Source organism: Lepidochelys kempii, chromosome 1, assembly GCF_965140265.1.
Source record: "Lepidochelys kempii isolate rLepKem1 chromosome 1, rLepKem1.hap2, whole genome shotgun sequence".
In the NCBI taxonomy this organism is placed as follows: Eukaryota; Metazoa; Chordata; order Testudines; family Cheloniidae; genus Lepidochelys; species Lepidochelys kempii.
The window spans coordinates 340,224,482-340,461,019 of record NC_133256.1 but is presented as its reverse complement, the minus strand read 5'-3'; the positions used below and the strand labels follow the sequence as shown (position 1 = coordinate 340,461,019).

At 41.2% G+C, this 236,538-nt stretch overlaps 4 protein-coding genes across 11 annotated transcripts; 3 read left to right on the top strand and 1 right to left on the bottom strand.

Annotated features, from left to right (window-relative positions):
- The first annotated feature begins 6,240 nt into the window (after positions 1-6,240).
- Positions 6,241-44,873, top strand: ITIH2 (inter-alpha-trypsin inhibitor heavy chain 2). Its single transcript, XM_073328819.1, has 21 exons — positions 6,241-6,324; positions 7,885-7,959; positions 13,982-14,017; positions 15,045-15,217; positions 15,475-15,579; positions 17,117-17,279; positions 18,601-18,708; positions 20,854-20,982; positions 21,833-21,949; positions 22,698-22,866; positions 25,706-25,831; positions 26,655-26,836; positions 27,869-28,054; positions 30,132-30,271; positions 30,897-31,069; positions 35,270-35,401; positions 38,464-38,577; positions 39,674-39,872; positions 40,681-40,853; positions 42,157-42,268; positions 44,578-44,873. The coding sequence occupies exons 1-21, from the start codon at positions 6,241-6,243 to the stop codon at positions 44,723-44,725; spliced, it is 2,844 nt and encodes a 947-aa protein (XP_073184920.1). The 3' UTR covers positions 44,726-44,873.
- A 608-nt stretch (positions 44,874-45,481) lies between these two features.
- KIN (Kin17 DNA and RNA binding protein) lies at positions 45,482-69,860 on the bottom strand. Of its 3 annotated transcripts, none has more exons than XM_073328820.1 (13): positions 69,671-69,859; positions 67,391-67,485; positions 64,948-64,991; positions 64,711-64,833; positions 63,556-63,737; positions 58,203-58,251; positions 57,830-57,887; positions 55,837-55,966; positions 53,907-53,957; positions 53,089-53,157; positions 51,967-52,066; positions 50,612-50,712; positions 45,482-48,692 (listed from the first exon to the last, which is right to left on the bottom strand). In XM_073328820.1, exons 1-13 carry the CDS (start codon positions 69,782-69,784, stop codon positions 48,630-48,632), a joined length of 1,179 nt encoding a protein of 392 aa, XP_073184921.1. In that variant the 5' UTR covers positions 69,785-69,859; the 3' UTR covers positions 45,482-48,629. The 3 variants fall into 3 exon arrangements, 2 of the variants coding, with proteins under 2 accessions (XP_073184921.1, XP_073184922.1); XM_073328821.1 differs by having other exon boundaries at positions 55,837-55,963; XR_012156853.1 differs by lacking the exon at positions 45,482-48,692 and adding an exon at positions 51,545-51,727 and having other exon boundaries at positions 50,628-50,712; positions 69,671-69,860.
- Positions 69,861-69,898: 38 nt separating this feature from the next.
- On the top strand, positions 69,899-82,040 carry ATP5F1C (ATP synthase F1 subunit gamma). 4 transcript variants are annotated; one of them, XM_073328822.1, is made up of 10 exons: positions 69,900-70,026; positions 71,533-71,567; positions 74,720-74,851; positions 75,526-75,730; positions 77,187-77,330; positions 77,862-77,926; positions 78,260-78,415; positions 80,063-80,159; positions 81,107-81,144; positions 81,888-82,040. In XM_073328822.1, exons 1-9 carry the CDS (start codon positions 69,983-69,985, stop codon positions 81,111-81,113), a joined length of 885 nt encoding a protein of 294 aa, XP_073184923.1. In that variant the 5' UTR covers positions 69,900-69,982; the 3' UTR covers positions 81,114-81,144; positions 81,888-82,040. The 4 variants fall into 4 exon arrangements, with proteins under 4 accessions (XP_073184924.1, XP_073184925.1, XP_073184923.1 ...); XM_073328825.1 differs by having other exon boundaries at positions 69,986-70,026; positions 74,658-74,851; XM_073328823.1 differs by lacking the exon at positions 81,107-81,144 and having other exon boundaries at positions 69,899-70,026.
- A 7,388-nt stretch (positions 82,041-89,428) lies between these two features.
- On the top strand, positions 89,429-230,145 carry TAF3 (TATA-box binding protein associated factor 3). Of its 3 annotated transcripts, none has more exons than XM_073328815.1 (7): positions 89,429-89,740; positions 104,358-104,600; positions 200,909-202,713; positions 208,081-208,163; positions 222,506-222,764; positions 227,530-227,636; positions 228,404-230,145. In XM_073328815.1, the coding sequence occupies exons 1-7, from the start codon at positions 89,575-89,577 to the stop codon at positions 228,516-228,518; spliced, it is 2,778 nt and encodes a 925-aa protein (XP_073184916.1). In that variant the 5' UTR covers positions 89,429-89,574; the 3' UTR covers positions 228,519-230,145. The 3 variants fall into 3 exon arrangements, with proteins under 3 accessions (XP_073184916.1, XP_073184917.1, XP_073184919.1); XM_073328816.1 differs by having other exon boundaries at positions 89,690-89,740; positions 104,358-104,386; XM_073328818.1 differs by lacking the exons at positions 89,429-89,740; positions 104,358-104,600 and adding an exon at positions 154,091-154,210.
- Positions 230,146-236,538: the final 6,393 nt, after the last annotated feature.

Below are 236,538 nucleotides of genomic sequence, written 5' to 3'. Positions count from 1 at the left end.
GAGTTATCATGATTAAATAGGATTTAAAAAATTGGATATTAATTGGATATTTTTAATATTAAAAATAATATTAAACCTCATGCTTCTGGGATTAAGCCAATCCCCTATGATGCATTGGATATGGCCGCTGTTGAAGACCAGATATTGGACTATATGGACTTTAGGTCTGATCCAGTCTGGCAATGCCTATGTTCCTGAAAATGATTATAGGAAATTTAAGTAGTTCTTTGTTACTATTATTGTCACTGGGAGGAAAAAGATAATTCCATTTTCTGGAGGATTTCGATATTTCAAAATTTGCCTCCATTCCGATTCAGAATGAAAAGGGACCCCTTGCACCATGACACCTTCCCTGGCTGGCTGTCTTGGAGTCATGGATCCTGGAGGCCCTGGGGTTCACTGAGACAGTCTGGCAGCTGGTCTGTTAAGGAACCGGGTGGGTGAGCTGGCAGGAAACCAGTCAGGTTTTGAAACCTGTGTGGGAGGCCAGGTCTGCTGAATATATGCTGAAATTGAACCATCCCCACAGAACAATCCAATTTCAACAAATCAGGAAACTCCAGTGAAAAAATGTTTCATCTGAATGTTTCTGACCTACTCTGGTTTCAGAGTAACAGCCGTGTTAGTCTGTATTCGCAAAAAGAAAAGGAGGACTTGTGGCACCTTAGAGACTAACCAATTTATTTGAGCATAAGCTTTCATGAGCTACAGCTCACTTCATCGGATGCATACTGTGGAAAGTATGACCTACTCTGGGTATTGTAATTAGAATTAGAATGATTAATAATTTCTGATGGATGCCCTGAATTGCTTTCTCTTTGTGCTTTACAACCCAGAACTGTGGGACTGTAAACTTTCAGGTCTTTGTTTTATTTGGGTTGCAGTACATGCCCTCCTTCAAACCATACTGGGCCACAGTGCTATACATCAAGCCATCGCAGGCTGAAAACGCAGCCCCTGTTATTTGCCCCGCCACTGCATATCCTACTGCAGTTCGCTTAAGGGTGGCTGTGCAAAAGATGAGAATTTGGTAGCCACTGCAATGTATTTATTTGCACATCAGGAGGCTTTGAAGTTCCTCCCCATTTTGCGGCAGTGGGAATGTCTGTGCTATAGTGAGTTCAGTAACAGGTTTGTGCTGGCCTACAGATGCATTCCATTCTTTCCTGTATCCTTTCAAATCCTTGTGAGATAAATACAGGTTACAACGGGAAATGTGAACATTTCATATCATGCCTTATGTTTGAAGTGAGCAAAATAATTCCTAATTACCCATCAGCACCCCTTTCAAAAAAGATATTTTGAAGATTTCGAGGCAGCTGCAAGCAAAGATAATGTGTTTATAGCAAGAGTCTGCCCTGATGTAAGCACCAGTGTGACAGGCAACCATCTCGTAGGGTGCCCGCCTTGTGCCATGGCGTAGCCCTGCAGGAGTGCTGCTCTCTGCTCCCCTGTCTGACTCTTGTAGGATGTCACTCCCAGGCCAGAATACTTTAAAATGAGATTCCCACTAGGAAGGGGTCTCATTTACTAAGTCTCTGACAGCTTCTCAATTAATGATTAGCCTCTCAAGTCCACCCCTTGTTTCCCCTTGATTCAAAGTTCTCACAACTGTCCTCGTGTGCTAATTCAGGTAGATTCCCCCTCCCTGAGCCAGGAGTGCTACAGCCCTCCTTCTAGGGCCTCTGTAAGGGTACGTCTACACTGCACCATACGCGCTGACATTCCACTTTCCCTGGGGGTGCTGGAGCCCCACCTCGCCCCAACTCCACCCTTCCCCCAAAGCCCCATCCCCACCCCGCCTCTTCCCATCCCTGCTCCATCCCCACCCCGCCTCTCCCAGCCCCCATTCCACCCCCTCCCCTGAGCGCATCCTGCTCTCACTCCTTCCCTTCCCCCCCCCCAGCACCTCCTGCACACCGCTAAACAGTTGACACATGGTGGGCGGGAGGCGCTGTGAGGGAGGGGGAGTCGCTGATCAGTGGGGCTGACGGTGGGTGCTAAGGACCCACTGTTTTTTTCCCATGAGTGCTCCGGGGCTGGAGCACCTACAGAATTGGTGCCTATCCACTGCACACTCCTTCTGGTGGTGTATAGAATACATACACTACACACCCTCCTAGCATGGTATAAATGGCGATGTAGGCAGTGTGGCACTGCTTAGGTGAGTCAAATTACACCTGAACCCTGTGGGTAAGTACCCTACCTGGCTCTCTATTCCACTGCAGGGAAAGGCTCCAGCAGCAGAGAAAGACTCTGGCAGTGGGGAAAGGCTCTGGCAGCTCCCTGCTGCTGGACACTTTCCCCACAGCTTTCCCCCGGCCTTGCCAGAGCCTTTCACTGACATGCATAGCTACACACCACAGAAGGGAAGCAGCCTGTTTTTCACTGTAGTGCATAGCAAAACACCGCGGCAAACGGTCTGCAGTGCAGGCACGGCCTAAGATACTTCTCGTAGGCTTCCCCACATAGGTCAGGAGTCTCACTGCTCTCCTTCTTGGCCAGTGTCAGAGCTGGCCCCTTTCAATCCTTTTAATCCTCTCCTCACCCCCTCGGCCGGCAAGCCTCTTTCAAATGATCTACTCACTGTCTCCTCCCTGGCTCTCTGTCATCACTGGCTTCTCTGTCATCACTAGGCCTAAGACTGATTTAGTTATATGACCTACCTGCCTGTGGCTGCAATAACTTTTCCCACTTAGGGAGCTGAGCAAGGCACAGGTGGGGCTGGCCCCACTACCTCTTAAAGGTGCTAGTCATCCTGTGACAACCCGTGACTCACATTGACTTCACCAGGAGCTGTCCATGAGCATTTGCTGATAGAATTTAGCCCCTAGAATGGAGTGCGTCTTGCAATCTTACCCAGGGAGGGTGAGCAGGGCTAGTATTTAGTAGTGACTTGTACAATCTAATTAGCAACTACGTATATTATGAGATTTTTCTCACAACTGGAAAGTTTATCTAGCTCTGTTTAATACATTCATAGACTCATAGGACTGGAAGGGACCTCCAGAGGTCACCTACTCCAGTCCCCTGCACTCATGGCGGGACTAAATATTAGACCAGCCCTGACAAGTGTTTGTCTAACCTGCTCTTAAAAATCTCCAGTGATGGAGATTCCCGGAGTGCCCTGGGCTCTGTTTGTCTGAGCATTTCCAGGCTCTTTTGGAAATGATCTTTGAGCAGTTCATGCCATCTAGTGGTTACACATCACATGGGTTTGGTATTTCCACATAAGAATTAACCCACAATGGTTTGGGGGGGAACGCCTTATACAGGCGGAAAAGTAAAACACAGAAAGGCAGGAAGTCAGTTTTTAAAGGAAAATCCTTTAGGCCCCAATGCTGCACACTGTTAAATGGTGATTTATGCAGAGGGTCTCCCTGAGTTTTCAAAGAAACCGGCTGAACAAGCTTACAGGACCAGGGTCTTGTCTACACATAAGAGTTGTACCACTTTAACTGCCCCAGTATAGTTCAGGCAGCACAGTGCCCCAGGTGTGGATGCAATTATCCCGGTGATTATGCTGGTATAGTTTATTTTCATACAGGAAGGGAAATAAGCTACACTTTTGTACCAGTACAAGTGTGTCCTTACTAAAGCTTGTGTAGGTATAATTATATTGGTAAGAAATCACACCCCTAGCTGAAATTGTTATACCCATACAAAGCTGTGTATAGACCAGGCCTTAGTTTACAAGTTCAGGGCATACACACAGAGAAATTAGATAAAAACATAAAATGCTCTTGCTGGAAGGTTACAATGTAACACTACTTTATTTCTGAGAATCCAGAATAACACATAAGAACCCCACAACAGAGAGACAAACTAGACAGTTCTCTAAAGCAGAGATGTACAACTCTCCCTGCCTTGTTCTAGGCCATCTGGCTGCAGAGTGACTGCTGTAGCTGCTTGGCCCAGATCTCCTGCTTCCCTGAAGAACCCCCTAGCCTGCAAGCAGAATCAGGAAATCCCTTACAAATTAACATGACAGCTTACAATTCCAAACCAGTTTTCAAATACGCAACAGTTAGGGGTTAGAGTCTGATCTGGCATCTCTGACTGCCTTTCTGGGCAACCTGAGACAGGTCACTTAGAATGACATTGGCCTGATTTTCTTAGATCATCCCTAACTCTGAACATCCATAACTCCAGTCCAAACTGTGGGTGGCATGGTGGTCAAAATGCAGGAAGCTAACAGAGCCTTGTCTATACTAGAGCTGTGTGAATAACAGATTTTTCCGTTTGTTGGCAATTTTTAAAAGTAAACGCAGAAAATTGGTTTAGGCTGAACAAAACATTTTGACAGAATCAAAATGTTTCATTTGATTTTGACCATTTCTAAATGGTTTCTGCATTTTTTAAACTACAATTAAAGGAAATTTTGAAAGAAAACTTTGTTTCAAACTAAAAAATCAAACCATTTTATTCTGCAAATGTTGAAATGAAACATTTTGATTATTTCTGAGTGGTTTTTTCCTAAACAATTAGGTGAAAGTCACAAAATGTTTGTGTTGCCAAATGTGCATTTTTATCTGAAAAGAAGTTTTGACCAAAACTTTTCCCCCAACTCTTGTTTCCGCTAGGGTTCCTATTCCTCGCTATATAGGGGGCCTGCAACTATGCAGGGTCACTTCAACTCACCTTACTGTTTTTTCACTTCTCTTAGGGCTTGTCTACACTACAATATTAGGTCAACTTAATTTAGGTCAATCTACAGCCACCACAGTAATTCAACTGATGTTGGTGTCGACACTACTCTCCTTCTTCCAGTGGTGTGTGTCCTCACCAGGAGCACTTGCATGGACTGAAGTGGAGCATTGTGGGGCACTGACAGCCACATGGGACTCACAGCTGGAGCCCCCACCTACCCTGGGGTGACAGCCCAAGCTGTGAGCCTGGAGGGGGCTCCATTTCACAGCAAGGAGTCTTGCAGGTTCCACACATTCACAATCTGAGAGCTGAGTTGATCAAAGCTCAGGGAGAAAAGGTTCTAAATATGGAAGTTGAAGACAGCTCTGTGGAGTTAGTGGGTGACTGATGCAGAAGCAACAGACGTGTCTGTTGTATCCTCATACCTCTACCACTTCGGATACAGGCCATGGATTCCTTATTTTGCTAGAAACTCAAAAGACAGTTGTTTCTTAGTCTGGGCACTGGAAATCATAGAATATCAGGGTTGGAAGGGACCTCAGAAGGTCACCTAAATCCATCCCCCTGCTCAAAGCAGGACCAATCCCCAATTTTTTCACCCCAGACCTCTAAACGACCCCCTCAAGAATTGAACTCACAACCCTGGGTTTAGCAGGCTGATGCTCAAACCATTGAGCGATCCATCCCTCCTGACAGCCAACTGCTGTTAGCTGCAAGGATCTTTGGGCTGTTGCTTGTGGACATGTTTGGAGGGCAGTTCAGAGGCAGCTATCCTCTTCAGGCTTTAGAGGATCCAGGGGACATACATGCTTATTTTTTAGGCCACACTAAAGAGACTGAGAAATCATTGTTAAGCAGATCAGAGTGCAATATGTCTGTCTGTGTGTCCTAAAATATAAAAGTGTTGAAACTTTGCACTGAATTATGTAACAGCAACAAAGCTGGGACGTCGGTGGAAGGAACAAAAACCAGTTTAATGTCCAATAGTTTTGTTTAAGAAGTTATTCAGAAATTTTCTGAATGCTGTCTGTAAACGTTTGTGTGTGTATTAAATATTTATTCACTAAGAAGCCAGGCGGAGCCTTTTTTCTCAGGATGGCTGGCAGCTGCTATTACTACGAACATTCAGGGGTTTGCAGGGGTTTGCAGCCTCATAGACGGGCAGAGTATTATTCCATCAGTATCTTTGAGAACTGGCTATTGCCTTGTTTACTGTAAACAGATTTATTTCAAGTCAGCTTTCACTTTGATCTTTCCCATTTTCAATTCTCCAAAACCTGCATCTAGCAACAAATTAGTTAAACCCTCCAGGAATATCCAAAGGCAAGAATGGAGCCTATCCGGTGCTAAGCTGTTATCAGGGGTATGGCTGCGTGACCCATATTTGCACAACCCTCGCCCATGCCCCCTCAGCTCTGGGTTGCGTTACAGGGTAAATATTTACCGGGGGCCTGAACAAAGTCAGAATTTCAAAATTTTGTTCAAAATACTGCATAAGTTCCAGTCTTTTCCTTGAACTTGGCTCAGAGAAGAAGAGATCCGCTATCCAGCCCCTATGCGAGCAGCTCTTGGGAAGCAAGCAGGGAGACAATGAAGCAGCTGATTTGCTTTCTGCTTTTATTCGTTGTTTCTGAAATACGAAGTTTTGATCTCGTCATCGACGAAATCCCAGATGTAAGTAATTCCACAGGGGGTCTGATCCTGTTACACTTGCTGAAGTCAATATCCGAGCTCCTACTGATGAGCGCAGGATCAGGTCTGTTGCTTCTCTTAATAGTTTTGCTGCTACCTCTTAATTTCTTTTTCCTTCTGCTATAATCATGTATCGTCCGGATAACAGCTTCTTGTCTTCCATTCCCAGTATTGCTCTTTAATATGCCTATATTAAATTAGGGGTAGCTATTGGCTAGACCCTGTATGCCTTACTCAGGCAGAATTCCCGTTCTCGTCTGAGCTTTGCCTGTCTTTCAGGCCCTGATCCTGAAACTGGCTCAGTGTAGCAGCGCAGATCCTCTCCAGCTTTGGGAGGCTTCACATGGTCTAAGGTCTTTGCCTGCACAGGTCTGGTTGCAGAGTCGAGGCCTTAAAATGTATGCTCCTCCAGAGGGGGAATGTGTGTCTTATATACAGCGGAGCAGTGTCAGTGCTTAATAATAGACATATTAGGGACTGCAGAATCAGGCCTGTTTTCTATCCGCCGCCTTCTATCACACTCCCATTGATGTTAATGGACCAGGGCCAATGAGCAGTTTCTTAATACATTTCTAAATAAAGTCATAATTCTAGACCTGAGCTGAACTAAATCTCTGGACCCAAATGCTTTCAGATTCTCAGGGGAGTTCAGATCCGGGTCTGATTGTTACAGTTCTCACCCAAACTCTATTATTTATTGGGCACATTTGAAACATTATGGTGCAGGAGGCAAGGATGGTCTGAAGCTCTGTGTTGTTTAGTGTTCCTCTCCAATGTTAATAATAATTAGACAGATATGTTTTCTCTTTTGTGGTACAATGTTTTTAATGACATGATGAGATTGTTGATCCTGATTGTTCTGTATTGGGTACAAAATACTAGGCCTATTTCCTTCTTGCTTGTGTAAATCTGGAGTAGCTCCTTCTAATGTCAAGGAGCCAAATTTTGCTCTCAGTGACACTGATGTAAAACCAGAATAACTTCACTGGCTTCAGTGGCGTTACTCTGGACCCTGGTGTAAACGAGGACAGAATCTGTGTCAGTCCACACTGGAGGCCAGGATTGGGCCCACTGTGTTGTAAATCTGCCTACTGTACTTTATGGATATTTCAGGCCCCCTGAGATATGTCCTTGCTTCAGAAGTAATAGCCCCATGTGGAGGCCAAGAGTGATCATATTAAATAATGGGGTAGATGGAGCCTGGAGATTCATCACTGTGCAAGGGGAGTGGCTATAGATCTGTTGCCCTGGGAAGAAACTGTGATGCGCAGAATCGATTCCTCTCAGCTCCCCACTTGCACCTAGCAGGAACTAAATTCACACTAGCACAAAACTGGAGGGATGAATCAAGCCCCAAGATGACAAACTAAAATCTATCTGCAACAAACGCTGAAGTTATGGGCAAATGCTATGGATTTGTTTTCTGCATCTGTTCTGTTATCATATCTTCAATGAGTGTGTTGCCAGTTCTGAAACAGAGAGCTCTGAAAGTGAAATCTGCCGTGAGGTGAACACTTTACTGTTTCCCTGTGTCTCCTTTAGGATCTGGAGAACTTGTTTGACCTGGAGCTTGATGGATTTCTGTCAAAGCCCATGACTAGAAATGGCAGGTACCAGGTACAGTAACCATAAAATTTAGAAACGGGGAGGAGAGAAGTTGAAGAGAGAGAGAGAGAGAGAGAGAGAGAGAGAGAGAGAGAGAAGAACTGAAAAGAAAAATATTTTGAAGCAAATGACTGATGTTCTATTCCATTACAAAGGCTACAATTCTGCAATCAGGGGTACTCGGGAGGATCCATGCATGCATGAGCCTGGTGGGTGCTGCTTTGGGCAAGAACTCTTTGTTTGTACAGCGCTTGGCACATGGGGCCAGGACCTGATTGGAGTCCCCAGGAGCAACCGCAGTACAAATAATTAATCAGAACACTACACACATTTAACTTCATGCATGTGAAAAGTCCCTTTGACTTCAAAGGAGCTCCATGCAGAGGAGGGGTGTGACCAGGTGAAACCTGATTGCAGAATTGGCACCAAAATGTCCAGGAAAACCTAGGGCTCAGGAATTGGTAATGTGGTATGGTTTCTTCCAGCCCTGCTGATTGGCTACTGGTTCCAGGTTAGGTCAATGGAAAACCAATCACAGGTGATCGTTGCTCAGTGCTGTATGTGAAAAGTACTTGGTGGATCAGTAGAACTTGTCAAAAAAGTTTCTTTTCTTTTCTTTTCTTTTCTTTTCTTTTCTTTTTGGTGACTATATTGCTGATCATTTGGTTCTGCCAGTTATTGAAATAGATGGATTTTTAAAAGTTTTCTGTGGAATGATTTTTATATCAAAAGCTTATCAAAAGACTTTTTGATTTAAAAATTTAAAGTTTTCAAAAAATTAACATTTTATTTTTATTTTGGAGGGGGGAAAAGCCACCTGGCCCCAATCCTGCAAACACTTAATAACTTCGCGACCATGCGTAATCCCATTAACGGCAATAAGATTGCTCATGGGACAAAAGTGAAGCATGTGGATACGTGTTTGCAGGATTGGGGCCAGGTTTAATGTCATGCATGTGAAAGGTCCCATTGAGTTAAATGGGAATACTCCTGGTGTATAAAGTTGACAGGCATATGGCTCTGAGGCTCATTTACACTAACAGCTTATCTCCACCGTGCTGCAGGGCAGATGACAGGGCTGCATATTGGAGAGCATGTGAGCGCATTGTGCTTGAACTGCTCCATGTAGACCGTGTTGGTGTGAACGAAAAGGAACTTGGTTTGCATTGATGTAGTCCCGTTTCAAACAGGGCTATGTTAAGGTGTAGCGGGTACCTTTTAGTGTGTGCCAGCAAGGTCTACATAGGGAAGTGATGAAGTGAATCCGATGAAGTGAGCTGTAAGTCACGAGAGCTTATGCTCAAATAAATTGGTTCGTCTCTAAGGTGCCACAAGTCCTCCTGTTCTTTTTGCGAATACAGACTAACACGGCTGCTACTCTGAAACCTGTCATAGGGAAGTTAGTGCACTCTGCAATTCACACCCCAGTAGTCCATACTGCGGCGGTGTGTAGACAAGCCCTAAGGCTCTTTTACACTGCTCCAGGCCTTAAACTGAGTGTAAATTCCCATCTTAAGACCCCCTCACACCGCCAGAGTGGTATAAAGGGGTTTTAGTGTAAATGAGAATCAGGCTTATGCACACTTGCAGAATCAGGACCCAAGTGACATGGGCCTGGTCTGCACACAGGTTTTTACCAGTATAACTATGTCAATTAGGGGTGTGATCTTTTTTAACGGATACAGCTATACCTGCACAAGCCAGAGTATGGATGCTGTTGTACCAGTATAAAGGAGCCTGATACCAGTCTAGCTTATTCCCCTTCCCATATGAAAAAAAGCGATACCAATATGAACACCTTTATCCAAGTATAACAACATGCACACTGGGGGAAATGGGTTGTACCACTTTTAACTATAACAGTGTAGTTAAAGCAGAGGTGGGCAAACTACGGCCCATGGGCCACATCCGACCCCCGGGACCTGCCTGCCCGGCCCCTTAGCTCTTGGCCGTGAGGCTCGCCCCCGGCTCCTCCCCTGCTGCTCCCCCTCCCCGGCAGCCTCAGCTCACTGTGCCACGGGCGTAACGCTCTGGGTGGCGGGGCGGCGAGCTCTTGCTGAGCCGCGCAGCTGCAGAGCCGTGGCCTGACCTGGTGCTCTGTGCTGCGCGGTGGTGTGGCTGGCTCCAGCCGGGTGGTGTGGCTCCCTGTCCTGGTGCTCTGGGCAGCACGGCTGTCGGGCCGACAGCCACCAGAGCTCCAGGCAGCGTGGTAAGGGGGCAGGGAGCAGGGGGGGTTGGATAGAGGGCAGGGGAGTTCGGGGTGGTGGATAGGGGACGGGGATGTGGATAGGGGTCGGGGCAGCCGGAGGGCAGGAACAGGGGGGTTGAATGGGGACAGGGGTCTCGGGGGGGCAGTCAGGAAGGAGAGGGGGAGTTGGATGGGGCAGTGGGGGGCAGTCAGGGGCAGTCAGGGGTCAGGGAGGGATGGATGGGGCAGGGATCCTGGGGGAGCTGTCAGGGGACAGGGAACACGGGGGGTTGGATGGGGCAGGAGTCCCGGGAGGGCCGTTAGGGCGCGAGAAGCAGGGGAGGCAGGTAGGGGGCGGGGGCCAGGCCATGCCTGGCTGTTTGGGGAGGCACAGCCTCCCCTAACCAGCGCTCCATATAATTTCAGAAACCTGATGTGGCTCTCAGGCCAAAAAGTTTGCCCACCCCTGAGTTAAAGCGATACATCATTTATGTGTAGACTAGGCCTAGGATAAGTGAAAATTGGCAGAGGAAATAAACCCCTCAAAACCACAGATAAAATGATCATCAAAAAACACAAGTTGCATTAAAGAAAACCTGAGCAATGGAAACTCAAAATGATTTCTGTGAAACTTTCCCTTTGATAAAAACGTCTTTATTTATATTGAATGACAAATTTCAACCAGCTCCAGGGGGAAGTCCATTTCTTAATGGGCAAATTTCCACCTCCCACGCCTCCCACATTGTCACAGTAGGCCCTTTGTTGGCCGTCTCAGCAGTGAGGGCAAAGACTAGCTTGAGTCATGGAAACCTGAGTCCCCTTTCTGCACCAGAGATGGTTACCCCAGGTCAGGGTTTGAGACACAACAGAGAGGCAGTATGAGGAAGTCCATGCTGCTTCTGTTCTGCATTCCAGCTGCATCTTTCACCAGCAGAAAATTCACGTCAGTAATAAAATTAAATTCCCTTAGAGATCACGGTCTGGTTTATTTTGAGGGGACAGAATTGCCACCATCAGATCACAGATCTCTAGGTCCAAAACAGATGGTCTAATAAAGTATCTGGAGGTCAGCTGGAAGGGGCTTTTATATATTCCCCTATTCTGTCTGTTGTAAGTACTTATCTGGCCCCCATTCCTGGGTATCTGCGCACTTCCCAGTCTTTAATGTATTTAGCCTCACAACACCCTGGTGAGGTAGGGCAATGCTTTCATCCTTAGTTTTCAGATGGGGACCCAAGACACAGAATGGCTTGGTGACTTGAATAGGCTCAGACAAGAAGTCTATGGTAGAACAGGGATGTGAGCCCAGGTCTTCCATGTCTTAGATTATCATTGATGCCTCACCTGAGACACTATCTGATTTTCAGAGGGTAGGAGCTCAGAGCTGTCTGAAAACTCATGGTCCTTTAAGGTGTGGGGCAACCAAAAATTCATGCCCTACCAATCTCTAGTCACTTTGGAAAATCTTGGCTATGAGCCTTTTGCTGGATCTGGGACTATGGAGCCTTCTTACTGGCCAGATCCTTGTAACTACAGATGGACTGAGTACACTGGGTTTTGCTTTTGCAAGACTTTGTTGGCCAGGGTTCTGCTTTGCACAATCAAAACCAGGGTTGGTTTGGATCTAGGGTCTGTTTGATCCCAGCTACCAACGTTTGGAGGGGTTAGATAAAAATTCTGGTGTTGACCTATTGCTACGAGAAACATGAACAAACCAAACACTAGATCCAGTGAACAGCTGAACACTGGGCTCCTGACACTATGAATCCTTGGAGGTGTTCCAAATTCAACCCAGTTTGAAATTTTGCACATGGTCCTTAGCTTTAAATGGGATAAACCCAGGTGCAGCCACCACCAAACTTTGGGAGATTTAAAATCTGGATCTGAATAGTTCAACTTGGGCCCATCTCTGTCTCCTCCTAGAATCACAGAAATGTAGGGCTGGAAGATGAAAGTCATCTAGTCCAGCCTCCCGACACTGAGGCATGATTAAGTGTACCTAAACCTAAATCATTGCATTTCCAAACACAAACTTGGGCCATGTTTATGCTCAGTGAAATGGTGAGCTACCCAACCTATAACTCTTTAGAGGATCTCTTTATGAGGAATGTCACCTCCCCTATACACCCAGATTTACCTGCATCGCACATAATCCTGCAGTTACCCTTGAATCAATTCTTAGTTCAAATTTACTGACCTAAATTGATACCAGACGTTAGGAAAAGAACCACCCATCATTATAAGTTTCTTCTATGGTTTTTGCTGTCTACCTCAATTTGGGTTTTTGTCACATTTAAGGAGCCAGCGTCACTCATATGGGTTTAATTTGTTAGAGTGTCAGGAGCGGGCCACAAGATGTAGCTACTGCTTGACATAAATTCCAAACAGGGATATTCATATGGCAGTAAAAAAATAGCTCATTAATTACTATTTTTAAGCCTTGTATGGCTTAAATAGTCGTGCTGGTCAGAACTATTTTTTCTGCAGATTTTTATGGATGAAAACAGCAACAAACACATCCATTTTGTTTAAAATTTCCATGGAAAATTTCAACTTTTCATCGGAAAAATCAATGAAACCTGAAAATTTTTGGCAGAAAACCTTAAGTTTTCATTCCCCCCACCCCCTCGAAAAAGTTTTGGTTTGGGGCAAAAGATTTGGTTTTTGACCAGAACTTTTTGTACAAAAACTCAAAATTTTCCACAGAAAGCAAACCCTTTTCATACACACACACACACACACACACACACACACACAAATCATTTTGTCAAAATCCCAAACTTCCATCAGAAAACCATTTCAATGGACATTTTTCAATCAGCCCTACTTTTGTTTTCAAAAGTCCCTAGGTTTCAGAGCCAGATTGTCAGTGATGTCCAATTGAACTTATGCTTCACTTAGGCTCAGATACTCAAAGGTACTTGCAAAAAAGAAAAGGAGTACTTGTGGCACCTTAGAAACTAACCAATTTATTTGAGCATAAGCTTTCGTGAGCTACAGCTCACTTCATCGGATGCCTGCAGTGGAAAATACAGTGGAGAGATTTATATACACAGAGAACATGAAACAATGGGTGTTACCATGCAAAGCTTGTGCTCAAATAAATTTGTTAGTCTCTAAGGTGCCACAAGTCCTCCTTTTCACCATACACGCTGAAACGAGAGTGATCAGAAAAGGTGAGCTATTACCAGCAGGAGGCGGGGGGGAAACCTTTTGTAGTGATAATCAAGGTAGGCCATTTCCAGCAGTGGACAAGAAAGTCTGAGGAACTGCTGGAAATGGCCCACCTTGATTATCACTACAAAGGTCCGTCCCCATCCCCCCCTCCCCGCTCTCCTGCTGGTAATAGCTCACCTTACCTGATCACTCTCATTATAGTGTGTTTGGTAACACCCATTGTTTCATGTTCTCCGTGTATATAAATCTCCCCACTGTATTTTCCACTGAATGCATCCGATGAAGTGAGCTGTAGCTCACGAAAGCTCATGCTCAAATAAATTGGTTAGTCTCTAAGGTGCCACAAGTCCTCCTTTTCTTTTTGCGGATAAAGACTAAAAGGGCTGCTACTCTGATACCTGTCAAAGGTACTTGAAATCAATGGGAGTTAGGCACCTTTTGAGGATCTGGGCCTCAGGGACTTTTGAAAATCCACCCCTTAAGTGCAAGAAATAAAGCAAAGAGACAGACACTAAGAAATAAACCCAGTGACTCTCATTGATTCTGATCATCTTGTGAAACAATATATGGGCAATATGCTTTTGATCCCTTCAATAGCTACTTCATGACCACTGGCCCTGTAATTCTCAGGCTTGCTGAAGTCTCATTCTCTATTTCTTTTCTTCCCAGAGGAGCACATTAAACTATGAGGACTCTGAAGAGTTGGTGAGTTTTTTTCTGGGAAAAAAAATGATGACAAATGATTTTCCAGTTAACCATTATCTGGAAATCAATCCTGCTGTTTGTTCAATGCCTTGCTTGTTTCACTGACCGGGTATTAACCTGTTTTCTTCAAACAGCTGACTGCTTGCACAATGCTGTTCGGGGGATTGGTACAAGATTTCGTAGTGATATATATTGTACTGATGTCGGAATAAGAACAAAAATGAACGGAAAACGTGCTCTCCCTTCCTCCCAAAAGGCAATATTTTTATAAACCTCATGGCAAATCATGCTGTTCTCCCTCTCAACGAACTGCTATGGTGGATCTTACATCTGACTTGGTCTGCCAAGTTGCCTCCTCCCTCTCTTATTTAAGTCTTTCTCTAAAACACACTTTTTCCAGGAGGCCTATAAATCCCAATCCTTCCTACATGTAGAGTTAGTGAAATACACACAGGGCTTGTCCTCACTCAAAGCTGAATTGTTTTACATTAAAGGAGCGATTCTAAACCAGTTCAGTTAAACCAGAGCAAAAGGCTGCAAGGCTCTTAGTCCTGTTTAAACCAGGCTTATTTTGGTTTGATTAGTTAACAGGCTAAAGCTGAGGTGAACTGACCTAAGAGTCTCCACACGGGTCTGCACCAGTTTAAGGAAACCCAGTTTAGTGTGTAGACAAAGCCATGGACACAACAATTACTAGCTGGGGTTGAACCTGAGAACCTACTGCACAAGAAATTCAGCCATCTCCCTCTTAAGCAAAAGAGCTTTAGATACTAGAAAGTAGCAAACTGGCATGCAATACGAGCTCATGTACTAGGCCAGTATATTACAGTACTCTCTTGTTAGATGACCTCTTCCCAAACGCCTAAGATCTACAAGAGTTGAAGATCTATTGAGGGCGCCATTTTGTAATGAACTGTAGCTAAATACAGACACTGTAATTGTCAGTATGGATTGAACCATCCCTCCATGCAAAACATACCCAGTGTATCTCTCTCCCAAATTTTCAAAGTTCTCTTCTCCATTGCAGGTAGCAGGTGATGACAAGATAAGTATTTATAGCTACAAAGTTCAGTCCACCATAACATCCCGTTTGGTCGACACCATGATCCAAAGCAAAGTGGAAAATAAAGCTAAACATTCCCAAAATGTGGTGTTTGATGTGCAGATTCCCAAAGGAGCCTTCATTCACAACTTTACTATGTAAGTAGTGGGTAGCTGTATCTACTGTGCATGACAATTTCAATAATCAAATAAGAAGGTGGTGGAAGGATAACAGGGAAAGTGTCCATAACTTTTATTGTATATAAAATAATATTTTTCTAAGCTTTGTTGTTTCTTTTTTAAAGTAAAAGAGCCCACTGGATTAGGAACAGGTTTGATTCAACTTGATTTCTCATTAAAATAAAGAAACTCCACAATAGTCTCTGAGATGATCTGTCTGTGTTTTTCTCTCTTAGGAACATAAATGGCATAACGTTTACTAGTTCAATTAGAGAAAAATCTGCAGCCAGACAACAATATGCTCAGGCCAGGGCCAAAGGCAAAGCTGCTGGAATAGTAAGGTACAAAGATTTCTCCTCTTTATTATGCTACTGTACTTCCTTTTCCTTTTATTAGCATCTTTAACTCCCAGACTGTGGGACTGGTCTGTGTCCTGACACCAAAATAGGATATCTGGTGGAAATCTCATGAACATAAGTACCGTGTCTTTATTTAGGCCCTGATCCGGCAAAGCACATGCTTTACTTTAAGCCCATGAATAGTCTCACTGAAGTCAGAACTTAAGTGTTCTGCCAGATCAGGGCCTATATATTAAGTAATTATTTTATGAAGTGCTTACCAGAAATAGCTAAGATGCTACAAATATAGGGTCAGCATGATGCCCATGCACCACTTAAATCCCACTTCTGCTCTATTTTGAGATTTACATTGGACTTAATCAGAACACAGAACTTATACTGGCTCTCTGCACAAGGGTGAACTTCATCATCATGTGACAAGCCCAAGCTTAGTAGCAGAATCAGAAGTGGAACCCAGGAGTCCTGATTCAGACTTCTACTCCAACCACTACTTTTAATTTGTTTTTGTTTTTTAAACAGAAACCGGCAATCTGCAAATGTTAGAGGCGGAGTCAAAGTGCAAAATTCAAATCTAGATCCTGATCTGGATTTGGAATGTCTTAGAATTCAGGGTGGAAGTTCAGATCTGGGTTTTGATTTTGACTGTGGTAAAAAATGCCATTTTGTCAAAATCGATACTTTCTGTGGGCATGTGTCAAATTCCAACAGATTTTCTTTCGGAAAAAAATTGAAACAAAGCTCTTCGATAAAGCTGAAATATTCCCTATTGAAACGGAACAATTTGAATTTTTGTTTTGAAACAAGTTTTCACTTCAACAGTTATATTATAATTTATAATAATAGAAAATCAAAAAGTTGAGATCAGAATAATATTTTTAATTGACTTGAAATTAAATTATTTTGGACATTTCATTGGGCAGGAAGTTTTGGAATTTGCTGCGGAACAGACATTCTGATTGCTGATCAGCTCTATTCCATTGCTTTGAATCTCCAGTTTGGTTTATCATAGAAAGGTAGGCCTGGAAGGGACTTAGAGAGGTCATCTAGTGCATGCGCCCATGCTAGAATTGGCAATCCTCCAGGATTGTCCTGGAGTCTCCAGGAATGGAAGATTTATCTTCAATTAAAGATCATGTCATGTGATGAAACCTCCAGGAATTGGTAAAACTTCCCCAAATTGGTAACCCTGCCCCATGCTGAGGCAGGACCAAATATACCTAGACCATCCCTGACAGGTGTTTATGCTCATCTACAGCAAGAACAATAGTTAACTTGTCTAGAGCTCACCTTGTGTTTCCACCCTCAAATTGACAAAGCCTCATTGAGTTAATATGTAAGTGTGGTTCCCTTTTAGAGGTCAAATTTAAGGCCAAATCAGCTATTAGGTCTCCCTGCAATTTATTAACTCGGGCCTTTAGCGAAAAGCAGGTGTTATTCCTGAAGCAGGTACTGGGTGAGTTTTCATATTCGGGTACTTGCCACACAGAGATACAGCTTTGTGTTTTGACAACACCTCCAGGAGCAGTGCCCTTGACATGGAAAACTTTAAAGCTGAACTGAACGTGCCCGGAGGAATGAAGGTCCAGTTTGAAATTCATTACCAAGAAGTGATACGGAGGAAGCTGGGATCGTACGAGTATGTTATCTCTCTGCAGCCTGGAAGACTTGCAAAGCACCTAGAGGTACAGGAGAGTCAAGGACTACAATGTTCTGTGTTGCTTCTCACCCAGGTCACTGCAAGTGGCACGTAGTTGGTTGGTTCTCGCAGAAAATACGAGTGCGAGTGACAGTTTGTGCGATGCACTCTACTGCACACTTATATACAACTTCAAGGCTACATCCAGCTCTTTTCCCTCATGAGTCGTCCCACTGAAGTCTGTAGGGGTGACTCATGTGAGTAAGAGAGACAGGATTTGCCCCTAATTTGTATAACACCTTTCAAAATATCCCCATCCCTAATTCCAGAGTGAAGTGGCCTACAAAAGCAGGCAGGATTTTTGCATAAAATAAATGTTCATTGACTTCAATGGGCTATGGCTCAGGCCCTAAGCGAATGTTCACTGCTCATGCTCCCGAGTTGCGGAGTGTGGGCTGCTTCGTGCTGACTGAGGGCTTGGACATGTTCCCATTGATTGCTTCCTTAAATCCTGTTTCCCTGCTGCAGAGCTGACTTGCTGCCTGATCTCCCACCCAGTAGCAGAACCAAGGAGGGCTCCACCAACATTCTAGTTCCAGGGCTGGGATTAGAGGGGAAAGCAATTCCCTTTCCAGTCTCCCCACACACCCTCCAGAAGGGAAAAGCAGCTCACTATCCAATCTCCCCCTACCTCCGACAGCAGGAACAGACAACTCGTAGGAGCTGGGGAGACTACTTGCCAGTCAGTCTTCCCTTGGCAATGGGACCAGCCAGGCTGGTGCAATCGGGGTGCCAGCTTTCAGGGGGCACTGTGCTACTCAGGGTTTTCCTGATTGCCCAGCCTTTTGGCTTTATTTAGTTTTGTTTTGCTGACTGGCCAGACTTTGTTCTGCTCAGAGGGGTGAGGTGGGTGTGAGGGAGTGTCTTCTGCCCTGGCCAGCAACCCACCTAGGACTGTTCCTGGAGACCAGAGCGTGAAACAACACACTGTCCAATCTGCACTACCTGCAACTTGGATCCAAGGATTAAAGTGAGGAGGAGGGGGAACAGAAGGGAGCTTCCCCCCTCTCTCCTCTGCTAACAGCAGACAAAGCGCTCCCACTCCATTCCCGGGCATGGGGCGGGGGATCAGTATTTCTTTCCACCTCCCCTCCTCCTGTGTGGCGTGAGAGCTCCCCCTGCTGTTTTGATATGCTCAAACCATTGCTTGGACCCCTGGCAATAGTCAAATTGGCTCTGTTCCTATGGCCGCCCTCTGAGGCCGGGTGTTGTCGCAAGTGTGCTTTGGGGAGCGCAGAAGTGCTCATGAGACACTGGGGCATTTCTAATGAGGCTCCATGCTTACTGTCCTCCCCTCTTGCCTCTAGGTGGATGTCCGCATTATTGAGCCTCAGGGACTTCGTTATGTGCATGTTCCTAACTCGCTAGGAGATCACTTTGCGGGAATCACCACCATCTCTAAGGGAGAGAAAAAGGTAATGGTCCAAACAGTAGCTGACACCAAGAAACTGTAGGTGGACAACATTTTCTCCCACAGGGGATAAGAGTCTCCCCGTACCCGCTGGGATCTGGCAAAGTAATACACGCTCACCATATAGAAAGCACTCGGAAAGAGGAGATCTGTCATTCAGAATGCAGACATTTGATGATCGCACCCTACACCACGTCTGAACAGAGAGACGTGCCAGATACTCCATGAAGACCACTTGTAACTTTGCTGTTGATTTTATATGCAAGGTGCTCAGATTATGTGGATGGCAGCAGTATAAAACAGATAGATAGATAATGTATGACATATAACCCAGAGCTGATCAATACTTTGCATTAGGAACTCAGAAATAATCAGATGCTGTGTTAGGGCTTGATTACACATGCAGTTATTCTGGAGTGGCTATTCCTGAATAACTACGTGTGTGGACTCTCTTATTCCAGAGTAAGAGTGCCTCTTTCCCAATTAGCTTCAAGATGGAAGTGAATTAAACTAAAATCAGAAAAAGGTACTCTTACTCTGGAGTGTACACATGTAGAGTTTTTCCAGAATAGCTATTCTGCTTTAAATTCACAGCATACCTTATTCCAGAATAACCTTCATGTGTGGACGAGCCATGTTCTTGAGGGCTAGTTGATTCAATGATTTAACGCCCTAGCCTTTGACCTCTTGAGAATCAGTAGACGTCTGTGAACATACTTTATGTTCTCATCACAAAACACCGGACAAATTGGTATAACTGGCTTTATCCTCTGAAGAGTGCTCAAATTCTGTGTTGATGGGCATCAATATTTGAACATACATAAAGGGATCGATAGAAAAAAGGCCCAGGTCTTGAGTAAAATAACAGAGATGATATAGATCAAGACTATGGTGTTTTGGCAGGTCTGTGTGTTGGGTGGGGGGAACTTGCTGAGCTGTTACTCTCACTGTGTTTGGCCTTACACAGATATCTGGTTTGGCCTTTAGATACCAAGCTGATGGATGACTTTTAAATAAATAAAATAGACAGTACAACTACAGTCCCTCATATTCATGAGGCTCAAATACACACACAAATACAGTCTATAACTGAGGTTATACTGAAATCTCAGGTTAATTGCAAGTCAGACCCCTGATATCAATGAGCAGCTTCACATCTTTTTTATCCACAAACCCACTTAGCCAAAGGTTTGGGCTGGGGCATCCAGGGTTGTAATTGGAGCAAACTGAATAGCATGAAAATGTATTTGCAAACCCGTTGGCAAAATGCAGCCCACAATTCGATTCGGCCATGTTCATGCTCTCAACTGTTCATGTCAATGATCAGGTTCTGTGGCTATTTTTGGAGCTTTTATCTGTGGTAATAATAATAAATAATAATAATAATAACAGTTAATACAGGATAATCCTGAGGGATTCCACGCATGGACCAGGGCACAGAATAAAAAGATGTTCCCTGCCTTGAAGAGTGTGCAGTCTAACTATAGTCATGGGCAAACATGGCTACTTCTGAGTTAACATGATGTTCACTATTGACTATAGGTCATTCGTTATTTTCCACTTTAAAAAAGTTGAATTAATCCAATCAGGAAAGAGAAACAATACCATGTGACATAGGTAACAAATCACGGATAACTAATTACTAATATTCATAGCCCTCAATTTATAGGGAATCTATAGGTTGTCAATTTGTTCAGACAAACCATTACAAATAACAAATGCATGGAAATCATGGCTATTGTGAAAAATCTTGGGTGTCATGCAAATATTTTTTTTCCTTGCAAACAGGAAACAAGAGCTAAATTCATCCAATGAATTGCTCGTGACAAACGGTTTGTCCAGGTCTGTCTGTAATACAGGCATATGACTCTGTGTGTTTGCACACAGAGCTGCTATTAGTGAAGAAAATGAGCGAAGAAAACCAAAGAGCAATCTTTGCTTTGAAGCAACAAAAATCCCTCTCCACTTTTACTCCGTTTTACTTGGAAAATTACAAAGGTGCTCAATGAAATTGTTTGTCCTCTGGATACAAAAGTCTAGTCCATTGCTTCTTGCAGGACTCATTCCTAATCTCTCAGAATGATGCCATTGTCGTGGGATGTGTGGTTGACTTTGTAATGGAGTCCCCTTGTTCACATCTCACCTCTAGGCCCACGTGTCCTTCAAACCAACAGTGGCTCAGCAACGAAAATGCCCCACCTGTTCTGCCACGGCAGTAGATGGGAATTTTGTGGTGGCATATGATGTGCAGCGAGAAACCAAAGCTGGAGAACTGGAAGTAAGTTTATTCTGTTACCATATGTTGCTCTCATACACAGTGCTGAAAGTCTAGGGGGCCCTGAATGTCAAGAGCTTTAATTTAGATAGTAGTGAGAAGTAAGGGGGCCATAAGACAAGTGAGGTAGCCCCTAAAAGCCAGAGGGGGCCGGGGCCTAGACCCCAAGCCTGAGTGTAATTCAAGAACTGGCCTTACCCAAATTGGAACATCAGAAGTAGTTGCCACAGCAGAGCAGACCATCCACGATCCCCATCTCTGGTGCCTTTATGCATTGCATTAAAGCGGGAACAAAGCACAGCATGGTTGAACAACAGAAGTGATCAAGAATCTTGCATCCAATTGAAGTAGCAGGGGGATTTTAGGCAGGCAGAATACAGTTACCTAACAACAAGTGGTCAGGACCAGCTCCCTGTCCTGTCCAAAAGCCAGCATCTCTCACATTGCAGTGCTCCCCAACACCGTACTGGGGTACTGATTAACTGACTCGAAAGGAACAGGGTCAGAAGTTGTGAGAAGGCAAACTGGCACTTCATTAGCATCATGTTGGCCTGGAGTAGGGTTGCAGGGTTGAGTCATTAGAGATGAAATAGCTCTTTTACACCATCTCATCCACCCCCCGGGCCAGTGCAGAGGCGTTCCCAAAGCAAGTCCTTAGAGCCAATTTCTGCTCTCCCTTAAAGCCAGTGGCGCTCAGACACTGCATTATGGTGATCAGTGCAATACACAAGCAGAGTTATGTGAAAATAGAATGTGGCCCGTAAAGAGGGCTGAAACCTTTCATTCCATTTACCGTCTTGGGCCATGTGGAATCTTTACAGGAACTCAGGTTACCACTGTTTGTATTTTGCAGATTTTTAATGGCTATTTTATTCACTACTTTGCTCCTGACAATCTGGATCCGCTGCCCAAAAACATTTTATTCGTTATCGATGTGAGCGGCTCAATGTGGGGATTGAAAATGAAACAAGTAAGTTCCTGATCTGTGCAGACAGAAGGCCCTGCCTTTGTGTTCTCCCGTACGTGTAGCTATTGCTTGCTTGACTGCCACATACCTTGCTCTTGCCCAAACTGAAAATCACTAGGTCGGATCTTTAGGTCCTTTGTCAAAAGCATCACAAAAGTCACTGGACATTTGCCTGAGCAGAGGACTTCAGGATTTGACCCACCATATTTACTGTCCTTAAAATGTTTTAAGAAAGAAACAGGGTCATCTGAATCATACTGAGTTCTGAAATAGTAGATCTCGAAGCACTTTGCAAAGGAGGATGAATTTGTAGACGGGGCCATGGAGACACAGAGAGGGGATGTGGACTTGCTCAGCCTCACACTGCAGGTCATGACAGGGCTAGCAGTAGAAATCTTGTCTCCTGAGTGTCGTGCCAATACCAACGTTACACAACTTCCAGAGCGAGGTCCTCTCTGCTCATGGCTTCTCCCTCTCATGATTAGTATTCAGTGGGGATGGGATGAGGAGGACAAGTTTGGGTTTTGCAGACTCCTTATCTGGATTCTGTCAAGCCAGGTCCCATTTTACCTGGATTTCCACAGTGCCGAGGAAGCAGGCCGAGAGACAGCCTCATAAAAGGTTCCAGTTTGGGCCCATCACTCGTGTTGTTGTTCACCTACTTTCTTACTCATTAGCTAGCGTTTATAGGGTGCTTTGAATAATGGAAAGAGCTAAATGTGCCTATTCTTGTGACCCCTTCCTGTCTCAGACGGTTGAGGCGATGAAGACCATATTGGGTGATCTCCGGCCTGATGACCACTTTTCTATTGTTGACTTCAACCACAATGTTCGCACCTGGAGAGATGATTTAGTTGCAGCCACAGCACCGCAGACAGAGGATGCTAAGAAATACATCCAGGAGATCCATCCCAATGGGGGTACGTGGGTTTGATAATGAGGTACTCTCGTCACTTAGGTACCATGGGGATAAATGCCTCAGAAATGCCTCAGACAGATAGGCAGAGTCCTGTTCACAAAAGGCCAGATTTCCCACTCGTGCGGCAAGATGGACAAGGAAAAGGGACCTAGGGAGGGGGGCAAAACGAAGACACCCTTGCAGAGCCCCCTGGTCATTCTGTTGGGAAAGGCAGGGTGTTCCTTCTGTGGGGCCTGTCCCACAGATCTCATGTATCAGCAAGAGACCAGGCAATGGTGCCACCACACTATCTCTCTGTGCCCCCAGCACCTCTGGACTTGGGTCCAGATCCTTACAGGTATGTGGGCACCAAACTCCCTGTCACGGGGCTCACTCACTGTGAGCGGCACCTCCTGCTGGCCATCCTGGGAACTAGCTCTGCCCGCTTGCACGCTCACTCCGGTGGTATCTTCTCCCATCTTGTTTTGCTTTGCAGTCCTACTCTCAGCCTCAGGAACCGCAGGGGCCTCTTCATGGCTGGGCCCTCCAGCCAGGTCACTAAGGTCCTCCTCTTCTGGGGAAATCAAAGTCTTTCCAGACTGGCTGTTTGGCTGGTGTCTCTAATGCCCTTGCCACTTCCAAGTGGCTGGGAGGGGAACCCAGGCCCACCCTGTACACTGGGTTCCAGCCCAGGCATAGGCGCCGACTCCATGGGTGCTCCGGGGCTGGAGCACCCATGGGGAAAAATTGGTGGGTACTCTGCACCCACCGGCAGCCAAGCTCCCCACCCCACCCCCCCACCCCAGCTCACCTCTGCCTCTGCCTCCTCCCCTGAGCACGCCGCGCCCCGGCTTTGCCTCCCAGCGCTTGCCACCGTGAAACAGCTGTTTTGCGGTGTAACAAGCTGTGGAAGGGAGCGGGGAGGAACGGGAACGCGGCACACTCAGGGGAGGAGGTGGGGAAGAGGCAGGGCCAGGGCGGGGATTTGGGGAAGGAGTCCAATAGGGGCAGGGAGGGGCAAAGTTGGGGTGGGTTTTTGCTGAAGGGGTTGGAATGGAAGGGGCAGGGGTGGAGTCGGGGCAGGCCGGGGGCAGGAGTGGGGGTCGAGCACCCACCGGCACCAGGAGAAGTTGGATATGGGAATGCTGCATCCAGTTCTGGTGTCTACAGTTTTTAAAAGTTGTTAGAAATTGGAGAGAGTGCAGAGAAGAGCCACTAAACTGATCTGAGGGCTGGAGAACATGCCTTACCGTGAGAGGTGGAAAGAGCTCAGGCTGATTAGCTAATCAAAAAGAAGTTTGAGAGATGACTCTGTTACAGTGTATACGTACCTTCACACGGAGAAAATACCAGGCAGTACAGGGCTCTCTTATCTAATCCAGGAGAAAGACCTAACAAGAACCACTGGGTGGTAGCTGAAGCCAGACAAATTCAGATTAGAAATATGGCTCAAACAGGGAGGGGGATTACCCATTGGAACAAACTACCTAGGGAAGTAGTGGATTTTCCATTTCTTGATGTCTTCAGATCAAGCTTGGCTGCCTTTCTGGAACATATGCTAAATACAAGTTATCAAGCACAGTACAGGGGTAACTGGGTGAAATTCCATCATCTGTGTTATACAGGAGTCAAACAAGATGATCTAATTGTCCCTGTCTGGCTTTAAAACCAATGACAGACAGTCAAAAGAGCTGGGTCTCTTCCCAGCTCTGCCCTGGATTTCGTCATGTGACTCTGAGCAAATCAGTTAACTTCTCTGTGCCTCCATCCCCCTGCTGTTAAAGGGGGATAATAGTACTTCCCAACGTTACAGGGGCGTTGAAGCTTCATTCATTCATATTTGAACTTCTTGTAGGGAAAGGACCTAGAGGAGTGCAAAGCAAAATGTATTTTAACCAGTATCAGAATTTGGCCCTTTAATAGGCGTTTGTCCAAAGGTTTGGGATTTTTGGTTAAATTCTCCCAAGTATGGTGGGGATTTTTAAATCCTAGGTGAACCCTAGCTTAAAACAGAGTAATACAGTAGTGAATGAGGCCCACTGAATGGACCACAGTCTGCTTTCACTTATACTCGTGTAAATCTGAGACAACTCCATCGATTTCAATGAATAACTCCACTAAACAAGCAAAATCTGACCTAATATACTTAAAGTGAGGAAGTCCAGCAGCGTTTAATTAAAAGGCCATGCACCACACCCCTCAGCATCTATTTCTGGGGAGGCCTTTAACTGTCCTTGAGGTCTTTGTCCATGGGGGCTAACACAAGTGCGATCCTAAAATGTGGATCTGTGGACGTATTAATGCCATTGGGCAAGACAGTGGTAAGACCTCAGCTGGATACTATGTACAATTCTGATCACCTATGTTCAGGAAAGGCTCATTCAAACTGGAACAGGTGCAAGGAAGGGCTGCTAGGGTGATCAGGGGAATGGAGGGTCTTTCTTACAGGAAGTGATTCAAAGAGTTTGGCCTGTTGAGGCTAGAAAAATGAAGGCTCAGAGGGGATATGATTCCTGTCTTTGAATACGTGAGAGGGGTAGAATCAATGGGGATAAACTGGCCATGAATAAATTTAGGCTGGATATGAGAAGAGGGTTTCTAATATCAAAGGAGTAAAGTTCGGGGACAATCTCCCAATAAGAGCAGTGGGGGCAAACAACCCAACTAGTCTGAAGATGAACTTGATGAGTTATAGAACGGGATTCTATGACAGGGTTGCCGGCATTAGCAGGGGACTGGACTCAGGTACTCAGGTCCCTTCCAGTCCTATGTTCCTATGTATTATTTTCTCAGCACTAAGCCTTTATTTCAAGAAGGAAAGCTGCGTAGCAAACATGCTCATTTTATCACTTCTTTACCAGGTACAAACATCAACGAAGCTCTTCTTCGAGCAATATTCATTCTAAAGGAAGCCAGCAACTTGGGAATGTTGGATCCTAACTCTGTCTCCATGATCATATTGGTGTCAGATGGTGACCCTACGGTAGGTAAGGATCTTGCATTAGGTGACATGAAAGGCCAGTTGAATGGGCTTAAGAAACACAACCAGCACATGGACACTCTACAAGTAAGTTAAGAAAATGCTATTGTCCCTTCTTCCAACGCCAGTGTCCTGCTTCAGACACCATGTTGCCCCTCTGCCAAGTGGTAGCGGAATTCTGGGGCTTTTCAGGTTGGCTTCCTAGTGGATGAGAAATGAGTGACATGGAGGCTGGGTATATCCTAAGGGTAATGTGCTTTATTTACATACATACTCCAGTCCTGGAACAGAGGAGGTCACAACCATCACACAGGCAATCCCCTCTTCCAGAGATCTCAGCCCACACTGTGGTGGCTGGTCCCCAAGAAGCTGCTCCGTCCTAGGAATTGCCCCCAATATGAAGAATAAATCAGAAAGAAAATTAAGTTCAGTGGGGTTTGCATCAGGCCCCAACTGCAGAAATTGCCTCAAAAGTCACCCCTGGCTGCTCTACAACTGAAGTTTCTATTTAAAAAAAAAAGTTAAGTTTCTAGCCCTCAAGGTTGCAAAGAGAACCTTAAAATCATGAACTGAAGTGTAAACCATTAGTGGTGTCTTGCTGAGTTTGCAGAGAGCCTAAAACAATAGTTCTGTGAGATGAAAACAGCCCTATTCATCTCCATATGTTAAAATAGCAAACCAACATTCCCACTACAGACACTGAGAGTTTGGGATATTCAAGGAATATGGGATTAGATCCTAGCTGAGGATTCTTATGAATCATTTTTAATTGGGTTGAAGGGTTTGTTCTCCATTCAGGAGATGACTGAAAGTCACTCTCTCCCTTGAAGGTGAGCTGAAGTTGACTAAAATCCAGAAGAACGTGAAACAGAACATACCAGAAGATGTCTCTTTGTTCTCTCTCGGGATTGGATTCGATGTAGACTATGATTTCCTGGACAGGCTTTCTCATGAAAACCATGGAATGGCACAGAGGATTTTTGGAAATCAGGAGACCTCTTCCCAAATGAAGGTGCATTTCCTTCCATCCACCTCTTAGACTGTGAGGGTCAGACTCTGCTCCCCGCTGTGAATCTGGAATAACTCATTCAAAGGCGATGGAGTTACTCCTGGTTCACACAGGTCCCACTGAGAGCAGAGACTAGCCCTGAGAGTTCAACAGGGTAACGATCATGTCTGTAAACCCAAGACCTTCTATAACAAAGGGCTTGTCTTCATTACAGGGGTAAATCGACCTAAGTTACGCTACTCCAGCCACGTGACTAACGTAGCTGGAATCAACGTAGCTTAGGTCGACGTACCCCAGTGTCGTCACTGCACTGCGTTGATGGGAGACACTCTCCCGGTCAACTTACCTTCCTCTTCTCAGAAAGGTGGAGTACCAGGGTCGACCGGAGACCGCTCTGCCATCGATTTAGCGGGTTTGCACTAGACTGGCTAAATCAATCCCTGCTGCATTGATTGCAGCAGCGTCGTAGTGAAGACTAGCCCATAGAGATAAACTCTGAACTGCAAAGTGGGGTTTCTGGAGCTGTGTTCAAGGCTGTCCAGATCCAGGATTTTACTTCAGCCCATTCTATAGAGGAAGAGTCTAGTCATGAAGGCTAAATTCTGATCAATGGAGTTGGAAAGTGCTTGAAGCCTGGGCTCACATCTATAAGCAATAAATAATAAAGGGCCAAATCATCAAGTCCTTATTCGTTGACTTCACACCTGCTTTAGGATTTGGGCCCATATGCACCAGTATTCACACTTCCTTCTGCCTCTGGGTCCTGGAAGAAACTAGGTGTTTGTCATTACAGACTGTGGGCCTGAGTCTTTCCATTGACTTTCCTGGGAGCTGTGTTTGTAAATACACAGACATTTCAAGGTCTAATCAAAAGGGGAATTGCATTTCCTGGAAAATAAACAGCTCAGACTTGCCCTGTTGGGTTCCAGATTCTGTCACCTGTACCTTTTGCTGTTGCGTTAGCATGTCAGCGAGGGTTGAGTCAAATACAACAGACTTACCACCCTCTCTCCCCTGTGTCTTTTCCAACTGCAGAAATTCTACAATCAGGTCTCTACCCCGCTCCTCAAGAAAGTGGAGTTCAACTATCCTCAGGGATCAGTGTCAGATGTCACCCAGAACAGTTTCGATAACTACTTTGGAGGGTCGGAGATTGTGGTGGCGGGAAAGGTTGACTCCGACAATGTGCAGCACCTGCAGAGTATTATCACAGCCACATCAGTGAGTCAGGCTCCCTGGAGAACACCAGTTCTTGTGGCTCGCAGGGGCACGGCCTTCTCTGCATGAGGGGTAGAATAGGTCGTACTGTCTGCAGTACCCCAGCCTCTGTGCGGGTTTATGCCAATGGCTGTGGGGAGTGACTTTCCTATCACTATTCCTGTCTTCAGTAGAATCTCCTAATAGTAACACATTGTACCAGAATAGGGTTGCCAACTTTCTACTCGCACAAAACCGAACACCCTTGCCCTGCCCCCTGTCCTGTCGTCCTCTGAGAACTGGCCCATGCCCTGCCCCTTCTCCGAGGCCCTGTCCCCACTCACTCCAACCCCCCTCCCTCTGTCACTTGCTCTCCCCACCCTCACTCACTCGCTCATTTTCACCGGGCTGTCTCAGGGGGCTGGGGGGCTGGAGCAGGTGAGGGCTCTGGCTGGGGGTGCGGGCTCCAGGGTGGGGCCAGAAATGAGGAGTTCAGGGGGCTAGGGGGGCTCCAGGTTGAGGCGGTGGGTTGGGATGCGAGAGGGGATGAGAGCTCCAGCTAGGAGTGCGGGCTCTGGTGTGGGGCTGGAGATGAGGGATTTGGGGTGCAGGAGGGGTCTCCGGGCTGGGGCTGAGAGCTTCGGAGTATGGGAGGGTGAGGGCTCTGACTGGGGGTGCGGGCTCTTGGGTGCAGCTGAGGATGAAGGGTTGGGGTCTAGGAGGGTGCTCCAGGCTGGGACCGAGGGGTTCGGAGGTATGGGCTCTGGGGTGGGGCTCGGGATGAGGAGTGTGGGGTGCAGGAGGGTGCTCTGGGCTGGGACTGAGGGATTTGGAGGGTGGGAGAGGATCGGGCTGGGGCAGGGGATTGGGACACCGGGGGGGTGAGGGCTCTGGCTGAGGTTGTGGGCTCTGGCGTGGGGTTGGGGATGAGGGGTGTGGGGTGCAGGAGGGTGCTCTGGGCTGGGACCGAGGGGTTCAGAGGGCAGGAGGGGGATCAGGGCTGGGGCAGGGGGTGGGGGTGCAGGAAGGGGCTAGGGGTGCAGGAAGGGGCTAGGGGTGCAGGCTCTGGATGGTGCTTACCTCAGGCAGCTCCCGGAAGCAGCCACATGTCCCCCCCTCTGGCTCCTACATGGAGGCACGGCCAGGCGGCTTTGCTGCACGCTGCCCCATCTGCAGGCACCACCCCCACAGTTCCCATTGGCTGCGGTTCCCTGCCAATGGAAGCTGCGGGGGTGGCACTTGGGGAGGGTGCAGTGTGCGGAGCCCCCTGGCTGCCCCTACACGTAGGAGCCAGAGGTGGGACATGCCAGCTGCTTCCCTGAGCCGCCAGGATCCCTTTTCAACCAGGTCACCGTATACCACAACAATACTTCAGTGTAGGCCACATCCTTGCTTTCAGCCCCTTCACTGCGCACTCCTCCTCCGCAGCTGGTGGAGGCTCAGTGGAGCCATTCCACAGCAGCTGCTGCTCCCCCTCTGTGGGAGGCAATGGCTGGCGGATGCACTATCCTGGCTTTGTGAGTGTGCACAAAGAGCCTCCCCGAGGCCCCCACCAGAGATGGGATCCGCCAGGTGCAAGGGATCGTCTCGCACTTCACAGGCTCTCCAGAGCCTGTCCTGCTCGCTCGGCAGAACTCCCCCGGGTCCGGTGCAGTACCCCCCGGCTCTGGGGTGAGCACAGAGGAGAGAGCAGGATTTGTCCTGTAAGCGGTGTACTGCTCAGCACAGCTCCCTCTCCTCTGCTAAGAGCTCTCCACCCCCTTCCTCACTCCCACCCCAAGTAGCACCTACAGCTCCCCTTCTTCCTTGGTACGTGCAGGGAGAGCTCTCCCGGCTTTTTCAATCTGCTATGACACAGTCACTGGGGGAGGAGGGGAGGTGCAATAGACCCCCTTCACCCAGCCCTACTCTTGCTGGCCAACACAGCCCTGTTAGCAGAATCACTTTCTAAATATGTGGGGGATCAGATTCCTAACAAGGGGGCCCCAGTTTTTTAAACGTCTGCCTGGGTCCTGATCCAGGGCTGTGGGGGTGGCGTGACGTGGTGGCTTCATTTCACCGGCTCACACTGTGATCTTGGTATCTTTCATTCCTTGCTTAGTCGAACGCCGAGCTAGTCCTGGAGACCCTGGCAGATGTTGAGGGACTGGAGGATTTCCTGAAGAAAGAGCCACATGCCGACCCCAAATTCACCGAGAAGCTGTGGGCCTATCTGACCATCAACCAGCTCCTAGCTGAGAGGTGGGGAGAAATGCCAGATGGGGACTTTTGATAGGGACCTAGCTGACCTGGAAAAGGGCTGGCAGACGTCACTGGGAGATGAGGATTATCGGCACCTCTCAGGATCAGAAGAATTTGTACATTTGATTGTACAAATGAGGAATATAAATCTAAACCAAAGAGCGTGCCAGCTTTGCACCCTTGGTTCACTCCTTCCCTCTCCTCTCTAATTGCAGGCATAAGGTTTTGGTTCAGCTTGTTCTAGCGACAGGTCAGCGGTCTGAATGTGGGTTGGGGATTGAATGAGTGAAGTTAATGAACAAAGACTGAGTAAAAGGATTTGGCCCCTTGTTCTTATAGGTCTTGATCCATCTCCCATTGAAGATCCCCATTGAAATCAGTGGGAATTGAATCAGGCTCTTTGGGTCCAATCCAAGGTCCATTGAAGTCAATGGGAGTCTCACGATTGACTTCAGTGGGCTTTGGATCGGGACTTTAATCTTTGCCATTCACATTCCCTAGGTCCTAGCTGGTTCCTACCTTTCTGATTCCCCTGTTTAGGAATAACAAGGATCACCGGCTTGATTTAAGCAGCAGCTGCCCGGCACAGCTGGTAACAAGGGGGTCTATTTATTTTTCAACACAGAAACCTGGCGCCCACTGCTGCTTTGAAAAGGAACATCACCAGATCGATCTTACAGATGTCACTCGACCATCACATCGTGACCCCTTTCACGGCCATGTTGATAGAGAATCCTGAAAGGAATGAGAGAATGTTGGCAGATTCGCCACAAGATCCAAAAAGAGGCTGTTGCCCAGGTGGGTGTCTCCATCTGTCCCATTTTGGCGTTTAACAAACCACCTTGCAGTGGAAATAAGCTGTTCATTGTCACTTATGCAGACTAAAAGGGTGCACTAAGATGGCCGACGTTAGTGCTCATGCTGGGGTCTGTATTTTAAGGGAAAGGCCCTGAATTAAATGGGCAGTTCAACCATCAGCTCCTTGTAGAGTTAAATTTTCAACATGCCTTTTTTGTCGGTGTTACCCTCGGTGGGGACTGACTGCACTGCATTTGCCCATTTTGGCATTTCTGTAAACCTACAATGACAACAGCTTTATTTGTTGTAGGGACAGATACGTCTATTCCACTGGTTCTCAAACTTTTGTACTGGTGACCCCTTTCACATAGCAAGCCTCTCTGCGTGACCCTCCTTATACATTAAAACCACTTTTTTATATATTTAACACCATTATAAATGCTGGAGGCAAAGTGGAGTTTGGGGAGGCGGCTGACAGCTTGTGACCCCCCCATGTAATAACCTCACAACCCCCTGACGGGTCCTGGCGCCCAGTTTGAGAACCTCTGGTCTATTCCCTGTGCTCCCCTTATATAGAGGAGCTGATTGAGTCATGGAGTGGCTGTTTGTGGTCTCTGGAGGACCTCCAAGATTGGGTGTGGATAGGTCACAAGACCACTGGAACTGGAACTCTCTTAAAGATAGTGTGTCTTTGCTCATTAGTCTTCCAGAGTGCTCTCTTTCCTACTTTTCTCTCCAGCCCCCATTTTACAGCAGCCTTCTGTTGGGCCAAAGGGGGACAGGGCTTGTTTGTCCTGTTGGGGCCTGACCTATCAATGCCCATTGATGTCAATGGGTGCCTTTCCACTGCCTTCAGTGGGCACTGGTCAGGCTCTTAATTTATTAAAAAAACACGAGGAGTATAGTCATCACTGCAAAGCCAACTGATGACAAATCCAGTCCAGACTATATTAATAGCTGTTATCAGCATAGGGCACTCAACTGGGATGCAGGATTTTAATTCCTGTCTTTGCTACTGACCTGCTGAGTAACCTTGGGCAAATCACTTCCTCGCCCCGTGCCTTAGCTTCCTCCTCTGTAAAATGGGGATAATGACACTCCCCCCCCCTCCCATTTGTAAAGCATCGTGAGCTATGAAGATGAAAAGAGCTAGATATTTGTATGATTATGTTTCACTCTGGCTGTTCAATGGTCTGTCTGAACTGTGGCGAAAATGAGGCACTGAAAACCAAATTTTACTCCCTGAGGCTATAGCGAATGGTGATTTATCATTTGTTAATAAACAGGAGATATTCTGCTAGATTGAGATGAGAGGGAAGCAACGTGCGTAGCTGCAACAGCACAGTCAATTTTGCCTTTCACTTTAGAACTTTTTATAACTATGCAGAAACTCCAGGCCCACCAGTCCTGCATTCTCACTGGAAAGATATCAGATATGTCCTCATCCTCCTGCAATCAAAGGCGGTTTTTAAGTCTGCAAGATGTTACAGTTGGTTAATTTGTTTTTCTTTTACATTGTAAATCCTCAACTGAGGTCCATGGAGAATGAAAAGATTTTTATTTATACCACGTGCTATAGCTCACCACTTCTACTAAACACGTCTGCGCAGCCATACCCATGTCCATTTGCTAAACCTATTACAATGGGCATTCCGTATACATTGCATCAGCTGATTACTCCAGGCCACGGTTTGCTTTACTTAGTAGGTATGGATGATTTAATTGATATTAACATGGGGGCCATTGTTCTTTCAGCATGCTTACATATTTCCCAATTACATTAGACATTAAGGGTCAGATCCTGTTGCCATTGAAATCAGTGACAAAACTCTCGTTGAGCAACAAGGGACCCATTTATACCTTGAATAAGCCAGAATCAACCCAGATTTAGACTGGCTTCTGCCTTAGGTAGTCCTGTCCCGGACTAGCTTCGCGGTCGTTGGCCAGCATTGAATTCACTCATTTTTTTAAAAGAACTGGTTAATTACGTATTTCATATTATGGCATTGTGAGACCAGACTGGACGCTGGATTTTTCCATTGCCTAATACGCAGCAGCATGAATGTGGGGCAAAATTCTGAAGACCCAGTACAGTTTTTAACTAATTCTTTCTCTCAAGCCAAACTCCCACTCAGTGGGAGTTTTGCCTGAGTAACAACCGAGTAAGCTCTGAATTAGGGTGAGCCTGTACAAAATAACCTCAGTTCTTATTTCTCGCATGCCTAAAGGCTAAAGAAAGCGCTTAACCCCAGCACATGCTGAAGGTCTTTGCCTAATCGAGGCCTATTCATGTGAGTAAAGGTTAAAGGCCCTACATTTCAAAAATAGGCTCACACGGAGCGCGTTAAGGGCTTGTCTGCTTGGACATTTAATCCACAGCAAAGTGGGGTGTACACTGCCAGGCACTTTGCAGTGTAGCTGCGGGAGCCTGGGTAGCGGCAGCAGCCGCACGGTGGCTCAACCCTGCCAGGCGTGTACCCAGCGGCTCCAGGGGCATTTGTACTTGGCCCAGCTAAGCCAGGCCTCTGCTGCTGCCTGTATGACCCAGGCTACACTGCTGTTCATGCTCACACTGGCTCGTGGAGAGCTAGAGCAAGTATATGTACACAAGCAGGAGAAATCACACCTTCCTCGTGTTAGCTATGGGTCGCCAGCGCATAGCCTAAGTGTCTGTGCAGACCCCCTAACATACCCTAACAGTTCCTCAGTGCACTTTGATCTAGCCCGCGTCGAAATGGGACTAGATCAAAGCACATTAAGGAACTGTTAGTGCACGTCAGCAGGGTTCACATGTACACCCTAGTGTGGGATAGATTCACACCCCAGCTTGCCATGGACTAAATGTTCATGTAGGCAAGCCTGTTATACGGACAAAACTGCACAGGATCGTTTCAGGGGACAAGGCAAGATGTCACGTTTATTATAATAACACAATTTGATTTAAGACCAATAACTAATATCTAATACCTATGTATACACACACACACACACACATCAGCTGTTCTGCAGCTGCTGTATAGTTATCAGTCCTGAATGTAGCTTGAGTTCGTGGCTTGGGTTCGTAGCCTGTGGCAGCTAACTGGCCAGGAAAGCCGGGCACAAGGAAGAGCTGGGTCTCTGTTGGGCATGCACCGATGTGCTTCCATGTTGGCAGCAGAATGTTACCCTCCAAAGTCTTCCTTCTCACCCACCGTTTTTGTAGGCTTTAGTTTGAATCCAGAGTCTATAGGTCTTGCTGTGTCACGCTGCCTCTGGGTTCGGTGTGATTGGTCAGCCGTCAATTGCAGACATGACTTTCAGCCTTGGACCTGGCTTTGATGTTTCTTCAATTGGACTTTTGTTCTTTTCTTTTAAGGGTGGATTCGTCTTGCTTTGTCAGGGCTGTTGTCTGCATCTTCAGCCATTGGTGTTTACACTTTATTTCATCAGGACTGGCTGGGGCTGGAGGTTGATTCCATCATCCATATATACCTCATTCACACATCTAAACTACACTAATAAGGTTACAGCAGGGTTTTGCAAAACTGAAGTGAGCATTTTAAAATGGAGTTTGGGACAAGTTAAAATGGAGTTTGGGTTACAACATCGACAAGTGTAAGGAATGGCAAACAGTGAACAGAAGTTACAATAAGAAAAGGAGGACTTGTGGCACCTTAGAGATTAACAAATTTATTTGAGCATAAGCTTTCGTGAGCTACAGCACACTTCATCGGATGTAGCTCGCGAAAGCTTATGCTCAAATAGATTTGTTAGTCTCTAAAGTGCCTCAAGTACTCTTTTTCTTTTTGCGAATACAAACTAACACGGCTGCTACTCTGAAACCAGAAGTTACAATGTTGAAGCAGTGCAAGTTCCAGTGATTTAAGCAGCAATTGGATTAAAAGTGAAACTCAATTAGCCAGTTATTGGCGTACCTGGTTTTATGAATGAATGTAGTTTCATTCATAATACTTTACTTATGAAGTTTATTAATAAAGTGAACAATTAAAAACAATTTCATTGATCAGTTCTACAAGCCCTTAATTGTAAATCAGCCAGATTCTGTTCTGAGATACAGCCATGTAAATCTGGCATAATTCTCCTGCAGTAAATTGGATCAGAATCCCGATCATTGTGTGCTAAAGTGAAAAGTACGATGATCCTTTATCAGTGCAGCCATTTTTACTAATTTCCAATTTCATGTAACCTCTTCACAAACAGGTACTTTAGGTGTAGTCTCCAATGGCCTTGATCAGTCCATCCCACCCTGGGCGAAACCCACAGCTACAGCAGAGCGTCTATTAAGTGCTCGCAGGGCTCCAACTATATCTTCTGATCCTCGCATAACTGCAGGTAAAAGACAGTGGGCTATCTGCTTTACTCCCTTTTGCTTTGCTTAGTATAGCTCTTGTATACAAAGGTATGTGTGTGTGTATGGGTAGGGGGAAGAGAGCAATGGCGGAAGAAGCCAAATGGTCCCTTTAACCAAATGGATGGAGATAGCACTGCCTGCTTGCCATTCAACTAGGGACAGTCACTGCATTGCATTGGTTTTGACGTGCCATTTCCCCCACCCACTTTCAGAGGTCACTGGTCTCCACTGGTAGAGTCCACATTCCAGTTTGAGAGCAGTGCAAAATCCCCCCATGCTCTCAAGAGGGGGCCTCAGCAGTCAAGTCTGGATACAGATTTGGCTCTGAATCTGAACTTGCAAAAGGCAAAGGCAAAGAAACACAGAATATTTGTTGCATAGCTGCTACAGAAGGGGAATTTCAAAGCCTCATTTCTTCACTTTGATGCTGCCTTGCAATTGTTCTCAGCACCCATGTCACAAAGATTTGGGCCCACATATTCTAAAGCAGGGATCGGCAACCTTTGGCACACGGCCCATGCCGCTTCCCGCAGCCCGCATTGGCCTGGAATGGTGAATCACGGCCAGTGGGATCTGCGATCAGCTGAACCTGCGGACGCTGCAGATAAACAAACGGTCCCGGACTGTCAGCGGATTTCCCTGATTGGCCGCGTGTCAAAGGTTGCCGATCCCTGGTCTAAAACATCCAGTAATTCTGGATGTCGCCATGCTGGATTCAGTAGGGCCTGATTTTCAGAGATTTTCAAGTTAGCAGCCACTGTGCATGTTCAACCCCTCTGAAAAATCCAGCTCTAAATGACCCAAACTGGGCACCAAAAAAATCCGAAATGAGAGGCTGTTTTTGCAGTTTAGGCCCAAGTCTAAATGACATGGTGCTGAGAAGAATGAGGGGGGATTTGATAGCTGCTTTCAACTACCTGAAAGGGGGTTCCAAAGAGGATGGCTCTAGACTGCTCTCAGAGGTGGCAGATGACAGAACGAGGAGTAATGGTCTCAAGTTGCAGTGGGGGAGGTTTAGACTGGATATTAGGAAAAACTTTTTCACTTAGAGGGTGGTGAAACACTGCAATGGGTTACCTAGGGAGGTGGTGGAATCTCCTTCCTTAGAGGTTTTTAAGGGCAGGTTTGACAAAGCCCTGGCTGGGATGATTTAGTTGGGGATCGGTCCTGCTTCGAGCAGGGGGTTGGACTAGATGACCTCCTGAGGTCCCTTCCAACCCTGATAGTCTATGATTCTATGCTATACAGGAGGTCAGACTAGCTGATCACAGTGGTCCCTTCTGGCCTTGGAATCAATGAATTTGAAGCTGATGAATAAAGGTACTTCGCCCTAACTCTGTACAGAGAGATCTCTCATCTGCCCTGAGTTTGCTTTTGGAATGGGAGTATTGTGTACATTTTGCTTTGGTAAAACAGACATCACATGCTCATCTTGTGGCTTCACTGGAGAGTAACAGTCGACGATTGCTACCAGTTAATGCAGCTATTCCTGTAGCCAAAGCGGTAGAGGCCAGTGCTCTCAAGTTGAAACCGTATTCATAACCCATGCAGGGGGTCATTACAGACAGCCCAAAGTTACACCCAAAATATGCATGGCACTCAAGTAAGTAGCAGTTCTTTAGAAGCATGGTGCATCACTTAAGTGATTTAAAGCGTGAATGGACAAAGCCCTAGAAAATATACTCTAGGGGATGATCATTAGGATGGATTAGATGATCTAATAGGTCTTCCCTGCCATCTGCTACTGGGAGTCGCAGTCTGTCCAAAGGACTCTCTTTCTGGCTCATCTGTAGTAGCAAAGCTAATGCAACATTATTTCCAGAGTTAATTCCCATTGTAAATGACAGCATGAATGTTGTGTGGTAGATAAGGATCTCTGGATTCTCTGAAGGCTGCTGGGTCTTGTTAACACTTGGGTCTCTGCCATGATTTAATGTCTAACTCACACAAAAGATCTGGTAGAGCGTCGTCTTAATAACAATGCAGACATATGCAACAGTAACCGCCCGCCCCCCTTTGAAGGCGTGCTCAGGGCAAGGCCAAGGGTTAATTTTAGACTTTGAAATAGTTAAACTTACTGTTTTGGAAAGGAAAAAAATGAGCAAGATAGTCCAGCTCCCGACTCAGGGGTGTTCTCTGCACTGGCAATTCTTTGCATTATTCTGTATTTAGGGGCTTGATCCTGCTCCTGTTGACGTCAATGGCAAAACTCCCATTGGCTTCAATGGCAAGGGGAGGGGTGGGGATCAAGCCATTAGGCAGAATAAGGACATAGGATGTAGAGATGGGTCCCAGCTCTGAAGTTTGGATTTAGATCTGAACTTTGCCCCCAGTTGTTTGGGGGGGAAGAATGAGGGGGTTCAGCTCTGGGCTTCTGGATCAACCTCATCTCTAGTATTACCTGCTGGATACAAGCTTTTTAAAAGAAGGTAGCTCAGACTCTCACAATCATGATGTAGCACATGGTGTTTTCCAGCACGCAGCTCAATCAGTTAACCCTGTAACTCAACGCAATGAGTTACATGCTGAGGCCGGGAAGGCTTCCAGGAGTCTCCCCTGGGAGCTGTAGAGTTGCCATCTGCTGTCTCCCAGGGCTGGCCAGCAACTGCTGGGAACGTTCTGCTTTTAAGCCTTTATTATGCTCCCGACATGACTGACAGGGCCAGCAGGGCGGCGCCAACCTTGCCCACAGCTGCTCTTTAACCCCTTCATCGCCAGTGCAGGGTTTATACACCCCATCACAGACCTATGGGGATTTTTGGTTCATTTAAAAAAAATGTAACAGGCCTCTGTAAGGATTGCTTGGGAATTTCCCCATCTACCAAAAGTGGATAATGCTACTTATTCCTTTCCCAGGAGTGTTGTGGGATCATTGGTTAACATCGTAGAGTGGAAGCACTTTGAAATCGGCTGTGCCTATCTATGTGCATAGGTAGAACTAAACGTATAGAGCAGTGAGGAAACACTGTTCAGATCTCACACACGTAGTCACACCCCTACTTTCATTTTGTTTTTTTATTCCCTACTTATTTTTGTACCTTAGTTGACAATGACCCACATTTCATCATCCATCTGCTAAAGAGCCAGGAGAACATCTGCTTCAATATTGACTCAAGGCCTGGAAAGATCCTGAACTTGGTTTCAGATCCTGATTCTGGTAAGAGAATATGAATAGTTTCCATTTATATAGCACCATGCAGCCCAAAGAATCTGAAAGGCCTTGGTTTGGGGAAAGGAATATGTACCAGGTTCATTGTGATGATTCTTGCTTTACTGACTGTCGGTTCTAATCAAGCCAATTTTCCTCTGACCTGAGATGGACTTCAATGCAGCTACCTCTGATTTATGTAGATGTAAATGAAATCAGCATTAGAGCACACATAAGTTGCAGAACAGGCTTGCTGGGCTTAATCTCAATAATGTGAACACTAAATCGAAACATTGTATCAGTTCCCTGGACACTGGCATGATGCTTGTAATGTTCTCTACATAACACGGATACTAAGCAATCTTCAGAGCAACTTCTTCCTACATACTTGGCTTCCCAGTATTGCTCTTTGCCTGTCAATGCTGGCAGTCATTGCTGTACTCTGTGTGGATTGTGGTTTTGAACAGGTAGCCTATTAGTAGCTTTCCATCAGCAACTCAGTACAGTCCCTGTCAGCTGGCACTGGACTGAGCAATGGGTGAGCCTGGGCAGTTAGATGAAATGTACTTAGATGTAAAATAGAAAAAGCTCACACCTTCTTACAACCCTGGCTGCTATGATCTTAGGAAATTCAAACAAGCATCATAACATGCCTACAAGGTCGTGCTCAGCAGGTAAATTGCAGTGATTACACAAGCACACACTTTGGATCACTTGCAGACACTAGAATTAATGGTATCTAATGTGTTCCGTTAACTCTGATCTATAGGCTATACATGGATAGACTTCTGCAGATGCACCAACAATATCTTATCCATTCCACTGGAAACCTGCCACTGTGGGGCTATATTTCTTCCATTTGCACTTTCAGTTGAGCACAAAGAAAGCAGCGGGAGAGAGAGAAAGGAAGAAAAGAAATGTCGTCTTTGGGGCCGAGCAGGAAATTAAATAAATAACTAAGTCCCAAAACTGTGCATTGGGAAGTGGCCCTCTCTGCTTAGAGTGCTTTAGGTCTTATGATTTGTTTGTCTCCTATTACTTGAATAAGTCTCTGCATTACGTGTCAAAAACTCATGGGAAACACCACATACTCTACTTTTCATAGGGATCGTGATCAATGGGCAGCTCACTGGGGCCAAGAAGCAAGAGAATAAAAAACTGAGCACCTATTTTGGCAAAATTGGATTCTATTTCAAAAACAAAGGCTTGAAAGTAGAGATCAGCACAGAGACAATCATCCTGAAAGACGGATCTTACAGCACCGCTCTGTCCTGGTCCGACACAGGAAGTATCATTCGGAAAAGGTAAGAGGAGGCGCATTTCCAATGTACTTTGTGGAAACTATTTGGAATGTGTTGATCCCTGTTGATCCGAGGGCAAGAATTACACCTGAACTTCCGTGGGGAAATGAGCCTGGCTTGGCTTTCTAATCCTTCCTCAAAATGAAGAGAACAAAGTCCTGGTTCACCCACTGAGCAGCTGCATGTGTCTGAGTAGCTCAGTCATCCCTGTGGCTATAGACGCTAATATTTCTTATTTGTTCTGTAGCAGAATTCAGGGTCCAATCAGGGATCAAGCCCCCAGTGTGCTAGGTGCTGTACAACCACAAAACAAAAGGATAGTCCCTGCCCCCAAACAACTTACAGTCTAAGTATAACATAGGGGGAAATGGATGGATACAACAAACTAATGGGGACAGCACCAAGAAATCAGCATGATAAGCAATGGTCTCAACAATGAAGCTATTATGAACGGTTTATGATTATGAATGATAAAGGCACCTTGATCTTTTTTGTATTGACCCTACATTGCCATAGTGAATGAGCCCGGTGTTAGGCAATAGGAACTTGTGAGTTCTAATCTTGACTCTGCCACTGACTTTGCTATGTAGAGCTGGGCAAGTTAGTGAATTTCTCTGCTTCAGTTTTCCAAATGTGATCATACCCTTGCACGGATTTGTTGGGTGGTAACAAAAGCTCTGTAAATCCTCATTAAAAACCGGGACTGATTGGGACTGATACTGCATTCTTCACACGTCATTGTACACAACAAGCGAAGTGCCTCAGCAGAACCAGGGACGCAGCTCTCATTTCTGTTTTATGCTTCCGCTAGGCTGCTTGTGTCTGTGAAGAAAGAGCGCACTGTCACTATTGCCATGGACACAGAAATGTCCTTCATGGTTTTGCTTCACCGTGTGTGGAAGAATCACCCGGTCAACGTTGATTTCTTAGGGATCTACATTCCCCCTACAAACCGGTTCTCACCCAGCGCACATGGTCTGATAGGTAAAGCCTTATGGTCGGGTGGCAGGAGGAGGGATACGAGTCTATTGGTTTTGGCTAGAACTCTGTGTGCTGGGGAAGAAGGAAATCATCAACAAGAGGAGAAAAAAATCCCATATCTAGCATAGTGTTGTTTAACTTTCCATCAAAATAATTAATTGGCTTTCCCGTGATAAATCTTTCTTTATCAACCACTGGGCCAGATCCTCCACTGGTGTTCGTTGGGGTAGCTCCATTCAAGTCAATGGAGCTAAGCTGATTTACAGGTGCAGAGGATTGGCCCCCTGTATTTTAGCCAAATTCTGTCCTCATTTATGGCAAGACCAACAGTGTGTTCAGCAGGTGCCCTTTCATATCTACTTGACTTCCAGAGCTCAAAGCTCAGTTTTATGATAATGCATTAATAGTCACAGGGCATGAAATAAGATAAGGCCCCTTCCCCAAAGACATTATGATCCAAACAGAGGACAAAAAAAGGAAAGTAATAGAGCAGTTAGGTATGTTAGTTCCGAGGTGATTTAATTATTTACATGCTGCCACTTAATATAAGACACTGGTGGATAGACTTAGACTTTGTACATCAGCAGACAGTCACAACTCCAGTTCGGTGCTTCCGTGTGACTATGCAACTTACCAAACCCAGCATGAAGCACGTGAAAACCAAAGAGAAATCATTCTCAGTCCCTGGGGTTCAACTGTGGAATGAATTTATAGAATAAGTCAGACTGATCTGGAGTCTGACCACTTGCAGGGCATCTGCTCTGTGACGAAGCCTCCCCACCATAGCCAATTGGTTAGGGGAGAGGAGAAGAAGAATTAATGACTCTCCCTCCCCACCTCACATCTATGTTTTTCCCCAGCAGAGTCCCCTTTCTCAGGGAAGGGGGAAGAGTAGAAGACTCCGGATATCTCCTGGAGATCTTACCCTCTACAAATCTAATTTACCTGACAACCATTTCCATACCACAGTAATGGGGGATACCCTGAGATGGATGGTTCTTTCCTGTGCAGGTCACTTTTAAAAACAAAACAAAAACACCCTCACCCTTTTAAAATTCAGGAATCCCTAGGAAAGTTCCACAGCAGAACAGAACTAGTCAGCATGAGCTTGCCTGACTGATCTTCCCAGCCCCGCTCTGCTTAAGCGGAAACAGTCAGCTGGCTCTAAAGCAGAGCGCCAACCTCCACAATGTAGAAGGTCCTAAGGCATTACAGAGACCAATTTGAATGCTTGGGATTGTGATTTTTATAATCTGATAGCTGAAGGCCGTGACATGCAAGCAGTTTTAACCTTCTCTTTGGCCAGGCCAATTCATGTCTGAACCAGCCGTGCACATCTACAATGAAAGACCCGGTCGGGATCCAGAGAAACCAGAAGCAACCATGGAAGTGAAAGGACACAAACTTACTGTCACCAGGTAGGAATTCTGAGCAAACTCAGCCAAGAAAAAGATGAGGCCCTAAAATGTTTGGTAACCTCCCTTCTGAATGTAGTCAATGAAAATATCTTTAATTACATATTTCAGAGTAAACAGCCATGTTAGTCTGTATTCGCAAAAAGAAAAGGATCACTGCATCCGATGAAGTGAGCTGTAGCTCACGAAAGCTCATGCTCAAATAAATTGGTTAGTCTCTAAGGTGCCACAAGTACTCCTTTTCTTTTTTCTTTAATCACAGTCATTCTCCAACAATGATTTCTTCGCTCTGTGATCCCCACCCTCCACCCCAATTTTCTCTGCTTACAAGTAAAGCATATTTTTTTTTTCCTAACTGTCAGCACAGCAGACCCAACACAGCACTGAAAGTCAAGCTAGGTTTTTTCCTGTTTGTGGACCATCACTAGTAATAAAAACCCCCCTGGCTAAATTCTGCCCTATGTTACAACTACGGAATCCCCATTGCCTATGTCTTGGTTGGGCAGTCCGCTACCTGGTGTACTCTCTGCACTAGGGGTCCATGGAAACCCTTCTGTGTTGCTGCAAATACATGGCTGTGGCAGGAGAAGGGGCTGGGAGGGAGGCCAGGAGCAGCTACTCTATGCAGTGGATTTCACCCTCAGTATTAGTTCAGAAAGTAATGCTGGTCTCAGGAGGGGATTAGCCCAGCGGGGGAGCGAATGGCAGCATGACTCCTCAGGGGCCTGTGTTGCAAGTAGGGGGGCCCGGGACTTCTCAACAGTAAAAATAGAGCAGGATTTCCTTATGAATCCGCTGCTTTTAGGCTTCGCCAACTTAGCAGGAAACCTCTCCCCAGCTTTTAGGAGGAAGCATGGTGGGAAACCTGCAGGTTTCAGCTTGAAGATCAAGACGACTTGGCTTTGTGGGGGGTTTTCCCAGACAAGGCGGCCCCTGCACTTTGCTCTCCGGAGCTTCCTGTGGAAACCCTGCATGTGGTGCAGTCTTTTTCAAACAGAGGAAAGCGGCACTGGCATAAACCTACACACATCGCAAAGCGTGTCAGTTACATCCTTTACCTCCCCCTGGGAAACAAGACAGTAGCATGTCTCTTCAGGAGTCAGAAATACCTACAGTTCTCCCAATTAGTACAGCTTTATACCTCGCTTGCAAGTGAGAATAAATGTACTCTGAACAAGGTATCCCAAATCCAGCAAGGGAAACAAAATGGAACACAGTCCCTACAGAGCAGGAACACACAACAAAGGGCCAGATCCTAGGAGATCCAACACCACTGTTGGAAATCCACTGGTTAGGTCCATACTGTTACCATCCTAGGCAGTTGGATGCAGAGATCTCCGCCCCATACAGGTGATGGCAGAGTTGTCCTATGCAGAGACACACAAATTTTGGCCCTAGCTTATTCATTTAGCACCCAGTTTTGCCAACCTTATTTGTTGTAATCAGCTGGACTGTGGGTGTAGTAAAGTACTATCCAATGTGCGCCAAGGTGGCATAACTGGGTCCTTACTCCACTGTCAAAGATACGGATTTCACCTAATGGTAGAACACACCTGGCCAGTTGTTTTCCTACATTCTCCCTGCTCTTGCCACTCAACGCTTCTGAAGCTTTGTTAGCAGCACATACATTACACTGGGGTTTGAAGCTTATTTTTCATGAGAATGAAACATAAAAGGACAGCAAGGACTCTCTCCATGTAGCATATAGCAGAGGGGAAGCAAATATGGAAACCTTGCTCTGTCGGATCCTTCAGGTTGAGTCTCTTCCAGCCAGCACAGACAGTGCTCCTCCGCACAGGTAGTCTACTTTGTCAGGGCCTGATTCTGACACTCATGTAGCATCATACTCTGCAAATAGTCCCTCTGGAGTCAGCGGAGCTACTTGTGGAGAGAGGAAGTACCGAATGTAAGGCTGTCGTGCTCTGGCTACCCATGAGCAGCATGGCTTACTGCAGCTTCACTTCCAGAAGCCACAGTTCATTTGATTTTTCTCATTATTCTTTTAAGTGGGTGAGGTGGCATCAGAAACATCTGTTGCCTCCATGCTCAGCCCCAAATGGCAGCTGGAAGGCATCTCCCAGGGAGGCAGGTACAATCACACAGCTTTGGTTACTACAGCTTGCCGTAGGGTGTGTGTTAGGCTTTTATGGAGGTAGGAATCTTCTGTCATTTAAGACCGGATGATCAGCCCATAGGCGCACGCAGACGACTCCTGCTAAAGTCAGACTATTGCTGTTCAGGCCCGATTGCTGCATTATCTTTTCTACTTGTCCCATCACCACCCATTATCTTTGTTGCTCTCTTTATTGCAGCGGGTTGCAGAAGGACTACAGGACAGACCAAGTGTTTGGAACCAATGTGCACTGCTGGTTTGTCCACAACAGCGGGAAGGGTTTCATTGATGGCCACTATAAAGATTATCTTGTTCCCCACCTGTACAGCTTTCTGAAGAACCCCTGAAAGGCTACAAGCTCAACCAATCTGTAAAGAAAAAAAAAATCTCCCCCCTCCCCTCCACACCCAGACAAATGTTCAGACTCCTAGCTGTTCTCAGGGTAACACAGCAGGTGAATGTAATGAAAGGTGGCTAGCACGTATCTAACTTAAGGGGCCATTGCTCAATGAAAGTGTTTCAAAGTGAAGCACGCTGTGGTAAAACACAGTGGGTAGCTTTTCTGTATGTATTGAATATAAACATGTTTAAAAGTTTATTATAATAAAGCTACTTGTTGGAATCGAGTATTGTCTCCTCCCTGCAAGGTCTGATTTGGGTTGCTATCACTGGATTGACTATTTCAACTAAGATTTTTCAGAAGGCCTGTAAAAGTGACACAACGGTATTCTGTCTCAGTTTAAGGCAATCAAATGCAGAACAATATTTAGTGCTTCCATACCACTTCACATCAGCTAAACACACCAACGTAGCCACCATTGGAGAATTATATGTCAATATCAATTTTCATATAACTTACACAAGAATATAAATCAGGTAACGGTGAGGGAGAAGGTTTGTGCTCCAACTACAGAAAATCACCAACCCAGAAAGCTTCACTTCTATCAATGGGACTCCTATCACTATAGTCATCCTTTCCCGTTAACTGAAGCACAGCTACTTCTCAATGTGCTTCCTGACTAAAGAAATAAACTACTCCTGGGCAATGGAACCCGGTGCATGAAGTGCAATGGCTGGGCTGGGCTTTCATTTCAACACGGAAATCAGCATAGGCAAAACCAGTTTTATTTAATGCATGCAAAATATAGGAACTACAGAAACAAACCTCAATTCACACCTGCTTTGCAATATTAACCAATTAAAATTCACAGTGAAGATGTCAGATTGCACAGAAATATAAACTGGACTTCCTTCTAGAAGGTAGCAAGAGGGGAGTGCCCAACACAAAAAAGAAATGCCACAATTCAGTAAATGGAAATGCTGTAATGGCATCAAGTATTTCAAAAGCCAGCTTTGAAAATCCTCTTAAATATGTATAATATTATTCAGTAAATGTGCAAGTCCAGCCTCCAAATACAGGAGTGGACCATTTGGGCTCAAGGAATGAGGGTAGGGAGTGCAAGATTATTTAAAATGGGTACCCAAAGTTAGGTTCCTGAATTGGTATTTAAGCACCTAAACAGATGATCTGACCTGCAAAAGTGCTGAGCCTCCAATAGCTTCCATCGAGGTTAATGAGAAAGCTCAGTGCTTTTGAAATCGGTACACGTAATTAGATGCCTGAAGCCCAACTTCAGGTCCCCGTCTCTCCACCTCTTCCCAGTCTTGGCCAGGTTATCTTAAAATTACTCCTTGCTTTACTCCATTCTAGCACGTGGCCTTGAGCAAGTCATTTTTCTTTCTGTACTTTAGCTTCCTCTGGCTCTACAACAGGGATGCCACCTCCTCTCCGCCATGCTGGGAGGAATCAAGAGTTTTGAACAAGTGGGAAAACTTTCCTAAAACAAACTCAGCTGCAACGGATGCTTTTTAAAGCCACTTTGTTACTGCTCTGCAGCGCATCACATCTGTTCCGGGAGTCAAAAGGAGCCATTTTATCTGCAATGAAATGCGATCTCAGAAACAATTCAGTGCGGTGGGCATATGAAAAATCTACTATTTCACCAGCAGGGGTCCCCTTGAGACCATAAATTCAACAGCAGGCCAGACAGTGCGTGTGCCTCTTTCACTAACACGGTGACATGAACTTGCAGCTTGCTCAGACTGAGGCACAGCTAACGCACGCATCGGCATAGCATCCTGCGCGGTCCAGCCATTAGACCAGAGGAAGGAGGAGATTTGCCTGTTAATCAGGAACACCACAGTCAGATCTTCTCAAGGAAACTTGCTCAGCCTAAAACTACTGAGGCAAGAAAAGAGCAGAAGGTTAGAGATTTTTTATTGTATTTTTTTTAAATCAAGACTAACTCTGGGCTCTCCAGCCAATCTACCTCAACCCCCTCTGGACACAGTCCCCAGTGTTCTCCGCTAAAAACTAAGACTCTCCCAGAGGAGAGCCCTGGCAGCCTCTGACCCCCCAGAATATGCTACCAGCAGCAGCTCCAGCACAAGCCAAGGAGAATCTGGTACTATCGCCCCATCCCTCTCCAAACCAATGAGATGTGCTCTGGGCACCAGCCCCCCTTATTTTCCTGTCTGTAACATCATTAGGAAACAGATTGCTGCTCTACTTCTTATTATTCCCCACTGCATCCCCATCCTTCTGCCCAGCCACAGTCACACCTTCACCTCCTCACTTCCATCCTCTCACCCAATTACACAGCCTCTCCCCACACCCAAAACCTCCCCTCCAGCCTGAGCCAAACTCATGTAAATGCCTCTCTCCCTCCTATCCACCGCCTCTCTCCCTCCGGTATCCCCAGTCACTTCAATGATTCAGCTCCATCAAGTTATGACAAAACAAAGCCACGTAACTATTACCAGTTACCCTCATCCACCCTCTCCATTCACCCCCTATTGCTCGCCTCCCTCCCTTCTTGTCTTCAGTTGATTTTAAGCTCTTCTAGTTAGGGGGCTGTGTCTTCCTAGGTCTGTACAGTGCCTGGCAGAACAGCGCCTCAGTCCTGACTAGGTGTTACAAAAGAACTACTACTAAGAGAGGATCAGCACAGACTCAAGTGCATCTAAAAACCCCCCCAATTGTATCCAATAGGTGGATTTGCTCTCCATAACTATTTTAGCTGGGTCAAGATCATTTCTATCTCATGTTCCAAGAACACATGAGATTTAATCAGAGACCTATCAGCCCAAATGTAATGTTTCATCCTCTTCCCATGGTAGTTTATGCAGTTTAGCTATTTCAACAAATAAAGCAAGACATGCATCTGGACTCTTGGCTTGATTCCACTAGGGAGAACCAGTTGACAACAATACTGATTATCCAGAGGCTTTTAAGGGATACATTGTGCTGAGAGAGATGTGCTTTTATTCCACAAATTGCTTTAAAAATAAAAAAGTGTTGTACAGAATGCTACACGTTTTAAAAACTATTCAAAGAAAAGTGACTCATTTAGGATCCACAATAGAGCAGGAAAGCAGCATTAAAGTGAACAAAAGACTAGGCCCTGGGGAATCTATGCCAGCACAACCACCAGTTCATTTCTATTAACTGAGCAGACAACTAGATGTGCCATTTCTTTACTGCTCACATTCACAGAACTGCACTGCCCCATAAATCATGCCAATTAAGGGTTAAATCTTGGAGTCACTACAGAGGCAAGTACAACCATGATAGTTAATGGGAACACAGAGGATGCCAGGATCAGGTCCTGACTGGGTGTGCGGTTTAGCAGAGTACTGATTAAGCAGGTTTTGCTGTAATTTATTGCACTCACTTTAAAACTAATAAACCAAACCATTCTTATGTACATCATCAAAACCCAGAAAAATAATCCCCTACAGCACTGCTGCCTTCCTGCTTTTCTTTTAATCTCTTTGCTTGTTCTAAAGCCAGAATTTTGTTTTGGCGGCAGATCCAGAAGTATGTTATGCAAACTATAGGCTACGTTACATACAGTACCTGCCTCAAGTGGCCCTTTCTAGCTGGTGATATTTTATAAAATGTTTAACATAGTTCAGTAAGTAAAATATTCCGGCACACAGGTATCCCCTAATCTTAGAAAAGAAAAACAAATTAAAATATTACAACATAATACAACTTTGATACAGAATCAAAGATTAGACAAGATTTTCACAAATGTTAACAGATTTATAGTGGTCTTTACATAAATCTAGGTTGTTTTTTCTATATACACAAATTAAAAACTCTGACATAGTAGAGCCTTGTGTGTCTGCATAGTGGACACCAATTTGATGTTTCCAGGAGTCAGCTTTGACCCATTGCTTTGAGTCTCAAAGGAGTTTGGAAATGTCTTCATATTGGATGCCTTCAATTCTCCGTCCTTTTAAAGGCCCCTGCAGATGAATAAATTGCAAGAAAGATTGGGGTGGGGGGCAGGGAGAACTATGTTTGTTGAATCTCATAATAAATAGTTTAAAATTACAATATAGCTCAACTGAATCAAATCAAACCTGTCCACACTTAGCCATGTTTAAGAAAATGATAGCTATTAAGTGAATAGCACACAGGAAATGAAAGAAACTTTGGCATTTTTACACATTGCTGTATTCATTTGTTTATTGATTTTTACCTAATGTACAACTTTCATCCTTCAGAGACTGTGGACAATGCATTAATGTGAAAGGCCAGGTTTTGAGAAGACTGCACATTAATATTATTATGGAATTACTTACTAGTTAGCAAGATTTAAAGAGGAATTGGACATTTATATGGGCAGAAATATTCACAGTTTTAATAGTTAATGGTAAATTTTGGAAGGGATATACAATTACATGCTTCACTCTCTAACTATTAGGAATTAGAATGAGATCTGCCTGGGGGGAAAAGATTATTCCACATCTGGCAACTGTAAGCTTCTTGTACCTTTCCTCTGAAGCATCTGGCGCTGGCCAGTTGGAGACAGGATACTGGACTAGATGAACCAAGGGTTTGATCCAATATGTCAGGTCCTATGTTATATGTTAAAGTGACCAAATGCACGGGCAGTTACGCTGGTTGTCTGTTCAAGAGCAGTAACTGCATTCAAAAGTTATATGTAGGGTCCTACTAAATTCACGGCCATGAAAAACGTGTCACGTGCTGTGAAATCGGGTCTCCCCGCATGAAAGCTGGTCTTTTGTGTGCTTTTACCCTGTACCATACAGCATTCACAGGGGAGACCAGCATTTCTCAAATTGGGGGTCCTGATCCAAAAGGGAGTCGCGGGGGGTAGGGGTCGCAGTATTGCCACCCTTACTTCTGAGCTGCCTTCAGAGCTGGGCAGCCAGAGAGAGGTGGCTGCTGGCTGGGTGCCCAGCTCTGAAGGCAGCGCCCTGCCAGCAGCAGCACAAAAGTAAGGGTGGCAATACCGTACCCTGCCACCCTTACCTCTGCGCTGCTGCCTGCAGAGCTGGGCGGCTGGAGAGAGGTGGCTGCTGACTGAGGGCCCAGCTCTGCACGCAGCAGCACAGAAAGGTGGCAATACCGAACCCTGCCATCCTTATTTCTGTGCTGATGCTGGCAGGAGCTCTGAAACAAGAAGCCAAGTAAACACCTCTAGAAAAAAAGGTCTCTAACTTACTTAGTAACCACTACCCTCTGACATCAAAACAGAGTCATTGAGTGAAATTCTGGCCCCATGAAATCAACAGCTACTCTTACTGACTTCAGTGGGGCCAGACTTTAACCTTAAATCTCTCTTTAGAGATTTATAGGACTCATACAAAAGAAAAAAGGCCTTTTACACTAAGGCTCAGCCCAGAGAATATTTTCCATTGAGAAAGGTGGTTTGTAACAAAAATGCAAACACAGTCTTAACTATAAGTAGCATGAACAACAAGGATTCAAAATCCATCAAACTACAAAGCCAGCTTGATAAATACAGTAAGATAATTCTCTTATTTCATACATACATACATTTTAAGTGTATTGCTTTCTCAGTTGAAAAGTTATTGTATCATTAATAGACCACATTTAAATTAAAGCTATTAAATATTTTACAAATTTATCTTTGAAGTTCAATTTGTAAATTCAGTATCCCATTGTCTTTTAAAGGTAAGGAGGCCCAGTAGATAGGGCAGTGGATTAGAACCTAAAAGGATTTGGGTACTATTCCTATTGGCCGGCTGGGTGACCCTGAGCACCAATCTGTGTCCCAGATTCCCCATTTGCAAAGGGGCAATAATGATATTCACCCTTTGTAAAGGGCTTTGAGATCTACTGATGAAAAGTGCTATAAATGAAAGATTATTACATATATTGAAAATGTACATACAGATTCAATGATTATTGCTGCTGAGAAGTTCTTCTCATTTATAGATTCCAAGATGCCTTCATTTCCTCTGTAACCTCCATTTAAAACCAGAACTTTCTTTCCTGAAACAGTAAACAGGAAGAACTTTACCCATAGGGAACTCTTAGTGTCTTTTGATCAAGCCCCTCTCTCCTGAAAACACAGGCCAGAGTCACTTTGGGAAGTCTGTATCTACAAGAACTATAGAAGACATTGTTCCCTTGGAAGCAATGCTCAGCTTTTCTTCAGGGACTGCTTGATCCTAAAATGCCTGAGTGATACAGATGAAGGTTGTTTTGCTTTTAGGAAGCTGCCGATGCCGGTTTATCTAAGTAGGCTGAAAAGCAGCACAGAGAAGCTTGTCATAATTCACTAGAAGTGCACATGTGAGGTATGTAGCAATGGGAGCTCTGACACCCTCTGAAAGGATGCAGCATTCACCCTCCTTCTCCAGCAAGGCCTGCTGTTTGGGCAGGAATCACCTTCCTTCTAGGATCACTCCCCTTCTGGGGTACCTCACTGTTGCTGAGGGACTTTCCTGGTCCTTGAATATCCAGGAACCCAGCACTGACTGTGGGCACCTCTCTGCGCAGGTACACAAGAGGAGGGGAGAGTTTCCTTGAATCCTGTCCATCTTAGGGAGAGCCTGTGAAGGAACCACCACAATCCAGCACTTTATGACTAACAGGGATCTCTAGGGGGCCCTGGCAAGCTTCAATTACCTTACAATATTTACATCTTCATTTTTATTTTGTTTTTCAAAATCCTTGTAATTTCTCCCTCATCCATCATAAAACTATTCCTAAATAAATAAATCAATGCCAAAAACACAATATCCAGAAATAACCTTACAATCACGAACTCCAGACAATGGAGGAAACTTTAAGGTGACAAATACCTCAACAATACACTTACATTTATAATATGTATTACATGGAGGGAAAATGCATGCTAAGAACCATTGAGGACAATCAGTAAAGTTCTTTGGCAGACTCCTACAGATACTTCCTGGCAGCTGAAGAGAGATGCTTTCATCTAGTCAAACCAAAAAATGCTTCCTATCCTTCTTAGAAGGAGCATAATTCCTCTTGGAAAGCTCTGTGAAATCACCAAAAAGAATAAATGCAATATTTGCACCAACAGCAACCAGAGGATACTTGGTACATGACAGGAATATCTTAATACAATGTGGATAAGAAATGCTGGCCAGGAACAAAATTAGTAAAATGACACTTGTCATCATAACCCTCAGGTGACAATTGATGAGTTATAGCTCAAAAGAATGAAAGTCAGTCCATCAGATGCAGCTTTGCTAGCTCGTTTGCAAATAAATTTACCTGGTGCTGGTATTACTGTCTCTAGATGTGTCTGGTCAAGTTTCAGTTTGTCTCCAGAATCAATCATCTTTACAACTGCTGTGTACTTGTCAATTACCTCCTGTCATGGAAAATTAAATATATTTATTTTAAAAAGGGAAAGATACCTATAACTTGATTATTTTCTTATTAAAAAAATACAGGTAAGAGGTTTAAAAGCAAATGGCCATGTAACATGAATGATGCAAATACATCGGGGTAATTACAAAACAGAATCATTCTTTGATTTTCTGCCTTTTTTTTTTTTTTTTAAAGTAGTCTTAATAGCAAGTAGATTCAGGAACATAGGTCTAAATTTTCAAAAGTGGCAAGTGTTTTCAGGTGCCCAACTTGAGAAGTCTGAAATGGACCTGATTTTTAGAAAATGCTGCACAATGATTTTCTGAAAATCAGACCACTTTAAAGAGTCTCAGATTGGGCATCCAAAATCACTATTCAGTTTTGAAAATGTAGGCCATCGGTTTTGTCATGCTAGATCAGATCCATGGTTTATCTAGTGCAGTATCCTGTCTCTGACAGTGGCCAGTGCTAGCTACTTCAGAGGATGATGAGATACTTCAGACCATTAGGCAAGGGCCACCAGACTGAAGAACTTGTGAATTTAGGGGACCCCTCCTTCTAAGATCATCTGGGATTTTTACACTTCAATGCTGGACAGAGATTACTGACACAGTCTCAAGGACTGAAATACCATGCACTGCTCTTGGTCACTCCCCAGCAACACAGCTTTAAGATGACTGTATGCTCTAAAAAGACTCATCGATGAAATCAGAGTCTGAAGAAAACAGTAACAAGAGTAAACTTAATAGGGAAAAATGGTCATCAAGAATGAAGAGGTGAGTGGATGCCCACAAGCGTCTATTTTGATTTGCAATAAATCCCAAGTCACTCACTGTCCAGAAGGAACTGAGAATCTGGTAAACTCTGAGAAAGTTAAAGGGAAGCCCTCATTCTGATAGTTGGGGTTCAACCACTACCACCATAAGCAACCAAATAAACAGATGTTTTCTAATTGCTGTGGACTAGGTTGTGTCCAATCACTTTATTCACAAACTTTGATCGGATAAAATGCTGTAGATTCACCTTAACAACTGCTTTCTTCTTATGATACTTCTCACCAAGCTTTTTTGTTACAATTTTTACAACAATTTCCTGGAAAAGGGGAAAAAGGAAAGAGAAAAAGCTAAATACACAAACAAAAACAACTTACTCTCAACTCAGTGTTTACATCACAAGTAGCTTTTAACTCCAGTTGTCCCCACAAGCAGACACTGATGTTATGCTGTGTAGTGTCAGCAGGCAATGTCACTTCTAAGACATGACATTATAGAACTTTCATTGTGGCAGGAACCCCACCACAAAGGCATCTCCTGCCCTCACTGACTCAAAATATACTTAAATTTGAATTCAGTGTGTTACAAAGCAGCCCTCCTGGATCACTGGCAAGGCCTGACCAGGACATTTGGATCTAACAGCCTGACCCTCTTTCCTGAGCTGGAAGACATAGTTGTGTTAGTTCAAAGGCTGTATCTTACTACTAAATCTCTATATGGTCTGACCACTAGAGTGGGGAAAAGACACCCCGTTAAAAGTGCATGTAGATAACCTCTAGATGCAACTGTCCTTTAACTACAAAGTAAGCCATCAGTATATAAAGGAGCTTAAATATTTGAAGTATAATGTTTCAGCATAGTAAATATTGCACAGCAGCCAGGAAAAGTGAGATATTTGCAAACTGAGAGAAATTAACTTATGATAATATCTCTGTTTGGAAAATAAAAATGTACTTTTGGTCATATTCTGCTCTTGGATCTATACATGTTGCAAACCAGCAGGGGCTGTGTGCATGTTCCCAAAGGCAGAATTTGGCCTGATAACTATGTAGTTATTCAGATACTTACAGGCTGCAACCAGTAATCTGTTCGGGCTGTTTTTTTCTTTTCTTCTTCAAACTACAGAAGAAAAAAAGTCAATTTTTTTTTGGCCTTTCATATCAGTGCAAGGTTCCCACCTCCCCCTAAAAACCTGAACAAGTTCCATGCACTTAGGTATCAAACCAAAACAGAATAGTGAAGGTGTTTACTACACCAATGGTCCATCTAGCGCAGTAGGTATTATACCATCTGGTCTTAAATTAAATAGTAATAAGTTATCATCAATTTCTTCCAAAACCTTCTCTAATGACACTACAATCTGGGATTTGTCCCCGAAAAAGAATGGCTCAGGTGTGGGAATCTCCCTTACAACCTTCTTCTGCGGTTAAGACTGATGCAAAAAACTCATTTAGTTTCTCTGTAATGGCCTGATCTTCCTTGAGTGCTCCTTTAGCACCTTGATCATCCAGTGGCCCCACTGATTATTTGGCAGGCTTTCTGCTTCTGATGTACTTAACTTTTTTGCTGTTAGTTTTTGAGTCTTTGGCTAGTTGCTCTTCAAATTCTTTTTTGGCCCACCTAATTATACTTTTACACTTGACTTGCCAGAGTTTATACTCCTTCCTATTTTCCTCAGTAGAATTTAACTTCTTCTACTTTGTTGTTCAGCTGTGGTGGCACTGTTTTGGTCCTCTTACTACATTTTCTTAATTTGGGGTATATATTTAAGTTGAACCTTTATTATGGTGGGGGGTTTTTAAGTTTCCATGCGGTTTGTAGGCATTTCACTTTTGGAACTGTACTTTAAAATTTCTGTTTAATTAGCTTCCTCATTTTTGTGTAGTTCCCCTTTCTGAAATTAAATGCTTCTGTAGTGGGCTTCTTTGGTATTTCGCGCACACCCCCTCCCCACCCCCGACACACACATATACAGGGACGTTAAATATAATTACATTATGGTTGCTGTTACCAATTGATTCAGCTATATCCACCTCTCGGACCAGAACCTGTGCTCCACTTAGTACTAAATCAAGAATTGCCTCTCCTCTTGTGGGTTTCAGGACTAGCTGTTCCAAGAAGCAGACATTTATGATGTCCAGAAATTTTATCTCTGCATTCCATCCTGAGGTGACATGTACCCAGTTAATATGGGGATAGTTGAAATCCCCCATTACTATTGAGTTTTCTATTTGCATAACCTCTCTGATCTCCCTGAGCATTTCACAGTCACCAGCACCATCCTGGTCAGAAATATATCCCCATTGCTACATTCTTATTATTCAATCATGGAATTTCTATCCATAGAATTCCATAGTACAGTTTGGTTCATTTAAGATTTGTACTATATTTAACTTTATGCTTTCTTTCCCATATAGTGCCACTCCCCAACCAGCATGACCTATTCTGTCATTCCTTAATACAAGGGTACAAAATATTTGTGTCCCCCATTGATGATCACCATTCCACCATGTTTCTGAGATGCCTATTATATCAATATCTCATTTAATACCAGGCACTTAAGTTCACCCATCTTAGTACTTAGACTTCTAGCATTAGTATATAAGCACTTTTAAAATTGGTCGCTTTTTAGCTCTCTGCCATTATGTGATCTAATTGAATAGGACTCTTTCATTAAGATGAAAGGCAATTCTCTTTAGACATTTATAAAATTTTGTCTAGAATAAAAACTTTTCTTATAAAAGATGTACTAAGCTAGGTCACTTGAAAAATCCAGACCCCTTGATCTGCATCCAGAATTAAATAGAGCATGGGTAGAATAGGAGGCATTGGTATTACGTGGGATAAGCCACGATGATCGTGTAAAGTGGTGAGCTGCTGAATTCCACCCAATCTGGAGCTTCAAGTTCTTTTCAAAGGTAGCCCCAAGTAGAGTGCACTTAGTGATTTAGACTTGGATTACAAAGGCATGGATCTCTAGGTAACATTCTCACTGTACCTCCATGATCTCATCCAGTGCAGATTTCTTCTTTTTCTCCTTTGATTGGCCTGAGCTGTGAGCAGATTCTTTCCGTTTAACTGATCCTGCTCCTCCCACCATCTTCAATGCACTTGGTCCAAGGACACTGCTGGAAGAGGGTTTAGATTAAGATGATGTTTTAAAAAAGTGAACAGTACAAAGCGTAAGCATAGAAGTTTTAGGTTATCAGGGAAGTCTTAAACTGACACCTTTACAGAGATGCCCCCGGAGAACAGGCTGTGCAGAGGTGCAGCTGATCTTTTAGACCTCAATCCCGCCACTTAATCTACATGAATCCTGCACCAGATTTCAATGGGGACCTATATGGACACAGGAGCAGATCAATTTGCAGGATCGAGGCATTGGATTATAATCTCTGGGGCACGAATTGTACCAACTTTTGCGTTTGGATTGCAGGAACTCCAAGAGGCAAACAATCTGATGGTCAAACCAACCCACTGGTCCAAGACTTAGATGGATGCTTCAACCATTTTAGTACAAAAATGTTTCTTCTAGCACACATTACGGAGAAATTTATCTGTGGGCAGAGGTACAATAGGTGGACAAAAGCCTGTTCATTAACAAAACCTCTCAGATTGAATTGGGCCATATGTTCTTGCTTCTCTGTAGGAAGCTGCTGCGTTTACAGACAGTGAGCAAAGTGATCAAGATCCTATACCTGGATATGGATTCGTTCTTGTTTATTTTGAATCTGCAATTTTTCGTTTTTTTGACCGATTTTAAGAAAGATCGGTTCTGATTTTGCAGGAAGTCAGTTTGTTTGCTTTGGTAACAATGTTTATTGTCTTGTGTTCAAATAGTGTTTTGTAGATGTAAAGTGCTATATAAGTGCTAAGGATAATTAAAAATAAAATAGTGCAGGTTATCATGATCTAGATACACTCTCTACAAGTCTCTTTTACTTCTGCATTAATGTTACAGAAATCTTGTGCCTGGGAGCATCTCTAACTTGGCATGAGAAATTTAGGTCACTTGGCCTACTAGTTTCACAGAGGTCTAGACAGACTAATTCCAGCAAATAGCTGGAGAACACTCAGAACAGTACTTCTTACTTGCAGGAGATCTATTCAGGGAAGTTTGTATTTTAAATCCTGTAATCACCTTGAGCACTACCTGGGAGTGGAATCTTTAGGTGTAATTTATAATATACCTCAAAGCTTAAAATCCCTCTATTATATTGAACCAGTTTATAGTCTAATTTTCTATCTCGCATATCTCACATCAGATATCTTATCTAGACGCTTCCCCTGTGATGAGAAGAGAGCTTTCATTTTACCTGTAATATGTTTAATTACAATATTGTCCTATGAGAAAGGATGGTTTCTTGCTAGCCAAATGTTTTCACAGACTGCTGTAACTTCTTATCAGCATTGCTTATATTATTGATCCCTTTGTCTTGCACTGCTTGTGGTTACACCGAAACTCAATGAAGTTTAAAAAGATTTATTTGGATTCACCTTCCTGAATGCTGATCAGGAAAATGCATTGAAGGCAATTGGCCACAGTAGTCAAACATGGGTTTACAAGACTAAACTAGTCAACTAGTAGTGGATAAGTAGAAAGGCAGCTGGGATATCGGATGCTCATTTAAATATTTCTGATTGTATATTTTAGTCCTTTATCTGACTTTTCATATGTTGCTTGTCTTCTTAGGAGCTGATCCTGCATCTGGCTCCTAGTCAGTGGATGCGAGGAAGCCCACTGATTTCCATGGGGCTCCACCCACCAGGCCAATAGATTCACAGAGTTTAAAGCCAGAAGGGACCACTAGATAATCTAGTCTGGCCTTCTGTATAACACAGCAGGATCAGGAAATAGACTGCATGCTCTTTAGGGCAAGAACTGTCTCGCTGTACACGTGAACAACACTTAGCGCATTGTGGGTGCTACCATAATACAAACAATAAGACAGGACACAAACAGCATGGGATGCTTCATGTCTTTTCCTCACCTTGTTTTAGACGATGCTGCTACTGAAGTACTGGCTCCTTTGTTTAAATTAAATGCAACTAAAAAAATAAAGAGATGTTACTCTATTTCTATCCTTCACATCTAACTGTATTTAAGGGTGTTACAGTGATGAATTGCAAATTAGAAGCAACACAAATACAGAAAGATTTACTATTCAAATGTTTTGGCTCATCCTTTAAAATGAACTTCTTTATACAGTACAAGAAGAATACTTCGCTCTTCTATAGTGATTTTCATCTGTGATCTTAAAGCACTTTACCAATGCTAAGCCTCAATGCTCAGTCCACTGCTTTAATCCTAGATCACAAATATCCTCCATAAATTCTAAACATGCATATTAAAAGTCCAGTTACCTTTCTCTTCATCATTTTCTCTGTTTAGTTCAGTATAGACAGGCCTTTCCTGCCAAAGAAAAATAAAACAAACTTCAAGGGTTGAATAAACAACTGACGTGATATCATTGCTGGGGATCTTTAATTAGCTCAATTTTTACAACTATTATAAGGTTATCAAACTAGCCACTCTGGCCTGACAAGTTAGGAGGATCAGGACTAGAAGACATCTTGTTATAGACCCCTGTGCAGAATTCTCCAATGAAGATTCTCTATATGGATATCATCTGAAACAGACTGGCTCCAATAGGAAAGGAAAGTTACCTTTTATTAATAGCCCTATTTCTTCCTGAGCCAACACGGCTATACAGAGAGACAGGCTTTCCAAATGATACAGAAATGATGAGACTCTTCCCTATTTTGAGGCACTGCAGGTTCAATGAATCGTAGGGACAGAAAGGACCTCAAGAAGCCATCTAGTCCATCCTCCTGTGATGAGGCAAGAACCGAGGCCATCCCTGACTATGTTCTCCCATGATCGGGTTTCCACAACCTCCCTTGGTAATCTAGTCCAGTACTTAACTATTCTTGTAATTAGAAAGGTTTTCTTAATATCTAATCTAAATCTTCCAAATCAACCAAAACTGAACACAATATTCCAGCTGAGGCCTCCCCAGTGCCATATCGAATGAATGATTGTGTCTTCTATATAACATCCCTGTTAATACACCCCAGAATTATATTTACCTTTTTCTCAAGTGTACCATATTGTTGACTCATATTCCATTTGTGATCCCTTTTATTGCCAGATCCTTTTCTGCAGTACTACCATTTAGCCAGTTATTCCCCATTTTGTACTTGTACATTTGATTTTTCCTTCCTAAGTGTAGTACTTTGCCTTTGTCTTTATTGAATTTCATCTTGCTGATTTCAGATCAATTCTCTGATTTGCCATGGTCATTTTGAATTCTAATCCTGCCCTCCAAAGTACTTCAACCCCTCCCAGCTTGGTGTCAACTGTAAATTTTATAAGAATACTTTATACTCCATTATCCAACTCATTAATGAAAATATTGAATAGTACCGGACCCAGGACAGACCCCTGTGGGACCCCACTAGATACACACCCCCAGTTTCACAGCAAACCACTGATAACTATGCTTTGAGTACAGCAAGGGCGCTCAAATGTTTTCAGTCACACCCCTCCGCCCTCCACCACCACCTTACCAAAACCGGAATGTGTCCGGGACCCCCCTCCATTACTGCATAGCCATGGCTTCCTCAGCAGCGGAGTGTGTGCTGAAGGTGAACTGGGGCTGGGGTTAGAGACGGAACTTGTCGAGGGCAGAGAGGGAATGAGGGTAGAACTGGCTGGGGGTGGAGAGCGAGTGAAAGGTGGAGCTCAGCCTGGAGGCAGAGCAGGACTGGGGGCTGAATGGAACCTGGTGGAGGAGCAAGTCTGGGGCATGGTGCTGCTCCCTTCCTAACCCCAATGGGGGCTAATCCAAGCCCCGCCCCCCCAAACATTCCTCCATGCCCCCTGGGGGGGGGAGGTGCCCCACATTTTGGGACCACTGGAGTACAGTCTTTCAACCAGTTTTCAATCAGTTCAAATTCCCACTTTATAGTAATTTCATCTAGATCACATTTCCCTAGTTTGCTTATGAGAATGTCATGTGGGACTGTGTTAAAAGCCTTACTAAATCAAAATATATCATATCTACTGCTTCCCCCATACAATCAGCCAGTATACTCGAATATTAAACTAGGAAAAATACTTATTTTAATGCTGCTTAAAATTTACCTATGGATACCTGGAATTAAAACTGCAAGTTTCAATCCCATGCATCAATAGGTTAATGAGTCCTGGAACCACGCCAAAGAAAAAGTCCTCTAGAATACAGCACGGTACTAAAGAAAATTACTTTTCATCTCTGGAATTTGGTTTCCCAAACTTTTGATGATCTAAAACATTTGTTATTTTGGAATTAGAAGGTCATGTAAGATCAGGCCTTAAAAGTCCTGTCACTTTGATCACCATCTTGCTTTTCCCTCCCATTTAAATTCAAAGAAGATTTTAGTAGCTAATTTCTTGAGAATGAGAAATGTTTACATGATAATTTTCCTTCGGTTAGAAACTTCCTTCCAGTACTCGTGGGCTAATGCCTCCCACAAGTGGAATTCAGATGCTGTTGCTGGAGGCTCCAGGGCTGAGCTCTGTCCTTCAACTCAAACCATCAGAAGTTCAATTATTACAGTACAATAATAGGCAGAAATAGAAAATCCCCAATAGAAAGTGAGATATTTATAAACTAAAGAGTTACCTGGGAACCAACCCAGTGACATAAGAACAGCCATACGGGGTCAGACCAAAGGTCCATCTAGCCCAGTATCTTGTCTTCCAACAGTGGCCAATACCAGGTGCCCTCAAGGGAATGAACAGGTAATCATCAAGTGATCCACTCCCTGTCGCCCACTCCCAGCTTCGGGCAAACAGAGGCTAGGGACACCGTCCCTGCCCATCCTGACTAAGAGCCATTAATGGACCTATCCTCCATGAATTTATCTAGTTTTTGAACCCTGGTATAGTCTTGGACTTCACAACATCCTTTGACAAAGAGTTCCAAAGATTGACTGTGCGTTGTGTGAAGAAATATTTCCTTTTGTCTATTTTAAACCTACTGCCTATTAATTTCATTTGGTGACCCCTCATTCTTGAGTAATGAGGAGTAAATTATTTAAACACTTCCTTATTTACTTTCTCCACACCAGTCATGATTTTATAGACCTCTATCATATCCCCCCTTAGTCATCTCTTTTCCAAGCTGAAAAGTCCCAGTCTTATTAATCATTTTTGTTGCCCTTTTCTGAACCTTTTCCAATTCCAATATATCTTTTTTGAGCTGGGGCGACCACATATGTATGCAGTATTCAAGATGTAGGCATACCATTGATATATACAAAGGCAATATGATATTTTCGGTCTTATTATCTATCCCTTTCTTAACGATTCCCAACATTCTGTTCTCTTTTTTGACTGCCGCTGCACACTGAGTGGATGTTTTCAGAAAACTATCCACAAGGACTCCAAGATCTCTTTCTTGAGTGGTAAAAGCTAATTTAGACCCCATCATTTTATATGTATAGTTGGGATTATGTTTTCCAATGTGCATTGCTTTGCATTTATCAACATTGAATTTCATCTGCCATTTTGTTGCTCAGTCGCACGGTTTTGAGAGATCCTTTTGTAGCTCTTCGCAGTTTGCCTGGGACTTAACTTTCTTGAGTAGTTTTGGATCATCTGCAAATTTTGCCACCTCACTGTTTACCTGTTTTTTCAGATCATTTATGAATATGTTGAATAGAACTGGTCGCAGTACAGAACCCTGGGGGACACCAGTGTTTACCGCTCTCCATTCTGAAAACTGACCATTTATTCCTACCCTTTGTTTCCTATCTTTTAACCAGTTACAAATCCAGGAGAGGACCTTCCCTCTTATCCCATGACAGCTTGCTTTGCTTAAGAGCCTTTGGTGAGGGACCTTGATAGGACACTGTGACGGGGCATGCCTCACCACTGCAGTGCCTGCTAGCTGTCCAGGAAATTAGTGCTGTACCCTCTTCTGGTGGTGTCTTGACTGCTGTCACCTCTGTTCCTGGTCCCACGTCACTCCCATGACTGCAGCGTCCTCTTCAGTGACGCTCTCCATGTTCCCCTCCTTTTGGGGGGACCTGCAGTCCACTATCTAGCCACTTCCTTCAGTGACTCCAGCACCCTCTTTGCCCTTGCATCAGGGCCTCAAGCTGCAGATCCCTGCAGCCTGCCAGGAGCTGCCTTTAGTTCTCTGGGTCCCTGCCTGCAGCACTACGTGGTCCAGGGTGCTTGCTGTCCTCTGCCTGAAAGGCAGCCACTCCTCCTCCCTTCTCAAGCTCCAGGGAGTGACTGACCCTGCTCTGTTCTGCAGTCCTTCTTATATGGGCCAGCCCGGCCCTGACTGGCTGCTCCCATAAGCCCTTCTGTGATTGGCTACCTCCTGCGCAGCCTCCCTAGGGCTCCTTTTAACCCCTTTTCTGCCAGTGTGGTGCAGACACCCCATCACAGACACCCTCCTATCAAAAGGAAGGAATGGAATGAAGAGGAATGGAAACTTATTGTGCAAGTCTTCCTCAGATAAGACTCATACATTCCCCCCATCCCCACAATGCCTCTAGGGACTTCTGTGAATAGTCTCCCAGAAGCCGAGGAGGCTAACTGGTGCGGGATTTTTACGACTTGCCTGCAGCAACCTGAGGTCCTAAGGGATTGGCATTTTGGATAGAAAAAGATGAACAGGATAAAATTGTATATGTTGGAGATATGTCTTTAGAGCTCTAGTAATGACACAATCTTCCAAGGGTTAGAGCTAAATGAAGGGAGAACTATTTTCCAGGAATTGTGGAAAGAGGGACTTACCTTGAACAGAAAGGTTTCTGGAGTTATAAGAATAACATTTTCCTCATTAAAGGTAGAATGCTTCTTGTATGGACATAGGAACTAATTCCAAAACTTGCCTTTCGGAGGGAATGGAGACTAGAAGGGCCAGCCACCCACCTACCTAATTTGCCAGTGCGATTGAACACAGCACCTGATACTCAAATGGAGGATCCATGTGGTAGGCTACAAAATGCTGCTGTAGCTGGCTGGTTGTAGGACCCCAGCTGAACCTTCTGAAGAAACTCTAGTGTAGCTGAGATCATTAGAAGTTTGGGATTACTAGAATATTTGTATCACAACAGCATCTAGGTCAGGTCCCATGGTGCTGGGCGCTGCATAAAGTGGCAATCCCTGCCCCAAAGAGCTGTTTCTGTTTCCCCTCACACCAGAAATGTAAATTTGGCCAATGAATGAAACATCTTGGTCTTCCATATAACTGCTCCCTCTTTGGACCTTGCTGTGCGGAGCTGGCTCGAGCCCAGTCAGCCCTTGCCCCCCCCCAAAATAGAGGTAAAACTATGCCTATGCTTAAGGGTTCCCCCCAACCCAGGCTCCCGCTCTTCCCCTGCCGGGCCCTGGGGGCATCAGCAAGAAAAAGGTTGAGAACCCCTGGCCTATCCCTCATGGTTCAGAGGAGACCAAAAAAAAATACAAAAGCAAAGAACCCATGATACATGTTACCAATCCAGCATTAGTTACCTGGGGAAAATTCCTCCCTAACCCCAGCTGGTGATTGACCTGTAACCTGGAGCGTGAAGACTGACCGTTTGTATCATAGCTAAGTAACTGCAGATGTGAGTCCATTGGAAGATTTGACAGAGCAGTCCTATGTGGATTAAATTAAATATTTAATAAGAGCACTTCTGAATGTGAAGATTGGTATATATAAGATCTTCTCACCTGTTCTTTCCCCTCCAAGCCTCTCCTAACTTGCTCTTCAATGAATTTAGCAGTTTTTTCTTCATCATCAAGGTCTTGTTTCTTCTTCTTCTCTTGTTCTTGTTGTCTACGGATAGTTTCTGGGTCCCGATCAATATACTGGATATACCAGCCTTTAGGAGTCTCATCCACTTTGCAGAAGCCTTAAAAAAACAAGCATAGATCATGTTTCAACAGTTACTACCAAAACCAAACTAAAAAAAAAAATGCTTACATTTAAGAAATTATGTTTATGGAATAAGTAAATGCCAAGACATGCATCATAGACTGTATTTAGTGTATCGATGTATTGATTACCTGTAGCACACAATTTCTCCATGTACTATTCTTGAATTACTGCTTTTAAACTATCTTACGCATAATCTTTTCTTTCAGCTAATCAGATTTACTTTGAAATAGGTCAGTGTAGCTAACAGTGACATAAGTACATAAGCTCCCTTTGTTTAATAAAATATGGGAATGGAAATGCTTTTTTCAACAAGGAGAAAACAAAAATCCATACATATATAACTACACATACAGAATGGTGTGCCATAGCATAAATTTTACTAGAATGAGTTCGAATTAATCACACTTGTAATTTTATTAGAATGAGTTTGCTTTGGCCACGTTAATCACACAGGTCATTACAATGAGTGCCACTCAAACCTTCACACCAGGCCATATTTTCTCTACATGCACATTTACCAGAAAAACTATTATTGTAGATATCAAGCCTTAAACCTTTCAGAAGTTCAGTAATTAATATTGACTACTCAGGGCCTCAAGCCATCTTAATTTGTGGAGCAATTCTATATTTGGAAGGAATATTTCTTTAATAGTTCGTTGTTGTTTTAAATGGCAGCCGTTGAAAGTTGATCCGAGTTCAGTAGTAGTTCCAGTGGATGTGGATTAGTGGGCAGAGCGCAGATGAAGCAGGAAAAGCCTCAGAAGTTAGCATAAGGTTTGAAATTTATCACATGTATCACTATTTATGTGGCACTGATGGGAGTACAATAAATGTATATGCATACTTCTTATGGATTTTCAGTATTTTGGACTAATCAGCAGGTTTTATTGATTATTGAGTGACTGCATTGCCAGTAATTAATCATTTCTTATAGGAAATAAAATTACCTTCTCTCCCTAACCATTTAGTAAAGTCAGTTAGGGTTTCCCACTGCGTGGCATTCATGTGGATGTGCTCTCGATGGCTGATATATTCATTGTATACAATATTATTGTGGACTCTTTTCGTTCCTAAAACAAAAATATATTACTGTTAAATACAAGTCCATTACTGGGGAGAAACTGATGTGAATTTTTGTTTTTGAACTATACAGGGTTATTAACAAAAATAATCAAAATATTTACCAAATCGTCTCCTGAGCAGTTCTAAGAAATCATTTCGGAATTCCCTGATGGAATACAAAGGAGACTATTTAAATAATGCTTTTACAGTTGCGTAGCATTTGCATTTATAAATGACAATGGAAAAATATTTACAAAATAAAGAGGTGTATTCAGTTCAAAAGAATATCACCAGATTCAGATAATCCATTTCCTCTTTCACTGGAACATTTAAAATATGGTATCATATGTGTATCACCCTACACACCTACAAAAGTCTATATGCACAGTGTGCGTGCCTGTATTTATACAATTGTGCAAATGTGTCAATGTACTCACATACACTTTGACTATGTCTACTCTGCACACCACGGGTGGTGGCGTGCAAGGTATACGGAACTACACGATGCAGTACACTGAGGAGTGTAGCTACATGTGTCAGTGGAAGGCTCCAACAGCTCCCTGCAATGAAGAAAGGCTCTGGCAATGGGGAGCTGCCAGAGCCTTTCCCAGCTGCCTCCCCCTGCCAGCGACTCTAGCAGCAGGACACTATACTACTAAAAATAGCAGTGAAAACAGGAGAGGTGCTACTTGGGTGTGTAGATAGCCACGTAGGGTACATACCCAAAGGGTTCAGACATGACTTTACTCCACTCACCTAATCAGTTCCTCACCATCTACAATGCTATTTCTGTCTGTGCTGGGGGCGATGGGAGTGCAGTGTATATACTTTATATGCCACCATAAGGCGTGTGCAGTGTAGACATACCCTTTATCCTCCTTGACCTGTCAGCTGCCTTTGACATCAACTATGCTCTTCTTTTTGAAATCTTGTCCTTCCTTGGTTTCTGTGACTCTGTCCTTGCAGGGTTCTCCTCCAACCTCACTTATTGCTCCTTCAGTGCATCCTTCAGAGGATCCTCCTCATCCTCCCTCCAACTTTTCCACAGTGCTGTGTCGCTGGTCCTCTTCTCTATCTTATCTCTGGACAATCTCATCAGTAACACAAATTCAGCTACCATTTCTATGCCAACAACTCACAGATCTACCTCTCTGCTCCAGACCTGCCTCCTTCTGTCTCAACTAAAATCTCTCTCTGACAATTCCTTTGGCTGCCTAGCTGACAGCTCAAGCTCAACTTGGCTAAAACAGAGCTCATAATCTTCTCCTCTGCAAGCCCTCCCTTCTACCTCCTTTCTTGATCACTGTGGACACCACCACCATTCTGCTAGCCACTCAAGCCCATAACCTGAATGTCATCCTGGATTTGGAGCTCACTCTGTGTACTCACATCCAGGTTATGTCCTTATATGGCTGATTCTTTCTACATAACTTGTCTAAGATATGGCTTTTCCTATCCACCCACACAACTAAAACACTCATTCAAACTCTCATTATCTCACATCTCATTACTGCTACATCCTTTTCACTGGTCTTGACAAAGGCACTCTTCCCCCATTTGTAACCGTTCAGAATGCTGTTGCTAAGATAATTTCCCTAACCCGTCCCTTTGCCCATGTCACATCTCCGTTTGGATCTTTCCACTATCTCCCCTTCTCCACTGCATCAAACATACGCTACTTGTTGTCACTTTCTAGGCCCTTTACAATCAATCTCCATCATCTCTCATTCTCTGTTGAGCTTTTGACACTCACCTCCAATCAGCCTATGATGCCAACCTTCATCACACACTTAAGTTTTCAAATAAGTACTTCTGTGCTTTCTCCCATGCTGTCCTTCACAAATGGGAGGCACTTCCCATAAACATCAGCAAAGCTACCCTATTATCCACTTCCAAATCACTCCTCAAAACTCTCCTTTGCTATGATGACTAAAAAAACCCTGACAATTACACAGCTCACGTGCTGAAAGCACTGCCTATCATGCAGACAAATACTGTCCCCTTGTTTCCTTGTACTTCCCTGTCTGTCTGTAGCTACCTGTCATCTCTTATCTTAAATTGTAAGCTCTTTGGGATAGGGACTGTCTTTTTGTTCTGTGTTTCCACAGCACCTAGCACAATTGGATCCTGGTCCATCACTATGGCTCCCAGGCACTGCGATAATACAAATTCATAATAATAGTAACTTCTACCAGGTGACATTTTCTTACTATATAACCAGGGCCCTTACAAATTCATGGTCCATTTTGGTCAATTTCACGATCATAGGATTTTTAAAATCATAAATTTTCAGATTTTGAACTGAAAACATAATTTCACTATGTTACAACTGTAGGGGTCTGACCCAAAAGGAGGGGGGGAGTTGCAGTATTGCCACCCTTACTTCTGCGCTGCTCCCTTTTCATACTGCTGCTTTAAAAATATCTACCAAGTAACACTACAGTAAAATTTTAAAATTCATCAAAATTCAGTTGCTTCAGTGGGACTCCAAGAGGGCACAAGGATGCAACCTCCCAGATTCGACTGCAGGATCAAGGCCTATGTGGGGAATTTTGAGAAACTAACTCTGAAAAATAATCCATGAATTGTTGAGGATCTTCAGAAGCAAGTAGCAGCTGTCTCTGGTGGGATTCGGACATACAATGACATTTGAAGCCATTCTGTAAAATAAAAGATAAACATTATCTTGACTTACAGAAGTCAGTAAACTGACATTTTAAACACCAAAAAAACCTAAGTTAGAGTTTTAAAAAATAAAACTGACTCAACCCTGGTAATACCATCATCGCATAGTGCAGCTAATGTGGGAGAACAGAGCTAAGGCAGCAACTGTATGACTCCTGCATCTGAAGTGTGAAATGTTTGTCATAAGCCTTATTACTGTTACAGTGAAAGGAGATTCCCTTGGCTTTACCAACACATCGCCTGCACACCAGCCACTCCCTTTTTTCAAATGGTCCTTTATGCCCAGAATGCCCTCTCCATTCCAACGTAGCAAGAATCTATGCTCTTCTCTTTAAAATTGCTTAAAACGATTCTTCTGTGATGCCTACCTAGTTTTAACTCTCCTCTTGCATAAGAGATGTTATTTTTTAATAATGCTGCACTGCTATTTGATTATTCTATTTCCCAGTCAGCTGATGCTCATTATCCTGATGTATTTTTATGGTCTGGTCCTGAGGGGCAGGTCGAGAGCCTGCATTTTCCCTTGATTTCAATGTAAGTTGTGGGCACTTAGCACTGTTAGGATCAAGCCTTTAGGTCCCAATTCTGAAGATATAACAACAAAGCGGTTACCTTCCTCACCTGATTAGTCCTAGTGAGTATATGCATAAGTATTTGTCACTTTGGGACCGAAGAGCTTGATCATAAGGTACTGAGTGTCCATAGCAACCTGAAAGCATGTACGGGCAGGGGTTATCACCCTCTGTTCTGTTCAGCATTAAGCACATGGTCTGCGTTCAATAAACAAAGTGATATGGGACTTGTACATTTGGGGCAAAACACACATGCAGAATGTCAGTGTCGCTGTAGCTCACGAAAGCTTATGCTCAAATAAATTTGTTAGCCTCTAAGGTGCCATAAGTAGTCCTTTTCTTTTTGCGGATACAGACTAACACGGCAGCTACTCTGAAAAGTGTCACAAGTGAAGAAAAAGCTCATTACAAGTTCTAACAGATTTGATAGAGATCAGTGCTACAACTATGAAAGTGGAAAGGACTACTAATGCCCCAATTTGTGCAAGTATTTGTGATACTGATGACCTCTACCAAAGAAGAGAGAAAATCTAGTACACTAGTATGTTATTATGAAATTGTCAAGATTATTACTAGAAGAAGTTAATAAACACATCTCATCAGAGGACAGTAATACTTGCGAAAGCTGCAGCAGAAATCAGCCTTTCACTCTGTGTATTAATACACTTACAGTTGTTTTGCAAAGGCATGTGAAACAAATGTCAAGCAAAAGAATTAAATCTTACCCAGTGTACTTTATTAATTTGTTTTGTTTGGATTATTACAATGCAGCGAATTGACTTAAAATGGATCTTGTTTAGTTCACTGAATTGTATTTGAATGTATAGCCTCCTCTGATATGGATTAGCATTGATTTAGGCAAAAGAAAAAAAAAGGTTAGTTATGTAAAAGACTCTTCCTTTGCTATAGATACATGTAAGTCTTTATTACTAGTCTTTCAACCGCAGTGGGTTTCAAACCTTTTTTTTTTACACTGGTGACCCCTTTCACAAAGGAAGCCTCTGACTGTAACCCCCCTTATAAATTAAGAAAAGGAGGACTCGTGGCACCTTAGAGACTAACCAATTTATTTGAGCATGAGCTTTCGTGAGCTACAGCTGATGCTCAAATAAATTGGTTAGTCTCTAAAGTGCCACGAGTCCTCCTTTTCTTTTTGCGAATACAGACTAACCCGGCTGTTACTCTGAAACTTATAAATTAAGGGATTTAATTTAAGGGGAGCTGGCGACCCGCATGTAACCACCTTGCGACCCCGGGTTTGAGCACCCCCCCGTTCGACAGGGGTCGCGTTTGCAGGAGGCTGCTGCGCAGAGCGACGCCCCCTTCCCGTGCTCGACGGCACCGAGCTCCCATTAGCGCTCCGCTGAGGACAGCGACGAGCCGAGCCCTGCCCGCCCCAGGCGTGGGGGGGGGGGCGCCCTGGCCCTGCGCCGCCCTCATGGGTCTCCGAGCCCGCCTCCCCTCGGCACAGCCCCCTACCCCAGCCAGGGGCCGCTACCCTAGCTACGGCCCAGGCCCAGCCGCCTGGTCTCGCCTCGCCGCCCGCTGCACCCCAGCTCCCCTGCCCGGCCCCGCAGCCCCGGCTCACCTCATCCCGGCACTGCTTCTGGCACATCTGGCAGTACCAGCGCAGCTTCTGCAGCCCCTTGGACTTGATGCGGTTGGCGATGGCCTTGGGGCTCAGGAAATCCGACTTCCCCATGGCGGCGGCGGCGGCGGCGGCCTCCCGACCCCCCTCAGCCCCGACCGGAAGCGGAAGGACACGACCCCGGAACGCCTTCCGCCGGCCGGCCACGCGGACGCCCTTCGCCCCGCCCCTGTCGGTCGCGGCGCCTGCGCCGTGCGGAGGCGCTGACCTTCAGCCGGGCGGCAGCAGCCAGCAGCGGGGAGCGGCGTCGCCATGTTCTCCCGAGGCGCCGCGGTCCTGATCTGCCAGCCGCAATGGTAACGGCTGCCGGGGCGCGAGCCGGGTCTACGGGTGCCGCGGGGGGGGGAGCGCGGCGCCGCGGGGCTGAGAGGCGGCGAGGGAGGCGCGGCGGCCCAGGGAGCATCGGGCCTGGGGACGAGCGGAGGGCGGCCGGGAGGGGGTGGGGGTTCAAGGCGGGGGGCTGAGGATAAGGGGGGAGGGATCGGTGTAGGGGTAGGGGGGGTGCTGCTGCTGCTGCAGCGGGCGGGGCTGGCCCCGGGCTAGGGGGGCCCCCGAGCGCCCCAGTACCTGGCTCTTGCTCGGTCAGTGAACCGGGCAGGCAGGGCTGCACCAGGAGTGGCCCAGCTCCGGCCCCCGGGAGCTCCCCTGGCTCCTTTCCCCCCAGCGCAGTCACCTCCCGGGGAGCTGGAGTATCGGGGCGATGCACTGAGCCTCGGTCAGGCCCGGCCCCGCCGCTGGGGATTGATCGGGGACAGGAGCAATGCGCAAGGTTAAGGGGGAGGGGTTCGCAGGGCTGTTCCGGAAAGCTTGGGGGGGGGGGGGGGGGCTGCTCCGATAAGGAGGATTTCACCGTAATGTAGCTTGAATGAAGGATCGCTTATCTGGACGTTGCTGCTGCCTTAACCTACCAGTGCACTGCCCCAAAGATCATGCATACTTGATAGATGAAATGCAGATTAAGGAAGGTGCGGAGAGGGAATGCTAAGTCTAGTCCAATTTGTCTGACATTTTATTTTAGATGGTTTTTCTTTTTAATTGTAATGTGAAATTATATGCATTAAATTACAGGTCTATCAGGTGAAGCATGTGAGCGGGTGGACAGTTAGTGGTGGGAGGTCAGCTGAAAGAAGTGAGTTTTTAGGAGCGGGGAGTGGGGGTGGTTATAAATTTTAGGGTTAGATGAACAATGCCTGGCAACAAAGAGAAAAGCTAACCTACTCTTGTAGGTGACAGATACTGCGAACATCACAGTGATCTTGTCAGATACTGAAGGGAGATACCATCTAGTTACTCATTAATTATCATAGATGCCCTTGTATCTTTTGAAGTTATGGATGTCGGTTTACTCATTTTTCTGAGATTTCCTCCCCTGCTCTACCCCGTTTATAGGATAGTATCGGGGGTAGCCTTGTTAGTCTGTGTCCACAAAAGCCACAAGGAGTCCAGTGGCACCTTAAAGACTAACAGATTTATTTGGGCATAACCTTTGTTGGTAAAAACCCTCTTCTTCAGGATAGTGGGTACTGTGCAATGCTGTAAGATACATTTAATCAGCATTCCATAGCAATAAAGTATTAAACAAAGATGTGCTCTGCATGGGAAGAAAAGAAAAAGAGAAGATACGAATAAGGTGCAGGATATGAATCCACATAGAACGAAGTGTGTTTTCTGTAGTAGCTTCATTAAGAAGCAACAACCCACTTTTACATTGGTAAATACAATTTTCTCATCTCTGGAAGATAGGAAACTGTGGTGACTTGTTGGAGTAGCACTTAACACACAATGTTTCTGTTAATTTTCAGGGGCCAAGTCAGGAATATGGCCACTTTAAAGGACAGTAAGTACTTCTGATTTGTTTATAATATGGTAGGCGATGGGAGGAATGGGATGTGTTGCAGAGGAGCATTCTTAAAATGCAATATTAACTCAAACTGTAATGGTCTCAGTTCAGTAAATTGACTATGAAAGAAAATGTCTGTTTTTAAATTAAAAAATGTGGACTTTGAGGTTTTGAAGTTGTGTTGGTCAGGAGACCAGCTCTGCCCGATGGGAGACTCGGTGATAAATTGTCTAAAATGACAGTCATAAGAGGGTCTTCACAGTCCTGTGTTTGCAGAAGGTACTTAAACAGAAAATCTCCATTAATTGCAACTATTGGTGGTGTGGGTAGACCAGAATAAGGGTATGTAACTGAAATTTAAAAAGGCAACTGCATGCTTTTAACTTTATTCTATTTTCCAAACCTTAATATTGTAGTTACTCATTTTAGTCATTTAGTGCTGAGCTTCTTTTTGAAAATGGCAAAATTAGCATCATAATAATATTGGGACTAAGTGGCACAATGCATTAATAAACTCATACTCCAACCCTCCAAATAAGCAAGGTTTAAATGTAGACTTGATAAACAAGGGTAAATTGGTTTCAGTCACGACCTGATTCTGGAAGATCAGCGCTCCTTGTAACTTGTAATCACAAAATCACTTGCTGACTGATCTGTGTTTGGGAGAATAACCCGGCAGCCACTGATTAAATTGTAAAGAGAAGCTGCTTACCCTGTGACCATTTCTATTCAGTGCTGTCAGCTTCTCGTTTTCATAAGCATGAATTTACCCATAATTTATCAGTTTTCCTTCAAAAAAGACATCATTCAATAAAAGGTAAATGTTTTTTAAGGAAACTGATTTGTTTTAAAGCCATTGTTAAGTTAAAAGCGTAACTTCAAAAAAATCCCTGCTGACGTTTTTGCTTATTAAAACAATTTTAAAAATCGAATTTACTTTTTGCTATGTTTCTTTTAGTAGACTTTGTGTATTTCTCTCACTTTGGACAATAAAAACAAACCTGTCAGCTTTACTTGTTTCTAGTCTTATCAGATCGCTCTTTTAGGTTTTCATGCACTAGTAAAGTGTTCCAATCTCCATCACGAATACTGCAGGGGAATTTAGTTAGTCTTTATCTTTTTGAAATCCTTTTCCATTTCTTTCTGTTGGTTTATTTATTCATAGTAACATTTCTAAAAGTCCTACCTTGTATAAAAATATGCCTGCTTTGCCAAAATCTAAACTTGGGACCAAATTTGACCGGACTGTGTGTCTTTAAAATATTGAGCTGCATTTACTACAGGGAATAGGCATGATGACTTGAGAGGTGCATTCATGAAAAAGGTAGAGACAGAAGGGGAAATGTAAGGCCTACATAAATATCGAGCTTTAGCTTAAACCCTGGCTGCATCAGTCTCTGTTTTCGGAGATATGAAAAATTTCTCCTCTGTAGAAAGAGTCTGTTTTTCAGGTAAATGCACTATAGCAGTGGTTCCCAAACTTGTTCCGCCTCTTGTGCAGGGAAAGCCCCTGGCAGTTTGTTTACCTGCCGCGTCCGCAGGTTCGGCTGATCGCGGCTCCCAGTGACCGTGGTTTGCTGCTCCAGGCCAATGGGAGCTACGGGAAGCGGCGCGGTCCGTGGGACATACTGGCCGCCGCTTCCAGAAGCTCCCATTGGCCTGGAGCAGCGAACTGTGTCCGCTGGGACCTGCGATCGGCCGGAGCTGCGGATGCGGCAGGTAAACCAACTGGCCCGGCCCACCAGGGGCTTTCCCTGCACAAGTGGCGGAACAAGTTTGGGTACCACTGCACTACAAGGTTAGTGCCATACACGTGTATTTAGGAACATACGAATACCCATACTGGGTGAGACCAATGATTCATCTAGCCCAGTGGTCGGTGCCGGATGCTTAAGAGGGAATGAAAGAACAAGGCAATCTTCAAGTGATCCATCCCCAGTCATCCAGTCCCAGCATCTGGCACTCAGAGGTTTAGGGATACCCAAGGCATGGGGTTGCATCCCTGACCATCTTGGCTAATAGCTATTATGGACCTAGTCTCCATGAACTTATGTAATTCTTTTTTAAATCCAGCTATAGTTTTGGCCTTCACAACATCCTCTGGCAATGAGTTCCACCGGTTGACTGTGTGTTGTGTGAAGAAGTACTTCCTTTTGTTTTTTTTATACCTGCTGCCTATTAATTTGATTGGGTGACCCTAGTTCTTGTGTTATATGAAGAAGTAAATAACACTTCCTTATTCACTTTCTCCACCCCATTGATGATTTTATAGACCTCTCTCATACCCACCCTTACACTCCTCTTTTCCATGCTGCGTAGTCCCACTCTTTTTAATCTCTCATGTGGAAGCTGTTTCATACCCCTAATCATTTTTTTTGCCCTTCTCTGCCCCTTTTCATTTCTAATGTTTGGGTTTTTTTTTTTGAGATGGGGTGACCAAAACTGAATGCAGTATTCAAGGTGTGAGCGTACCATGGATTTATATAGTGGCATTATGATATTTTCGGTTTTATTATCTATCCCTCTCCTAATGGTTCCTAACATTCTGTTAGCTTTTTTGACTGCCTCTGCACATTGAGCGGATGTTTTCAGAGAACTATTCATAACGACTCCAAGATCTTTCTTGAGTTGTAACAGCTAATTTAGATGCCATTGTTTTTAGGTGTAGTTGGGATTATGTTTTCCCCCAATATACATTACTTTGCATTTATCAACATTGAATTTCATCTGCTGTTTTGTTTCCCAGTCACCTAGTTTTGAGAGATCCCTCTGTAACTCTTCACAATCTGCTTTGGACTGAACTATCTTGAGTAATTTTGCATTTGCAAACTTTGCCTCTTCACTGTTTACTCCTTTTTCCAGATTATTTATGAATATGTTGAACATCATTGGACCTGGTACAGATCCTTGAGGGACACTGCTATTTATCTCTCTCTGTTCTGAAAACTGACCATCTATTCCATTTATAGCAAAAAGTGGAGCTCACATTCTGTCTAGATTACTGCTCTTATTGTTTTGCTAGTTTAAATGTAATCTGTAATCTCATTTGATTTTTTTTATGTTGTCCCCTCTCTCTCTCTCTTATAGAAGCTGATTAATTTGTGACTGCTAGAAACTTTAGCCCAATTTTAACCCTCAAATGCTTGTAGTTACCAGGCGTTTAAAGTCCATCAAGAACATCCAGAAAATTACGAAGTCCATGAAGATGGTTGCTGCAGCGAAGTATGCCAGAGCCGAGAGGGAACTGAAACCAGCTAGAGTGTATGGAGTGGGAGCCTTGGGTAAGAGAAATTCTGTGTGGTATCTGACATCAGAATAGAGGGGGAGAATTTCAATAAGACTGGTGCTCCTAAATCCTCTATGTGCTTATCAAACTTTCTGAGGGAGACTTTCAAAAGGAGAATCCATATCTTGGAGATGATGTGAACTTCAAATATTTTTAAATTCATTTTCTGTTAGCTTCCCTTAAATATTACGTCCTACCTTTTAAAATCTTTTTAGAAAACATAAGGGAATTTCTGCTCCCTTTCTATGTTTATAATGGTCTTTTGGGTTAGCTTGGAAACAACACCTAATAATTTGGGGCCCACTTCCTCTCTTGTCCTTTTTCTGCATTCCTGTCTGCCTGTTTGTTACATCTTCAGTTTAAATTTTGCTTTTACTGGTAAACATGCTATTGCAAAGCGTGGGGAAGAGCATGCACCTGAGCCACCTTTAGAATGATGTACAAGACTAATGCGTCAACACAACAGTGAAACTGAAAGTATCTTAATTATATCATTAATAGGCAGACAAAAAACCAGACAAAAATGTGTATGGGGTCCCTTTAGAAATGGTTCTAGTCAGAATAGGTGATATTATTTTTAGTCAATGTCAAAATGTCTCTTAAGAGATTGCTAGATATGAATACACTTGAATGCAACTTTTCCTACTCTCTCTTTTCTTCTTCCCCCAGCTCTCTATGAGAAAGCAGAAATTAAGGTCCCCGAAGACAAGAAGAAACACCTCATTATTGGTGTGTCCTCTGATCGTGGTCTCTGTGGTGCTATCCATACCTCTGTTGCTAAAGCCATGAAAACTGAAATTAGCACCCTCTCAGATGCGGGGAAAGAGGTCATGGTGGTTGGAGTGGGTGACAAATTAAGAGGCCTGCTTCAAAGGTAATCTTTGAGTAGTAATGCTTTAAATCAGTGGTCTCCAACCTTTTTATGCCCAAGATCACTTTTTGAATTTAAGGGCAACTCAGGATCTACCCCGCCCCGCTTACTCCATTCCTCCCATCCCCCAAAGTCGCTCGCTGTGCCCCACCCTCACTCACTTTCACCAGGCTGGGGCAGAGGGTTAAGGTTCAGGCTGGGGTATGGACTCTGGACTGGGGCTGAGGCATTCACAGTGTGGGAGAGGGCACCGGGCTGAGGCTGGGGCAGGGGGTTGGGGTGCAGGAGGGGGTGAGGGGTGCAAGCTCTGGGAGAGAGTAGGGGTGCAGGAGGGGGCTCCGGGCTGGGGCAGAGTGCTGCGGTGCAGGGGGGTTGTGGGCTGATGGCTCTGGGAGGGGGTTCAGGGCTGGGCAGGGGTTCAGGATGCAGGAAGGGGTATGGGGTGCTGGCTCCGGGAGCAGGCTGGGGGTTGGGGTGCGGGCTCCCACTGGGGGTCACTTACCTTGGGCGGCTCCCGGTCGGTGGCACAGTGGGGCTAAGGCAGGCTCCCTGCCTGCCTCGGCCCCACTCAGGCACATCGGCACCTCCTCCCCATCACAAGTCGGGCCACCCTGCCATCCAGTAGTGCACTGCGTGGCTATGCCGCTCCCGGAAGGGGCCAACGCACCCCTGCGGCTCCTGGTGGGGACACATGACTCTGCGCGCTGCCCCGCTCTGCAGGCACCGCCCCTGGACCTCCCATTGGCCACAGTTCCCCGTTCCCAACCAATGGAGCTGCGGGGGTGGTGCTTGCAGGCAGGAGCAGTGCGCAGAGACCTCTCCCTCCCTCCCCCGTGCGAGCCTATGGGGGTGTGCTGGCCACTTCGGGGAGCAGCATGGGGCTGCTGTGTTGCTGCGGCTGAAGATCGTGATCGACTGGGAGAGTCTCCAGGATCAACCAGTCGATCACGATCGATGGTTTGGTGACAACTGCTTTAAATTTCTATAGTAGAAACTTCAGGTTATCCTTTAATAAATAGCCTGGAATGCGTAGGCTAATGTATTTTAAAATGGCTATGAAAAAAATCAAGTTTCTGTAAAACAAATTCCTGCAATTATGCTGAAGTTCTTTTTGCTGAATTGTGTTCTATGTTAATTGTTGCACTGTATTGAACTATGTTGGAATGAGTGTGATTGCTGACTAGACTCTCGCTATTGTAAAAGTTAGAGGTATGTCTCATGAAGCTATTCCAGCGAGCAAAACTTTAAATAACTAAAAATTCCTTTCACCTAGGCCCCGATCCAGAAAAGCACTGATGCTTAACCTTAAGCACACCAGTAGTCCCATTTAAAGTCAGTGGGTCTACTTGTGTGCTTAAAGTTAAGCATTGGCTTAAGTGTTTACCTAAATCAAGGCCTATAATTGGGTTCTACAACAGCACATTGGCTCGGTTTTTACACAGGCTTGGTTTTATTTTAGGACACACAATAAACATTTCCTGGTGACATTCAAAGAAGTGGGAAGAAAACCTCCCAGCTTTGGAGATGCTTCATTGATTGCCTCAGAGCTGCTAAACTCTGGATACGAATTTGATGAAGGATCTGTCATCTACAATCGATTCAGGCAAGAGAAACTGAGACTGGTCTTCAAATGTCTTTCATTTGTTTTAAGAGTGTACAGAAAGTAGTGGAATGGAATGTTTTATGTAGACTCATACAATATATGGAAGTGGAATTATGTTGGTCCAGTGAAATCATCTGAAAAACATGGGATCTTACATGCGTGTTTTTTTGTTTTTTTGTTTTTTTTTTTTTTTTGGTTTAAAAAGGTCAGGATTTCTAACAATCATAATACATGAGTAAGCTTAGATGTGCTTTAACAATTACTGGAAAGCACATACCTGCCAAGAGCTATATTCTGTGTTCTGTTCTTTATTCCTGTTATAGTCAATGGTTTTACAACAAAAGAAGTACAAGAAGTGCACGGTTCTCGGTTGTTTGAGGTGTCAGCTGTTCACAACAGCACCACAGAACGCTAATCTCAGGTTTTGGAAAACAAAAGTGTTTTTCACCAATTTTTAGATTAGGATTACAGTGGAGACTTCTTTTTTACAGTAATAAATAAAGATCTTTAAAAATCATTTGTCTCATGTAGGTCTGTCATCTCCTACAAGACAGATGAAAAACCTTTCTACTCTCTTGATGCAGTTGCTGGTGCTGGTAAGTAGTAAAATTAACTATGCAGTCCAATTCAGTGAATAAAACTCTTTTAAAAGACCATGTCTTTCATGGTCTGTCAGTTAGTTGTCATAACACAAACAGGCAAATGTAAGCAAAACAGGGTTACGTACTGAAATGTCTTGCAACGTCTACCACATTAACATTAGTTTGGGATTTGGCCTCTGTTGACAGGGACTTGATTTTGCTTGTTTTATGTCAAACAAGAAGTTGTTAAAATTTTGATGACAGTTTGAGCAAGGTTGGGTGCTAGGAACAAAAGCACGTCGGTAGTTTTTGTTGTTTTTTAATCTCCACTCTTACCTATTCTTACAGAAAGCATTAGTATCTATGATGATATTGATGCTGATGTGCTGCGAAACTACCAGGAGTTTATATTAGCAAACATCCTCTTCTACTCTCTGAAGGAATCCACCACCAGCGAGCAGAGTGCCAGAATGACTGCTATGGACAACGCCAGCAAAAATGCTTGTAAGAATATTCTTGGGGGTGTCTAGCAGGATTAAGCAGAAGTTCACCATCTTTCTTGTACATTTTTAGTGTTCGCTGTTCTAGCCCATACCCCTGCTGTTCATGTCCCACAATCCTAGTTGCTGTCTCTTCAGCCAATACAGCCCTTCTACACACACCAGCCTTACTCAGTGCCTAATAAAAGGGGGGCCGCTGTTCAGTTACATCATATTCTTGGTACCCAGTTCTCCTGATATGAAAAGCAAGAGGCTCTGGCTAGAAGTGGAATGCAGGATTCCTATGTAACAGTGAAAAGTACTGGGCTGGCCCTGTGACTACCATGAGTGCTTCATGCTTTTTCAGTGTCTATTGATTTGAGATTTCGAAAAGCTCCGTAAACTTTTATTTAAGCCTCTCAAACCCATTGCAATTACTGTTGCCTCAATTTTGTAGATGGGGAAACTGAAGCAAGTTTTTAAATATCTTACCCAAGGTCACACAGCAGGTTGGTGGACAAGCAATCGAATTTAGGAGTTGAATCAATTTTTTTTCCTCCTCTGGCCACAGCCACCAAATTTTTGGACTAAGGTACTGCAGTGTGGCAAAGGGGATGGAACTTGAAGCCAAAGGTACTTTTTGGATGACTTGATTTAAAAAAACCCCAAAATGCTAACTAAAATATTCAGGTAAATATTATTTGATTAGCTATAATTTAGACCCAAAACGTAAGTGTTTTTGTGTGTGTGTAAAACAAAATGGTTTTGCACAGCCTAAGATCAAGAGCTATCCTTTTTTCTTTTTTTTTTAAATTGAAGGGGAAATTACTGTTTAAATCCAAACATCTCCCTTTCAGTGTTTGCAGCCCAAACATTTCGTCATTATGATGGTGCATCAATCAGAAATGACTCCTGTGTCCATGTTTATTGTCTAAGCTTAGTGCAAAGCAAAAAGTGAGCAATTGCCGCCAATGAGGGAAAGCAAATTGCTTTCAGTTTTAGTACTTAGAGATAAGGATGTTTTTAAATATGCAGTCACATTGTGTGGAGATTAGCACAATGAATTCAGAAAGCCCCTATTAAGTGAGGGAGTGGGGAACAGGAGTTTGGGTACATTTCCTTGCTGGCCTCCTTCCCTCAACACATGAGGGAGGTCCCTCTCCAGCTCCAAGAAGGAATTAATGGGAGACCAGGTAGATTCCCAATTGGATATTTATGCTGGTCAGAACAGTGGTAACTTGCTTATACAACTGCAGCTTTTCCCTTTGAGAAGATGTTTCAGTGTAGCTGCCCGTGGTGGAGCACATTGCAGCACAGCTACGGGAGACTTAACAGCAGGTAGTGAGGTCTCATACGGTAAATACTTGATTGCTTTAACAAATTACACCACATTGCATTTGCTAGTTTGAGGTATTATAATTAAAGCCGACCTTCAGCTGACAAAATAAGTTACCAGAATACATCTTGGCATGTAGTACCCTTTATTTTTCCGTTCCTTGGTGGTTAACAATATTTAGTAAATTGCAATGGGTCACCCAGTTGGTGGTGGTGTGATTTTAACCATGTTGTACTGTGTTCTGCTCAAATAATCAGAAGGAAGTGTATCTAATTTTTTCCATTTCCAGATTCAACCATCTAAATTTCAATTTTTTTAAAACATTTTTATTTGTAGCTGAGATTATTGACAAATTGACCTTGACATTCAACCGTACCCGTCAAGCTGTCATCACCAAGGAGCTTATTGAGATCATTTCTGGTGCTGCTGCTCTGTAAGTATGTGTAAATGTGCAACAAGGCTTTTTACTCAGATCGTTTTAATGTTCAAATGTCCTGCTGTTTACATTGTATTAATAGGTAGGGTGGAGGAACAGCTGTTCTAAAACTAAAGGAAAAAATGATGCATTGATACTTGAAGCGTTCTTTATTCTGCTTTAATAAATTCCAATGACTGGTATGATGCTTAAAGCCTGCATTCAGCTCAAATTTTGCCTCAACAACTGCTGGCAGGTGGAGAAGCTTCTGTAGCCATGAAGCTGCATCATGTTCATGGAAAGTGGCTCTTTTCGCTGCCCTTCCCCATTCTATAGATGTAATTACCTGGGCCTTTTTCATCCACCCTTGGCTCAAACAGCCCCAAATCTCTCTCTGTGGTGTAGTGTAGATTCTTGTTTTTGGGGGGCTTAATAGCAGATTGGCCTTTCTTCTGTATAGATCAGCCTGCTATGTAGATTAGAAGGTGAAGGATAACTTCTGTTGGATGGAACTTTAGCTTGTTGAATGTAAATGTGCATTTTAATTAAATAAAACAAGGTTAGATCTTGTGTGTTTTGCTGACAAATACCAAACTTTGCCACTCTGCTAGGAACTGCAGAACACTGTGCACTATGGGTGATAAGAGGTGGTTGTGCTTAAACCCATATAATTGGTTTACTTGCCCAGAATTAATTTATATTGCATCTAATCAGCAGATTAGACTTCTGTTCTAATTAAAGATATAAATCAATGCATTCATAACTAATGTGTGCACAGAAATGGCAGAAAACAGCATGTGCCACAACTGCATGTGTGTGCGTTTTTAATGAGCTTTTTATTTTGTATTTAATTTGGCTACTCAGTGACCCATTCTTGGTTAAATCACAAGAATAACTTTGCCTTAGTTTGCATGAGTTGCTTCTTAACCTGCTTGTTCTGTTTTTTCCCATAACAACATTACCAGGGGATAATCGGAATGCAAGTTTCAGCCAAAGTCAAGAGGTAAAGTGATGAAGTAGAAACTAGATTCTTCCAAAAAATGGTTCAGCACTGATGATCCTGAAGCAGTTAAATGAGAAATATGTCTGAATTGCAACATTGAAATCTGAATTTTAAATGCCCTCTTCTCCTAAACCTTTGGAGCAATCGTTTGGGGAGTGACTGGCATGGGCCCATCTGTAATTTGAGCGTAGATAGCATCTTGTCAACAGTGGTACCATGGAAAATTGTTTTTAAACATCAGTATTGCTCTACACTGCCACTTATATAACAGGCTTATAATATTGTGCCTTATGGTTCTAGAGAGCTTTAATGTGCGGGGAAAGGGAAGGAATTAAAAGTAGTCCATACTTCACACAATGTATACAAGTCCACAAATACTCAGCCCCTATTTATGGTTTAATCCAATATCCTTGAGCCACTGAACTCTCTTAAATAATCATTCGTTTTAAACGTTATAGCACCATAAGCATACACAACATTTTACAAAGACACAGACAAGACACTGTCCTACCCCCTGAAGAATTTACAGTAGTTAAAATGCAGGAGTGCAGAGATTGGTATTAAAAGGATCATGAAAGAAGTGGGTTTAAAGAGGAATTAGGAGGACAGAGGGCATTTGAAGTGAGAACACTGTTCAAAGCTCGTGGAGCAGCATGAAAAGACAGTGGAGATAATTTAATATGCACACTTAAAGATACTCTTGATATATGTGTAAACTTTAAATATTTCTTGTATTTTTACAGGTAAAGAAATGAGGAGCTATTCTAGAGAGTTGGTTTAACCTGCTTATATCCATATTGATAAAACTGTTTGTCCATCATTCTGTGAAGAATTCATGGTGAAAACCTGAAAATATTTGTAAATTATCTTACAATAAACCACCTACATGAAACAAATATTCTTGTTTTTTCATGTGTGAATATCTAGATCAAAGAGAATCACTTACTTTTTGAAAACAGCTGTTTACTGCTTTTAATCTGTTTATGGTGTACATAGTGTGTAGGTAGGTTTTCCTTAGAGAAGTACAGGAAATATTATTCAGGGCTTGTCTACACTTACCGGGGGATCCACGAGCAGTGATCGATGTATTGGTGGTTGATTTAGTGGGTCTAGTGAAGAGAAAGAGTGTCTCCCGTCAACATCGTGTAGTGTGGACGCCGCAGTAAGTAGATCTAAGCTACGTTGATTTGAGTTACACTATTCACATAACTCAAATTGCGTAGCTTAGATCGAATTTCCGCTCTAGTTTAGCCAAGGCCTCAGAGAACAAATTGTCTGTATAATCTGGCATTCACAGCGAATATTCAATGCCTCATGCTTCAAAAGAAGGTGTAAAACCCATGTAATGCATCTGTTCACTAGCCTGGTGCTGTAAGAGAACATGCAATTCACTTTGCATCATATGCTACAAAATTTTGGGTTTTGTTCTTTTTCCAGTAAGGTGCATAACCGATACTGTCCTTTGCATCTTATATTCTAAAACAGTTTATGAGTGGCAGATGTATTATCTCAGTGGTGGTTTTTTAATTACTTTAAAATACTGTCTTGAGCTATGTATTTCTACATTTGATTAGTCAATAGGGTCACTCTGAAAGGAGAGTTCTTGTAAGAAGGAATTTTGAAAGGATTGTAGTTTGATGTACTGGGAAAAGGAGGTCTATATGTGTGGGGTGGCATGGAAGAAGGAACAAGGAAAAGAAAGAGAAGGAAACAGCAGTGACCGTGCAAGAAGATCAGAAAGAAATGACAGCAGAACTGTCGACAGGAGCAAAGCCTTGACCATTAGAATTGAATCTGAGGGCAGGTCTTCACTACCCACTGGATCGGGTCGTGATCAATCCATCAGGGATCGATTTATGATCCCCGAAAGCGCTCCACATCAACTCCGGAACTCCAGCTCGCGAGAGGCGGAAGCGGAGTCGACTGGGGAGTGGCAGCAGTCTACTTACCACCATCCTCATGGGCCAGGTAAGTCTACCTAAGATATGCCGACTTCAGTTATGCTATTGCATAGCTGAAGTTGCATATCTTAGGTCTGTCCGTTCCCCGCCCCCCCACCCCCTTGCTACCCAGTGTAGACCAGGGCTGAGGCAAAAAGGCAGGAGAGGAAGCCAAAGAGACTTGAAGAGCAAGATGCTACTGAGTGGCAGAGGAAGATCTTAACTGAAATGTTCGGATAGACAAGAGAGGGACAATGTGGGAAATTGGAAAGCCAGAGATGAACAGGTTTCAGTGATCAGTGCAATTGATTAATTTGGAGCAGATTTCACATATTTTTTTTTTAAATGATCCATGTAACTTTTCAAAATCGTACTTAAGCTGGTAGCCATGTTTGATGTGTTACCAACAGCAACTTTGACTGATGCTCATAACTGGCAACTTTAATTTGCTCTGTTTGTTTATATAGCAGCCAAAATACGCTAGGCATGTGTCATGTGGGAAGAGACCCGAAGGGCTTACAGTCTAAGGCCCCAATCCATTTACAGTCAAGTGTAACTTTACTCATGAGTAGTTAGCTCCTTTCTTCTTTTCCTCCCCAAAACCATTGGCTAATTGCCTTTTCCTTGTCCCTGTCATTAGTTAGCTGAGACATAACTGCTTTCAAACTGCAATCCTAAAAATAGAGAGTCTAGAAATCTTCATGTGCTGCAATTGCATTACTTATCGGGGGCGGGGGGACTATGCGGCTGCTTAAATGATTGGCAAATCAATTTCAGGAGTATTCTGATAGCTGACACTCTAATTTTTTCTTTAACTTCTGTCTCCTGCCTTTTCAAATAGTAGTAAAATACAGTGGGACGTAGAGTAGGGTTTATGGTTAGGTTGAGATTTAGACCCCACAAATCCCGATAAGAAAATTCTCCCAGCGCCTGTTTCGCTGCCGGAACTTGAAAGGAATGTTTTTTTTCTAATAATGTTTTTTACTTGTTTTTAATGTTTTTGTTGCACTATGTTTATTGTAAACAAATACAAGAATTAAGATAGGTTAAGAATCTTAATTGTGCAAGGTTGTGCCATGATCAAATGGCTTGTGCTGTTTTGAAGGTCATCTTACTCAAAAACCAAGTGGTCAGTAATTTCCACTCTATTTTCTCTAGAAAGTGCTTATAAAATGAGGCCTTAGTGAGATTAAAAATGGAAGTAGTTGCTATTCTTGTACTTGCACAGCTAGGACCAACCTCTCACAGCTAGTGTCTTCAGTTGGATTCCCTTTGGACTATAAACTTGCCCATTCTATTTCTCCTAACCACGCATCCCACTAAACCAAAACTTGGGTAAGCAAATAGCCCTTGCAGCATGACCAAAAGGTTAATAAACTCAGTCTCTGGTGAACAAATGAGGAAAGTGAAGGAATCCTCATTGATGATTAACTGTAGAATGCTCTGCCATCACCAGCCACCTAAACTAGCTGTTTGTACATTTCTGTGGGCGTAGCAGAGCAGGTGAGCAAAGGAGGACAAAAAACAGCCCTATATCTGACCACTTCAGCTGCTCTGTGAAGAACACTATGCACTTAATAGGGAGGAATAGGGCTCTAAGGCTTTTAACAATCCACTATCTATCCATTCCAATAAAATTGGGGGTTTGCTTTTGTGCCTCGTGTCCCCCACTGTATAAGTTGGATCTGTTGTCATAAAAAGACATGATGCCTTGCTTACAGGAACAGTGAACATTTAACAATAACTCTTTCTACTATGGTGTTTCACAGCTCCCAGAACACAGTACTAAGTGAACAGTGCAAAGAAACTAAAGAGAACATTTGCAATAAGCATATATTGACTAAGTTGGGGTATAACTTCCGCTCATTCTGAATTTTTCTGTAATTCCCTGTGCTGCTGTTGAAGTTATCTCTTTAACTGATCTTGTTAAATCACACAAGTGCTGGTCAGTGCTCACAATAGAAGACCACCAAGGAAAAACCCAGCGTGCTCCAAGAAGTGGTGGTGTTGAGGTAGGGGTCATGGGTTCTATGGCAGCAGTACTAAAGCAGTAACAAAGAGCTGTTGTAGGGGGATGTCTTGGGCCTGGTCTACTCTACAGAGTTAGGCTGACGCAAAGCAGCTTATGGTACCAAACTCTTAAGCATCTACACCAGGGGTGGCCAACCTGAGCCTGAGAAGGAGCCAGAATTTACCAGTGTACATTGTTAAAGAGCCACAGTAATATGTCAGCAGCCACTGCTCCCCTGGCTCCCAGCGCCTCCCACACACCGGCAGTCCCGTCAATCATCGCCTCCCCCTCCCTCCCTGCACCTCCTGATCAGCTGTTTCGTGGCATGCAGGAGCCTCTGGAGGAAAGGGGGGAGGAGCGAGGGCACTGCAGGCTCAGAGAAGTGGGTGGAGTGGGGGAAGGGCCTATGGCATAGCCAGGGGTTGAGCAGTGAGCACTCCCAGCACATTGGAAAGTTGATGCCTGCAGCTCCAGCCCCGGAGTTGGTGCCTATACAAGGAGCTGAATATTAACTTCTAAAGAGCCCCATCTTGGTTGGCCATCCCGATCTACACTAAAATGTAGTTTCTCACCGATGTAACTTATCCACTACACTGATTTAATTCCGCCTTCGCAAGAGGCATAGCTCTTAAGTCAATGTGGTTAGGTCAACCTAGTGTCAGTATACATTGTGTTGCTGCCTTTCAGAAACCATCCCCCCAGTGCTCCACACAGGCAGTTAAATTGGTGGAAGTCTCGTGGTTGAGGACACAAGGAATGTAGGGAGGACGTGTAAAACCGATTCAACTTTGTGGTGGCTGTATGTCGACGTAACGTAGGTCAACTTAATTTTGTAACATAGACTTGTCCTTAGACAAAACTAAAGACCAGCATACTTCCACTATTTAAAGATCTGATACCACTTCTTGTTAGAAGTGTTTAAACGTAGTGTCCTGGTCAAATTCCAACTTCGGTAATTATGTTCTCTCTGTATATAATTTATGGTCTCCACCTTGCAACATGCACAGAAAAGGGGCAGGTGGTAGTTGAACTACAAGGAACTTAAGGAGTTTTTGTCTGAGATAAGGATCTATGGATGTCCCACTTTCCTTTCAGGACAAAGTAAGTGGTTGTTTCCTGGGTTTGATATTTTGGAGGAAAGGCCACTTCCTGGGTTGGACAGAAGTGCAGGCAGGAAAGCAGAGTGGATGGGGATCTCCCTCTGCACGGATTGCTGTTCCTGTAGTATGGAAGAGAGAAACAAAAGGAAGAGGAACAAAATTTGGAAAGTATCCAGTATAAGAGTAGCGGAATAAAAAAGCAAGATAGAGACTACACTAGGACAAGCCCATCTCGTCACCTCAGGAGACCTGTCAGAAGGTGTGTGTGTATGGCAGAAACATACAGAGAGATTATAAATGAAGGGGGAGAAAAAGGGTTTTCTTACAAAACCCTTCCCAGATTTCAACACAGAATGGGGCTCCTACCACTTCCTTGAGAGATGAGTCCCAGCCTAATACATCTCACTCTCAAGAGGTTCTTCCCAATATTTAATCTAAGTTTCTTTGTCTCGATTTTGGCCCATAATTCCTATGTACCACTCTAAGGCCCCAGTCCTAGAAAATGTGAGCACAGGGGTTTGCTGCAAAACAGGCTAATGCAATTTTAAACTGTGTATTCAAAGTTACGGCGCACCGAGTATCCTTGGTATGAATGGCTTTGGTGCAACTGTAGCTGGGATGTTGCATTCCATTCCAGAAATTGCGTCACCAAAATAATATTGACAAACTGGGGAGTGTTCAAAGAATAGTAACAAAAATGATCAGAGGGCTTCATCTGAAAGGAAAAATGTAAAGGAAGGAGGGAAGGGACACAATAACAGTCCATAAATATTTGAAGGTTATTGAAAGCAAGGGGCGAGAGGAATTATATACGCCCCAATCCTGTAACTAGTTTCTCAGGACCAGGCCTCTATTCTCTCATAGAACCCCACTGAGTGCAGAATTAGGATAGGTGTAAAAAGTTGTCAAATCTTATTTTCATGAAAAATTTGATTTTTGACAAAAACTGTTTTTTGCAAAATGCATCTGCTTTCTATAGAAAATTTCAGGGTTTTTTTAAATAAATAAAAATAAAAGTATTTTGATTCTGAAATGTCTCCAGACTGCCACACAGGAATTCAGATTCCACGTGGTCCCTTTCTCTGTAGGTCTGGCTCTCCAGCTGAACATCTCCCAGGATGCACACTGCCTCTTCTTTCCAAAAGATGAGACCATGGTGCATCATGGGAGACGTGGTCTGATAAGGGAGCCCAGCCTATAGAGGAGAATGGGATTACAAAGCATCTAAACCACAACTCCCATCAAACACCACAACAGCATTTCCAAATCAAAGTATTTCATATGTTTGTTTTTTACTGAAAACATGGAGGAGGAAATCTCTCATTTTCCAGACAGCTCTACCTGCAAATGATTCCCTAGATGTCCCTTTCACCTCTCCTATGCAAGATTTAGCCATTCTTTTCATATATAATTGTTTTACTCTTTCCTTTCAATGAAGGCCCTTGATTATATTTACTGCTTCTGATTTTAGGTTTTAACCAATAAAACACCACGCCAATAAAAAAAAATGAAACCAGTGTTTATCCAATAAATACCAAGAAAACACCGGGAATGGTTACTTGTATCTACGGTTTAATCTACCCAGAGTTGTAATGAGTATAGGGGTATGATATCTGTAGCACCTAATTGGTCCATCTAGACCCTAATGGCATGCTTTAATATTATGGTGTTTGAAACAGTACTATGTTAAAGCACACTAGGAAACATAACAATTACTCATTATAGTATATTCTACAGTAGTGAGTAATATATACAGTACACGTCGGATACCTACATAAAATGCAAAAATTGCTAAAAATAACCTCCCCAAAATTAAATAAATTGAACTGAAAAAAACAGAAGCCCTAATTATATCGTTACTCTTCTCTGAACTCTTTCCAGTTTGTTAATACAATTATAGTGAAGCAGGAGAGTGAGTTTGTGTGTGGGGGGGTGGAGGGTGAGAAAACCTGGATTTGTGCTGGAAATGGCCCAACTTGATGATCACTTTAGATAAGCTATTACCAGCCCAACTTGATGATCACTTTAGATAAGCTATTACCAGCAGGACAGTGGGGTGGGAGGAGGTATTGTTTCATGATCTCTGTGTGTATATAAAGTCTGCTGCAGTTTCCACGGTATGAATCCGATGAAGTGAGCTGTAGCTCACGAAAGCTCATGCTCAAATAAATTGGTTAGTCTCTAAGGTGCCACAAGTACTCCTTTTCTTTTTGCAAATACAGACTAACACGGCTGTTACTCTGGAACTGAATACAGTATCCTAGGTGCAGCTGCACCAAAACTGTATGTAGCAAAAAGAAAAGGAGTACTTGTGGCCCCTTACAGACTAACCAATTTATCTGAGCATAAGCTTTCGTGAGCTACAGCTCACTTCATCAGATGCATTCAGTGTCTGTAGCTCACAAAAGCTTATACTCAAATAAATTTGTTAGTCTCTAAGGTGCCACAAGTCCTCCTTTTCTTTTTGCGAATACAGACCAACACAGCTGCTACTCTGAAACCTGTATGGAGCAAGGCAGTCCTTCAGCACTGACACCTTTAGTGGTTATTACAAGTCCCATGATACTTCCTGCTTTCCTTAACCCAGCAGCTCCTGATGTCTACTGATTATCTGAAAATCTGTGTTCACATCAGAAGAATAAAACTGCTAGCTCGCCCGGTGGCAGAAAAAAGCTGGCGTGCAGGCCCCCAATTCATAAGGCAAACAGAAACAAACCCCAAATGCCTTCTTTTTAAAAAGGCCATGATTCTGAGGACCTGACGGAAGACCTTTTTTTTAACAGTTGGGGTTGGCGCGACAGCTCCTCGCGCCATGCGAAGGTTGCACTGACATCCTCCAGGTGCGCCAGCCCTTTCTGCAGCCTTCTTTGGTATGGCAAACTTCGCTCTCCATTGTCTTCTCCAGGGGCCTCTTCTACCAGGGCTCCCCAGGGCTCTTCCCCCACCCCACCGTCTGATCACTCCCAAACAAAGGGTATTTTCCCAGTTTAATCTCAGGCTGTTAATTCCTCTCCCCTCATGTTTCCAAACCTTTCCCGCGACCCCATTTTTCTCTCCCCTTTCCCCCATCTCCTCCCCCACTGCTGATCTCCCCAGACTCCTCTGTCTCTCCCCCCAGCTCCTCTCTTTCCCCTCCAGAGCCAGGCCCGCTAGGCCCCGCTGGAGGCCGGAGCAATCGATAGACCGCCCGCCCCATCGACGCGCTCGGCGCTGGGGCGGCGCGGTCTGGTCCCGGCTGGCTGGGACTCGGCGCGACCCCAAGATGGCGGCGTTGGCGGCGGCGGGCGCCACGGCCTGCGCGTGAGCCTCCCCCCCATCCCCCGCCCCCACCCCCGGGCCATGGCGGGCTCCGGGCCCAGGCCGCGCTGAGCCGGCCGGGATGTGCGAGAGCTACTCGCGGTGTCTGCTGCGGGTGTCGGTGGCTCAGGTCTGCCAGGCGCTGGGCTGGGACTCGGTGCAAATCTCGGCCTGCGACCTCCTCACCGACGTGCTGCAGCGCTACCTGCAGGGGCTGGGCCGGGGCTGCCACCGCTACTGCGAGCTCTGTGAGTGCGGCGGGCCGGGGGGCCCGCGGTGTCCGTGCGGGGAGCCCTGGAGATGGGGGGCCCGCGGTGTCCGTGCGCGGGGGGGATGGGAGCCAGGGAGATGGGGGGGCCACTGCCCGCTCTGTCCGTGCGGGGGAGCCAGGGAGATGGGGGGCCACTGCCCGCTCTGTCCGTGCGGAGGGGGGGATGGGAGCCAGGGAGATGGGGGGGCCACTGCCCGCTCTGTCCGTGCGGGGGAGCCAGGGAGATGGGGGGGCCACTGCCCGCTCTGTCCGTGCGGGGGGGGGGGAGGAATGCGAGCCCTGGAGATGGGGGGGCCACTGCCCGCTCTGTCCGTGCGGAGGGGGGGGTGGGAGCCCTGGAGATGGGGGGACCACTGCCCGCTCTGTCCGTGCGGGGGGGGGGATGGGAGCCCTGGAGATGGGGGGGCCACTGCCCGCTCTGTCCGTGCGGGGGGGGGGATGGGAGCCAGGGAGATGGGGGGGCCACTGCCTGCTCTGTCTGTGCGGGGGGGGGGATGGGAGCCAGGGAGATGGGGGGGCCACTGCCCGCTCTGTCTGTGCGGGGGGGGGGGAGGAATGCGAGCCCTGGAGATGGGGGGGCCACTGCCCGCTCTGTCCGTGCGGAGGGGGGGGTGGGAGCCCTGGAGATGGGGGGACCACTGCCCGCTCTGTCCGTGCGGGGGGGGGGGATGGGAGCCCTGGAGATGGGGGGGCCACTGCCCGCTCTGTCTGTGCGGGGGGGGAGAGGAATGCGAGCCCTGGAGATGGGGGGGCCACTGCCCGCTCTGTCCGTGCGGAGGGGGGGGTGGGAGCCCTGGAGATGGGGGGACCACTGCCCGCTCTGTCCGTGCGGGGGGGGGGGGGATGGGAGCCCTGGAGATGGGGGGGCCACTGCCCGCTCTGTCCGTGCGGGGGGGGGGGATTGGGAGCCAGGGAGATGGGGGGGGCCACTGCCCGCTCTGTCTGTGCGGGGGGGGGGATGGGAGCCAGGGAGATGGGGGGGCCACTGCCCGCTCTGTCTGTGCGGGGGGGGGAGGAATGCGAGCCCTGGAGATGGGGGGGCCACTGCCCGCTCTGTCCGTGCGGAGGGGGGGGTGGGAGCCCTGGAGATGGGGGGACCACTGCCCGCTCTGTCCGTGCGGGGGGGGGGGATGGGAGCCCTGGAGATGGGGGGGCCACTGCCCGCTCTGTCCGTGCGGGGGGGGGATGGGAGCCCTGGAGATGGGGGGCCACTGCCCGCTCTGTCCGTGCGGAGGGGGGGGTGGGAGCCCTGGAGATGGGGGGGCCACTGCCCGCTCTGTCCGTGCGGAGGGGGGGGTGGGAGCCCTGGAGATGGGGGGGCCACTGCCCGCTCTGTCTGTGCGGAGGGGGGGGTGGGAGCCCTGGAGATGGGGGGGCCACTGCCCGCTCTGTCTGTGCGGGGGGGGAATGCGAGCCCTGGAGATGGGGGGCCTCTGTCCGTGCGGGGGGGGGGAATGCGAGCCCTGGAGATGGGGGGCCACTGCCCGCTCTGTCCGTGCGGAGGGGGGGGTGGGAGCCCTGGAGATGGGGGGGCCACTGCCCGCTCTGTCTGTGCGGGGGGGGAGGGAACGGGAGCCCTGGAGATGGGGGACCACTGCCCGCTCTGTCCGTGCGGGGGCGGGGGATGGGAGACATGGAGATGGCGGGGCGGGGGCTGAGGCTGACAGTGCCCTCTCTGGCAGTGCGAGGGGAGAGGAGGGGTCTACTACTGTAAGATCAGTGAATGCAGGGGAGAAGATGGATGGGGTGCTGCCTGTCCTGTGAGTGTAGCGGTCGTGGGGGAGCTGTGGGGATGGGACTGCAACTCCTTGCTCTGTGTGTGTAGGGGTGATGGGGTGCTGTGGGGCTGCTACTGCCCACTCTGAGTGTGGGAGGGATGGGGTGGCTTGGGGTTGCCACTGCCAGCTGAGTGCTGGGGGCACAGTGAGCATGGAGTTGGGCGGGGGGGGGAGATACCACCCTGGTGAGCTCTGAATGCAGGGTCAGTGGAGACCTAGGGCTGCCACTGTCTGCTCTGAGAGTCTAGAGGACTGGGGTGCCATCAGCATGGCGAGGGTAGAGCTGTCACTGCCCGCTCTGAATGTGGGGAGACAAGGGGAGCGGTGGGGTTGCTACTGCAAGCTTTGTGAGTGCAGGGAGGTTGGGAGCCATGGGAACTGCAGGGCTGAGGTGTCACCATAGTGTAAGATCAGTGGGTATGGGGAGATTCTGCGGGCCAGAGATGCCACTGCAAGTTCTGGGTGGCACAGCCGTAGCTGAGTCTGGAGATGCTGGGTAGAGATCCATGGTTACTTGGGGGCTGACAAAAATACTAATCGGAGCTGAGGGGAGGGGAGTACCATTGTTTCTTACAGGGATACCAACCTCGCTGTAAGTCCAGGAGGATGTGGGGAGTCTGGCTATTGTCATGCTCTGAGTTTTTTGAATCTGAGGACTTTTGGTTGCAGAGAACCATGTGTTTTTTGGCTACCTGCAGGGGCTGGAGTGAGCCTCCCCGTACTCATGAGAGGAAGTGTGAATCTAGATTTGGGGGGGGGGTCAGGAGATAGTGCTAATGTAACCCATATGTGCCACCAGTGCAGGGACTTTACCAGGGCAGCTGTCATACCTGTAAGTTTCACATCTAAATGCTAAAATGAATGGTGCTGTAGAAATATTTATGATAGGATAGAATCTAGGAGACTAGGGAGCATCAGATTGTGGAATAAAAGAGAGGACTGGGTTACCCGTAGAAGTTGGGTTGGACCTGCTATCATTAGTCTGATCCATGTGAACTTGGGGTGGAGATGTATTATTGAGGGACAATGATATCCTCCTCTCAGATGGACCAGAGTTGCCACTGAGAGAAGTTTGAGAACCTCGGAGAGTTGAAAACAGAATTACTTTCCAGGGTTTAGCCTGTATTTTCCACAGCTATTGTGAGATTTGTGAAGCCAAAGGGGGGATATATATGTATGTGATTGGGAGTTGAGGGCACAATAATATACCGTCTTATTTAGGCTGCATGAGGGGTCTGAAGCATTTACTGTGATTTGCGAAAGGGGCATATTTTCTTGAATGGATGAAGGGAAAGGGAGCATAATCTCTTCTTTATGGAGGCATATGCTGTTGCATGAGGAGTTAGACATTACATCTGTGGTATAATGTCTCTTATATTCTCAACCTCACACTGATTTTTTTCAAATGTGACTGTCAAAAACACATCCTATTACTCAACAGATCTCCACGCCAAGTGTATTTAGAGGTGGGTTTGCTTGTCACTGCCTAAAACCTTTTACTGTACAAAACCAATTAATGTCTGGAAGAATAAGCTAGATTCTTTTGTGGTTTTTGCATAATCAATAGAATTGTTAACTAAGTTCCATTTGTAGAGGCTTTGTTGTTGATTGTTAGCTAGAAACGAACCAGTTTTACCCTCGGATCAGTTTGACTTAGCAGGGTTGGCAGTTGGGGTGTTTATTTGGGGTGGGAGGGGGGTTGGAATCTTTGCACTTGTAGACTGAACAGATTTGATCTTCAGTAACTGAGACACAATAAATTGCATACTGTGATTCTACTCTGAATAACAGCTGTAAAAATGGCATAATAGGGTCCACATTTTCTCAGTTAACAAGCAAAATGATGGCTTTTCTAACTGTGCTAGATTATCTTCCTTGCTTCCGTTTCCTATATCACATTAAAAGACATCTATAAATACACTCAGTACTTTTCTAATGTTACTTTTCTAGGTATAGCTGTAGTTGTCAGAGATACTGTGATTTCACATGGGAGGGGAGATGTACTACAAACTGGGGCACATGCGTGGTCAGGTCTAGTGTTTGGAGCAGTGGCAATCAGGCCCAGCAGTCAGAGCAGAAGTCAGAGGCAAGGAACAGAATCAAGAGTCAGAGCCGGAGTTAGGAACTAAGTAAGGAAGAAGCAGGGCTGGAGTGGACTGGAGCAGGACACAGGAACAAGGCAGGAACAGGAGTGATTGCAGCTGTGGGTGTAAGCACTGAGCAGCCACTGGCCTAGTGCTGCTGCTGAGTTTAAGAGAACACTTGTGATGGCTCTCAGCAAATCAGGAGTCTGATTGTTCAGGGTGTTCAGCTGCAGGTCAGCTAGCAGGCCCTGGTTTCTGACAAGATGATTCACAAGGCAATCTGTGGCAATTTTAAGATGATTGTTATGACTGATTATGTGTATTACCATAGTGCCTGGGAGATCTTGTCATGGACCAGGGCCCCATTATGCTAGGTCCTGTACACACACAAAATTAAGGGATGGTCCCTGCAACAAGGAGCTTACAATCTAAGCATAAAGCAAGAGATGACAGATGGGGTAATACATGGAAACACTGAGACAATAGTGGTGATAGGCAGTGCAGCCTGTTATCAGGTCTTTTGTAGGTATAATAGCAATGGAGAGTTTTGAGGAAGGATTTGAAGGTAGCTTTGCAGTTGTTTATGGGACATGCCTCCCAAGTATGAGGGGTAACATGGGCGAAAGCATGAAGGTGCTTGCTTGAAAATGTAACATATGGGTGATGGAGGCTGGCATCGTGTGCTGATTGGAGGCAAGCTTCAACATCTCAATAGTGAATGGAGATGATAGAGTGGGGATTGACTGTAAAAGGCCCTGAAGCAAAGACAAGTAGCTTATGTTTGTGATAATAGAAAAGGGGGAGCCAGTGGAGAGTTGCAAAGAGAGGGGTGACATGGAGAGAGCAATGGGCTAGGAAAATGATCTTTGCAGAAGCATTCTGAATGGATACGAGCGAGGAAAGATTGCATTTGTCAAGGCTAGAGAGGTGTTGCAGTAATCAAGATGCAAGATGGGACTTTTTATCAGAGTTTGATGGGGAAGTAAGGCTGTGTCTTAACGATGTTATGCAGAAAGAATTGGCAAGATTTAGACAAAACCTAAATGTGAGGACTGAAAGAGAGGTCCAAGTCAAAGATGGCATACAGGTTGCAGACCTCACGTGCTCCATACTATGAAAATGCTTGAGAACCCTATCAAAAAAACAAACAAAAAACCCCCTTTCCATATAAATAGGGCTTCTTATTTTAGGTTTGCAGTGATAAAACACCCTCAGTACAAAAATAAAATAAAAATTGGTGTTTATCCAATAAACACTGGAAGAATACTGGAAACGGTTACTCAGTCATGTTGAAGTCACCCTTTTCCCAGTGCAGTTTGTTTATATAGCTCCCTAGTTTGTATCTAAGGGCTTGTCTACAAGAAGCAGTAATGTGGATTGGGAGGGTGTGATTTCTAAAGCATGCAAACATGTTGTACATTAATTCGTCCATATAGACCCTGTTTGTGCTCACTAAAGGTTCCCTAGTCGGCTTTAACATAGTACTGTTTGAAGCAGTACTATGTGTATACACAAAGAGAGAGAGCGCCCCCAAAACCCCTGATTTTTGGATGTTTATATAGAATTCAAAAATAGCTACAAATACCATCCCCTGAAAAACAGAAACCCTCCATGTAAATTTAAAAGTTTTTAAAAAATATTGGGCCATTATGACAATGAAATTAATAAAAATATAGAAAAATGACAGTGTTTCAAGATGCCACATGCTTCTGAGATTTCGGAAAAAGGGGTGTGGTTTTATATTTTGTGTGAAAAATAATGTTCACCTCACCTGGAAGTCCATAGGAATAAAATGCACAGTGAATGAGATATGGGTGCCTGTGGTGCGCTGGTTCATTTGCTGTGCGCCCTAACAAAATTTTCTGCGGCCCAGCTATGTTAGCTCTGCACATATATACATCGTGGCCTGCTATAGCTGGTACTTTTCACATTCAGCAAGGGATTTCAGTTTAAATGTACGGTGCATGGGCCAAATACTTTCTTCTGTGTCATAACTTAAACCTTAAATGGCTTTAATTTTTCTGTGACGCTGTTAAAAAAAAAAAATCAGGAGTGACTTAACTGGTATCAGTAGAGTTATTGGGGGTTTACTCCAGTGTGACAGAGTAGAATATGGCCCAAACCCTGTGATGTGTGAACTAGAGTAAGTTGTGTGTGTCAGAGGGAGGCTGGTCTTTTTTAAGGGGTGTTGGGTCCTAGCCTCACCTGTGACAAACTTAACTCATTTCTCCAGGTGAGGGAATGAGTAATACCACATGACAGAAGGGTTGTGTGGCTAAACCTTGTGGAGGGTGGGTAGATGTCAGAGGCCAGAAGGCTGAGGGGAGAAGAAGCCTTGGGTCCTCTCCAGACAGGACCGGCTGTAGGCACCAGCAAGGCAAGCACATGCTTGGGGCGGCACTTTTCTAGGGGCGGCATTCCGGACATCCTTTTTTCTTTTTCTTTTTTTTTATCCTGGGGTGGCAAAAAACTTAGACCTGGCCCTGTCTCCAGAGAGAGAAAAGATTCCAGGAAGCTTTAGGAGTTGCTGCTTAATAAAGGGCAGGGAGAGACGCTCAGGAAGGGCTATTTAGCTGGACTAAAATGAAACTTGAGGTGAGAAGACGGACCCTCAAGAAGCAGGGGCTGAGCCCAGTTTGAAACTGAGGTGAAGATACTGTTCGATGGTTGATAAGGACAGTGGTACCCTGGAAGGGGTAGGATTCTAGAGAGATGTGTGCAGAGGGCCAGGTCATCAAGACAGGAGCCAATTCTGGCTAGAGAGGCTGACGTGTGGAGAACAAGTTGGCTAAAGTAAAGCCCCAGCTGGAAGTTTTATTTTCCTTTTGAACTCTGTTAATAAACCAGACACAGAGAAGGGTTATTTCTGGACATGTGAAAGCCTTTGCAAGTACTTGAGGTGCCCAGAAGGGAAAACTGGGGCAGTGGAGAGAGTGATAACAGGCTGAGTAAGGTGGCATAGCAGCAGTTTAATAAATGAGGGCAGTTTTGAGTATTTGTTGTTAAAACAAATAGTGTAATGTGGTGTTAAGCCACCTGCTCCAAGTTGTCAGTGCATTATCTGTAGAAGAAGTTGTTTTTTCAAAACTCCCTTTTCTCACAGGTTCGGCACTATACACAATGACCAGATGTGTTGTTGGATGGATTTCTACCTTCTTTTGAAATATGTTCATTGCTGGAGCCAGGATAGCAGATGAACAGGAATACATTAGTTTGATCTAAAGTGATCATTCCCATGTTCTTAAGATTGCATTTTTGCAGAAGTGAATGACTTGTATTAAAAATGCATGGGAAATGCAGCCTGATAGGCACATCTTGATAAACAGAAGTGAGAAATCCTAAAATTATTAGATCTTGAAAAGTATGGCCACATGTTATGTACTCTTGGTGAACTGGACCAGAAAAGATTGCTCTGCTGTTGATATACCTCCTCTTAGCTCTGGTCTACACTACAAACTTATGTTGGTAACACTATGTTATTCAGGGATGTGGAATACCCACACCCCTGAGCGAAGTAGTTATACTGACTTAACCCCCGGTGTAGAAAGTGCTATGTTGATGGTAGGACTTCTCCCACTGAGATAGCTACTGCCCCTCGGGTAGCTGGAGTACCTACACCGACGGGAGAAACTCTTCTATTGGCATAGGTAAAATCTTCACTAAGTGCTACACCAGTGCAGCTGCAGCGTTGTAAGTATAGACAAGCCCTTACTAAATAAATACATTTGTACGTCCTTATATCTGTCAGATTTTGTTACTTTCAGGACATCTCATTTATTACTGGCTGCCAGTAAGAGGGACCATTTTTCCTTCTGCTTGATGTTTATCAGTCACCATGAAGTGGAGCAGACTTCTAGTAGTAATGATAATGTAGAGGAGGTCGTATCTGTATAAAGCCCAATCTATGGTGTTGCGATTGTTTTTCATTGGTGTAGCTACACTGATACAATCCCCCAGTGTAGATGCACTGAATGGGTGCGACTTTTCCCAGTAAATTACAAGTATGAATTGAACCAGCAAAAGCCCCACTTTGCACTGGTGCACTGTCTACTATATCAATGTAATTATACTGATGCAAATACTTGACTCTAGACAAGCTTTTTGGTATTTCTAATGCACCAATCTCTATAGTATCTAGGTATCAGTGCAGAGGAGGCAGTACATGTGAGAATGGAGAAGTGCATTTCCAAGTTGTTTCACCAGTAGGAACAATAATTAACTGTGGGGAAACTGATGGACAGCAACATTAAGTAACTTGCCCAGACTGAAAAAGAACAACTAGGTAGAGCCTGGAAAAGAAGCTCTGATTCCTAATTCCATGTTTTAACTACTGGAAAAGTGGACCTCCATGATTGGAATATTTATCTTAACAGTTCTGTGTAAAAGAATGCTGTGCATCAGCAGGAAGCTGAATTCATGTAGGCGTATTATATGTAGTAGCTCTAGCTGGATGGAGAACAGTATGCGTTATTGATATATGATCTATATGATGTACTATTTATTGTGGTTTGCCCAGCAGTATATGTAGCCACTCATTAATAATTTTCCTATATGTCTTTTTTGGTTACAAATCATTGAATGGCTATTGCTCATTGTAATAAGCATTGAATAAATCTAAAAGCTTTCTCCAATTACCAGTTATTCAAAACTTTCCAAAACTTTAACCATTTCAGGTTAACATTTTCTATATGTGTTCATTGCCTCAGGCTGAATTTTTGAGGAAGTTTCAGCAGTAATGGTACACATTACTGAGAATGAGGTTAGGGAAATACAGGTTGTTTTTCCAGTGTTGAAATTTTTTCCTAACTGTATTTTGAAGAGCTCTAATACTTTCAGGGTTTGGAGCAGGAACTTAAAATTTGGCAGACAATTTGGTCCTGGCATCAGAGAAATTCTTTTTGCTGGTTCCATAAAAATGCATCCAGATTGGCTGAGTACTATAAGCCTCTGAAAATTGCCATTCTCCTTCTCTCCATCCCAGGCAAAGAGCCTTTTGGTTGCTTTGAAGGGAGAATAGTATCTGTTACTTCACTCTTCCTCAACTCTGTTGGATTCTCCTTCCTTGTGAACGCTTATGGCTTCTCTACATGGGAAAATTGACCATCAGAGCTATCTCTGTATAATTATACCACCTTAGCTAGGCTGGTATAACTCTCTGTGGGGACACTCTTTTCTGGCATAAAAGTGACTTCTGGTATAATTACTCTGCTTCCATATAATTATACTGTACCACTGTAGTGCTGCTGTCAATTTTCCCACATAGACAAGCCCTTAAATCCCTTTCTCTGCCCAAACAGCAACAGACTGAACTTGACATAATTCTTGTTGGTTTGGCTGTTCATCCCCAGTTCAGCCAAGGCACTTAAGTTTAGGCATGTGAGTAGTCTCATCGATTTCAAAAGTACCTTGCTAAATCGGGCCTAGAGTCCTAGGAAGAAGCACCGTCTCTGTCCTGCGTGATAGCTGTCTTTTTACGTTTTTGCTGTAACTGATGTTGGTCACCCCAATTTCGAGGATGACAATGACAATCGTAGTTTGTACAAATGGGTCTTTGAGTGACTCTATAAACCAATTTGGGAAGAACAATGTTTATTCGGTGGCCACAGAGCCCTTTGCCTAGTTGTGTTGATTGAGCTGCATGTTGTTTCCATGCCTGGTGCTATGCTTCCAGCTGCTCCACACAGTGCTTCTCAAAGTCGTGGACACCCACCCGTTTGGTGTGGCACCATGCAATATGATCAATGGCCAGTTGCTCAAAGATTGAGTCAGAAATTTTCATTTTGCTCAGATTTTCTTTCAGAGTGTCTTTGAAGCATTTCATCCGCCCTCCATGCTTACAATTGCTGGATTTTAATTCAGAATATAAGACTTGTTTTGATAAATGGGTCTCAGGCATTCAAATTATGTGGCCAGTCCATCTCAGTTAGGTGCAGATCAAATGAGACTTGATGCTGACTGAACCAGCTTTCACCTGGACTTCAGTGTTGGAAACCCAGTCCTGCTGTTTGATGTCAAGCAATTGACATAAGTGGCACAAATGGAAGCTGTGAAGCTTTGTAATGTGTCATTGATAACAGTTCCATGTTTTGCAGCTGTCAAGCAATGTTGTGAGGACAACAGCTATTATGGATTTTGATTTTTGTCCGTTGACAGATTCTGTGTTGCTTCCAGATTTGGTGATCGAGGCGACCATATGCGGTGCCGGCTTTCTTAATTCACCCATCTACTTTGTGGTTGATTTTTGCTTTCTTGTTCAACATGCTGCCAAGATAAGTTAACTGTTTGATGGCTTGGAGTACAATTCCTCCCAGGCTTATTGACAGGTCTTGGTAAAGTTGTTGAGGAGATGGCTGATACATATGCTTGGTTTTCGGGCAGCTGATGGTGAAGCCAAAATTAGGAGCTGTCGCAGCAAAGTGGTTTGTACGATCTTATAGTTCTGCTTATAGTTCTTCATCGATGCCGAGTCAGCAGCAAAGAGCAGTTCCTGGATCAGTGCTTCTACAACTGTAGGTGGGAAAGAAAAAAGAGCTTACCAGTGCGGAAGTGTATAAAGATGCCATTTGAAGCACCACAAAGGGCTTCCTCTAGCATCTCAGCAAAGAATAGACCAAAAAAGCTAGGCGCAAGGTCACATCCCTGCTTCATCCCATTTGTGATTGGAAATGGGTCTATTAGTTTACCATCAGCACTAACTCTTCCAGCTGTGCCTTCATGGAATTGTTGAATGATGTTAATAAATTTGCCTGGACACCCAAATTTAGCGAGCGATTGCCAGAGGGCAGCATGGTTGACTGTATTGAATACCTTAGTTAGGCCGAGAAACATGATGTACAAAGGTGGGTGCTGTTTGTGACATTTTTCCTGTAATTGTTGAATGATGAAAATTATGTCTTCAATGCTCTGCTGAGCACAAAAAGCTGCAGTTTGACTCAGATAGAACATTAGCAATGATGTGGGTCAGGAGTTGGTTCAAGAGGATCCATTCAAGAATCTTGCCAGCCACAGAGAGATACCATTGTAGTTACCACAGTCACTGTTTGAGGCTTTATGCTTGTAAATAGTGAAGATGTTGGCATCTTTCAGTTGTTGTGGTATAATTTCTTGAAACCAGACATGTAAAAAATATTCAAAGAGCTTGTCAATCAGAAGATTTCCTCCGTGTTTGAAAACCTCAGCTGGAATGGCATCGGGATCAGGGGATTTATTATTTTTCATTACTTGAACAGCCTTCAACACCTCAGCCTGTGAGGTAGATCTGCAAGTGCAGTAGATGTGAACAGTTTACAGGTATTATCCAGCGACTCATCAGAAACAGCAGGTGAATGATTAAGTAGTTCACTAAAATATTGATGCCACGATTGGTAGACAGCAGTACGATCTGTGATGAGAAATTCACCAACAGCACTTGTTAGTGATGCCGGGAGGTGGGGTAGGGCCATACACAGCTTTAACGGCATCATAGAAATCTTTGGAATCAGGTTGATCAGGAAGGGCCTGTAATTCCTCTGCTTTACAGTTAAACCACATATTTTGCATTTGGCGGAATTTGCTTTGATGCATACTGCAACCTACCCTATATCTGACCCTTTTTGACCCAGAGAGTGGATCAGTTAAGAGCATGGAATATGCTTGCTAATTGGCATCAAGAAGAGTCAATATTTCAGAATTATGATTGTCAAACTATTCTGCATGATGGCATTTTGTATACTTAGCACAATCCACAGTGGTGTTATAGATTGTGTCACACAAGGATACCCATTTGGCAGATAAGTCATCACTGATTAGTGGAAGAGTTTCTAAAACAGTAGTTAGCTGTGTTGAAAATTGTTTGACAATTGACAGATCGTTCAGCCAGGCAATATTTACATGCTTAACTGGTAGCTTTTTACTCATTTTGAACAAAACAGAGAGGCAAAGCTACGATCGAACATGACGGTGATTAGTCCAACAATCAGCTCTGCATAATATCTGAGTTATGTGCACATCTTGGATGTCCCGCTGTCCGAACAACACATAGTCAATCAGATGCCAATGACAAGAGTTAGGATGTGTCCAGATCATTTTGTATTTGTTGGGAAGTCGGAAGTGTTTGTAATAACTAGAGGGTGCTCAGCACATGTCGTCAGCAGAAGTAGGCCATTGCTGTTCATCTTGCTGACGCCATGTTTGCCAAGTACACCACACCATGTAGAATCATCACAGCCAACGTGAGCATTAAAGTCACCCAAAATAATCAACTTGTCTTCATGGGGAGTCAATCGGATCAGGGTCATTTAGTTCAGAATAAAATTCCTCCTTACCCTCATCAGGGTTAGTCATTGTCCATGCATTAAGCTATGATCAGTGAAACGTAACGTCCACCTCTCAGGGATAATTGGAGCTTCATCAGTCTGTCATTTATAGCATTCGGCAGACTGTCCAAACTAAAGATGAGATTCTTTCTGATAGCAAAGCCGACTCCTGGGTCATGCGGCTCATTTTGTGGGCATCCCTTCCCTAAGCAAGTGTACCCAGCTCTCTCCACAGTCAGTTGACCCTATTCAGCAAGCCATATCTCGCTAAGCGCCACAATGTCAATATGATATTTTTCAAGTTCTTGAGCTACCAGAACAGTTCATCTGACAGGACAGTCAGTTTGGTTTGGATGATCAAGGAGTGTGTGGACATTCCATGTCTCAACATTGAGACAAAAAGAAACTTTTTGAGGTTTGTTTGAATTTTGACCACATGATGGAACACCCTCAGCTGTGGTAAACTGATCAGGGCTGTTTGGGAATAGCAGTTTTTAGGGCACCTTGTCTAGCCCCCTTCTCGGATTGAGTTTGTCTGGGCTGTCCCTGAATAAAGCAGCAGAGTTGATCAAGATGCTGCTGGACTATGGTTTCACTCCAGGTCAATGCAGAGCAACCAAAGTCTTGACCCACCTGTGTGTAGGTTCATGACTCACTCCCAGCAATGTCCATCACCTGTCACTTTAGCCGTGACTGCCTCTCTTCTACTTTATCCATTAGATTTTGACACTTTGAGCTCAGTAAATCATTTGGTAAAGTTACATCTACCTTTCCCTACTTGACATTAACATGTTTCATGTCTGAAGAGTGAATAAAAAATGGCATTGCAAGATTTCATGTTTATTGTGTCAATAATTTGCTAGGTTAGATTTGCTCAGGAAACAAGTAAAAGGGTGTTTTTTCTTACTGTCAGGCTCAGTAAACTCTGCCTCAGAAGTTCAAAGCTGAGCAAATGGAGGTTGTGGTTGTCTACTTTTATTACAGTAGCATTTAAAGGCTCCAGCAGAGATTAGGGTCCCATTGTGCTAGGCATTGTACAAACACATAGTAAGGGAAAGCCCTTGTCCTAAACAGCTTTCATTCTGAATAAACAAGTCAAAAGATGAGAGAGGAAAAAAACTAGTACATCCATTTTATAGATGGGGAAAGCTGTAATACAGAGATTGTTATTTGAAACAGGAGTAAAAAGTCATTTAAAAAAAAACAATAAAAAAGAACAAACAAACAAACCAACCCCCCCCAACAAACCAATATTTACATTACCACCAGTAGTAGCTATGATTCTGAATACACCTGATAAGCATATTTTTTCAGTGAGAAAGTGCCAGTTTTATACAGTAACTTTGAAGAGAATTGCTCTTTAAGATCATTTATGAACATTTATATGTAGATAGCTTTCTTGTAATTATGGATGTGCTTGTTAACAAAAATTTTGAAAGGAACATTAAACCTCATGCTTTGGTGCTTGATAGTTGACTGTTAGAGATGAGCATGAGACCTATAATGAGAGACAGACTATCCCACACCTGCATACTGCACGGTTCTTACCCATTCTTTTGAAGCATCTGCTGCTGGCCGCTGAGACAGGATGCTGGATGAGATGGACTTTGGATCTGATCCAATATGGTAATTCCTATGTTCCTATCAATATGTGGACCAGTCAGTGTTACCGAGATGTTAATGAAAGAGATTAGTATACATTCTAACACCATTTTGAAGGGCACTGTCCTTTGTTTTTTAATTTCATAAGTGAAGTGAGGGGTGGCATGCTGGGTTAATCCTTGTGGGAGAACTCTAGAGGCAAAACACAATAGATATTGGAAGTGGTGTTGGTGAGTCAGTAGATGGTAGGTACTGGCATAGTAGTAGTAGGACACTGGGTTGCTATCTTTAGATGTTGTATTAAAACCAAGGTCCTGACCACTTGGCCAGTAAAACTCTCAGAATGCTTTTCGCAAGAAAGAAGTGTTAGCCGTGGTGTCCTACAGAAATTGCTTTGTGGGGAATTACTTTCTCCTAACCGAAATTTCTCCTTCAGTATGTGTGGAATACGGTATTCTTCTCTTCTGACCTAAACTGTTGTGAAGCATTGCATGCTTTTGAGCTCTTGCTGAGTCCCTTCCCTCCCCCCACAAAATGCTTTCGCCTGGTGGGTGAAGTGAATGCTGTAGTTCTAGTTTATAAAGCACTAAAGGTTCCGTTTAAACAAAAGGCATTCCTGTACTGCTGTGAATAAGTAATATATTTCGTTTTAGCCAAATACGTTGCATTTAGCCACATGTAAGCTGCTGTTGGGTTAATAAAAGTTTAAATGATCAATTTTTTACTTCTGACAAAAGGAAATTTCCTGTGTACTGAATATGCTTATATTGTTCATTACAAAACAAAGTCAAAGTTCTTCAGAATAGATTCTTACTAAAATTCCTTTTTGTTTACAGATGGCCGTACAGATCCAATTTTGGATGATGTAAGTGAAGCCTTCACACTTATGGGGGTTAACCTGCATGAGCTGGAAGATTACATACACAATATTGAACCTGTCACTTTCCCACATCAAATCCCTTCATTTCCTGTCAGCAAGAACAATGTCCTACAGTTTCCCCAGCCTGGAAGCAAAGATGCAGAAGAGAGGAAAGAGTACATTCCTGATTACATGCCACCTATTGTCTCATCTCAAGAAGGTGCGAAATTAACAATTTTTTTCCTTTTTTTGTTTTCATTTGTTTTTGAGTGTTTACATTTTATTTAAGCGGCCCAACTTGTACCACCAATAACAGTGGTTTTGTAAAGCACCCATTAGGACACTGCACAAATAGTGAAGTACAATCATGATAATACTAAATCATCATGCAAAATAAAGAGAGAAGTAGCGTGGCTAAAGTTATATTTCTGTTTTCCACTTTTACTGCACATTTCTGTAATATTCTCTATCTGAGGATCTCAGGTCATTAAATAAGTTAATGAATTAAGCCTCACAACATCTCTGTCAGGTGACAAAACCGTTCTTTCTCCCTTCAAGCTAATGTTTAAAAAGCTGTTGCCAACTTGAAATTAAGTTAATTTAAAAAACTGAAGTAAAAGTAGTTTCAGGTACTACACCTGCATCTGAGTGTCTCTACTAATTTTTATCGTTTTACAGTCACACTTCCCTATTTTTAAATGTCTTCCTCTCCCCTGTCGAATGAATGATCCATAAAAATGATAGAGGAAAGTGAAAATGCCTATATAGAAAGTGCTGTGAAATAGACACACATTTTTTTCTGTCAGCTACAGTAATCTTGTGTTAATTATAACAGTAATTGAAAGGGGAAAAGGGGAAGGAATTTTTTTTGTAATCTCTTTATGTACAAACATCTTGGATGTTAACCAACAATAGAAGGTTAAAACAAAATCACAGGTGTAACGTAAATTGGCTGTCCTTTAATGACAGTTACAAATAACAACAGTATTTTCTAAGTGTATGTAGTGCTGTGGATTAGGAAAAAATACACTAAATAGAACAAAATGCTTGCTGTGAAGAATGTATGGTACAGTTAACAGACAGAATTCTAATGTGTCATTTACTTCTTCTGAAGTAAATAACATGGGATATAATGTGTATTCTACGTAATGGCTCATTGAAGAACTTAGTGTATAAGGCCTGAGACACTAAATGTTGAAATGCAGGCAGAAAACCCCTACAACATAAAAATGAACAGAAAATGATTTCCCTTTATTTTCAACATGAATAAATCCTGTTGCTCTACTGCCACAAATGATGTGCACAATTGTTGTTCTATTACTGATATTTCCAGTGCCTAGCACAACAGGGTCCTGGTCTGTCACTGGGGTTCCTAAGGGCTAGAATAATACAAATAATAAATAAAATAATTTTATTATTTGGATAGCAGGTATATTTTCTGCTGATTTAACCATAATATGCTACAATTAAACTATATATTGTAAACTATGCAAAGTGTTTGTAAGGAACAGTTTTCTAAAATCAGAAGAATGCCCTAAAAATATATTTTTCAGGTCTGCAGCCTTCACATTTACTTTCATTTCCTAAAAGACAGAGGTTTTTAGCAATTATTGACACACACGTGACGAAGTAACATTTAACCTGACTTAACGTGAGAAAAGTAAAATTTAAATAGTACCAAGAAATATTTTTCAAAGCTTAAAGAGATTAACATCTCTTCATTGGGAGGCTTGATAAAAGGTTTGCTTTTTAAAACATTTTTTAAAAAGAACTTTTCAGAGACAGCAGAAAAATACAAAGCAAGAGGTAACCATAGCATAGCTAAAAAATAATTGTAAGGACATCCTATACAATTATGTCAAGATCTTCGAAAGCAAATAGTGATTTTGTGTACCTCAATTTGTGGTTCAACTTGAGACACTTTAAAGGTGCCTGATTTTTCAGATGGTTCTTCACATCTACCGTTAAAATTAGGGTACTTTAAAGTGTCTCAAATTAGGCACCCAGAATCACTAGCCCCTTTTGTAAATGTTGGCTTTAAAATGTAGTAGAGACATCAAGTCCAAGAGAGAACTCAATGAAGCTATAGCAGAATATCCGTATATAGGAAAAAACATGATGAATATTACAAACTCAATATGGCATTATAACTAAATACAAAGTGAGACTAAATATTTATATGGCGGCAATTGTGCTTTTCTTTGTAAGTAATTTCTACATTTTTTTTCTCTTGCAAGTTAGATCCAGGAGTTAGATTAGAGCAGTCCTTATAAATATTGTAGGAATCCTTTTAACACCTGAAGCAAGAAGATACTATTTCCCGAGTTGGACAGGAACCAGGAAAACTTCTAATGCCCGAGGCTAGTGTATCAGAGGGACCACAAGCACAGGTTTTTTTAAATCAATAAAGGACTTGATACAAATTTAAACAAGTATTACCTTGAAAATATCTCTGTTATAGTTGCTGTACAATACTTAAGTATAGTTTAGGGCATTTTCCTAATATGGTAAATTTGGAATTTTGAATTCAGTGGGATTACATATATGTTATAAAAAAAAAAAAGTTCATAACTATTTTCAGACCAGTATTTTTGGGGTACATGAAATGGATCAGGAGGATTGGTTCTCAACATCTGGCACTACTTTATTAGCAAATACAATTTGGAGATAATTTTCTCTCTGAAATGTTATGGAACTATCCCTCAAAAACCTTCTCTTAAGAATCACATGATATAGCAGCTGACTACATTGTCAGTTGATTTTATGGAAGTGTAAAACTTCTGTCTGTGTTGACAGTTACATTTAATGGTTTAATGTGTTGAGTGATTTCATGTAGCGACAGAGATATAGCTACATGCAATGATGAAGTGAGGTGATGTGCATATTTACTGTGAATCATATGAAACTTGAATATTACTGATTTTAAGGCAGTATTTGAAAACTGTAAGGTTACATTAGTTTGATATTAAGGCCTAGGGCTGAGCTCATTCAGGTTTTGATTAAATTATTTTTATGGATATTCAGATATTAACAATAACACTAAGTATTATGTCATTGTAATTAGTCACGTCTGTCATAATACAAAGTTGAAATTTTTCACATACGTTTTTAGAGAACATTTGCATCAAAAACTGTGTTTAATATGTACCATGACCAGTAGGTGTTGCTAGTTCACTTCGTAAAACTCAAATTGCAATTGTTTTCTGTGCCTGTAAATAACATATTGCCACTTTCTTTAGAATCGGTGATCTGACATACAAGGTATTCAGTCTGTTCGGATAGTTTGCCTGATTACTTAACCGTTTTGTCAATCTTATTACCAAAAGTCATTAAGACAAAATTTTATTCTGTTCTATTCACATATGCCTCAACCGTTAGACATGCTGGAATTGAAACATGCACTCTTTACGACTGTGCTTAATAGTAATCTGCCGAGCAGTGAAAAGGCACCCAGATTTTCGTGACCTGTCTCTGCCATTTAGCGTTAGCTGTGAGGTTAGTACTTTGGGCCAAATTCTCCTGTAAGTGTTTTAACTGAAAGTAGAATGTGGCTCCTTGTATTAAATCTAGAGTACTATGTTTCATTAACTTTGACTGGAAAACTTGGCATATATGTCAAGTGTATAAATTATATGGATCTATGTATTAATACACATTTTTATAATACAATCTGATTCATCCTTACCATGTTTGATGTTGGAGTTTTAGTGGTGTTTTTTACAACTAAAACTTCGGGGAAAATTTTATGCCAGTGTCATGATGTTCACATTCTGCCTATTTTTAGTTATTCCCTCTTTTGTTTTTACACAGTTGTTTTAGTGCTGTTGTCACTGTAATGTCATGGTGAACTTGTAAAATAGATTAATTTAAAAAAAAATAAATTGGTTGCAAAACATGATGGTCATGCTTTATTTCTCATGCTTTAATGTAGAAGAACATAAACTTTTGCAATAATATCAACCAATTTTTATGAAGTTGGTGTTTCAGTTAAAGCAATAGAGTATAAAGAGGAATTAGGCACTTAAAAAAATCTAGATACTCAACGAAAGGGAATAATAATAGAAAATTAGTATTTGTATTGTAGTAGCACCTATAGGCCAGACCCCAGTTGTATTAGACACTGCAGTGTAGTTCCCCAAAATTTTAAAAAGTTCACGTGTCCCAAAGACTGATGCTACATGTGCCATAGTAACCCTGTCTCTTAGCCACTTAGAACCCAATTCTAAATTAATATGATTGTTACACAATATGTATTCCTTTAAAAACTATGACTTGGTATTATGCCATCTCTTCTTTCCTCCCCTCCCCTTTTCGCCCTCAGATTTTTTAAGGCGCACACAGTAATGCACTCTGTATAGCTCTTGCATTGGGATGAGAGGGAGGAAAATATGTATACAGTATATTCTTAGGTATGCATAAGTTTTTAACGTTCTACTACATTTGCATCAGCCCTAGTTTTTCGGGACACCTTGTTAGTTCTTTAATGACCACGCAGCCTTAATGGTGACCAGTTCATTTGTTGCTTTCTGGAAGCCTGATTGTGCCTGGTTGCTCCAGAGGGGCATGAGGGGAGGATTCAGGTAGTTCTGTTCACTGGGTACAATTGTAGTCTCCGTGGTTCTTTGTGGTTCCCCTGGGTGGGGAGAGAGAGAGAGAGCGCTTTAGCTCTTGCTTTGGAATGTTTCTCTGTCCTCTGCATCTTGTTCCTCAGGCCTTGCCATGAGAGGTTATTTTAAAACAAATGTAATTTGTAGTGGGGGGTAAGTTTTGGGGCCTTTCAGCCTTGATAGTGCATATTTAAGAGCTAGCTTCATGTTTCTAATAGTTGATCCAGGACCAGTTCTGGACACAATTTACTTGTCCTGATTTATTTGTGACTTTGTCTGATATGTCTTGCCTTGGCAGGTAAGAGCTTAAAAATGTCATTCTGATTACAGTCTTGCTTTTCTCCTGCTTTAAATCTGATGTGATATTAGACCCTAATAACCACCAGAAACCTCTGCTTATTGCGCGTGAAAACATGGAAACCCAGCTGTCAAATTATATCATTTATTAAACTATCTCTCTTTGTTTGTAAGATATTAGTTGCTAAAAATCATATTGGAATTGAAGAGAGGTATGGAAAAGCAAAGTGGAAATCAAAATAACATGATTTTCAGGTCTGATGATATCATGGGCCTACTAGTGCTAGAAATGTAATTGTATAAAGCATTAGGCTTTACAGTGGTATAAAGCATTAGTGTCTAGCTCCAGTGATTTGATATATCAGATTTTGAAACTGTCACTGGCTTCTCAGTCTAGCAATGCTTTTTTTGGCTCTTGTCCAGAACTGAATATAGCAAGTCTTGGATCTCAAACCACTGTAATGTCAATCCCTGGTTTCCTCAAGGGTTAAACAAAGCCAGTGACTTTTTAAACAGCGTGTGGTGGGATCTGTGGATGCTTAAAAAGGAATATCTGGATACTGACTTTGCCATTTGATAAACTGAGTTTCTCAGTCATTGTTCTTACATTGTTTGCAGCCTTTCTACTCTCTTCCACTCCCTCCCATTTAATCTTACGGAGTATAGCTTTGTTATATACCCCCACAGTAAATTGCACTGGTGGTTTAAAAGCAACAATGACATTTTTAGCAGAGCTATTCCAGTATATTAGGCTATGCAAAACACCACCACATATCAACAGACAGGTACTGTGTAATCAACCAATTTGAAGCATAAACCACTGGTAGAGGATCAACTTGGAACACTTTGCTCCTGGCAACTAGCCATGCCTGGTTGCTGAATATTGCAAGTTCTGTGTCAAGTTGCTTTAGCAGTCCATGCACTCTAAGTGTCAGACACTGATTGCTTTTGTGCGAATGAGTCTCCATGTATGCATCAGTCTAGCAAGGAAGAAGCAACAGGAGAAACAGACAAAATGAGAGAGGCAGCCAAGCTTAAGAAGTAAACAGAGGAAAGCCATTGGGAAAGAGCCAATAAGAGAGGCAGGTTCAAAGGAAAAGGAGAATATGAGATGGCAACAAAAAAGTACAGAAAATGTGTGGTTTAATTCTTACCATTAGAAAACCATAAAAATAAGTCCTTTCTGGAATAATAAAGTTGTCTTCATAATTACAGCTATATATCTTTATCTTTCCTTAAGAATCACTGTCATAATCCAAAACATGGTTCCAATGGAAATAATGCAAGAAAAAACAGGAAGATATAAAAAGCCCCAGAAATTTAGATTGAGGCCAAATAGACTTTCATCTAAAGATCTTCATTTTGTAAGGATCATAGGCAAAAATTCAGTTTAGTGGGTACTGCAAGAAAACTTCACCCATAGCACAAACACAATCACACAGTTGGGCTGTGTAGACTTGGAGGTGGGGGGGTTTCAAAGGCACACCTAGCAGTTAAGGTAAGTAACTCCCACAGGAAGTCAATGGGAATTAGGTGCCTACCTATATTTTGTGCCTTTGAAAATCTCCCTCTGCCTTTGAAGGGAAGTTTGTAATGAGGATTATGTGAGTCAAACTGAGGTGCGTTTGCAAGGGCAAGTGGGCTCTTTGAATGGCATAGATAGATTTGAAAAAGTCTTCATCTGTACTTGTGATTTTTCAGAAATGTTATTCATGTTCTTTTCCTCAGCAAATCTAGGTAAAACTGAAGTACGGTATCAGAAAATACTTAGGATGATAGAGAAACCAACTTCAAATCAGTTTTAAAAAACTGAATTAAAACTAGTTTCAGGTTCTTCACTGCCTCTGAATTTTTCTGTCAACATCTGTGTTATAAAAATGGGTTTATTAATTTAAAAAAAAATTTGCCTCTGTTGTGAAAGACCTGTGCAAACAAAAGAGAACACTATCTCTACAGAATAAATCATGAAAATAAGTGTACAAAAATTGCTGTCCTGTCCAAAGCAAAGTGAAAAATAGAGAAAATACTTTTAATTTTTTCAGTTATAGTAACCTTATGTGTTACTTGTAATAATAGTAAGTAAACAGTTTTCAGACGGAAATGTTTCTTTTTTTTTTATAAAGGACTATACCCCTTTAAAGCTTCAGTGTGTAGATGAAATTTTTTTCTCAAAGACTTTGTTTTTTCCAGACCTATTTCAATAACTTATAACTTGTTTACGTATCTTGAGGATTCAAAATTAAAATTGCGTATTGTAAAAGTAATGATTCACATGTCATGCCACCTTCTTACAGTGAGTTAATTGACACTGAATTGGAATGAAAATCCTAAATTGTTTGAATTGAATTGTAATGTCCAAATTGCAATTTTGGCTACAATGAAATTATTCTTTGGGTAGAAAATAAGACTTTACAATAAAAGGCTCCCATTGTCTTGGATGCTTTAAACACAGAACACTGTCATTATTTTAATTTCCTAGTGGTTGTTTTTCAGTAAAACTTTTGTCACTTGCCTTGACTTGTCATGTGATATCAGTTTTTCCTTTTGCTGACAATGTCTGACTTTGTTTAGAGCCCCCAATGCGTTCTACACCATGTACTGCTGCTATACTTGAGGATTTTATTTTATCTGGAGCATCGGACACCTTTGTGGCTTAAAAAGCATAAGTTTCAAATTAGATTATTGTCTGGTAGTTGTATGTTACTGTTCTCAAGCTTCTTGGGCTTTTTTCCGCCATCCTGCACGGAATATTTTTGGTGACTCCAGGGGGGAAAAAATGGAAAATTTAGCCACGGTTTAAAACAGGATAAATGAAAGGTACAGTTAACCTATTTTAAGGGCTAACCTTGTAATTTCATTATATTTCAGAGTCATTGCAGCATGCTGGACCTTTTCCTTTTCACTCCTAATGCTCTCAATTTTCTCTCCCTTTTTTCCCCTTCTAAAATATTTTAATTCTCTGAAAATGTAGCTGATGCTTCAGCCAGTGGGTAAAAGGTCAGGAATTGCTGCTAAACTACAGATTTATAGCCACTGTGAGAAAAATACCTCTTCTTTGTTAAATAATTACTCCATGCACCTCTCTTTAGCTGGGTTGTTTCTGAACAGAAATTGGCAGATTTTATTCTTTTTCAGGGCATGTGTGTTAATGTAATGCTAAAAGACTACAGCATTATCATGGTGATCTTTTAAAAAACTGCCCACATGACACAAGCCTTTACTCTGGGTCTACTAATGATAGAATTGTTTTCCATACTCTTGCCAATCCACAAATTTAATATTTTGTGCATGCTGAAGGATTACCCTCTTTTTGTGGGATGGAGATCAATATCACATAAATGTACCTGATTTTGAGAAGTGTGGAGCTAGGATTCCCTTGTTACGTGAAATATCCTCATGTTGCTGCAGCAATGGCTGTGCTATTTGCATGGGAACTCTTAACAATTAGGTGGAGTGGACAGACTTCTAGTAGGCTTTTTAGGTGTTCATCTCATCATGTTGTCCAATCTTGATCTATATCTAAACCACAGCTTCCACTGGTGCTAATGTCAGTGGTGAATTCTGGGCCTCATTTTTTCCAGTGTAGACAAGGTTAAAGTGGTTAAAAGACTTGTGACATGCCTCTACAAGCAAATCAGTGACAAATTTTAAACTCTGAGCTAAAGAAGTCCTGTTTTAGACATTTGAGCTATTTCCCTCTTGCCACACACAGATAAGGTGCGTGTAATAGCATTGTAATTTGCTAGTTTGGCTATAACTTCAGTGTCCTTTCCATGTCTTCATTTTGAGTAACCTCAATCTTCCAGTTTTCATCTTTGTGCAAATAAAGATAATCTTAGTGTGTTGGATAAGTCAGAACGGTTAATCTGGCTGGTGAATCTTGCCCATATGCTCAGGGTTCAGCTGATCGCCATATTTGGGGTTGGGAAGGAATTTTCCTCCAGGGCAGATTGGAAGAGGCCCTAGAGGTTTTTCGCCTTCCTCTGTAGCATGGGGCACGGGTCACTTGCTGGAGGATTCTCTGCTCCTTGAAGTCTTTAAACCACGATTTGAGGACTTCAGTAGCTCAGACATAGGTGAGAGGTTTATTGCAGGAGTGGGTGGGTGAGATTCTGTGGCCTGCATTGTGCAGGAGGTCGGACTAGATGATCATAATGGTCCCTTCTGACCTTAATATCTATGAATCTATGAGAATGGATTAACTAAATTTAATGCATAGACAGTTTCTCCTTAATTATCTCAATGCAGTATGAGAAAGGTGTTGTAGATTCACTTTGAATAATAGGAATTTTTCAGATTTAATAGGCCGTGGGAGAAATGACCCTATTTCAGATAACAGGAGATTTTGGATGACTGAAGTTCACATCAAAGTTTATAATTCAGTATTGTTTCTGAATGATTCATTTTTGTAGTTTCTGCTATTAGGCCTGCTTATAGGTTTCTAATATCTGAAACTAAATATCTGAATTGGTTTGTTTGTTCTGATTTGAGATTAGATGTTTTATAACTGAGACTGTTGCTTGATTTAATAGGTACACATTTATATCTATATTTTGATTAAAAGCTCAAATAATTTGACTTTTCCGTTGCTATAGCATACCTACATACATACCACTTTGCAGTGTGATATCAGATCTAAGCAGGTTGGGCATGGTTGGAACTTAGATCAAGACTCAGGGCTTGTCTACACTAGCTGTCTAGACTAGTATAGACGCGATAAATCGACTGCTGAGCGCTCTCCCACTGACTCTGGTACTCCACCAGAATGAGGTGCGCAAGTGGAGTCGATGGGAGAGCGTCAGCTGTCGAAGTGAAGTCACCATGGTAAGTAGATCTAAGTACGTCGACTTCAGCTACACTGTTCACGTAGCTGAAGTTGCATATCTTAGATCGACCCCGCACAGTAGTGTAGACAAGCCCTGAGAAACAGAGGGCCTCCATTTGTTGTTGCAGTATTTACAAATCTTTCTCTTAGAATCAGACTGATACCTGGGTTTAGGTGAAGACACTATGAAGTGTCATTTTGTAGGAGAAGGTAAGCCACGGTTTGGCCGCTTTGTTTTTAATGGTTCTATGGCAGCTCATATGAGAGTCATTGTAGCTCCACTGTCATGGGCAAATTACAGCTTGTTACACTCTATGTAACCTCCATTTTCCTTGGCAAACTTTTTTGCTCTTTCCTTCTTAAATACACTGGTGGTAAATGGCTGCTGCTTTTTCATTCTAGAGGGGAGTGCATTTTAATAGCAGATGGAGCAATATCTGTATATTCATATCACAGGGATGAAAGGTGCTGTTCAAATATTATAAAAGTATTTGTAACTATGGGGATGGCACTGCTTTTTTTGTGACTGAGAAGTGTTATTTAATGGAAGTGCCACATAATCCATTTATCCCATTCAGAATAATGAATAATTGTAGTTCTTCTTATCATCTTTTATGGGTTTTATGGACATTCACAGTAGCAAATGAACTTTGCCTTTTGCAATTTTAAATATATAAAGCCATGCACATCAGTGTTCCTGTAGCTATTTTATCTTAAAATGTGTACCTTTTTTTCAAGTGTTTTTTTTTTTACATATTCATATGCTCCTGGCATATTTAAACTTTAACACTTTTTACTTGTGTCTGTGCAACACTGATTATGTCTGACAGACACAATTGGGAATAGCATAGAGGAAATAATAGTTCTTGACCAATCAGTAAAACTCAGGAAGTCCCAGTGCCGTAGGAAGGGAGAAAAACTCACTTTTCATTTCCTCTTGAGTCCAGTGTGTTCATATTAACTTTAAAGGAGAGTGAGATGCAGCTCTGAGGATTTGGTCTCCAGTAGAATGTTACCTATATATGGAGCCCATCTCAGCAGGCGTCTAGTGACCAGCCAAAAAAGCTCTCATAGCTAAGTTGCTGGGGTATCCTATTGCAAATTGAATATGAAACAAGGATACACTTGGTTTTGCATGAGAAACTTTAAAGCATTCATTAAAGAGGCTTTATTTCTGTTTCAAAAATTTTAAAGTCACAGACCCACTGAAGGTGATTTTTGACTTGATTTGATTTTTTTCTTGTATTTTGAGAGAATTTATAGATTTGAGAACTGGTAAAAATCCATATTTGTAATACTACTACTTAGTGCTTTGCATGTTCAGAGCACTATAGTACATAATCACAATGCTTTTGAAAATTACTTTGCTTGCCCTTTTCTCTCTTTTGTATGTGTATATATGTATATATTTATGGTAGTATATAACAGGTTAAAAGTGTAGTTTTATAAGAAGATTTAAATATGAATCTGTATGGGAACACCTGTTATCAGTCTGTTTAATGCACTTGTACTGGGATTTTCAAAGGAGCCTAAGGGAGTAAGGCATTTACCTCCCACTGAAATTCATTAGGATTAGGGCATCTGACTCCTTTTGGCTCCTTTGAAAATTGCACCCTTAATAGTTTTAAGAGCCACTACGCAGTTCTGTTAAATTTCATTGAAGCTATGGCAAGCTGACAGATGAAGGCATTTCAAATTTTAAAGTTTAAATTCTGTCGCTGTCTTGCTACCATGTAATTCTTAACTTGCTTAGCTGTACCTAGAAATTGCAGCCTGTGTGGTAGATAACATGGTTCATGCTGACGCCCAGCATAGACAGTACCTAAGCACAATGGGTTGATCCTCTGGCCGGCCCATCAGTTGAAATGTAGATGATTCCTGGGAAAAATTAAACTACAAGTGTGTGTAAATGAAAGATTTGAAGAGACACCCTTAATGTTTTACCTTGCAGTTCAGAGCCCTCTCCTTATCAAATGACATTATTTTACTGATTCATTTCTGCTAAATATTTAAGACCTACTGTGATTCAGGATGAACCCCTATATTTCTCCAAAAGCTCAGGGGAATCCTATTTTTTCTCCTATTTTGTCTCCTAAAGAGAGACCCCTCCACACATATACACACCAACCCCCTCCAAAAAAGCATGAGTAGAGCCCTAAGCAGGTAACTTCTCTTAAAGGGACATTAAAATCTCAGATAGATGAACTAATGCCCTCCCTTGTTGTATACATCAATCACTATATTTATTTATTGGTGGGGTGGGAGGGGGAAGAAAATGGCCAAGAGTTCCTGACATAGAACAGTCTGTACTTAATAAAACTTGAGTGTGTCTGAGGAAGAGCTCTGTTACTATATTCTAACTGAACAGAGTACTTTGCTATCCTAACAGCTCGGTCACCTAAAAACTGGTTGGCACCACTCTGTTAAAAAAACAAACAAAAAAAACTAGAGCTGTTGATTAATCGCAGTTTTAAATGCACTGTTAAACAACAGAATACCAACAATAGAATACCTGCTGAAACTGTTGGATGTTTTTCTACATTTTCATATATTCTGTGTTGTAATTGAAATCAAAGTAGATATTATTTCTTATTACGAATGTTTGCACTGTAAAAATTATAAACAAACGAAATAGTATTTTTCAGTTCACCTCATACAAATACTGTCATGTAATCTCTTTGTCGTGAAAGTACAATTTACAAATGTCAGGTTTTTTTTGTTACATAACTGCACTCAAAAACAAAACAATATAAAACTTCAGAGCCTACAAGTCCACTCAGTCCTACTTCTTGTTCAGCCAATCGCTAAAGACAAATAAGTTTGTTTACATTTACAGGCGATAATGCTGCCCTCTTCTTATTTACAATGTCACCAGAAAGTGAGAACAGGCATTTGCATGGCTCTTTTGTAGCCAGCATTGCAAGGTATTTATGTGCCAGATATGCTAAACATTCATATGCCCCTTCATGCTTTGGCCATCGTTCCCGAGGACATGCTTCCATGCTGATGACGTTCGTTAAAACAATAATGCATTAATTAAATTTGTGACCGACATCCTTGGGGGATAATTGTACGTCCCCTGCTCTGTTTTACCTGCATTCTGCCATATATTTCATGTTATAGTAGTATCGGATAGTGATCTAGCACATGTTGTTCATTTTAAGAACACTTTCACTGCAGATTTCACAAAACACAAAGAAAGTACTGATGTGAGATTTCTAAAGATAGCTACAGCACTTGAGTCAAGGTTTAAGAATCTGAAGTGCCTTCCAAAATCTGAGCGGGACAAGGTGTAGAGCATGTTTTCAGAAGTCTTAAAAGAGCAATACTCTGATGCGGAAACTACAGAACCCAAACTACCTAAAAAGAAACTCAGCCTTCTGCTGGTGGCATCTGACTCAGATAATGAAAATGAACATGTGTCGGTCCGCACTGTTTTGGATTATTATTGAGCGGAACCTCTCATCAGCATGGACGCCTTATCCCCTGGAATGGTGGTTGAAGCATGAAGGGACATATGAATCTTTAGTGCATCTGGCACGTAAATATCTTGCAATTTCAGCTACAACAGTGCCATGAGAATGCCTGTTCTCACTGTCAGGCAACGTTGTAAACAAGAACCGGCAGTATTATCTCCTGCAAATGTAAACAAACTTGTTTGTCTGAGCGATTGGCTTAACAAGAAGTAGAACTGAGTGGACTTGCAGGCTCTATAATTTTACATTGTTTTATTTTTGAATGCAGTTTTTTTTTACATAATTCTACATTTGTAAGTTCAACTTTCATGATAAAGAGATTTCACTACAGTGCTTGTATTAGGTGAATTGAAAAATACTATTTCTGGTTTTTTTACAGTGTAAATACTTGTAATAAAAAATAAATATAAAGTGAGCATTGTACACTTTGTATTCTGTGTTGTAATTGAAATCAGTATATTTGAAAATGTAGAAAACATCCAAAAATGTTTAAATAAATGGTATTCTACTATTGTTTTTTAATCGCGTGATTAATCACCATTTTTTAATCGCTTGACAGCCCTAAACAAAACAATTAAAATGCCTCCATTGTGTAGTGTAAAAAGAATGTAAACAGAAATTTGGCATAAACCTTCCGACTCTATTAAATTTAAACCGAACTTCTGATCAGTGCAAATAAACTTTTAACTGCAGTATTTTATCAGTTTAGCCTTTACTTTAGAGGCTTTATCTGTATGCTCCTTGCTCTGTAGCTGTGCCACCTTCGGCCTAGATCTTGTCAGATTATGAGCTAAGCAGGATAAGACAGGGCAATTCTTGTACAGAAGACCTGCAATGAAGAATTACAGTGCTGCAGGAGGTAGTGTTGATTAGTGGGTAGTACTCTTCTCTGTGAGAAGCAAGGTGTACGGTTAACTGACTGTTTTAAACTAAATGAAAACCTTAAGTTCTTACCTCTTGTGGTTACTAAAGGTGCCATGACACATTTTTCAGGAGTAATGTGTTAAACTGGAATTTATCCAGGAAGATTAAGTAAAGAATTCTGCCTGCCAAAATATCCCTACCAGTCTCAAATTCATAGAGTATTTTTTTAAACTATCCAGTATTGTTGTGCGCTGTTAAACAGCCACTGCATCCTCCCACTGAGGTGGCTGCATTTCAGCAGTAACTGAAGTGATTCTTAGTTGGGGGCCATGTTCTGCCCATCAAATGTGTGCAACAGGCCTTTTGACTTAAAGCGAATAATGTATGCGTCTCCCAGGGTAGCATTTGTCCTGTATTTATAAAGCATTTGGGATAAAAATAGCTCTATAAATGGAAGATTCTGTTGTATACTCTCGAGTGGGAACACAGCTCAGGCAGAGAAATCCAACGTACAGGCAAGTCACATATTTGAGAACAAGAGAACTGTACCTGGTACACAGATGCTGCTAATGTTCTGAAAAGAGAACAGCAAATAAACAACATAAATGTTGATTCTTTTACCTAAACACAGCTTTCTTCCTTTCACTAACATACATCCAAAGGTTATTTTCTGGTACTGTGCAGATACCAGTTCCCATACAGTATTTTTATCAGTATATTCATATGAAGTGCTCAAATGTCCTGATGATGAGTGCAGTACAAATTCCAAGATAGATGCATACATATTTATAGAGTAGTCTAGCATGCGAGAAGGAGGCGTGGTATGGGAAGACCTGGAAGGTGATGCCAGGAGAGGATTATCCGTGATCAAAGGGATACACATTGAGGTTGAATAACTTACAGTATCAACTTTGTAAAATTGAATTTAGATCTATAGTCCCCAGTAAAATGGTTAGCATTTGGACTAGTTTTGCAATGCAATGATACCCATGTGCTTTTATACTGAGAAGTCATAGTATGTGGTAGCTACTGGGCTTATCTAAATGGAAAACCCCTTCCAGCTTGAGGACAATTCAGCAACTTTCTTATTATATCAATAAAAGCACATTATACGTGACACATGTACAAAAACTCAAAGGGCCATGTATTCTGCTAAAACATTTGGAGTTACCCAGCATGTGCACTAATCTCCTGAGTGTTCATTGCTCTAAGCTTTCATCTAGAGGAAAGGAAGTCAGGACTGCAAGACTTCTGTATTCTGCCATCCCACCTGAAAGAACTGGTTTCTTTTTTCTTCTTTCAAAGCAATCTGCCTAGAAGTACTTGTGTATCATTCTAATCTATACATTTTTTTCAACCTTCCAGAATCTCTAGTTTCCTGACCATATGGAAAATAAATGAATGCTTTTTCATTTCTCAGAGTTAAATACCTGAAGAGGTTTCTGCTATAGTCTAATTTATTAGCAGACATATTTCTGAATGTGATGCATCTTTGCTCCAAGCTACCTTTAATTTTGTTTAAAGAGGTAAAATACATTGGACACATTAAAATGGTGAGGACACTTTAACCATCAGAAATACTTATACTGTAATACAGTAATACTGTGGTGCACTCAATGACTGTCTGCTTCCTTTTCCATGTTGGCCATTCCAGTATCTAGCAAAGGAAATTTAGGTTAGTTTTGATCACCAAACGTTGTGACTCACAAAACAGTGAAATTAATACAGTTTGCAGCTTATACCTTTCCGACATTAGATACCAAATGTAATATATTTACATCATAATGGATGGAAAATTATAAATGCACTATTCATAAAGATTTGCACTAGATTTTTTTCTGTGTTCTGCTATTCCAGAGCACATTAGAATAATTTCATGGTTATCCTTTACTTGTCAAGGATTTCAGTTCCTTTAATCTTCTAGATCTACTTTGACTCAAATTCTTATACAACAGAGTATCTTTGCTGTGTTTATGCTGCATCATGGTTGAAATTTTAATTCCATAAAATTTAAGAAATTTAGGGTTGTTTCTCACAAACTTTTACTCAGTTTCTTGTGGGTATGCATTATTTATAGTAGGGTCTCTTTTCCTATGTTGTAAGATTATACAGCTAAGTAATCTGATACTATTTGGTAAACAGTATATTAGAAAAGAACTGCACTTTCTCCGTAATCTTAGATTCATGTAGCATTTTGCATTGCTTCATGTTTGGTGACTAAGAAATGCATATGCATGAATGGGACGAATTAAGAGTAAAGTGAGCATTTTACCTAAATGTTCTAACTTTATTGCTAGTCAGTCTCAATGCTGCGTTAATATGATGGTTTATTTTAAAAAAATAAATTGTATTTAATAAAAATATGCTTATTTATTTCAATGTTTGTGTTATATAGTTGAACAGGTTTTCTTCATTCCACAAAATTTCACCTTTGGTTTGAGGACAAGCATGATTTATCTCCAAAGGTAATGGCTGATTATCCCCCAAACTAAGGTGTTTAGAATGGAAGTGCCATTGTGACAATAACGATAAGAAAAACACCCAATACACAGGTGCAGGACATTTCAGACTGCTCTGCACACTGAAGATCACAAGTAACTGTAGTGATGTTACTTCTCTTGGAAGTATTAGTAGTTGACAATGGCTGGCAGCAATTTCTGTTAAGAAGTAGGAAACTTCTCTATTTCTTTTATGAGGAATGAAGACAGAGATTGAAGCAGTGTATGAAACTGCTGTCACAACTACGACCATGGAGACCAGCCGCTTTTTCCCAGTGGGGTCCATGTCCTGAGACATTGAAGAAAGGCCGCTGTGTTGCTAGTTGCTGTTGCTCTTACTAATGTTCTAGGGGAGGAAAAAACCCAATCAAGGGAAGGATTATCCTTGTTAGCGATTAATCTGTTCTGCCATTAACTTGAACGAGGACATCTGTAGCCAAAAGGAGCAGGGCTGCCTGTGCTAAAGGCTGTTTCTGTCAGTAATGAGGCCTGTGAATGACAATTTTTTCCACAGAAAATAAGCATTCCACAGATTCGGTTTTTTGTGCCCTCTAGATCAGTGTTTGTCAAATGCGGACACTGTGGCTGCATGCGGCCACCATAGATTTTTCTTCCGGCCACCGCCTCCTGGGCAGTGATTGGTGATGGTAGGGGCCCGCAGAGCAGCGGCCCCCTCCTTCAAGGCCACCAGCAGTAATTGGGCCCCGCCCACCTCTGGAGACACACAAGCTGGAGGAACAGACAGCCAGTGAGTTTCCCACCTTCCCACCGCTGGTGGGGTCAGGCTCCAGCCCAGCCCTGGGGTGGCGGGTGGCAGGCTCTGTTCCCTAGCTGTACAGTGGCGGGATCTGGCCCCAAGGTCACTTTCCCCTTTCCCCCCCAATCACCCCTGGTCCTCGTTCCCTCCCCCAGTGCTCCTAGACCCTGCTGCCTCCATATCCACCTCCCCATCCAGGACTTAATTTGTCCTCAGGCTTGCGAAGGCTGAGTAAGTCTGCTGTGAAAAGTGATATTTGTATGTTTGTTAATATCACTTTGCACAGTAGACTTAGTAACTAGGAAGTCTTTAAAAAAAGCAACCAGAAAAGCAAAAAACACAACAAGAAAAAAGATAAGAACATGCAAAGCACCTTATATGTGTTTCTCTTCGGTTTAGGTTCAGTAAAGAATAGAGACAACTGTACATTATTTTTATTAGTCTGCAAAAAAAAAAAAATTCTACATAAATAAATTACAATGATGTGGACATGTGTATGTGCTTATTTATTTGCTTTTCCTAAAGTTAATTAAGTATTTTAGAAAAAATTGTCAGAGCAGCCGCCATCAAGAGTTCGTGGCTGCACTCTGAGGCCACCAAAAAAACTGTTCTGAGAACCCCTGCCAGATGCCCCAACTCAGTAGGTATCTGGCTCTGCCATACTTAGTTTTTGAGACCGGATGAAATTAAATATATTCACACTAACACAGCCATGGTCTTCAAGAATCAAGATGATACTTCTTGAGTTGCAACTTTTTGAGAATCACATAACTTACTCATTTCAAGTTGCACTTTTACACATGCTCCATCACTGGTTTTGCACTGCTGACTTTTACTTGTTTTATGTACCACTGCAACAAGGGACAAGTTGAAAAACTGATGGTCACCGCTGAGCAGTGAGGAAGAGAGAGTTTCAAACTCTTGAAAGTGTATAAAGTGTTCTGTACATTAGCTAAAAAAAAAAACAAAAACCCTCCAGTTCTGAAAGATTCAGGTTCAAACCATCTCACTTTCCTCAAATACCATATATTGCAAAGATTCACAGCAACACACTTCAGTGCAAGTCTTAAGTTAAGGGAAGTTAAAGTTTATGAATGTTGAGCGTGCGGTTTCAAGCAGCAACAATTCTTTGTTTTTAAACATGATTCTTTCAAATACCACAAAGGCACCAGTTCACATTCACAACTACATGCAAGGCAATTTTCATGTTTTAAAGCAGTTTTGGTTTAGCAAAATGCAATTAAAAGCATCAGAGAAATGTGGGGGAAAATATTATGCCCATTTAACTCGAATGGCTTCATTTTTATGCCAGTTCTTTCACGCACAAATTGCACTTCTGGGCAGAGGCAAGTCACGAAATTTTAGCTCCAAAAGGTAAGCTTTATTTTTTTTCCTGAGAAAGTTATAAACGTCTAAAGACAGAGGTCTAAAATAGAAGTAGCATCTCAGCCTTAATGTAGTGTCAGCACCACATTGCTCACAGGTTGGAGAGACAAAGCAGATTAAATAGCAGGTGGTCGGGTAGTATCGTTTCCATCTTTTCTTAAAACATTGCTTCACTTTTAATGCAAAAGCAAGCATATATATTTCTACCTCCCTAATAGAGAAACACTGAACCAAGTTAACCTTGACAGTTTCTATGATGGAAAATTCCCTTTAACTTTAAATTATAAAATCTCAGAAGTTAGGTACAATAGGACAATTAGGTCATCTAGTCTATCGTCTGTTTGTGTAGAGTTGTTCCTTACAGTATATTTTTGAGTTCTGAGCCAATCTAGTTTTAAATGTCCCAAGTGATGGGGTTTCTACGAGGGCTGTCAAGCGATTAAAAAAATTAATTGCGATCAAAAAAATGAATTGCAATTAATCGCATTAAACAATAGTAGAATACCATTTATTTAAATATTTTGGATGTGTTCTACATTTTCAAATTGATTTCAATTACAATAAAGAATTACAGCATTGTAATTAAGAAGAGGGCAGCATTATCTCCCATAAAGGTAAACAAACTTGTTGTCTAAGCGAATTGGCTGAACAAGAAGTAGGACTGAGTGGACTTCTAGGCTCTAAAGTTTTACATTGTTTTATTTTTGCATGCAGTTTATGTAACAAAAAAAACTACATTTGTAAATTGCACTTTTATGATAAAGAGATTGCAGTACAATACTTGTATGAGGTGAACTGAAAAATGCTATTTTTTTACAGTGCAAATATTTGAATAAAAAAATAATATAAAGTGAGCACTGTATATTTCATATTCTGTGTTGTAATTGAAATCAATATATTGGAAAATGTAGAAAATATCCAAAAACATTTAATAAATTTCAGTTGGTATTCTGTTTAACAGTGCGATTATTCGTGATTGATTTTTTTAATCGTGATTAATTTTTTTGAGTTAATCGCATGAGTTAACTGTAATTAATTGACAGTCCTAGTTTCCACCACTGCCATTGTGGAAACTTTTAAACAATCTAATACAAATTTGTCAGGAAGCATTTCGTAACAGCCTTGATTTTTCATCCATTTACCCCTAGTTACATTCCTTTGAATCACAATAAATAATTTAAATCCCTGCTTGGTGTTTATGCTGTTCAGCTTTTGTAGGTATAGAGTAAAATTTTCAAAAGCGCATAAGTGACATAGGACACACTTTCCAAAGTGACTTGTAGGTTTTGTCTGTACTTAAAATGTTTTGCTGGCATAGCTATACTGGCAAACCCTCATAGTGTAGACACAGTTTATACCAGCATAAAAGTTATTTTGCCGGTATAGCGTACATCAATTCCCTGGGTCACTTAAGTTTTATCAACAAAAGCACTTCTATGCTGGTGTGAGTGTGTCTACTGTTTATACCAGCATAACTATGTCAGTAAAACAAAAAAAACCCACCCCTCTAACCAACATAGCTATGCTGGTATATGTTTTAAGTGTAGACCAGGCTTTAGGAGCCAAAATCCAATTGACTTTCAGGAAGACTTAGTCTGCACTACAGAGTTTTGAAGTCATAGCCACGTTGGCCAGGAACGTGAAAAAAATCACCCCTCCTAGTCAGCGTAGCCATGCCGGCAAAATCCCATGGCCGGCAAAGTCCCATGTTGCAACTATGCCAACAGAAGAGTGATTCTGTTAGCTTAGCTAATGTTTCTTGAGGAGATGGGGTAGCTATGCTGGCAGCTCTCGTGTTGGCTTATGCTGCGTCTCCACTAGGTGGCTCTGCCAGCATAGTAATGCAGCCAAAGGCTCTATAGTGTAGACAAGCCCTTCGTTACTTTTGAAAATGGGACTTAAGTAACAAAGGGTTTGTCTATACTACCCGCCGGATCGGCGGGCAGCCATCGATCCAGCGGGGATCGATCTTTCGCGTCTAGTCTAAATGCAATAAATCGACACGGGAGAGCGCTCGGGGGGGCTCTTGTATTCTGCCACTGAGAGAGGCACAGGCGGAGTCGACGGGGGAGTGGCAGCAGTCGACTCAGTCGACTTATTCATGTAGCTGAAGTTGCATAACTTAGATCGATCCCCCCGCCCCCAGTGTAGACCAGGGCTAAGTCACTTGGCACTTTTGAAAACTTTACATATATACACACACTCGCCTCCTAATCCCAACTCTTAAATGTAATTACTTAGCTAAATTTTAGCCATTTTAATCTTTGCTCATAAACCAGTCCCTTCAGCATATTGATAATTTCTCTTGCTTTTTGTTGAAGTTCCAATTTGTCCTGTCTTTAGGATTGAGGTGTCCAAATCTAAATACAGTATTCAGTGTATGGTGGTGTAACTATACATAAGGAGGGGCTGTTCTTCTGCCATGCAATCCAGTCGAAAATTGTATTGACCATTTTTTGCTGCCATTTCATTGCAAATTTATGTCCAGTTTGCTCTGTCATCACTGTTAAATCTTTCAGATTCTGCTTCCTAATTGAAAGGATCCATTGAATCCATTTGATACTTTTCTCCCACCAGGGGATTAGTTTGCATTTTTCAAAATTTAATCTTTTTGTTACTTCCTAACTGTAGGTCCTCTGTTCTCACTAGTATTTGCACCATCACTCAGTATAATGTCCTCACCAGGTTTTTTTTAATGTGATCAACTCTCCTTCCAGGACATTAATCAAGTTAAGAACAGGCCTAACCTTAATCTCTATGCACCTTATTAGACACTTTCCCTCCACTTGTTCACTGATGTTTCTTGTTACCTTTTTCACCAAGTTTCACTGTATTTTATCCAAGGCAATTTGAATGACATTTGCAAATAAGATTCTGTGAAACTTTCAAATGCTGATCTTTCTGAATTTTTTATTAAAAAGTCTGTTACATTTCCATTAATCTACCATCTTTGTAATTCTGTCCAAAAAAAAAAAAAGCTATCCAGTTTGCCTGATATTTGTTCCATCTATCCCTACCCCGCCCCACACCTTTTTATTGCTCATCTTCTAAACGTTTATTTTTTCTCCTAATATTCCATTGTTTTATTAGGGATTGTAGTTGCTTATTAGGGTAATTATTACTAGAATCACTTTCTTGTTTGGCAGATTATTTCCTGGCACAGGCTTCTTTTAGACTCTCTGATAGTATTCATTTAGTTACTTCCTATATGAAGTAGCCTGAATATTTAATCAGCTCTCACCATAGACTTTAGACAAGTATTACCCCAAGCAGTAAGACTGTAAGTGATTCAAATGCCCTCCGTTCTGATGTCAGAACAACTCCTTCCATAATATACTGGTTTTCTTGGACAATGTGTCTTCAATATGTGTATCCTGAACTACTACCACAATGTTTATAATTCTAGCATTTGTTAATACTATTTACAATGCCGGAACACACACCATAGCAAATGTGAAATAAAAACGCAACATGCTGAAACTACGTGACCAAGACTAGTAGATTTGTTCCTGCTGTTGGAAAGCTTTGAAATGTAAAGATCATCTTAAGCAAATGTAAGCGCATATAGGTAGAAACTAGGTGTAGGTAGTCTAACTGACTAGCTCAGAAGAGCAGTATAAAAACCTAAGATAGATGGATAGCTAGAGTGCTGTTTGGTTGTAGTGTATATCCCCAGGCCCATGCTATAGATTCATCTTCTCAAGGCCATGACTTACGGGCCTGAAATGAACGAAACTTTTCTGTTCCTCTGCCTGGCCAACAGGAATGCTATTGGCTCACTTCAAAAATACCGTGACTAATAAGCACAAATAAATTTGGGAGGGAGCTAAACAGCTTGTGACCATATGCTTTAGAGGCAATGCACCGTAGCCTCGAGAAACTATGTTTCTCCCATGAATGTTGATAATGACTTCCACTTTGTTCCAACTTTCTGGAAGACTACCATTGTGCATGTGGCTAGGACCAGCTGTTGATGATAGCTACTGTGGAGGTGTCAGCCATTACCTTTGGAGATAAATCATGCTTGTCCTCAAACCAAAGTGAGCATATGGAGGTGTGGCTGCAACCCATTACCACAACTACAGCCAAATGGTTCTCTTTCCAGAGCAGTTTCCAAGTGGTTTTCAGCCTTCCAGTGCAAGAGTCCTGGAAGTTTCAATCTTTCATCCACATAAGGTAGGAAATGAAATTGAATCTCACTGGCATTTTTTTCCAATCCTTTACTACTTTTGTAGCATCTGTCTTCTGACACGGTGTTTCCAGTTCAGCTGAAGATGGAAGGTGGGGTTTTTTTACCCTATTCCTGTTTGGACTCTGTGAGGAGTACAGGAATATCCTCAGGGCTTTAAACACTGCGCCACTGTAGCACATCAGTGAAGACGCTGCCTATGTCAATGGTATAGGTTCTTCTGTCAGCGTAGGTAATGCACCTCCCTGAGAGGTGGTAGCTAGGTCAATGGGGGAATTTGCTGTTAAGCCAATGGTAAACTACAATTTTCTTTTGTAGCAAGTTAAAGATCTGCTAAGGAGTCGGAATTACTAGTGATTGTCCTGTACTCGACCATGAGGATCAGTGCTTACACACCGCTGACCATCGTTTTCACAGTCCTCCTAATCAATTTCCCACGAAAGAGCAGAGCAAGAATCAGACCTTGGGTTTTCCTGGAACAGGAGTTGCAGAGGAGAATGCCTTAAAAATATTTGAGATCACATTTATTTAACAACAAAACAAACGAAAACCTAAGCCTACAGTAAGCATACTGGAAAAAAAGGAGATTGAGTGACAATCATTTAAGGAATGAAGTAGACTGGGTTTTTCATATCCACTGACTTGGTTAACCATTCTCAGAACACACATTAATCCATATCTAATGGTAAGAGCAATTTTGCAGTGGAACCATATGCTACAGAGAGGTCATAGAGGCACCATCAATAGAAATGTTCAAAAGGAGATCAGATAACACGGGGGAAATAGTGCAGGAGGTTGGACATGAACTTCTGAGATCCATTTCATTTTTAATGTGTATGCTTCTATGAACCTTCTGCAGAAACTTATCGTACCTCTTTATGCACTTTTCTGGAGTAGCAGCATTATGAGAAGATCTGTGTAATGGGTAGATTTTTGTTCACCTGTTTAGCTTGTCTTTGTGGAACTAATGCAGATCTTTTGTATTATGTGCAATTGTATGGATAATCTTCACTACGTACTGTACTAATGTTTCCGAAACAAAAATCTAACTCCTTAGCTGTATACATAAAGTTTGGCAAATCTACCAAACAAAGCTAACAAACTGGAACAACTTTTTCCTCCCAGTCTGAAATATCCTTGGTTTGCTGACCTTCAAGGCACTCTTTAAATCGCGTTTATTTATGCGGGTTACAGGCTTATCTGACTTGGAGTGAAATTTTGTGTTCTGCTGGCTGTTTAATTTTATTTGTTTTTTAATTCATAGCAGGAGTGTCTGTAGCATTGGATAGGCAGTCCTTTTTTACTTTTGTATACAAATCTAGAGGAAGAAATAACAAAATGGGTAAATAAAAGGACAAGCAAGAGAAACCAAAAAGCAGGATTATTCCCCATGGAGGAACCTGTCTGTAACCAAGTCTGGTGTGAACACATCCTATTTTCCCCCTTAAAATACTTTATTCTCCACCATGATTCTGATTCTATCTTGTTTTCTCCTCTCTCAGAAATCAAGCTGAAGGGGGGAGTGAGCACCTGATATAGTCATTTGAGTGTGGTGCCCTACCAGCCTATGCTGAGGGAGTTGAAGTCTGAAATGGGAACTTTTCCAGGGTGTGGGAGAGTCCCATGTACAATTAGCCAATTCACTTGGAAAAAATGTGTACTCTCTCCCCTAGTTTAAGGAATACTCAGGTGACATGTTAAGATGCAAAAATCAAAGTTCCTCTTACAACTGAAGAGCTTGTTCCTTTTCATTGTGCCTTTCTTGGGTTTTGTGAGTTCAATATAATCCCACAAAATAAATATCCCAATTAATGCATGTCTGTAGACTACTATATATCTTTAAAGAATGGACTGTTGTCCTCTTTCCCCTCAGTTGAAATGCATCCCTCACATTTATTTAGCTTGGGAAACTCCGATAAAAATTAATGGAAGTTTTCCTTCATTAGTGTTCTAGTGATAATGCCTTTAAAATAATAATGATGTTTTGAAAATATTTTTACAGTCAGCAAACATAAATCTATCAAATCATATCTAAGACCCTGTCTACTGATTTTTATATTGAAAATACAGCTATAGAAAACTGACATTAGGTTTGTATGAACACACAGCTAAACGCCACACGCAAATGCACTGTAGAAAAATATCTGTGCTAATTACTTTAGTCTAAATTCACTACTAACATCAACACAGAAATCTTTTTCACAACATTCTGCATCTAGAGCATTAACCCCAATCATTCAAAAATTGAGTTGCCCCCCCCACCCCAATTATGATATTTTTGAAAATAATTTGGGGTTCCTCTTTGCCTCCACGTTTTTGGGCCTCAAGTTACTCTTAGGTCATGTATTCCAGCTTTTATCCACGAGTGCTAGAAACTTTCATTTAAAAATACGAAGTTTGAAATTCTTGTGACTCGTGAGCTAGAGCTTTAAAAAAAACACCAAATATTGCAAGACTTGCAGTGAAATCATGAGAGTTGGCAACACTGCTGTGCCATAAAGAGGAACACTGACACAGACTTGCCCTGTACATCTTTGTTGTTGGAGCACTATTGGTAAAGTTACTATCTATTTGATCATCTCTTCCCCTTCAAATGAATTGGGGTCGACTGTTCAAGAGCAAATTAAGTCTTTGGCTAAGTTTTTCCTTTGCTGCTTATGTAATCTTGAAAATTTAGAGCCAGACCTTTTTTAAAAAAAAAAAAAAAGAAATGGAAAAAAAAGACCTCAGATAACATCCACAATCTTGTGTGCAACTTTTTGTACATACAATAACCTAAATTGGTGCAGGTATATGATGATAGATTTTCCCAATTTGCACAGGCAGTAGTAGTAGCTGCTTGTGAAAAATGGCAGGTCGCTCTGTACACTTCCCTACCCTGTTACTTTAGTTTTCTCTCTTCTCCTGGTTCTCTAGTTCCACTCCTCCTTCCTCCTGGCTATTCTGAGTGGCAGAAGGACTTGGGAGAGGAGAGGAGAGCAGTAACGGTGTTTAAAGGGAGACCACTCACCTGCAGGAGTGGAGGAAATACTGCAGTCACAGAGTTCAATACAGAGCTTCCTCCTCTGCTAAAGACTGTGCTGATGCTAGATGATTGTCACAACCAGGACATGGGCAGTGAGACCTAGTGGTCAGAGAGGGAGTCAGGCTGGGTTGAGTACCAGAAGGCCAGGCGTCAGGAGAGGGGAGGAGTGGGAAGCCGGAGTCTGGGGTCTCTTGCACATGGAGGCTGAAGCAGAGACAGGGAGGCAGTTTGTGTTGCTGCTCAGACAGCGCCTGTCCTGCTGGGTAGTACTTCCTGCTGAGCCCAACCTCACAGGGTTCTCCTGTGGCAGCCCAGCCTAAGTCTCCTGTGGTTACGTGGATGCATTAGTGGCCCGGGATCCTCATGGTCCCAAGTTCTAGCCCTGCAGGTTTTTATAGTGATGCAGTCAGCAGGACCAAACCCCCGATGGTAAATAGTCTGGTGGCTGATAGGGAGATGATCTACCCTTCTAGGCCAGTTGAATGGAGAAGCAGCCAGCGTCACCATCTTTCTGCACCCTGGCTGGCATCTGGAGGATCTGCCATAAACGCTTCAAAATGAGGAGGATACAGTTGTTTTAGAGGGGGAATCATGAGAGAGTGAATTTACAGAGGTCTTCCACAACAGTAGCTAAGTGATAGGCCTGTAGTAAGTTAGGAACATATTTAACATTCTCTCTATGCTTTATTTAAGGTTACCATGTGCATTTTAACAACTACTTTCTTTCAGTTTTCGGCAGAGAAAAAATGATTTGGCTGAAACTTCACATTTTTTATCTCATTAATATATCTCTGAAATCTGAATGAAATTGATTCAGCAGTTTTTGAGAGGGGAGAAAAATGGTTTTCAGACGTTTGTGGGTGTATGTGCATGTGTGTATATGTAACTCAAAAGCATCTGACCTTCAGAACTTCAGTGTTCCCAGGTGGCTAGTCCTCAGTGAAGGATAGTCCCTGTGGCCCCTACTCAGGAAATCGGAAAGCACAGGCTTGAGTTCCATTGAAGTCAAGTTAAGTACATGCTAAAGTGCTCTTCAGAATCAGGGATGGAAGAAATTATGAAGTTATAAATGGCTTTAAACAGTTGCTTTCAGAAGTAAAGTTACCTATCTTAAGTTGTACAATAACCTGTGGTATTACAGAGTTGTGCGAAACACAATTGGGCAACTGTAGAACTGCAGCTAGGATAATATATGTGTTTATAGTGGTGTCTAATATAAAAATATAGAGTTGCACAACACCGTAGTATACAGATAATGTCTCTCTCTCTCTCTCTCTCTCTCTTTCAAAGAGCCAGAAAGGTAATCTATATCTCCCTACATTAGGTTAAGGCTGCAGATTTAAACAGTCAGGAAATAGAAAACGTATGAGTCAATACCAACATTAACTCGTCCACCATTCATGTGGACTATTTTCAATTGCCAATTTGTTAAATGTATGCCATATGTGCAAGCTAATGTTACACATCCTTGACATTGTATTGTTGGTGAGGTTTTTGCTCTGCCACCAGGGTTGCTTAAATGAAGTTTAACACCTCGACACAACAGTATTGGGTGCTTTTTGAAAAAATACCTGGTAAGGTGGGAGTTACTTGTGCTACAGTGCTTAGCAGCAAGAGCCAGTGCTGCACCAGAAACAATACAGCAACTGATTGGGACAACCTCTCTGTGTGAGAGAAATTACATCGCAGTTAAAAAAAAAAAAAATGTTGGAATCCCTAACGTACGACCTATAGCATGGAATATCTGTCAAAATAGGCGGGGCTGGCCTTTGTCTGGCCTGCTAAATATTGTGCCACTAGCCCCCTCCTCAAAAAGATTAATGTTTGTCCACTGTGGTCCCACCCCTCCTCTGCATTAATGGATAACATCTTGGTTTTCAGGGCACATGAGGGTAAAGTTTTACCCCAAGATTATAGATGAGGCACGATGAAGTTAAGGCTAAAGTTGGATGCACAACATCGGGTGCTGATAACCATATTTTGACACCTAAATAAGATGGTCTGATGTGTAGTGGTTGCTGAGAAGTCATAGCTCCCACTGACATTATGGGAGCGGTGGATGCTCGGCACCTCTGGATGTAAGTGCCTAATTTGAGGGACCCATAATTGAAAATGTTGTACTGAGACTTGACAGAGATCATTGAGGATGAAATCAGTCTCAAAGCTGGCATTGGTCCCTTTTCCTCATTCCTTAGCATAGTCATTTAGATCTAAGGCAAAGAAAATCTTGTCCCCCCGCGGCCACTCCCTGCGCACCCTTACCCTTCAGTGTCAAGGGGCTTTTTCTGTCATCCTCTCAAAACACACATACAAATACATTATAGAGGTGGATTGTTATGATTGGTACACTTTTTACTTCTTTATAGAAAATACAAGGGGTTCACGAAAATGTTTGGCTTTGAATAAGTGGTCTCCAACCTGAAAAGGCTGAGAAACTCTGATTTAGATCATGTGGCACCTCAAGCTGTTGGGCTTGCTCCTTCTTGTGTCCAGATGTCACAGAGTTAGTTGAACACAGAAGTTGGCTCAGTTGCAGGCAGGTGCTGGTAGGGAGCTTGCTTATGCCCTCAGTGCTTGCTTTCACATTGTTGCTGCCTGCGTGATGTAAGAATCTGAGGTATTCCCCCAAAATCTGGGGGGCCTATGGCTATGGTTTTTCTGGACCCTAAAGGCCAGCCTTGGGTGGCTGTGACAGGGGATTGTCGAATAACTTGTGACTTTTAGGAGAAGCCAGTGCTAAGCTTTTAATCCCAGTGATCAGTTTGCATTGATTTGTTTTCAGGTCTCTTCTCAAAGCAAAAAGCATGAAAGCTGAGATTCTTCTTTAATCTGGGGGAGAATTGGCATATACTTTGTCTGCAAAGATCAGTTCTAAAAGGAGGAGCCACTTTTATACATACTGAAAAGAGTTTTCTTATAGGGAACATTATTTTGTATTAGTTCTATAACAACTAAACCTATTTGTGAACATGAACTTTACATATACTATCTTAGGCAGAGTTAACTTGAATTTGATTTAAAAAAAAAGATAAAATCTTAATATAGAGCTGGTCAAAAAAACTGGTAAAAATGTGTAGGGAAGTTGTCAAAGAAGTTATAATTGAAAAATGTATATTCAAAATTTTTCGTGACAGTTTTTGATGTTGAATAATTTGTCAAAAAATTAAAATTTAGGAAATTTCAACCAGCACTATCCTGATTATTAAATGAGTACATAGTAGGCAATTTTACTGTTTGGAGTAATGTACTATATGGCAATTTGTGTCTTGATGCGTACAGCAACATGTTGAATTTGGGACTGGATTAGTTTAGCTCATTTTATAGCCTGTGGATTCTGAAAGCTTTATTTTTGACATGCTCCCATCTAGTTGTTTCTATAATAATGCACAGTCAGCCAAAGTTAGATCTCAGCTAAAGCATTGCTTAATGTAAGTATCCTAAAAGATTGTTCTTTAGGAATATCCTAACTGATGGTTCTGTGGGAGCAAACTAAAAATAAATGTCTGAAGTTCTGAATTGTTTACATTTCTTTGAACTGCAGAAATATTTTTAAAGATTTTAACTAATTTCTTTGCAAAATGTATGCATATAATAATGCTGTGCTTGCTTGTTCATCCTAAGCAACATCACCTTAATTAGGTATTGTGAAGGTGCTCTATTTTAAGCAGCAAAGATCCCAAAATATAGAGGTTTCAGAGGAACAGCCGTGTTAGTCTGTATTCGCAAAAAGAAAAGGAGTACTTGTGGCACCTTAGAGACTAACCAATTTAGTTGAGCATGAGCTTTCGTGAGCTACAGCTCACTTCATCTGATGAAGTGAGCTGTAGCTCACGAAAGCTCATGCTCAACTAAAATATAGAGGGTTGGTTGCATGTCCTATTTCTTTTTTTCTGCAGAAGCTGAGCAGTATTTTAGAGCATCAGTAGAGGGCACTGTTGTAACACTAAAGGCCCTTGAAAGTCTTGTCTTCAGTTTTCTTCATTTTTAGTTTGGAAAGTGTTTAATGTTCTCCATGTAATTGAATTCAGTTCCCTGTATAATTAGCAATGGAGCCTTATTCTTTGTGCCATTGCTGTGGATAGTATTATTTTTGTCTCTGTTTGCCTTCAGTCAATGCAAAATATTGTTGCCTATCAAAATGTAGAACATTTTATTTCTACCTATCAAAGCTAAATAATGTTTAAAGGTGGAAATATAAAACAGTATTGTGGGTTTCATTCTGAACAAATAGGAAATCTTTAAAATTCCTGCTTGTAGCTCAAGAAATAAGAGTTAATGTGCCATAGTAATTTTACCTTTGTATTCAAATGCACAGGATAACATTGGTGGATGATCAGTACTTGCAGGTTGTTAAAATATATATGTAAACCATAATATTTATTGATTTTGTTGGCTGATTTTTTTTCTCTAATTTGTTTCTGATGCATTTTTGTGAGAGACGTTATACAACATTGGTGCTGTTTAGCATATTGAAATATTAATTACACCATGATCAAGCATAAATGCAAAGTAATTATGACCTAGAAATAGTTCATATATAACATCTAAGAACCTGTAAACTTTTCTGATATATTAGGGCCACACACAAAAAGAAAATGTTTTCCCAAAGTAACAGTAAATTTTAAAACTACTTCTATTACCTTCAAGAGGCTCTGACTGGATGCTAAGTAAAGATCTTTGGAAGTCAGAGATCTGTTAATTGTGTTTCTGCTACAGCTGACTCTTGAATTGGTAACTACATACAGGATTAATTATGAGAATGGGCTCCAAAGTTGCTTCAAGTATCTTAGATTTTTGCCTATAAAATAGTTGGGTTCTATGAATGCCCAGAGAAGTTCACATTAGAAATTGATGTACACAGTCTTCCGATAGCAGGGCTCTCTTTCATATAACCACCAAGATTTAGAAAAAAAAAAAAAAGGCTTGGAAGATGTTGCCGGATGGTCTCAGTGTGTGCTTAGAAAAAGATGGTTTCAATTTTTTTAAATAGTTAAAAATGTTAATTTTGTCGTCATGGACTAAATGGAATGCGGGGTGGGGGGGGGGGCAGGCTTTCAAGGAAAGGAATGATATAGGAGGTTTGAAAACAAAAGCATGTAGTAGGGCTGTCACCTTTCAGGGCTTCTAGGGAAAATCCAGAAATAGGGCCTGATCCTGCAAGTTCTTGAGTGCCCTCCACTATAGGCACTGTGGGAGTTGAGGACACTCAGAACCTTTGCAGGATCTGCCCATAGATTGCCTGTATGTGCCGGGATACCAATATGCCCTGTTTAAAGTTCTCATCAGAGCTGTGGATGAAAACTAAAAACCTTTCAACAGAGACAAAAGTTGAAGAGAAGCTTTGTTTTTGAGTTACCTTGTACCAGTACAGTTAAGTGTAATTGGGTTTTACTTGTACCAAAAGGGGAAACTTCCTGCAAAATAAAATTACATACTCAACATAACTGTGCATGAGGTTACAAAGATCTGGTCTTGTATGTTTTCTAAAGAGAACTAATATAATCCCCAAGTATACTCTAGTTAAATATACAGCTTTGTTCTTCAAAGCTTTTTCATACATCCTCCTATTTACTAGCGTTTCCTTATATCAAATTGGTAAGCTAGTATTAAAGTAAATTCTCATTTAATCAGAAACATTAGTACTGAGGTACTGTTCCGGTGTCATCTCTGTAGCTGTTATCTCTGTGTATTTTCCCCAGGAGAGGCTATCACAGGTTTTTAGTCCAGACTGTTTGTATTTGACAAGGTCAAGATAAGTTTTATCTCTATAGATAAGTAAAGTGCATTAGGATCAATACAGTTACAGTAAAATATATTGAAAATATTTATTACAAGAGCCTAATGAATTTTTAAAGCTTGTGAGATTCTGTCATATTAAAGTGTGTTCTCTAAATATTTGTTAATGGTTCCTGTGCTGTTATAATTACAGACCTATAATTTTTTATTTTTAAAGTTATATGAATTTATTTTTTAAATTGGATTAGATCCTTCTTGTATTAAACAAAACATAAAAACTCAACAAATTCGTAGGACAGACTTTCAAAAATATAGGTATAGGTACTCATGGTGTGATTGCCCCATAAGTCTGCAAAATTACTTTGTTTTTTTTTTTTTCAGGCTGACAATTTTTAGAATTTTTATTTTTATTTTCCTTGACACATAATTTTCTTTGATTTTTGTTTTTGTAGAGTTGCTAAAGCCAGTTGCATTTGTGTTCTGAATTCCCCTAGATATATATATTTATGCAATCAAATCAATGTGTTTCATAATCCTTCTAATACTTATGTAACTTAATGGCTCCATCTGTTATGATGTATCTGTTTAAATATGTATGTTATGAATAGGCATTTTAAAATGCAAATTATAAGGGATTATTTTCCTTCGGTTTTGTATTCTTTTATTGTATCAAATGGAGAGCAATGAAATTAACCCATAAAAACTATTAAAGCAATTTTGAATATCTGTTTTATATTAAGTAAAGATAATTTATAGGTAAGACTGAATAGCCCTATGTTACTCATTCTGCTTTCTCTGTTTAAAAAAGTTGATCTTTTAAACCATGCAGCATGTGCCAAGATTGCTCTGTGCTGGGACTAAATTAAGGATAAAGTTTCAACCTTTACTCACAGCTTGCTTATTTGTGCATCTGTAAGTCAGACCCTATGGTTTTCGCCTATAGATGTCTTTCCCCCCCCCCCCCCCCCCGGTGGTTTTAATGAGTGCACAAAGATACATGGTTTTTTAATTCTCAGAAATTCAAAATCAGGGTTGTTAATACTATGTTAGGAGGCTTCTGTTCATCTTTACCACTGAGGTTTGATACCTGACACTTTTAATTTAATTTAATTAGGGAGGCAGAACCCCATTTGGTGGTTCATTAAGGGGATTATTCATCAAAGTTATTGCTTCCTTGATGGAGAATAACAGTATCACTTGCAATAGCTGATGTTGCTCTCATAATTATATTACTTTCTACTGTTTTTCTCTCCAGGGTTTTGTACTTAGTCTCTTCAGTTAAAATTTTAAATTGATAGAAACTTAAACTTCTGATATAGCAGATTCATGAAGCCCATGTTCATTTTAGTCTAGTAGCTTTATATCATGTAAATGTTTCATTTTTTAAAAAGCCTGTTTTAATAGTTGCTCTGTTTTTAAATATTTATATTTATTTCCTGCTTAGTTGCACCTTAACTTGGGGCTCTGGGTTGCTGGCTGCCTGTTTGTTGGTGTAGTTGAACTCTGCTGTGACAAAACCCTGCAGAGATCGCTACAGTAAGGAAACCTCTATGGAGCAAGGAGTCATGATGGGGCTTGCTGGGCCGGAGCTGAAATCTAATGTGAAATTAAAAAGGAAAAAAACCCAGATCAGACTGTATGCAAAAGTTATCTTTTGTAATGCAGCCCTTATCCAATATTCAGAAAATGAGAGCATTAAAAATAGAACAATCGTCCTTTTAAAGTGTTACTAGTTTGGTTAATTTACCCCAAAGTATCTGGTGTCTGTGACTCAGAAAAACCCTTATCTACTAAGGGGAAAAAAAGAGCATTGCAGAAAAGGTGACAAGTTTTCACCTCTTTCCTTGGAGAACATTTTAATTCTGCTTTAATCAGCCTGCCAATAAAAGAGTACTTGGCTTTCAAGGGGAAACAAATCAAAATATGCATTTATCAGTCATAAGACAGAATTCAATCGCTCACAACTGATGAACTCCAAAAGGAATGAAACTAGTACTATCATACTGCCTTGGTTGTTTGCTTTGTACTATCAAAGAACCTGTACTATCTTTTTCTGCCACATCCACTGTTTGTCTATCATCCCTAATTATGGCCTTTCAAAGGAGATGCCTCATAATTGCTACTAATAGTTAAAATTAATTTTTTTTTTTGCATCTAGATAACTGGCCTAGTGTTGTAGTGTTTGTAGATTTCTGTGTTCTGCTGCTGCCTGAATAACTGTGGACAAATTCTAGCCAAGATGAGGCAGAGAAAGGAAGAAGAGGTTGCTAAGTAACACTGTCATTGTTACAGTACTGATCTCCTAAAAGGGCATGCCATGGGCCTATCTTATTAAAATAAACTTTACTTTCCACCAGAGAAAGTGACTTTAGGTTCATGTTGCACTGTGCAGATGGGGCTGTCATTTCAGATGTCTCTTTGCTGCCCTGGGTTCAGAAAGGAGAGCCTCAGGCGGACAAAAGTTGTGTTTGTTTTTGATCCAAGTTTGATACTACTTTTAATATATTGGTGTTTGTAAATTATGAGAATGTGTGGGACTCTATTTTATGCATATTTGGCAGGAGCCAAATACATTGCCCACTTGATTGTTCAGTTATGCAGAGTTGTGCTGGTAGTTACAGTAGTAACACTGCACTATTGTACACAAAGCTAAATATATTTGATGGTGGCAACTACATTCTTTGGACGTATCTTGCTCAGTGCATTGGGATTTACATGCATAACTGCCAATGCACCAAGATGAGATTACTCTTTTCTACGGTTTGCATCTTAATGAGGATACAAATTTACTTAGACTTCGGATTTCATTCTTCGGTACCCCAGAACCTGGTCAAAATTCACTCTGTCCTTATTTGTTCAGTACTCCCTTCCTATATCTGCTCTTGCAATGATGACTTTGGGGGTTCAGAGTGTTCTTCTGTTTCACCCTCCCATCCTCTGTCACCTTCACTGGATTCCGTCCATATCATACTCTAATTCAAAATTCTCCTCTTTCTCTTCCACTCTAACCTTTTAGCCACTTACTTACTCACTGATCCTGCAGCTGTTAATTGTGCACACAAGCCCCACTAACTTCAGTGTAAGTTTCACGTGCAGAAGGATTTCAGGATCAGACCTCTAGCCCTCCTGTCTTTCCCGCCCTTTGATTCCACAATATGCCACTTGTGTTGCCCCAGCTAGCTGGAACCCTCTACCTCTCTCCATCCCACTGAGCCTCATCCTCTCTCTGAATCTCACCTTATGACCTCCTTTTTCCCTGGAGCTTATGATTATACAGTGGAAGCATTTTGTGATGCTCTGCATGAAGGACAGTATATAAAAAAATAAATTGCTTTCTATTCTTTTTCTTCATGGTTGATTTTTATCTTGTGATGCAAAAGTGTGCTAGTGTTCTTACAGGTTTCAGTAAAAGAGATATAAATTGGGTTTTTAAAAGTGCCTGTGTCTTGATTGGTCAAAAGTTGTTCCAAGTAATATAGTGAGTGAATTGCTGCCACTCAAATGGTTAGAACAACTCATGATAATATGACCTTGTAAAATTAAAAAACTCAAAATCCGTAAATCAGCCAGGCTGGGGAGAGGAAATTGTCCTGTATTGTTACATTTGAAAGACCTTTGGACATTCACACTTGGAGTACAAATACAGGAGTTTGTGTGTTAAGCCTTGCAATTCCAAGACAACTTTTGTCCAGTTGACATCAGGCTAGATGTGTTTTGACTTAACAGGTACACATTACAGCATGGGAAAATGTGATGGCCCACCATCCTGAACAGTTTCAACTCTTAATGGATTTTAAAATACTCTGTTCCAAAAAATTGAGTTAAAATTGCTGTTCCTTAAATAACTGATTGCCTAAACAAACAAAAGGTATTGGTAAATAAAGAAGTTTACAAATGCATATTAGTTAAAAGTATTTTCTCCCACAAGAAGGATCATTCAAGCTTAATGAAACTTATGTATATTTAATATGTGTGTGTATATGTTAATGCTCTTACCAGGCAGACCCTCTTGAATATATACTTCCTGCTCCTATGCATGTTGCTTGAAGCCTCACCATCACTCTGTCACCCAATTTCAAATGAAAATATTTCTCAAGTATAGAATCACACCTAAAAATGGCTTTGTTGCTTTGAGATTTTGCTCTAAAAGTAATCTATGGGGAAAATATGGACCTTCCACCTTTAAATAATTTTAGAATCTGCTATGAAAATATGTTAGTTTATCCTGCATGTAGTGCTCTGTGCAAACATAGATGGGTCGCTGGCCCAAAGAGCTTACAATTTAGACAAGTACAATACAGAGTAATGCAATAGAAGTAGGCATGGTAAATCAATTTTGGAGGGCTGCAAAAAAGGTTTTAAGAATGGATTTAAGAGGAGAAGGAAGTTGCTTGACAAGTGGTGACTCATAAGATCACAAATATTTCTTTAGAATTCATTCTCTTACGATCCTTTTACAACAAAAGTGAGAATAACAGAGTTGGCAGCGTGTCAGAATTACAAAGATATCTAAATCCCTTTAAGAACCCAGGAATACAGACATTGCCATACCAGATCAGTATCCTAATAAAGGATCCAGTCCAGTATCCTGTGTCTGACAGTCGTCAGTTCCAGATGCTTTCAAGAAAGGTGCAAGAAGTCCCTCTATGAACAACTATGGAATAACCTGCCCACAAGGAAAGTTTCTTCCTAGCCCCAGCTGTTAAGCTTATGCCCTGAAGCATGAAGATTTATATCCCTCCCTAAAACAAAACAAAATAAAAAAAAACCTTAGCTAAATATAACTGGATGGTCTCATTAGCCATGACAATATCAAATTCTTTTTTTAATACTATTGCACGCTTCACCTCAATGATATTTTATGGCAATGAGTACCACAGATTAATTGTGCATTGTGGAAGAACATGTCTTTATCACTTTTAAATTTTCTGCCGTAGAATTTTGATTGTCCCCTCATTATTTTGGGTACCTCCATCAAGTCCCTATTTATTTCTCTCCTCTCTAAACTAAACATTAAACTGACCAGATATTGTGACAACTTTGGTCACCTGAGTTCTGCTCCCGCCGCTAAATAGCTCCTGTGTTAAGTTGTTCAGTGTGTAACTGCTATATTTTCTCAAATACAAAAGTTGAAATTTTCCTGAGCCTTTTAAATGGAAAACCACAGGGATTACTGGACAGCTTTTGTTGGACTTTTTCAACAAAATACTTATTTTGAATACTTATTTTGGTTGGATTTCTCCATTGTTCTTAAACAATTCCTGTGGGTTCTCTAATGGTCGAATCTCAGACCCATTTAGATTACTTTTAGAACTACCATTGACTTCTCTGGGCCCAGAATTTGCTTCTAGTGCATTCATAACTTCAAAGCCCACATTAAATAGCCCGTCACCGCCACAAAAATGATATGTACTTAAGTACATGGTGAGAAAAAAATGTCATTAGTTAACACCAAGAAATCTCACTGAGTATAAGAATCAATTTAAAAATTATTGCTTTAGTTAAAAATTATCATAAGGGCTTTATTCCAATTCATGGAGCTATTTAAAAATACAATATGTTCCCTGTGGGAATGCATATTAAGACTAGAAAGGTATTGTTTTTTGAAGGCCTGGCTCTTTGTTGTATAGGGACTGGAGTAGAAATTAATTCAAGTCATTGTCTTGATAGTATTTGGTCTATTGCGGTTATTGTATAGCCTCAGCCCTATAAGTAAATGAAGCTGGAACTGCAGGTATCCTGTTTTATCTTTGATTCATTGGGTGTAAAAAAAAGAGAGAGAGGCACCACAGCAGCAGCCTGCAGTGTGGTAGTAACCTAAGGGTCAAATGAACTTGAACTATAGCATTAGGTCTGTCACTGTGTCTATCAAGCTTTTCCTGTGAAGTGGGTCTCTCTCTGCTGCTGACTGTGGCTTGCACACTGCTGGTTTTAAGTGAAACTTTATGTTCTAACTGGGCTGCCATTCTTTCATAGCAGCTGCTTCCTAGTACCATTCAACTTGAAATAGATTATTCTTGTATGAAGACTTGAATTTTCAAGTCCCACAATCAGAAGGGGCTGTATTTGTTTCACTAGACTGTTAAGAGCCTTGTCTGAGCTATTGTAATGAGAAGTAATGTGATTTGAAGGAAAATATATTTTAGGGGTGACACTTGTACTTTATGATGCCAGTTTAATATATTTGTGTATTTGCTTTTATCGTAGATGTATTACTGTCAACTAATGAAACTTACAAGCTTTCAATGTTCGCTTGTTCCGACCAAAGATGACATTGAAATATTTTGCTTGTTCTGATACTTGCATTTATGGTGATAGCCAATGTTTCAAGGAAATAAAGGCTAAGGCCTACATTTCGAAAAGTGAGTAATCACTTTGGGTGCCTGCCTTGTGACACCTTAAAGCAGCGATTTTCAACCTTTTGTCCATGGACCCCTAGGAGTCCTCAGGCTGTGTCTAAGGGTCACTACCATAGAGCAGTGGTTTTCACTTGTGGTGAGTGGACCTCTGGGGTCCGCAGACTATGTATAAGATTTCCAAAGGGGTCTGCACCTCCATGCAAAAATTTTTAGGGGTCTGCAAATGAGAGAGGTTGAAAACCACTGCCTTAAAGGAACCTGATGTTTTAGATAGCAGTGCTAAATGCTTTTTGAAATCAAGGTCCCAGGAAGATGTCTGATGTTGGGCATCCAGATTTGCTGTTCACTCTTGGTAAATTTAGGCAGAATTATATATGTATAGAACATATAGAACACACACACACAGAGATATAGATATACGGACACAGCTTATTTTTAAGAAACTCCCACCCCTATGGTAATGTTTGAGTCACGATATAAAATCTTGTATCATTGTATTATTATCTCTTGAAAACATTTTTCATCTGATCAAATGCTGCTTAGTAGCTTTTGCTAGGATATAGATAGCAGGTGATTAAGGACCAAATAAAGAGCATCCTTTTAGTCCGCAAGGGATATAACCCTATTTTTAAAGGGTAGTGTTTTGAAATAATTAGAGTCCTCTAATTTAATGTAAAAGAAGCTGAGATACAAAAAATTTTTGTCTATAGAGAATAATTTCTTAAGACTCTGTGCCACAGGCATTGCTTTTAGGTGTCCATCCATTGAGCTGCGTATGCTCCGAAGTATAAATATGTATACAATACCTATTTCATCAAAGACAGGTCCATGTCCCTTATTGACAAGAAAGTTAATGGCTTGTGAATTCTAAGGCTTGGGAAATTCCCAGAAATTTCATGCTCATAGCGTGGCCCCAGTAGAGAATACCTGTTATCTGAGAGTGAGAATTAGATACCTTTTAGTTAGTGTGGATAAGTTAATGAGAATTGTATTTGAACTGAGAGGAAGGAGGACACAACAACCTATCTAAGTTCCTCCCCGCAAAAAAACCCACAACAAGCTGTAGATTGCATATTTAAATTTGCTTGATACTTCACAGACTGAAAAACGGAATGAAAAAATTAAAAGGAATAAAAGCTCCACTAAAATAGAGGAACTTCAATTCTTGTATCTTGGGGCAGGTCTGCACTATGGGGTTAAGTCGACCTAAGTTACACAACTCCAGGTACGTGAATAATGTAGCAGGAGTCAATGTACCTTAGGTCGACTTATTGCGGTGTCTGCACTGCGTTAGGACTCACCTTATGCTTCTCGTTCCAGTGGAGTACTGGAGTTGACAGGAGAGCGATCGGTGGTTGATTTAGCGGGTCTTCATGAGACCTGCTAAATTGACCCCAAGTGGATTGATTGCCGCAGCCTCAAGCCACGGTAAGTGTAGACAAACCCTTAGTCATTCTCCACCAGTCAGCTATTTAATATGGGTTTTATTGCTACTTTGTACAAGATTTAAAGCTGTACTGAACCCCAAGATGATTTCGTATTCATAGATTAATAGGGCCAAAGATTTAGGGCCAAAAGAGACCAAGAGATCATCTGATCTGACCTCTTGTAAAACACAGGCAAGAAAATTTCATCCAATTATTTCTGTATTGAGCTTAGTAACTGGTGCCCAATTTATTTGTAAGTGTAGATGCTATGTGGTACTTTGTGCTGTTCCACATTGTAGGAGTTGCATGCTTGCTTTAACTTCTGTGGTGGAGATCTGTAGGGGCCAGCAGGCTGACAGAACATCTACTGGCTAGTTAAAATGATAGTCAACTTTAAAAGAAACAAAAGTACAAGAGGACCATTTCTCTGCTTTTCAGTTTTCCTGTTTTTTGCCTTTGATACTGTTCTTCAGTTGGTATACACTGCAGTTTCTGATTCCTCCCTCAGTTTCTCGGCCAGTGGGAGCAAGTTTGGTTGAGAGTTTGGTATATTGTGTCCCCTTCTTTAATACTCCACAGAAGCAAATGGAGGACCCCTCTATACAAATGTTAAGGAATATCTAGGGAGGGTGAGAGAGCTAGCTGGAGCATAGCTTGGGGAATCTGGATGAGCGGTTGGGTTGGGTAATGTGTCTGGGGTTGTTGGAGCAAGTGCTTTCTTCCCACATTGTCTAGCTCCTGTCCCACTCTTGCTGGCTTCTCATCTGTCTAAAATTCAGCAGTGAGGTGGCAAAGAGGCCACCTGACAGCCTGCAAGGCAAGTACCATAACTCCCTGTGGCAGAGTTTGGTGTAAGTGGTACTATGGAGGAATCCATGCAGTCCTGTTTGGATGTGTGACATTCTGGCAGGAACAGGGAGGTGTTGGGCTGCCAAGTATACAGAGGTGACATAAGATGCATAACAGCACTGATACAGTCAGTTTTACTATTCCCCCTGTTTGTATGGTGTGTCAGGCTATGTCTGCACTACCATGGTAAGTCAACCTACGCTATACAACTCCAGCTACGTGAATAACATAGCTGGAGTCAACATACCTTAGGTCAAGTTACCGTGGGGTCTACACTGCAGGGGGTCAATGGGAGAAAGTCTCCCGTCAACTTACCTTACTCTTCTCATCAGGGCTAGAGTACAGGGGTCGACTGGAGAGCGATCTGTTGTCGATTTGGCGGGTCTTCACTAGACCTGCTAAATGGACCACCGGTGGATCGATCTGAGAGCGTTTATCTTGGCTGTAGTGTAGACCTGCCGTCAGACAGCTACAGGGGCAAGGAAACCCATTTGAAAAAATATAAACCTCCAATATTTGTAGACAGTCTCACAAGCAAAAGTAGTATTAGAAATTACATTTCTAATGTAATTGAGTAGAAAATGTGTAGAAATTTTTCTACACTTTTTTGATAGTTACTAGATTTTAAGGTGACTGTGTCCCGTTAAATCTTTATCAGATAGTTTAGTGAAATGCCAGAAGTGTGTATGTTTGTAGGTGTACATATATACTCTACATGGTTTGTTGGATGTTTCTGTACCTAATGGCATGTTAGCTGTAGTAGAGTGTTGAAAGAGGTATGAAAAACATTTTGTCTAAAAATAGCAGGAAGCTTCCCCATCCCCCCATATTGTTTGTTGGAAACTTTTTTCCCCTCTTAAGATATTTGCTTATGGTGTAATGCAGCTAATTTAAGCATCTGTTTATCAGTGCCTGGCTAGACTGAATGTGAAATTTCAATTGAATTACCTCCCAAGAGAGCTTTGAGCTCTGAGGGTAAAACAAATCATTTTCTCTCCATTCCCCTGGGATTGTCAATAAAAAGAATTCATCTAAATAGTTTACATGATTTTGAAAATGTTGCATCTACTGGACTTGACTTTGTTGTTAGTGGAAAATTGCCAGTATAAATGGAATATTAGCTTGAACTCAACTACAGCAGTGTTACATGGTAGTACAGTATATGTATAGAATACAGCTATGAAAACCTTTTGCTGCTACATAATTCGTATTTGATCAATAAATGTATGCTTTATTTTAGAACAGAAGGTAACATACAGTGTTCAACTTAGTACAACCTCAGGACATCAGCTTGTGGCTGGTGGATTGCTCCTCCTTCTTGCCAAATTGACAGGCACTAAAGCATATCATGGCTGAGCACTTTGGTACAACATCCTTGGCCCCTCTCACAGAGGCTCTCTGCCACTTGCTTTCTGTTCACCCCCACTCATCCCTAAATGTGCATATGTATCTTTCTGCCTCTAAAGGAGAGAGTTGCAGTTTCCTCTTTATTGTTATCTTGTTGTCAACAAAGACAAATCCAGGAAAGAGCAAAGAAAAAGGGTTCCTATTGCTGGGTCAGGCTGCATGCATTGTGAATAAGAAACTGGATTCTCAGGCAAGAATAGGCTGAAGCGTGAGCAAGGCTTCCACTTGGTTTGTAATGTATTCACTTTGCAGTGAAGATGCTGGCTAAACCACTGTAGTGCTGACAGTCCTCCTTCAGTGCCTTCCCACAATTCCCCCTCTGTGCTCAGAAGAATAGGCAAGTTCTTTCACAATTCACTGGGAAAGAATCATAGTGGCTCAACTTACTGCTGCACAAAGAACCATGGGATGTGCTCCCAGAAGTCTTAGCAACACTGAGTGCAGCAGCCAGTGACAATAGTAAATTGGGTAGGGCTTTGCAGTTTAGCTGCTCACACTTAAGCTAAACTAACCTGAATTCTCGGACCCAGGTGCCAGTCACCCAAGTTAACTCTGTAGTGAAGACATACCCCTCAGCAGAAAGCATCCAGTCAGAGATGGATGATAGCATAAATTTTCCTAGCAACTCACATCACCATTACTGCCACTCCAAAGTAGACACAGATGGGGAATTAGAAGAAGGATCTGATAGTGGTATATGATGCGAGCTAACCCCAAGAGGTAAAGAAATAAATCTATGGCCACCAAAGATTTCCCTCTTGTCATTGCGCTGCACACTGTAGCCACTTGCAACCATATAGTAAAAATGTTAAATAAATTAAACTGTGCCGTAGAATTACTATGGATAGAAATTTCATGCTTAAATAATAAAAGTATAGAAGTAGGAGTATACTACCAACCATCTAACTAGGATGGTGACAATGATTGTGAAGTCTCAGGGAAATTACGCTACAAAAAACAGAAAACCCAATAATAATGGGGAATCTCAACTAGTCCTATATTGACTAGGTAAATGTCACTTCAGGGCAGGATGCAGAGATAAAATTTCTAGACACTGTTAATGACCCCTCTTTAGAACAGCTAGTCCTGGAAACCCACAAGAGGAGAGGCAGTTTTTTTATTTAATCCTTAGTGGGGCACAGGATCTGATCCAAGAGGTGAATATAGCTGAATCACACAGTAATAACAACCATAATTTAATTAAATTTAACGTCCTTGTAGGGGCGGAAATACCAAAGAAACACACCACATTTAACTTCAGAAAGGGGAACTACACAAATATGGGGAAACTAGTTAAACAGGAGTTAAAAGGAACAATCACAATAGTGAAATGCCTGCAAGCTTTATGGAAACTACTTAACCACACCATAACAGAAGCTCAAACTAAGTGCAGACCCAAAATAAAAAAAACAGTAAGAGGATCAAAATAGTGCCACATGGCTAACAGCAGAGTAAAAGAGGTGGTTAGAGGCAAAAAGGCAACCTTTAAAAATTGGAAGTAAAATCTTATTGAGAAAAATAGAAAAGAACATAAACTCTGGCAAGTCAAGAGTAAAAGTATAATAAGGCAGGCTAAAAAAGAGTTTGAAGAGCAACTAGCAAAAGGCACAAAAACTAGCAGCAATAATTATTTTAAGTACATCAGAAGTAGGAAGGCTGCCAAACAATCAGTGGGGCCACTGAATGATCCAGGTGCTAAAGAAGAATTCAAGGAAAATAAGGCCATTGAAGAGAAGTTAACTGAATTCTTTGCATCAGTCTTCACTGCAAAGAATGTGAGGGAAATTCCTACACCTGAGCCATTCTTGTTAGGTGACAAATCTGAGGAACTGACCCAGATTGAGATGTCAGTAGAGGTGGTTTTGGAACAGATTACTACATTAAACACTAATAAGTCACCAGGACCAATTGGTATTCACCCAAGAGTTCTGAAGGAACTCAGATATGAAATTGCAGAACTACTAACTGTGGTATGTGACCTATCATTTAAATCAACCTCTGTACGAGATGGCTGGAGGATAGCTAATGTAATGCCGATTTTTTTTTAAAAGTCTCCAGAGGTGATCCTAGCAATTATAGGCCCGTAAGCATAAATTCAGTACCAGGCAAATTGGTTGAAACTACAGGAAAGAACAGAATTATCAGACACACAAATGATCACAGTATGTTGGAGAAGAATTAACACAACTTTTGTAAAGGGAAATCATGCCTCACCCATCTATTAGAGATCTTTGAGGGAGTCGTCAAGCATGGAGACAAGGGTAATCCAGTTGTTATAGTGTACTTGGATTTTCCGGAAACCTTTGATAAGGCTCCATACCAAAGCCTCTTGAGAAAAGTAAGGAGTCATGGTATAAGATGGAAGTTTTCTCACAGATCAGTAACTGGGTAAAAGATAGGAAACAATGAGTAGGAATAAATGGTCAGCTTTCACAATGGAGAGAGGTAAATAGCTGGGTCCACCAAGGATTTCTACTGGGACCAATGCTGTTCAACATATTCATAAATAATCTGGAAAAGGTGATAAACAGTGAAGTGGCAAAGTTTGCACATGGTACAAAATTATTCAAGATAGTTAAGTCCAAAGAGACGGTGAAGAGTTACAAAGGGATCTCACAAAACTGGGTGACTGGGCAACAAAATGGCAGATGAAATTTAATATTGATAAATGCAAAGTAATGCACATTGGGAAAACATAATCCGAACTATACATGTAAAATGATGGGGTCTAAATTAGCAGTTGCCACTCAAGAAAGAGATCTTTGAGTCATTGTGGATAGTTCTGTGAAAACATCTGTTCAATGTGCAGTGGCAGTCAAAAAAACTAACAAAGTTAGGAACTTAGGAAAGAGATAGATAAGAAGACTGAAAATACCATAATGCTGCTATATAAATCCATTGTATGCCCACACGTTGAATACTGTATTCAGTTCTGGTGACCTCATCTCAAAAAAGATATATTAGAATTGGAAAAGGTGCAGAGGACAGCAACAAAAATTATTAGGGGTATGGAACAGCTTCCATCTGAGATGAGATTAAAAAGACTGGGACTGCTCATCCTAGAAAAGAGACAACTGGCGGGGGGACATGATAGAGGTCTATAAAATGATGAATGGTGTGGAGAAAGTGAGTACTGAAGTGTTATTTACCCCTTGACATAACACAAGAACCAGGGGTCACCTGATAAGATTAATAGGCCGCAGGTTTTAAACATAAGAAAGTATTCTTCACACAACATACAGACAACCTGTGGAACTTATTGCCATGGGATGTTGTGAAATCTAAAAGTATAGGCCCCACCACTTGAACTAAGCAGAATATCCATCAGCTCTTAGTATATAGGGTCAGTGGTGCAAAAATAAGCCCCTCTGATGCTGTTCAGTAGAGGGCCATGGTGAATATCTACATTAACCTGTTCATTCCAGTATTTTAAGGCAATGTTTACATTTAATATGTTGTTGTTTTTGTGGTTTGTTTACAGAGTTTGTGGTTGCGTCGTATAGCAAGACACAGATTTTGTCACTGAGAGCTGGTTTCAAAATCAAGGAGTTTAGTACCAACCTAAAGATTAGTATGATAACCAGGAATATGGTCTGTGTATTTTGTTTGACTCTTCCAGGAAATAGCACATTTCCCCCTTCCTACTGAATGCTTGAGTTCCACAATGGTCAGATTACGGTACTGAGAGGGCTTTTCCTTTCAACTTCATTAAACATTATATAACTTAGCTGTTGTTGTAGCTGTTCACAGATATTTAGATTGCCCTTGAGTTTCATTGTACCCAGATGTATGATGCATCTTGAATAATTTTACATATTGTGATTTGATTCGTGTTTTGTATATTGTGATTTTAAAACCAGTCCACCGCTGTAGGCATGCAGGCAGTGAAGAAAATGCTTCTTTGAAAATGTTCTAGTAATAGTGTAGTTGCCACAAAACTTCCTTTGGGCCTGCTCATGCAGACAAAACTCCACTCAGTTCATTCGGAGTGGAGCTGTGTGAGGTTTGCAGGAACCAGTCCTAAAGGTAGCACAGGAGGCTATGGGTAAACCAAGATTTGTGCTCTTGCCTTCGCCCTTGTATTCCCCAGATTTGGCATTTGCTCGTTCTTATTGCTCAAGTAAGCTCCCTTTTTAAGGTTTCAAGACCTATGCCGACAAGAGTCATTTTATAGTCTCAGTTTGTACAGCAGTTTTGATAGCTTTACTTTTAAAATTGTTTAAATCTTAGTCTGTTTTATTTAAGAGTTCAGGTGTAAGGGTTCAGCGTTCCAGTGGTGGATGCTAGTGGTGGTTAAGATTATGGAAATTACATGCTGTGTCCATAACTGATAAATTTTTGTGTCTGGTTTGGTTTTCTTTAAATGTAGTTCTCACTGTTTATAAGATTATCCAAGGGAGTGATTGAAGAGAGTGAATTTTTTTTGTACCAGAAAGGCTCAGTATTGATGATTTACTATAAATCTCTTGCATATGTTAGACATTTATTGCCATTTAATACAGCGTTTGTCTTCTGAAACAATAAAAGTTGTTCAAAACCCGTACTGATCAGCAGATGTTTTCTTCTTAATAAGAAGTTTAATTTCTTTAATTACTACTGAATTTAGTATTCTGTTTAGTACAATTAGTACATGGTGGTAGTAGATGATTCAAAGTTTTGTTTTGAAATAGTAGTATTGCAAGCCATAAAACAGAAGTCTACAGATACTTTAGTGCCTTGGCATCTGTTCTGAGATGCTAATAGTTCATATCTCTTTTCAGATTCAGAGCATGAAGCTGGTGTTCTTGACAGTTTAAGTATACTTAAAACTTAATCTTGACAGGGGTTGATAGCAACCTCAGAAAATGTGTAAAGAAAAAAAAGTAGTGTAGTTTATCTTAATGAGTGGCTGACGTCAACAGCAAGCTGCATTATTATAATAGGTAATTGGATTTGAAGACTATCACAATGCAGGAGGACAGGTCTTGAGTTTTAAGTACTGAACTGGAAGCGAGAGACAAGACTACTAGTTCTGACACAGACTTCCTGAGTGACTCTGCCCAAGTCACTTAATCTCATTGTGCCTCAATTTCCTTGTCTCTAAAACAGGGATGTTTACCAGTATGACAGGTGTAGAGGTTGAATTCATTTTAAGCATGTTAAGATCCTTGGATTGAAAGATCTATTCTTCCTGTATAAATGCAAAGGATTATTATTAACGTATTGGTGATTTAAGATAACATTATATAAAATAGATTTAGCAATAAATAAAATGCTAAAACATATACCTTTGTAAGTATATTCTTGGAGTATTTCCAAATAGAAGCAAGGCCTGTGTCACAAGAAGTCAGGAGTCTCCCTTGAATGAAGCTAATTACCCTCAGGGTGCCTGTTGGTCACTCTTTAAAATTCTTATAAAAACAAAGAAATTAATTATCCAGTATAAAAGTGGGTCATATGTCTCCTGGCAAACATTCAATTAACTTTTTAGTGCTTGCTATTTAATGCTGTGTTTGACCAGCCAACCATTGAGAACGACTTTCCTTTGAAACTGGGCTTGAGTGGAACACAGTATTGCATTGCAACTTTGTTTAGATGGTCAGTTATTGCTGGTCATCAACATTTTTCCCATGATCTTTTGAGTGTGGAACCAGTTATATTTTACTCGTGCATGTGAGATGTAGTTTGCTTTGGGAAGGCTCTTTTATAGGTTGTTTTATTTAGAATATAATTTAGCTAGTTTTTGCAGTCAGACTGGATTAATTTTGATAGTTTGTGCTAAAACATTGAAAGAATATAATATTTTTAATTAATTCCCATGTCAGCTGGGCTGAAAATATGGAGAACATTTTGAGCTGATTTGAATCCAATCTGAAGATAAGCTTATGTCTTCACTACTTAATTTGCTGTGTTGAATATATGCAGAATACATTTTCCCAAGTCTCTCATTATATTATTTTATGGAATAAAGGGGTAAACGCAAAATTTCACTTTTAGAAATAATGACCACATGTGGCCACCAATCTTACAAAATGATTTGGTAGTAATAAGTTGTCTATAAAAGAATTGTCGCACCGACTTTCTTAAAATCATGCTTTGTAGAATTTTGTAGGTTTCATTATAGAAATGTAGTTTAGTAACAGAAACAGAGTTTATAATCTCCTTAGCCATGAATCCAATGGTCCTTTGTTAGCAAGTGATCATCCATTACAAAACAATTGGAGGAGGGAAAACTTGATTGTGTGGTTTTCTTTTTTGTTGACTAGTGTGTCATTCAAGATGAAGCTATAACATTGCACCACAACAAAATATTCTGTTTCTTCATTTGTTGTAATATTTAGTGGTTCTTAAATTGATCTCATATGATTGTTTTGTTCAAGTGACAATATAAGTCTTTTTTTCTCCTAAGGTTCCATAAAATTAATTGTTTGAGTTTAAATTTAGTATCTAGTTACCTGAGTATCTAGAATCCTGACTGATTCTGTAACAAAACAAAACAAAAAAAAAAACCCTGTTACTGCACATCAAGGATCTTTCAGGCTCAAATTTAAGACTGGCTTGACTCAGTTATAAAAAATCTCTATAAATATGCAAGTGATCTGAGCTTATGTGAAGGAAAGTGCTCTGTTCAGTTGAGGGGGTGATTACGTTGCAAGGCAATAGGAGTTCTCTTGGAAACAGGGAAAATTATCAGAGTAACAGTACAGAATGCAAAGGTTGATCTGCTGAATACAAATAAAGTATTGAGCTCAATGTTCTGCCTCATGGAGCTGGCGCTTTTGGAAATGCTGTGATAAATGCACTGATAAATTCAAGGGAATGAGTGCTATTGCAAAAGCTTGATGAAGGCTAGAAAGTGTCCAGTTAGTAGGAATTGCATTGCTTGGTCAGGCACAATGAAATTAAATAGAATTTGCTTTAGTGAAATTGCATCAAGGATGATTAAAGGTGCTCCTGGGAAAAAATGGTGATCACTTTTCTCTGAAGCCACTTCAGTAAGTTCCATCACCCACTCAGTATATCTGTTTTTGTTTTTCTCTTCCACTCATTTCCTCTAACTTCTTGCTCCTCTCCCATCCCTATTCCCTTTTATCATTGTGTTGTGCTCCTAATCCCAGTCTCTTGGATAATTTTCTCTAGAGTTAATACCAGTGCTGCTTTATATAGAGAGAACTCAGCAGAACCATGATGTCAGCACCCTACCTTAAGAGAGCCAGAATGAGTTAGTCCAAGTGCAGTGGACACTGCTCTCCCACTGACTGATAGAGTGCTATTAGTTTTGCAGTTCTTTAATAATTTGATTTTTGGTTTTAAGACTGAAGGTGTAGCAGTCATAAGCTTTCTAGCCTTGCAGTACAATAAACAATTTGGAAAGGCTGACCTTTGTAACCCCAGCTCTGTTTCCGTTTAAATAGATGGGCCTGAGACAAAAAGTTTGGGACTGGATCTAAAGTCTCCCCAAAGCTTAAGTGTTCGGATCCGTGGTTTTGGTTCGAGTCCATCTCTAGTCTTAAAATTAAGCTACGGACAATTCCTGAGAGTTTCCTGATACCTAATTGCTAGCTGATCTTTAAAGACGCACTTGTGGCTGGAATGCTATCTTAGTGATTTCTCTGTGCAGAGGTACACTTTAAAGATTAGTTGAAACATATTCAGAAATGTGCTTTTCCAGTACAGGGAACAATGGGCCCCTGCATATGCACGCAGCATGTACACACAAGCCAGGTGGGCTTAGAGCTTCCCCAGGGGGACTTTTTTAATGCCTTTGTTAGTTAAAACAAACACTTTATCTGCAACAAATGATTTTTCTAGCCTGTTAGAGTAAATCACACTAAAATAGCAGTGATAACAAATAGCTCAAGAGGCATAACTGTTTCTGTCCAAACTGAAATATTGTTGGTGTTGACTTAATGTTCCTAGCAGTACTTTCGGGGCCTTTGGCCTCATGAGTATTGAACAACAAACTGGAAGGTAATTGAAATCTTTACAGTTATTTTTACTTTCCTTTCTGAAGATTATTCTATTACAGAAGTACCTAAAGGCTGCCGTCAGGATCAGGGCCTCACTCTACTAGCTGATGTACATGCAGGCTTGGATTCTGCCCCGAAAAAGCTTACAGTCTAACAAATCTATTCCAAAAATTATCAAGGTAAATCAATAGCCTATGAATTTCTGAGTCTAGTTGTTTTGCTTGGATTTGCTTAAGTGACAGATATTTAAATAACCCTGTGATAATAGAGGGGTTTATCTAACAAAAAGTACTTAATTGTGGAAGAACATGACAACATAAATAGTTAAATGGAGCTTATTTCCTCCTTACGCTTAAAAATGTTCGTAACAGGCACACAATTTCGCTTTTTCTGCTGTTGAAATGATGCTAGATTAAGGACTATAAATAGTGCATTTTTCCTGATTACATTTATTTGAGCACCATGTATTGCATCAATATATTTGGCCAGTTATTCTCTCATGATTCTTTGTAACTGTCGTAGCATGAACTAATTATTTTCACAGCTTGAAATGTATTAGAGCTGTGTTTGATAACTGTTTATTTTGTGGTTGCTCTTTGAAGTAGTGACCTAAACTTAGGTTCAGGCTCCTCCACTCCCCTCCACTCAGGCACAGAGGGGAACAAATGAAAGTGAAATGGGATGGAAAAGCGGCAGAAGGGGGAGGGAGCAGAGCCAAACAGCATCTTCCCCAAGCTCCCACAATCTCCTTCATGGCAACACTGTGCTGTAGGGGCTCCTTGAGTTTCTAGGGGCAGAAAGGATTGGGCCAAGGAGCAATCACTCTTCATAGTATGTCACTTTTTTACAAGTGTGACTATCCGGTGGAAGTTAAAATTACTCTTAAGAGGATTATCTTCCTCTCTGTGCCTGCACATCCCTTGCATTGCCCAGGCACAGCGGGAACAGCCAAATGGAGTCGTGCAGCTGGGCGAGAGAGGGAGACCAGGCGGTATAGCAGAGGACCCAGCACTCTGCTGGAAGGGGGCTAGTTTTCTTTGCAAATCCCAGGAATCTATGGGGCATGGATTCATCCACTGAAATGCTGCCTTCCTTGCAGAGTTTGGGCCACTAGCTCCTGTCTTTGCGTTTTACTACTGAACAGTATAATGTGGCCCTAAATATATTTGTGAGACTGAATCTTCAATACCTATCTGATTATATCAGCAAGATGATGACAAATAAGTTCTTTAGGAGTTCGGGTTTCCTAGACTTTTTAAATTGGCCAAGAAAATCTGGCAAAGAAGAGTTTGGGCACTGAGATACTAGTGCATTAATGTGATCACAAATTACATTCTGTGAGATTTTTCATGATGTGACAGTAAAATAAAAGAAAAGTAACTGTATTTGTTTGTAGATAGTAAAAGAAAAGGTATTTCTTCATAGAAAATTAGATATTTAATGAGAATTAAGTGTCAGTGGTGCAAATGTTACTGTTTCATAAATTTCCTCACTCAGGTAAATCCCCTCTTTTTTACTGTAGAAAAAAATAGAGGATTAAGTATATTTGTTTATTCATCATATACAATTCTAATGTAATTTGTGTGAGTGGTAGAAAAGTCAAATGGCAATTTTCAGCCTACAGAATCCCAATACTTTCTCAGCCTTCATAATTATTATTCGTATTATGGGAATGATTAAATGCCCCAACAGAAATCTGAGCCCCATTGTGCAAGGCATTTTACAGGCTCATCGTAAGAGACAGAAGAAGTTAGTCTAATATACAAAATTGAGAAGGGATAATATGATAATTGTAGGTGGGGTGGTTGTGTGTGTGTGTATTAGGGCTGGCCGATAATTTTCCATTAAACTGTTTTTCAACAGAAAATGGAGTTTTCAAATAAATGAACTTTTTCATGGAAAGTGTCTAGTTTTGTCCAAAAAAATAAAAGAAACTTTTCAGTTTTTCCAAGGAAAAGTTGATATTTTCCACAGGAAAAAAAATCCATTTTCTGCTGTAATGAATATATATATTTCATTATAATTTTCTAGTTGTTTTCAAGGCAATTCAAACATAAATTTCCAGCATTGTGTGAGATTTACTTTAAATCAGAAGGACGCTTCTTTTTACACTCTCCCTATTTTTCCCATACAGGGAAGGGGAGAATTTCATTTTGCCAAACACCCAATTTTCTGTCAACAGTTTTGACAGAACATTTTTGACCAGCCCTAGTAATGAGATTGGGACAACTTGGTTTCCTGGCAAAGCCAGCATAAACCTTTGAATTGTGTTCATTTGTAAGCAGCAGGAACATCCTTCTTAAAAATTTCAATTATAGCTATCACACCTCAGAATCAAGGCCTCTAGTCAAATATCTTGTGTTCCCTATAATATTTGAGGTACCCTGCATTTGCCAGCTTGTGCATTAGTCCATTAGACTTCAGCATACTGTGCAGTGTTAAATGTATTTGGGGTAATGTAAAGTAATGTCAAGCACATAATACTTCACTTACAAAGTGCTTCACAAATATTCATTATCACAGCAGACCTGTGTGCTCAGTGAGTATTATTCCCAATATACAGGTGGGGAAACTAAAATAGAGGCACACAGCAAATCAGTGGCAGAGCTTGGATTAGAACTCAAGATTTCTTGGCTCCCTGCCTCCTAATTGGTCTTTTAAAGTAAACCATGTTACCTCTCAGATAATTGGAGTTCTGCTTAGTCAGGGTATTTTAACTTGCATAAATATTTCTTGGCAATTTTCAAGGTGTGACAGCCACTTATAGTGTTATAGTCATAATGGTGGATGATGGCAAATTTTTATGAAGAGTATATTTTATTGCCCTATTACCATAATGAATGGCACAGTAAAAATACCTAGGTAGGTATATCCTATTATCATCTAAATAAAGTCCTTACTGGGCTTTGGAGCTTGTCATGATATCTGGATAATAGAAAAACTATACTGATGCAAGTTTTATTTCCTGTAATGGTACCAGACATATGATATGAAGTTAGAAAACCCCAAAACCTTTGCAGTAAGATTGATTTATGAGTGAGGGGTTTATTTTAGTGATGCCACGGCAGCCTTGTTCTCAGTCCCACTACCCCTAAGCAGTGCAGCCTTATAGTTATAGTTGAGAAAACCCTTTCATTGTAAGTTGATTTCAGGAACTTATACTTCCTTAGAAGCCAAAAACAGATTATTTGGGCTTCATTTCCTTATTCTCAACTCAGAAGTGACTCCCTCTTGGAAAGCTTGATAAATTGATTGGTCACTTCTTGTCTGGCCATGAAAAGTGGCATTTTTCCACGTTAAGAAGTTTCTCAAAAACTCTAAATGTTTACAAAGCACATACTACACATATTTCCCTTTGCCCAATAGTTGTTCATGTATCAAGGTGTGGAACTCCAGATCTTTGCCCACGGGCATGGTGGTGCGTATATCTAGAGAGTTCAACACATTGAAATTAAACCCAGCTGTGTTTGTTTCAGTGTGGGATCTTGTATATATGTGAGAACATTCAGACACATTCAGGGCCTTTATTTGAATCTCACATTGCACATTCAGATAAACTGTGTATGTTTGAATGGGTGATCAACTGCAGTTTGTTGCCTTTCTTAAACCCAGAGAAATCCAATGGAAAAAAAATCAATATTAATATAATGCTTTGGTTGAAAACTTAAACACAAAAGACAGGAAATTAAGATGGTTTCTTGTAGCTATTGTAATTTATTTACTGAGCATATTAATTGCCTCACAGGAAAATTCTGTGCTGTAATCATAGGGTGGAGCCTGATCCTGATATTCTGTTCTCTGTGCATGTACAGAAGGTCCATTGATGTCAGTGTGAGAACTGTGCATATGGTGAAAGTAGCATATTGGAATAGATCATATAGGGAAATGTTGACTGTATAACTACTTATATACAGTGATATGCTACAAATGAACAATGGGACTTAAACAATCTTTTTTTTCTCTGAGAACCATTTATTTCCAGAACTTTTTTGTATAATTGCTTGACCATAGAGTTTTATTACTTTAGTTTTTTAGATTGAATATTGGAGATAACCTCAACCCCACAAATTTGGATCTAGATTTCAAACACTTCAGAGTTCAAAGGTGTTCCAGTCTGCGGTTTTGGTTCACAGTTATGTTTAAATATATATGTTTTTGTTTCTCCTCCCCTCTCTCCCAACCATGGTTTATATTAATATACTACTAACAAAATTCAGTTGATATTATGACTTTAGGTAGCAACATTGTCTACAAAAACAAAATTAGTTAATGTTTTCTGTTTAATGTGTTATATCCACCATCTTTAAATGAAAGATCTAGGTCTAAAGAAAGCTGTAATATGAATTAAATTGTGATAGTAGACAGTGAATGTTTGCATTACAGCAATAGCATTGCAGGTTCATTTCCTTTGTATATCTTACATGAGTTGTGCAAACTTGTATAGGGTTCTCTAGGTTTTTGTGTATACTTTTCCAAACGCTTTTGTTTCTAAAGATGTGAATTGAAAGGAATGACATTTCCACACAAAGGGAAGAAATGTTTATTTTAAGAACACACAAGTACCCAGTTACAATATAGCTTGTTGATTCCAGATTGCCAGAACTTCTTCACTTGGAAGATGAATGTGAATTTTAAAAGGATACTGTCAAGATAATCAGGCTTAAAAATGGACCTACCTTAAAAGTTGTTACTTGTATCTAGATCTTTCCTTCAGGTTCCTCCATTGTTTCTTCTTCAAACTTGCACTAGCAGAACATTTTTTTAAAAAATCTGGTTTTCTGTGCATACCGCATGTGATAAATTACCTGAATTATTTATGCACAGTTTTCCAAACAAAGGTCATGCGTTCTTCCCTGAACTCAATGCACATGGAAAACAACATAAGCAGAAGCACATATTGGTGTTGACGTGTAGGTGTTAGACTGCGTTCTCTCCCCTCCACTTCTGGTCCAAGTTATAGGCAGGAGATAGGATAAAATAAACCCTGCAACTTCATGGGCAGATGGGCAAAGGTTCCTTCCAGGTCCCCTGTTCAGCAATGTTAGCACAATAGGTCTATGACTTTGCTGTTGTTGGTTTTGGACCTATACACTTACACTCTGAGTCCCCAGATGGCAAAGGTCTTTGACTTGATAATGATTTTAGTTTGCATAGAAGAGGAACATGGTGCTTAAAATAGCTATTCCTTGGCTTCTTCATTCCAGGCATGCCTTCTCTCTACATACAGCTTGAAGTGGTTTTGCAGGACCACTGAGAGAAAACGTCCCATTGATGTGATGTATTTCCGGTGCTGTATTTTTGCACTTGCTCTCCATTGTAAATCTGAGTAGCAACTAAATGGAACACAGGAAAAAAGAAAGTGAGGAATTGGCTAAAACGTTTAATGTTTTAATCTCATCAGTATGGTGATACAAACCTAAAAAACTCAGTCCATGCTGATGCTTTGCCCTACGTCATTCTTCGTCTAATTTTGCAGAGGTCTCTGATACTGCAGATGTGTGTGCTGCAGTGTAATATTAACTGTGTTAATCAGAAGTTTTAATATTGTTTTTGTTACATAGCCCCAGCATTAGTGGCTTATTTGATGACTGAGAGTTCTTTTCATTGAACTTTACCAAGATGTCCTTTTGTTCACTGCATAGATAAGTAAAATTTGCAGTCTGATTTTAGATTCTCTGTGCCCCAGAATGCAGATCATTCTGCTAGTAAACTTATTTTTATGCCACCCTTTCTGAAGCGTTTCCACATTTAAGAAAGAAAAGCCCATTCCCTTTTATAGTTTCAGTTCTACTGTAGATGCACTGGATTCCTCCCTGTTTATCATTGACACCGTTAATATAGCTAGAAATGGAAACTTTTTCCACTAAATCCAGACTGGATATCATTGGTCAAGATACACTGTAACTAGGGTGACCAGATAGCAAGTATGAAAAATCGGGATGGGGTATGGGAGGATAGGCACCATTATAAGCCAAAGTCCCAAATATTGGGACTGTCTCTATAAAATCAGGACATCTGGTCATCCTAATTGTATCCCTAGAATGTGTCATAGGTGGTAGTTGGAACTGATATACACGTGAAATTATATTCTTTTAGCTATTTTTTTAAGGATATTTCATAGGCTGTTTGTCCAGTTTTTCCCCCTCAAAAATATAAGTTTCTCAAAGCTAAACATGAAGAGGATATTTGGACTGCTTAATCAGGAGTTACAAAGGAAATAATTTTATTTATTTTTCTTTCAGAAAATATGTAAAACAATATCAGAGAAATTCTCTGTAAAGAGAAATCTGGCTCTGAGGAATTTTCAGATCAGTAGCATCTTTTTGCTTTATATGTTACACTTAACAATTGCGTGGTTTTTACGAAGGGAACCGGACTTCATAGTTTAAAAAAAAACAAAAAAACACTGCCGTCCCAAGACACTGGATTTACATTTTTAAAAGAAAACACATTGCAAAGTCCCTGCCATTAACTATACAAAATGAGTATTTGATGATGAGTTTCAAAGGAAACAGATTAAGTCGTTAGGAAGTAATGTGGCATTTGGCACACATACAGATTCAAACAATAAGTCAAAAATACCCAGATAAAATATATGGTCAGAGAATTGGCTTTGTTGTACCTGTTTTGATGGCAAAGATCTAATTTTGAATTATTCTGTTAAATTAAATATGCAGTGTGCATGCAGAAGCTTTATTCCTTATTTTTAGAGTGCCAGGCAGACAAAACTAATTACAGTATCTGAGTGTCATCTTTTTAACATATATTACTGTATATCAGTGGTTCCAAAATTGTGGTCTGTGGTTTGCTTTTTGCTGTAAAATTAATTTTTTAAATGAAAAATATATTAAATACTTCCATGTTATCAATCACTGTAGTTGCCACAAGGCTGTTTGATTGCTAATGAGAGGCTAGAGGGTCTGTGCCATCACAAATAAGACAGTAGGTGGTCCAGTAGACAGTGCCTCTTACAATGTCTTTGCTATGAAAATCTTTTGAGGACCCCTGCTGTATATTACTCTGCTGATGAATTCTACAAAGGAAGTCCTTTTTACAAGTCAAAGAAACTTATTAGAGCTTTAATTTGGTGATCATTCATAGCCATGCCCCACTCACAGTAGTGTGGATTGCTATTATTGGATCTGACCAAAGGTCAGCCCAAATCTAGCTCTGAAAGTCTCATAGCATTTTAAATTTGGATCATAATTGGTCCCACTCAGATTGCCTTGCACCCTAAATACTTTTCCCCAATATATGGCCGTGGTCACTGTACTCATGTGCTTGAAACTCTGATATCAAATCAATATGCATAACCATAGATAAGTGTGTGTGTGTGTGTGTGGTATTTACAGCATATATGGGGGGGTATTTCCATATAAGTGATGTTTATCATGCACATTGGAACATTTTACCTGCCTCCTAATCTCTCTCCACCAGGACCTTTTTCTAACATTCAACCACTGAATAGTGTCAAACAGATGCTTTTTAAAAAAATCCACCTGTCAGACAAATGTTTCCTTCTATCCCACATGCTCTATTTGTGGAATTCCTTCTCCCTTCACTCCCCCCCCCCCCGACTTTGACTTGGGGCCCAAGATGGGTAATAATATCTTCACTAGTGTTGAGTTAAAGGTCCAATATTTCATGACCCTTCAGCACTGGAAAAAGGAATCTTTATATCATTAGTTAGGGAGATTCCTGGCTTCCAGTAGGATACATAGCACTGTCTTTGAGCTCTTGTAGCTCCTAAAATATCTGACTTAAATTCTGATGTGCAAACAAGCTATTTTAGGTAACTTGTTGAGGCTTTAAAAATTGATTAGTTGGAGTTTTTCTCTCCCTCAGAGGCCAGTAGTGTGGGAATTTGGCTGTACAGGTAGAAAAATAAAGTCCCAATAATTTTTAAAACTAAACCATATATATAAAAATCTATAATAATCCATAACACACTCCTAGCTTCATCATTTAAAGAGTGTGGTCATCCCACACTCATGCCAGGAAAGCCTTATCCCACACCATCATGTATGTGTGATCTCTGTCTCACATAAAAAACACATGCAGTTTCCTGTGCCTTTGTTCCTGAAGGAATCCCAAATCACTACAAGCTGTGTATGCCCGGTACTACTTAGGCGTAAAATGCTGTCACCTCTATGGTGGAATGGAACAGGTGGATGGAGCGCAAAACTCTAAATGTACTCTCCTCCCAACAGTAGCATAAGGGACGCTGGAGCAAACTCCATAACTTTACAAAAATCACAATAGATCTTTAATAGCCAGGCAGAACAAGGAAGACCTCCTTTTTTTAGGTTTTATCAAATTCCTCCTTCTTCTCCCACTGTAAACCACATGGAACTCACTATATCTATCTTAAACGGAAGAAGAGCTGTGTCATCCCTGGTGGGATTTGAACCTCTCAGTTCAAAGTGTCTGAGTATTCCATACCTAAAGCTTCCAAGCCATCCTCTGTGTGGGTTTTGGAGGTCACTAATACACTCCTTGCAGAACGAAGGCACTTGTGCAGTGAGTAGTTGTCATTCCCTCCCATCCTGGTTTCATAGCTGTAAGACTCTTTGGCCACAGTATACACAGAGCTACCAGGCTGGATAACGTCTATTTTTTAAGTATCAGCAGGATCATGTGAAATTGTATTCTGTTTCCTTGTTATGTAGGAGAGTTGTTTATTTAAACAAATTTCTTGACTATGGCAGTTAGAGTAAACACACTAGTGTTTCAAAAAGCATAATAAGTTCTTGTTTTTATGAGGAAATGAAGCTCCCAAGGAAGTGGTGGTTTAGTTACATGCATATTTTATGTAATAAACATTTTCAGCTTTCCCTTTTTTTGAGCACTTTATATTTGTTGCTGCATTTAATGCAGCATAACCTCTAAATTTAGAAGGAAATGTAAATGTACATAATGCTTTTTCTGTGGCTGGAAAATACATGTAGCATTAAGTTATTAAAGCTAGACTTTAAACTATATCTTGAGCTAATGATTTTACAGTATAATTGCTTTAGCTCATTTGAAGGCAGGTATACATACAGATTATTCCATTTTGGCACTATAAAGTTTGCCATTGGTATTATACCTCATTTTTATATGATTTACATAATTTGTGAAACAGATTTAATATTTTGTATGTGAGCTAATTACTTTCTGGTTTAGAGCTTTCATTGTATGTTCATTGGTTTTTGAACACCTTTTAAAGTAACACAGAAAGGTTCATTGTTGGATCTAAATTCTTTGTAGAGCAATCAATTCTGTTTTAATAAAATAAGTTACATCATTTTTAATGTAATTAAATTGGGTTACATGGAATTGTTTTCAGCTGTAAATTTGCTGAATTGGAAAAATATAGTAGCGTTGTGTTAATTTCTATGCCATGTTCTTTCCCTTATAATGGTCATGGTATAGATCACAGGATTTTAGATTACTGCAATTTCGTATGCATCTATAAGGGGCACTCTGATGGTGTCCTACTTTTCCTGTTAAAATGGAAAAATACATAAAACTACTAATAGAATTAAAGCTCAACTCCTAGCTCAACTCCAAATTTTAAAAAATCTTTTAATGTAACTTTTTGAAGATGTTAATAAATCATTTCAACAACATATGCCAGTAAATGCCAAGTGATTCAAATACTATATTGCCAAATACATTTTTTTAAAGTGGGCTGTAAAATGGCAGGTGGCAGTCAGTTTGGGCTGCTGATATTAATGCCAGTCTTGTAGTTACAAATGAATCACAGAAGCATAGATAAACTCAGTTTTTTAATGCACAATAAGCATCTTACAGTCACATCACACACAACTCAAAAAAAGTTCTTTTCCTCTGGTATGTGATTTCTACATGAGGGCACATGCTGGTTATTTTCCTCTCAAAGGAATTGTTTTCTTGGCTGCCGCCATCCACCGTTTAATAGAGCTGCGTAGCTTTAAAGACTCCTGTCTTATTAGGAGTCTAAACAGTCTCCTGTATCCTTTGTGTCAAAATGAGTGAAAGCTTTGGAAATCATTTCATTGCAGTGCATTCACTTAGCAGGAAAACAGGTTTCTTAAAAGATTATTTAGACCATTCGTAATTGGTACTTTTCATGTTAAAAATTTGCACGTCTTCAGCATTAAATGCACCTTATAAGCTTGATGCTGTTTGTTGGAACTGAGATTTTAACTTTTTCAGACTAATGCAGTACACAGATTAATTCTAAGTTTACTGAGCTGGAGCTTATTCCTAATTTTACATGTGTAGTTTAAACATATATACACACATTTTCTGGTAAAGTACAGTCATGTCCGTTAAAAGTATAAATTTAAGAAAACATCTACAAGAACCTGAATATGATGCAGACATTACTCTGCCCTCATTACAATATCATCTTAGTAAGTCTATTTGAAACTTTCAAAAAATTGGATCAACTTCAATGCGTAACAACTTCTGCTGAGCAAATGTTTTTAAGGTACATTGTCATTACAGTTTTTACACTGAGCTGCATGCATAATGTACTCCTTAGTTGCTAAAAATATTTTATTTGTAAAAGAAATATTTCAGATGTTGCACTTGATATTCCCTATTCAGTTGCCTTACTTGTTGCGCTCCAACAGTGTACATTTAACCTCATTTAAAAGCAAATGGGAATTCTTCTGCTGTTCAGGCTCACAATTGACTGCAAACATGCAAAGCTATTTTTAAATCTATTTTTTAAAGAATAGAACAATAGTAGCACTTTTTTGAATAAGGTCTTTGTTTTGTTTTTTTTACCATAAATGTGGTTTGATTATCAATTTTACTTGCCTCTGACATATTTCAGATATCAGTCATCTGAAAAAACAATTTGATTTTGTTTGATGCCCTTTTTGCTGAACTTAATTTTGTTGCATCTTTTCCAGGCAGTTACATTAGCTAAATCCTTTAAAATATTTATTTCAGACTGGAAAATATTGTTTCTTCCCCAGATTACTTTAGCTACTTTAAACAATTAGATGAACTGCACTCATACTTTCTTCCTGTAGAATACCCCACTTTTATTGCAGTCATTTATCAGTTGCAAGATGTAAATGATAAGATGTAGTTTTAGCAGTCTGACCCAAATAAAACCAGATTGTATTGATTCTTGTGTGGTACATAATGAAATGGAAAATAATCTCCTGCCATCTACTTGGTGTTCACCGAAGCAATTTTTGAAGAATAAAGTCTGAATATGTACAATATAAATTCCTTATCTTGTTTACTTCATATATGTGTGCAATTTCAAAGCCAGAAACCTGATAAAAATCGCAGCTAATTGTGTGAGATAGTACTTATTATTTTCATTATGGATTTAAAACATAAGATGTTGTGTCTGAGCCTAAAAGGAGCGTTTGAAATGCAGATGAAAATTTTGGGATGTAAAGCTGGTGGTTTTACCGAAGGGGGTTAAAAAATACACCCCGCCTCTGGTAGCAATTGAAATAGTGAAATTAGGTTTCATTGATGTTGCAAGTTAATGATTTTCTTTTTTTAATTTTTCCCCATCCTCCACCCCCTTTGGGGAGACGAGACTGCTGCTGATTTCTAAAGCCTTAAAGTTAGCTGACCTTCTAGCTGAACCCAACTTTAATGTAAACATTTTCTCGAGATGGTTCGAAGCTGGGCCAGCAAATCTGGAGAATATTAGTGGCGCTATGTTTGAGGGAAGTTGGAATCCCTGGATAATTCTCAGGAGCTCTTTTCCAGGCCAGAGCAGCCTTAGACATAGCTTTGTTTTCAGTTTTGTAAGGTTCGTTGGTAATGCCTTGTGTATCTTTTAAAAATGTAATTAGTAAAATACATAATTAGTTTTACTTTGAAGCAGGGATTTTTTTAACTTGGTTTAGCTCCATGATAAACTCTTATCTTCCCCCCACCATAGGTAAGCAATATGATAGTGCAATATTCCTGTTGCTTTATTGAGGTTTTCTCAGCATAGGTATAAGAGCCTAAACAGAACAGAAAACATAAATAATGCTTCCTGCTTCCTTTAGAACACCTCTCTTTTCAAGAATATGTAACTTTCCCTTAATGTTCCAAGCTGAAACGAACCATCTAAGTTGCCAATTTGGGGTTAGTATTTTAAAGTGGATTTTTTGTGTGTGACTTTTTACCTTTTGAGGTTCTTAAGAGTGAATAGTATGCCCATTCAGGATGCTCTGATGTGCATATTCTGTATGACATGATCTGCACTTAAGAGCTGAAAATTGTCAAACTATTCATTTATGTTGCCTCATCATTTTAGGTATTCTGGGGCTAAAATCTCCATAGACTTTTAAATATTGTTTTCCTACACAATGTTGTCTTTTTTAAAAGGAAAAAAAGAAACAAATTTCATATGTTTGTGTCACCTACTCAGTACACATGATGAGATAAAACAGGACATAATACTTAGCACTTGCTTAGCACTTTTCAGCTTCAAAGCACTTTAATTGATCTTTGCAACACCCCTGCATACAAAGCATTTGTTACAGTACAATAACATGCCTACAGTAGGCACACTGTTAGGCAGGAGGTCCTGAAGTCAGATGGACATCAATCACTTAGGCATGTGTTTATCACATGGTAACACATGCGCTGGGTTGTATTACAGTGACTGTAAATGTTAATTTTGTTCACACAAAAAAAATATATTTATATGTGAAAAGCCCTTGCCAGTTACCAGCTGTGTCATTACAGGCTCTGCTGTAACAGTTCTGCAAAAACTATTGTAGGTTATTTGCTATCCATGCATTTTCCATATTAACGTGTGTACCAAAAATTTCTTTATATTAGATTAGTTAATCTGTTGAGTAAATAAACACCACGGAGTACATATAATTTATGTTCCGAGATGTGTATTTAGCCAATTAAAAAAAAAGAAATGTGAAAATCTGATAACACAAACTGTTTGGTCAACAAAACACCTGAAAAAAAACCGTCCAGGAAAGACGTTCTATTCTCCTGTTTTTACTTCTCAGAACAAGATCTCATACCCGGAAAAACTCCATCTAGATCTCCATGACATTTATAACACAAACCCACAAAAACAGTCATTTAGTTTGAAAAGTGACACTCGCTATACTTGAACTATTTGTATTACATTAGCACCTATAGGTCTCCGTCAGTACTGGCTCCCTGTAACGCTGTGTGTTGTACAATCACATAACAAGAGACGGTCCCTGCGCTGACGAAAAATCACATTTCTGTGAACAAAAATAAAAGACAGAAAAGATTAGAACAGAACATCAGCAGTAACTGTAAAAAGAAAAGGAGGACTTGTGGCATCTTAGAGACTAACCAATTTATTTGAGCCTAAGCTTTCGTGAGCTACAGCTCACTTCATCGGATGCAGTTGATAGATTTCCACTCCATACGGCTAAATGCAGTGCCTTGCATAATGACAGGTTTCAGAGTAACAGCCGTGTTAGTCTGTATTCGCAAAAAGAAAAGGAGTACTTGTGGCACCTTAGAGACTAACCAATTTATTTGAGCATAAGCTTTCGTGAGCTACATCATCCGATGAAGTGAGCTGTAGCTCACGAAAGCTCACGCTCAGATAAATTGGTTAGTCTCTAAGGTGCCACAAGTCCTCCTTTTCTTTTTGCAAATACAGACTAACACGGCTGTTACTCTGAAACCAGAAAAGGAGTACTTGTGGCACCTTAGAGACTAACCAATTTATTTGAGCATGAGCTTTCGTGAGCTACAGCTCACTTCATCAGATGTTTACCGTGGAAACTGCAGCAGACTTTATATACACACAGAAATCATGAAACAATACAGACTAACACGGCTGTTCCTCTGAACTCTGAAACCAGTAACTGTAAAGTGATTTGATTCATTTTGCTGAGATTCCTAATTTATGTAATTTATCATCTTTGCCATAGTTTGCCCCACTCCTAATGATCTGTTTATCTGTTGCATTTTATCATAATCCTAGATCGTGATTTCTCTGGGGCAGGGGACTCTTTTTGACTTAAGCCATGTCTGCTTTAGCAAGCTTACAACCGCACCGACGCAGCTGTGCCGCTGTAAGATCACTTGTGTAGCTGCTCCATGCCATTGGCATAATAAAAGCACCTCCACAAGCGGCAGTAGCTATGTTGCGGGAGACGTAGTGGTAGAGTAGACATGGCCTTAGGTATATAGCCCTAGAACAATGGCACCCTAGTTAGGGCACCTGCGCGGTACTGCAGTATAAATAATTTTGTGAGTTTGTGTCAAAACTTAGTAATGTGATTGTAGGTTCTCAGTAACCAGTGTAGGTTACTCCCTTTCCCGTGGCTGGTATTTTTAAAATGGTGTTAAAATTGGCTGATATGTACTTTCTTAGTCATGGCTCATTTAATACCTTGTGTTCACATTGTCCCAGTTTTACCAGCTTGAAAGATGGTTTCTATTTAGTTCCCTTAGTGTTTGCCACAGTTTGTTTAAAACCCACAAATTTAGCTGAAGTGTTTGTTTTCTTATTTAAGAATGTTAACTTTAGAAATAAAGTGTTTCCTGTTTATCAGCAAAATACCCCCCCCACCCCCCGGCATGACTTTGAGGTGGATTTTTTTTTTTCCTTCGGTTGTGCTGGCTTTCTTTCTTGTGCTAAACATAATAGACTGTGAATGATGATAAAACTATTATTTAACCCAAATATACCTGACTTCACCTCAAATACACACGAAATAACTTGGGCAAAAGAAAAAGATAATATTTTTGAATCAATATACAAACATTGCTGTCTGTAAGATATTCATTGTATTGAAATAAATGGGGAAAATATTGAATTTATGCACACATGATTGACTTTTCATACAGCGAACCCAGGTTAAACATCTTGAATATGGAATATGAATAGAGCTAACATTTTCATATGAAGCAATAATGAAAATGAACAGAGTTCCATTTCGCCTGATAGCGAAGAACATTTGATACTCCACAGCATAAAATGTGTTTAGTACTTGGTTTTGTTAAGCTTGACAGAAGCCAGGAAGTGGGACAGTACAACCGCTCCATAAAGGCTTCTTCTATAGCTAATGACAGACTTGAAGATGTAACTTGGTAAAAACAATAATGCCACCTGACCACTCTTCATTCCATACAGTAAAAGGAGAAGGCATTCATAGCTGAATGTCATCAATGGCTACGTGTCTGAAAATATCAGTTGTTACGAGATGTGTTTTATTTACTGTTCTGAGCCAGGCGCCAGGCTGTGGCAAGGGTGGGAGACAGGAGAAAAGAGAAGATAAAAACATTTTATGGGTGGGGGGGGGCTGGCTGGAGGATGTACAAATTGTATGTTTTGTAATAGCCCTGGTCAAGAGGTCTTTTAGTGCAACTGACATTAGAGGGGCATCATGGTACTTCTGTTTTTTAGTTGCATGTTTGGCAAACTGTTTGCAGTGAAGTGTTGGCTTTGCATGCTCTTTGGGTCCTGGCCACCACAGGCCTTTTCTCCTACTGCATACCAGTGTCTTCTAGTGGAGCCGCTCTGACTCGGGCCTGTATTTCATGAGGTTTTTCAGCAGTTATTTGAATCCCTGTGAGCTTTGCTTGTTGAGTCTGATTTTCTGTCTATCAAACAATAACAAACACAAGTGTCAAGTATGTAGGTCATTTAGAATTTTGATATGAAAACTGCCTGCAACTTTCTCACTGTTCCCCTCACCACCCCACTCCCTTTCATTGTTGATGGTGGAAGTTCAGGTCGTTATCTTTGTTGTGACCCATATAAATGGCCAAATACTCTTGTTTAACATGACATCTGTTTCTAAGGAACTGACCTCTTAATTGTTTTTAATGTGCTAAATTAAAAGTTTAAAGGTATGTAGAAACCATCTTAAATAAAATCTTGGCATAGCAATTAAGATATGATGTGTGAGTCTATCCAGATCCTTTGTATATACCCTGAAACTTTCCTAAACAAACACCCACAAAAGGAATTCATCTCATCAGTGAATACACATCCCATTTAGCTCTGAAGAAAATCTTTTATTTTAATTGAGGCCCATTCTTAGTAGTAATCTTGTGCCAGCCCAAACTGGGAGCTTCACATTTCTCTTCCTGTAGATGGAGATGAGAAAAAATCAACAGTGATGAGGACACCGTTCCTAAACATGAGGTTTGCTGGCTGCTAGCCTTCAGTTTTTTCAGACTCCATCTGCTGGAAGGAAGGTATGAACCTTCTGACAGAGGAATATTCCAAATAACCAAATTAAACAGTAAGCATTTACTCTCTAGTAGCTTCCACAGTGTGGAAGATACTGGTATGCTGTGTGAGTTGGCTCTGCACTTGTCCCTCAGAACTAGCCCGAAATACATCGCTGGTCCATGGAAGGCAGTATTTAAAATGTAAATACTTTACTAATATCAAGCTTCAGAGTTGGAAGAGTCCATTGTGATGTGGTGAATTCTGTGATGGTCCATAAATGATCCATTTCACTGAATTAATAACCTTAACCTGTACATTGAATTATGTCAACCCAAGCCGGTGCAACTACAGACTGGAGGGAGGACTTCGATCACACACAGCTTTCCAGTGTCAGTGTTTTCATGAAAAGAAAAGGAGGACCTTAGAGACTAACAAATTTATTTGAGCATAAGCTTTCGTGAGCTACAGCTCACTTCATTGGATGCATTCAGTGGAAAATACAGTGGGGAGATTTAAATTTGTTAGTCTTTAAGGTGCCACAAGTCCTCCTTTTCTTTTTGTGGATACAGACTAACACGGCTGCTACTCTGAAACCGGTGTTTTCATGGTGATTCTTTTCTAAAAAATGTGGTCAAGTTCCTGAGGACATTCTGCCTGGGTCCCTTGGTGCAGCTTTGTTGTTGTAATAGGGAATTAGGTCAATACTCCTTGGGGTCTCTTGACAGATCCACAGTTGACCCCCTGAGTGAGTTTGGACAAGTCATTGAACCTCTGTGCTTTAGTTTATATACAAGTAAAACGAGTAATACCTAACTGATAGGGTGTTGGGTTTAACTGATGCAGGATGGTAAAATGCTTTGAGATCCTTCTATAAAATACCTTAAAGACAAATAATCTTTATTTCTATGTGCTAGAGAGAACTGTATATACTGGAATTTTGGTTTCCAAGGACTCAGAAGTAGAGGAGATGCAGTATAGTCATGTGTCTTGCATGTATGATTTTTTTCTGGGTGGTGTTCAGGGACAAAATTCTCAGTCCACCATGGAAGTGCCCATACAACAATGGGGATCCCTTGAGAGCCACCCAATTGCCCCATGGAAAGAGAAGAGTTGGGGCCACAGTTATAAGAGATGTAGACCACAAAGTATGCCAATGGAAAGGGGAGGATAAAGAGTCTTTTTTCCCAAGAGTCAGGAGAATCACAATTACTGCCTGGTTTCAGAGTAGCAGCTATGTTAGTCTGTATCCGCAAAAAGAAAAGGAGGACTTGTGGCACCTTAGAGACTAACAAATTTATTTGAGCATAAGCTTTCGTGAGCTACAGCTCACTGGATGCATAACCATAAATATGCCTATCACCATAAATATGGATATTTTATTACTTTGATGTTAGACCTGAATTAATAACACATCTGTTTAATATAGCATTAGAATTGCTCTGTCAATTTTTGCTTTGTATGCAAGATGCAGAATAGCTTTGTGGCTAAAGAACTGGATGGATTCAGAATATCTGGGTCAGACTTCCTTGGGAAGGTCACTTACTCTGTGTCTCAATTCTCTGTCTGTATAATGAGCATAATAATTCTTCCTTTCTCCTACCCTTTGTATGTCTGGTCTACTTAGATTGTAAGCACTTCTGGGCAAGGACTGTCTCTTACTAAATCTATGTACACAATGCCTAGCACAATGATGCATCCATTTCATTTGGGGCCTCTAGACCAGGGGTCAGCAAACTTTTTTGGCCCGAGGGCCACCTCTGGATATGGAAATTGTATGGCGGGCCATAAATGCTCGTGAAATTGGGGTTGGGGTATGGGAGGGAGTAAGGGCACCAGCTCAGGTTGCAGGCTCTGGTTTGGGGCCAGAAATGTGGAGTTCAGGGTGTGTGAGGGAGCTAGGGCAGGGGGTTAGGGTGCGGGGGGGTGAGGGCTGCAGCTCGGGGTGCGGGCTCTTGGGTGGGGCCAGAAATGAGGAGTTCAGGGTGTGGGAAGGAGTAGGGGGTTAGGGTGCAGGAGGGAGTGAGGGCTCCAGCTGGGGGTTCAAGATCCGGGGTGGGGCTGGGGATGAGGAATTTGCGGTGCAGGAGCGGGCTCCAGGCTGGGTAAGAGGGGTTCGGAGTGCAGGAGGGGGATCAGGGCTGGGGCAGGGGGTAGGGGTGCGGAGAGGGGGATTCGGACTCTGGGTGGGGGTTCAGACTCTGGGGTGGGGCTGGGGATGAGAGGTTTGGGGTGCAGGAGGGGGATCAGGGGTTGGGAGGGGGATCAGGGGTTTAGGCTTCCGGTGGCACTTACCTCAAGCAACTCCTGGAAATAGCGGCATGTCCCTCCTCTGGCTCCTACTGCCCCATCCTCAGGCACCGCCCCTGCATGGTTCTTGGCCAGTGGGAGCTGCAGGGATGGCTCTTGGGGCGGGGGCGTGTGGAGCCCCCTGGCTGCCCCTACACAAAGGAGCCAGAGGGGAGACATACTGCTGCTTCTGGGAGCCGCACCTTTTAACTACCCCAAAGTCAGGAAATGCCACCGTTGAAGTTGGATGTAAAATCATACACTTATGCTTCTTGTGCATATGCTTTATGATGGTTTTTAAGTATGTGATCATTGTTTACTTCTCCAATACAATATGATACTAATATTTGGTTTTCAGTGCTCTACAAAGGAAATGGGAAATGGCACAGCATATAAATAAGGTGGTCAGAGTAGTGATTGGCTGCATCTTGATAATAGCATTTAAATTTTGCTAGATGGTCCTTGCCATTGCTGGTCAGCTAGTTTTGTAGATGTCACAACAAAAATAGTTTTACAGGATAGATTTGAATGGGTCAGAGGCTATGGCATCAGATATATCAGACTTATGCCTTAACCTAGATTCACTTGTAACATCCTGTTCTACACTGTGTGTGCGCCAGACAGAATCCATGGAAGTAATACACATACAAGATGCACAGTAAATTAGGCAAGAACGTCCTTTCTTCATTCACTGCACACCTTAGAGTTGTTGACAAAAACTCTATGTTGTGTGTAAAAGATACCATGAGATCACATAAATAAGACTGTAAAATATACAAGGAGAAGACATATGCCTCCTCAATCCTAACTTTCTTTTAATGCAATTTTTGAGTAAATGTCCTAGGTTATTTTAAAAGAGAAAGACATTCCATAATCTGGCTGCACACCAGCAGAGTGGTCTCTCTTTTACCTTACTGAGTGCGTACCTTGCATCACTGAAAGCTCTATCCACTGATCAGAAATTTTCAGTATTGTGGAGAAACTTTGTCTTGACATGAAGTTTAGCTGGATAAACTAATGTGCCCTGAATGAATGCTTCTGTGGAGTCCAGCTTCATTCATTGTGTGCTTTTCTGGACAATGAATGAGGCAAGGACCTATGGAGCTAAACTTGTTTGCACATCTGCATATGCAGTTAAATTAGCTATCCACACATTAGGTGTAACACTGCTTCCTTATGGATGTTATTTCCCTATCCAACCTGGCTTTGGCTACCATTAAGATACCACTTTCATTTTTTTTTTAAAATATTACAGCACCTGCACAAATGCCAGACCATTCAAAGGCACTTCTCAGTGAGAACTATTGCTAGCCCAGATTTAATCTTTCTACTTCCACCCATTGTGGCAATTCACTTGTAATACGTTCAAAAATATCTTGGGTTATGTTTTATTTTCCCCTCATTTGAAACAGGACTAAACTATGATGCACAAACTTAAATTAAAAAATCACCCTCTGGTAAACCACACCGGATAAATTTCAGCCTGATAGAGGAAAGCTATAAGCTACTGAAAATGGGGGGTTATGATTAAAATCCATAGGCAACCTAAATTGTCGCAAGTGCTCTAGCTGTAGAAATAACTGAAGACTTTTAAATATTTGTATATGTTCTTTTCTAGCTTGGCCTTAAGCTTAAACAGGGCTTCAGTTTCAAGATAATTTTCTTGTACTCAAAAGTTAAATTGCTTTCTTTAATATTAAGCATAAAATAAGGAGTGCAATTGAAAAGCTGCATGCCTACTGAGCCTGCTCTTTCAGCATGAAACTCCACTTGTTAGAAGCAGCTCCAAAGGAACAAACACTCTTTTATTATTAGATGATAAATCCCTGATGCTGTATCACTTGTTTTGGCTTTCAACCTTATTGAACTTTCAAGAGAAATGCCTTTGTTTATAACACACACTTCTCAGCAGCATCCACATATCTGTCACTGAACTAGAGGCTTGAATATTTTTTACTTGGTACACTGTACAGTGTACTAGATTGATAATAGCATATACAATACTATATACATCGGGTCCCTTTTATATTCCAATTAAAAGCAACAGGAATAACTCTGTTTTTGATCATTTTTATTACATAATTCACATCACAGTTAGGACTTTTAACAGTTTTTAATTTGAGGTTGATCAGTTTAGGGTGGCGCTTTCACAAGCATTTGTGTGATTTGGGAATAGCTTTCCTTTGAAAGTTAATGGGATGTTTGCTCCTAAATTACCTAAATACTTTTGAAAATCTCACTCTTAATTCAGTTAACGTGTACAATGACTGTATAACAATTTAGACAAAGGCCTGATTTAAAACAATACTTTGATTAACAAATGTTAATTCTAAATTGTCTGAAATTAAAAATGAATAAGTGTTTAAAGTAGAGTAAATATAGATAGATAACACAATAAGGCTGTGTAATTATAAAATAATTTGTACTTCTATCAGAGGATTTCAAAGCTCTTAACAAATTAGTGTGATGAGGTGTGTCTGTAAACCCCTACGAGGAAGGAGTTAGCCCAGCTTTACAGATAAGAAAACTGAGGCAGAACTGCAAACTAACTTGTCCCCAAGGTCAAAAGACGTTTGTGACAGAGGAGAGACTAAAATACAGGAGTGCTGGCTGCAAGACCTGTGTCCACAAGACCACTTATAGAAGTTAGTTCCATAATATTTTTTCTGAGGTCCTTCGGTTAAAACTGTTGTAGCAAGAGTCCTATTTTGACATTTTATCAGGTTTCTGACATGACTTTCCTGGCCACTGTGCTCACAAATGGTTTTACAACATTGCATTATTAGACCCTATTCTGTAGGATATTTTTGTAAAATGTTTTATAACATCCCTGTACACACAGATCAGAGAAACCAAGTTATCAACTAGCTAGCAAGAGTTCTGTTTAGACAGGAGCTTTCTAACTTGCTTTTGGCACAATGTAGACAGGGCCTCACAGTCTGTAACGAACACAGACACGTTAATCCAAAAAAAAAGTAACTAAAAAGCTCTATAAGCTATCAAGTTGTATATAGTGTTTTCTGGAAGAGAGTAACAAATTGGTAGACTACCATAATTTGGTTTTTAAGTTTGTCTGTTGAATAAGTACCAATTTGTATAGATAATATATCGTGTGTTAAACTGAATGCTCAGCTTTTGTACATTCCATTCCATTAAGAAGATGAGACTTCGGATAACTACCTAGTTTCAGATAATGTGGAATCAAATACTTTAGCAAGTCGTACTGTAACAAATCAGCACAATGACTATTTTATGTTTTAAGTGGAGATCATGTTTTGTGTGCCTGTAAATGCCTTGTTAGAAAAATCAATTCTGAGCATCCTCTTTCTCCCACTTTTTATTCATTTTGTTTCAAATGTATTTTGACGCTTAGCGTCTAAATCTGCTCTCACAGGTTTTACCTGATACTGAGAACCGAATCAGGGCCCTGTAGCTTTGAATGAAAGAAAATGTCAGCAACCAATGTTTAATGATGATTTTTTAAACCTATAAATCCGTATAACCAAAACAAAAATATAGGAAATCTGAGGAAGAAATTAAGTTGAAACAAATTGTAGTCATTTTGAATTGTTTCCCCAATTTCTTCTTAGACCTCTGCTCTCCAGGATATATTGACATGAGTGCTGATCCTTTGAGAAATTTGTGGCATATGAAACAGTAATGTTATAAAGTCCTACACAAGAGAATTAATTAATAATGCACACTACATTTGCATAGCTTCTTTTGGACAGGTGATTAACTGCAATAATAAATAACAACCAGTGCTTTTTACACTGAGATCTCAAAGCACTTTAAAAAAAAAAAAAAAGTAAGACTCATTATCCCCATTTAACATGGTGAAACTGAAGTATAGCCGCTAAGTGACTTGTTGGAGGCCACAGAGCAGGTCAGTGCCAGAGCCAGGCATTAGTATCTAGTCGAGAGCTGAAATAAGATCACAGAGAGATATAGGAGGACTATTTCAAATGGCAGAATCTGAGGAAGAGAAGGCGGGTGTACCATGTTCTTAGCTTTATTTTTTTTCAGCTAAGGAGGCTGTCTGCTATATTCTGTCTTAACTATTATTTCTGTATTGTACAGTAAGCTTTTGCATATCTGGATAAGAGCATATTACTGATACTGTGAAAACATAACTATGTCCGATATGAACTAGTTAGAGGGGGTTCAAATCTCAGCACTAGAAAAAAGTATCACTTTTCAGCAGGACAGAAAATCATGCTTTTTCTGTCACAGAACACAAGAGCTCATTGAACACCAAAGTGAACTGGCTAAGCTGTTAGTCAATACACCAGAGGGAATGCAGACTCAGTTTAAATATTTGATCAGATAGCAGAAATCCTGGAAGTCCTAAGAATAGAATTATTTGCCTCAACAGATGACCAAAAAGTTCTTCTCTTTCTTGAGAGAGATGGCACAGCAAAAGCAGTAGATTCTTTATTGAGGAGCTGCAAGATATTTTTGTTATATATTCCTTCTGTTAGTTGCCAAGGTAACCCTGAAAATAAAAAGGAAGGTGTTAGTCATACAAATAACCCCACAATGGCAAGAAAATGCTTTTCAGAGGTTGATACACATTTCAATGAGACTGTCGTATAAGAAAGACCTTATATACCAGGGACTTGTTTTCCACCCCAATGGACGGTTTGAGGTTGACGGCTGTTGAAAAGAGCTACTCTGAATAAGTAGTACAAACCACTATGCTGCCTTCAAGGAATCAATCAACATGCTGGATTTTTATTTCAGGATTTGGGTAATTTTAAAAAACTTATATGTTAACAAAAACGGTAACAGCTAAGATCTTGCATGCTTCGGGTGTTTTGCAAGATGACATTTCAATGGGTTTGTGTCAGTACATTGACGTATAAGTGGCTTTGATTAAATTCCATAACTCAGCATAGAAACAATTAATCTCTGCTTCATGATAGTTTCTCACAGCAGCAAATTTGTTGAATCCATCTACGTTATGAAAGTACCCAATGTGGAACCTAAACTCTGTATTACAAGGTTTTGACACAACTCCATTTGAACCAATGAGGAACGTATATTATTTTCCATCCCTCAAAGCTACTTTTCTGATAGAGATAACATTGGTGAGGATAGTTTCTGAGATAGGCTCTCACTCAATGGAGGAACAGTTCTGTGCTATTCACAAAGATAAGGTGGTATTATAACTTCCACAGAGTTCTTACCAAAAATCAATTCTATCTTTTATAGTTCTCCAGAGATAATTCTTCCCTCTCTCCTTCCTAATCCTCAGCAAGAAAAAAAAATGAAGTGGTACAAAAATTGGATGTTACAGCTATTAAACCTTAAAGCAAAAGAGTTGTAAAATTCAGGAAAACACCTCTCAAAGTGATACTTCACCCAAACTGTACTAGTGAGAGGGCTGGTCATTTCCAAATCACACAAAAATCTGGCTAGGAGATTGTTCAAGAAGCTTATAAATCAAAGGACTTAAAGTTCACTCTCCACAAACAAACAAAAACACCCTACTTATGGCTTCCTCTTGGGCAGGAAAAACATATGCTTCTATGGAAGAGAAATGCATGACGACAGTGGTGAGCATCCATATCCCCAAAGCTAGATTTTTTCAGATATCCCTACAAATCACAGAAGTGGCAAATGGGAAAGATCTGTTGTATCTACTTCTTCCCCTGCTTGTGCAAGATGCAGTCCCTGTATATCATAGAATCATAGACTTTAAGGTCAGAAGGGACCATTATGAACACCTAGTCTGACCTCCTGCACAACGCAGGCCACAGAATCTCACCCACCCACTCCTGTAAGAAACCCCCAACCTATGTCTAAGCTATTGAAGTACTCAAATTGTGATTTAAAGACTTCAAGGTGCAGAGAATCCTCCAGCAAGTGATCCCTGCCCCATGCTGCAGAGAAAGGCGTAAAAACCCCAGGGCCTCTGCCAATCTGCCCTGGAAGAAAATTCCTTCCTGGCCCCACATATGACGATCAGCTAAACCCTGAGCATGTGGGCAAGAGTCACCAGCCAGACACCCAAAAAAGAATTCTCTGTAGTAACTCAGATCCCACTCTATCTAGCATCCCATCACAGGCCATTGGGCATATTTACCACTCATAGTCAAAGATCAATTAATATATAGTACATTCGCTTGTAAACTAACTACACCTTATTAGCCAAAACGTAAATAGATGAGCGTGTGCTCCAGTGGGCAAGGCATAGGGCTGGGAGTCAGGAAATCTGGATTTTATTTGTAGCTCTGGCACTGATTCGCTGTGCATTCCTGGTCAAGTCATTTACCTTTCCTGAGCCTCAATTTCACTATCTGTAAAATGGGGACAATATTTGTTCACCTTTGCAAATTACTTTGAAATCTGTGGATTGAAGGACTGTGCAAATGCATTGTGCTGGTGAGAGTTTCGTCAGAAAAATTCTTCATGCTGTTCTAATACATTTGGTTCTGGTACTTCTTGGTAATGGAACTTATGCAAAATAATGGCGTGGTGAGGATATTATTTCAGGGCAAGAATGAATTTCTATTTTTAGCCTAATGAAGGTATCTTGATGCTCTTCATTTGCAAAATGTGTGTAATTCTTCTACATACATACAGCTTTTTAGTGACCATCTTACCCGTAGTAATTGAAGAAGTTGAAAAAAATAAGTGATGGATATTTTTTGCTACTCTGATGTGAACCAGCCTGAGAGATAAAGGGCAAGAGTGTTGAAATTCTCTGCTACACATTAAAAATGGCAGTAATTTGTTTACACAGTGTCTCAAATACCCTACAAAAATGTATTTCTTCCCTCTTCCCAGTTCCCTTTTACTTCTCTCCATAACGAAACCTGTATAAAAATTGCAGTAGTCACAGATGACCTTTCTTAACAGCATTTTTCATACTGCGTTTCCATAGCTCAGAAACCAAGAATAGGTGAACCAGTTTAAAAGCGGGGGGGGCGGAACCAACTGCCTCCTGAACACTTGTCAAGCACTTAAACACAGCTTACACCTATATGGGTCTGAACTTATTGGTCAAGGAGCCTTTATCACGTCCTTTGAGAAAGGTGGTGGGAGGTCCTCTTGGAGAGAAGCTGTTACATCGTACTAAGTCAGTAATTTCTGCTCCCTACTGTATCTTCCTTCCCCTAACTTCCAGCTCAGGAAACTCTCTCTCTTTCCACCTTCCCGTTACAGAGCAATATGGTGGAAGGGGGTACGAAGCCAAAGAGTTGGAAGGTAAATTGAAGAGTGAGCTCTGTTGGATCAGGTTCAGGGTACAGAGATGATCTGCTGCTGTCACTGGGGGAAAAAGTTAGCTCCTATCAGAGTTCTTTTTAGTAAGAATCAACATAGGGGAGACTCTTCTCTCCCCTGTAGAGTAGGGGACTGGTGGCTTCTTTCACCAGAAAGAGGACTGTATCAGTGAACTCACAGATATGAGTTCAGGAGGAAAGTCCACCATGCAGTGGAAAGGGAGAGTAAATGTATGTCTTCTAAGGTAATGCTGTCTAGGTTTATTAAAAGAGTGGAAAACAAAGTTCTGTGTTAGTCTGAAAAAAGTTCTGTGTGCAACTCTTACTGGATGGCACTAGAACTCATTCCTCCAGATTATGATATCCTCGCTCTTGTTGAATAGTACCTTACATGATAAGCAGGCCTACTGAAGCCAAGAGATCAACTTGTGGAATAAGGTGCTACTTGTGTGAGCAACTCCCAACTCAAGCATTACGTTAGAAGGCAAATGAATACGAAAGTTGAGTCAGTTCACATACTTTGGCAGTAGTATGTAAGATAGTAGGGATCTCCAGAAGGAAATAATATAACAAATTGCAAGCAACTGCTGCTTTCACTAGCTTAAGCAAAATTTGGTCATCAAAAATCTACAAGATAAAGACCAAACTACGAATCTTCAAGTCAGATGTTATTTACACCTTAACGTGTGGACGTGAAAGCTGGAAATCCACAAACAGATGACTAAACACCATGCAAAGCAAATGACTCAGGAAGATACCAGGTACAAAATGGAATGAATTTATAACAAATCCCAAGATTTATCGGAGATTTCAACAACTCCTTATCTCCAAAGTTATCCAGAAAAGACAGAAATATCCGGGACGTGTGTTAAGAATGAAGGCTTAGTGTCCACTGTGGCAGGTGTGCTGTTGGACAGCTGGAGGAGCATGTGAAAAGGGCTGTCCAAAGCAGTCCCTCGGTCCCACAGCACTTAGGGCTTGTCTCTACTACGGGAGGATCAACGCTGCTGCAATCGAGCTCGATTTAGTGGGTCAAGTGAAGACCTGTTAAATCAACAGCAGAGTGCTCTCTGGTCAACCACAGTACTCCACCTCTCCAAGAAGAGTAAGGGAAGTCAATCAGAGAGCGTCTCCCATTGACACAGCACAGCAAAGACCCCAGGGTAAGTCGACCTAAGCTACGTCAACTCCAGGTACGTTATTCACATAGCTAGAATAGCCTAACTTAGGTTGACTTACCCCCATAGTGAAGACGAGTCCTTAGAAAGGGACAATATAGGACTTAACGTAGAGGACATAGAAAGAGCAGCCCATCATAGCTAGGGATGGCAGAGACTGGTTGGTGCCCTAAGCAGCATTTGATAGTATGGGAAAGATTCAGATTCAATGTAAGCAAGGGTATCCCATTCTTACCCACTGTTTTGCTCTAGGTGCTCACTCAGAGATAAGGGCTCCTGCCTCATTGGGTTTGCCCTTTGTGCATTGAATGTGGCAGGGCTCTGATCTGTGTCTTTTGCTTTCCTTATTTTTTCTTCTTTCTTCCTCTCATCTGCCTCTCCCAGCTTTTGCTCACCTTCTTAATGTTTACTTACCATTCCTTCTCTGTGTTTCCTCTTCTTTCCCTTATTCTTTTTTTAGATCCAGTGCATCATGCCCTTCTTGTTCAATATTTCCTGTCCCTTACTCTACACTCTGTTCTCTTCTCTGGCTGTCCACTCTTTCCCTCGTTCAGTAGCTCATGAAATATCCTCAGCAGCAGCTTGAACAAGAAAAAATGTTACTGTCACAGAGAGTGGAATAAACAAAAGAAATAAGTAAATATAAAGGTGAGCAAAAATGTCAGGAGTCAGAACAAGAGGAAGAAACAAAGGAATGGGAAAGAAAATTATCAATATTTACATTTGTGGTTTATTAATCACGTGGGTCTCAGTGTAGCACACAGCTTTTTAACAAACACAGCTCAGGTCCCTGCCCCAGGAATTTACAATCTAAATTGTGGAAGAGATTTTGAATACATTTTATCTCCTGCATTTTAATTTATTTCTCTGTGACACATCCCAGAATATAGTTCTTTGGGGGTAAAGGAGGTAATGACAGATTGTTGCTAATAGGATTTGGGTCAAACGGCTGCCTACAGTTTGGCATGTAACTAGGTAAATAGGGTGGGTGTTCTTAAAAATTACGTGCCACCATGGGAGGATAATCCCCTCCCCAATGAATTTCAAGTCCTGTTCACCAACAAATTGTAAGGCAGCAAGGAGTTTGACTGAGTGTTCTCTGTGACAGTTGATTCATTAAAACACAAGCTTCCCCACCAGTGGCTTTAATCCTAACTTGGAAGGGTCTCCCTTGCTACGCCTGAGAAGATTCACTCTTCATCCTAACCGAATCCTGAGAATACCAGTCGCTCATGCACTCTCCCATAGATAAATCCCCCATTCATGCAGTATACAAACAAACAAAAACTGGGTTTCTAGAAGCCAGTGTGAAATCTGCATTAGCAAAAATTTCATTGAGTTTAGAAAACAATTTAACATGGTTTAAATTGCAAAATTATATTAACTTGTTTTCAAAACTGTTAGAATATCCATGCTACCCATTGGGGTTCCAGAAAAGCCCTTGGTTGTTTCTGTCTACAGCAAGAGCACTGATTATTATGAGAAAACAATGCCTTAAACTGCTGATTCAAGGTATCATATGCATTCTATTGAAGCAGTCAGAGTTATGGGGGTTTTGAAAATATAGGGCTGTTATTTGTGTGGAATGAGAGGATAGACTGAAACTTGTATATGTGAGACTTGCGCATCAAGATGGAAATAAACTCTGGCTACAAACAAGGACCAGTACTTCTTCCATTGAGGTCTTTGGCCCAAAGTTCTCATTGACTTCAATTGGAGCAGAATCTCTCTGACACAGTCAGTAAATGGTACTCTGTACATAGTCAGTAGATGATTCTCAGAACCAAGACAGTGGAAGATTATGTAGGGAAATGAAATCTCTGGAAAGTGGAGGAGGATTTAAAATAAAAGACTGGGCCATAAGTCAGATTTACTTAATTACTCAGTGAAGGTCAATTATTGACCAATCAATTTATTATTTTCCTATTTTTCTGGATGTTCCCGTGTGTTTAAGAAAAGAAAGCTGTTTTACTAGAAGAAAATGCAGCATTAATATGGGGCACAGAACAGTCTAACTTTTGTGCTTTATAAATGTGTGCAAGTTTCTTGTTTAGGTTAAACCTGCCACTTGTTCGTATTTTGTTTTGTTTTTTTCCTCTCCCTGTCCCTCCTTCCACTGCACACTGGATGTGTGTCCTGATTTGCTGCCAAAAATGCTGGTGGCTGAATACCAATTTTGTATAACTTAGACGGCAAAGGCCACGTTCTGCCAATTTTCTGTCTACATTATTCTCACAATCTGATTGGTTTGAGTAGCTACCTGGTCAGAATAGATCCCCAACTTTCTCGTTATGCAGCCAGATCTTCAGCAGCCTAATTAGTTTTTAAAAAAAACAAAAACAGAATTCAGTGCAAGCAGTTTCTCATCTTTCTTTTGCAACCTGAACATAGTTTTGTTGTTAAAGGACATAACTAACTTCACTTAGTTTGATATACAGCTTGAGCAAGCCTTAGAAAACAATTAGTGCATCGTTCACATGGACTAAACTGATTGAATAATTACTCAAATGGTCAGTAATGGAATACATAGGGTTATCTCTTGGCTAATCCTCAAGTAATGGAATTGGTGTATCTCTGATTTTTCTCTTAGCAGTTCCCAATGTACAGAAGAACGAGACAAAAGTGATTATGGGAAGTAGGGGGAGCCACTGGAGGCCAGCAAGGGAAAGGAGGCCTTATCTTAAGCAATTAATCAAGAAACTCATATTGTGGGACAATTATTCAAACCTAATTCTAAAACAGCTTTAGAGCCCCAGGTCCTGAGATTTTTTTCAGAATTTTGTCAAGGTCATTCTGCACACTGGGGGCAGACACTGCATCAGAATGAAGACAGCTGGCTAAAAGTGACTGTTGAGTGCTACATGTGTAAGAGTGAGTGAGTAGAAAGTGCAACCTCACACATTGTTTATGAGAGGCTTGTAGCAGTTGCAGTTATTCACCAAGGGTGTGTGGGGTTTTATGGTTCTGGAATGAGAGGATAGATTGAAATTTGGATATGGGAGACTTTCACAGAGATGATTAATTTCTGTGGATCTCTGTTCCCAGGTACATGGCCAGAAGACACTATATTAAAAATTTGTTTTTACTTCATTACACAACATTTATGCAGTAGCCTTATGTTATGTGTCCTCATACCACCCTGCTTCGGACAGCTGTCATCCCTTCTCTCTCCTGGCATTGGTAGGATTCCCACATCTTTGAGTCTGTTTTCTCCAGTTACTCCACTGTTTGATGGTTAGCTTAGTTGTGATGTAAAAATGTGTTCCGGTAGTTGCAGCAGTATAAGAATTTTTTATTTGCATAGTTTTGTGAATATAGCTACTAAAACAGTGGGCTTGCAAAGGCCTTTAACCTTTTTTTGTGCTTGGTAACAGCTCTACAGCTCCGAGTGTGTCTAACAGACTGCACTGATTGCTCGATTTTCAGCCTTTGAACTCACTTGGAAGTGAGATTTATTTGAGGGTGTTGCTGTGATCCATGAGGTCCTGGAAATAGAAGCAGTAGATTGTAGTAGACATCTCTGAAAAATTATAAGGTCAACCTAAGAAGCAGAGGTTTTAAATTGGATGTGGTTTAAATTTTCCCATGCCCTCCTGTATTTTGCTACTCACTCAAGTGAGAAGCTGCCCGCAGAATTATTACTCAGCATGATCGCCCCATGCTCTTGTAGCACTTTGCCAGTGGTGCTGACAGCAGCATTTTGAAACTGAGTTAGAATAGGGCTATCCTATCCAGTTTCAAATGACTGTTGAGTGCCGCCTGAGAAGTGCTACTGTGTATATGTATAGGCAATCACTGCCTGATTGTTTTCCTACAGGCCCTTTGCAGGGAAGGGTTAGAAAGAGACACATGGTGGAGGAAGGAAGGCAGAGGCAGACCAAAAGACAGGGAGAGACGTACTCAATAGGATTTGTAGCTTTAAGAAAACCCTTCTGAAATAAACCCTTTCCTTTATTGAAGCTTTTCTCCCACTTAGTCAGCCAAGTCCCATTTGAAAGTGCTGAGAAGGAAATTCCCATCCGAAAACAGACTAGTTTAATTTTGTCAAGCTTTATTAAACCTTTATCACCAGTTACTTCCTTCTATGCCAGATCAAGAAGATTGCTTTTGTTCATGGGCACATATTGCATCATAGAATCATAGAATGTCAGGGTTGGAAGGGACCTCAGGAGGTCATCTAGTCCAACCCCCTGCTCAAAGCAGGACCAATCCCCAATTAAATCATCCCAGCCAGGGCTTTGTCAAGCCTCACCTTAAAAACTTCTAAGGAAGGAGATTCTACCACCTCCCTAGGTAACGCATTCCAGTGTTTCACCACCCTCCTAGTGAAAAAGTTTTTCCTAATATCCAACCTAAACCTCCCCCACTGCAACTTGAGACCATTACTCCTTGTCCTGTCCTCTTCTACCACTGAGAATAGTCTAGAACCTTCCTCTCTGGAACCACCTCTCAGGTAGTTGAAAGCAGCTATCAAATCCCCCCTCATTCTTCTCTTCTACAGACTAAACAATCCCAGTTCCCTCAGCCTCTCCTTATAAGTCATGTGTTCCAGACCCCTAATCATTTTTGTTGCCCTTCGCTGGACTCTCTCCAATTTATCCACATCCTTCTTGTAGTGTGGGGCCCAAAACTGGACACAGTACTCCAGATGAGACCTCACCAATGTCGAATAGAGGGGGACGATCACATCCCTCGATCTGCTCGCTATGCCCCTACTTATACATCCCAAAATGCCATTGGCCTTCTTGGCAACAAGGGCACACTGCTGACTCATATCCAGCTTCTCGTCCACTGTCACCCCTAGGTCCTTTTCCGCAGAACTGCTGCCTAGCCATTCGGTCCCTAGTCTGTAGCTGTGCATTGGGTTCTTCCGTCCTAAGTGCAGGACCCTGAACTTATCCTTATTGAACCTCATCAGATTTCTTTTGGCCCAATCCTCCAATTTGTCTAGGTCCCTCTGTATCCTATCCCTGCCCTCCAGCGTATCTACCACTCCTCCCAGTTTAGTATCATCCGCAAATTTGCTGAGAATGCAATCCACACCATCCTCCAGATCATTTATGAAGATATTGAACAAAACCGGCCCCAGGACCGACCCCTGGGGCACTCCACTTGACACCGGCTGCCAACTAGACATGGAGCCATTGATCACTACCCGTTGAGCCCAACAATCTAGCCAACTTTCTACCCACCTTATAGTGCATTCATCCAGCCCGTACTTCTTTAACTTGCTGACAAGAATACTGTGGGAGACCGTGTCAAAAGCTTTGCTAAAGTCAAGAAACAATACATCCACTGCATTCCCTTCATCCACAGAACCAGTAATCTCATCATAGAAGGCAATTAGATTAGTCAAGCATGACCTTCCCTTGGTGAATCCATGCTGACTGTTCCTGATCACTTTCCTCTCATGTAAGTGCTTCAGGATTGATTCCTTGAGGACCTGCTCCATGATTTTTCTGGGGACTGAGGTGAGGCTGACTGGCCTGTAGTTCCCAGGATCCTCCTCCTTCCCTTTTTTAAAGATTGGCACTACATTAGCCTTTTTCCAGTCATCCGGGACTTCCCCCGGTCGCCACGAGTTTTCAAAGATAATGGCCAATGGCTCTGCAATCACAGCCGCCAATTCCTTTAGCACCCTCGGATGCAACTCGTCTGGCCCCATGGACTTGTGCACGTCCAGCTTTTCTAAATAGTCCCTAACCACCTCTATCTCCACAGACGGCTGGCCATCTATTCCCCATGTTGTGATGCCCAGCGCAGCAGTCTGGGAGCTGACCTTGTTCGTGAAGACAGAGGCAAAAAAAGCATTGAGTACATTAGCTTTTTCCACATCCTCTGTCACTAGGTTGCCTCCCTCATTCATTAAGGGGCCCACACTTTCCTTGGCTTTCTTCTTGTTGCCAACATACCTGAAGAAACCCTTCTTGTTACTCTTGACATCTCTCGCTAGCTGCAGCTCCAGGTGCGATTTGGCCCTCCTGATTTCATTCCTACATGCCCGAGCAATATTTTTATACTCTTCCCTGGTCATATGTCCAACCTTCCACTTCTTGTAAGCTTCTTTTTTTATGTTTAAGATCCGCTAGGATTTCACCGTTAAGCCAAGCTGGTCGCCTGCCATATTTAGTATTCTTTCGACACATTGGGATGGTTTGTCCCTGTAACCTCAGGAAATTGTCCCCTACGCTTTCCAAAAACTTCCTGGATTGTCTATGCACCGCTGTATTGCTATCCCAGCAGATATCAGGAAAATTAAAGTCACCCATGAGAACCAGGGTGTGCGATCTAGTAGCTTCTGCGAGCTGCCGGAAGAAAGCGTCATCCACCTCATCCCCCTGGTCCGGTGGTCTATAGCAGACTCCCACCACTACATCACTCTTGTTGCTCACACTTCTAAACTTAATCCAGAGACACTCAGGTTTTTCTGCAGTTTCGTACCGGAGCTCTGAGCAGTCATACTGCTCCCTTACATACAGTGCATCTTCGGATACATCCCAATGGATGAAAGAGTTTTCCTATTCATAGTAGGAACACATCACTTTTGGTTCAGAATGCTGACTTCTGTGGTGTATATCATCTACATGTATACACAAAAGGTATGGTGGCTATTGAATTGTAGTCACAAACTGGAGTTGCATGTATCATTCTGTGTTGACATTTGGCTGATTAAGGACATTGACTTGGATGGAACACAAAAAATCCCTAAGTGTTGTCGATGGGCTGCTGATGTCTTTAAAGAAATTACTCAGTGTACCTATTGCCAACAGCTGGAGTACACAATAAACCCTGCTGGATATGGTTTAGATAATAGACTGCTTTCCCTCTGGGGAAAATAGTGACTTGTTTGCTTGCTTTATAAGGGAGAATGAAATGAGAATTTCTGGTCAATGGCAACAATTTTTGAAATTGCCATGACTTGTTTCCAGCTGTGGCAATCTGAAAAGATACTGAAGCTTCACTTGTCTCAGTCCATACAGTCAATGGAGCTTAGCCAGTTTTCACTAGCTGAGGATCAAGTCCTTACTTTTTGTATCTCATTCAATTCCTATATTAAAAATAGTCTCCCCTGTCTGACTTGCTAGGCTTTATGAAGTGTGCTTGAGATCTATTTGGACAGTACTACGTTATTCATTGTTTCATTTGATTGTCTGATGGAGACTAGTGTTGCCAATTTTGGTTGGACGTATTCCTGGAGGTTTCCTCACATGATATAATCTTTAATTAAAAATTAATCTTTAATTCCTGGAGAGTCCAGGACAATCCTGGAGGACTGGCAATGTCTCTCGGCATGTGGACTTCCTTGTTTCTTCCAGTGCCCAAAAGTGAGCTAAGTGCTTTAAAGAACAAATATAGATGTTGTCCTTGCCCCCAAATAACTTCCTTCTAGTTTTCCATGTGACACAGCAAGTGAGGGTAACAAACAATAGGGAGAAGGACATATAGATGATTAACTTGAAAGTGAGAATTGTTGAACCCAAGCCAAAATCGTTGACGGTGATAAGGACACTTCTTTCCATCTCACTGAAGAGTTGATATGCTTGACTTTTTACAATACATTAAGGTCTAGGTCGAAAAGAAACTGTTCAGTGTATTGCAATGTTTTATTTATAATCTCTCAGGGTGAGTGAAGTGCAGGTCTAACTGTTGCTTTAATTATCTAACTGAGGTTTAAATACCTTCTTCTGATTCAGTGTTCAGAAACTGCATTATCTAAGCCTGTGTTTGGATAAGTCAACTCAAGGTACTTGAATATTAACCTTAGTGGGAGGAAGCCTTATGCAAGTGTAAATATCTTGTCCTTCATTACCAATTTCCAAGAGCATCTGGTAGAGGTGTGCTTCCCAATACTCTATCTCTAGATCTACGTTCTCATACCACACCTTTCACCATTGTATCTGAACTTTGAAGTTAGCTATTAATAACAGTGTAGAAATAGGTCAGTGGTTTCAGACTCCGATATCTTCCATGCTCCCCCTAAAATGTGGAACACCTTTTTGAACTGATCTGTGCTGTTCATAACTGATCTGGAAAAAGGGGTGAATGGTGGGGTGGTAAAATTTGCAAACAATGCAAAATTACTCAAAATTGTTAAGTGCAAAGCTGACTATGAAGAGTTACGAAGGAATCACATTAAACTGAGTGACTGGTGACAAAATGGCAGATGAAATTCAGTGTTCAGAAGTGCAAAATAATGCACATTGGAAAACATAATCCCAGCTATACATGCAAAGTAATAGGGTCTAAATTAACTGTTACTACTCATGGAAGAGATGTTGGAATTATTGTGGATAGTTCTCTGAAAACATCTGTGCGGTGTGCAAGGGCAGTCGAAAAAACTAACAGTTAGGAACCATTAGGAAAGGGATAGATAATGAAACAGAAAATATCATAATTCCACTATATAAATCCATGATATGCCCACACCTTTAATACTGTGTGTAGTTCTAGTTGCCTCTTCAAACAAAAGTATTCGAATTGGAAAAGGTGTAGAAAAGGGCGACAAAAATGGTTACGGGTATGGAACAGCTTCCATTTGAGGAGAGATTAAAAGGGCTGGGATAGTTCATCTCAGAATATGCTGTATTTTGCTACTAACTCAAGCAAGAAACTGCCCGCAGAATTATTACTCAGCATGATCACCCCATGCTCTTGTAGCACTTTGCCAGTGGTGCTGACAGCAGCATTTTGAAACACAGGCAAAATAAGCAAAAGGAAATATTTTTTCACACAACACACAGTCAACATGTAGAACTCATTGCCATGGGATGTTGTGAGGCAAAAAGTATAACTGGTTCAAAAAACAATTAGCTAAGTTCATGGAGGACAGGTTCATCAGTGGCTGTTAGCCAAGGTGGTTGGGGACACAACCGCATGGTCTAGGTGTCCCTTAACCTCCAACTGCCAGAAGCTGGGACTGGACAGTGGGATGGATCACTCAATAAATTATCCTATCTGTTCATTTCCTCTGAAGCTTCTGGCACTGGCCACTGTCAGAGACAGGATACTGGGCTAGATGGACTATTGATCTGACCTGGTATGGCTGTTCTTATAATCATGATAATGCTGCCAGCGTCTCCTTCTTCATATCTCTCCTTAAGACCTACGTCTGCCACAGCACCTATAGGAAATCAGCTAAATAATGATGGCTAGGTTGAAGGACAGATTGGGCATAGCTGACTCTTACTTCAAATATTTGTAATAGCAAAATAAAGAAAACACGTGCAAATATGTTCATTAATATAATAAGTGCATGCCTCGGACTATATCATCTTTCCTACCCTCTGTTTGTCTTAACAGCTTGTAAACTCTTCAGGACAGACTTTGCATGCATTTGTATAGTGTCTAACACAATCGAGCCCTGATCCTGTCTGGGGCTTCTTAGCTCTACTCCGATATTCAATAATAGTTTGTCTCTTCAATATTCAGAGTACCTGAATGCCTACAGGGAGGTTAGGAACTCATTTGTGAATGAAACCTAGGAAATTCAAGAATGTCAGATAAGAATTATTTGGCTAGCTTAGCTACTGCTAGAATAGTGTAGTAAATAGCCAGTTTGATTCTGGGCTAGCAAGAATAAGTAGTTTACATATGAAATATTATAATGTTAATGAATGGATATCCTTAATACTGGATAGTAATAAGAGTCTGACATAAAATATTGTATTTTCAGCTGTAATGGCATAGAGCTATGTAAGGGAATTTATGTATAAAGCTCTTTTAAAAGGTGTATATGAATTCAGTGTTTGTTTTTAGTAAGATCTGTGATACTTATTCCTCATTTTAAAAGTTTATCCGATAAGATTAGAAACGTAGGTGAAAAGGTTGACCATCTGCTTCACTTTGTCAAGAAAAATACATATAAAACCCTGGTATTACTTTTGAGAATTGTAAGATACAAATAGAAACTCTGTGGGTTTCAAGTCTTTAGATCATAAATTTGATCTTTGCAAGAGGAACAATACAGAATCTTAGATGTAATAGAATTCTCTTCCAGAATTACTTACAGGAAGATTATTAAAATACTCTAGATATTGACATTGTCTAAAGAGATCTACTTGTGCATATTTCTATAAAGGGAAAAAAAAACACCTTAATACACAATATTACCATAGCTAGGCCCTATTATACTATTGTAATCATAGCTTTACCAAGAGCGGTGATTAACGATGGCAATTTATTGTATCTGACGAGGGGAGAAAATAGGAGATGTTGTCGTTATCATAAATCATATCATAAATAACCAAAGAGAAGCACTCAGAAAGCTTGTGTGGTGTCAGCAGCAAGGCCTTTCAGGCACGTTAGCCCAGGATGTAGCCATAGAAACCCCAAAGTCATATTGTTATCTTAGTCTTGCTGCAGTTATGTGATACAACAGTATTAACATATAGATTAGGCCATTTATAATACTAGGTGTCATTTCAGGTTGGCTTGCTTATATAGCATTTTAGTTTTTTATTGTGCAGAATGTTAAGGAAACACTGCATTTTTACAGGTCAGTATATAGCGATTTATAACACATCAGCTTCACACCTCTGTCGGTCCTGCTAATGTACTCTGTTATTGATTGGTTGTACTGTCTGAATTGTCATTGCCTAATTAGCTTGTCTTTGCTAATAATTTCATTTTAAAACAGTCAAATATGTTCTTTTAAAGAAAGAAAATGTAAACCCATGTGCATGTACTGTACTGAGTTGTGTGCAGAGTGTCTTTCTATTGGAGCATAGGTAGGACAATGAAGTGAGGGAATTAAACTATTACAAAAAGCATGCAAAATCTGTTTGTATTTGTAATTTGTCACTGAGGCCTTTGACTCCAATGCTGTGTATTTTAGTAATTGCCTCCGAACAAGGGGACTTTCAGAGTACACTGTAGCTTGGATATCGCAGGGAAGAAACTTTATCAAAAATTATTTGGAATGATGCCAAACAGACCAAAAAAAAACAAAAATAAAGACCCTAGTACAATATTGTGTTGACTATAGGGAGACTGTTCCCAAGCTTTTTATTTTGTGGGTCACTTCTTAAGATAGACATCTTTTTATGGCTCCTTTCTCTTCCAATCCATAGCAGCTATGGGACTCATAATATTATATATATATATATATTATATGTGTATATAAGGCCTATGTTATGGGGGCAAAGTAAAAGTAAATTCTTTCCTCTCTGGGACCATTTTATTTTTTAATATAGATTCTCATATTTTTGCCTGCAGTATATTGCACAAATGTAGGATGTTTATTTTGTAAGGTTAGATAGAGATTGTGAACTTCACTGATAACAATCTGCCACACTTTGTTTTTCACTCCTTACCGGGAAATTGGGTGTGTCATTTAAGAAGTCTGGGTAATGTAGTCTGACAAACATTTCCTGTTGTGTGAAATATTGTAATTAGAACCACCACTAGTGGGCATTCAAAAAAACTACGTGCACATATTCTACTTACAGCTGAAAGCTCCCAATGCTCTAAGCTCTTAGCCATTTCAGTTTATTTCTGGCTTGCTGTGTATTTGCTGCTACTCCTGCTTTGGTCTCCACAAATTTGATTGTGCTTGACTTTATTCCTAGGCGTGGCAGATTCAATTTTTTAAAATAATTTCGACATATATCAGTGTTTTAAGTATTTTTTTTCCAACTTTTGTCAATTTAAATGTTCACAGTTGCAAGAAATTATGAGAGGGGTCAGAAAATAATTATTTAATGACACTAGACGTTGACATTCAAAAAGTTACATCTTTATAACGGTTAAAACACAAATAGTCAACTTCATATGTCAAAATATACAATGTAAATATCCTTAAATGGAATTCCAATAAATTCTCAAGCAGCATTTTTCTTACTTTGCCTATTTGTACATTTCATTTATTATTGATGGAATTGGTTTGTCTGTACAGTGAAATTGACATTTACCAACAAAAATCTATTCCTTCCCTTTATACCAAAGAAACTTACAGAGAACTGACAGAGAACACAAAGAAGGCATGCAGGGTGAAAAGTGATGTTGTTTTTTATCTCAGTTGGTCTGGAAATTCATAAGTCATGGACTGGGCTACAGTTAACATCAATGTTTGAAGACCAATGGATGTTTCACCACTGTAACAGAAGGGGCTCCTTACACCACCTGGAAGTACTTTGACATCTTGAGAGCTACGGGTAGAGGATTGACAAAGGAACGTGAAGCCTGTCAGCTCTGTTGAACAGCTTCCAGTCCAGCCCAGATTAATACTACAGAAAGTTAGCATCTAAATCTTGGGCCAAGATTTTCAAATACGACTATTAATTTTGGATGCCCCAATTTAATGGTTATTTAACTGATACACCTTAAACAAGGGCTGATTTACAGAAAGTGTTGAGCACCTGCTTTCTGAAAATCAGGTCCCTTTAAGGTGCTTAAGTTAGGCACCCAGAATCACTAGCCACTCTTGAAAAATCTTGATTTCAGTATATATATGTGTGGTTTCAATCCAGTGGACAGATGTCTACAGTATAACGACTCTTATCACAGATGGAGGGAACTTATTGGCAGGCTCAACACAAACCTCAAGTCTCAAAGAAAACAAACTTCCCTTCTTCCCTGCCCCCAAAGGTGGTCCCGAGAATGACAGATTGAGGAACACTAGTGGTGTGGTGTGAGGGAAGTCTACCAACACTGTATCTATTTTGTAGATAAATTGTTGGCTTCGGTCTCTAATTATGGTCACTTGGTACTTTTGATAAGTATTGAAATGTACCAAATTCACAGAAGTAAACGTGGCATCATTTTAAGTTCATATTTCACAGTAAGAATCTTGGTGAGGGAGGTTTAGATTTAATATGGTTTTAGGAAGTCAGGATATTATTTTGCTACTCTTCTATCAATTTCTTTTAGTGAGTATAAGCACATTTTCTAGGGAAATGCCATAGTTATTACAAGTTAGAGAGAGAAAAGCTATTGTGCCATAAGAAAACAACATTCAACTTTTAACAAATGTCTAGTACTTTGATTTAGATAATATAGTGGCTAGGATGTTATAGTTAGATTCATTCTACGTCCTTGTCTTCAATAGCTTAAAACTTTTCCCCAAAATTATCTTTTGGCTTAATCTCATGCTTTATTTTGGGCAATAGGTGAGTGTGTGTGTTTTTGAGTTTGAAGAAAATCGTTCAGCCATTATTGAGTCAGGGCATGAAAAAACATTTTTCACATGTTAGGAAAATTGCCAGTTTTTTTCTTGCTCTTGGCTAGCTTGAAATTGGTTCAGAATATAAAATTTTAATCTTGACCTGGAGCTGGTCCTCAGTGAGGAATGTGTGCTTTGTCAGGTTAGAGGAAAATGATTAGGAAATAGAGAGTGAGTATTTCTGTTTCAGGTCTGCTAAATTACCTCTGTTCATGAATACCACATTCACTTAAAATTAAGAAATGTACAAGTGAAAATAGCATACCAGACATGTAGGGTCTGCTGTCTACCATGCTAATCAAAATGTAACTTTGAATAGAGCTGAATGTTTCTTCAGCCTTGAGACTCTCTCTGCACACAGCCAGCTGGTCCTCCTATGTAGCCCGTTGAAGGAAGGAACAGAAAGGGCTCAACAAGTCTGCCAGCCTTATTGCCAGACTCTGACATTTGCAATCTCAACACTTGGGTGCTCCCCCAGTGCACTACACAGTGGGAAATACCTGCAGTGAACAGTCCAGTATGTTAAATAAATGTGCCTTTATTTAGCACCTTTGCACTCTTTTAGGAAAGAAAAGAGTGCAAACTCTGCTAAAATGTTGTGGGTAAGATTTTAAATATAAAAAAGACAAGCACTTACCGATCTCATAGAAACTATCTGATCTCTTTAACATATTTTAATAATTTATCTTACTGGGTTTGGTATGGTGTATTTCAGAGGTTAAAGCTATCACTAAATATAATAAGACAAAATTCATGCAAATAAGCAGTGTTAGTTTATATGGAAACTAACTGCCTGGCTTTTTTGCATTCAATATCTTAACAGTAACATTGTATCAATTTGGTTTTGTTCATAATAGTAAAAGCATTGTTGGTATGTTCTGTTCAGTGTGTATTGTCTGTCCACCTCTGTGCCAGTATCAGAGGATATGATTCTGCCACAGCTCTCAGCTGAGGGACCTCTGTTCTACATAGGTACATATTTGGCTTTTATCACCACAGTATATGAGCATCTCCCAATAATTAAATGATGTTTGATTCTCCATTTGATAAATGGCAACTGAGACACAGGATAGGTTACGTGACTTGTCCACTGTCACATAGTAAGTATGTAACTGAGCCAGGAGCTGAACAGAGTCTTGTGTTCCAGTCCAGTGGTATGTCCGCTAGACTCTCCTGCCTTCAGCTTGTGAGCTTGTGCTCTGAGCTCTGGAGATCCTAAGTATAATAGCCGCTTATGTCCAAAAGTATGGTAATTGTATATGCATGTCATTATTTTCCCTACTTGAAGTATGAATGTAGGCTGTTGCATCCCTCTTAATTCCAGAGTTTAGTGCATTCTCCCCTCAATCTCCTGCCTCCCCATTTGATAGCTGCCTGCCACCTTCACCTGAAAGAATAAAACTCGGCCTTCTCTGTATTAGGCAGCTAGGGGTTGCTGAAAGAGTAGTGCAACTAGCCCTACCACTAGCCCTGTCTCAGAAATCAAGACAGTTTCTGTGCTACTGTGCCTTTGTGTCAACTTTAAGGACAAACAGTCCTAACATCACCATGAACTTGGAAACTCATCATAGAAGTGCTGAGAGCTGCTGTCCTACTGCTGAGCCACAGCCAAATTAACAAGATATGTATTCAGAAACCACTTGGCCTTTAAGAGTATGTCAACACAGCAGCTGGGAGGGAGGGAGACACATGCTAGCTCTGCTCAAGCTAAGTGCTGAAAATACCAGTGTGGCTGCAGCAGCACAAGCTAGCTGCCAGAGGGGGTCAGAAGGGTTTGTACTTGGGCAACTACCCCAAGCCACCACCCAGGCTGCTCCTGCCGTGCTGCTGTTTTTAGCTTGAGCTGAGCTAATGCATGTCTGTCTACCCGCGCTGGGAAGCATTCCCCCCAGCTGCTCTGTAGACATACCCTAGCAGTCCATGTTGCTGTACAGAAAGATGGTGCACAAAGGAAGAAACGTTGTGCCTCTTTAAATGCATTTGTTAAATAAAGTTCAGCAGCTTTAATCTTTTGCTGATTTAAATCTGTTCAGCTTAAATAAAAAAATTCCAACATTCAGCAAATGAGACCATCATTTAAAAATGTTGACGCTTTCTTACTGCTTCTCCTGACACTTCTCTAGTACCTTCTATCCAAGGATCTCAAATACTACGTTTATGCTAAGCCTTACAAAATGACTGGGAGGTAGGTGAAATTATCCTTATTTTACAGATGGGGAAACCAAGGTACATAAAGATGGTGACTTGCTCAAGGTCAGAGAGCAGTTCTGTGGCAGAGCCAAAATAGACCTCAGATCCACTGGCTCCCATGCTTGTTCCTTAACCTAAAGATAATCCATCCTTCCTTTCATGAATGTGAGAGACTGTCCACATTAGGTAGGATGAGGCAGTGTACAAGCTTCCCTCATCTCTCTTCTAATACACTACATTCAGAATTGCTGTCCTTTAATAGTGGACTTCACAAGAGTAGTGGGCTGACTGCTGTCTGATTGTTTGACATGGGTGGTGGAGAAATTCACATTCACAGTCAGACTGAGAGTACTGAGCTACATTTGAACCAAGATACTATAGAGGTGAACAGCTAGTATAATAAACAATTTCTCAGTATAGCCTTAGTAATGCATATATTAATATTGATTCAGCACTCTCTTGACTTACAAAAATATCTGTAATCTTGAAAAACCTCCCAAACAGCTCTAGTCTCCTTTCATTGCAGGAGAGAGTTATTAGGGCAGATGGCTGAGGTGATATCCATTTGACCTGTAGATACTGACTCAGGAGCAGTAGTGTTCATAAGGTGGTTGTAGATAGAGGGAGATCACAGCAAAAGAGAGTTAAAAGCAGTTCAGTTTACAATGGATTGCACACTGAATGGTGCTTGGTAGTGACTGATATAGCTAAGGGTGAAAAATAGTTGCATTATAATCCATCCCCCCACATTTTCAAATACTCATAATATTGTCAAGCAAATTACCTTTTCAGAGTGACATTTTTCCATACTTGATCTTTGCTCCAGTGCGCATTTGTTTGAACGAAAATGGTCCGATAGTTTTTTGACTGAGAGGACAGTTGAGAGATCAGACTTTCTCTATTAAAAAATCGTGCCTTTTTTTCCACCCAGACCACAGCTAAAATGGCTCAGGTATGAAAGCTGCCCACTGGCAGGAAAATAGCCCTCATGGAGGATCAGTACATGGCCTTGTTCCAAGTGAAATTTGGGTTTCATTTGACTGAAATATGGGTGTTTCCAAATTGCCAACTGAGCAGATCCAAAGAGCACTGTGTGTGTCAGTAGTAGGGCTGGCTGTAAAACCACACTTCCATTTTACAAAATAAAATTTGAGGTTTTGACATATTTTTGTTCCACCATAGAATAAAAACTTGAGAGCTTTTGAAAATGTTCACAAAAAGAGAGACTGACCCATCCCAGAATAGCCAATAGTTCAGTAGTTAAGGTATTGATGTGGGAGACCCAGGTTCAAATCTGTACTCCAAATCAAGCAGAGCAGAGACTTGAATCTGGACCTCTCACATCCCAGGCGACTGCCATAAACATTTGTCTGTTGGCTGTTGTAGGGTAGGGATTGCTGTCTCTCTATTTGGTTCTAACCAGAAATTCCATACTGTACCTGAGAAACCTTCCTGACAAGTTTTGTTGAAACTGGCCATTTCCATAAAAACATTGTTCCAACAAACCAGTATTTTCCAATGAGAAATGTTTTGTCAGAAAAATTCCCAACCAGCCCGAGTCATTAGTTAAATGCTTATGAACCTCCGTAGTCCCCTGAATTGTTCTGAACTTGCCCATACAATTTTCCAGGCAGTCACAGTTCTTATAAAAAGGATGGTGGGTTGTTCTCTTACCATGGCTTCATGGTTTACAACAATGTGCATGAGAATAGGAGCCAAGAGGCACTCAGTTCTAGTCTTGCTTTTACAAACTGAGCTTTAATAGTTTCTGCACTTCCCAACCCTCATTTACTGAGACCTCACTCAAATCCCAGTGGCGATAAAATATCATCACCCTAGTTTACAGATAAGGCAACTAAAGTTCCAAGGGGTTAAGTGAGTCACCCAAGGTCATGTAGAAAGTATGTGGTGGAGCTGGAACTAGACCCCAGATATCTGCTGTGATGGACTGAAAGACTCAGATTGAATATGTAAACAGGTTGGAAATGTTTAGGTACTGCTCTGATAGATGCTAATAAAAGACCCTAAGATGGGTAGGTTATCTCAGACCTTCATCTCCATCTGAGTTCCATTTATTGGCTTTCCAGGCAGGATTTCAAAAATGGAAGCTTCTTTTGGCTGCATGTGGACTTAATGTGTCTTGTAGGAGTAGGGGTTTGCTCTTTGTAATTGTACAAAATTCCTGCCTCCATTCCCTAAACTGTTATGCAGAACCCTATGCAGCGTTGGCTATTCCACTTAATTTCAGAAGCTGTTATAGTTCCATGTTGCTGTATGGATATAATGTGAGAGGTGCCTGGGATGAAAGAAGTTCTGTCAATGTCAAATATTCCACCATTCTCTGTTAGGGCATGCTATATCACCTGTTTAATTGGGATACTGAGTGGAAATCTTTGGCACGGGAATGATTGGTTTTCCTAGTAAATGTAAATATCTTTCAAAACCCTTTTCAACCTATGAGCAATGTTGGTTGCTGCAGCTTTTTTTCTTGTTTTCAATTAATGCAAAATATACTTCCACATACCTAATTTTATCCATATAAAACATTTTGTGTCAACCCTAAAAGGAGAATGATAACATTCCTTGCCTCTCGTATCATTTTGGATTTGGCTGTGTTGTGTTTTCACTCTTGTAACCTTGATAAGTAGATAGTTTTGACTTTAAAATACAATGTTGCTGTTGAACTTCATCTTGTTTTCTTTTTACTTAGGGTATTTAAAACAAAAATAAACTGCTGATGGGGACCCATGCATAATGAGCCTGGGAGGAAATAGACACAGCACCCAACAGCGTGGTTGCCATCGATGCTGTATAATGATCTAATATTTATTCCTCCTTCATCTCATGCCAGTTTGGAACATAAGGGCAGAGCTTATTCATACAGCAAGGCAGACAGAGATTGAAACTGATTTGATGATCCTGAAACATAAACCATCATTTAGATCTATTTGTAGCCAGGGCAGACTCAGTCAACAGTGATCTGTCAGTTTTCCCCTCTAATATTTAAAAAATAGGATGTGAATGCCCAGCCAAGCAAACCTAACTCCCTAACACTTTCTGTTTTTCATGGAAGGCTTTATACTCAAGCAAAGTTTCCACTCTGGGCTGGCTGCTGTAAATCCTTTGGGCCCTGGCAAAAGCCAGAATTGCCAGCTTATTTTACTTAATTTGTGATGCTGGCAAGATTCAAGCTTTAGCCCAGGACTCTTGACTCAACTCTCCTAAATCAGAGTATTGACACATTGCAGTAAAGAAACATCAGCTCAGAAAACCTGAAAATAAACTCTTCCAAAAGGATTTTTTTTAAAAGAGCATCTTATTAAATGGCTTTAAACAATTCCAGCATTTTATTTCAGTTTTTAAATATTTATTAAAAAGACAACCTGCTCATTTAAAAAAGGCAGATTTTTTTATACTTCACCATAATAAACAATTTGTACTGTGTCCTACATCCAAGAGTCTTAAAACACCTTCCAAAAATAATATAAACCTCACCATACCCCTGTGAGAAAAGATAAATGTGCCATTTTTGCAGCTGGGTAAACTGAGGCATGGAGGTTAAGTGAAGTAGTGCTTGTGTACATGGGGAAAATTTACTTATTTAAGACTGTCCACATGGGGTATTGTACTGGTAGCAGTATGATCACATCACTATAGTTATGCTGGTAAAATTTCCCCATGTACACAAACCCTTCTTGGCAGACAACAAATATTATGGGTAGAGCTTAGTCCTCTGTTTTAATCATTAGGCTATGCTGTTGGAAGAAAAACATGGAGAAAGTATGTTTAAGTGGACAAAAAGTCTCATGTCGGAAGCTATATGCATGGTGAACAAGAAGTATACAAATAGTTTATTGAAAAGCATGAAAGAAAATCATATATTACTCCTATAAGTTAACTGACCATCAAAAATCTGTGGGCATACAAATAAGGGATACATTTAAAATGTACTGGATTTTATTTAATTGGCTGTACACTTTGTGATTTGTTTTATTATAATAGAAAACCTTGTTACTATTCCACTTCCCCCCCCCCCCTTTTTTTTAAATGAATCAGCCAGGTGCTTGTGTGTGTTTGTAACCCAAGCAACTCCAATGGGTTACAGTGAGATTCCAAGAGGGTGAGAAAAACTAATATGTGATTGAAAACTTTCTTTTTATGGTATACAAAATATTTGGATGCAATATCATTCAGTGATACCAGTATCATTTCACTTGTGGGTGAAGTGGCAGCTATATTTTTGGGTGAGCTTTTAGCACTCACTAAATGTCCAAAGTCCTGACAAATTGACCAAGTCCTATTCATAGAACAGGTGAAGCAAAATACAGAGCAGCAGTGGAAATTCCCTTCACTGCCGTGTCAACGTGCCTTAAACCTGTTCTGGAGGGTCTTTCTCTATGGGTGAGACATATCTTCAAGCCCATTTGATCCTTGGTTTGAGACTTCCAACAAAGGTTCCAGTTTGTATCAGTTGTGAGGATGGATTTTGTGTTGCAGACAGATGTCTATCAGTCACTAAATGTAATTGCTCCACTTGCTTCATATAGGTCATGGAACAGCTAGCAAATGATGATAACATTGAGCCAAATACAGTTTGAATACTGTTTTGATACTTATTCATTTCCAATCATTTATTTGTTCCTGTATAACATATTTTAACATATTTTTAAAGTATCCCAGTAACTTTTTTTTATTTCTTATAACAGAGGAGGAAGAGGAACAGGTACCCACTGATGGAGGTACATCAGCAGAAGCCATGCAGGTTCCCTTGGAAGAGGAAGGAGAGATGGAAGAGGATGAGGCAGTTAATGATGAAAACTTCTTGAGCAAGAGACCCTTAGAAAGTCCTGAAGCTGAGGAAATGCCTGCTATGAAACGACCAAAACTAGCTATCACTAAAGGGGACACCATTGAAGGAGCATTGGAACCACGTGAACCTCTCAGTTCAATAAACACTCAAAAGGTGCCACCAATGCTTTCTCCAGTTCATGTTCAAGATAGTACAGATTTACCCCCTCCTTCACCAGAACCACCAATGTTGGCTCCCATTGCAAAATCACAGATGCCAGCTCCTAAAACATTAGAATCAAAACCATTTGCACCTAAAACAAAGGCCAAAACTGGTTCTCCAGGACAGAAGACTAAACTGCCTAAAGCTACTCCAGTGCCAGTAGTTATTGGAAGTCCCATACGTTCACCAAAAACTGGATCCAAAGAGAAAAAATCACCAGGTCGTGCCAAAAGTCCAAAAAGTCCTAAAAGTCCAAAGGTTCCAGCTCACGTTTCCCAAGTGGCAGTCAAGCCTGAAACCCCAAGTAGGACCCCTTTGGCTGCATTAAGTGAAAAGATGGGAAAAGAGAACATCCAAGTAAAACAAGGGCAAACACCACCTGAGCCTGGGAAACAAAATAGTGAAAATCCATCTAAGAAAGTGGCAGTGATGGACAAGACCATTGATGATTCAATTGATGCTGTGATTGCCCGTGCATGTGCAGAACGAGAACCTGATCCTTTTGAGTTTTCCTCTGGTTCAGAATCAGAGGGGGAAATTTTTACCAGCCCTAAAAGACTTTCTGTTTCAGAGACTCCAACTCCTAAAGCTTCTGTTTCTGCTAACAGTCTAAATAAGGTAGGAGCCATCCCACTGCCTCCCTCAGGTGGGACTTCAAGCTCAGACATTTCATGGACAATGGATGACTCAATTGATGAGGTCATTCGAAAAGCAAAGATGGGGTCACCTTCTAATCCGCCTCCAAACTTTCCTTATTTCTCCTCTCCTTCTGCTTCACCACCAACACCGGAACCTCTGCTCAAAGTCTATGAGGAGAAAACCAAGCTGGCTTCATCAGTAGAAGTGAAAAAGAAACTGAAAAAAGAGCTGAAGACAAAAATGAAAAAGAAAGAAAAACAAAAAGACAAAGAGAAAAATAAAGAGAAAAGCAAAGATAAGGATAAAAACAAGGAGAAGGATAAAGACACAGGAACCAAGGAAGCAAAGTTTCAATGGAAAGACCTACTCAAAGATGATGACCTCGATCCCTATAAGTTCAAAATGAAGGACTTTGATGATGTTGATACAAAAATGAAGTTGAAAGATGGCAATACCAAAAAAGAGAGAGAGAAGCATAAAGATAAGAAGAAAGATAAAGAAAAAGGAAAGAAAGATAAAGATAAGAAAGACAAAGAGAAAATTAAAGATAAAGGTAAGGAAGATAAGATAAAGGGTCCCTCAGCACCTCTTGTGTTGCCTCCCAAAGAAATGCCTTTGCCTTTGTTTAGCACCCATACCGCCATGAGACTTCCTACCATGTTGACTTCCTTGTCCACAATGCTTCCCGAAAAACTGTTTGAGGAAAAAGAAAAACCTAAAGAGAAGAAGAAAGACAAAAAAGAGAAGAAGAAAAAGAAGGAAAGGGAGAAGGACAAAGAAAAGGAAAAGAAGGAGAAGGAAAAGGAGAGAAAGGAGAAAGAAAAGAAAGACAGAGAAAAAGAAAAACACAAACATGACAAAGTAAGCTGTTTAGATATTAACAGCATGTTACATGTTAGAAAAATTATTTACATTTGCTCCCACACTCTCATCACAACATTTTGTTTTCCAGGAAAATTCAATGGAAAAATGCTAATAGATAACCTGGCTTTATTTTATGATAAGTCACCAAAGTTAAAAGTGGGTATGATGTACGTTTCTGGGTTTGTCCAACAGTACTGGACAGAGCCACTGTAGTTTTAGATTTGCCAAATGTTTGTTTGAATTCAGTTTTTCAAAACTGAAGCTTGGGATTGTCTGAGGCCAGTTTACATCTAACCTGAGCTACCAGGGTTCCAACATTGACCAACTGGCCTTTACTGATAAAGGTGACTCCTCTAGGTCAGAATTTAGACAGATTTACAGCACTGTGTAAAGAAGCTTACAATAGTCATTGCTGCACATTTGTTCCATAGATGAATAGACTTCTGATTGTAGGGCCATCAATACAACAGCTTTCTCGTGAGCTCTAAATTCAGTTTTATAAAATTTAACTGTTTTTTGGAGTTAGTAGAATTCCACAGCTTACTGGAAAAATTGGTAGATATAAGGTATAATGATCAGCAGTGTTAGCTTGAATTGTGGATTTAGTCATTACTTACCTATCCAAGCTCTAGTTGTTCTTCTGAAGGCAAAAAATATTTCTAAATAAGCCTCAGGTTCCTTCCTCCTATCTTCTCAATTGTACAGTATGGCATACAAGTTTCTCTGTTAGCAAGACATCAAACGTGTTTCCCCCATTAGAGAAGAAGAACATAAGAATTGCCATACTGGGTCAGACCAAAGGTCTGTTTAGCCCAGTATCTTGTCTGCCGACAGTGGCAAATGCCAGGTGCGCCAGAGGGAGTGAACCTAACAGGTAATGATCAAGTGATCTCTCTCCTGCCATCCATCTCCACCCTCTGACAAACAGAGGCTAGGGACACCACTGATCAAGTACGGTAATATTTTTTTTTCAAAACATAGTCATTATGGCCTAAATATTCAAAAGTGGCCTCATTTTGAGTGTTTTACTTTAGTCAGTAGGGCCCGATTTTCAAAGTGGTTGAGCACCCACAGCTCCTATTGACTTAGGAAAGGCTATAGAATCATAGAAATGCAGGGAACTACTCCATTAAAGCCACTTTCTATCCAGCCCAGCTTTGCGGCAAGTACACGGCCAGTATAAATGCCTGATCTTGGGAGTCCACCATTGCAAGAGATTACAGTCTGTTGTCTTCTTTCTAGTGTTTGAGCAATAAATCTTTGCAAAAGTTGGCAAACTTAGCTTCTCAGTTTAGACTCCAAACATTCTGGAGAATTAACTTCCCTCATAGAATCATAGGACTGGAAGGGACCTCGAGAGGTCGTCTAGTCCAGTCCCCTGCGTTATGGAGGACTTGATGATGGTCAAGGTTTTGTTCTACCTGCCATATTGATTTATCTGGCTATTGGGCCACTGCAACATACATAGAATACGTTTCATGGTTTCTTTAGTCTGTATGCATGACACCTCTTCCTCGGTAAATCTGGGACATTTTGGCCCCAAAGATTTTAACAACGAGTAAAATGCAGACAAAAAAGATGTTGGCCGTTCTTCACACATTACATGGCCTAATAAATACATAACTATTTTTATGTTTTCTGCTTATTTCTGTTCTTAATTTACTTTAGAGCAATAAAATGTATACACAAAAGAGTCTGAACTATTAAAGATTTGTTATAGTCTCAAATATATGTATTTTAAGGAAAGGAGTTCAACAGTAATAAAAACTTGGTCAGATTAAATTGACAAAGCTGCCCATTACCTTGGCAAAAAGTCCCTGTCAAAAGATAAACTTTAAAGCTAGAATGCATGAAAGACTCCCTAGATAGAATTAAAATTTAAACTGATTCTTGATAGATAAGCTTTTTTTAAATCCACCTCTTTGCTGCAAGTCAGGATTTTAAAAATAAATTTCCCCTTTAAATCTCTTGAGCGATTTTCATTTTTTGCAAGGCCGCACTGCTGGTGTCCTGGAAAAATGGAGAGTGAGAGCTTTATCAGTTGGTGCCCTGAGGTATGTGGCAAAGAAGCTAAATCCTTGAAGATTAGCAAAAAAAATGCAGCACATGGCAATAAGGGGCTTATATGACTACTAGTATTAGTTCAGGTGAAAGAAGTATTGCTTATACATAAAACTGGACAAATCCACTGACAATGTATTTTTAGTTAGCTACAAAGGAGTCTTATATTGCTGGACTTTACCTCTTTGGTGATTTGGGAAGCTTAGTAATCCACTGTAAATACTCTTCTGCTGGCCCCAATTCCCAGTATTACTCCAGAATGCTGCTCTTTCATTTTAACCCCTAAAAGCACATGTTTCCTTAATTTAGCTTTTGGATAACACAATGGCTTACTTAACCAGCAGTTGTGCTGTAAGTGCAAATGATCAAGTTACTGCCTGGACACTTAACATTCCATGACGCGTCAATTTAAGAGAAATAAGAATGACCTGAAAGATGAGTGGTGTTCGTAGGAAGTCTCTCCATATTATAAACTTGATTATTTTTTTAAAATGTCAAATGTGTTAGATAATGTAATAAAGAAGTTAGTGAATGTTAGTGTGTTTAGAAAAATAGTGTTAGCACTAGACAATATATGGCAGGGATTAGCATTTTTAATTTAGAGTACTTATGTTTTGTTATAACCAGTTTTTGTTAAGTAAGTGTGATTTCATACCTTAGTTTTGATTTTATATGTATACATAAAAATCAAAACTATTTCCTGCAACTGTATGCCAAAATGGTTAGCAGATAAATTCAGGGCAGTCCACAGTATATTGCATATAGGACACACAAAAAGAAGTAGCACGAAGACTTGGCATGCTTAATGAATAAAGGCATTCAGTGTCAAGTCCTAAGAGGGAGAGGGGGGAATGATGATGATGATTATTTAGGACTAGATTGTGACTATGTGATCTGCCATGAGCATTGTTATGCTGCCGCTGGAGTAACCCAAAAGGGAGATTGTGATTTAATTTCCCCACTGCTCCAGGGGGAGTAACCTGCATTGTGTATAGATCCTGCACACTGACAGATCTATGTGGTATGGAGGGGAGCTCTGTGGAGTCTACTTCCCCTCCCCCACAGCTACCTGTGATGCTGGTAGCTGACACAAAGGAATAAGGGACTCTGTATTCCCCATTGTGCTGCCACACAATCCAGGCCATGATTTGGCCCTTATTTATTTGTTACAGTAGCAGCCAGAGACCCCAACCAAGATTTGGACCCTCTTGTGCTGGGTGCTGTGCACATACACAGACAGTCCCTGCCCCAAATAGGTTACTCTCTAAGTAGTCAAGACAGACAAATGATAGGCATGGGGAATTGCAATGATTTATACAAGGTCACACAGCAGATCTGTGGCTGAACCAGGAACAGTACCCAAGTCTCTTGAGTCCAGTCCAGTTCCCTGCCCACTGGACCAAATTTCATTTAACGGAGACAGATATAAAGCAATTTAGAGAGACACAAGGGGAAGAGAGAGAGAGAGAGAGCAAGGCCATTCCACACAGCAGGAACTGCAGAGAAGAAAATGCCTTGTACCAACTTGTGAGGAATGGCAGAAAGGAGATATATAAACAAAGGAGTAGAGAGAAGTCTGTGGTATATAAACAAAGGAGTAGAGAGAAGTCTGAGGTAGAAGCATAAAATCGTAGGATTAGGCGGGACCACAAGGGTCATCTAGTCTGAAGCTAGTCCATGGAGAGTTCTATTGTACAGCATGGTTATCTGTGTAAAATAATGAAATGTAGAGTCAGATTTTAGTTGGGTTTGTAGTAGCGGGTTTTTTTCATTTGTTTTTGTTTTGGTGAAAGTTGCAGCTTTTTATATACAGTCCAGCTTTCTCAGTCACACATCTCTGTATCTCTACTTATGGAAATACATAATTATTACACCTAATTGCCCTTCCAAGTCCTTCTACTCTGGCCTTTGCCTTTTTCCAACCTGCCCTCTTATCATGTTGACAGTTAGTCCCCTCTTCCCTCCTTAAACCACCTCCTTTAAATCATGCTTCTTCCCTCAAGAATTATCACTTTTTCTTTAAATCAATCCAGCTGTTGTGCAGTGAATTGTTGTGTGAACTGTTTTTTTCTCATTTAGATTCCAACGCCCCGAATCAACACAGTGCTTAAGCTCGTGTTAAAGTGCGTTGTTGAACAGTGATGGATTTAAGCATGCATTTAAAGTGAGAACTCGTCAAGAAAAATCGCAGGAATATTTTATTGTGGGAAGTGTTGGCCAGCCTAAATATAGGGGTTGCTATAGCTCCCACTCTAAAATCTGAGTTGAAAAGCTGATCCTCTGGGACGCTGAGCACCATTAACTGGTATTGTTTTGGAATTTAGGATGCACAACAGACACTAGTCCTTAGTAACTCAGCCCCATTCTTCACAATATTGCAGAGCATCCTGACTGTGGTCGCAAGGTTGCAAACACTTACGCATGTGCTTAACTTTGCACATGTCATTAATCCCGTTGAAACCATATAATTAAGTGTTTGCAGGTAAGGGGCTTAGGTATTTTCCCTTCTCGGTGTTCAACGTTTTGATTCTGCAAGGGGTCACAGTATGTTTGCTTGCTGTATTTGGGAAATATTTGCTTTAATCTAAACTGTGTGAAGCGTGCCCAGATACCAAGATGGATTTGTAATAATTGGGTGTGCCTATTGAGTACAATTAGAATATTTGTACAATGTTAGAGTCTGACTCACAGTTCACATGTGTCATGTCATATCAGTCTCCGGGATTGTCTACGGTGCATCATAGTGTGGGCTATGGTATGAATTGCAGTGCGCATCAAAGTGTTACAATAACTGCCTCATGTGGACACTGCTGGTGCAAACTGAAAGATAACTAGTTGGCATTAATGTAGTATAGTTTAAAAGCATTAATGCAAACAAGGTACCTTCCAGTTCACACCAGCAACAGCCAGTTAGATTGCAACACTTTGGTGTGCTCTGCAATTCACACCCCTGTAGTCCATACTGCAGCACAATGCAGACATAACCTCACTGTGTTGAGACCAGCTTAATCTTTTCATAACTCTACAAGAATATTAAAGCAGTAATTAACATACTGCACATACAATTACAAGCACAATGAACTACCAAGTTGACTTTTCAGTCCATAACTGATTTGTGATGAGATATTGCAGGGATCTCCCAACAAAGTGTCCTTACATGCTGCGGCATGTAGTATGGGAAAGAGTGATAATCTAAACTTCCTTTTGTCAATTTAACTCATCTCCAGTGTAATTAGTAAAGAAGTGTTAAATCTCTGTTTAGAGAAGTAGCGTATTTATTATTGAATGTATTCCCTTGAACAGATAAAAGTGGAACCCGTTGTTCCAGCTCCATCACCAGTTATTCCCAGGCTGACGCTGAGAGTGGGTGCTGGCCAAGACAAGATGTAAGTACAAAGAAATCGAGTGGAAAGGGGTGCATGCTTATCAGAGATTCATTGCTTACAACTTCTAATAAATCCTGGTTTCATAAAGGAAACTTTAAAAAATATTGGCTGATAAAGGTGTGCATCTGTGAAACCTTCTCCCGATATTACAAAGTATAAATCAAAATACTTGCCATTAAAGAAATCTCACCCAATTTATTTCCTAACCTCTGAATGGAACACTTCAGCATTTCCAAGGAAAGCCCTCTGAATTTCTCCATTATCTGTCCTGCTGCGTTCCCCACTAATGTTCTTCTAGGAACATAATCTTAAATCACTGGTCAATTTAGAGTAATGTCCAATCTTCAACAGTAGCCAATGAAAATCTTCATAATCCATACCATACCTCAGGGAGAAATTTCAGAGCCCCAGGCAGTTAGCAGCTTTGTGCATTGAAACATGATGGTTGACATCCCTTTATACATTTTTATCTTAGCTAGTATAAACTGTTGGTAGTGGTTATTCATGTAGGTGTCTAATCCTTTTTAAATCCTGGTTTTGTTCATTAGCTCACTAATTATTATTACTTGTACAGTAATACAAAAGGACCCAATAGTCCTTTTGTGCTGGGTGTTGTACAAACATAAATAAATAAGACAATCCTTGCCCCAAAAAGCATATGATCTAAATAAGGACAAGATGCAACAGGTGGGTGTAGAACACAAGCGGGGAAAGGGGGGGAAACAAGAGGCATCAAGTTCCATAGCTATGTATTGTGTGAAAGTATTTCCTTTAATCAGTTTTCAAAATGTATTGCCTTTTAGTTACACAGATTACTTACATTAAGATATGGTAAATATTCACATCCAACAGATCTTCTTTCTACCATTCATTATTTTATGTACCTCTGACATGTTGCTTCTTCTTTGTATCATTGCCAAACTAGTCTAATCTTTTTTTATCTCTCTTGATGTATGAGCTAAATTGTATTATTATCAATTATTATTATTACTATTGTATGGCAGTCTTTCCATGCCTCCTGTCATTTTCTTTATCCTTTACTTGACCTTTTCTGACGCATCTGATTTCAGATGGGATATCTAGTACTGAACACAGTATTCAATGTGTCATCTTACCTGTCATCCATTTACAAAATGGCATTGTGATGGAGAGGTCTATCTCCGAGATGATTGCTGACTCAGTGGCATGGGGGAAAGGAACTAAAAAGCTTTGCCATAGTTTGAAAGAATCGATGGATCCTGGAAGCTTGGGTTAGTCAGAGACCTGCAGTCTGGATGCCTTGTTTAGTGAGGGACCTACCCAACTTGAAGGATTTGCTCCAGCCCCGAAAGATTCATTTTAACCTGGGAGCTTACCTGCTGCAGTCTTGAAAGACTGAGTTCAGCCTGACAGTGTTTTCCTCTCAACCAGAAAAGCCTAGACAAAAGCCTGAGCAATTTCCTTATACATATACTAAGTTTAGTCAGTCAAGGTTGCTATAGACTGCATGTCCCACCAATGTAAACGACACTAGAGTTTAAGTAAAAAAAAATTTAGCATTGCATCTGCGTTCCACTCACTATTATCCCTTTTCAGTGTCGTCAATCTCCCTTCCACAGTACACATGTAAACTCTTTGGGGCATGGGACTGTCTTTTGTTATATATTCTTCCACATTTTAACACAGTGAAGCCCCAGTCCATGATTGGGGCTTCGAGGAGTTACTCCAATACAAATAATATCACTTCCCTCCACCTGAATAACAATATTTAACCTTAATTCAGACCATGTTTTTAGTTCTATGTTCAGTCACCTAGTAGCAGAGATTGGACCTGTGGATCTAAAGCCATGAGTCTCTACTGCCTGAGCTAAAATACTCTGCTCTGTTAGCTCAAAGGCTGTAACAGGCACATCAACCTCTATGTACTCCAGCAACCATGAGCCACACTGTGGAAGGGACTTATTTCAGGTTGAGAAGGGGAACTGGTGAGTGATAAGTAGACGAGGTCTTGAATTATTTTAACTGCTCACTATCTCGGTTTTTACAGTTTATATTGCTGAGATATATATGCAGTTTATCACTGTAACAGTTAACAGTTGGTGTGTGTTTAAGGGAGTTTTATATAAAATACTGTCTTGAAGGGGTGTAATTTCAGAAAGAGATAGGGCCATAAAGAAATAAGGCGTATGAAGTATGCCACTGGACATGTTGGGTTTTATTGAGTTTTTTTTTTTTAAATAATGATGCCTATTTGAGGTCTATGCACCTCAAAGTAGTTAATCACATAGTACACACCATTAAATTAAACCTCAGCAGCATTCCACAGGTACTTGGCCAGCCAGCCAGCCAGCCAACGATCCCTTTCAGCGTCTCAGAAGAATACTCTCCACTTTCTCCAAAGACCCCAACCACCAAATGTGGGCTATTGTGGAACAAGGGGAAGCATGTTCCATAGTCTTGGAGGCCCCCACAGAGAATACCCTGCCATCCACCCCTTCTTTTATAACAAGGGGATGCCTCTTCAGCACCTTTGTTGACCGCATCTTTGACAGTATGTCGCAGGGAGAGAGGCGGTCCCTCAGGTGAGCAGTCCTAGGCATTAACCAACATCCTTAAAGTCTGTCCAGAGGCCAATGAGCAGCCAGTACAAATCCTGGCGCACTGGTACTGTTTGTTCCCAGCAAGAAGCAGTAAGATGCTATGTTCATTCTGAGACTGAAGATGCAGAAGGTATAGGCCTGTGGAAAGTGGCACACTAAAACCAGTCCCATCTTAATCCCATCCCGGAGCTCACACACTGAGTGCATGTCTACCCGAATGTTTACAGCATAGCAAGCTGGAGTGTAAATCTACAGCACTCCAGCGAGTTGCTCACTAACTGTCCATGTGAACCCTGCTGATGCACATGCGCACTAGGGAACATTTAGTGCACAACAGCAGTGTCCACACAGGTAGTTAGCTGGAGCTAACTGTAGATTTACACCAACTTGCCACACAGTAAGTGTTCATGTAGACATGCCCTGAGTGGAGGCAGCGCAATATTAGTCCCAACTGAGGGTGAGGGGGTGAGGCCAGGCTCTAATGTAAAGAGAGCTTCTGGCATGGCTGCTGAGTCAACTGCTGGAATGGAAACTCCATGCACAGAACAAGTACAGCAAGACAGCAGCAGTGCAAGCTTTCACTCATGTGCCTTAATCCTGATTTAGAGGCACTACCTGTATGGGTGAGAAGTTAGCTCATTCTCTCTACCTCTTCAGTCCTTAGTCTCTGCTGAGATTGACAGTCAAGGTGCAAGTCGGAGTTAATTGTGACAGTGAATTTTAATTCTTTATATTTCTGTGAATGCTAATATTGGCTGGTCCTAGATATAAAGTGATCTCTGCATTTCATGTTTTCCCTACATAAGCATATGTTATCAATCCCAAGAATATGGGTCTTCATAGTGTCCTAAATAAGTATAGTGTATAAAGTCAGAGTAGTAGAAATTAAAATGTAGCCATCACTGAAGGATAAATAGAACAGAAGGAAAGACTGCTACACATTAGGTTTTTGCAAGTGCTTTAACTGCACAATAAAACAAGTGGAAAGTAGATTATAATCAAAACATTTCCATTTTAGTAGTAAACAATTACAGCAATACTTGCATGGATGCCACATTAAAAGAAATTTAGTGGATTCCATTCTAATGCAATTAGAGCTAATTTTGTTCTTTAAATGAATAAAAGGTCAGCTAGTAAATCTAGTTTATCTTGAGTACAGACTTCAATAAATTGTTTTATTTAATTTGCTGTAAAAGATCTTATCCTTAATGGGCCTAGGTCTTATTAGTTTGCTTGGGTTTTAAAATATTTATGACCACCTTTTAGAGATGATTTGAATGATAAGTTGGAAAGTTGTTGTTGTTGTTTGTTGTTTTCCTGCAGTCTTATCAAGGCATAAGATCGCTAATTGACTCAGTGTAGGAAGGCATGTAAGATTAGTCATGTAGAGAAAGCTGGTGTGGACCCTTCCTGAATTTAAATCTCCTGTAATTAGCTGTTTTGTTGAATCATCATGTGGTGGCTTGTTTGTCCATTGTCCAGTTATTTTTTCCCAAAACATAATCATATTTCACACCTCTGGTGTTTAAGAACGCTAATCTACTGATAATGCATTGGCATGCCATTTACTGATGCAACGGACATGAACTTCAAATTTACTGTGTACTGTAATTCCTGATATTTGTGATAAATTCATTTTATATTTACAGCCAAATAAAAAAAACAAAAATACCAAAATCTAGCTTCAGTGCAGGGCCACAGAAACAATGTACCACTGATTTTTTCGGGGCTTCTGTGATTTAGAAGTAAGGCATATATTTTTGTGAAATCACGTCTTTAATCTGTATCTTAAAATGTCAGGCTTCTTACTCCAGGCTTACAGTATTGTATTTTAGCTCTACTTTCAATAGGGGACCTTGATGCTAGTAGTGAGTGGAGGATAGCTGTTTTAGCACTGATTTAACTTGTAATTTGATTTGCCCAGTCTAATTAAATTGCCATTTATCTTGAATTTTTTGAAGTGGGTAGATGTGACTTTTTTTTAGAATATAAATGTGTGTGTATATCATCTAAGGGAATTATTTATTGAACTAAAATCTTAAAAGAATTGATGGATGGAAAGAGGAAATTTTTGTTCCTAGTATTTCGTTGACTTCACTGAAGTTTCATCCCAAATACTGTGGGAGAGACATTCAGTGACCTAGCTAAAATGTGTTGGTGGCCTCATTCCACTGCTGAGCATAGTGGATAAATGTCCATAACACCAAAACCACTACAATAGTTGGCACTGATTGATACCCCTGGTAGGAAATCTCAATAGAGGCTAAGGACTGAATGGCAGTAGACACTGAATTATCCATTCACCACTAGATGTAATCTCTCTACGGAGCAGTGGTGACCTAGAAGCACGCTGGTGGAACAAAGAGGGAAAGCCTGTATTCATATTTTTGAGTCTGTTACTGTTCGGTTTCTGTAGCTGTCAGTCCAACACCATCCATGAGAAGCTCACATAACACACTCACGTTTATGTAAACTGGCACAAATGGTATCTGCCTGAAAAGGCATAGGAATGAGATAGCATGGATGGAAAAACATTCTGGTGAGGAACTACAAGGATCAACAAGTGGAAACCTACTGTGGCTACCTGCAGCACATCTAGATTATTGCAGAAATTATTTTTAAGCAAAGATAGAGGGTTTTTTTTCCTGTATACCTATTTACTTGTAAATTATTTAAAGTACATATGTAATAGCATATTAATACCGCACTAGAATACCCTCATGTTATATATTTATGTAGCTTTTGTATTTTCATATGGCTTCATCTTTTGTCACACAGCATACAGACAAGTACCAAAATTACCAAAAATGCGGTGTATACAATTAGGCTCCTAAGTGTAAGCCTGACTTACAAAACAGCTGAGCTCACAGGAACTCCCAGTGAAGTCAAAATCTCTAGGAAAAGTTGCACAAAAAGTAGCAGAATTGAGAGAAATCAGAGAACCAAAAGAGAAACCTAGAAATAAGGCTACAGATGTTTTCCCCTCTTGCCTGCATTGGAAGTTCTTGAGAACAGGGACTGTCTCAGCGTAATGCCTTGCTCATTGGGCCCTGATCTCAGTTGACGCTTCTAGTTTCTACTGTAATACAAACTTTTTTTAAAATGTGAGGTGCTCAAACATTACAGCGATGGGAGTTGTACAAGTATCTATATATACATAGGAGTTTGCCACAGACTGCAGTGAGCCTACAATTTGCCCCATACAATTTTGTACAATACTTGCAATTTTTACATGGTATCTTCTTTAATGGAAATTTGTAGGCTGTTTAAGGATGGTGGTTCTCCTTTTAATGATAAATAAGTAAGCCATTGTGAAGGAACTTTTGAACTTGGTATGCCATTTAGTGGCAAGTTATTCAGACGTTGATAATTTAGATTACTGGCTTCATAGTGTTTGCCCACAATAGCTGAATAATGGGGATCATTAAACTCCCTGTGTAGGTATATCCAAATTGTGTTTGCCTTTAACCTTGGCTCTCTGTGTGGCTGGGGAGGGAAGGATTGGCTCTTTATTGACTTGTGAAGCTGTAGGTTTGCATTACAGGCCAAGCAGCTCATGACCCATTCCATTTATTTCACTGTTTTGTGGTGGGGAAACAGGTAAAGGAATCCTGCTGGAAGCCCCTCCTTCTGCACGTTTTTATGAATGAGTCCAGTGTTTGTAGCAGTTAAGGCACCATGACCAAATCCTCCAAAAGATGTAATGCAAGCAGCATGGGGCTATTGTGGGACACAGCTGTGGGCGGTGTTAGTTACCCTGTGAGACATTGCTTATTCAACAGAAAGCTCTGGAGGAGAACTTATGGTGGAATTAAATAGGAGGGAAAAAGTGATACTTCAGGGAGAAAAATGTAGAAGGGTAAACCACTGTTTGGAAAATCAGACAATAGAGTCCTGGCAGTGAATGTCTATGTTTATTACAGTACTAATGGGTATCCCAATTATTTTACAATGTATCACTTAGCAGTGAAAGGCTAAATGTTAACAGTGTGATACTAGAATTAACGCTTTGTGTTGCTCAATCAACTTGTTCTACAAAACCAGAAAGAACATATACTGGTTAAATCGATTCCTGATATAATTAATGAACCACCTAAGAGAGAAGAGGTAGAGAAGTGAAAAACAATCTGATTTCCAGCCAAGTAATAAGTGTAATGTAGGATTTAGGAACTCCAGTGAACTTTACAGTTTTGCTAAGGGTCTGTCTACACTACGGAGACTATACCGGCATAGCTATATCACCGTAGCTATGCAGGCATATCCCCATAGCTTACATTGACAGAAGGAGGTATTCCATCTGTTTAGGAACACCAATTCCCCAAATGACAGTAGCTACATCGGCAGAAACATTTTTCACACCCCTTCTAACTTTTAAGAGTAGACCAAGCCTAACTATTTATGTGTGTTCTTCCATGGAATCGCTACATTTAAATTATAAAAAAGAGCTGGAGGACTTCTCCAGTGAGCTAATGCCTTTTTAAATACCAAATGGGTGTGCTCTTTATTGAAGACATTGTCTAGGGTGCGGTTCATATACTCAAAGGAACATTTGGCAAAGGGATAATATATTTGGCCCCAGTCCTGCACTCAAACTCCCATCCGTGGACCCTGGCATCCATATAGAGTCCAGCTGATTTTGTTCTGGCTCCACAAGGGTTTACCTAATTGTAGGATTGGGGCCTTTGTGTGCAAGTATCTATGTTTCTGAAGGTAATAAGACCCCAGTGCCAGAATGGGTAGAACATTGTTTTTTCCAGTGTGCTTTTAAGCTGACCTAGAATTTTTTTCCCTTGAGCGTGAGAGTTAGTTCAAACCTCAAGCTTAGTCCTAGCCTCTCCTTTAATTACAGAAGCCACCCCACCAATTATTCACCATGGTTTTGGTAGTTGGAAGGTTCATGCAAAATTATTTTCAGTTTGCACTTGGATCACACTCAGTGATGATTCCAAATGTGAATCCATAAAAGTGTTTGAGTCATTAAAAAACAAACCACTTACTGTATGTGAGATTTTTTGATTTTGCTGTTTGTTGCGCAAGAGTTTAAAATGTGTGTGTTGTGTACCTCAATTAAAAAGGGGAAAAAAAACTTCGGGCAGATTTAGGTGCATATCTGCTTCAGCAGCATTGCATGTGGAAATGTGCATACGCAATCTCCCTTTCTGGCAAAACAGAAACTGATCAAATGTATACAACAGAATTGAAGGCAGGTGCTTCTTCATTACACACACACAAAAAAGGCTTGGCTTTACTACAAAATTGATGCGAAAGAAAAGAACTTCGATATCTCAGTTTTTCTCTTAAAGATACCTTTTGTTGTTGTTGTTGTTACCAAAGTCTCACTTGTTTCAAAATGAAATTAAAGCAAAAATAAGTAGCTTGCATAGAGGCAAAGATTTGAGGTGGGGCCAAATAAATTATTATTATTTAGTGCCTAGGAACCCAGACATGGTCCAGGGCCATTGTGTTACGCACTGTGCAAACACAGAACAAAAAGGTGATCCCTGCTCCAAAAAGTTTGCAGTCTAAGTAAAGTTGTTAGGCAAGTGGTTCATCTGGTAGCTCAGTATATCATCGGGCAGAAAATCAGGGTTTCGGACAGACCACATCACTCAGTTTTTGCATAGGTGGGAGCCAGTGACAAGGTGGAAATAATATTCATTATTCAAGAGGAGGCCTTTCTGCACCCTGGTCTACATTCCAGACTTATGTCCATATAACTATGTCGCTCAGGCATGCAGAAAATCTATACCCCGAGCAACGCAGTTCTATCAACTTAAGCCCTGGTGTAGACCGCGCTATGTTTACAGGAGAGCATCTCTCGTTGACATAGCTACCGCCTCTCTGGAAGATGGACTATCTAGGCCAGCAGGAGAAGCTCTCCCAGTGACATACGTAGCATCTTCACTAAACACTACAGCAGCGCAGCTGCACTGTAAAGGTAGACAAGCCCTGCACTGCAGTAGGATCACTTTTTGATAGCTGTGGGTACTTAAAGCCCTATCTTGATTCCCACTATAGATGGTGGAGAAGAACTGTTCCCATCCACAAACTTGTAAGATGTTCATCAGCATAGTATCTGGGCATATTTGCTAAAATAAGGGAAAGAAATAGGGATTGGAGTCAGCTGACTTGGGCTCGCAGAGCTTGGGCTACGGAGCTGTTTAGTTGCAGTGTAGATGCCGCACCTTGCGGGGTCCCAAACCTGCACTCCAGCACAAGCTCAAACGTCTGCACCACAATTGAACAGCCTTGTAGTCTGAGCCCCACGAGCCCAAGTCAGCTGATCCAGGCCAGCCGCGGGTGTTTAATTGCAGTGTAGAGATACACGGTGAGAATAGACAAGTGGAACTATTTGCTTATTTGAAAACACTTTTATTCTACAGTTTTTTGTGTCCAAGCTCTCAAAATATAGATGTGCATTTCTCTAGGAAGGAACTTTGTTAGATGTATCTATATATAGGATATTATACAGGTATAGTAAAAGTGGCCCAACTTTCCCTTATAGGCAAGACCTTATGTTCCTAAGTCACTTTGAAAATGGGACTTAAGTTTCTAAGTCGCTAATATTTTTGAAAATATTACCCATAGTTTAGACCGGGCTTTTGAGGGGACAGCATGTTTGAAACCGTACCCTCTATAAAAACAAAGACCATCAGACTGTGATTTCTGACTAGACTATTATACCTCTCAGTACAATGACATTTTTTGTGATTGGTACTTGGAGCAATCTGTGGTTCAAATCATACTTTTAAAAGCCATTTCCTTTTGGTTTGCCCTGTGTTTATATTAATCAGTCCATGGGTTTTTCACCTGTAAGGAACAGATTGAAATCAAATCAATTACTTCTAGAGATAGGAAATTATTTCACACCTTTGAGTTTTACTCTGCTCCAGATGCAGCATGTTATAACTCGTGATAGTTAGAGCCAATTATAACCTGACCAACCTGCCTTGGCATTAAAAAGCCTGGTAGAACTTGCTCTGCATTTGCAAGATCAACACTTTGATTCTGTGCGCGTGTCTGGTTTGGGAAGTTTAGTTTTGTGATCTGAATGCAGTGATCAGTCCAAAGCAATGATCAAAGTGGGGATTGACCAATCTACCTTTATAAAAGGATTCCACTGTATATTTTAAGTACATTATAGTATTAGAGTTATAAATACGTATATTCCATTCCATTATAAATGCATTATGATATTTTGTAAGAAATATATTTCCTGTTAGCATAAAAGAGAGTTGAAAGGCTATTTAAACTTGCAGTAAAACCAGCTGTACTACAGAGTCCCTACAATAATTCTGCTTTCTTTGGGGAAGGGAGTGGTAATAGTTTTTATTTTATATTTATGTGGTTGATGTAGACTCCCATTACCACATCTAGTCAAAGGGTTTTCTCACACTTTTTAATTCTGGGACAGCTATTTGCATAAGACCTTTAACAATTGATATTTATCTTTCAATATAGAAAATAATTGTGATGACATGTTGCCAGGAGAGCAGCCCACAGAGAAACATAACTCTGATCTCAAGGCTCTAGGCATTTTTTGTTCACTTGGCTGATGTTAGTTTTTGTCTGAGTCCCGCTAAGAATCATTTAAGTCATTTAATCCTGCCCCAGTTTTCTGGGAGTAAGTGAAACTAAGGATACATTTTAGTTTACTAAGTCCTACTTTATTTGGAATTATGTGGTAAACATGTTAAAGTGAAATATTATCTTCTTCCAAATTATGATGGCCTAATGTGTGATCTAGTGTCTAAGAGCACAAAACTGACTACCAGGAGGACTGGCTTTGATTCCGGCCTGTGCCGCTAATTTGCTGTGTGACTCTAGGCAAACCTCTTCCTCACCGTTAAAATGGGGCTGATAATTCTTTCCCTCATTTATAAAGTGTTTTGAGATCTTTGTGTTCATGTTTCTATACAAGTCTGAAGTAATATTAATTATTAGGTCCTGGGGCTGCCATTTTACCCTGGGTCCTCCCTACCTACATATTGCCACTTATGCAGCCCCTGTCTTCATATAGGAGGACAAGGATCTCCACCCTCTCTGAAATTACCTCATGATCTCTTCAAGTGGCATAAGCCTAAGTGATTAATTTCTCTTCTGCCTCTGAACTTCATTAGCCCAAGGGAGTGGTAAGCCCTAGTGTGCTTCAGAATGCAGCTCTCCTTTGTAATACCTGAGCACTTGTGCCAAGACAAATAGGCCAGTCTTGTACTATGTACATGTTCTAATGGCACACTTCAAACAAAGAAGTAAATTGATTAATATTTGGCACTCATCAGTGAATATTTTAAGTTGTGTTGGTTTGTTCCTCACATACCCATGTACTGAGTTTCTGCAGTATTATTATTACGTAGTTTTGTTATAGTCGTTCCTACAGCCCCATTCAGAGTCATGGCCTGGCTTTGTGTACACTAGGGAAATACATTGTTTGGAAACATGTGAGCTAACACAGTGTTAAGTAAGGCTGACCATAACCAGCTCATGCATTTATTAAAAGTTGCTAAACTCTGTCTGTGCTAGGTGCAAAGCTGTGTTCATGTTAGCTCACACATTTTCAAATGCAACCGATTTTCTTGTCTGGACTAGCCATAGGCTGAGGCCAAAGACAGAACTTTCTCCAGGGGTGGTATGAGATTGTGGAATGAACTCCCCCAAGACCTAAGAACCATCACAACAACCTCGCCACTTTCCACTCCAAGTGTAGGTGAATTTCTTTGACCTTGCCTTCTCTAATATAAACACATAGCAACAGATATATTTATAATAATAATAAAAACCTTATCAAAATAAGACGCTCCACTGTATGTGCTTCTCCCTTAAGGGAGCGATGAGAGAACAAACAACACAGGCCAGATGTGCAGTCACACTGCTAATGCACTCCTGGAAGAGTCTTAGATACTATGTTGATGAGCCTCATATAAAAACTTATATAGAACAGATGAGAGCAAAGGTGGTGCCCTGAAGGGCTTATAATAGGACCGTAAAAAAAAGACCTACAAAAGGAAGGATAAAGGTGTTCCACTGGACTATCCAAAGGACTTTTGCTTGTGCCAATAATTTATCTTCCGCGTTGGTTTGCCTTTTGTCTCTTGTCTCATTTTTATTATTGTCAGGTTGTTTACATCGGAAATGCAGTCATGAGGCTGAAGCTGTAAACAGTATTACTGATGCTGGAGGAATTAATCCCACGTCATTACCCCATTGCTAGTTTTCTAATGTTTCTCCTCTTTGATTGTCTTCTTTTTATTGCCTCTCACGTTTAGGCCTTGACAGGCAGAAATAGAATCACAGAATATTAGGGTTGGAAGAGACCTCAGGAGGTCATCTAGTCCAACCCCCTACTCAAAGCAGGTTCAATACCAACTAAATCATCCCAGCCATGGCTTTGTCAAGCCTGACCTTAAAAACCTCTAAGGATGGAAATTCCACCACCTCCCTAGGGAACCCATTCCAGTGCTTCACCGCCCTCCTAGTGAAATAGTGTTTCCTAATATCCAATCTAGACCTCCCCCACTGCAACTTGAGACCCTTACTCCTTGTTCTGTCCTCTGCCACCACTGAGAACAGCCTCTTTGGAACCCTCCTTCAGGTAGTTGAAGGCTGCTATCAAATCCCCCTCACTCTTCTCTTCTGCAGACTAAATAACCCCAGTTCCCTCAGACTCTCCTCGTAAGTCATGTGCCCCAGCCCCCTAATCATTTTTGTTGCCCTCCGCTGGACTCTCTCCAATTTGTCCACATCCCTTCTGTAGTGCGGGGACCAAAACTGGACACAGTACTCCAGGTGTGGCCTCACTAGTGCTGAATAGAGGGGAATAATCACTTCCCTTGATCTGCTGGCAATGCTCCTCCTAATACAGTCCAGTATGCCATTGGCCTTCTTGGCAACAAAGGCACACTGCTGACTCATATCAAGCTTCTGGTCCTCTGTAATTCCCCAGGTCCGTTTCTGCAGAACTGCTGCTTAGCCAGTCAGTCCCCAGCCTGTAGCGGTGCATGGGATTCTTCCTTCTTAAGTGCAGGACTCTGCACTTGTCCTTGTTGAACCTTGTTGAATGGTAATATAGTTGGTATGGTGATTAATTATATCAAAACTTGTTTTGTGAGCTATATATATTTTTACTATGATTCTTGTCATGGTCCTAAGTTAGGAGTGCAAATAGGCTATCTCAATAGAAGTACAATACATCTTTTTATTTTAATACCTCAGCATAGCATTAAATATTTTACAGTTTCAAATCTTTTGTACAATTTAACTTCGATTATGTGCTGAATGCAGACATGGCCCCAGTCCTAGCCACACTGCATTTTGAGTATCGCAGGAGAATAGCTGCAGTGTACTCTTCGGGCATTCTTGTCAACAGGAATCAGTTGTGACATTAAAGAATGCTTTATCCCCTTTTAATGAAAATCTTTAAGTGTAGGATGGTAAGTATTTTTTAACAACTTACTTCCTAGAAAGAGATATTTTCTTGCTACTTTTTGTCTCTGTTTGTGCTGGTGATCAGGTGATGATCTATCATAATTTCCTATCACTATTACTGTGGAAATTAGAGCGGGAGTTGCTTAGAGTGGATGAGTCTGAGGCTCTACTCAGCTCTGACTTGTCTGCATTTTTGTTGAACTTGTAAGTCCGTTGATGTCAATGACAAAACTCCCCTTGACTTTCAATAGGGCCAGAATTTCACCCTTTGTCTCTTGTCTCCGGCCACTGCCCTGCTCTGATTCTGCTTCCCTTTACGTGACCCTCTTGTATTCACTCACAAGCGTCTCCATTCCATTTTCCTTGCTTCCACCTATACCTGAAATGCTCACCTTGATCCTGTATGCCATGTGACTTCCTTTATTCAAAACCTACTTCTTTGCACAGTCTCTCCAACAGTGGCCCACATTCCCAAACTAACTTGGCAAAGTAAAAATTAATTAAATGTTCCAACAAGATGTGCCCTTGTGAAAACAAGTAGTCTTGTAACCCTTTTTTGCGTGAACCACCCCCTCCCTTTCATGATACCATCTTTCTGTTTCAACATTACTTTGTTTCTAACATAGGTTGTAAGATTCTTACAGCAGCAACCTTGTCTTTAGTCTTTCTGTAAAGTGCTGTGCACTCCAAGTTTTACTTAATAATAATCAGATTATCTACTCCATCCTCCTGCCTCTGCATGATTGTTGTCTAGTGTATATTTATTAGAGCCACATCCTGTCTACTACTTCAACTACTAAAGAAGGTAGCAGTTAATGCTAGCTGCTAATAATATTGTGTGTCTCTCATTTGTTTATCTTGACTAAAACCACCACTCAGTCTATAAACATATGAAGAAAGAAGTAACACATTTTCAAATATTTGTAGAACCTCTAAGGTAGACTCCTAGAGAGTGGTATTGCCCCCTCAGCTTGAAGATTAAAATCAGTGCTGCCCACAGCTGAGTAACTTTCCTTTCTAATGTTTCCCACTAACTGGGAATCTCAATTTCTGTAGCGAGTTTAGTTTCTGTAAAGCCATAGAGAGTATTTATATACAGTGAGCTATAGAGCAGTGTGGCTGTGTCAGGCACTGGAGTTCAATTTGTAATGGCTGTCTATTTCAACCTGTTTGATAGGGAGCAATGTGCAATGAAAACTGTTCTAAAGCTATGTGGAAGCAACCTTTTTGCTTTCTGAAAGGCAAAGTGAATTGTCCATTTTGTATTTTCTTATATTTAGCCAATAACATTTTACTGTTTTACAACAACTCTTCTGTGTCTGTCTTTTTGTCTGGCAGAGTCATCAGCAAAGTGGTGTCAGCCCCAGAGGCTAAACCATCTACTCCTGTAAGTCGGCCCAAAACACCACCACCCGTGCCATCCCCAGTACCAGCTCCTGTCCTGGTGACCCCTCCTCCTGCTCCTCCTCCTCTTCCTCCTCCACAAGCTACCATCTCGCCTGCTCTAATTCCACCATCTTCTCCTGCGGTCTCTGCGGCAGGAGGCTCCAAAGCGCCAGTCAGAAGTGTGGTGACAGAGACTGTCAGTACCTACGTGGTATGTGATATACTTCAGTGTGTGTCTTAATGCTATTGAGATCAATCTTTTGAGAATTCTTCTTCATGGTGACTTTTCATTTTCAAAGTAAAGGTGCCGTGCCAATACAGTGTCATGTGTTAGTCACATGTATACAGCCCCTTCTCTACATGCACCTATTTTCAGGGGGTTGATAACTTATTCAAAAAATTGCTTGTACATAAATGTCTTATGCTTATTCTCAGCCAACGGTTGTCTTTCTTCTGGAAAGTCTACTACAGTTCCATTTGGGTATTTTCTAGTTGTCTGAGCATGAATATTTTTCTCCTTGAGATCTTTCAGATTCTTTTGTAATGCTTGCCATAGATGTAGCCTTCAATAAGGAAAAGAACCCCTCACGTAGGAAAAGTTTAGAATTAGCACTCAGCAGTAATTTCCAATTTGTGCAGTACACTATTATTTACTAATTTTTTATCAGTGTACCAAGGTTGCAGATACTTGTGCAACTCTGAAGCGCTGCACGCTTCCTGCATACAGCTTGTAGCCAATCCACCATGTGCTGTGAGCTTGCCATATCTCAGGTGGGGTTAAAACTTGGATGTGCCTTAGAGTGTTCCCATTACAATCAGAAAAATGTTAATAATTGGCAATTGCTTAAGAACATTTTACTAGATGTTCAAAAGCCACCATCAAGAAAGAATGTTAAAAAACTAGCCTGGCTTAGGGGGTAGTGAAATCAGATATTAAAAAATATTTATATAACAAATGGAAGAAATGAAGTTGATAGTAATGAATATAAATCAGAAGCTAGGAATTGTAGAAAATTGATAAGGGAAGCAAAAGGACTCAAGGAAAAAACTATGGCCAGGAACAAAAGAAATCCTAACAATGGTAATGGTCCATTAATAGATGGAAATGGCAGAATTGTAAATAATAATGCAGAAAAGGCAGAGGTGTTCAATAAATATTTCTGTTCTCTGTTTGGGAAAAGCCAGTTAGTGTAGTCATATCAGATGATGAAATACTTTCCATTGCAACAGTAACTAAGGAGGATGTTAAACAGAGCTACTAAAGTTAAATATTTTGAAATCAGCAGGTCCAGATAACTTGTATTCAAGAATTTTAAAGAGTTGGCCAAGGAGCCATTACTGTTAATGTTGATTTTCAGTAAGTCGTGGAACACTGGGGAAATTCCAGAAGACTGTAAGAAGCAAAATAATGGAACAGCTGATACATGACTCAGTTTAATAAAGAAGTAAAAAAGGATGAGGATAGTATGATTAATGCCAGTCAACATACGCTTGTGGGAAATGGATCTTGTCAAACTAACTTGATATCTTTTATGATGAGATTACAGACTTGGTTGATAAAGGTAATAGTTCTGAGGTAACATTCACAGACTTCTGTATGGCGTTTGACTTGGTACTGCATGACATTTTGATTAAGAAACTAAAACCATGCAAAATGACACACATTAAATGGATTCAAAAATAGCTAATTGATAGGTCTCAAAATGTAATTGTAAACAGAGAATCATTAAGTGGACATGTTTCTAGTGGGGTCCCGCAGGGATCGGTTCTTGGCTACTGCAGTGGTTTTCAAACTGCAGGTCGCAACCCAGTACTTGGTTGCGGAATGTAAGGCACTAGGTCGCGGTGGCTCTGGTCAGCACCACTGACTGGTCATTAAAAGTCCCATTGGTGGTGCTGCCCGGCTAAGGCAGGCTAGTCCCTAGCTGCTCTGACACCGCACTGCGCCCCGGAAGCAGCCAGCAGCAGGTCCGGCTCCTAGGCGGGGGGGCCATGGGGCTCTGGCCAATGAAAGCTGTGGGTAGGGGGTGGTGCTTGCAGCCAAGAGCCACATGGAGCCGCTGGCGCGCCTCCGCCTAGGAGCCAGACCTGCTGCTGGCTGCTTCTGGGGTGCAGTGCTGTCTGTGGTGCCAGAACAGGCAGGAAGTCTGCCTTAGCACCCCTGCTGCGCTGCTGACCGGGGGCTGCCTGAGGTAAGCCCGTGCCCCAATCCTCTGCCCCAGCCCAGAGCCTCCCCAAACCCGGAGCCCCCTCCTGCACCCCAAACCCCTCATCCCTGGCGCCACCCCAGAACCTGCATCCCCCAGCCCAGAGTCCTGACCCCCCTCCTACACCCCAACCCCCTGCCCCAGCCATAAGCCCGCCCCATACCGTGAACCCCTTATTCCTGGCCCCACCCTGCAGCCCTCACCCCTTCACCCCAACCCTCTGCCCTAGCCCTAAGCCCTTCCCAAACCCCTCATCCCCAGCTCCACTGGGTCACGGGCATCAACAATTTTCTTCAACTGGGTCCCCAGAAAAAAGGTTTGAAAACCACTGCACTGCTGATCACTTTTATGAATGACCGGGAAGAAAACATAAAATCATTACTAATAAAATTTGCAGATGAGACAGACTGGGGGAGTTATAAATAATGAAGAGGACAGGTTACTGATACTGCGTGATCTGGATCACATAGTAAGCTGGACGCAAGCAAGCAATACGTGTTTTAATACAGCCAAATATAAAGTCATATATCTAGGAACAAAGAGTGTAGGTCAAACTTACATGATGGAGGACTCTATCGTAGGAAGCAGTGACTCTGAGAAGGACTTGGAGTCATGGTGAATAATCAGCTGAACATAAGAACCCAGTGCAATGCTGTGGCTAAAAGAGCTAAAGTGATCCTTGAATGTATAAATGGGAATATCAGGTAGGAGTAGGGAAATTATATTACCTCTGTATTAGGCTACTGGAATAGCGTGTCCAGTTCTGGTGTCCACAGTTCAAGAAAGATGTTGATAATTGGCGAGGGTTCAGAGAAGAGCCAGGAGAATGATTAAAGGATTAGACAACAATCTTTATAGTGCAAGACTCAAGGGGATTAATCTGTTCAGTTTAACAAAGAGGAGGTTGATCACAATCTATAAGTACCTATATGGACATGATAATAGAGGACTCTTCAATGTAGCAGACAAAAATATGACAAGATCCAGTGGATAGAGGTTGACGATAGACAAATTCAGACTAGAAATAAGGTACAAATTATTAACAGTGAGAGTATTTAACCATTGGAATAATTTATCAACAGTTGTGGTGCTTTCTCCATCACTGGCAATTTTTAAATCAAGATTGGATGTTTTCCTAAAAGGTGTGCCCTAGTTCAACCAGAAATTAAATCAGAGAAATCTTATGGCCTGTATTATACAGGAGGTCAGACTAGGTGATTGCAGTGGTGATTCATATAAGAAAACAGTGAACTTCCCAGATTAGACACCTACAAAAAATTAGTGCCCATCTTGGAAGGGTAGTGCTAATTTTGCTAGGCATTTTATTGCCAAGACTGATCAAGACAGGTTATAATTGGTTGTAATCTTCACTACCATAGATCGTAGCATTGTTTGTTTGCAGCCGAGTGACAGTGTGTGATTCTTTCTTAGCTTTGATTCCTTCAGAGAAAATATTTTGTGTGATCCTAACATCCAAAAGTCCAAACTGTCAGTTTACATGAGGAGCAAACATTTTTGCACAAACACGAAATGACTTTGCAGAGTAAGATTTGATAAGTAGATCTGAATGATCATTACAATCCAAGATCATTCAAACCAAATTCCATCTCCCTGTCAAGGTAGAATAGTGCCCTGCATCATATTTTCCTGTGCTTGTTGCAATCTAGTTTTGAATGAAGAAAACTACAGGCCTTTCCAAGAAGCTAAGAGATGTCAGTCATGAATTATAAACTGAATGCAGTCCTTGTGCATTTTCACTGATTTCCTTGGGTGGTGATCTACAGACCAAAATGTGTTTAGTTTTTCTTTTTAATACCCTTTATTGTTTTTAACCTTACTTTTAATGTCAACCTTATAAGCCTCTCACAGGTAGCAAGAAAAGTTATTCTCTGTACTATACAGGATATATGACCATGTGTTCTAGGAAATATTGAAAGCAAAATACATGAAATCCTCTTCTAAATACTTTTAAGTCACAGAAGTGGTTAAATCAGTGTAGATCCTCTGACAGTTGTGAATGTTTAGATTTTACCAAACAATACAAAAGACCTGTTTAATGAAACAATCTTGAAATTTAAAAATTGTAATGTGGTTTAAACTGGAAATAATACCCCCCCAAAATCCATCATAAGGTATTGAATGAGATGAATTTAGTAAACAATTGCTTAATATTGTAAATGATCTGCCTCTCTCATTGCATTTACCCTTTAGTAAATTGTACTGTGACATCAATGTCATAAAAGGAATGGAAAGTTACTCAGTAACAACTTTTTTATATCCTTGATCTTATCAGGTAGTTGAGTTTGGCTAATAAGTAATAAGGCAATATATGCACGTTGCACTGTATTTATTACATACATGTAAGACTATTATCTTATGCAAGGGGCTACCATTGTTCTATCCATAAGCAGTGTAAAATTAAAAAAGAAATCAGTCCCCAGATCACTGGGAGGGTATCAGCAGCTAAGAATCTGTTAAACCATGGTGATTGCTATTCTCTTGGGTCAAGTGGTTTAACTGGCTTTACTGGTTTACAGAGCAGTGTAAAACAGTGTTTGTTTTTACCATCTGAATCTGGTATAGCAAAATCAATTAGAATGGTATTGCCAAGCACTTGTGGTTAGAGTACTCTTAGGTATACTTTCCAGGAGCAGAGTGAACATTAGATAGCTTTGACTGATAAACAGGAAATGTAAGTTTGAGAAAATCAGGTATGTTTGCTTACTTGACATTAAAAAGAATCAACTTTTTCTTCCCTTTTTATACCAGATCCGAGATGAATGGGGTAACCAGATCTGGATCTGTCCTGGCTGCAACAAAGCTGATGATGGCAGTCCAATGATAGGCTGTGATGACTGTGATGATTGGTATCACTGGTAGGTTGTTGTAACCTCTTCTTCTGTGCCATTTTTTCACACCTTGCTGCTATCCTAGAAACCACGTGGTTATTCTCAAAAAGCTAGAATACTATTTGGACAGTTCCTTTTTATTTAAACTAGTAATTCGGAAGATTTTACTTTTATCTTTGTTACTTTGGAAGTTTGCAAAAGTAAATTTTAAGTTGCAAGGGTGCCCATGTTTCTTCGTTTGTTTCCATTAGAACTTATAGGAAAATATTCTGCTAAAACCAATAATAATAGTTTTGAAACTATTATTACATCAGATACTGGTACGTACTCTAAGAACAACAGGACTGTAAACACCATGAACATAGCTATAAAGTTTCAAGTTATGGGCTCATTATATGAAAAAAAAAACATTTTGAAGCACATTCTCTTTTTTAGAAAAAGTGAATCACTTTCTAGGTATTTTTTTTCAGACAGCTAAACAAAATCGAAGGGCTTTTCCACAAATAATTTTAAATGATGATGTGGCATTGTTTTAAATCTGGGGTATTACACCCAAGAGCAGTAGACTTCTCATATTATTTTACAAAAAAAAACCCCGTTTCTTATGTAAGTGGCAGTCTAAGAAATTCATTGTTTCAAAACAAGAGGGTTTCAATTTCCAATCTGTGGGGTTTGGGACTAAAAAATTTAGTCAGATTCTGTTTCCCCTCTGAAAAGTTCATCCTGTTTGGATAAGAAAGAAAAGTAACACATTGATTTACTGAGACCTTGTGGGTTTTTTGTCAAATTTATAGGCTTTGTGTTGGAATTACGGCTGCACCCCCAGAAGAAATGCAATGGTTCTGTTCTAAGTGTGCCAGCAAAAAGAAAGATAAAAAACATAAGAAGCGGAAGCACAGAGCCCACTGAAGTCTTCGCGGTGGATTTAAGTCGTACAGTCACTTCAGCACTGACTCCGTGGCAGACGGCTCCGTTGTGCTTCTGCCTCATCATCCGTCATCAGGTTTTATGGATTGACTCCTGAATGAATCAGGAACAAAAATACACTGTCCATTCTGGACTGTTGTTTTTTCCAAACTATGTGGGCCCCAGTGGTTTAGATTTTATTATGTTCTGTCACTGGCTTTCACTTACTGAAGGAAACTCACATAGAGTGATACCGAGGGTTAAATAGTTAACAATACAGCTCCTGCTCTTGCAGATCAGCAGCAACAATGACAAATATTGTAAATAAAGATATCTCCTCTGTCCTTTTTGATTTGTTTTTATTCTCTCCTAAGCCTTTGCATTAAGGTGTTAAAAGAGAGGACAAACATGTAAATTGCAGTAACTGTAATCTAAGGAGACCTACTGGAATGATTTCTGTAGTCAGAATACAGTTTTCAAAGCTCTATCCCTGCATAGCCAGATAAGCATAACATGAAAATAAAAAAGTGGGCTGGTAAATATTTTTGTGATAAGAATATATGAAGCTTTTTTCCTTGATTTTTAGTACTAACATAAAATAAACATGTTCAAGCTTTTGTGAAATATCTTCTATTTTTTAAAAGAAAGTTTCTATTGTGTCAGGGGTTTTTTTTTCTTCCATGTGAATTGTTTTCAGTGGACCTGTAATATATTTTATACTTTTTGTTTTTAGTCATTGTCAGTGTACCTTTTCATTGCTTGTATATTTCATCAGCGTGTAAAAACACTTCTCATTAAAAGATGTTCTCTCGTGTAAATACCTGATATTTATAAAGTTTGGGTTTTTGTTTTTGTTTTTTTAAGGTTTATCGGTTTGGGGTTTTTTGAGTGTCTAATCCTAGCAGGTATGAAAATTCTGTATGATTTATGGCCATTACTGTGGCTTTAAAGGATTGTGATAGACCCACCCCAAAAGGAGCTTTCCAGGTGGCCCACTAATGAAATCAACCAACATTCTGCTTAAAGCCCTGATTAAGGAAGGTACTTAAGGATACGTGTAACTCTATGGCCTCGTCTACACTGGGGGGTGGGAGGGTGAATCGACCTAAGATACGCAACTTCAGCTACGAGAATAGCATAGCTGAAGTCGACATATCTTAGGTCGACTTTCCTCACGGCGCGGGGTCGACTGCCACCGCTCCCCCGTTGACTCCGCTTCCGCCTTTCGCCGTGGTGGAGTACAGGAATCAGCGACAGAGCGATCGGGGTAGTGTAGACGTACCCTAAGAAGGGAGTAATCCCAGTGCATGAAATGGGACTGTTCTTATGCATAGTGAGACAGGTACTGAAGTGCCTTTCTCAATCGGGACCTAAGGCAATGGGCTCTAGCAGTTTTAGTGGTAACAACTGAGTTTTAATTTGTAGCTGGAGCTGATCCTTTTATTTGCAAGTGTTTGTATGTTTGTCAAAATGATTGCGCTTGCATTTAGAAAAAGGAAGTGTCGTTCGTATTCCATAAAGACTAGAAAGCGTACTATGCCATTTTGTGTTTGTTGTGATGTTTTCTTTTAGTGTATCTTTTAATCAGTATTACCTTGCAAAGACAAATAAAGTATGCTATGGAAATGTATGTTTTATTCTCCATTTTAAACAAAGGAATAATTCTCTAGAATGCCACAAAAATGTGACAGTATTAGATATTTTAGTACAGTGTGTCTGAGAGGTAAATCAAGTATATAGCATTAGATTTTAAGTATCATGCCTTATGTTTCAAAAGCTATAGGGTAAATCCAGCCTTCATTATTTAATTTTGGGGTGCTCCTACTTTGAACTGTACAGTAATAAGCATCTTGAGTTTTAGAATGCAAACATTTAACCTGTTGCACAGATATTACGAATTACTTTTTTAAAATGCCATCTAAATTGATATTAATGAGAATGAATTAGTCATGTTTTTTAAAACATCTTGTCTAGTTAAAGAAATTAGGTTTTCCTGATATGACTGTTAAATTGCAAATCAGTGGAGATATGGATGAAATTGGTTTATTAAAAGTGCACTGTTACCTTCTTTGTTCAATGCCACCTCATTTATATTCTATCCCTAATTACCAGTCAACACATTAGCCAAGACTGTTCTTGGTTTTAATTTCTAATTTTGAATGATTTGACGTTTTAAAACTTATCCTTGTTTTTCCTGTATCATAGGTACACACAAAATATACGGTCTTTGGTCCTCTTTGCTTTGGTTGCACAATAAAGAACTTAGCTTTTGGTAACTTGTTTATCAATTTCCCCCTGTGTTCAGTGAATCAGAACTTCCCACATTTAAACGATTAAATTATGCAACTGAGATACAAATGGAAAAGTCTCACATTTGCCACTTCTGCATTTCAGGAATTTGTGTGTTTGTCCTTTGTTATTTCAGGGTTGTTTTCCTAAACTCAATTCATTTTTTTATAAATTATCTTTGCAGTAACATCACCAAAGAATGATTATCAGAAGGCTTGAATGGCTCATGGGATTGGGAAGGGGAGATGAAGCCTTTCACCAGGTCACAAGGTTGAATCCAGCCTTGGACAGTAGAAATGAACAGCCTGATTCTCCTTTCACTTGCACTGGAATAGATCAGAAGTCAAGGGTATTAGTACTGGGTGTAAAAGAATAATCAGGGTCCAAAAGTGGCTACCATCTGACTGCTGTTGAGTGGCCATTTTAAAATTACCTACATTAGCATTTTGTAGTCCACCCCTCAGTTGATTATTTTAATTCCTTCCATGTAAGAGATTCACAATAGCAAGGTTTCAAATAGACCTCATGGAATTTCTAGCTATTATCCCTTTTCAGGTTATAGAAACTCTGATGGTGTGAGGTTAGTTATTTTTTTTAGTTGGGTGTTTGATCTGTATGTTTGTTTGGGAGTCTTTTCTGCTGTGTTTTGTGGTTTGATTTTTTATTTTTATTTTTTTGGTGGTTTTGGGGCTTTCAATTTTATTTCTTTTGATGGAGCGGTGTCCATGTGGTGAATGTCATGCCTGTTACGTTGGCAAGGCTTTATCAAAGAGGAAAGTTTGCTGGTCTTTGTCTTTACAGGACAAGTTTCTGTCTTGTAAATTAGACTGTTCAGAGTACAATAATAAACATAGCCAAAGGTTTGGGAAGTAAAGACCTATGAGGAAAGAACTAATTTTCAATAAATAAAGAAGAGAGAGATAACTCTACATATGTGTAAAAAACAAGATGGGATATTATTTTTAATCAGTAAATCAGAACAAGTAGTAGATTTAAGCCACTGCAGGGGATACTAATAGTAAAATTAAGGAAAACTTTATAAAAGTTAGGTAGTAGGAAAAAACCTATTGAATCTCACTATCAATACTGGGCCAGGTGCTAATATGGTGTAAATCTGCACAGCTCCACTTAAGTCAGGGAGCTATTTCATTTTACAGCAGTTCCAAACCTGCCCTTTTGTGCTTTAAAGACACACATTTTGGATCTCTCACTGAATGAAGTCAAACTTAAATGTTTCAGGTGTGTAGTGTGTTCATCAGTAATGTAGGATGTGCCTGAAAGCTAGTGCAGAATCCTAAAAAACTAGCTCCCAGTGTGTTTGTAATTAACCAAACTCGTTACCTGTATAATCACATTTTGCACCCAGAAAAATCTGTGACCTAGTAGCAAGATCTTATGGAAAAACCTGTATGAAGAAAATGTCTTGCCTAGCAATTTTATTGAAGGGGATTTATGGAGATGTTCTTTTACCCAGATAATCTAACTTCAGAAGTATATGTAGCACGCAAAGCGTAATTTCCATGGTTGACAAGGTGTTTCTCTTCCGAAGGTGTCTGCAGTTAAGTACAGTGAGGATCTTTATGCTCCTCAGCTGATTTGCGATTCCCAATGTCCTGGAAGGAGAAAAAAAATTGAGGGTATCAGAGCCTGTGACTTTGTCCTGGGCTTTCCAGAGATAAAATATCGTGCATTACTTCACTCTATCGCCTAAACCTTCTTTGTTCTCCTTTCAATAGGACGATTAAACAAAGACCTACTAACCAAATTAAAGTATAAAATGAACACTGATATATGGAAACCTTGCCAGAAAGAATGTTAATGAATGAAGTTCTCTAAAGGCATGCTGGCTAAGTTTTCAATACAAATGGTTTTATGCCCAATCTCTTTAGTTCATAGCAGTTTTCTTTAGAAATTTGTCTCAAAGTACCTGAGTTTCCTTGACTGTAGAATGAATTAGATAATGTTCTGAATAAAGTCTCTCATCACAATCGTGTCAGTCATTCTATTTAGGAAACTCTCTCTCTCTTCTTTTGGAATCTTGGATCAGCTGTAACCTAAAAAGTATAAAGCATCTATTAATCCATGTGTGGTGTACAGCAGAGGATGCTGTAATGGGAGATTTAAGACAGCCAAACAGCTTGTACCTGATGGATGTAAGCAGAGGCATTTAATTTAAATATGAAATATTTCAACTGGCTGTTCGGCTCTTTCACTTGGGACAAGCCAAGGTGCAGCTGTGATTCTTCATAGAACTGTCCCTGGGATGCAGTGTTTGGGCCAGATCCGCAGTTGGTGTAAATTGACATAGATCCGTTGGAGTCCATAGAGCTATATTTGTTTACACCTGCTGAGGACTGGGCTTTTTGTACATGAAGGTGATTACTTTTACAATTACTTTAAATCCCCCAGGATTCATTTTGCTTTTCCTAGAACATTGATTTTTAAGCCTTGTAATATGGAGTTCTATGGTCCCCGGAAATGTATGTAAAATATTATTTCATTTTTGTCATGGCTGATGCATAAACACAAGACTACAGTGGGCACAGAGATATTGTGGATTTGTACCTGTGTTTGTACCTGATACAAATAATGATTGTGCTCAGGGATGTTAGCAGTGAAGCATTGCTCAAGAGTTAATGGGATGTCAAAATTTTGCCCACCGTACAGGCTTTGTAAAACAAAGCTATTGGGAAAATGAAAGCAGAAAATTTTCCATGATACTTTTAAAAATTCAGATTGAAAGTTGTTATTAATGAGTAAAGATTTCCCTGCTGTGTTGTCAGTTGAAGCATTTCCCAGTGTTGTGCTATTATGTGGAAACGTGAAAGCAAACTCAGCAGAAACTGACTCGAAGAAAAAAAAATAAAAAATTAAAATGAACAAGCCTATTGTGTTGCCTAAACTGGGGGAAGGCTACAAAAAATAACCAGTATGACTAGTGAAAATTGAATTTGATTTTTAAACTTCAGTTCTAATAATCTAAAATTTGTGGGGATTTGTTTTATGAAATAAAAACAGTTGCCTGGCAATGTCCCTTTAAAATGTAGTTTTGACAGCATATCAGATCAAGATGTGTTCAGCCTCAATCGTTGTTTACTGTTCTTGCAGCGAGATGTGTGATGGCATGTCATTGGACCACCGCACTGTTGTAATCTGAGCACTCCCGCAGTGCTGGTAGTGGATTGGTGCAAGAGGTCTTGGATACACCACTCTTAACCGCAGTGGCTCTGCTAATAAGGAAACTAAACTGATTCCTGGGAGCGGGTGTGTTGCCAGGGTCATCCTGCCATATGTTCAGGGCCAATCACTATTTGTTTTATTAAACTCTTAGGTTTTCCAGTTCAATGTCTGCATTATCTGGGGGAGCCAAATAACGCAGAGGCAGCACCACAATATTTCCTGATACGAGAGCTGGAAAGAAAACAGCAGTGGGAAGGGGGTTGCACAAAATTATTTCCATTTTTTAATCCAAATTTCTTTTTCAGTCATTTACTGACAAGCTCTATCTTAATAGTAAATGTGGTAACTGCTGGTGACTGTTCTCTTTTAGTAGTGACTACAGAGGACGAAGGATAGCACTCAGCAAATCTGACTTCATCCTTGCCTCTGTTACAGATTTACAGGAAACCGTGGTACTTAATATCTCCGTTCCCCAGTTTCCCCATCTATAGAATGGGGATGTCATGGAGCCCACTAGGCTAGGGTGCTTCCTCCTGGCGGGTCTGGGGATTAGCTCCTTCCAGAGGTGCTGTGCTGTCCTCTGGCAGTCTCTCCACCCATCTTTGCAACTTCAGGAGCTCCTTAGCAGCTTGACCCTCCGGCCAGGTCACTGTGCGTCGTCCTCTTCTGGGGTAACAAAGCCTTTTGGGGCAAACTGTCCCAGGCAGTCTGCTCTCTGCCCGGTCTATGTCACTTCCTCCATGACTGGTGGGGAACCTGGGCCCGCCTCTACTTCAGGTTCCAGCTCAGGGACCCTCTCAGCAGCAGACAAGATCTGCTCTATTCTGTAACTTGCTGCTTTTCCCATGAGCCTTTCTGGCTCTCTCCTTTCTCTGTGTTTGCCAGCCCGAAATACCTCTTCCCCGGAGTAACTGTAAACTACCCTCTGTAGTCCCCAAAACACCCATTTTCTCAGGTAGTGACTGCAGACTCCTTCCCTGCAGCCTGTAGATGCTCTCAACTTCTGGACTTTATACAGTTCCCTCCTGTTCCCATCCAGCTGAAGCTCATCTAATTAATCCCTGCTCCTTGGCTCTTCCTCCAGGTGCAGCCTGGGCAGTTAATTGACCCACCTGGCCACCTTAACCCCTTCAGGCCTTGTGTGGGGTGGACACCACATCACAGCGGATAACACTTCCTTTCCCCCACTCTGTGATTTGTCTATTAAGATTATAAACTTCTCAGGGCTGGGGACTGGCTCTTACTATGTGTTTGTACAGTGCCTTGCTCATTCAAGCCCTGATCTCAAATTTGGGATGGATGCCCAAAGCCTCCTTTAGGTATAATATTTGGTTATATATGCCCATCCCTCCTGGCCTCCACATTGTGTGACTGTTAGGAACTCTCCAGGCTTTAGAACTGTCTCTCTGAACCGGCTCAACAGTGGGTGCACCTACCTTTGTTAGTTCCATTTTCACCGCTGATGGTAGCGGAAACCACTTACACTGCTGGTGAGCCACAGTGAATCCTGTGTCTCTTCAGATTATACCTGGACATCTTCCACCATATTTCCTCAGGGTTTGTATCCATCAGTCCTGCTGCTTCAGAACTGTTTATTCAGATACTTTGTGTGGAATAAGGCAGGTAGGACTAAGCTCCACAATGAGATCTTATTTTTGTTGGTGATTCTTTTATCTTCCACCGCTGGTTTTTTTGTTTGTTTGTTTGTTTTTTGAGGCATGTCTGAGAAGCTGCTCGTTGCCTTCAGTTGCTTCTGTGAGGTCTGTCAGAATATATCCCTCACAGATGAGCATGATCCCTGCCTTTTGTGGCTCTGCTGGCTGTGTAATCTACGAGATAGCACTTTGAGTTGCTAGGTACTTAGGTGAGAGCATAGTAAAAACAGCCAATGCTCCCCTGAAGCTTCTACTAAGCCCAATGCCAAGTCAACCCAGAAGATCTCAATGGACAAGTCTTTGCTTCAGCATCCAGCAACCCAGCTGGGCATTGACTATGGTAGGACTCGCTGCTCCATTTCAGGCCGACTCCTGCTATGTTTGAATTGTGACATGTCAAGGCTGGCACCCGTCCTCCTGGATGCTGTTGTCTCAAAATCAGCTTTCCTTCTTTCTAGGTTGATCATGAGCTTACTAAAACGAATTTGCCAGACTCAGCATGTTTCAGTCATTCGTCACTGAATGTTGGGCTTACTGGCCTCCTTATTGTTTGATATCCATAACGCTCCTTAGGAGACATTTGCGGAGCCCAGCCACAGTCCACTCAGATTCGTGAGCTATGTCTGCTGATGGACTCCCATAAAGAAGCTCTCGCTCAGTGGACAATTTACAATGTAGAAAGGTTCTAACTTCTAGTGACCATAGCCACATCCTGCCTAGGATGGAGAAGCCCACGAATGACTTCCACATTTTCAGTGTGATCATGACATTGAACCAGCCCCTCCACCCAGGCAATAATTGTGGTCTCTGCTGTCCATTCCTCCTTCTCAGTTACTTTCTTCCCTGCTGCTTGGTTTTCAGGGAAACACCCTCCTCAAATCAATTCCCAAAGCCATGGC

Excerpts from the sequence above, each read along its gene's own strand:
- ITIH2 (XM_073328819.1), top strand. The coding sequence starts at position 6,241 with ATGAAGCAGCTGATTTGCTTTCTGCTTTTATTCGTTGTTTCTGAAATA. Across the intron at positions 30,272-30,896 it reads AACCAGCTCCTAGCTGAGAG|AAACCTGGCGCCCACTGCTG; the intron begins GTGGGGAGAAAT and ends TTTTCAACACAG. Across the intron at positions 35,402-38,463 it reads TGATCCTCGCATAACTGCAG|TTGACAATGACCCACATTTC; the intron begins GTAAAAGACAGT and ends TTTGTACCTTAG.
- KIN (XM_073328820.1), bottom strand. The coding sequence starts at position 69,784 with ATGGGGAAGTCGGATTTCCTGAGCCCCAAGGCCATCGCCAACCGCATC. Across the intron at positions 64,834-64,947 it reads ACTGCTCAGGAGACGATTTG|GAACGAAAAGAGTCCACAAT; the intron begins GTAAATATTTTG and ends TTTTTGTTTTAG. Across the intron at positions 48,693-50,611 it reads CAGCAATAATCATTGAATCT|GGGCCTTTAAAAGGACGGAG; the intron begins GTATGTACATTT and ends ATTCATCTGCAG.
- ATP5F1C (XM_073328822.1), top strand. The coding sequence starts at position 69,983 with ATGTTCTCCCGAGGCGCCGCGGTCCTGATCTGCCAGCCGCAATG. Across the intron at positions 74,852-75,525 it reads GTATGGAGTGGGAGCCTTGG|CTCTCTATGAGAAAGCAGAA; the intron begins GTAAGAGAAATT and ends TTCTTCCCCCAG. Across the intron at positions 77,331-77,861 it reads GTCATCTACAATCGATTCAG|GTCTGTCATCTCCTACAAGA; the intron begins GCAAGAGAAACT and ends TGTCTCATGTAG.
- TAF3 (XM_073328815.1), top strand. The coding sequence starts at position 89,575 with ATGTGCGAGAGCTACTCGCGGTGTCTGCTGCGGGTGTCGGTGGCTCAG. Across the intron at positions 208,164-222,505 it reads GGTGCTGGCCAAGACAAGAT|AGTCATCAGCAAAGTGGTGT; the intron begins GTAAGTACAAAG and ends TTTGTCTGGCAG. Across the intron at positions 222,765-227,529 it reads AGACTGTCAGTACCTACGTG|ATCCGAGATGAATGGGGTAA; the intron begins GTATGTGATATA and ends TTTTTATACCAG.